Below are 268863 nucleotides of genomic sequence, written 5' to 3'. Positions count from 1 at the left end.
GATTTACCCTCTGTAAGTTGCCCACTGAACGCGATACTGTGGGCCTGTGTTTTGTCTGGTTTGTCCCATCTTGGAAAAGCACGAAGCCATGTGACAATCCCTCCCCTACGCTTGCTAGTGCGTGTACAAAAGGGTTTTTATAGGTGGGCACACTGCACATAGCTGACAGACCTGCGCCGGCTGCCGATTGCACGTGGACATGTACCAAGTTGTGAGGGACATGAGGTTGCTTGTGCATAGTGAAGCCACTGTCCTTTCACTTTGGTTCCCATCACCAGTGCATTACGTTACACTTATATTGAAACACAACTGCTATTTTGCTGCCAGTTTGGAGAAATTCTTCTGGAGCATTTCACAAGCCCTTCTGGTCTTCACTACTCAGAAAACTTTACTGTCATCCACAAACTTGTCTACCTCCCTTCTTATCCCTGTTTCCAGGTCATTTATGAAGATGTTGAAAAGCACCAGTCCCAGGACAGATCCTTGAGGCACTCCACTTTCCATCTCTCTCTACCTTTTTTGTCAATTGCCCATTGACACCCACTCTCTGCTTCCTGGTCCTCAACCAGTTCCCAATCCATGAGAGGACCTGTCCTCTTATTCCCTGACTGTGGCGTTTTCTCAACAGCCTTTAGTGAGGGACGGTGTCAAACACCTTCTGGCATTTAGTGAATCTGAGGAGACCCAGTGGAGGCCAGGCAGCCTAAGTAAAAAAGTGTTTTGTTTTGTTTTTAGCTGTTGGGGCTCTGTAACATGCTACATGCTATGGGCTGGCAAGGGATAGCATTGGTCTGCCTGTCTGCTATGAAACCAAGTATTTTTTTTAACTTACAATTTTTTTTAAGCCTATGAATTTTCAGTTTTAAAAAAAAAAAAAAAACTGATTGTGGGCTGTTTATTCTCTGTCTCGTGATATAGATATAGATGATATAAATAGTAAGCATCACAAGAGGATCAATTCTCATTGATATTTGCAATAAAACTTTTTAAAAATTCAATCTAAATAATAACTTGATCTTGCATTTGTTGTCCTGGGAGCTAAACATGATAATATTTAAATGCCTTCTCCCCCCCTGTATGTTGACCACCTCCTTATGTTGACCAATTTCCTCCAGTCCCTTGGGTGGTCAACTTAAAGAGGTTCTACTGTATTTGTCCTCATGCACAAACCATGCTGAACCATTTTCCTGGGAGCTGAAGAAGGTCTTCATTGTCTGACATGCTGAACGCTCTTGGCTTTTCTTCCTAAACTTGGGAAGGCTCTTGGTTTGCTGACAGATCCCAGTTTCCACCTGCAAAGACCTGAATGGCATAAGGGCTTTCTCCTCTGACATATACCTGCTCATCTTTTCAACAATCTTTGCTGAAGGCCTTCCTCTGCCTGCCCTGAAGCTAGGTGGGTGGCAAACAGAGAGGGGGAAGCTTCTCAGCGATGGCACCCAAGTTCTTTTACTTAGTATTAAAATGAATATACTGCCCTTCATCACATTCTACCAGGGTCACTTGTCATAATGAGAAAATCATTAAAAGACTCCAACCAGTAATAAAGCAGCAGAAAAAAACACATTTAAAGCCCAACAAGAACACTGAAAGCTCTAAGCCCATGGAACTCCCTCCCTCATGAATGCCCATCTTGTGCCTTTACTACCATTGTTAGGAGCCAGGTGAAGTCTAGCTTGTTTGCTTGAACTTTTAATGGCATTCAGTTGCTCTTTGCAATATGTGTTTCTCCATCTCTTGATTGGAACAGATTTTTATTGTTGGCTTCTTATTCGTTTATTTTTATCGGCTGTTTGAGATGCTTCTATTGAATATTGGCTTGAGTCTGTTGCTGTTTTTAGCTGCCTTGAGGCTTTGGCAAGAAGGCAGGATACAGCAAAAATGACTCCCGGATTCTTGGGCAGGTTTCTGTGGGACCAGACGGTAGTACCAGCTTAAGACACGGAGGGCTTTGTGTACAAGAGAATTGCTGCTTTGGCTGGTGCCCAGAAGTGGCTAGGAAACCAGTGACTTTCTCTGAGGGATAGAGTCTAGAGATATTCCCAGTGGCTGGTCCCAGACAACGATCGCTGCCTGACACTACAGGGGAAGCAGTGCAAGGAACAGTGATGAAAAAAGCCACACCTGTTGAATGAATTTCAGCTGTCACACAGCTGTTAACAGCACAGAGTCTTGGTCCTGCCTCAAAAAGGGGAAGGGTGCAGTTCAAATGGGAGCGGGGTGGTTTGCCAGTCATGACTTCTTCCCCAGCAGAAGCTCTTAAGAGGCGCTTTGTCCCCTGCAATCCAGGAAGAAAGCTCCACCTGTGTGCCATGCAGGAAAAGCACAACCTGGTAGATTTTGGCTGGTGATGCAGCTCAAAAAGGCACAGTTGGGAGCACTGCTGGGGAAAACAAACCCCAGTCCTCCAGAGAGCATGTTTGCTTGTAAAGTGGCTCCTGGAGCTGAATGTGTACAATGCATCAAAATTTAATGTGCGATACACCCACGCAGGACAAAAGCCAGTGTATATTTACTGGATTAAAGGGAAAACAAGCCGTTAAGCAAGAGTAGCTCCATTTCATGTCCATCTGTGAAGCTGCCTGGTGGACTGTCTGCCTCTGTAATGGAAGACTCCATCTGGCATTGTTGAGACAGCAACATGTGTGACATATATCTCCAACCTGGACCAGCTGTGAAACATAACAAGGTTGTTCTGCGCAATGTGCAGGAGGTTATGGTGAATCCTGAAAGGGGAGGTGGCGCTAGTAGTACCTCTCACATCACAGTTTTATTTCAAATTTGAAACAGTCTTGTTCATCGATGATGTATTTGTACACCAACTGAGCTGCAATATACAAAATTAAATTCTTTAATTTTCTTCTCCGAAATTCTCTTTCTCCTGCTTCCTTTCCTTCCTTGGCCAGCTCTACTGTTTGCGAGCAAAACAAGGCATGCTGTAAACCTGGCCTCAGCTGGAAGCCCATGATTGGCATCCTTCATTACCCTTCTTGTAAGAAACATTACTTAATGGTGTCTTCTCAGATGGAAAATGTGAGGACAGTTCAACGAGCAGAAAGGAGAAGATGAATTTATCACTGCAGTTCCCTTACCTGTAAAACGAAGCCGTAAAACGAGGCATCATTAAAGCCGCAATTGCTTTTTCAAAGGACGTTTCATGCAGAGGAGGTGGAAAGGGACAACAGGCTGCAGATCGAGGGACAGGAAATGGACATTCTGGGGCCTCTTCTGAAAGCTGAAGAGCCTTCTGTAGACATTGTGCCCACTGTGCACAACTGACATGGGGGGGGGGAGAGCATGCTGTTTAGCTGTATTTCCTGGGCCACTGTATTTTTGCTGCTTGTCTGCAGAAGGCAGCACGAAGTGTGGGGTGAAGTCCTGCTGTGAGGAGATGCCATGTGGAGATGACCTTGCAGGTTGTCCACCCTGATGACCAGTAAAGTCAGAAAACAGAACATTTGGTTCAGTTCTCCCTCTCTAGACAAGGGACCTGAATTTGATAGGCTGGTTGGGTCCTGTGTCAGAGCATTTGCACCAAGAACCTCAGGAATTGAGCTGAGACTAAATCTGATGAGTTTTCCAACTCTGTGTGCTCAAGCTTCAGAATGTCCTGTGCCACCAACATGCACCTCACCACAGGTGAGTAGTTGCACTTTGAATTACTTTGTTTTTTGGTGCCTTGACAAAATGGTTGATGGAACTGGAGCACCAATAAGCCCCAAGAACAGTTGGTGCAATGGGAGATGCCTGACTGTTCCTCTTTGCACCTGTTAATTGCCATCTTCTGCGATTGCTTTCTCCTGCTCCATCACTACCAGGGCTGGCACTAGAAAGGGGTAGTGCTGGGCAATCTCAGGGTCCTGAAGCCCATTTGTGGGCACAGAGACAGAGTGAGCAAAAAGAGGGGCAACAGGAAAGTAGCAGCTCCAGCACAACGGAAGCAAGAGGAGCAGGGGAGACACATGTCTTGGGGTGCACACCTTCCCACCTTGCTGATAAAAAAGTCCCGATGATGAGGTCATGCCTGATCGCTACATCTGCTGCATGGCTTGCACTCCATTATCACTTTTCCTAGGTAACCGGGAGGGCATCAGAACATGCTAGAGTTGGAAAAGACCCCAAAGCCAAGAGGTTGTCAGGAACAGCCAGCTCCCAGAGCCCAAGTCTGGAGGTGCCTCTTTGGGAGGGAAGTCCTGCTCCCCACAGACCCCAGTCTGTGCCAGACTCAGGAGTAGTTGGCTCTCTCTAATGGGGCTCTGAGAGAGCTCCGAGAGGATCCTGCACACTTGGGTCCCATCATCCAAGGACCTGGGGAGGAGAAGCATGTCTAGAAGGACCTGTGATTCAAATCCATCTAAGAACCCAATCCTATGCCTGTCTACTCAAAAGTAAGTCCCATTCTAGTCAATAGTGCTTACTCCCAGGAAAGTGTGGATAGGATTGTAGCCTTAGGCAGCTTCACCTGTGCTTCTGGAAAGCAACACCGACCCCTGCAGTGGCAGGTTCGCAGGTTAGCCGCTGGCTCTGATGCTGCACTTGTGCTTCTCCTTCCGCAAAACCAAAGGCTTTGAAAATCCTCTTTCTTGCGTCCCCGAAAAAACCTCCCTGCCAAACACAGGCTTACAGTAAAACTCACAGTTATGGAGGGAGTTCTTGTTTTATTTTGCTCTGTATCGACGTTATATCTGGGCAACCAATGGAATTACAGAGCTTCTAGCTCTCAATTTGAGCACATTCTCCGCACAGTTGGCTTTCCCATTTCATTTGTTTCTGCCATTGATTTTTGCAAAGTACATGTTCTCTTTTTAGTTCAGAGAGGTTGTGAACACAAAAAAGCACTCACCGTCAGTGTTGATGCCAGCTTGGTGGGAGCCCTGGAGCAAAAGCCCTGTTGGGGCATCCTTTTAGGGGTGTGTGTCTGCAAGACCTCCCCCCACTTGTCCAGCAGTCAGGCATAAGAACATAAGAACAGCCCCACTGGATCAGGCCATAGGCCCATCTAGTCCAGCTTCCTGTATCTCACAGCGGCCCACCAAATGCCCCAGGGAGCACACCTGATAACAAGAGACCTGCAAGGCCTCCTGGGAATTGTAGTTAAGAACATAAGAACAGCCCCACTGGATCAGGCCATAGGCCCATCTAGTCCAGCTTCCTGTATCTCACAGTGGCCCACCAAATGCCCCAGGGAGCACACCAGATAACAAGAGACCTGCAAGGCTTCCTGGGAATTGTAGTTAAGAACATAAGAACAGCCCCACTGGATCAGGCCATAGGCCCATCTAGTCCAGCTTCCTGTATCTCACAGCGGCCCACCAAATGCCCCAGGGAGCACACCAGATAACAAGAGACCTGCAAGGCTTCCTGGGAATTGTAGTTAAGAACATAAGAACAGCCCCACTGGATCAGGCCAAAGGCCCATCTAGTCCAGCTTCCTGTATCTCACAGTGGCCCACCAAATGCCCCAGGGAGCACACCAGATCACAAGAGACCTGCATCCTGGTGCCCTCCCTTGTATCTGGCATAGCCCATTTCTCAAATCAGGAGGTTGCACATACACATCATGGCTTGTAACCCGTAATGGATTTTTCCTCCAGAAACTTGTCCAATCCCCTTTTAAAGGCATCCAGGCCAGATGCCATCACCACATCCTGTGGCAAGGAGTTCCACAGACCAACCACACACCGAGTGAAGAAATATTTTCTTTTGTCTGTTAAATCATCTCTGTCAGGTAAGAGATGGAAGCAGATACTTCTTTGGCACAGCTGCTGCTTCCCCCATCACCCAGCGGGTGTCATACGGCTTACCTGGTGATGGGGTGGCAGGGCATGTGCTCATGCCCCATCACTGATCAGTGAGGTGGGCCCTCATTATTTGTCTGCCCAGGCCTGTTGTGTGATGCTAGCCCCACTCATCAAATCTTCCGCAGCCCTGACAAATGGAGCCTGTTTTGACCCATCCCTCTTGGGTGCTTCTGATGGTGGCCTCAATGTGGAGGGGACACCCTGCGAGTTCCAGAGCACCCAAATCCTCTTGAAGATCTGAGGAGGAGGAGGAAGCAGGGGATAGATTGTCTAGTGCTGACATGTTGCCTGTGGCCTGACAGGTTTTTCTTTGAATTGCTTTGGTTGCTTGACAAATATATATATATATTTATGAGGCCTGGTGCTGGGCACATGCCAGGAGCACATGACCCAGACCAGTCTTTGGTGGTATGTTGCTTGGGCTGAGGCCAAAGAACATCAGGTCCCACAGGTCTTAGGGGAAGGCCAAACTTTGCTTCCCAGTTGCCAGCTGGCTGGTTGGCTGGCTGGCTGGCTTAGGAGAAGCCTAGCCTTGCCTTGCCTTGCCTTCTGGGAAGCTCCATGTTCAGCTGCACATTGCTTGGGCTGCTCATTTATATACAAGCAAACAAGCCTCATTCATTCATTCATTCATTCATTCATTCATTCCTTCCTTCCTTCCTTCCTTCCAGTATTTGTATACAGCCCCAAGGTGGTTTATATAGGCAGGCTGAACATAAACCCCTACCCTTCTGAGCCATTGAAGGTGGGGGGGAGGAAAACACAGGTGGAATGCTCCAAAGGAGAGGGGGAGGGGCCGCTTGCACATTGAGGTGAAGCACCCTGCAAAACTTAGAGCTTTGCACCTCTCTAGCTATGCCACTGCCCTGCTGCACACTACTCTAGGCACAAAGCAAGAGAAGGTTCCCATCTCCAGCGATGGACTATCGAGGGTCATTGAGAAGAGAGGTCCATGAACAGTGTGGAAGGGCAATGCATTTTTTTTTTTACTTGTTGGATTCCTGGGCTTTTTATTTTACTTGCTGGGTATGGTGAGGCTGTGCCTCCCCTGAGTGACCAAGTTCATCATGGGAAGGGCGCATTGCATGAACCAGCTGGAACTTAACCTGTGGCAGAAGAAAAGGTAAGGGTTGTTACTTTCATGTGCTTTCACAAGGTTACTTATACAGGAGAGTGAAGGATGCCTTGGGAGAGGAGTTGAAAATAATGACATTCCAGTCTCAGACACAGAAGGGTACCTGTGGGTGGACAACAGCGATCATCAAAGGGAAAGAGAAGCCCACTTGTTGACTCGGCAAAAACAACAGGCGCTTATGAAGCGAAGACACACGTATTGGACTTCATGATCGATGAACAGCATTCTCATGGAGCACTTCAGTCAAACACATGGAGGCCCAAAGAGCTACAAGCTACAAGTGTTAGAGTTAGAACAGACAAAAGAAAATATTTCTTTACTCAGCGTGTGGTTGGTCTGTGGAACTCCTTGCCACAGGATGTGGTGATGGCGACCGGCCTGGACGCCTTTAAAAGGGGATTGGACAAGTTTCTGGAGGAAAAATCCATTACGGGGTACAAGCCATGATGTTTATGTGCAACCTCCTGATTTTAGGAATGGGTTATGTCAGAATGCCAGACGCAAGGGAGGGCACCAGGATGAGGTCTCTTGTTATCTGGTGTGCTCCCTGGGGCATTTGGTGGGCCGCTGTGAGATACAGGAAGCTGGACTAGATGGGCCTGTGGCCTGATCCAGTGGGGCTGTTCTTATGTTCTTAACTACAATTCCCAGAAGGCCTTGCAGGTCTCTTGTGATCTGGTGTGCTCCCTGGGGCACTTGGTGGGGGCCGCTGTTTGATACAGGAAGCTGGACTAGATGGGCCTATGGCCTGATCCAGCGGGGCTGTTCTTATGTTCTTAACTACAATTCCCAGGAAGCCTTGCAGGTCTCTTGTTATCTGGTGTGCTCCCTGGGGCATTTGGTGGGCTGCTGTGAGATACAGGAAGCTGGACTAGATGGGCCTGTGGCCTGATCCAGTGGGGCTGTTCTTATGTTCTTAACTACAATTCCCAGAAGGCCTTGCAGGTCTCTTGTTATCTGGTGTGCTCCCTGGGCATTTGGTGGGCCGCTGTGAGATACAGGAAGCTGGACTAGATGGGCCTGTGGCCTGATCCAGTGGGGCTGTTCTTATGTTCTTAACTACAATTCCCAGAAGGCCTTGCAGGTCTCTTGTGATCTGGTGTGCTCCCTGGGGCACTTGGTGGGGGCCGCTGTTTGATACAGGAAGCTGGACTAGATGGGCCTATGGCCTGATCCAGCGGGGCTGTTCTTATGTTCTTAACTACAATTCCCAGGAGGCCTTGCAGGTCTCTTGTTATCTGGTGTGCTCCCTGGGGCATTTGGTGGGCCGCTGTGAGATACAGGAAGCTGGACTAGATGGGCCTGTGGCCTGATCCAGTGGGGCTGTCCTTATGTTCTTATGCTCTTAAGTGTTCCCATGTTCTCATTTGGTTCTGCTCTCTGATCCCAACTGCCTGCCAGAAACCACTTGTCATTCCATGATTGCCAGAAACCACAAGAGCCTGATGCAGAGAATCTCTCCCTGTTGATCTTGGATGACTGCTGATCCTGCCCCAGCCCCCCCTCCTGCGTGCATGAGCTACTGCTCTTGTTCTCTGGGTAACCAAGAGGCCCAGAAGCAGACTTTTCCTCCTGGAAATTCAAGAAGAGATTCCTGGTGATAAAGTTCACCCTTGAAGAACCCTGCACTGCACTCCTAGGGGTGGTTTCTGGCTCAGCCAAGTTGGGATCTCAGCCACTTCTCCTGATGTGGTTTTTCTGGCTGTAGTTTATGAACTGAGTCTGATTTTCTATATTGCAAAGCTTGAGCAGCCCCGTGCATTTCTAGTGGTGTCACAAATGGGTTGCAGAGGGTGCAGCCCACACCAGGTGTCACTCTTGGGGAGGGGTGTCACCAAACCAAAACTACCCCTCCCCAGTCCATCCCCAATTTACCTAGCAAAGAGGGTGAAGCAGGAAGTGGGGTGCCAGGCATGAACCCCTTGGCACTGTGCTTCAAATGGCTCCCTGCATTCCCCTACAGGAATGTGCACACAAGGGAAAGGACAAAGGATGGGAGACTGTCACGGATGCCCTCAGGAGCAAGGGGCTACTCAAGAGCAAAGGGCTCCTTGGAAGTAGGGGAAAAATAAGTATGGCCTGGATCCAGCCCCCAGGAAAGTGGTCACTGCTGGTATAGGGCCTGAAGGCTCTCAAGGTCTGAGGAGCATTTCATGTTCTGAGCATTTCAAGGTCTGAGGAGCATTCCTAGATGGGCCTATGGCCTGATCCAGTGGGGCTGTTCTTATGTTCTTATAGCTGGAAGGGGTGGAGGCCTTGAAGCTGGCTTCATAAGGAGCCCAGCAGCCAGAGGGAGAGGAGGCTGTTCCTGGGCTTGGGCTCCTGGAGAGTAGGCCTCTCCTCAGAGGCTTGAGGCATTGGCTAGGGGAGGGCAGGAGCCTCCATCCTGACTTTGGAGAGGAGGTACACCCTTGCAGCAGGGAGGCTGGACCCACCTGGGGAAACCTAGGGGTTGCCTCAGAAGCCCACCGCACAGCTGACAAAGAAAGAACAACTGGGCACTGGTGCCTCTAGACAACTCTCCACCAGCAACAGACTCTTACTGCAGACCCTGAACTGCCAACAACACCCGGAGTGGCAGCGCCGGAGCTCATGTTGATATAGAGACTCTTGGGTGCATGGACTTTAAATGGAGGAGTCTAGCAGGAGCCAGGGCTTATGGACCCTTAGGGTAAAGGGTAATCTGGACTCAGGGGGGAGGGACTAACCCTTCCCATCAGACCCTGTGGCATCAGGAGGGCCTGATGAATGTCAAGCACCTGATGAGAATAAACTATCGATCAAAACAGCCAACGCTCATTGTGGTCTATACCAAGATGGGGTAAGTCGACTGCTGCTCGGCCCCATTTAGATCACCTGTAGAGCCCTGGGGGAGGGAGGTTGGATCCCACCATGGACGGACAGAGGCTCATGCTAGTGGTGAAGGGACCAGAAGGCAAACCTCTCCCAGCAGGCAAGGAGGGAGCATGAGCAGGTCGGCACAGGGGTCAAGGGGAAGATGAAACTGCTGGACTAGATGGATGGTCCAGATGGGAGCATGGCCTGGTCTTCACAGGTGAGCACTGCATGAAGGGGCTTGATGCATCCCCTCATTAAGTGGTTAAGTGGTGAGCGTCCCTCAGTTTGCCAGGCCTGGAACTCTTCCCTGGCTTCTCTTGTATAATTAGCCAGTTAACATTCAGAGTGTCTTAATAAATCCAAACCCACAAACGTCTGGCAGGTAATCAGTCGGGTAGCAAAATCCATCTTTTGCTGCTGTTTTTATAGCTGCAGCTGTTCTCCAAGCTTTTGCGGCACCACCGTTGAGACAGATTGTGTATTTCTATCAGATTAGGCTTGGCACCCATCCTGTGGGAGGCAAGAGGCTGAGGCTGAAACAGAGGCTCGAGGAGGATGAAGGGGAAATAAGAGCTGCTCCTGAAGCAGAGCCCTAGTTTGGGGGGTGGTTGTCAACCTGGGCGTGGGCCGACTGTGTCAGCCTGCAGGCAGAGGTGCACATGATGGAATGTCCTCCAACACTTCCTGCACCTGCAAAACCAGCCTGTGAGGGAGTACACGCAAAGTGCTTTCCTCCTGACATGCTACTATTCTGTGGGGGGTGCACAGACACGCACTATATGAGCCACTAATGGGTACATGGGGGGGACCTCCTCGAGGAGCCCAGAGGATCTCAAAAGGTGGAAGGGACCCAGTGTTCCAGATCTATTTGAAGGACTCCTGGCCAATTGCTAAAATGTACTGAAAAGGTACATTTTTTTGAAAGCTATTTGAGTTGGGAGAATTTGCCAGAAGGTCCTACCCTTGCCTAATTCATACCATCAGAAGCCCCAATTCATGTATGATGAGAAGGTTACAGGTGCCAAGGTAGTGGGGGAACAGGAGTACCCCAGCCAGCCCCACACCCATATGCTCTGTATGGCCATGCCCTCTGCGCCTGCCTGCCTGCTCAGAAGCAAGCATGGAATCTGGGGCCTTGGCTGCTCAGGGTTGCTGAGCTTGGGGGGCATTCCCCCCCCCGCCCGGGCTCACCATGCGCTTTTGCAGACACATGCTGAACCTGGGCACAACAGCAGGTGTGGCTGTGGAGCATGTTGGAGTGTGACTAGCTGGCAGGGTCCTGTTTGCTTAGAGACAACCCTTTCCCAGATTGCCAACTGATTCCAAGGGGGTCAGTGAATGTGCTTACATGAGGGTGGCAAAGGTCTTGGGACTTCAAATTTAGCACTTGTATGGGCCTGTAACAAAGCAGAGGTGAAGCTGAAACGTGTTTGGTGCAAATGGGCACATTTCCCCCACAAAGTTGCAAAGGGTGAACTGGGCCTGGAGGCCAAGCTGGCTGACCCTCCAAATCTGGACCCAGTGCCTAAAATCCATCAAAGGAGAGCATGTGCAGCCTGGCTCATGGGGGTTATGACCAGTGGCATAGCTAGGGGTGGTTCAAAACGCTAAGTATTGATGGTGCCGAAACACACTGTGTAAGCGGCCCTTCCCTCAGCCTTCTGAGCCATTTGGGTGGCAAGGGCGATGAGGAGATGCCTCTGCATTGCTTTCACCACCCGGTACGGCACCAGTGGCGAAAGGCTGCTTATAGGGCATGTTGTGATTGGACTGTACTTAGTGCTTTGACCCCCTCTAGCTATGCCGCTTGTTATGACCATGATACAAGGCAGATGAAATCACTTGTTGGTCAGGGAAACATGAGCGTAGAATCCCTGCCAGAAAAGACTGAGCAAGGCGGACAGCTGGACTGACTCCATGTAAGCCGACTTGTGTTCAGTGTGACATTGCAAAGGCCAGGAGCGGCATCAGTGGACAGCGAGGGCAGGTTCTGGTGGAGGATCCATGTCTCCCCTGGCAGGCCAATGCCTGGGCTTCAGTGCCAGTGGGAGGGCTGCTGCCTAGTGCGCCATCAGGCATTGGTGGATCAGTGCTCGTGGCGGCACCAGGAAGCACAACCGGATCCTGCAAAGGACTCATCATTTGTAGTGCCTCAAGTTTCACCACACTCAATTAGCAGCTTGATTGTGCTTCCCTGGAACACTTTGTCCATGCAGGGAACTGATGGTGTCAACCTCCCATGATATGCACTTAGGGTACAATGTTCTGTGTCTTTCTGTCTCAATGTCAGCAGAGCATGGAGAAAGCAGCAGGAAGGTGAGCTCTGGAGTTATTATGCAGCTGTGAGGCTTTGGATTGGACTTGTGATCTTCCCTTGATACTTACAAAAGGGGCTGGAACTTTTGGGTCTGTGTCAAAGTACAGGAGTGTCATGGGGAAATAGCGACTTTGTTGCTAAAAGGGCAACTGTTGAGCTCAAACCTGCCTGGAATCCTTGCCTGCTGGGTTGTGTGTGTGTGTGTATGGGGGTCTCATTAGTGTATTTTGCACTCATTGCTCCCAGTACCGAGCCGTGTACTAAACACCTGTATTCTGTAGCTTGTTTCACATACAAAAATAGCAACTTGCCTATGGGAACATGGAGGGGGTGTGAGTCACAGTTTATTTTATTTATTCATTTATTTAATTGTGTGGGTGGGGGGTTAAGTGAATATGGAGGGGTGTACATAGGTAATATAGACGCAGGTTTGTCCTGGTGGTAGGTCAGAGTGACCTGATATCATAACTGCAGAAGAGGACAAGACACTCCAAAATGTAGGGTAGCCAAGAAAAATGTAGGACATGACAAAATAAAAAGGTTAAAACACTTATATATTGATTTCATGTGGTTAATTTAAACACTATTACTTATTATTAAATTTAAAACTATGTGATGCCTGCTCATAGGGAAAAGGAGGACATTTAAGTTATTTTCCAGGACACCATGCTAAAAAAAAGAGAACATGTCCTGGAAAAAGAGGATGTCTGGTCACCCTGTGGTAGCTGGATGATAGGAGTTCTCCCCAATCTGGAAGTAAACCTCCATGATTCAGGTGGGGTCTTCTCTGTCTCCAGGGCACTCCCAGACTTTATTTCTCTGCTGTCATATCCTGACAGGGTTTTCAGGGGTTGAAAGCCAGGTAACAGCTGACTGGCAATGGCACTTTTCCTGGCAGCCACCATGTTTTTTAATCCAGAAGTCTGCTCACTGTGATGCTGCGTCCAGAAGCACAATCACAGATGAGGCAAACTTCTGGCAGAGAGGGCTTGCCACTGCCACAAAACAGTGGGTGAAAGATGGCCAGCTGGGGGCAGTAGTGTAGCTACAGGGGTGGGGCGCTGTAAGTGTTGCAGGCGCTGCAGCACGCCATGTCAGCGGCCCCTCCCACTCACCTTTGCCAACAGCAATGCTAATGGCCCCAATGGCAAGTGGGAGGGGATGCGTAGATGGGGCGTTGCAATACTCACTGTGCCCCACCCTGCGTTGCACCCAGAGAGTTGTCTTTTTAGTTTGATAATCTGAAGGATGTCCAGAGGGGATCCCCTGCCCCTCATGGATGCACCCAGTGGCATTGCTAGAGGGGGTGCAGAGCACTAAGTCTTGCAAGGAGTCTCACCACGCTGTGCAAGTGGCCCCTGCCCTGCCCTTTGGAGCCATTCTGGGCATTGGCCTCTGCTTTGCTCTCACGGGCTGGAATGGCTCCAAGGGGAGGGGAGGAGTTGCTTGCATGCCTCAGTGAGGCTCCCTGCAAAACCTAGTGCTCTTGCTACGCCACTGCTTTGCAGCATGAAGGGAATGAAAAGCTCAAGATTCCTTTTCTAAATGCGTCTTGACATTGTGCAACCAACAGAGGGCAGCACAGCGCCTCTTTCAGCCATACTTTACCTCCCTGTGAGGAGAGTTTGAGCATCCTTGTGGAGAGGCTGCCCTGCTCATTCCTGTTGGCAGCTGTTCCTCCGGTGGCATGAGATTTATTGCGTGGTCAAGTTCTGAAAGAGGGACAAGAAGTCTCACGGTTCTCCCAACGTGTTGTTATTGCAGAGAGAGCTGCTTTGTGTTCCCTCCTTTGGCCAAAAAAAGAGAAAAAAAATACTTGGTGGGAAGGCGCAATACAGGAGAATCTGACGCATGAGGGTGGGAATCTGACCTCAACCTCTCTCCTTTTCTCACGTATTCCTTTTCTTTAAATAGCCCAACCAGTCAGGGATCATGTTGTGAACAGGGTGATAGCCAGGAACTGTGCAACTCAGGTCGCAATCCTAACCCCTTATGTCAGTGCTTTCCAGCACTGGCATAGCAGTGCCAATGGGACATGTGCTGCATCCTGCAGTTGGGTGTCACTTACAGAGGCCTCCTGAAAGGAAGGGAATGTTTGTTCCCTTACCTCGGAGCTGCATTGCCCTTATGCCAGTGCTGGAAAGCACTGACACAAGGGGTTAGGATTGTGCCCTAAATATAAGAACATAAGAAGAGCCCCACTGGATCAAGTCAAAGGCCCATCTAGTCCAGCTTCCTGTATCTCACAGTGGCTCACCAAATATTTTAGGGAGCACACAAGACATCCAGACACAGCCTGCGTCCTGGTGCCCTCTCCCCAAATATGATGTGCCTGACATTGCTGAGGGCAAACAAAGCTACATGAGTGAAGGTGTTGCTTCTTGGGCTGGGTGCATGAAGGATTGAGGCCTGCAGTACTTTATCATTCTTTATTAGGAGGGTTCTATTCTGCTTTTATGCTCAGACCGCGCCCCCCTGGGACTTAGAATAAAAATATAATTAACAACAGCACCGGCTGCAAAGTAACTCTAAGGGGTTGAACACAAGCTGTTCAATACATAGCAGATACTGTACTATTTTCTCTTTGCCTGGGGGGGGGGGGAGGGTCTAAGAGTAGGGGACTCATTCTGCCCTTATTCAGCACTTGACACAGCAAATGTCCAAGGTGGTTTACAGAGTTTCATAAAAAAGATAATAAAACTTACAATACACAAAGCAATAAATTACAATTGCCTAAAACAATAAGTAAAGCAACTAACATGAGTATCAAGGTATAATCAACATTATCATTCATCATTATCATCATCATTATTCATCATTCATCATTATCATCTCCCTGCATTACAATCTCTGCGCATGAACTGGAGGTTGTCCATGACTTTGTGTACCTTGGCTCAACGATCTCCAACACTCTTTCTCTCGATACCGAGCTAAACAAACGCATTGGTAAAGCAGCTACCATGTTTTCCAGACTCACAAAGAGAGTCTGGTCCAACAAGAAGCTGACGGAACATACCAAGATCCAGGTCTACAGAGCTTGCATCCTGAGTACACTTCTGTACTGCAGCAAGTCATGGACTCTTCGCTCACAACAGGAGAGGAAACTGAATGCTTTCCACATGCGCTGCCTCCAACGCATCCTCGGCATCACCTGGCAGGACAAAGTTCCAAACAACACAGTCCTGGAACGTGCTGGAATCCCTAGCATGTATGCACTGCTGAAACAGAGACGCCTGCGTTGGCTCGGTCATGTTGTGAGAATGGATGATGGCCGGATCCCAAAGGATCTCCTCTGTGGTGAACTCGTGCAAGGAAAGTGCCCTACAGGTAGACCACAGCTGTGATACAAGGACATCTGCAAGAGGGATCTGAAGGCCTTAGGAATGGACCTCAACAAGTGGGAAACCCTGGCCTCTGAGCGGCCTGCTTGGAGGCAGGCTGTGCAGTATGGCCTTTCCCAATTTGAAGAGTCTGAGGCAAAGAGGCAAAGAAGGAAGGCCCACAGCCAGGGAGACAGACCAGGGACAGATTGCACTTGCTCCCAGTGTGGAAGGGATTGTCACTCCCAAATTGGCCTTTTCAGCCACACTAGACGCTGTGCCAGAATCACCTTTCAGTGCGCGATACCATAGTCTTTCGAGACTGAAGGTTGCCAATACAATATATACATCATCATTATATACGGTGAGTTAGTCTGTGGAACTCCTTGCCACAGGAAGTGGTGAGGGCATCTCGCCTAGATGCTTTTTAGAAGGGATTGGACAAATTTCTGGAGGAAAAGTCCATCATTGGTTACAAGTCATGTTGGGCATGTGCAAGCTCCTGATTTTAGAAGTAGGCTACCTCAGAATGCTGGATGCGGAGGAGGAGGAGCCAACAGTGGCGAACAGACATGTCCCCAGGAGCTCCTGGGAGGCAGTTTGTTTTCCCCCAAATACTGCAGGTCTGAAGAGGACCTGAAGATCTTTGTTAGGAGAGACAAGATCTTCATCGGTACAGATATCTGGGAAACTGAAAGCCTGACCGGGGGGGGGGGCTTTCTTCTCAGAGAAATCTAACTGTTTGTGACAGTATTGGGGGAGGTGCAGTGATCTGCAATCAAGCTGCTGGCTCCGTGCTGAGATGCCATATGGAGCAAGGAAAAAAAGCACGAAGTGTAAAGTTTAAGCTGGAAATTTAAGATAAGCAAGTGTTAATATTGTCCCCAGCTCTGATTGACTGATTTGGCTAAAAGCCCTGGTTATAATGGAGGCGTTAACGAGAGATTTTTAAGGAGGTTGAAAGTACTCTTTTTCTCTGTCATGGAATAAATTGATGGTGGATTATAATTACAACTATAACTTGGGTGTGAACTAAAATCCAGAATTATTCTTGGACATAATTGGATATAAATACAATTCTCATTAGATTTGAAAGAGCTTTGTTTTCTCTGCACCAGAGACAGTGAGACTGTTTTCTTGCATTTTGTTTCTCTCTCCGTTAATCACACTGGACTGTTATCTGCAAGAGGTATGTAAGGAATGCGGATGGCAGAGTAGTAATGACGTGGTGGAAGTAAGGAGAATAATATGTTGTGGACATCTAGTGGACTAGAGAGAAATTGCAAAATGGATTCTGTTCCAGAAATGTGGATACAGAAAATTTTCATTAATACGGAGAGATTGCTTGTTATGGAGCGACAACAGCTGAGTTGGTCCTCGCAGATTCAAGCCAGTCTGGAGACTCTTTCCCAACAGATAGATGTGTGTAAGGAACAATTGGAAGATGTGAAGAAACAAGCAGAAGATAAACAAGGGAGTGAAAAAGCGGACAAGGAGGAAAATCAACAGGATGATCAACAGGACGGAGAGGAGGCACTGGTGGAGATCAAGAAAGATAAGATGGACAGAGTAACAAGAGTGCACAAATCACTAAATTTGTTGGAACAAGAAGTAGAAAATATATCTCTAACTTCCAGTTAACTAACTGGAAGAATGAACACACCCTATATAAGAAAATGTGGATCTATCAGATTCTGTTATAGAGATAAATTATTAAAGATATTACAGGAGAAAAAATGGAAAGTAAGAAAAAGAACCCTGAGGGGTAACCCGAGGGTTAAAGAAAATTGGAGGATCTATTCAGCTAATAACAATGGCCCAAATTTATTTGAAGAAAAAAAAAAGAATATGTATGAAATTGATAAATATGAATTAGAATGTATTAAAAAAAATATAGCTGGAAATGTAAACATGTGGAAGAATTGTTCCCTGGGGGCTGCGGGATAAGAATAGGCCCTCAGTTTGGCTGTACTTGTTGTAAGAGGCGATTAAACAGCCACCGGGTAGATGGGACTCGTCAGCCTGGGAAGGCAGCTCATCTGAGAGAAGGAAAACTCTGATCCCAAACCTCCACTGCCGTGTGGCTACATCCAGTTATGGAAAAGGCTTCAGGAGTCAACCTCGAGGCAAAATCCGGAGCCGGAGTCCCTGAGGCAGTTCATGGCTGAACACAGTCACGTTCTGGCAACTCCTGCGACGCTGCTGGAACCAACCGTATTGGCCTCTGCCTTTCCATTGGACCATTTCAGCGACGTGGAGAGGGGGAATTTGCTGCATGGGAAACAGCCTATCCTCCATATCTACTTTACCCAGGCTTCGAGCACTGGAGAGGACACTCTGTTCCAGAACCACCATTCAGAGCGCGATACCATAGTCTTCTGAGACTGAAGGATGCTAACAACAAGGAAGAATTGTTTTATATGTGGTTATTATGTCAAAGAAAAAAAAGTGTAATTAGAGTGAAGAATTAGATTGGAGTTGAAATAGCTGAGGTGGTAATTTTGGTAATTAGATTATTTTGTTTTAATATTAATGAGCAATTGAAGTTAGTTTATGCTTGGCAGAAAGTGAATATTTAGAAAATATTGTATAGGGCATTAGGGAAAATTTATTGTATATTATATAAATAAATGGATAAATCAATAAGAGGTAGAAATAGATGAGTAAGTAGATTAGGAGATATAGTATGATTAATTAGTAATGATGGTATTTAGCACTCCTAAATGTATGTTATATGTTTGTATGTTTGTGTGTGTTAATTAAAAGAAGAAGAAGAAGAAAAAACAAAGACTGCCAGATGCAGGGGAGGGCACCAGGATGCAGGTTGTATCTTCTTGTCACAGGAAGCTGGACTAGATGGGCCTTTGGCCTGATCCAATGGGACACCTCTTATGTTTTTAAGTTGTGTTCTTATGAGTTTGTGGCAGAGGTGAGATTGGATCCAGAGACTTCATGAGCCAGACTCTGCACTACTCTCTCTCTCACCTGGAACGGCTCTCAGCTGCTGTTTTCTGTTTGATCTGCAAGTGGAAACTAGAACTTTTCAAACAGGTAACTTTGTGCCCAGACTCAGCTACCCTCATGTGTTCTCAGCTCCTGTCCAGCTCAGCTGCTGTCCCTTTGTGTTCTGTTGCAGCATAAAAGCCAATGAAGTAAAGGGGACCAGCAAAGCCTGTGATTTTCTAGTCAGGCTTCTGCAGTGTCAATGTTCAGGTGTTTTCAAACCATTTTGGAAAAAGGAGATTCTGAAGCAGAGTTTTTTAGGGGGGGAGGGGGAGGGAGATGAGCAAGCAGAAGTTGTAAGGAGCACTGAGATGCATGCAAGGAGAATAGGAGGGCCTTATGGGATCTGACCGCTTTCTCCATAGATGGAGAAGCAGACAGGTGTTTATGTGTTTTGAGTAGACCAGGGGTGCCCAAACCACTTGCGGCCCTCGCAGCCTCTCAATGTGGCCTCTCAATGCGGCCCTCAGGGAGCCCCCAGTCTCCAATGAGCCTCTGGCCCTCCGGAGATTTGTTGAAGCCCGTACTGGCCCAATGCAACTTTTCTCAGCGTGAGGGCGACTGTTTGACCTCTCGTGTGAGCTGTGGGATGAGGGCTCCCTCCAATGCTTGATGTTTCACATCTGTGATGCAGTAGCGGCAGCAAAGGAAAGGCCAGCCTTGCTTTGTGCAAGGCCTTTTATAGGCCTTGAGCTATTGCAAGACCTTCATTCATTCATATAAGTTTGTCTTTAATATATTCATTTATGAAAACTTATGTAAATTTATTCAAATTTTCAATGTAAATTAATTCTTTTTTTTCCCTGGCCCCCGACAGTGTCAGAGAGCTGATGTGGCCCTCCTGCCTAAAACTTTGGACACCCCTGGAGTAGACAGATGATCAGAGGACTACCAGGCTACCATTCCTAATGTGCTCGGGGCAGTCCTTGTTTTCTGGTAACTGTCCCTATCTTTTTTCTTTTTCTCCCTGCCTCTTGGGAACATTTAGTCAAAATGTCATGAGCCTGAGTTCTGCAGTTTCTAACCCCCCCCCCCCAGAGTATCTAAAACTAAGTTTCAGAAGGGTGAGTGGGCAGATGCTCCTGGTCTTTAATGCACATGCACGCAAATGCTTACCACAGACCAGCAATTTTCAAACTTTTTCATCTCGCGGCACACTGACAAGGTGGAAAAATTGTCAAGGCACACCATCCGTTTTTTGACCATTGACAAGGAACACCATGCAGCTGGTAGGGGGCTCAAATCCTCCAATTGCCCTACTAATAAATGACCCTCCCCAAAGTCCACTGGCACATGTGCAGACCATCCATGGCACACCAGTGTGCCACGGCACAGAGGTTGAAATTTGCTGCCATAGACCATAAAGTCAGTTGAAAACAGTCTTCTAGATCAGTGGTTCTCACACATTTAGCTCTGGGACCCACTTTTAAAGACGAGAGTCTGTCAGGACCCACCAGAAGTGATGTCATGACCAGAAGTGACATAAACAAGTAAGAAAATTTTTTAACAATCCTAGGCTTTAATCCTACTCACACTTACCCAGGAGTAAGTCCCATTTACGGTCATTGTTAAAAGAATATACATAGTGGTTTGTTAAAAGGACAGGTCTGTAACATTTCCCCAAATGCAGTCGCATGCCATGGTAGCATCAAGTCTAATATAAGAAAAATAAAATATTGAAATGAGTGGGGACCCACCTGAAATTGGCTCAGGACCCACTTAGTGGGTCCTGACCCACAGTTTGAGAAACACTGTAATAATTAGAGACCAAATACTAGAGGAAGCCCAAAAGACCCCCTGGTTTGCCTCTCACTAGACTTGGGGAAGTTGAACTGTCCCCCCAGATGGTTGCAGTGCTTTTAGAACAACCCGAAAGCTGACATGTGGGACACGCACAGCTCGAGAGAGCGTGATTGTCTGGAAATGGTCCACTACAAAATATTCAAGTTCAAACTTTGGGACGTGGAGCTCGGCTCATCGCACAGGCCTGCTGTTCAGCCCAAAGCAAGCCACACAGGAAGGAATGTGGAGCTGTGGGCATTCTGTTGCCCCTTCACACCCCTGAAGCAGCCCAGGGGAGAGTTCCAGTAGGAGCCAATAGTGTGTGTACCTATGCATCCAGCACGCCAGTTTCACTTACCAGTCAATTATAAAGGGAGGAATTCATGGAGGACAGACCTATCAACAGCTATTAGCTGGGGCTCTGAAATGGAACTTTCCCGCACCTGGCCCTCTGAGCGAGGGAGCAAGCCATTGCAGGTTTGGGCTCAGCTCCAGAATCTTTCTTAACTCTTCAGTTCTAATTCAGACCCTAGCTTTAAACTGGAGCAGACACTTGGAACTGGATTAGACCCCTTCCGTGCCAAAAAGTATCAGCTTTGTTTGCTTGCCCTATAATTATCTGGAATGGATGCAATCATAGCTGGAGAAAAATATTTATTATTTTTAAACAGTTTGAAAAAGGGTAATTTTTTTTCTCTCCCGTAATTATTGTGTTCAGTTTATAGAGCTGCGCTGCAAGCACAAGCGTCTGGTTCCATTCAAAAATATATACAACAGGATGGAAAACAGGAAAACAAAATGTGAATCCAACGTTGTAAGCTGAACAACTGCTTATGGAAGTGTTTATTTTGAACCGGGGACAACGTTTTGTGTTTAGAGGTTTGCTTTCAGTTCTGGTTCAATATCAGGCTTGGGTTCAAATTTGCTTTGGTCCTGGCCTCTGTGGGCCAGTTGCTGGGAAGACACATAGGAGGTGTTCATGGCTGCAGCCTCACCAGTGAGCCGGGTCCATCATCTCATCCCAGTGGCGTAGCTGGAGGGGGGGTGGAGCACTCAGACTGGCAGCGAGGCGGGCAAGCGGCCCCTCCCTTCAGAGCCATTCCCGGTGGGGGGAGCAAAACGGAGCCATACGGCTCCGTTTTGCTCCCCCCGCCGGGAATGGCTCCGAAGGGAGGGGCCGCTTGCCCGCCTCGCTGAGGCCCCCCTCCAGCTACGCCACAGTCTCATCCATTGATTTTTAATTGGTGTGCCATGGCACATTGCAGTGCCATGGAATGTCCGCAGGTGTGCTGCAGAAATTTGGAGCACAGTGGTTGAAAATGGCGGAAAAACCCTTCCAGGTTCTGCAGCTCTCTTTCTAGATTAACTGCCTGTAGTGACAAATTGTCTGTCTCTCTTTTCCCGCTGGCTCAGTTGCCCTAGAAAAAGTACTGGAAGAGTCTCCTAGAAGCCAGAAGTGACATCACAAGAGACGAAGACCACAGAGTGCCATGAGCAGAAAAATCTTGAAAATAGTTGGTCTAGAAGTTTGTCCTGAACGGAAGCCAGCAGAAGGGGGGATCAGCAGGGTGGGGAAGGTAAGAAAAGGAGGGAAGGGTCTGGACCGGTTTCTTAAGAAATCTCTCAGGCTCCGTTAAACCGGTAACAGACGTCTTTTCTTTGTAAGGGCAGCAAGAGACAAAAGCCGTTCCCACCTTCATGTCCTGCTTGTTTGCTTCCAGGGGCATCTGGCTGGTGGCCTGCTGGTGGAAGCAATAGAAGGTGAAGGGGTCACAGTCAGGTCTGGCAAGTCACTGGATCTGGCTAATCATGAAGCTGACCCAATGGCATTGGGCCAGTCACTCCAAGCCAGCGATTTTTAACCGTATTCATTTCACAGCACACTGCAAAGGCACTGAAATGGCTGAGGCGCACCATCGGTTTTTGGACAATTGGAAAGCTGCACCACACTGCTGGTGGGGGGCTCACGTCCCCCAGTGGCCCTACTAATAAATGACGCTCCCCCAAACTTCCACAGCACACCTGCAGACCAGTGTGCTGCGGCACACTGTTTGAGAATGCCTGGTCTAATGTACTCACAGAGTGGAGAAAGACACCTGATGGCTGCCCTGAGCATCTTGGGCAGAGGGTGGGATATAAATGCAGCAATATTAGCAGACATAAATTGAATGCAAGAGAAACTGAGGGGAAAATAATGAGGAGAATCGAGGCTGCAAAATAATAATTGCGGGTGGAAGTTTTCAAAATCTTCATTAGCTCCACTTTAAAAGGAAACTTCTTAAAAGTCGCAGTCAGGGACACATTAATCCTTGTGGATTAAAAGGCATGAAATTGGGGAAATGACCACCACTGGAGATGTAACACTATTCAATTTGGTTTGGTTCACATTCTGGAAAAGCATTTTCAATTTAGCCAAGGACGTGACTAGCATATATTTCTTAGGAACCAAATGGATGTATCCCAACCAAGGGCTGGAACAGAACTTTCAAGCTGGTGCTGACCTACATTCCCCCTAACTCCGAATGCATTTGTTTAAAATTATGGAACATGGCACGGGCCTAAGAACTCACACAGGACATGTTGGTAGGAATCACTTGTGGAAGGTTGGCCATCTGTGCAATGTCTTGGAATGGTACCTACCCAAGTGTCATGGTTCTGGAGTGGGGCTTAGGCTGGGAAGATCCAGGATGATGGTTCTGCCAGTGACAGAGTCAGGAGCTGCCTAATGCCACCTTAGGTCAGCAACCCCTGCACTACCCCCAAGGAAAAAAACCCTTGCCATGCTCCTTGTGCAAATGTGTTGCCCCTGTAAATGAAACTGGAAGTCTTGCACTTCTGGCTTTCACAGAAGCACACAAGGAGCATGATAAGGAAGACAGTGAGCGAGCGTGAGGGACATGGTTGTGGCATTGGTGGCAGACAGGGTGAGTCTGGATCTGCTGCCCCATCAGATCTCACAATCTGCTGCTGATGCAACCCACATGAGGTGGTCTCATAGATGGGCTGGCCATGGCCAATGGCTCTTAGCTGTAAATGTGTAGAGCCTCCACATTCAGAGACAGCACTCACGGGATATCAGATACTGGGGACAGTGGACAGGGGAAGACCAATCACCATCATGCCTGGTATGTGACCTTTTAGAGGCATCTGGCTGGTCGCAGTGGGCAACTGGATGCTGGGCTAGAGGTGGCCCAGCAGAACTCTTCTTCAAGCAAGTGTGAAGCTGCCTTGTTCCAAGTCTGCCCTTTGGCTAACCCAGTTTGGCATGGTCTACACTGAGAGGTGGTGGATATCAAAGGTTTCAGGCAGGGGCCTTTCCCAACCCTACTAACAGTTCCTGGAATTGGACCTGAGACTATCTGCACACCAGTGAGCTATGGCTGCCCTGTGGGCTTCTGGGTAGATGGCGCCGCCATGTACCCAGGGGTGACATCACAGGCCTGCAGCCCTGCCAGGCTCACCGCACAGTCCAGGTTTACCCTTGGCTGCTCCAGATTCCCAGGTGGAGGGAGCAGGCTGTGGACTGTGGACTCTAGCCAGCTTGGGGCGAAGCAGAGAAGCCCAGTCCAATTCCCGTATCTTTGGCAAGACCTTGCAGTGGAGAGGGAGGAGGGAGACGGAGCACTTCCTCTGCCCTGCATTCCCACTGTAGCATCTCCTGGGACCAGGCTTGTCCCTAATAATTCCTATTAATAATAATTAATAGGAAAGGTGGCTCAGAAAGGCATTTGCCTATCAGAGATGGCTTCCCTCACTGCTGGAAAGGCCTTCACTGCTGGGCGGGAAAAAGGCTTTCCTTGTGGCCATCAAGCAATTATGCGCCCTCTGTGGCTTTCCACTGTGTGTCAATTGGGTGATGAACGAGGCCCCCAGGCATTCGCTCAGATGGCCAGTTGTTTTGATTGTAACAGTCTTCGATTCATTAGAGCCAACATATATTTATTTTTGTTTTGCTTCCCCCTTGGCTCCCCCTCCCTGCTCAGCTGGCCTCCCTCCACTCCGTCAACTTAATTGTGAACAGTGACAGAGGCTCTGTTGACGCAACCAGGATGGTGCTGCTGGCCCCAGATCTCGTCCTGCCCCTTCCAGCCACCAGCCACTGTCTTGGCTGCTTGCCAGTGGACAGAACAGCTGGCTCGGCAGAGCACTGGACACCTCCCCTTGCAAATTCCAGTGTTCCCCTCCTGGGTGCCTTTGGGCAAGTGAACATCCTTTCCTTGTTGTTTAAATTCATGTTCAGGAGATAACAAGCAAAAATGTACACCCGCTGCATCATAAATGTACACGGAAGTTTTTAGCACTGGACACACCTTCCATTCCACAAACTGCAGTGTACACCTTATGGCTGATCTGAACCTGATGCCTGCCCCATGTTCAGCACAAGTGCAGGAGGGAGCATGAGATGTAGTCTGCATTTTCAGAGGGGCCAGTCTTTGTGTTCCCATTTAAAATGACCCTGTTTGTAGTCATTCATATGAAAACACGTATGTGCATGTAGACACCTGTATAGGTGTACAACACAACATGTGAATCTGTCTGCACAATGAACACTGTGTTGAACGAGACCAAGGTGGTGTATTGGAATTGCAGAAGATCTGGGGAGGAGGTAGGATGTGGTGTCAGCAGTGGCTCCTTTAAGGGTGAAGGCCTGGGCATTCAGCAGGGAGTGTGCTGCACAGCTGCAGCCACTTGAAGGCAATGGGGCCCTCAGGCATCGAAGCACCTGATGAAGGGAGAGTTTGGTGTGGGTAGCAGAAGGAGCAAAGCTTGAAGAAGGACAGACTGGACTGAGGAACTGCTGGCTAATGGGCTGCTGGAACTGCTGATGGACTGATGTGTGAATGGAAGCTGCTGGAGCAGAAACAACTGGAGACACTAAGACTGGTGTTTGGCTGCTGTGCCCAAGACCTGCTGAGGACCAAGGGGCTGCTGTAGTGGTGGGAGGCTGCTGGCAGGAAGGTTGCTACTTAAATTGCCTGCCTGACCCACTCTTCTTGGTGTTTCTGCACCATGTGCATGCACATAATTTCACATGTGGGGACAGGCGGGGACTTTATGTAGCCTCCTGCCATGGCCCACAGCAGCCCTGTTTGGCTGAGAAAAAGACCCAAAGTGGCACCAAGAGCTTCATGGCTCCCAAGTGGGAAGCTGCACCTTGGTCCCTGCTGACCTGTTCTGGTGCCCTAGCTGGTCCTCCACACTACCTTCAGGGTGCATTCACTTGCAGGTGCTCAGTGGCATAGCTAGAGGGGGTGCAAAGCACTATGTTTTGCAGGGAGCCTCACTACGGGGTGCAAGCAGCCCCTTCCCCTCCCCTTCGGAGCCATTCCAGGCACTAGAGCAAAATGGAGGTATAGTGCTCTGTTTTGCTCTATCGCCCAAAATGACTCCAAAGGGGAGGGGCCACTTGCACACCACAGTGAGGTTCCCTGCAAAACTTATTGCTTTGCACCCCCTCTAGCTATGCCACAGCATGCGCTTACCATTTGATCCCTGCAAGCCATGTGCACCCTGAGATGCGTCCCTGCTCCTTTGGAATTTAAAAGAACTTTCATGCACATATTTTTATGTTCTCCCCTCCCTGATTCTGTGTTTTTGATCCCTCCCTGCTTGTTTATTTCATCCACACAGGACACAGTGATGAGCGACAACAATCTTGTTTTATAAATTACTTCATCAAGGCTGAAGGAGGGGGGAGGCAGGGGGAACCCACCAAAGTTTGCTGAGGAGGAAGCGGTTTATTTCCTTGGCTGTCACATGCATTATTTTTCTTTGCCGTGTCTGATCCATCAGGCTCTGTCGCTGATGGACAAATACAGTTAATTCGTTTCTCTTTCCATTCTGCATAAGGATAGTTTTCTTTGGGGGTGATTAATCGACCTGGCCTTATGGAACATTTGTCTCAAGTTTGTTCGCGGAGCCCATCAGTGGTTTGAGAAATGGCACGATGGCAAACAAAAACAGGGTGTCGCTGGAAGACTATGCACCTTGGCAGTTGGGGGGGGGGGAACTCGGTGGTAGAATACAAGCTTTGTATGCAGAAGGCCCTGGAGCCAATCCTTAGCATCTGGTTGGCAACCTTCAGTCTCGAAAGACTATGGTATAAGCCTACAGCACCTGGTATTCCCAGGCAGTCTCCCATCCAAGTACTAACCAGGCCTGACCCTGCTTAGCTTCCGAGATCATGGTAGAAGCCTACAGCACCCGGTATTCCCAGGCGGTCTCCCATCCAAGTACTGACCAGGTCTGACCCTGCTTAGCTTCCGAGATCATGGTAGAAGCCTACAGCACCCGGTATTCCCAGGCGGTCTCCCATCCAAGTACTGACCAGGTCTGACCCTGCTTAGCTTCCGAGATCATGGTAGAAGCCTACAGCACCCGGTATTCCCAGGCGGTCTCCCATCCATGTACTGACCAGGTCTGACCCTGCTTAGCTTCCGAGATCATGGTAGAAGCCTACAGCACCCGGTATTCCCAGGCGGTCTCCCATCCAAGTACTAACCAGGCCTGACCCTGCTTAGCTTCTGAGAGATCAGATGAGATCCGGCATGTGCAGGGTAACAGTTGCTGCAGCTAGGACAACAGCAGCAGCAGGGCTGGGAAGGACCTCTCCTTGCCTGAGACCTGAGAGAGTCTTTGCCAGTTAGAGGAGGCAGCCCTGGGAGAGATGAACCCACCGCCCACTCGGTATAAGACAATTTCCATGCTCATGTTGATGTGGAGAGACTTGCATCCTGATTATACGGGGGTGGGGTTGGTGGTATTGATTGGCATGGGCACAAGGCAGGTGCATCTGGTCCCATTCTGTGGGGTCATCTTCCCCAGGGGGGCTTCTCACAAGCAAGGATGCCCTCTACTTGCAAAGAAAGCTTTTCAGGTGAAGGGGAAGAGACTCTCATCATGATGCGTGATCAACTTATAGAACTCAGTGCTAGGGGTTGGGGTTACCCGGAATGCTACCTGACGCCATCTTGGGTTTGCTGCCTCTGCATTACAAAACAACAGCAGCAGAACTCATACTGTGCTCCTCATGTGCTGATGTCCCACACTTCTGGGCTTCATGGCAACGTGGCAAAAAATGTGGTCCAGAGGGGGAATAAGCAATCGAGATGGAAGCAGGTCATTGTGGCTTATGTTGGCGGCAGCAGCAGCCTGAAGAGGGATGGGCACCATGAACCTGCCCTCTCTTTGGGCTCCGCTTTGTCTGCCACTGATGCGACCCACGTCAGGGGGCTGCCTGGAAGCACTGGCAGTGTTCAGTACTGCAAAACACAGTGATGACCAAGAGCTCTTTGATTCGCTTGTGATGGCTACGCAGAGCCTCCCTGTTTAGAAGCCGTGCTCCACTGAATACCAGGAACTAGAGGGCAAAGAGCAGTGGGGTGTGTGTGTGTGTGTGCTCTGCTTGTTGCTGGCCAGCGTCTGGCACTAAACGCTGCCCTAGATGGACCTCTGCCTCATCCGGCAGGGCACTCCTCATGCCCTGATTGAGAACTGTCAGTGCTGGAGGTCAGCAAGCCTGGGCAAGTGCCGGTCAAGTCAAGACCCTCGGCACAACTCCCTTTGTTGAGAGCTCCCAGGAAGCTCAGAGGAGCAAAGGCGCCTGCTGCTCCTCCATGCTCCAGGCACACAGCAAGCAGTGGGGCTGGCATTCCTGCAGTGGTCCCCTGGCCAGTTCACATATTATTTGCCTGTGCCCTGCATTTTATCAATTAGAGGTGTGCGCTGATGTGCCTCTCAGTGCTGATTGCCGCATAGGGCTGTCACCCTCGTGCCCTGCAGTGGCCACTGATACAAACAGGCAGCTAGACATGGCTGGTCCCTTGGTCTGATCCAGCGCAGTCCTACATAACTTTACTCAGAAATACGGCCACTGAGTTCAGCGGGGCTTATTCCCAGGCGAGTGTACACAGGGTTGCAGTTGTAGGTTCTTAAAGGGATGTTTGCAGCCATTTTGTGAGAGATTGTGTTCTGACTTAGCATAGCAGTCAAAGGAAATTGATGTGGCCAGTCCATCTACTGCTGCTGCTGCGGTAGAGTCTAAAGCGGGGCCTTTCAAGGATGGCCACCCTGGGCCACCATCAACAGTGACCTAATGGGAAATTCACCTGCTGCACCAGGTGCCATCACTCTCTGACTCTAGGGCTGCTGCTGCGGTAGAGTCTAAAGAAGAGCCCTAATGAGATTGAAAAGCGGGGGGGGGGGGGATATGGGTGTTGTTAGGAAATACCTTCATGGAAGAAATGAAGGCCACAAAGGAGGAGCTATGTTTGGATTAGCTGGGGGGGGGGATGAGCGAGAGCCAGTGGTCCTTGGTCTAGAGAAACCCTGGGCTGAGAAATGGCCTTTTGGAAGGAACAAGGGCTGCTTCTAGTCTTCCGTGGATAGAGATATTTGGGAAGGGGGAATTGCTTACGCCAAGTCATCAGGGAATGTGTCAGAAGAGCCAATAAACTGACGTAACATTGAGAAAAGACTTTTAAGTGTGCAAGGCGGACTCGTCTGACATTATGTAGCTTGTTTGGTTTTCTTTTTTTCTTTTTGGCCAGAACTGAAGCAACTTGTGTGTGGGGACACTGGCCGTTGAGGACATTTGTCCTTGCGGACAGCGCCATCAATCAGTGGGAAGGCAAGCTGGAGTCGTCAGTAGGCGGTTTACGGTTACCCTCTTCACCACGGCTTCCAGGGTGCATCAGGAGGTGGGGAGGATTGATGGTTGAGTTAGGAATTAGTCATATTTTCTTTCTATTGTCACTTCAGTGCTGTGGGTAGACTGGAGTGTGCTGCATTCATTGCTGGTTATGTTGCCCTAGGTCAGCGGCACCCAAAGTTGCGACCACAGTCCTATGAAAATGCTGTACTCACCCGGACCACAGCTTTTGTTCTGCCTCCGTGTGGCTGCTTTTCTTGGTGTTGTCTGCCTGGTGTCCCAGAAGGCTGCGTGACAGGATGTCTGGGCAGATGTGATCGTCCAGAGTATCCTGGTGCCCAGGTCTATCAAGAAGAGCAGCCATGTGGAGGTGGAGTGAAACAGTTTGCTCACCACATAAGAACATAAGAACATAAGAACAGCCCCACTGGATCAGGCCATAGGCCCATCTAGTCCAGCTTCCTGTATCTCACAGCGGCCCACCAAATGCCCCAGGGAGCACACCAGATAACAAGAGACCTCATCGTGGTGCCCTCCCCTGCATCTGGCATTCTGACATAACCCATTTCTAAAATCAGGAGGTTGCGCATACAAATCATGGCTTGTACCCCATAATGGATTTTTCCTCCAGAAACTTGTCCAATCCCCTTTTAAAGGCATCTAGGCTAGACGCCATCACCACATCCTGTGGCAAGGAGTTCCACAGACCGACCACGTGGAAGGATTCTGCCGTACCTCGGATCCGGCCCCCAGGCTGGGTTTGACCAGTCCTGCCCGAGATTAGCGATTTTCAACATTTCTTTTCTGATGGCACACTGATCTCTATGTCAGTACTTCCCAAACTTTCTAGCAACGGGACCCACTTTCAAAAGGACAATCTATTGTGACCCACATAGCTTTACTAGACAAAAAGTGATCTAGAAAGAAATATTTTATTTATTAATAATAATAATTTGGGTTCTGTGCTCCTGAGGCTGCTAAAGACCTTACGTATATGTGTGTAGATACTTGCTAGACCAGCCATTTTCAACCACTGTGCCAAGCCATACTGGTGTGCTGTGAGTGGTCCTCAGGTGTGCCACAGGAATTTGGGAGAAGGTCATTTATTAATAGGGCCAATGGGAGATGTGAGCCCCCACTGGCAGCATGGTGTGCCTTGTCAATTGGCAAAAACCTGGTGGTCTGCCTTGACCACTTTAGTGCCTTGTCAGTGTGCCGTGAGATGAAAAAGTTTGAAAATCACTGTGCTAGCCTCTCCCCAGAAATGGTTCAAGGACTGTTCCCCCAAACCTTTACAGTCATTCCAGGGTACCCAGAAGACTGAACTGGAGAGCAAGATGTACAGTTAGGAATTTCCAGGCCAGACAAAAGGCTGAAACTGGGTTCACATTTCATCGATGGTATGCCAATTACTTGAGAAAATCAGAAAATGTGACATTTTAATTGGGGGGGGGGGTATGAAGATTATCTCATACCATAGGTTAGTATTCCAGGCACAAGAGAAATCTCTCCATCTGGATTGCCTGCTGTTGAAATTTTCTTCTACAAAACTGGGCAAGGGTGCTTCCAAAGTTGTTTTTTTTAAAAAATATTTCAGAAAATTTTCACAACCTACCAAAAATTGGGTTGTGACCCTACTGGTGAGTCCCGACCCACAGCTGGGAAACACTGCTCTTTGGGTTTTGCTTCTTTTGATGTCATTTTTGGTTTCTGGGAAACTCTCCTGGGTTCTGCGACTCTGTTTCTAGGGCAGCACTCTGTAGTAACAAATTGTTCTTCTTCCTCTGCTGGATCTGCTAGAAGAGGAAGAGGGAAAGACAATTTGTTGCCCTAGAGGCCCTAGAAACAGAGATCCAGAACCCGCAAGTGTTCCAGGATTTTCAACTACTGAGCTCCAAACTTCTGTAGTGCTTGTGCGGACCTTTTACACCAATGTGCATATTGGTTGAAAATCACTGCCCTGGGGAAACAGTGATGGACACAAGCTGACCTGTTGATTTTCTGCCAGTCATGTAGCAGTTAAAGGCATGGAGCCTTTTTAAAATGCAACTTTTTAAATGTATAGTTTGACTCTCAGTATGCTTGTGTTTCTTGTCAGCACAAAGCGTGCCAGGTTGTCCTTCAAAGATCTAGCAGTGAGACAACAGAACAACCTGCAATCAAAACTGTGAAGCACTTAATGATGAGAGATGACAGTCTAGGAATTGCTGAATGAGAAAGGAAATTGAGAGGCCAAGGAAATAGACAATGGAAGGAAACTGACAAAGACAAAGATCAGGGGTCTCAATGCATGGATGAGATGGTGGTGTAGGGAGGAGGGGTTTAGATTCGTTAGGCACTGGGGAACATTTTGGGACAAGCGGGGCCTGTACAAGAGGGCCGGGCTCCACTTGAACCAGAATGGAACCAGACTGCTGGCGCATAACATTAAAAAGGTGGCAGAGCAGCTTTTAAACTGATCCCTGGGGGAAGGCCGACAGGAGCCGAGGGGCATCCGGTTCGGGACTCCTCATCCCTATGGGATGAGGATGGGGAGGTTAGAGAACAACAAGACAAAGGCAGAGTAGGAGAAGAAATTGGGAAAGGTAGTGTGATGGGATATGATAGACGGTTTGGCACAATGAGAGGGTGCGGGGACAAAGGAGCGAATAAGCAGCGCATCCTGGGGCATTCTGTATACAAATGCTTTTATGCGAATGCCCGAAGTCTACGAGCAAAGGTGGGAGAACTGGAATGTCTGGTGACAAGGGAAAGCATTGACATAGTGGGCATAACGGAAACCTGGTGGAATGCGGAGAATCAGTGGGATACCGCAATCCTGGGCTATAAACTCTACAGGAGGGACAGGCAGGGGCGTGTTGGAGGTGGGGTGGCCGTTTATGTTAAGGAAGGGATAGAATCCAGCAAAGTAGAGATTGAAGGTGGGTCCGACTCCACCGTAGAATCTCTGTGGGTTAAATTACCAGGCTTGTGCAGCGATGTAATACTGGGGGTGTGCTATCGTCCTCCAGACCAGAAATCGGATGGGGACCTTGAAATGAGGAAACAGATCAGGGAGGTGACAAGGAGGGACAGGGTTGTAATCATGTGGGACTTCAATTATCCTCATATTGACTGGGTCAATTTGTGTTCTGGTCACGATAAGGAAACCAGATTTCTTGACGTGCTAAATGACTGTTGCTTAGATCAGCTAGTCACGGAGCCCACCAGAGGACAGGTGACTCTGGATTTAATATTGTGCGGTATGCAGGACCTGGTTAGAGATGTAAACGTTACTGAGCCATTGGGGAACAGTGATCATGCTGCGATCCGTTTTGATGTGCACGTTGGGGGAAGAATACCAGGCAAATCTCTAACAAAAACCCTTGACTTCCGACGGGCGGACTTCCCTCAAATGAGGAGGCTGGTTAGAAGGAGGTTGAAAGGGAGGGTAAAAAGAGTCCAATCTCTCCAGAGTGCATGGAGGCTGCTTAAAACAACAGTAATAGAGGCCCAGCAGAGGTGTATACCGCAAAGAAAGAAGGGTTCCACTAAATCCAGGAGGGTGCCCGCATGGCTAACCAGCCAAGTTAGAAAGGCTGTGAAGGGCAAGGAAGCTTCCTTCCATAAATGGAAGTCTTGCCCTAATGAGGAGAATAAAAAGGAACATAAACTGTGGCAAAAGAAATGTAAGAAGGTGATACTGGAGGCCAAACGAGACTATGAGGAACGCATGGCCAGCAACATTAAGGGGAATAATAAAAGCTTCTTCAAATATGTTAGAAGCAGGAAACCCGCCAGAGAAGCGGTTGGCCCTCTGGATGGTGAGGGAGGGAAAGGGGAGATAAAAGGAGACTTAGAGATGGCAGAGAAATTAAATGAGTTCTTTGCATCTGTCTTCACGGCAGAAGACCTCGGGCAGATACCGCTGCCCGAATGGCCCCTCCTGACCGAGGAGTTAAGTCAGATAGAGGTTAAAAGAGAAGATGTTTCAGACCTCATTGATAAATTAAAGATCAATAAGTCACCGGGCCCTGATGGCATCCACCCAAGAGTTATTAAGGAATTGAAGAATGAAGTTGCAGACCTCTTGACTAAGGTATGCAACTTGTCCCTCAAAATGGCCATGGTGCCAGAAGATTGGAGGATAGCAAATGTCACGCCTATTTTTAAAAAGGGAAAGAGGGGGGACCCGGGAAACTATAGGCCGGTCAGCCTAACATCCATACTGGGTAAGATGGTGGAATGCCTCATCAAAGATAGGATCTCAAAACACATAGATGAACAGGCCTTGCTGAGGGAGAGTCAGCATGGCTTCTGTAAGGGTAAGTCTTGCCTCACGAACCTTATAGAATTCTTTGAAAAGGTCAACAGGCATGTGGATGCGGGAGAACCCGTGGACATTATATATCTGGACTTTCAGAAGGCGTTTGACACGGTCCCTCACCAAAGGCTACTGAAAAAACTCCACAGTCAGGGAATTAGAGGACAGGTCCTCTCGTGGATTGAGAACTGGTTGGAGGCCAGGAAGCAGAGAGTGGGTGTCAATGGGCAATTTTCACAATGGAGAGAGGTGAAAAGCGGTGTGCCCCAAGAATCTGTCCTGGGACTGGTGCTTTTCAACCTCTTCATAAATGACCTGGAGACAGGGTTGAGCAGTGAAGTGGCTAAGTTTCCAGACACCAAACGTTTCCGAGTGGTGAAGACCAGAAGTGATTGTGAGGAGCTCCAGAAGGATCTCTCCAGACTGGCAGAATGGGCAGCAAAATGGCAGATGCATTTCAATGTCAGTAAGTGTAAAGTCATGCACATTGGGGCAAAAAATCAAAACTTTAGATATAGGCTGATGGGTTCTGAGCTGTCTGTGACAGATCAGGAGAGAGATCTTGGGGTGGTGGTGGACAGGTCGATGAAAGTGTCGACCCAATGTGCGGTGGCAGTGAAGAAGGCCAATTCTATGCTTGGGATCATTAGGAAGGGTATTGAGAACAAAACGGCTAGTATTATAATGCCATTGTACAAATCTATGGTAAGGCCACACCTGGAGTATTGTGTCCAGTTCTGGTCGCCGCATCTCAAAAAAGACATAGTGGAAATGGAAAAGTTGCAAAAGAGAGCAACTAAGATGATTACGGGGCTGGGGCACCTTCCTTATGAGGAAAGGCTAAGGCGTTTGGGCCTCTTCAGCCTAGAAAAGAGACGCCTGAGGGGGGACATGATTGAGACATACAAAATTATGCAGGGGATGGACAGAGTGGATAGGGAGATGCTCTTTACACTCTCACATAATACCAGAACCAGGGGATATCCACTAAAATTGAGTGTTGGGCGGGTTAGGACAGACAAAAGAAAATATTTCTTTACTCAGCGTGTGGTCAGTCTGTGGAACTCCTTGCCACAGGATGTGGTGATGGCGTCTACCCTAGACGCCTTTAAAAGGGGATTGGACGAGTTTCTGGAGGAAAGATCCATTAAGGGGTACAAGCCACGATGTGTATGCGCAACCTCCTGATTTTAGAAATGGGTTATGTCAGAATGCCAGATGCAAGGGAGGGCACCAGGATGAGGTCTCTTGTTATCTGGTGTGCTCCCTGGGGCATTTGGTGGGCTGCTGTGAGATACAGGAAGCTGGACTAGATGGGCCTATGGCCTGATCCAGTGGGGCTGTTCTTATGTTCTTATGAAACGGAGGCTTGCATAAAAATGATTTCTGGACCGCTTTGTGAAGTACAGAGAGCTGCGCTGTATTTTTCCTTACATGCAAGGTAAGGAAAGAGCCAGTGGTCAAAGTCACCCGTTGGATTGCAGGAACTCCCAGGGCCACAAGTCGGTGACTTTCTGCGCCTGGTGTGAGTACTGTGGATTTGCTGTTCTGTGGATTTGTTGGTTTAGGATGGGGTCCTAATTAGACTCCTATCAGGCTGCTTTGGGGGTCTCAGATTCAGCATCCCCGACTTCTCTTTCCTGACTGCCAAACTTGACAGACTGTTGATGAGTTACGATCAAATATGAATCAAAAATAGTCAGAAGCTGAAAAACAGGATGTGGTACTTCCCCCCCCCCCTTAAATGCATGTTGCTCTTGAGAACTAACTTTTGTGTTTCCAGCACTGTCACACTGCAGCTGGCTCTGTTTAAATCTAAGAATAAAACAATCAAGGTTGGGAATATATTTATGACACAGACAATATTTGACTTTCTCTAGAAGCACAACTTTCCTGTATTTCGGCGTGCTTTTTCATGAGTAGGAGCCTGTTACCTACTGTCTTAACAATTTGCTGGGCCATTTATTTCTCTTGGCCCATCTGGGTTTGGACATACTTCATTCATTGCGTGCCTACTGGCCACTAATTTGTTATTGATCGCAACTGGTCCTCTGGATCTCCTGCATGACCAGATGACCTTGTGGGTTTGCTTTCTTGTCTCTCAGAGGTCGTTTTATGGCTTTTCATGTGGAGTTTTTTCTATTAACGTCAACAAGCAGGCACACTCTTTGTCACGGGTTGAGCCCCAGTCCTGACAAGTAATTTACTGGCTGCATAGTGGCAGGCCTGAAGCATTGGCCAGAGCAAGCCAGCACAGCCCCCTGGGAACTTGGAGCTGATGCAACATCAGGTGATGTGCATCATGTGACATAATGTGAGTGTGTGAGCGTGTGACTGCACCTGCATAGTCAGCATGACTGTGCAGTATTTCCTGCACTGTGATTGGTCACTAGAAGTATAAGTTCCAGCAGGGACAAGCAAAGTTGTGGGAGATGCAGAGTAGTGTTGAGCCGGAGGCCACGTCCATTGGAATTGAGAATTGTGTACTGTATGTACTATCTGGACATTGTAAATATTTTGTATATAGTAAAGGAGTGTGGTGGAGAACTTCTGCCTTTGAGTCCTTCTTTCTCGCCGGGAGCAGAGAGCGCTTCGACCTTGGGAGATAGGCACACAATAACAACTGGGCAGCTATCTGCGTGCCACGCTGTCGGCGGAGCTCCAGCAGCAGCAGATATCGGAGCGGAGTCCCAGCGGCCTGAGCACAGCAGCTCGCAACACTCTTCCATTCTGTTCTAATGGCATATTTTGTGAGATGCCCCAGGAAGTCCCGTTTGAGAATCTCAACAAAAATGCTCTGTTACTTTTCTCAGACTGCAGCCATTTTCAACCACTGTGCCGTGGCACACTGGTGTGCTGCGGGAGTTTGAGGGAGGGTCACTTATTAATAGGGCCTTTGGAGATGTGAGCCCCCCACCAACAGCATGGTGTGCCTTGTCGTTTGACAAAAAACTGATGGTGTGCCTTGACAGTTTTAGAATCTTGTCAATGTGCTGTGAGATGGAAAAGGTTAAAAATTGCTGGCTTAGAGGATTGCATCATTAGTCACTTGCTTCTGACCAGTTGGCACCCATAGAAATATAATTAGAATTATATTCTAATATAATATGAATATATTAGAGATGGAACTTATGTGAATGAATGAAGGTCTCATGATAGCTCAAAGCCTATAAAAGACCTTGCGCAAAGCAAGGCCAACTTTTCCTTTGCTGCCGCTGCTACTTCGCAGACATGAAACAACACGCAGCAAAGGTTATCCTCAGCCCGCAGCTCGCGCAAAATGTCAAACACTTGGCCCTCGCACTGAGAGTAGTCACTTTGGGCCAGCGCAGGTTCCAGCAAGACTCTGGAGGGCCACAGGCTCATTGGAGACTCAGAGCTCCCTGTGGGCCAGATTGGGGGTCCCCTTGGGGTTTGGACACTCCTGGACTAATCAATTGCAAAGAGGAGCAAACAGTCATGAGAAAAACAGATAGATCTGTTTGGCCACAGATCTGGTTTGGCCAGATCGAGCAGCGCATAGAGGTCTTTCCTATCTCCTTAAACATGCTGCTTTTCAATGGAGTTTCATCACATATTCAGCTGCAAATTAAGGGCAGAAGAATCAAAAGATATACGTGCCTGTGTTAGCCCACTTTCCTTGTCTTATTTACTTGAATAGTGACCACTCCCAGCCTTCACTTGGGCTTCTCTGCTACTCAGCCCTGGCCTTGAAATTTTCCTCACTGTGACCAATTCCTGTCTGTGAGCCTGGACCCCAGGGCAATGCTACCTGTGGTCCCGAATTAGCCTTGAATGTTATCTGGGGAAAAGTGGGGGTTAGTGGTGATAGTGCATTCTCCCAGGTACTAAATATACTGCATGCCGTCCCAGAGATCTCTGCAAAAGAAGCACAACCTCAAAGGAAGATGATCGGATTGCCAGATGGATAAGAGTAGCAGGGACATCTGTCTCTTAAAAATGACACATGGAAAATGCGTGACATTTGAACTTGGAATCTTGTTTTAAGATTTGTCTCTCAATTTTGTTAAACCGAATGTTCTTCAAAAATACAGGCGGTTTCTTTGTTGCTCCCATTTCCCGGCATTTCTATGGGGCCCTGTCTTCTCTTGGAGTGCCTTCCTTGGTGCAATGCCCTGAGGTTTTGCTCCGGATTCAAGAGCTTCCCACATTTAGTGGATGTATGTTAATTTGTCCCATGGCCTCAGGTACAACCCTGGCTCTGACTGACGTGTCTCTGACATGCAGGACATTTATATGGCCCACTTCCTGCATGAATTTCCTTGGGGTTTAATTAGAAAGCATTGGCTGGGCATGGCTGTTCCACCTCTGTGCTGGTCTGCACATCTCCCCTTGCCATCCAGTTCCTCTCCTAAACTGCAAAGGACCCTCTGGATGACTGGACCATTTCACACTGGCAGACAGATCCTTTCCCAATATCTCTTCAGCTGCAATCTGAGCAATGAATGCAGCTTTTATTCCTGACTATGCATGAATAGGAATAAACCATTGGAAAAAAAATTTATCTGTGGATTACACCATGTACCAAGGTCTCTTTACTGTCCCCTGAGCTGTAGTCTAGTCCTGTCAATTTAAGCTACATTTTGCCTTGTGCGATCCTTTGGTGTGTTAACATTATAACTTGCTTTTCAACTACAAGTTAAAATTCCCAAGAGGCACATGATAAACAATTAAAACATCAAATCTACTCGAGATAAAGCAAAACGTAACATTTTGTTTTTAGACTAGCAACAACAAATGGGAAAAGTAACAAAATCCCAGGTAAAGTAGCAAGTCGTACAACAGATAAAATAAAAAATGGTGCCGATTAAACAACCTGGGCAAATAAAGAACTCTTCCCCTGCTTAAAGTTAACCAAGTTTGTCTGTTGACAGCCAGACCTCCCAAAGGAGGATATTCCGTAGATGGGAACTGCAACTGCAGAAAAGGTCACCCAGAGCATCGGCAGGTTCAGATGGGAGCAGGAGGACCTTCAGAAGTTGGTTTTCTCCTTTATTTTCTAGGCCATCTGTAAAAATATACCAATGCAGTTTCCAACATTCATAATGCAGCCAACAAAAAATCAACACCCATTAAGAGGGCCAAAATTAGGTAAATACAACATAGTGACACATCTCATAAGGCACCAGCATAAGGATACAACTTCAGTTAGAATAAGCCTTTTGGAATTTAAGAAATGACATTGTGCATTTCTACATTACTTTAGTGCCCAGTTCTACGCAGCGCATGTCAATTCACCGCTGGTGTGCACTGTCGCAAATGTGCCATAAGGCACATTTGCAGGCCCTAGTGTCAGTGGAGTGCTAGTACTAGCCCAGCAGTGGGCTAGCACTGGTAGAGCACAGGAGCTCTACCGCTCAGCAGTCGGGCAGTGGAGAGGAAGGTGGGGTGTTGGGGGAGACAGGCAGGAGGCATTCCAGGGCAGAGGGAGGCGGATGGAGGGTGGGGAGAAGGTGTGTGTGTGTGTGGGGGGGGGAGTGGGGCAGGACTGCACCAGATCCTGAACCTCTGTGTTGGGCCAGAATCCTGCTTCCTTCAGGGACCAATCTGACAGCAGGGCACAAAATCCCTGCATACAAAGGCAGGCAAAATAAGTCAGGTGAAAACTGACCTAGAACTCTCATTTCAAGTGCACGTGGTTGTGTGTGTGCAGGATGTTGTTCCGCCTGGAGGAGCATTTGGTCATTTGGCCCCCACCTGCAGTCTGAACTGCTACAGCCTGGACACAAGATGGCAAGAACAAGGCCTTACTTTTGCAAATATGTGTTTGCAAGCCTGTATGTACTGACAATTGTGAGAATGGACTTTGGAGTACTTGCAAGGGATGACCAGTGGGAGGGAAGAACCCAGGTTTCTTTCCTGAAGCTTCTACCCCAAATGCCTCCCCTTGAGTCAGCCCAGTTTTACTTTTGAAGGTCAGATGATGGGGGAAAATCACTTCAAGAGCCAGGGGATATTTACACAGGAGGGCAAGAACAGGGTTGCTCCCTGAATTAATATCCTGGACCCGAGGAAAACCTTGTAACATCTACTCCTGCCCTTACACATTGGAGTATAAGCTCTCTCTCCTTGCTGCATTAAATGCCAACGATTTAGGTATTTTACAAGACAAATCTAGCACTGTGTCCAGAAGACAACTGAGAAAGGATGCCAAATAGACAATAAAATAAAGGTTTCAGAAAGCCTGAGAATTTGCTTACCGTTTCAGTAAATAACCAAACATTTGTGACTTATCTCCTTGCCTTCCTAAATTCTAATGATTCTTTAGAATATTGCTATGCTCATCCCCTCTCCAGTTTTCACTCATAAGAGGTTGAAACATGCTAAACAAAAGGATGTGGGAGGGGGGAAGCAAAGCTGAGACTGTTATCACCAACCTTGCAGTTTTTGGCTGTTAGAAGCATTTCATAAAATTGGTAACTGAAACAATCCACTCTGGCATAAAGCAGGCATAGAGGGAAAAGGGGCTGGAGGTTATAATCAAAAGAGATCAGACAATTGGTTGGATGTGCTCTGCTGAAGTCTGTTGAAATGGCAGCTATAAAAGGATGCTGTGAAGTTTTGATGGAGGCAAGAGATAGAGGGAGGCATTCAAAATAAAAGGACTCAAATGAAGTTGGCCAGAAGCCCATAAAGAATTGAGGATGGATCTGATACATGGTCTGCGTTGCCACAGGCAGATCCTGTCTACAGAACAGAATAAAGAGGAAAGGGTAACACTGTGACAGTTTGATTGGTCAATATCCCTTGGCAGGTCTGCATAGTATTGTGCAATAGGTTGCCCCTCAAGGACTGCATGAATTCGCCCTAACAGCTTTCAGTAGTCAGCTGTGAATGTGGCCTTCATCAAACACTGAGAAGTACAAACTCTTCCTTCAAACGGGAGGGTTACCAAAAGGTTGGGGGTCACTAGCAATGCAATCAGCTTTGCACAAATATGGGAGGGCTTTCCAGTGTGAGGCTGAGGGTGGAAAAGACATTCCGCCAGGAAGCTAATGTGCAGCAATAAATCCCTGGTGTCATTCAGTCAGAGGCATTCAGGTGCTTTTAGGAGGACAGCTGTCAAAATCAAACAGGTCTTCATCCATCTTAATTTGGACAGGTCCTGCTCATGTGAGGATTTGTGACCTTCCAAGTGTTGTGCATCCCATGGCTTAGGATAGATCATTTAACTTAGACAGTTGGCCCCATGTTGAAGCCTGTAGAGAATAAGCGTGGAAGAACTTCTGGACTCCCAGCAGCGGAGATTTAGCTGTAGGTGCAAGTATTAATTTTTGGGAAAGATGGCAATGGAGTTGCTCAAGCAACTTCTGACTTTTAGTCGCAGGGATGGGAGTAGGATCCAATGCAGAGTTCAACATTCTGCTCTAGGGCTGGCGTCAGAGATAGGCCTGTTTGAACAAATGTAGGGGTCCAGAAGGTCCCTTGGAGCCCACCCAGATGATCATAATCCAGAATGTTCACTTGCAGAACAACAACCCATATATCCTTTGGGAAACCAGCCCAGGAAAGCCAAACCATTAAAGGTTTTACACAGAGAGAACATCACTCTTCCTTTAGGGTAGGGCTTTCCAAAGTTTACGGCCAGAGGGCCACATCAAATATCTGGCAAGTACACAGACATTGATGGTATCATAGGACAGAGGTTGTCCTCTGTACTATGGGTGTTACGTCTGGTGCATCTTATGAGATCCTGTCACAGACAAGGAGACTGCTCTTCTACATGCTTTTGCTTGCTAGATTAACATAAGCTAAATATTAGAAGTTTAATGAAATTCTTTGTAACAAAGAAGGATCAGTTAAACCCTGGAATGTTGCAATTTTGTACAAGACCACATGGCGTGTATAGATTAAAGGAGAATGTGAGTTCAAGTGTGAGGAAGAATAGAAATATATAGGGAATCTGAGAATGGTAGACAATGTTATCAGAGTAAACGCATTTCCAGTCTCCCTTGGCTTCTCTAATCTTGAGTCGTACTTTCTGCATGGCTAAGAGTCATTCAGTGTGGGGAGAAATGGAATAGGAAGGTTTCTGGAGATGATTGAACAAAGCGATTGTGTTACCTGGGAAGAAAAAAAGGAGGAAATTGAATGATGAACAGTCCCAATGGTTCCAGCATTAAGAAATGATGTGATTGCGAGGATAAGACAAACACTGTTGGATTCAGCTCTCAGATCTTGAGGATATCCTCTTAGGTAAGAAGAGTACAAAAGATTTCCTTCCTGGAATTTATCCAACATTATTGAATCATGAGCTCCATAAAGGGGAGAAGTTTAAGACTGAGTGGGGAATAATTATCTACTCCAGATCAAGATCCTGCCCCCCTGGAAGAGCAGCAAGTGCAACAGGCACAAACCCGAAGGAGAAGAATTTTTTACATATTATATTGCTGGAACCTTATGCCAAAAAGGATTCATGGGACAGAAATGTAAACAATCTGTCCTGTTGGAAACATGACCTACAGTACAAGCCTATCTGCAGCAGTTCAGATGAAAGCTGACTTACCTCAATGGAACTTACTTCCATGTATATGTGCACAGGATTGCAGCCTTAAAGGATGCCCAATTATACTGAATGTGATGGTTGTATCCAAGGATTCAGGAGTCCTGGAGAATGAGAGGCCTTATATTAAAAGAACAACAGGGTATGAAATAATGAATGATCCCCAGCAAATGCTGTTAGAAAAATTTCTAAATTATAGACAAATGTAAATACAATGTGTCTTGATCTAAAGAGATGAGCACTATATATTGATATACTATCAAGATCACAACATTATATTTAGAAATTTTTAATTTTTTTAAAATGGTAGGAAACGTGAACTTGTGTCAAAGTGATTTTTAAAAACTTTTTAAAAGCTTTTTTGCATTTAATTTTCCTAACCGGGTTGTACCATTTCTTTTTCACACGGTTACTGATTGTCAAGACCCAGCCACAGTGACTCTTGTACCCAGAGCCTTGGGGAATTGAACCAGAATTCAGTCTGAGCACAGGCTCTAGCCAAGAAGACCAGCATTCTGCTTTGACTGAGGAAGAGTTCTGTGTAACCTGGAAGCTTGTGTAGTCTGATAAAAAGAATTGTCAGGCACATAAGTCAACTCTGTGGCTAGATGTAACTATATACTATATATACATAACTATATACCACTGGTGTAGCTAGAGGGTGCGCAAGTTACAAAGTTTTGCAGGAAGCCTCACTATGGTGTGTAAGCAGCCACTCCCCCTTCCCTTTGAAGCTGTTCCAGGCCACATATACACATACGTATACGTAACTATAACTGTAAGTATGTACAGTACTATCCCTGACCAGATTTGTTTGTGGGCCACAGTAACAAGGAGTATCTGTAACCCTGGTGACCATGTAGGTCAGGTCATATATCGACAATACTTGGACTAATGTACACTTGGCACTTTTTGCATCAAACAGCCTTTATTTTAGCACAGTTAGAGGCCATCCCATTGGACCACAGGATATGCACAGAGCCTGCTTCGCTGTATTCCAGCGTGGTGGACAATCACGCAGATGCTTTGCAGAGACCCGCTCAAGACGTTTGTTCTTGGCAGGTGAGGCCCGAACGCCTTGGCAAGGATGCTGCATTCTGTTCCCCTACCTTTCCAGGTGAATGTTCCAAGGTAGAGATGAATCCAGCAGGAAGCACGGTGGTTTGAAGCCCAAAAGTAGGCCAGTCAGCTGAAGGCAAACAAGGTCCTTGTATAGCAAGTGAGATTCACTCTTGGCAGGAATTCCTGCAAACACTTGATAGTCTCTCACCCCTGGACACCCAGTAAACATTTCCCTGAAACGTGCAAAAGGCAGTGGTAGGGAGGCAGATTCTTCCAAGACTCATTAGAACTGTGACTTAATTGCTTGTTCAGCTGCGCTGTTGTTTGATGAAAATCTCTGCTGTGGATCCTGTGGCCCTGTCTCCACCCTTTGGCCAATGGGGAACACCTCAGTCCAGTGGCATAGCTAGAGGGGGTGCAGAGCACTAAGTCTTGCAGGGACCCTCACCGCAGTGTGCAAGAGCCCCCTTTCCCTCCCCTTCAGAGCCATTCCAGGCAGAGGGAGTAAGATGAATATGTATGCCAGGCTCCAAAGGGCAGGAGGAGGGGCCCCTTGCATGCTGCAGCGAGGCTCCCTGCAAAACGTAGTGCTGTGCACCTCCTCCAGCTGCACCACTGTGTGCAATGCCTACATGTGCACTTGAGACCAGATGCATCAATTCCTGCCTCTGAGATTTAACTTCTCAGGAAGGGAGCCATGCCTTGAAGAATGATCATGCTAGGAACACAGTTTGGGCAAGAGATTCCCCGTCTCCCATGCACAGACAGGGAGGGTGAGTTCTCAGGAAGAGGAAGCAGTGACTGAACTGCCCCAAGTAAATGGGAGCACATGGGGTGTGTATCTTTAAAATGTTCTGTCTTCCTTCTCCAGACTACAAGTGGATCCAAACATCAAAGCCTCCACATAGGACACCATTGGAAAGTTTCCATGTGACAGCAGCTGAACGCTGGAGGCCAAATCCTTAAACAGCTGAATCAGCTCAGCCTCCTGCAAATACAGTTCCCTCCACCTGCAGTGCTACAGTCAAAATCCTGCATGTAGTAAAGTAGCACATCCGGGCTTAGCGCAGTATAGCTCTTAAGGGTGAGTGTATTACATATAGTGATGTTTTTTTTAATGTTTCAAGAGGAGAATCCCCCTGGGGGCTGGGGATAAGAATAGGCCCTCAGTTTGGCAGTACTTGTCGTAAGAGGCGACTAAACAGCCACCGGGTAGATGGGACTTGTTAGCCTGGGAAGGCAGCTCATCTAAGAGAAGGAAAACTCTGACCCCAAACCTCCACTGCCTTGTGGCTACATCCAATTATGGAAAAGGCTTCAGGAGTCAACCTCGAGGCAAAATCCGGAGCCGGAGTCCCTGAGGCAGTTCATGGTTGAACACAGTCACGTTCTGGCAACTCCTGAGACGCCGCTGGAACCAACCGTATTGACTTCTGCCTTTCCATCGGACCATTTCAGTGACATGGAGAGGGGGGATTTGCTGCATGGGTAACAGTCTATCCTCCATAGCTGTGACTGGTGAGGGAGGTGGCATTTTGCAGTCATGACCCCAAGTACCACAAGGGCCAGGATTGCCACTGACCTTAAATCCTGTTCCCTTCCTCTGCTTTATAAGACTTCAGTGTACCCTGGGTTGTATTGCACTGATGTCATAATTCATTGCACCCACATCTGGCAAAACAGACTATTGAAGCAAATAGCATGTTGGATGGTGTGTAGGCTTGGGTGGTGCATAGTGGAGTTGCTCTGTAGTTTGAAGCTGGATTCCTTCTACTTGAAGGCCAAATGATGGGAGGGCATCCCACTCGTTTTTTTTTGGGGGGGGGGGTTGGAAGGTTGACAGACAGAGAAGTATCTGAGGACTAATACTTTACTCAGAGTATTACAGAACCAGTCATTCTGAAGTTCTCCTTTTCTGTTACAGTGCAGGAAGGATGGTGTCCTTCTGAAGAAAGGAGCCTCTGTGGTTTTAGTCACCTGAGTACATCACGAGAGTGCAAGATCGTGGACAGGGCTTATCTCCCCCACCCTTTCACTGGAGCAACTGCACTGGTAGGCTCCTTAAGAGCCTCTCTTTTAGTGGGGGGGGGGGGGAAGACTCCCTGGCATTTGCCCATTTGGAGCTGGAAGAGCAATGATTGCCTCCTTTGACCTTCACCACCCCAATCCCAACCTCACTTTCCTTCTTGTATATTAGTTGTGGGGGCAAATCAATGGAGGGAGGGCTTTCCTGCTACCTTTGTTCCCTGCTTGTGGACTTCTTGGAAGCCGCTAGTCGAACATTCCTGGGCCAGGTGGATTTTTGCTCTGAACCAGCAGGTCTCCTCAGGCAAGCCTGCCCAAGATGCTGCCTGAAAGTCTGGCCTGGATTTGGGGGAGAGTGGTGACCTGCACCTCACATCTGCCTGTGGCTGACTGAGCGGCTTTGTTGGCTGTCTAATCCTATTTGCTGAGAGTGAGTGGGAAGGGTACTGAAGCAGGGGCAGCCCACTTCTTCTCTGAGCCACATTGGAGGAGGACCAACCAACTGCTGCGGCCTCCTCACCATTGGGTTGCTGAGGAAAGCAGACAGAGAAGCAAGGAGAGATGCCGCAAGGGTGATCTGGAGCTTGAACCTGGGCTACTGGCAAGGAGGGAGCCCCCCAGCAGGCTGTGAAATCACTCCACTGCCTTGTGTGGGATGGCTGCTTCCTCCCACTGCATGAACCCTCCAGACTGACACTGCGGGTGCTCAAACGGAGACCACCTGGGCATCCTAGTCGTTGGAGTAGTTGGAAAGTTGGTTAGGGGTCTGTCTGGCCTCAGATTGTCCCTAAAATAGTTTAAAAATAGTCAAAGGGAACTGCATAACACTCACTTGAAGGAGGAAAAGACAGAGGCACTCAGCTTGGCTTCACCTTGGTGACCACTCCTGAGACACAGAAGATGGACTGTCAAAGATCAGGATTATCTCTCCATAGCTGTTGAGAGTAGCTTGTTTGCACAGCAGAGATCCTGGGGCAAGGGTGCAAAAGTACAGCAATTTCCTGTTGCAAAGGTGGGGAAAGAGGCCCAGTGGGGCTTAAAGCAAGCCCAGGTGGGCCTGGCGACAGCTTGTTCCAAGGAGGGAGATGCCAGTTTGCTTCTCTGAGGGAAGGAGGTGTTAAAGGGGGCTCAACGCATGCTGCAGCAGAGTTCTCTAAAAAGGGCAGTGGATGCTGGAGCTGGGGCTATCAGTTGTGATCAGGGAAGGGAAGTGAGAGAGAGGCTGAGAAGGCAGTCCAGAGCGCTGGTTGGCATAATGGTTCCTGAGCTGCAGGAGTGGAGAGGGTGATCCTGAAGAGCTTCATGCCCACCAGCTTCTGGGCACCGCCATTTCTGCCCACAGTGCCCCAGACATTGCCCCACATCATCAGGGGACTTTACAGCAGCGGAGGTGGATGGATGGATGGATTACAGTCAAGGCTGTAAAAGGGAGACAGCACTTGAAAATCAAAGATGAAAGGGAAATTCTTCAGAAAGACAACGTCTGAAATACAAATTGGTGAGGCCTCAAAGAACCTACAAGAAGACCAGATACAAGAGCTTAAAGGGCAGTGTAAAATTTTAAAATCCAAGATGAAAGCAGAAGGTCAGGAAAGCATCGATAATGGCATCAATAAAACCCGCCCTGGCGGAAAAACTCTGAGAATATTTATGTCATCTGAAACGAACAAAGACGTTTGGTGTTAATGTGCTTACCCTGAGAATGACTGAAGACCTCCTGGCCCAACGCTTTCCCGAAGGCTTGAAAGCCCATTTGGAGTGAATTGCGGGACATGTCACTGTCAGGGAGGGAACAAGGAGGTCAAGCCAAAGGCCAGACCCGGAATGTCGAGTCAAGGGTTGAATCAGTAAACAGTAAACAAGCCAGGAATGTTTTGGCCTGAACAGGAAGATGGTAGAGTCCTGTCTGGAGGTCAGGCTCACTGGGTGGCACCACTTGGGTGAAAAAGTGCTCTAACTTGTCCCCCTGCTGGCTCATCACTCAGGGCAGCGGTGCACAGAGTTTCTGTTTCTTTGTTTCAGCTTGGGTGTGTGGATTTATTTTCTAAATGGAAGGGGGCCTATTTGGTCAATTTTCCTTCCATTTGAAGAAAAAAAATGCCAAAGGTAACAAACGGCATCTCATCCTTTTAGCAGCCTCCTAACAACCACCATGATTTCCCCCCACTGCACCCCTGATATTTTTCTGACAGCCATCATTCTGTCCTCCCCCCAATGCTTTAATACCACTCCGTGGGGCATAGTAGAAAAATAGACACTGGCTACTAGGAGGCAACTGGGCCCACAGCCTCCACCGCAGATGACAGTGAAAATAGTTGTTCTTCAATCTGATATTTTTCCACTGTGTAAAAGCCTTTTATAGCTCTTACCCCGTCAATTTCTTCTTGCCAAGGCTGAAGCCACCTTTCATTTCTCTCAGCCACAGTGGGAGGTGATGAAGCTCACGATTAAGATAAGGAGAGCTCTCTAAAATTACGATACCGGCAGGGTCAGAGACCATGTGAATAGTCCTGCTCATGAAACAGGGCAATAGTTTCAATATATCCGTAAGTGATTTAAACTGTAATTTATCCATGCCAGATGGGAGCCGGGACCATCCGTCCTGAAAATTGATTTGGAAACTTACATATACAATTGCGCTTCACAGCTCTTAAGATCTTCTCTGAAGCCTTCAAGTGAAATAGGTTTTTGCATCTCTGTTTTGCCATCTCATTCTTCTGTCATAAGAGGCCCTCTTGCAGATTTAAAATGCAATTGCTTTTCATACCAGAGGTTGTGCTAGTATCTGGGGAGGAGCTGGTGGAAGTGAGCAGGGGTTGGCTACCACAGAACATCAGAAGAGCCCCTCTGGGTCATGACAAAGGGGGCCCAGCTAGCCCAGTATCCTGTTTCCCTTGGTGACCCACCAGATGCACCATTGGGGAAAAAAAAAACCAGCAGGAGACAAAGGCAGACCCTCTCCTACCATTGCCTCCTTGCAACTGGAGTCCAGGGGAAGACCACTCCTCGACCCAGAGCAAGCACAACAGCTTTCAGGACAAACAGCCATTGACAGCAACCTCAAAACCAAAGCGAACACCTCGACAACCAAAGCCACTGTTGGGGTTGGTGGTGTTGTGGGGAGAAAGGCTCAGGCAAACCAGACTTTCTCCCTCTAAACTGTCTTGAAGATGCAGGCTGTGAGAGACTTGAGCCCGTGGCCACTTCCCAGTTTGAAACTCCTGGCACCTTACAGGTGTGCAGAAAATGTCTAAGGAGGAAGGAAGTGGAGGCTAATGATTAGTTTCAGATGCCTCCGATGACTGGCTTCAGGCCCAGTGAGGTGGCAAATCCTCAGGATACCATCAGGAGTGCATTGAGACCTCAAGGTCTCACTGGGGAGGTGGCACAACCTGAGCGGACCTGGGTCCAAACTGAAAGGAGTTCTTTTTGAATGGGGGAGGGGGAGTTAGGCAGGGTCAGGCTCATCACAAGCAGAACAGCACCTGGGCCCTGCTGCCTCAGACCTGTGAATGGAAAAGTTCGCCACTTGTCACCTCTTGAGGGGAGGCGCTCCCCAAATCAGAGATTTTCATCAAGATTTAAGACACTGTGATCAGTGGTGTAGCTAGAGGGGGGTGCAAAGCACTAAGTTTTGCAGGCACCTAAACGCACCATGCAAGCAGCCCATCCCCTCCTTTGGAGCCATTCCAGGCGGTGGGTGCAAAATAGAGGCATTTGCTTGAAATGAGGCAAGCGAGAGGCAGACGGGCTCGTACTCCAGCCGTGAATCATCATCCCCATGAAGATGAATTGCGCCAGTGAGGATGGTGTTCGGGACTCAAACTGTCAGCCAGCTGTGCAACAGACTTAGTGCAGGTAGGGCCACTTAATGAAAAGTCCTGCCCTTCTAGCGGCCTCAGTGTTTTGTGCAGTCTGCAGGGCAGAAAACAGCTGGTCAGGACCAAAGTCAGAACTGGGATCCTCTCCTTCTGTGAGACACCACATCCTCTTCAGCGGCATCCACTTCCACATCTCAATAAAATTCTGAGGAGATCTTAAAAAACAAGACCCAGAAAAACCTTGTTTTTCTTTGAAAAGTTGTATAATCCCCTGGCTGTTTTTTTTCCAGACTGGTTGTTTTTTGTTCCCATTGCAAGACTGATTTCAAACCACAACAATTTACTAACTACTCATTTCATGGGTGTTAAATGAGCAGCAGCCTTTCTCCTCTTTCAAACACAGCTGCAGCCAAAAACCACCCACGTGGGTTTTATTAGGCCTCACTAGCTTCTCGTAAGGCATGCAGAATATTGATCACCAGAGCCTATCTAAATATTGTTCTGCATCACCGAGGGGAATCGGATTATTTTATCTAGGACTGTAAACCCAAAAGGAAGAAGCTTTCACAATTTTTGTTCATGCATCAAAGAGAACTCCCTTTCATCGTCTTTCAAGAGTTGCTCTGAGGGAAACTATTTGTACATACAGAGTAGAGAAAGGTGGAAAACAAACAAACAAAATATCCATCCATAAGAACATAGGAACAGCCCCACTGGATCAGGCCATAGGCCCATCTAGTTCAGCTTCCTGTATCTCACAGCGGCCCACCAAATGCCCCAGGCAGCACACCTGATAACAAGAGACCTCATCCTGGTGCCCTCCCTTGCGTCTGACAGAGCCCAATTCTAAAATCAGGAGGTTGCGCATACGCATCATGGTTTGTAACCCGTAATGGATTTTTTCTCCAGAAACTTGTCCAATCCCCTTTTAAAGGCATCCAGGCCAGATGCCGTCATCACATCCTGCGGCAAGGAGTTCCACAGACCAACCACACGCTGAGTAAAGAAATATTTTCTTTTGTCTGTTCTAACTCTCCCAACACTCAATTTGAGTGGATATCCCCTGGTTCTGGTGTTATGTGAGAGTGTAAAGAGCATCTCTCTATCCACTTTATCCTTCCCATGCATAATTTTGCATGTCTCAATCATGTCCCCCCTCAGGCGCCTCTTTTCTAGGATGAAGAGGACCAGACACCATAGCCTTTCCTCATAAGGAAGGTGCCCCAGCCCAGTAATCATCTTAGTTGCTATCTTTTGCACCTGTTCCATTTCCACTATATCCTTTTTGAGATGCGGCGACCAGAACTGGACACAATACTCCAAGTGTAGCCTTACCATAGATTTGTACAACGGCATTATAATATTAGCCATTTCGTTCTCAATACCTTTTCTAATGATCCCAAGCATAGAATTGGCCTTCTTCACTGCCACCGCATATTGGGTCGACACTTTCATTGACCTGTCCGCCCCCCCCAGATCTCTCTTCTGATCTGTCACACACAGCTCAGAACCCATTAGCCTATATGTGAAGTTTTGATTTTTTGCCCCAATGTGCGTGACTTTACACTTACTTACATTGAAGTGCATCTGCCATTTTGCTGCCCATTCTGCCAGTTTGGAGAGATCCTTGTGTAGCTCCTCACAATCACTTCTGGTCTTCACCACTCAGAAAGTTTGGTGTCGTCTGCAAACTTAGCTACTTCACTGCTCACCCCTGTCTCCAGGTCATTTATGAAGAGGTTGAAAAGCAGCAGTCCCAGGACAGATCCTTGGGGCACACCACTTTTCACCTCTCTTCATTGTGAAAATTGCCCATTGACACCCACTTTGTTTCCTGGTCTTCAACCAGTTCTCAATCCATGAGAGGACCTGTCCTCTAATTCCCTGACTGTGGAGTTTTTTTAGTAGCCTTTGGTGAGGGACTGTGTTGAACACCTTCTGAAAGTCCAGATACCTTCTGAAAGTCCAGATACGGGTCTACGGGTCTACGGGTTCTCCCGCATCCACATGCCTGTTGACCTTTTCAAAGAATTCTGTAAGGTTTGTGAGGTAAGACTTACCCTTACAGAAGCCAGGCTGATTCTCCCTCAGCAAGGCTTGTTCGTCTGCATCTATCCATCCATTTATTTATTTATTCATTTATTTATTTAAAGAATATGTACCCTGCCTTTCTACCACACTCAAGGGCACTCAACATGGCTTACAAAATAAAACACCGATTATATATAAAACAATACAAAAACATTAAAACAAAACAATAGAACGCATCAGACTCCAGTGGATCACAATTAAAATTACATTTAGGTCCAAATCCTAACCAACTTTCCAACACTGACACAGCTGTGCCAATGGGGCATGTGCTGCATCCTGCAGTTGGGGGGGGGGCAGCCACGGAGGCCTCCTCAAGGTAAGGCAATGTTTGTTCCCTTACCTTGGAGCTGCATTGCCTTACCTCAGTGCTGGAAAGTTGGTTACGACTGTGCCCTTAATAAAAGAGCACCAGCCCCCACTGTCAGCAGTAAAATGCTTCCCTAAATAAGAAGGTTTTAAGACTGCACTAAAAGGACTCCAAGGAGGGGAGCTATTCTAAATTCCAAGGGGAGGAAAATCCACAAATGAGGCGCCACCAATGAGAAGGCCCTTTAACTTGCCACCCTCCCCCTCATTTCTGTCAATGGTAGTACAGTTAGAAGAACCTTCCTCTGATGACCTGAGAGGACGGGTAGGGATATATCCACTTTTGTTTTATAACATGCAATTCCCAGACACTTAACCCTTCAGGCACTGAGCAGGTCCGACCTTGCTAGGGAAGCATTTGGATGAATTGAGAATTTTGCACTAAAGCCCTTTTCCTTGTGTATAAGCAAATTCTAGTTTCCCTTCACTGAAAAGCCTTCCTCCAATGGCTTGCAAAACACCAGCACCGCAGCAGCAAAGAAGGAAGGCAAATGAGAGGAGGAATGCTGTTGACCTCCTTCCAACTTTCTTCAATTGTCCTATCAGGGAAAGTAATAAAAATAAAACTTGAGTAAGAAGGGAGCAGAGTGAGGAATGCAGGGGAATACTCTTCCAAAGTGACTAAGCAGCCTCTTCACTCTGCTGTATCAAGGGCTGCCAACTTTTCAAGCAACCCCTGCAGCTGTGCTCAACATCAACTTGATTGGCAGCTGTTATTAAACAGTCATGTTATCTACATGCTGTGAAAAACTTCACTTACTGATTCTTGCAGCTGGAGCTACTGTTGACAGCAGAAGAACAGGGGTAAGGTGTTTTTACTGATCAGCTGGCAACTCAATTTGTATATATTGGATATCGGCATCACCTGGCAGGACAAAGTTCCAAACAACACAGTCCTGGAACGTGCTGGAATCCCTAGCATGTATGCACTACTGAAACAGAGACACCTGCGTTGGCTCAGTCATGTCATGAGGATGGCCGGATCCCAAAGGATCTCCTCTATGGAGAACTCGTGCAAGGAAAGCGCCCTACAGGTAGACCACAGCTGCGATACAAGGACATCTGCAAGAGGGATCTGAAGGCCTTAGGAGTGGACCTCAACAAGTGGGAAACCCTGGCCTCTGAGCGGCCCGCTTGGAGGCAGGCTGTGCAGCATGGCCTTTCCCAGTTTGAAGAGACACTTGGCCAACAGTCTGAGGCTAAGAGGCAAAGAAGGAAGGCCCACAGCCAGGGAGACAGACCAGGGACAGACTGCACTTGCTCCCAGTGTGGAAGGGATTGTCACTCCCGAATCGGCCTTTTCAGCCACACTAGACGCTGTTCCAGAACTACCTTTCAGAGCGCAATACCAGAGTCTTTCGAGACTGAAGGTTGCCAACTACTACTACATCTGCACTGATACATCTCTCTTGCTTGATTGTTTGCACCTTCATGCTTGCCTCCCTCTTCCTTCCCTATCTACTCACAGGATCCCAGCAACACTTTCGTTTCCCCAAATCCCACATGTCAAGTCAAACACTCTTTTAGTTCAGCCTTATTTACAACAGGCTGGCACTGAAGGTGGCTTCCCTTCAGTTGCATAGCTAAAGGGGATGCAAAGAACTAAACATTGCAGGCTGAATACACCTTGCAAGTGGCCCCTCCTCTCCCCTCCCCTCCCCTCCCCTTTGGAGCCATTCTGGGCAGTGGGAGCAAAATGGAGGTGAAGTGGCTCCAAAGAAGACGGGCCACTTGGACAGCATGTTCAAGTACCTGCAAAACGTAGTGCTTTGCACCCCCTCTAGCTATGCCACTGCTTCCCTTGAAGGGAGATGCAACAGTTCTGGATTGGGTTCCTGAGTGCTGCTGGTTTATGGTGTTTGCTTTCAAGTTCTGCTGTTTCTCATGCTATTTTATTTGGCTGCAATGTTTTAAAGAACTGTTATTGTCTGCCTTGAGAACATAAGAACATAAGAACAGCCCCACTGGATCAGGCCATAGGCCCATCTAGTCCAGCTTCCTGTATCTCACAGCGGCCCACCAAATGCCCCAGGGAGCACACCAGATAGCAAGAGACCTGCAAGGCTTCCTGGGAATTGTAGTTAAGAACATAAGAACAGCCCCACTGGATCGGGCCATAGGCCCATCTAGTCCAGCTTCCTGTATCTCACAGCGGCCCACCAAATGCCCCAGGGAGCACCCCAGATAACAAGAGACCTCATCCTGGTGCCCTCCCCTGCATCTGGCATTCTGACAAAGCCCATTTCTAAAATCAGGAGGTTGCGCATACACATCATGGCTTGTACCCCGTAATGGATTTTTCCTCCAGAAACTTGTCCAATCCCCTTTTAAAGGTGTCTAAGCTAGACGCCAGCACCACATCCTGTGGCAAGGAGTTCCACAGACCGACTACACGCTGAGTAAAGAAATATTTTCTTTTGTCTGTCCTAACCCGCCCAACACTCAATTTTAGTGGATGTCCCCTGGTTCTGGTATTATGTGAGAGTGTAAAGAGCATCTCCCTATCCACTCTGTCCATCCCCTGCATAATTTTGTATGTCTCAGTCATGTCCCCCCTCAGGCGTCTCTTTTCTAGGCTGAAGAGGCCCAAACGCCGTAGCCTTTCCTCGTAAGAAAGGTGCCCCAGCCCCGTAATCATCTTAGTCGCTCTCTTTTGCACCTTTTCCATTTCCACTATGTCTTTTTTGAGATGCGGCGACCAGAACTGAACACAATACTCCAGGTGTGGCCTTACCATAGATTTGTACAACGGCATTATAATACTAGCCGTTTTGTTCTCAATACCCTTCCTAATGATCCCAAGCATAGAATTGGCCTTCTTCACTACCGCCGCACATTGGGTCGACACTTTCATCGACCTGTCCACCACCACCCCAAGATCTCTCTCCTGATCTGTCACAGACAGCTCAGAACCCATCAGCCTATATCTAAAGTTTTGATTTTTTGCCCCAATGTGCATGACTTTGCACTTACTGACATTGAAGCACATCTGCCATTTTGCTGCCCATTCTGCCAGTCTGGAGATATCTTTCTGGAGCTTTTGTTAGGGTTTTGTTAGGGACAGAAACATGGGAGACTTTAGCATCTACACGTATGTCTCCTTAAACTATGTTCCTGTCAAGAACCACCAAGTAGCAAGTTGTTCAACCCAGTCCCAACTAAATCCCCACATGGAGATGCAGCATTGCTGGTTCAGGCTATGCTGTACCTCGCAGGGAATTTTCAGCTGCTGAGGTCTCCTTGGGATAGGGCCAGCCTTGGTATATGAACAATTAAAACAAGTTAAAATAAATGACTTGCATAAAAGGATCCAAAGGGCACTACAACTTATTCCAATGCAGCTGCTGAGGTTGTTTTCCACTGTGCAGCCAGCAGTCCATGCCAGTGTCAGCACTGACTGCAGGGCCAGTACTGGAGTCCAGCAGAGCTTCCCCAGGGGCCTTTTAATTAGGAGGAAGGTCTCGTTAAAGCCTCCCCAAAAGCCTGCATTGATGCTTTCCTGGCTGCGCTCACAGTTAGGAGTCTGTCTGGTTGATTCCACCTCCCTCCTGGTTCTTCCCTTGAAGTTGTCAAAATGGAGAGCGTGGGCCATTTGGAGGGAGAAAAGCTGGAGGCAACCAGAAGAAGTTTGACTGGTGGTTGGTGGGAGGGGGCTGAACAGGCCCCCCCCCCCCCGGAAGCTCCATTCCAACATGCCTGAAGAATCTTGGAGAATGCGAAGCGGTGTTCAGGAGGAGATACAACAGAGGTTTGCAAAGCTAAGAAGGATATATAGAAAGTTGATTGAGATGGATTTTCTTTCCTTCATAATACTGAAACTAAACCTTTGCATTGCAGGGATGGTGCTCAACTCCCTGATAACTGAGGTTGCCCCTTTTGAACTCTGTCAAATCCTTTGGGAGATGGGGCAGCCAGGACTGTAGTACACAGTGGCTCAAACACAGCAGCACCACAGATGTATGCTAAGACATTATGATATTAAGGGCGCAATCCAAAACAGGGCAGTGGGGTTGCAAAAGTGCCATAAGCAGGAAGGCTGGCTCAAACCCCACTGGGCCAGTGCAAAGGTAAGGCCTTGCTTAGCGATGGAGACCCCCAAGGATGTCATCTTCTGAATCTGAAGATGCGTTCATGAAACAAGATTAATATCGTTGGCAAATCAAGACAGGAAGGAAACCAGACCTGGCCTTTGTCACAGGAGCCGCCATTCCAAGTGAGCTCATCCTCCGGAATCAGCGCGCTCCTTAATTTTGTTTCAGTGCTGATAAAAGGTGTGTGGCCACTGTCTGAACCTGTATTGATTTTCTGTTGTCTGCAGGCACAATTGATTCCATTTCCTCTTTAATCATGTCCACGATAACGCCAACTACCTTCAGCCTTTGTCCAGGGAAGGTTATCATGGCATGAGAGACAGGAACATCCACGATTTGGCTCTTTGTTGGGAAGGCTGAGGACACGGCCTTGCCCTTTTGCCTGCCCTCACCTGTGCAGTCCATTCCTTCTTTTGCTACCTCTTCCCTGGTCAATTCATTTAACAGCTGCTTATTCTCCAGACCTCTGATATCTGCTTTAAATAAAGCAATTGAAGAAGTGTGTGATCCCACTCACTGCAGTGTCTCCCTCCTTTTTGGAGCCATTCCAGTCAGGGAGCAAAATGGAGGCAAATGCCTGGTTCCAAAGGGGAGGGGCCCTTGCATGCTGTGGGGAGGCTCCCTGCAAAACTTAGTGCTTTGCCCCCCCTAGCTACACCACTGCCTTGAGGCATTGTAACTTCTACTTTTGCTGCTGCCTGTAAAGCTTCACATTTGAGTCACTACTGTGATTTTTACACCGTCCGTCATTCACCTTCTTTTAAAAATGCATTTTGCTCCCCCCCCCCCCTCGTGGGTGGTTTTTCTTTTGGAAAGGCAGTTAATCATTGCTGCCAATAAATAAATCTTAAATCAACAAAGGACCCCCTCCAAAACAAATGAGGACCAGCTTGCAGCCGGCCAAACGTCCACTGCTGCTCCGTGGTACAAACCCTGCAAAGGCAGCCTCCACGCAGTGCGGGAGGCAGAGGTGTTTGCTTTCCAGCAGCCACAGATTGAGCTGTGTCAGGCTGTCCTCACATCTCGCTCGAAGCTCACAGGCCTTTTCCAGTTTCCGCCTGAGTGACAAGCAGGTCTTCCTTTGATCCTGGTGGGCTTTGGAAGACAATCTGCATTTGAAGCTCTGCTTCCCAAGCCAAAGGTTTCTCTTTTTTCGGACTTCTGGCCTCTGCCGTGCTTGGCTCCTTTTCCAAATTCATCTGCCCTGCCCTTCCTTCTTCACAAACATTTATTTTCCTCACATCTACACATGCATCAAAGGCCTGGGGTGACATCACAGCAACCACAAGAGGGAAATTTCTGAGATGGGCTCCTCTCGGTTCCCAATCAAACTTTTTTCAATGTTATTCAAAATGGGATGGATCCTGCTGCTGGAGTTTTGTTGAGTAAGATCCTCTGCTTTTTTTTTTTTTTTTTGCTCTTCTTGTTTATTTCAGCCGGCTCTTCTTCCAAGAAGATCAGAGCAAACACATCTATAACTCCTTGTTGGTCTCCTATCCAGTAACACCTGCTCTGGGCAACACCTGCTGAGCTTTGCAGAAAGACTCTATTGGACTGTCAGTCTTTGAAAGAAAAATGCTGGTGTATATAGCTGGGGCCTGGGGGTGGATCCTTTGCTCAGGGGCAGAATAATGCAGATTGGTTTGGGATGCAGCGCCAAGGGCTGGATTACATTATATCTGGCAGGTCTGGATTAGGATTGCAATGGTTTATGGAGCAATTGAATCCATGAATCAAACATTGTAAAATCCATTTAAGAGGTTGATCAACTTAATCAGGCAGGATGTTTTGAGTCCAGCATCCTGTTTCCCACAACCAGATGCTTTTAAGAAGCCAATAACAAGAAAATTATAAAAAGTCTGATGGCAAATGGCCTTCTTGCCCCAGCCTCACAGAAGAACGATGAGGTCTGATGTGGGAAAGCAAAGCAAAGCACCAGGACCTCAGAGAGCTCTGGGGAAGCCCCTTCGCTGAGTCTTTTATGACCCTGGGGTCCAACCAGCCCTCCCTAGGTTCTACCCCATTGCTACAGAATGAGAATCCTTTAAAGGGCAGCCCCTAGCCTGGATCTGAGCACCATGACTCCCCCCCATCTGACATGATTTCTGTGTTGCCTTGTGGACACTGAAGGATGAGAGATTTCTGGCAAGGTCGGATCTGACTCCTCAGGTTGACTCAGGAGGGGAATCGCCTCTGTGCCTGAGAGCGGTTTTTTCAGGCTTCTTGCTGCTGGTTTCATCCTCACTGTTGGGGCTTGAGAGGCTTGCACTTCAGCTGCTGGTCTTGGTGATGAGGATCTGTTTGGCGCCTTCCAGTTTAAGGGCCCAATCCTATCCAATTTTCCAATGCCGGTGCACTGCATCCTGTGGTGGGGACACATTCACAGAGGCCTCCTTAAGGTATGGGGACATTTGTTCCCTTACTGTGGGGCTGCATTGTGGCTGCACCAGTGCTTGAAAATTGGATTGGATTGGGCCCTTAGTCCCTTGAGGCTGGAGCCAGGACACCATAGAAGCAGCATTCCCCCCTTTTCTGCCTCACCAGAGGGAATGACTCATCTGGGAACAGGGAATGCCTCTTTAAAGAGGATGTTATGGATCTGCCTTAACCTCTGGTCCACCTCTGTCAGACCTCTGGTCCAGCTGACTCAGTTTTGTATATGCAAAACTGCAGCAGCTCTCTAGGGTTTCACTGATCAGTTCCAGCCCTTCCTGGAGATTCAAGTGGTCTCCCACTGTACTCCAGTGCCTTCCCAATCCATCCTGAAGCCCCATGTTCTCTGTGAAGAATTTGGCATTACCCCTGAGTTCCCTTACACTCCTGCAGCAGTGCCTAATTATGTGTAATGGAGACAATCCATATCCACCCCCCTTGCTTCTTCCAATCTGCCTTTCCCCTCACTTCCTCTCTTGTCTCCCTGAATACTTGATTGTAGGCAGGAGCTTGTCCTCCTATTTTTTGTCATACCAAAGGCACTGTGTAAACAAATGATCATCATTCTGAACATCACACCACCTTCTCCTAAGAGAAACCCTTGTGGTTGGCTGTGCCCACTGAGACAATCTCCCCCTGCCCGCTTGGCTACCTGTCACGCCATGAGCTGGGTATCTCCCTCGAAAGACCCCTGACAAGCAAGTAGTGAGCAGACAGCATGAAGGTTTCTGGAATGGATGCTCCATGAAGGGACAACCCAAGTGTTCCTTACAGAATGCAGGTCCCAGCCCCTCCTCAGCTGAGCAGGTACAACTGATCAACCTGGTCCAAAATGAACAGAGGGGAGCAATCAGCCTTGCCACAGCAGAGCATGGACAGAGTAATTGTCTACTCATGCCTGGATTTACATCCATTTAATTCATTGACTTAGGACCAAATCATATCCAACTTTCCAGTGCCGGTGCAGCCTTAATGCAGCCTTGAGGTAAGGGAGCAAACATTCCCTTACCTTGAGCAGGCCTCCATGACTTGCCTCCCTACTGCAGGATGCAGCACATACCCCACTGGTATGGCCGCCTCGGTGCTGGAAAGTCAGCTAGGATTGGGCCCAAAGGCCCTGGTTAGGCTATATTCTCCTTGCATTCACTGCATGTATGCGTGTGCTGGCACATGCATGGCACTGAAGTGTGATGCGCATTCTCTGAAGGGGGAAGAAGAACAGAATGTGGGGATCTCTCAGCAGCCAGCACTGACCCTGAGGAAGTGGAAAAATACAGACTAGTCTGATGGCATTTCATCTATTTGTTTAGTCATTGAAAGCGAGAAACACGACTCAGCTGTCTGTGTGCATGACCTTCAGAGATGCCTGGAGATTACTGAACATAAACTGACCCTCAAATGAAAAGACTTTGGGTGTTGCAAAGGGGGCACCATTGTTAATTTAATGTGCCTGCACAAGAAGCTGTGGCTTCTTTTGGATTATCTCTGGGGGGAAGAGAGGCAATTGGAGTTGGGGTGGGGTGGGGGAGCAATTGAACAATACTGTCAATTATATGTTTCTGTCCATGCTAAAAAGCAACATCAGGGTAGTGATTTTAAATTGGAGAACCAGTGTGGGAAGAAAAGGGTTGCTGTCCCTGCTCTGTGTCCCAGCCCTGATCCAAATTGCCCTGCACATGACCAGTGGCAGTCCTGGCACCTTTCATGCCAGGGGCTGCCCCCCCATTTGTCGCCCCCCTGGCCCAGAAGTAATTCCAGCACATCATCACCACAATTCCATGTCCGGAGGAGAGAGGTGGCCCAGGCTCTGATGGAACCTTTCTTGCTGTTTAGCAGCAACGCCAAAGGCTCCATTGGAAATAGAAGTGGTGCATGCCTCCTCCAAAATTGGAGGAGAGGGGAGGAGAAGTGGCCCTCAGACATGGACAGGAACTGCTCCAACAGTGGCTTCAGGAGCACAGCCACTCTTGGTGCAGTTCTCCGCCAATATGAAGGCCACCCTCCTCTCCTCTCCTGGAAAGAAAAGGGAGGAGAAGGGGTTAAGAACATAAGAACATAAGAACAGCCCCACTGGATCAGGCCATAGGCCCATCTAGTCCAGCTTCCTGTATCTCACAGCAGCCCACCAAATGCCCCAGGGAGCACACCAGATAACAAGAGACCTCATCCTGGTGCCCTCCCTTGCATCTGGCATTCTGACATAACCCATTTCTAAAATCAGGAGGTTGCGCATAGACCTCATGGCTTGTACCCCATAATGGATTTTTCCTCCAGAAACTTGTCCAATCCGAGGGTTGGCCCTCAGATTGGTGTGGAACTGCGCCAACAGTGGCTGTGCTCCTGCAGCCACTGTCAACACAGTTCCTGACCATAGCAAAAAAAATGGTAGTAGTGGGAAATGGGTTGTGGCACTGCTCCCCAAGCCTGGCACCTGGAACATTTGCCCCCACTGCGCCCCAGGTACACCACTGCACCTGAATGCTTTTTGAAAGAAAAGGGTGTTGCCCACATCAAGTCTAGTTTGACTGCAACATGCTTATAGCAGTGACCAGGTTTCAGCCAAGAACTTCCTGATTTGTTGCCAAACCCCTACCATTTCCCCGCCTTACTTTGCTATTGGCTGATGTCATCCTTGGAGGTTCATAGATCCTGTTAGTATCCAATGGATATGAGTTTAGGATCTGTGGAGGGACTGCACATTCAGTCTCTGGTAGCAGGGCTGGGACCTGCCTGAAGACTTGGAGAGCCATAGCCAGAGTAAGTACTGGGCTCATCCGCGAGTCTGTCCCCTAGTTAGTTGCATCTCTTCTTCCACCCATGCACACCACATGGTGTCCACGCAAGAGTGGATCACAAAGTTCTGTTTCCATTTATCAAGTAGCTCTTTCATAGCCACCACATTTCTCAGAGTATACCGAGCCTCATTGCTGTCACTGTAACTTTTGCTCTTACTGGGGAAACTTCCTTCAAATGTTAAACCAATATTAGCAGATTGGCATCAGGCAAGGGGCTCACTCCTGCCACAAATTCTAGCCTCTCATTAGCAGCTTGGCTGATGCCAGTAAGAAAGCCAGAAATCAGAGCTCCCATGTAAACAGTTGAGAAGTTATTTTTGAAAGCCTTTACAAAATGGCAGCCTTAATTAACGTTGGAGCTGGGGGAGAGCGTCCATATTTCAGGCACCTGGATCCAGGTGTCATCAAAGATCTGGCTTCTCAGAGCTCTGCGGTAACAAATACCACCAGGGCTGGTCCATCCATGAGGCCAACTGAAACGGTTGCCTCAGGCAGCAGATTGGGGGGGGGGAGAGCCGTTGTACAAATCTATGGTAAGGCCACACCTGGAGTATTGTGTCCAGTTCTGGTCACCACATCTCAAAAAGGATATAGTGGAAATGGAAAAGGTGCAACTAAGATGATTACTGGGCTGGGGCACCTTCCTTATGAGGAAAGGCTACGGCGTTTGGGCCTCTTCAGCCTAGAAAAGAGGCGCCTGAGGGGGGACATGATTGAGACATACAAAATTATGCAGGGGGTGGACAGAGTGGATAGGGAGATGCTCTTTACACTCTCACATAACACCAGAACCAGGGGACATCCACTCAAATTGAGTGTTGGGCGGGTTAGGACAGACAAAAGAAAATATTTCTTTACTCAGCGTGTGGTTGGTCTGTGGAACACCTTGCCACAGGATGTGGTGCTGGCGTCTACCCTAGACGCCTTTAAAAGGGGATTGGACAAGTTTCTGGAGGAAAAATCCATTACGGGTTACAAGCCATGATGTGTATGCGCAACCTCCTGATTTTAGAAATGGGCTATGACAGGATGTCAGATGCAAGGGAAGGCACCAGGATGAGGTCTCTTGTTATCTGGTGTGCTCCCTGAGGCATTTGGTGGGCAGCTGTGACATACAGGAAGCTGGACTAGATGGGCCTATGGCCTGATCCAGTGGGGCTGTTCTTATGTTCTTAACTACAATTCCCAAGAGGCCTTGCAGGTGTTCTTGTTATCTGGTGTGCTCCCTGGGGCATTTGGTGGGCCGCTGTGAGATACAGGAAGCTGGACTTAGATGGGCCTATGGCCTGATCCAGTGGGGCTGTTCTTATGGGAGGAGTGCTTGTCTGTCTGCCTACTTGGCTCCATTGCACCTCTTTCTCCTTCCATCCAGTGGAAAAGGAGGAGTGGGAAAGAGGAAGAGGGGAACTGGAAGGCTGGGTTAGAATATCGGAGAGTGGGAGGAGCAGAGGCTGACACATGCCCTTGGCATGCCACCTCAGGCATCAGGAAGGGTCTTGGGCCAGCCCCAAATACCAGATGCTGAGGGAGCGAGTGGAAGGCAGGGAAGTGGTTGGAAGGCCAACAGCACAGAGAGAGAGAACCAGCCTGGGGATGTCCTAAGTGACTATGGGCGCAATCCAAACTGCACCCTATGATGGCCCAAGTCCCTTGGGCCAGCCTGGGAGGGTTGCAAACGTGCTGTAGAGCACGTTTGCACCTCCTTGGGAGGAAGCCAGGCCGGTGCTCCAAGAAGCGCCGGCCTGTGGAGGCTGACGGAAACCTCTGCACCAGCTTCCCCCCAGCTTGGATGAGCTGATGCAAGGACGAAAGATAGGTGTGGGAGTGGCGGGGAGGAGGAGGGAGGGAGGCGTTCCTGGGCAGGGGAGGGACTGGGATCCAGCAGTTATGCCGGATCCCAGCCCCTGTCCCCAGGGAGAATGGAGCAGCTTCAAGCCGCTCCACTCGGACTTGTGCCACCTCAGGAGGTGGCACAAGTCTGAGGAGACCCATTGTGGCAAGCAGCCCTTACCCAGGGGTAAGGGGAAAAGTTTCCCCTTGCCTCTGGCTAAGCTGCTGCTGGCCACAGTCCTGTGCTGGATACAGCGCAAGCCTCCTGGCTCGCCTGTTCCAGTGCAAGTTAGGATTGTGCCCTATGTGCTTCAACTGAGGGTATGCCCACACCTGGAGTTGTTTAGCAAGCAGTGGCAGGAGGTGGGCTTCATGGGATCAGTTGATTTCCAGGACCAGGAGGATTCTGGGCTGTGGAGTCAGTATTCAGTTCCAAAGCCTGACTGCAAAGACAAAAAAAGGCTTCTCCTGCATAAATCCTCCCACTCCTCAGAGCCCAAATCTCAAGCCTCAAAATTGGGGTCACAGTTCTGATAATTTTGCGGGTGGGGTATGACTTTCTTCCTGAGAAACAAAATAGGAACAAAATGGCCAGCTGGCATTGTCCCCAGTGACCCGGGCTTGTGGACAAGGCTCAGTTTCGATTATATGGTGCAGGCCGAGATCTTTGCTGATGGAGCAAATCTCGGCCACCACACAGGCAATTCATGCACTCTTCCCCTTGATAGCATTTGACAGATTGTCGGGGGCTTGTGTCAACAGCAGCTCTGCAGGCTGTGAGCATCCTCCAGGAACAATTTGCTTTTCTTTGTTCCAAAGCAACATCCTCGGGATGATCAAAGTTGAAAAACAAGAGCTCAAAGCTTAATTACAGCAACTGTTACCCTGCACATGCCCGATCTCATCTGATCTCAGAAACTAAGCAGGGTCAGGCCTGGTTAGTATGTGGATGGGAGACTGCCTGGGAACACCGGGTGCTGTAGGCGTATACCATAGTCTTTTGAGACTGAAGGTTGCCAACCAACCAAAGGTTAATTGCTCTTTCTAGCTCAAGCAAGTATTGAAGAATATATAAGCGCATATTACAACAACAGTTACAAAGCAACTGAACTTTCCTTCACAGAATGAGACAAGCTGAATAAAGTATCATGGAAAAGACAAATATACCGCACCGCTACTTGACTATGGTACAGTATGAGCAACTTGGTTTGAAGCACTAAATAAAGAGGTCAGTGCAACCAAGAGCAAGACCACCTTGGCAGAGAGAAGCCCAAGCCTCCCAGGAAGGGTGGAGATGGAATTTCACAGGGAATGGAGCAGGGAAGTTGTGGGGGGAATTCCATCTCAGCTCCCTCTTTGTTTTGCACATGGGAGCACTGACAACAAAGCAGTGGTGGAAGAGCCTCCTCCATGTAGACTTGATTGATGGCTTCCCTCTGCCTGCTTCATCTATATGCTCTGCAATGGGCCCCCTCTCTGCTCCTTGCAAAGCTGCAGAGGGCTTGGAACCATCTCTACCTGATGCAGTTTTGACCAATAACCAGAAGTGGTTATAACCTGTAGAATGACTACCACTCCATCAACCCACACTAACAACCTTTAGAAAGGTAGTGATTTCCCAGGGGCAGGGGCCTGACTCTGCTGAGTGCATCAGGACACCTGAAGCACCTGCTCTTCACGCTGAAGTCCTACCTTCAAGAGAGAGAAACAGAAAATGAATAGCTTTTGTCTTTGCCCTGCCCTGAGCGGATGTGGGAGAGCCAAGCAAAGAGAAGAGCAACAGAATACAGAATGATCACAGATGGAGCCCCAGGAAGGAGGCTTGGAGAAGAGGAAATGGGCAATTCCAAAGGATGCAGCTTAATCAGATCTGCCTGTAAAGGAAGGCAAGCGGACAGTCATTGTCACTGATTCAATCAGAAGTGAGTGAGGAACTTGCTGCCTGCTCTGAACAAGTTGTCTGTGCAGATCAGATGCAGGTCTTGAGTTGGCTTATGATTTGGGCCTCATGCTGGCTCAGTGGCACTGAAGCCCAAGGGCTCTGTTTGGGCAAGCCGTCAGTACAAAATGAGAAAATAATTGGAATACGGCACAGGTCATACTTTATTTATTTATTTATTTATGGGGGGGCACAGGTCACCTGAGGATCCCTTGACCCACCTCCTTGGGAAAGGCTCATCCTTTTAACAGTAGAACACCAACTTGGCCTGCAGGAGGCACCAAAGACAGTGCCTCTTGTCAGAAATGCCACTAGGTTTGCAGGAGGGCTCTGCCTGTGATCTTGGAGAGTCAGAGTCAATGGTGCATATTGCTGGGCTTGGAAACGTGCCCCTCTGGACCTGGTAGTGTTTGCCTCAAAAATGAGGTGCGTGTTACAGCTGCCACATTCTTCTAGGACTTGGATTGCCATGTGAGCTGGAGCAGAGTCTCTCTTCTGTCCCTCGCACACAGCTAGCTCCCTTCTGCCACCCACCAATCTTTTAGTCCCCTGTCCTCACACACCTCCTTTACCTATCCCTGGTTGGTCTTCTGGCAGCCGTGACAAGTGGGGGAAAGGGAGGGAGGTCTCCCTTCTCTCTGGCCCCTGGTGTTCTGCCAAACAGCATACTAGGCTGCAGGTAGCCTCTGAGAAATGTAGTTTTACCAAGGGAAGGTTTGCCATTCCTCACTCAAACAACTCTTTCTGTGGAGCCTTGGGGTGCATGTCCTGTCTGCTTCCAAGTAAGAGGGTCAGGGAAACCTTGGCGGGAGAGAGCAGAGAATACCAGCCTAGATGGATCAATGATCTGACTCGGTATAATACAACTTGAGAGGTTCTTAATCTTGACTCCATCTCCATCTCATGTAGAAGGTAAGTTGCAGTCAGCAAATGATGGCCCATTAGGGAGTATCAGCTCCAAGATGGAGTGCATTGAAAAGCAGATGAATGGTGCCTTTTGTTCACACAGTCAGTTTGATGAATGGAGGATGGGGATAATTTATCAGCGAGGAGCATGTGCCAAGGAGCCCAAAGCGATGTTTCCAACCAGCATCCATGACTTCTCTGGGTATTCTGCTGAAATCAATCAGAGTGCTTCTTCCTGTTCCCCCACCACCCCAATTTTCAAACTTGCAATTATTTATAGGGGTCATAAAACATGGACAATAAAAATAAATTGCCAGATGAATGCCTTTGGGCAAAGAGAAATCATCTGAAAGATGAGGCAGCCTGCGGGAGCATTAAGTTACTGGTTGGAAAGAAACTTGCCAAGAGTGAGAAAGTGTTTGCTGATCTGTCCTTCTAAAGATGCTCTCAGAAGCCAGTAAAGTGGCCACATTGGAATGAGGAGCAGCCAAGAAGCAGGATCTCAGCTGCCCTGGGGTGATTTTTTTCCAGTCTCTACTCCACATGGACCTGGTGTCTGACTGTGTAAGTGAGAAAGGCTGCAGAAAGCATCTGGATCCTGATCTGGGCCATCCTCCAAAACACCTGGTACGCACTCGCCTGGTGGGCCATCAGTTGTGTCTCCAAGAGGACACTCTTCTCAGGCAGTGGCTTAGCTAGAGGAGGTGCAAAGCACTAAGTTTTGCAGGGAGCTTCACCACAGCAGCCCCTCTCCCTTCCCTTCCGAGCCATTCCAGGCAGGGCAAGCAAAACGGAGGCATACATTTTGCTCTCCCTGCCTGGAATGGCTTTGAAGTGGGGGATGGGCAGCTTGCAGTGTGGCTCCCTGCAAAACTTAGTGCTTTGCACCCCCTCTAGCCACACCACTGTTCCCAGGCAGAATGGTTCTCTGGAAAAGAAGGACCGGATCCTGCTTACACAAACCTTGGTGAATATTCAGAATGAAGCCATTCCAGCTTTGCCATGGAAAGCTGGCAAATGGCAAGATTCAGACTACACAGCTGAATCTTGAGTCTGAATGCTCACCCCAACATTGGACAGGATGGCAGCTTGTTAGACGAGCTGTCATCTTGATTCTTTGAGCCTTGGAAGCCTTATAAAAATGGACGTGCAGTTCATGAGAACAAACCTTATGAGAACAAACATTATGGGGTACAAGCCATGATGAGTATGCGCAACCTCCTGATTTTAGGAATGGGTTAAGTCAGAATGCCAGATGTAGGGGAGGGCACCAGGATGAGGTCTCTTGTTATCTGGTGTGCTCCCTGGGGCATTTGGTGGGCTGCTGTGAGATACAGGAAGCTGGACTAGATGGGCCTATGGCCTGATCCAGTGGGGCTGTTCTTATGTTCTTAAGCCTCTGGCTTGTCCTCCAACCAGTCAAGGGTCCAACCTTGAATTTCTATCCTGGCTTGCAGATTCTGATGGTGAACTCTAGCGATAGGATTAGAACCCAGGTCCTCTGCATCTCACTGAACGGGAAGTTTGTGGAGCTGGATTTGCCTAAGGGTGAGTAGGAGCCTTGTCTTTTCTAAGGTGGAAGATGCCGCTTGGTTATGCCAGTCATCACACCTCTGGAGAGGTGGATGATCTGAACCTGTGGATGGGAGGATCTCCTTGCTGCAGGTGGACCTCCCTAGGCAGACCTGATGCTGAGAGATAGCAGAGGAGGCTCAAGGCATTCTAGCATGGGTGATGGGAGAGATTTCATGCAGACGGGCTGTCACCTAGCGCAGCAGTAACAAAATAATTAGCCTGTGTGTGGGTTTGAACAACAGTGGCAGGCTTGGGAAGGCGCTCCTTGATCCACATTGCCAAGCTGACAGGAGGATGTGTGATCCCAGAACAGGTCCCCTGCTAATTGTCAGGCATGAACGAGACAGCAGGCTCAGTGGCAACACAGCCTAGCAGAGGGGCAAGCAAGGGGATGCATTTAATGAGGCGTAAATCCGGATGTCACCGACAAAGGAGCAGCTGGCTCGTCGCCCACACATGGTTGCTGAACATGGGTTCCAAAGAGCAGATGTCCACCCCCTCTTTCTTCATTGGGCTCCTGAATAAGAACACACTCTGGTTTTTTCTGTGAATGGTTGCTGCTTCCCAGACTCCAGGTCCCAGCAGCTTTCCCAGCTTTTGACAGAAGCCGCCCTTTGTGAGAAGCAGAGAGTGACCTGGGTGGATATAGCGGCCCATGAAGCCTCCTGCTTGGTCTCAGGTGTTTTGGGGACATGTCAATCTTTCCAGAAAGTCACAGACACCTAGATAATTGGTTTCCAGTTTTTTCCATTGATTGACTCAGCCAAACGACACCTGATCCAGTGCCTTGACAGTGCCTTGAAGAACGGGTGCTGCATATCATGCCATTGTGTGCAGAAAAGGCAGGGGTGGTCCTCTCTCCCGCCCTCTCTCTCTTCTCCCCTCCCAAGATTTTGCACAACCTGGTTGGGAATGGGAGGCCCTGGGCAGAGCGTATGGGTTGCAATAAGGCCACTAGCATGCAGTGCCGCAATGTCCTTGCAGCCAGGACTGGACTCTACGGGCTGCTGCCTGGGCAGAGGTCAGAACTGCTGAGGCAGAATGGAAAGAACAACTCAGGAAAAGCCCTCAGGGGGCCTCATAAAATGACAGGCCATTCAGCAGGTGGGAAGCCCCCCATTTTGCAACTGCCTGTGACAGATCCCCCTCCCCCCAGATTTAGCACTAGCATGGGACTGACACAGACTGGGGGACCCGCTGAGCCTCTGAAGTGCTCAGAAGCACTATGAAGTGTTCCTTACGCCGAGGAGAATGGAGTCTACAAAGACTGCTTGAAGGTAGGGAGGAGGAAGCAGGGCACACTCTTGCTTGTCTACCAAGGGGGGAGGCTGCAGTTCCTTGGTGGAGCTTTCCACAGGCTTTCTCTGTGGCAGGTACCAGGATCAGTCCCTGTGAAGGGTGGCCATACATGTGGCCCCTCCACATGCCCTGGGAAGGGCTTCTCACCTGCTGCCTGAAGGCCGCACTCCCCTCTGTCCTTCAGCTTGACAGGGCAGTTCCTGTTCCAGCCGTCTTCTTGTCACCACCCTGCTTCTTTCCCAACCAGACAGCTCCAGATGGCCGGAAGACGGGAAACCTGCTCTTAGTGCTGGTGAGAATGGAACGGAGCAGGAGCAGAGGAGCCTAGTACAGACCACGAGGCAGCTGTGGCATGCTGCACCCAGGTCTCGCAGTCAGGGACGTGCACCTCAAAGCCCAACTCCTGAGTTGACCGAAGCTTTGCCCCCACTTGCCATTCTTCCAGGGCTTGTTGAAAGTGACAAATGCCATGTGTGGGGAGAGATCCTCCCTGTGCTGAGGGGTGCTTGGCTTCCCAGTTTGCACCGATAACACTCCTCTGTGCTTATTCTTCTATCTCATCCTTGTCTGTTTTTGGACATCTAAAACAGGGACCTGTTGTCAAGAGACTTGCAGATTGATGGGGCTGTCGTGGGCATCATAATTCCTTCCTGGAGGAAGTCTGTGCTATCAGTGGTCATTGGGATGCCTACTCAGACCTCCATGTTCAGGGACAGTATGCCTCTGAGTATCACTCGCAGGAGGGCAACGGTGGCAGAGGGCTTTTTGCCCACCTGTCCTGCTTCTGGGCTTCTTAGAGGCTTGTGGTTGGCCACTCTGAGAACCCGGCCACTGACCTGGGTAGAAGGTTGCTCTGATCCAAGAAGGTTTTTCTTGTGGTCTTATAAAGCTGACCGTTAATCCAACTCACTTTCCTTTCAAACTCTGCCATTCTTCTCCAGACCTGAGCTTCAGGAATTTTGCCAGCATCAGCCAATGCTGCAGTGGTGAAGGTCCATTCACACATCCAAGAGGTGTTGCAGTCTTCAAGTGGTGAACATGTTCATGTGAATCAGGCCATGAAGGTGCACCTTTCAAAAATGTGGGTAACCTTGCCCCTTGACCTGCAGACTGCCCTGACTTTGGTCACCTTGCAGATTCATCGTTTCTCCTTCCTTGGCTGAAATGAGGACAAAGATGGTGGGGGCCCTTTGGGAGGCAGAGCTCTTTGCTTACTGAGGCCTCTGCAGCCGGTCCTATCCATCCTTTCCCCTCCTGACTGCATCACCTGAATTCATCTTCTCTTCCCAAAGCCTCAAGCATATCCTTAGCTGCTACCGTAACCAGATGACGCAGGTGAGCAGAAAGAGACCATTGAGAAAGAAGTGCTGTTGCCAGGCTGAATTTATTTAGCTGTGGTGGGCAAACTGCAAGCTCCCCCCCAACCCCGATGGCTTGCCATGCCTACCAAAAGCTCACTTGACTTGGCAGAGAGGCAACTTATGTGCCACCGCAAGCTGATTGGCTTGAAAGCTGTTGTGGGGATGGAAGGTTTGCCATTTGGGAGCACATTGATAGCCCAGCTTGCTCAAAGACGGCCAGCCAGTTGCCATGGTGGGGGGAATGTTCATGAAAGGAGGCTATGAGGGCAATATCTGTTCCTGTGGCTAGTCCAAGGGCCATTCTCTGTATTTTTACACACTGAAGGGGCAATGCGGTACAGTGGATTGTGTGGCAGGGGAGGGAATCCTCAGTTGAAAGAGCTGCACTGGGATGTTGGAACTGTTGATTAGGACTCTTCAGCTGTTGTCTCTCATGGGGCCAAGCCCTGGGCAGGTTGATGTGTGGAGCAGAATGAGATAAGAATGAGGTGGTTGTGAGTCTGTAGAATGGACAGTGCCATTTTGGCAGGTGCAGGATGCTGGCTTGGCATTGCCCCCACAGAGCAACATCCCTGCACACAGCAAACTAGCACAAAGGGTGTGGACTAGGCTAGCACCGGTGTCCTTGACGTGCTTGTTTCACCTTCCTGACTCTCTTGTCACAGTCTGGCTCGTATCCCCCCTTTCCACAGGCTGTAAAGACAGGTTGGTCCCTGAGCTGGTATGAAAGTTTGGAGCTTCTCCTTCTGGGCTGGCATCCTGCACAAGGCACTGTTTTTGTCCAAGGGCTGTGCTGGCCTAGAGAAAGGCAGGGAAGCTGGCTAGAAGGAAGCAGCAGGTATCAGAGAAGCCAGCACCAAGATGCAGCTGTGCTTATGCCTCTTGGTCCAAAGATATCCAGTCAGATCACCCACATGAAGAATGAGCACCCGTCATGCTTCATTCCTCATAAGTTTTGATCTGTGGAGTCAGGGAAAATGAGTATTTGCTGCCTTTCGAGTTGTTCCTGAGCCTTCTTGGAAGAGACAGATCAGGTTTCTGCAAAAGTGGCCCAACACATCTGGAATGTGTTTAGCGTGGTACCTGACCCAATAGAGGTCCTCCCATTCCATTCAGTAGCTGATAGGTTAATCCCTTCTGACCTCTTAAGTACAAGTAACTTGCTCTGGATTATGACTAGAGAGCTGCAGGGCTCATGTGCTGGGAAAAGAAGTACAAAGTCTCCTTTAAAGTACCTGCTTTCACTAAAGAATTATGGGATGTGTAGTTTGGCAAGGGTACAGAGATGCTTCCGCTATAGTTGCATAGCTCCCCTCATAGAATTACCATTCCCAAAGTTCCTGGAGGAAAAGAACAAAGTCTGGCAGTTTAAGGCAGTGATTCTAAACTGGTGTGCCGTGAAAGGTCCACAGGTGTGCCGCGGGAGTTTGGAGCACAGCAGTTGAAATTAACTGAAAAACTCTTCCAGGTTCTGCATCTCTGTTTCTAGGGCAACTTTCTGTAGTAACAAATTGTCTCTCTTGGAGGAAGAGGGAGAGACGTTTCGTTACTACAGACAGTTGTCTTAGAAACAGTGTCACAGAAGCTGGAAGAGTCTCCCAGAAGCTAGAAGTGGTATCACAAGAGGTGCATTCCACAGAGAAGACCATAGAGGTCAGTGCGCCATGATAAGAAAACTGTTGAAAAGGTTGAAAGTCTTTTTAATGGCAATGGATGATCAACTTCATTTGAAACCTTCTGCATGCAAAGCACATGCTGTGCCACTGAGCTGTGGCTCTTGCCTTCATCTGTGATGGGGCCAGGAGCCTGATCTGGCTGCTTCAGGCTGAGGTGCAGAACCTGCCGGTCAAGTCTCCTTGGCTTTCTGCAAGATTCTTCCCATGAGGCACAGTGCTCTTGGCACGGACCAACCCATCACGTTCCGCCCCATCAGTAACTAGGATTCAGCAGTCGTTGAGTGGTCCTCACTGCTGAATCCCATAAAGAAATGCATCATAGCACATACCTGCTGTTTCAGTCAATAACCCACCAGTTATTAGCATCCAGGTCTATCCGACAAATAATTTTTATGTCAGCCAATATTTAAAATCCTGACTGCCAGCGCTTTGGCGAAACATAAACTCAACCACCCTGCCAAAGGGGGATGTGGCTTTGGGTAATAGATTTCTGCTTGTTTGACTGCCTGCCGATTTTTTCCATGGGCAGATGGAGTTCCTTAGAAGGCTACTGTTTCTTGTCCATCTTTAGGGCACCTGGGTAAACACTGTGGATACAGACATGGAAAACTCCCCATAGAGAGTTCTTTTCGGTCCACACAAAAGGTTTTCAGACCTCTTCAGTCACCAGGGCAGGTGGCAAACTGCTCCTGATGATGCAAAATCTGTTTGGGGGTGACCAGTTCAGTCCCAACATGTCTTAGAGCCCGCCCTGCATGGTCAGTAACATGGGATGGGGGTTGTGCAGGATCTCCTTCTGGTCTCCTTCTGATCCATGATCCTGTGTGGAAACAGGACGCTGGCTGATCTATTTTCACTCCACAGGTGGAACACTTTGCACAGAGCCCTTCCATATTTTCACTCAGATGCAACTGGGTGGATAGGAACTTTATTTTTGTGGGTGAAATTTATGAACCACTATGTTTTCCGGGCATGTTCAGATTAAAGGTTTCCATCATGGAAACCTATTTGTACAAATGGAAGTCCTTGACAATTTAATTGCTTTCTTCTTTTAGGAGAGCCTAGAGGAATAACACTGGGGGAAAGGCACAGCTCAGGGCAGCCTGCAGGCTCTAAAGGGGTTGCATTTGCACATTGGCATATTTTGTACTGTGCAGCACAGAAATTCCTCAGTTACAACAGCACCAATAGAACTGGGATGTGGTTCCAGCCCAGCACATATACTCCAGTTTTCCTTAAGGCAGTGGTGTAGCTATGGTTGGCAACCTTTGGTCTCGAAAGACTATGGTATAAGCCTACAGCACCCGGTATTCCCAGGTGGTCTCCCATCCAAGTACTAACCAGGCCTGACCCTGCTGAGCTTCCGAGATCATGGTATAAGCCCACAGCACCTGGTATTCCCAGGCAGTCTCCCATCCAAGTACTAACCAGGCCTGACCCTGCTGAGCTTCCGAAATCAGACGAGATTGGGCATGTGCAGGGTAATAGTGGCTGCCAGCAGCGGTGCAAAGCACTAAGTTTTGCAGGGAGCCTCACTGTGGCATGCAAGGGGCCCCTCCCCCCCTTCAGAGCCATTCCAGATGGCATATGCCTCTGTTTTGCTCCAAAACTGTGAGCCGCCTTGAGTGTCCTTCATTGGGCAGAATGGCGGGGTATAAATCTCTAAAATAAATAAATAAATAAATTAAAAGGGAGAGGAGGGGCCCAATGCATGCCGCATTGAGGCTCCCTGTAAAACTTAGTGCTTTGCATCCTCTCTAGCTACGCCACTGCCTTAAGGAATGACCAGGATCATTGGTGAAAGCAGGGGCAGAACCCTAGCTCAAGCCTCTACCACCTAGATCTCTCAGTAGGAATGAACGCACCTTGACACAAATATGGCACATATATGCTGATACACAGATTGTTCTTTGACATGCTGAATTTGGAGCTGCTAAGTGTCACACACTGTTGGATTGCCAACTGACCAGAAATGTATCCTGGTCTGCTCCTGTGCGCTTAGCATCAGCTTCAGTAGCCAAAAGCAACAGGAAAAGGTTTTCACGGCATGGAGATAAGTACAAGCAATTAATAATTTTTGCAGATCAAGGAACAGGGACTGCTTTAAAAGCTGACGACCCGACCCCCGTGTCAGCCAGTTCTGGCGTTCTTTAGCCAGAAGAGGAGCCAGCCCGTTTGCTTTTGAATCATTTTGCCAGGTTCTGGCTGTGGTTCCGAGGATTCTGTCTTGAGTCCCTCGACCCAAGATGCCTGTTGCACACTGCTCCCCCCCTGTCTGTCACTGCTTGTCCACCTGTTGCAGCTGAATGAATTCAATGTAGGCAGTTCTAGGACAAGTGCAACCTTCCACTGTGAGATGAACCACGGCAAGCTGCCTTTGACTGAGTTAGGCCCGGGATCCCTATAGGGCAGCGTCATCAGCTCTGACTGGCAGTAGCTCCCCAGGGTTTATCTCTGCCCTGCCTGGAGATGCTGCCAGAAGTGAAGCTGGGATCTTCTGCACCCACCTGCTTCATCACTGACCCGCAGCCCTTCCTGGAAGCCTTATTATCCCCTAACAGCTTAAGCCACTCCAGCAGTGGCTTTCCTAAGGCTCCCTGGTGAGTTCCTGGCAGAGGTGAGATTTAACCCGGGGAAGGCTGGATGGCCCTTTGCCACTCAACATGCCATCAAATGGACTTAAAGAGTTTTTTATAAAGAAGCTTGCCCAGGCCTGGACTTACCCACCTCAGGGAGCAACCCTGCCTGGTGAGCCCAGGTCCAGGAGCATGCTGGCTGGGAGGGGCTGGGAAGGCCCCAGCGGGGCTATTGGCATGTTGGGCCAAGCTGCGAGATCTTCAAGAGCCTTCACATCCTGTGGCCAGTACCTTCAGGAGCCTTCCCATCCCCTGGAAGAGGAGGCATGGGACCCAGGCCAGAGGCAGGCAGGGTAGAACTAGGAAGCAGGAGGGGGGGGGGGTAGAGACCAGCCAAGGCCAGGAGAATCTAAGGACAGGGTCAGGGCTAAGGAGGGGCTGCCTGAGGGCTGGAGGCTGGCTGAAAGGCTCTAGAGCTCTGGGAAGTTGGAGAAGCCTTGAGGCTGAGTAGGGGGCTGTCAACCCCCCTCCCTGCCTTTGCTCTGCGGTCCAGGGGAGGAAGAGGGAGACAAGCCAGGTAGGTGTGGCCTGGGAAGTCCTATACTGGCAGGGACCCCAGTGGCACACAGGAGCCTGAGACCCCTCCTTCACAGAGCCCTGGGCAAAATTGTTCTACTCAGTTTACTAGTACACACAGAGCACGTGTGGGACAACCTGGCAGGGTCACATGTGGTGGGTAGAGAATGGTCTTGGAAGGAGTGGAGGTGGTGCTCCTTGGGCTCAGGTGAGCAGCGTAGCCCTGATCCGAGGACTTGAGATTGCTCTGCTCTTGAGATGCTGGAGGTTGTGAATGTGCAGGTTCAGAAGAACCCCTAGCTTCTTGGATACAGAACGGTAATGACCATTGTAACGATCAAGTAAAGCTAGAGTTCAATAGTTGGAAGAGTGACCGAAAAAGTGATCCCTCTCAATTTCATGGTTGCTTTTTCAGGTAGCAAAATGGGGGGGGGGGGGGAGGGCTGCTATGATTTTGGAGTGTGACAAAAATGTGATGAAACTGAGTAGCCACAGAGGTGCTGTTCTGGGTGGTTAGGGGGCTGTGTCTTAAGTCCTCTGGGAATGATGCTGCGTGACATACCATCATTCCTGGGGGGACTTATGGGAATGCAAAATGCCTCTCCCCAGCCCCTGAGGAGCACAACTAATGCAAAACATGCAATGGCACAAAAAGACAGACTAGAGGGGTGACTTTGGGACACCTTTCACTGCCCACTCCCCAAAGTTCAAGCCACATGTTCTCCACAGCAGATGTTCTGATCGGCCATCTTTGTGACTAGAAGCACTGAGTGCAGCCTTCTTTCCTTCAGTTCTTCTGTCAGACTCTTAATCCCAAGTGATAGCCATTCCCTTTCACAAAATCAGCCCACAACATGCTGAATTCTTCCTTTTATTCATTACGGATGGATGTCTTCAGTTTGTAAACAATTCTTGTGCATTTTGCTTAATCAGTCCCAGACATATATTATATTCATTGCAAATCATCTGTTGTGAAAAACATGGATAATAAAGTCATTCCTTTTATTGTTTTTTTTTTATTTTTTGCTTTCCTTTTATAATGAAACATTTATTGAATAATTCCTTTTGTGGAGGGCCGCTTCTGACAATCTTAACTTAGGGGAGTGCACCCATCCCTCACTCGTGTGACCAGAACAGGACCTCGAGAAGGACGCACCTGAAGGAAGGATGGTCAATTTCTGTATTGGGGCTGGGCTGTGGAGATGTTACAAGGTTATTCTGCAGACAGAAATCTACAGGGCAGGAATATAATTTCTATGCATCTGCATGCACCACCATGTTCACAAGTGCCCAAGCTCTGTGCTAAGTCAGGACCAGAACTGCCCCTAAACTGTCCCATAAAAATTCATTGCACATGTTGGTGTTCCTCCTCATTTTAAAGGAAGTCTTCCAAAGAATTTTATTTTCCTTCTGCATAAAACTGTGAGCAATGTTTTTTAACAAGAGACCCCATTTTCACCACAGTTGTGAGTTGAGGGTGCATTTTTATTAATGGGAGAAAATATCAAAATGTCAGAAGTGGCCCTTGGAGGTAGCACATGATCAAAGTAGGCTTTTAATGGAACACACATCAGTCAAAGCAAAGAACCATTGAGAAAGCAATGCAAGCTTTCAGATGCCTCAGACCCTGTCTCTGAAGGGGCTCCCTGCCAAACAGCCTGATCTGAGGTTGCATATGGGACAGCTGTGATTCTGCTTGTCCCCTGCAGGGGCACTTCTACTCCAACACCAGTTGGCAGCAAGGGGGGTGCCAGCAGCTAACCCAGATTTCAGTAACCTCAGTACACTTGGCTTCAGTATTGCGGGGCCAGCTTGGCTGCCTCAGAGCCCGGCTGCTGCTTCCACATGTGGGATTAACCAAATGCAAAAGAAGGGGGAACCCGACGCCAATGAGGATAGGTAGGATTATCTGGTCTTTGTGCAGGGGCAGCTGAGCCACATGAACCATAGAATTTAGACTTCACTCCTGTCCCCCACCACCAGCGCTGATGCAATCTTGCCCAAAAGGGGCACACTCCATCCAAATTGTGGTGCTGGGCAATCTGAGGGCAACCTCCATGTAAGTCCTGGGGTCTCCTCCAACATACACCTCCACTTTGGTGGCATATGTCCAAGGACAGGAAAAGGGCAGCGAGGTTTAAAATGGAGGGGAAAAGGGTCTGGTGTGTGCCGTTGCCACTGGATTCACCCCTTGCCGCTTCCTCCCTGCCCCCAGTTCCTCCCCCAGCTCAGTTATGCCCCCAGTTCTCCCCACCCACAGTCTGCCCTGCTGCTGACTTACCAGCAGCAGAGGCTCCAGGCTAGCAGCTGCTGGGAGGCTGGCTCCACGTGCCATTTCCAGCAGCAGCCCAGTTGTGCACTCAAATGTGCCTCGTTTTTGCGATGCCAGAGGTCGGGCTGTGCTGCAGGAAAGCTAGTTCTGGCCACATAGCCTGATCCTAGGATCCTGTCAGTCCATCAACCCTTGCTTTGCCTTAAATTTGGAATTGCAAGTGCTTCCAAGGAAGTCACAGGATGTGGATCAGAGGCAGAATTCAGCTTTTTTTGTTTTTTAAAAAGATAGGTTATTAACCTTTAAGATGATGCTGATATGCCTGAAAGTGTCTGTGTGTGTGTGTGGGGGGGGGAATGCATGTTAAATATCTCAGAAGCCAATGGGGTGGCTGAATAAGCTTTCCAGGGATGGGGTTGGGGGCGAGGGGAAGGCTCAACGCCTTGCATAGCTCCTTGCTCCTTCTCTTGACTAGCAGAACTGGAATAGACAATGCAAAATATAAAACACTGGAATAAATTATCCAAAAGAAGATCAACTGTGCAAATTTGTGCCATGTAATTTGTACAAGTAGCAATATTCCATTTTTTCCCCCTGGTGCAGAATTTTAGATTTGGGGAAGTCCCAAGTCTCCTGCCTGCTTAGCCAGGCCAATGGTTCATTTGGCCCAAGAGGGGATCAAGCAGACACTCAAAGCACACCTTGGGGTCCTGGAAATGGTGTCTCATTCAAGGGAACAGTGCAATGCCTCTGAGGTCACTCTACTTTCCGGGGTTCAGTATTCCAAACTGCCCTTTGTAGGGTCATCTCACTCAACTGATCTGAGCATATTTGCAGGATATATGAAAACCAGCTTATTCATGTTTGTATTTAGGCCCTTACCTCTGAACTTGTCAGAAGGCCTTTCAGTGGCTCACAATATAGAACTTCCTCTAAGGAATTTTGGGAACAAAACATTTTGGGAGAGTGCTGAGAATTTCTCTCCCATTTTGCAGTGGTGGTGATGAAAGAAGGATGGGGAAAATTCCCTTTTTCTCTGTTGCCTTCCAGCCCTGCCTGTGAGCCTCCTGGGTTGGCCACTGGGTTAGAAACACAAGACTGGACTAGATGGGCCTTGGTTCTGCTGTAGCTTTTCTTATGCCCCTTTGCAGTTGTTTGCAGAAAATAAATTATCCAGATTTTATGTGCAAGAGCCTTGCTCCCCCCTCTTTTTAGAAGAAAAAATTGTGAAGAAAATTAGAGGAATCACACATGGATTACAATTCAGCGGAAGGCTGCTCTACACATTGGAGGATAGGACAAGCTGACTCTGCCACACAGAACCCATCTGCACTACAGACAGTAACATAGCCCGGAGGTAGCGGTACGGTAAGTACTGTGGAGGCACAATGCAGGTGTAAAAGGCCACTCCCACTCCCTCCTGGAGCCACTGGCATGGAATGGCCCTGATGGTGAGTGGGAGGGGCTGCTTACATGGGGGGCACCTGCAGTACTTACCATGCTGCACCCCTCTGGCTACGCTACCGACAACAGCCTGAAACGGTGCCCAGGAAATTGGTGCCAGGGAAAGTGTCCAGGGATCTCCCAGAGACAACGCCCAGCCTCTTAGCCAAATGACAGTTCCTGGGATTTTTGGGGATGAGCCGTGACATTAAAGTGGTATAAAGTCAAAATAGGATTGCAACGTAGGTATTCCTACAAATGTGGGCTGCAAGCCTAACCATGCGTACTTGGAAGTGAATCTCATTGAAATCAATGAGACTTACTCCTGGGTAAACATGGTTAGAACTGGGCTGAAGGTACTAATCCAGCACAATTCCTGCCTCCCAGTCTGAAGAGAAGCTTAAGAAATGAACAGTTATGAACAGTTATGGCAGTTATGCAGCCAAGTCATCACAAGTGGCTCATGGTCGCTTTGCGTAAACCAAGGCTGAGGTCTTCCCTTTCCTAGCATTTACTACAAGGTAGCTTTATTGAAATGGCTTATAAAGGAGTGACATGTTGACAAAGCTGTTCATTACCTTGGTCCACTGCCCCCTGGTCCCGCTCTACACTATGACCCCTCTTCCCCTTCCGGCCCAGACAAAAGTCCAGGCAGTATCTACTAGGTGCTCTGGTCCTGCAGTAGTGCAAATAACCATATCTCTTTATAGCCTAATAGAACACACCACAACCAAACCTTCTCCAAGTACTTCTGCTCATTCTTAGGGGGCATCTACAGGACAGGCTCCCAATAGTATAACAATCATTCCTTCTTCCCAAGAAGTCCTGGAACTCTAGTTCTGTCAAGGAACAAGGGCTCTATAACTCTGAATTATCACCATGTCCCACCAAACTACAATTCCGAAGATTCTTTGGTGATGGCGGGGAAGCCATGGCAGTTAAACTGGTATGAAACCAATATACTTTTGCAGTGCAGACATGCCCCAGAAGCTGGAAAGAATGATATTTACAGGACTTTGGGGTCCACCTGCTAGCTTGATTTCCTGCAATTGAAGTAGTTCCTTTCTCATAACGCTTTGGCTCCACTCAGAGAAAGGACCCTTTCATTCCAATTTGGTAGCTGTGAAAGTGAATTACCACAAAAACATGATGCTAGATGGAAGGTTTTCCAATTCCTGTAGGAACATGCAACTAGATCTTAATCAAAGAGGGAACCCTCTCCACGGAAGTCTGCACTAGTTAGCTGTCACCGGCAAGCAGGTTTCACTGGTCCGAGCTTATCCTGTGTGGATTTACCACACAACAAAGTAAAACTCTTTGCAAGAAAATGGGAACACACAAAAGCCTGGGAATGCCTTGGGACAGCTTATACCACCAGAGGGCAATGGTACTCCACCCTTCACCCCCTTTGCACCAAAACACGACGCATCCCTTCCCTCCCATTTCTGCTGTGCTGTGGATACGCTCAAGAGCACCACCAGCAAGTCCTTGTAAACTCTGAGTATTGCCTTCATTTTTAAACAGGTGTGATGAGCTCTGCTGGGTCGAGACAGCCCTTGTCTTCTTTGACACCTAGGGATTGCGGACCACGGAGCAAAGTATTTGCGATCAGGCAGCCGGCCCACATTTCACATGGCACTTGACTTCTTGTTCAAAAGAACAGAAAAAACTGTCTGAGGACCCTTGGCATTCAGTAATTGGCTGAGCATCCTTGTGAACACACAGTGCTTTCTCAGAACCTCTTACGTGGACACCTAAACATTCCCATTTCCTTCTACATCACAGTCTCTTTTTCTTCTTCGACAAGGACCGTTGGCCTGTCTCCGTTATAGAGTCCTGACCCGTTGAGGTACTCCTCGTCTTTGTTATACTGTTCTGGCCCAGATGAAGGCATGGAATTCTCAGAAATGGATCCATTTTTGACATACCCCGGCAAATTCCGGTGTCCATTGAGGGTACATGGAATGAGCTTGGTGTTGAGGTGTAGGGCAATTCCCCCTCTGGTAGTGACATTCGTGACACTGGTGTGGGACACCATGGGCCCGTAACTGTAGGTGGTGCTTCCACTGCGGGCCTTTCGTTTAAAGTCCAGGGCCAATGTCCATCTGCTCCATGATTTCTTTATTTCTGCTTGAACCTGGTGATATTGGAAAAGAGAAGGCTTATTATGGGATGGTAGCAATGGACGGTTTGAGAATGGTGCCATTTTGAATAATGCCACAAGCTGAGCAAAGCATTATAGACTGTCCTACGTAGGATAGCCACTGAAAAGTGGGAATATGTATAAAACATGGCCACATCCATTCACGGCTTGCTTTGGGTGAACATGGGATGCCTGCTGCCTCACTTTCATACTTTGCTTTCTTCCCTGCTTATTTCCTCCCCCCCCCCCCAAAAAAAAAAAAAAAGAAAGAAATCTGAAGAGATTTAGTTCAGGGACATTTAGCTTGATTCTAAAACACTTACCTCCCCATTGCAAAAACAATAGATAATGGCAACAAAAAATCCCTAGGAGCAAGGAGATAAAAGACATATTATTATCATTATATTAAGAATATTTATATACTGCTTTTTCACAAAAAAAAGTAGGTCACAAAAGAGTTTACATAATAAAATAAATCAAGAAATGGTTCTTTGTCCCAATGGCATAGAGAGACAGGGTGCAAAGCACTAAGTTTTGCAGGGAGCCTCACCACAGCATGCAAGTGGCCCCGCAGTGGGAGCAAAATGGAGGTGTCTGCTCCCTGCAAAACTTGAGGCTCCCTGCAAAACTTAGTGCTTTGCATGCCCACTAGCTATGCCACTGCTTTGTCCCCAAAGGACTCACAATCTAATAAAAGATGCAGCAGAGATACTATGCAAAGCCACTGGAAAAGAGACCACGATGGGGTCAAAAGGTGCATTTGTTCCCCCCCCCCACACACACACACACTAACAGCGCAATCCTATCTTGTGCTGGAACAGGCAGGCCAGGGGGTTTGTGCTGTATTCAGCGCAAGATAGGGTGCCAAAGTGGCTCAGTCAGAGGTTAGGGGAAATTCTTTCCTTTTCCCCTGAATAAGCCATTGCAGCCCCCATGGGTCTCCTCAGACTTGTGCCACCTCCTGAGGTGGCAAAAGTTTGAGGAGAGTGGAGCGGTTAGCATCTGCACCGCATTACTAGGGAACAGGGGTTGGGATCCGGCATAACAGCAGGATCCCAGCCCCGCCTCCTGCCCCCCCACCTGCCCCCCCCAGGACAACCGTCTGCCCACCCTTCTTCCACCCTGGAATGCCTCCCTCCCGCCTCCTCCCTGCCCACTTCAGAGCCTTGCGTCAGCCAGTCAGCTTGTTGTCTGGTGTGCTCCCTGGGGCATTTGGTGGGCCACTGTGAGATGCAGAAAGCTGGACTAGATGGGCCTATGGCCTGATCCAGTGGGGCTGTTCTTATGTTTTTAAGATTGGCCAACACAAGACACGCTCCACAAGCCTCCACGGAGGTTGGAAGCAGCCTCCAGAGCACCTCTGTGTGCTGGAGCGACTTGCTCCCGAAGAGGTGCAAACGTGCTTTACAGCATGTTTGTGACCTTCTTAGGCTGGTGCAAGGGACTTTCCAGCCTAACACAGTTAGGATTGTGCCCTAAATATATTATCCAGGATGGACACAGGCTCTTGGACAACATGACCATCAAGAGAAATATTGGACTCCTAGTAGGAATGGTTTGCCCCATTATTCCAGTGACCAGATGCAAAGGAGTAAGGGCCTCCTATACCATTAACAATTGTTTTGGAAGTGAACTTTGGCTTGTGCTCACCAGAAGGATTTGAAGAGGTTACTACAGCTCAGATGAACAATGGAATATAAGTATTTGGGAGAAGAAATTGCCATCAGAAGAATACAATGGGTGGAAAGAAGAAAGGTATGGAGAAAGAGGTGGTTCTGTTGACAGCAACTGTTACCCTGCACATGCCTGATCTCGTCTGATCTTGGAAGCTAAGCAGGGTCAGACCTGGTTAGTACTTGGATGGGAGACCGCCTGGGAATACTGGGTGCTGTAGGCTTATACCAGTCTTTCGAGACTGAAGGTTGCCAACCATTGTTGGTAAAAGAATGAAAGGGGAAGAAGTGGAGCTCTGGAGAGTGTGGAGGAAAGCTACTTGAGCTCTGAGACTATGAACTATATTCAGCGCCATTGACAGGCGAGCAGCCCTCCGTTCAGTATGGGTCATCAAATATATCTTTTTCTAGATGTCTCTTGGACAAAAAGTATCTCATTTTTTTCCAAGTTTTCTATGTTAACTCATAATGCTAGCTGGTTGCACTCTATAAGATTGGTTTAAAATTCCATGTAGTTTGGGTCCAAGTGCCTGGTTGATCATCTCAGCAAAGCAGAGTGGATCCAGCCCACTCACCCTTTCAAAGTAGGCCTTTAAAAACTCCAGGATTTGATTGGCAAGTTCAGTGATGTTCACAAGTCTTGAGGGGGCGGGGGGAGAAGCTCTGCATGTCCTGAGCCTGTCTGACCATATATTTCAAAACTAAGGCTGCAATCCTATACATACTTACCTGGGAATAAGTCCCATTGAACACAGTGGAAATTCCTTTTGAGCAGACATGCATAGGATTGTGCTGAAGATCAGGTGGGGGGAATGAATGCAGGGGCAACATGAACACAGCGATACTTTGCACATCTCTAGATCTGAAATGGGAAAGGGGTCTCCAAGCAGAACCTCTGAGGACCCGCCCATACCTGGAAAGAGTTGAAGAGCATTTCATAGTGCATTTGAATTTGCCAGAGAATCCCTGTCACTTCTGTGTATGGCATCGCCATGAAAACAATATAGTGGACTCCAAAGAGAGGCATGAGGACCAGGGTAGATTTCAGCAGCTTCCTACAGAAGACAGCAGACAAAAAGAAGAACGTGAGAAGGGCAATGCAGCTCCTTCGGTTTCAGCATTCAGATTCCCACAGTGGCCCACCAGTGGCTCCTCCAGGAAAGTGACAAGACCCGATAACTGTGTCCTGGTCAATGCATCCCAGTATTGGACATGCAAAATTTCTGGTTCCAGGCCCCTGGGCATCACTCCCAGCATCTTAAGCAGAAACATCCAGGAGCCCGGCCTGAAGCAGAGACCTTATGGTCAGCACTTTCCAAGCAGTGTGAGGAGGCATCCCAAGTCAGACCCCAAGTCTCTTGGGAGGAGAAATCCTAACCCTCATAAGGGCCCTGCTAGTGTGGTGGGAGCAGTCAGGCTGCCCAGTTTGTTTATTCATTGGTCTTCACATTGCAGGCAGCAAACACGGAGTGCCCAACCGGTTGCCCATTTGGGTCATGGCAAGGTGGCTGCATCACAAGCCCTCAGATCGGGCCCTGGGGCTTCCAACAGCCTCAGCTTCTGCTTGGAAAGGGTGGATCCAGCAGCTCCATGAAGCAGCCCCAAGTCCCAGCTGCCTCCTGGAAGCCCCTTTCCTTTCCAGCACTCTGCCCTCCTGCTTGGGGGAACGGGGTTGGGGCTGCTGGACAGCTCCTCTGATGGTGCTCAGGTGCCTTTGACTCTCCAACCACCCTGCTGGCTTGGCTGGACTCACCTTTGCCTAGCCTGGGGGACTAGGGATAGCGCATGGGGGCACACAGAGAGGCCTTTTCAGCACCTCCTGCCATGGGACACTCTCCCAAAGTCCAAGTCCAACCCTGAGCACCTTTGGGATGTCAGGCCTGCTGATTGACTTTAGGAATCAGGTTGGAAGTGGAGGAGGGAACATCTGTTATTTGGATGACATTTCCCCCCGTTTGGTTCTTCTGGCAGGTGGAAGGTGCAGTGCTTTTGAACCTGAACTGTTGGGGTAGATGTATGTGGAATATCACATATGCTCCAGCTGTTCATACTTTCTAGAACTCTTCCTTGGTAGATCACAGGCTCATTTTTCCCTCTGGAGAATGCTATGCATTCACCTGAGCTCCTAGAATTGTCATTCTTCAATTGGGGGGGGTAGGGAACATCTGGTCCCTAATTTACACACATGAACATTAATGGGCTACATGCTGCACAGTGTTCCATTTCATGCTGGTGAGACTGATTGTGAACTGCTGAGAGCAGATTGCAGAGCAGTTTAGTTTTTCCATGCCATTTCTTTCACTTTTATCCTGTCCCACCCGCCAAAGACCTCTAGGTGGTGAATCTAAGTGGGGATTTGATGGTCCTGCTCCCAGTCTAAGCACTACACCACCCTGGCTCATGGTAATCTAAAGAAATCAATTTTCCTGACTTCTAAATCAGACCAGAAAATGCTTCTGCAGGGTGAATGAATAGAGCAGACCGTGTCATGTGTACAGCCATGTGTAATGGGGTCTTGGGCAGTATTCCGTGGTGATGGGGGGGGGGGAATGAGACTGCTTTCAGCTGTGAAATGTGGAAGGGTAAGTGATACAAATGAATTAGAATAAATGACTCCTGGAAGCGAAGCAGGCTCAGTGAGGAAGGCCACACATCCAAATGGGAGACCACCTTGGAGTCCCAGCTTTGCCACCTTCAAGGGTGCAGCGTGTGACAACTCAGCCCCACAGACGGAGGGAAAGTCTCTCAGAAACGTGAAGGGCACAAGCAGAGGAGAACATCTGGTCCCACTCAAGAGTGGTGTTCCTTAAGGGAGCACTTCCTGACTGGAAATGATGCTGATGGGAAAGAGGGAGAGGGAGGGGAGGGGATGCCCTGCCAACGGTTGCCATGGCAGTGCATGGAGGCAATTACTGAGGGGGCACCCGCAGCCTGTAGGCCGAGCGCCTCTCCTTCCCCTGGCAAATGACAGTTGCTGGGGTCAGGGATTGGAAAAACACCATAAAAATAGCGGAGTGCATCCAAACCACAATTAATAACAAGCCTCAAATAGCGTGAAATAAATCAATAGGTGAACGTCAGGCCTTGATGAGGTTGGAAAACAACCCTTGGCATTTTTCAAGGCCCGGCGCTGCCTCTGCCCTCCCTCCTCCTGCTTTAAATTAAATATTTTCCTTCCAAATTCTCAATTTTTTTCCCCTCCTTCTAAACAAACTAGGTCATTCTGACAAATGTGAATGTTTACATGCCAGTATTACTCAGTGTTAGATGTGGCCGCACCGAGTGTTTGCAGAATTTGGAAAATGCCACGTTCCTCACACTTCGGAGACCAGTGCTATCTAGCCCCAGCCAGAGACTGGGGAGAGCGAGAAGGTTGACGGCCGGTGGAGGGCCGGACCTGGGAAGTGGGCCGGACCAGGATCCGGCACGTAGGTTGGATCCCAGTCCTGCTCCCGCCTCTTTAGGTGGCACAGATCTGAGTAGCCCCATAGGGGCAGCTGCTGTGGGACATGGGTAATGGGCATGTATTTCCCTTACTCTGAGTTGCTCTGCAACCTGGCCCAGCCCTGCTCTGGATGCAGCGCAGGCCAACTAGTCTGCCTGCTCCAGGGCATGCTAGGATTGGGCTGCCCCCCAGGGAAATCCTGCTGGTATCTCTGGGACTGCTTTCAGCCATCACCTGGACACTGGTGCTGATTCTTGGAGGCCGAGGCCGGCCATGGAGAGTCGCCAGCCTCTTTTTGTGTGTCAACGGCCCTTTTCTCATACCAAGAATAATGGACCGGAACTCTTATCCTGTATGTCTTGCCGACCCAGGCCCCATTCTTGCCCGCCGTGCACAAAGGAGGGGCCCAAAAGACTCACCTGTACTGTTGCTTTGTATCACATCTCCCTGCATTTGTCTCCCGAAGTTTGGTTGCGAGGACTCTGATGATTTTGATAAAAAGAATAAAATTTGCCTGGAAGAGAAAGAGAGAAGAAAAGAGTCAACAGGGAGGGCAAGGAGGGGGAGGGAGAGAGAGATCTTGAAACTTGCACCAGAGTTATCTAGGTATTGCTAGAGGCAGTGGTGCGTGGGGTGGTGACATCACGACATTAGGTGACGGCAATGGTGATGGTGGTGGTTTTGCGCTCTTGTTGCCACCCCATTCCTCCTCCTTTGGAGGCCCACAACTGACCTGAGGTGCAGGAGAGAGAAGCCAGCTGCCACTCCCCACTATCCCTTGTCATCCCACAGGAGGACATGGTGGCTGAGCCAGGGCCACAGGGCACTCTACTATAGGGACACTGGACACTTCTCCAGGGGCCTGTATGACGGCCAAGGACTATAGGGCCAAGCTCTCTTTTCCCAGCAGTCTGCTGCAACCAGGTACATCTCCAGTTGACAAACAGGGGAGTATTCTATGGCACTGCCCACATTTTAAGAGGCCTACTGAGGACCTTTTGCTTGCACTCCCATAAAACCTGGATCAGGTACTGATAAGGAGGTATAAGGGTCGAATCAAAATCCTGGGGGAGTGGGCTTTGAACACAGAAGATCCCATTTTTTAAAAATCCCCTGCGGCATCTCCAGATAGAGCTATAAAACCACTTGAGATGGTTGAGAACTGCTGCCAGCCTGTGTCGACAATGCTCTGCTCGACTGGGAAAGTGTCTGGCTCAGTACAAGGAAGCTTTCCAAGTTAACCTTGGGGCGTAATGGGGTGGGAGGCCAGGACATATGTCTTGTCAACAACAGGGCATTCTGGCCCATGTGACTTCCTTAGCGGGCAGCCAGGTTTTTGCACACGAGAAGAACGAAGCTGCCAGGACCACCCAGTGATCCTTGGAAATGGGGCGAGGGGTGGGGAACGACAACCGAGAAAGCTGGCGGGATTTGAATGCTGAGCTGCCAGGCAGCACAGGCTGTAAAAAATTTATAGTCCAATTACTGGAAGACAATGCACTGGAGAAAGACTGGCTGCTCTGCAGAGATCATTCCTGTGGGGGCAGGCTGGGATGCCTGTCCCGGAGCAGTCTGCAGATGCACCAATTCAGGGCACTGGCAGAGTCTGCCCATGGGATGTCTGGTCTCTGCAGCTGCTTTAGTCTTGCATGCTCAGCTGCTTCTCTGACGGACCCATCAGCTTTCTAAACGGGAGAGCCTTTTCTTTCTTGTGCTGCAATTCAGGGAACTGAAGTGCTCCCGAACCCTGCACAATGTTGGTAGCCTTGAACTTTGGCTAGCTTCGTTCCAAACTTTTACTTGCATGTTGGGGTAGTGTGATGTGTGTGGGTGTGGGTGACTTCTCTTCCACTGAAGAAGGGAAACATTGTCGAAAGACTTAAGAAGATATGTTGCAGATTTGGAAAGAGCAGATAAGAACATCAGAAGGACTTAACAGGATGAGACCCAAGGTTCCTTTTGTCCAGCATCCTGTGAGCAGCAACTGTTACCCTGCACATGCCTGATCTTGTCTGATCTCAGAAGCTAAGCAGGGTCAGGCCTGGTTAGTACTTGGATGGGAGACTGCTTGGGAATACCAGGTGCTGTAGGCTTATACCAGAGTCTTTCGAGACTGAAGGTTGCCAACCATTTGTTTCCCACAGTGGTTGGCCTTTGGAAAGTCCACAAGCAGGGGCTCAAAGCAATAGCTCCCTCCAACTGCTGTCCCCCAGCAGCTGGTAATTCAGTGGCATCCTAAGCCCCTTCTAAAATCAACTAACCTAGTGGTCATCACCACGTCTTGTGGCAGCCAAGTCCACACATGGATTCTGCCTTCTGCTCTGCGTCAGCTCTAAATGTCAGTCAATTCATTGGATGCCCCTCCCCCCCAGTTCAAGCATCACGAAAGAGCAGGGAGGGAGAGGCAGCTGCCTCCGCTCTCACCAAAGAACTTGCAGCCTGACATTTGGGCAGAAGATCTGGGAGCAGGACAAAAGGCTCCTTCCCAAACTGCCACCCCCCCGACCTTGTTTTGGTGACCACTGTTTTTATTTCAGTCCCCTCACTGTTGTTCAATATGTCCCCCCACTGAAATGCTCTGTAAGACTGCAGAGTCACAGTGAGGGGATTTCTGGGTAAAAGATGGCAGCTGCCCTCAGGACGGGCACCATTGATGCCTCTAAGGCAGCTTTTGTCCCCCTGTCCCTGAAGTGACTCCTTTGTGAAAGGAGGGGGAGGGAGGCTGTTTAGGTTCAGTCTTATCAATCTCCTCTTTAACCACTGCAGAGTCGAAGCTTTTCTACTCACCATGACAGAGGCCAGGATGGGCACCTGAACAAACCACTTGTAATAGCTGGCGCTTAGCTCCCAACACCTGCAGAAAGAGGCACACCGATCAGGTCAGATGAACATTGCCACACCTTATAGCAGCCAAGTCCATACACGGCATAAGCTTGCATGGCGCTTGTGCATGACTCCTTCGGATCATTGTTTTCGGTTGTGCAACACTAAGAAGTTTCTTCAGTGGCATCTTCTCTGCCTGATCCTTTGGGGTCTTTCCAAAAGGCCAGTTCTGTCTAGCAGTAAGAAAGAAATGCTTTCCACCCCCCCATTGTGCCTCCCCTTGATAAGCGGCAAACGGACCAATGCTGATGGTGCCCCTCTAGGATGCCAGTTGCCAGGAGGAGCTCTATCATGGCAAAATATACACTGGTGAGAAAAAAAAAGTTTTGGCTCCTGCTTTGACTCTCCCCTGAAAAATTCAAGGCAAAACTTCTTGAGTGAGAGCTCTTGGCTCAGCCCCAGACCCAGTGATGCCTCTGATGACTGCATTCTCTGCTTGTTCCCTTGTTCTGCTTCCAGGGGGTCAGGCATACTGACTGCTCACACCCAGCTCCCACAAACCAGGTGGGGACAGCATTAATCCCAGGTTGATAAGTGATGACAGTGAATTTTGGAAACGGGAAGAGGCTTGTCAGACAAACTTCCCCATTCAGGAATCCGTGATCCAAGACTATTGGCTGAAACCCCTCCTGAAGTTTGGGCCTGGCTTGCAATAGATTCCCTGCTGTCAGTCAGGCCCTCCTGCCAGTTCCCTGCTCCTCCTTCCCAAGTAAACTTCTACTTGTGAAGTAGAACTGTCGGGATCGCTAGAGACAGGAGAGGTTTGTAGGCCTTGTCCTTAAGGGCTGGACTCTTGTCAATGTGCTTATGTTGACATTTTCTGCTGGGGTGCACAGCCATTAGTTATTTGATTTTTCTCTGTAAAACACTTTGTGAACTTTTTGTTGAAAAGCGATGTATAAATACTGTTAATAACTTTTCAGTTTACTAAAATCTCATAGTTACCACAGTTTACTACATCACCATCTGTTAACTTGCCCACTTTTTAGAAATATTCTGGCCAGGTTCTTTAATGGTTTGAGAAAAATACAAATACCAAAACCAAAACAATGTGTTTTTTTTAAAAAAATGAAAGATGGCAAAAACCAACTCAGACTTACATTGTATTTGCTAATGTTGCCCTTAAGGTGGCCCAGATCATGACAAATACAGCCGGAAGTCCTGCAAGAAACAGAAGACGTGATTGTCAAGCATGAGTTTTAGCATTATCTGTTGCAATCAGATTAGGGGAGCTGGGAGGAATTGCAGTGGACAGAGCGACTTTGATCTCCCTTCATCTCAGTCCCAGCCTGTTCCCTCTTCTTCTTCCCCTGAATGTTTACAGCTACTGTTCAAGTGTTAGCCTACTTTTCATGTTGTTTCTTAAGTCGGAGAGCTCTGCCTGGGAAGCTGCAACATGGAATGTGGGCAAATCTCGCCAGACTCAACCAGTTCAGAACCTTAAGCAACTTCAACTAGTGTTGATAGAAGTCAGTGGATCTGTGAGTGGTTCTTGAGCAGTGGCGCAGCTAGAGGGGGTGCAAAGCACAAAGTTTTGCAGGGAGGTTCATCGCAGCATTTAGTGGCCCCTCCCCCTCCCCTTTGGAGCCATTCCACTTTCCCTCTCCATTTTGTTCCCCCCTGCCCAGAACGGCTCTGAAGGGGAGGGACCACTTGCATGCTGTGGTGAGGCTCCCTGCAAAGCTTAGTGCTTTGCACCCTCTCTAGCTACACAACTGTTCCCGAGTGCTTGTGATAGTGTTTAAATAACCCATCAACTCTGATTGTGCATAAGCTGACCATGGAGGCAGCATGGGATGAGAGTCCTGAAGTTGTAGGAAAGACCCACAGGCCCGGCCTCCACTCACACGGTTGGGTCATTTAAACAATGGCCCAGTCATGCAGAACTACACGTGGAAAAGCAGTTGACACATGGCCAGAGCACTGTCCAGTTGGTGAATATATAGGTAGCACAGCTGCTGGGACCAGTGTTTACAACATGTCGCTATGAATGATAAATGTCTAAGACAGGGCCGGCCTTAGGAACCGCTGGGCCCAATTGGAAACATTTTTGACGGGGCCCCAGGTTTACAGCCAAGGTCTTCAGAGCCAAGATTCAAGGCAGAATCTTAGAGATATAAATAAATAAAATTTATTATAGGCTTTATATCTCTATAGTGGAATTAAAAGCAATCAAAGCGTGAACTTAAAAAGTGCATGTGAGTTAAGCCATTTCTGCCCAAGGTTGCATAAAAGCAAAAAGAACAAAGGTGTACACCTGTGGCCTGGGGAGAAATGGGTTAATGGACCAAATGGATCCAAGCACATTTTCATATCAAATGGCATACACGTCAGCCTACAAGTAAACAAACAAAATGTGCAGATGACCTTTGAAGAGTAAATAGAGTTATAAAACCACTTGTTTTAGTGACTGTGAAATTATTTAGTAAAAAATATTACTTCTATTTTTTTACTTTAGTATGGGGGCATGAGGCTTAATGGGGAGCAACTGGTCCAGTTGACTTAACGCCGGCCCTAGTCTAAGAAAGTGAGGGCCTCTGTCTACTCAGAATGTTCTCAGGCGTGCCCGAGTGTCAACCTGAGACGGCTCAGCTCCATCACGAGCAGGTAGAGGCCATCACATTGTGGTTTTATTGAACTGATTCCTTAAGGGCCTATCTATTCCCTGTATTAAGGTCTTTATTGAATCGGGCTGGGAGCTCTAGTCTGAGCAGCTGTCCAGCAATGTCTTTAGTTTGCAGCTGTCCTTGAGTTTCTCTTTCATCTCTGTTTAAAGGACCCACAATGACTCTGGAAAGAGTCAAGTCAGAAGAAAGCAGTTTAAAAAGCGAAAAAGCACATCCAAACTTTAAATTGCTACTTTGGATGTCCATATTGTTCGAGATGTTCTGCAGCTCAAATAGTCTGTGATTTTTTTTAAAAAAGTATTACAACACCAAAACTTTTAAGCACTGAATTCCTTCAACTCATTCTTCACTGCCACTGTTCCTCCCTTTGTCATCTCTCCTCCCCTGTTGTCAGCACTTAGGATTGCATGTTCCTTGGATCCAGAGCCAAAGTTTCAGGTACAGTATATGCCTTGTGTGTTTGGTTGATGATAATCATTTAAAACATTGCTTAGTTATATGCACACACCCCACCAGCTTCCCATAAAACAGGACATGCTCCAATTGGTGGAAACGGTGACATTGACTTCTATAGTATCCACATTGTATGCGCTGTGCATCTCCAATCCATACACACAGTGTGTACAATGCAGGTCCTATAAAGTCAGATAATCTCAGTTTCTGCTGCCAAAGGGGCTGCCATGTTGCAACATTAGGATTCCCTTGTGGCTGGCTTCTCCTCCTCGGATATTATTATTATTATTATTTTATTAATTTATATCCCACCTTTTTGCCCCATGGGCACACAAGGCGGCTTACAACAATAAAAATACAAAAATAGCAATTAAAAACAATAATTAAAACAGGTGCATGTAATTAAAAAAATCTAAAACAAGCCCCGTGGATTCTAATATAAAAGAGAAAAAAGAGAAAGAAAGCCAGCTAGCCTGTCAGCAATTAAAAGCTTTTTGAAATAAAAAGGTCTTCAGTCCACGCTGAAATATTAACAAAGAGGGAGCAGTTCTCAGTTCTAAGGGAAGGGTATTCCAGAGTTTGGGGGCCACCACTGAGAAGGCCCTCTTCCTGGCCGCCACCCCCTCACCTCTCTTGGTGGCGGCACCATCAAAAGGGCCCCCCCAGATGATCTAAGAGCACGGGCAGGATTATAAGGGGCGGTCCCTCAAATACCCCGGGCCCAAGCCGTAAAGGGCTTTAAAAGTCAAAACCAGCACCTTGAATTGGGCCTGGAACAGAACCGGCAGCCAGTGTAGTCGCCAAAGCAACCGCTTGGTAGAGTCAAACTGACATGCCCCAGCAACCACTTGAGCAGCCGCATTCTGTACTAGTTGTAATTTCCGGACCGTCTTCAAGGGCAGCCCCACGTAGAGCGCATTGCAATAATCTAATCTAGATGTCACTAGGGCATGGGTTACTGTGGCCAGGTCCGCGCAGCTCAGGTACGGTTGCAGCTGGCGAATCAGCCGGAGCTGAGCAAAGGCTCCCCTTTGCACAGCAAGCTCTCATTCCTGGGTTTTTGCCCACCCTCCTCACATGCCTTGTTAAAGGAAGTGGGAACAGGTTGCTTGTAGGCTGGCTGGCCGACAGCTAATATTCAGAGCTCCTTGCCTGTGCCTTCTTCCATGCTCAACTCCCTGAATTGGATTGTTTTGTCTCTCCCTCTCTTTGCCCTGGCCTGCCCCTTCAGTTAGCTCTGATGCCTCCATGTTCAGAGACAGGATGCCACTGAATACCAGTTGCTGGGCAGTAATGGTAGTCCACTTCCTTAAAGCACTGCAGGTTTCTGGCTGAGCACTCTTGGAAAGGCTCAGCTGGGTGATGGACTTTGGTTTATCCCAGACCAGCTCTTCCAATCCAGCTCTCCAGCATTCTCTAAGGCAGAGTGCTGCAGACTTTGGTTTAATTAAGCTAGATGACAAAATGCATCAGGTAGAAGGTACCACTTTGTAGTCCAGGAAAAGGCCAGGCTTCCTACAATTATACCAGGCTTACCCAATCCAGAGGTGTCAAATGGCCAACAAATCACAGGGCTGATTTTGCACACCCGGGATCAATCTGTTGCCTGAACAGGCCCCTGAGGTCTGAGCACAGATGGTCCACAGAGGCTCACTAGGCCAAGTCCTGGCATCAGGCAGTGAAGTTCCTGGCTCAACTCCCAAAGTCTCTGACACCCGTTTTTAATGGTGAGAATAAAACGAAATTAATTAACTTTGAATTCATTGTGTTCTCTTCAGCTTGAGAATGGCCAAACCCTCCACTGATGGAATTTGGGAGAATCATCGCAATGATCCCGAGGGAAATGCATTCATTTGTGCCTCTCCAAGACTTGCTCAGATGAGATCTTTGAGAAGAAAGCAGAAGAGAAGCCAATTCCTCAGCTCCCTTCAGTAACTGTGGCAGGCAGAGAATGAAGAGCAAAAAGCTTTCTAATGGTCCTCCTTGAGGCTAGGCCAACCTTGGCTTTCCCTGGCATTTGGCCCACAGGGAGATGGCAGTGGGAAGATCATGTCTCCCCTCCTGTCCGTAATATTCCTTTAATGCAAAGGGCCAAAGTTCCTGGTTAGCAGCTAGTTTAGATGCACTAGCTGGGGGGGGGGGGATATCCCAAGTGATTTGCCAGTTTTTATGGATTTTTATTTACTCAGGCTTGCCAGAATGTCATACATTAGTTAAAAGCAGCAACAATAAAATCAAGAAAGACAACAAAGTAGCAGAGTGGCCAAAAATCTCCATGTGAAAAGAAAGAAAGACTCAAAGTTCTCAAGGACATGGGCAAATAAGGGGAAAGGTCTTCATTTGGTACCCCCATGTCCAGGAGAGCATATTCTGGAGACAGGACAGTTCTTTTCCTGATCACCATCCATCTCAATTCTGGAGATAGGGAGAGACCTAGAGAAGGGCAGCTGGGGGTGATCAGTTCTTGATTCTTTGATGCTGGAGTCATGCAGAGATGTTGGTGCTGGTTTGTACACCAGTTCTCAAGCTAGACAAGCAGGTGCGATCCTCAATACATAGAAAAAAAGACACCCTGCAGTGGGTAAGCTGTATAGCTTCAGTAAGATTTATCTGTCCATTTTATTAGAATGTGCATCATATTTCAGTTTTGCTTGGTCATAGAAATAGTACATCCTTTGGATTTCTTTTTGTTTTGGAAACTATTTCACAAATATTTGTCCCCACAAACTGTGTATGTATGCGTGTGTTTCTGAAGATTAGTTCGGAATAGTCCTCTTGTCAGCTTCTCAGAGACATCTGAACCATTCTTTGAGGTGTCTGGGCTAGATGGACCTCTGGTTGATTCAGGGAGAGGTGTCTTCTGTGTTGCACAAGTTCTTAAATGACTCTTCTCTTAAGTGCTTCACATTTGAACTGAATGTTGAGTCCATTTCTTTTGCTCATCTTTGGTATATATAACATCTCCCTCTCTATTCTTGACAAGCCAGTTCTATTTCCAGAGCTTTCTTTCCTGTTCTGATGCGCCTGTGCGCGAAAACAGACTCTCGCTAATGACCTGCCCACTGCCTCCACATCCTGTTTGGAAACACCCCCAGCATCCTCTGAAAATTGCAGGTTTCCATCGCTTGAGGTGACCCTGCCCTAGCAGGCCTTCGAGGCACAGGAGGTCAGAGGAAGGAAGGGGGAATGGAAAGGGACAAGAAGAACAGACAGTTCATCGAACTCCCCAAACCGCCCTGCCCTCCACCTCTTCCTGTCACAGTTTCCAAGTTGGACAGACACAGGCCCACCTCATCAACGCCAGAAGCTGGAAGTTCCAGGAGCACAGCTTTTGCCAATGAAATTTGCACATGTGAAGAGAGTACTGAGTTTGTGTGATTTCTTTTTTAATATTGATTTTCATATATAAAAGATAAGACGGGTGGAGCACACCATGTTGTTGGCAACCTTCAGTCTCGAAAGACTATGGTATTGCGCTCTGAAAGGTGGTTCTGGAACAGCGTCGAGTGTGGCTGAAAAGGCCGATTCGGGAGTGACCATCCCTTCCACACTGGGAGCAAGTGCAGTCTGTCCCTGGTCTGTCTCCCTGGCTATGGGCCTTCCTTCTTTGCCTCTTAGCCTCAGACTGTTGGCCAAGTGTCTCTTCAGACTGGGAAAGGCCATGCTGCACAGCCTGCCTCCAAGCGGGCTGCTCAGAGGCCAGGGTTTCCCACCTGTTGAGGTCCACTCCTAAGGCCTTCAGATCCCTCTTGCAGATGTCCTTGTATCGCAGCTGTGGTCTACCTGTAGGGCGCTTTCCTTGCACGAGTTCACCATAGAGGAGATCCTTTGGGATCCGGCCATCATCCATTCTCATGACATGACCGAGCCAACGCAGGCGTCTCTGTTTCAGCAGTGCATACATGCTAGGGATTCCAGCACGTTCCAGGACTGTGTTGTTAGGAACTTTGTCCTGCCAGGTGATGCAGAGAATGCGTTGGAAGCAGTGCATGTGGAAAGTGTTCAGTTTCCTCTCCTGTTGTGAGCGAAGAGTCCATGACTCGCTGCAGTACAGAAGTGTACTCAGGACGCAAGCTCTGTAGACCTGGATCTTGGTATGTTCTGTCAGCTTCTTGTTGGACCAGACTCTTTGTGAGTCTGGAAAACATGGTAGCTGCTTTACTGATGCACTTGTTTAGCTCGGTATTGAGAGAAAGAGTGTCGGAGATCGTTGAGCCAAGGTACACAAAGTTATGGACAACCTCCAGTCCATGCTCGGAGCACACCAGCATCCAGCAAAACAGAGCTACAAAACCTCAAAATGCTGCTTCCTTCACAGATGCTCAACTTCCCTGTCCAAGGAATGGGTGTGTCTGAGAGCAGTCACCCACTAAAGCAGCCATTTTCAACCACTGTGCCGTGGCACACTGGTGTGCCGCGAGTGGTCCACAGGTGTGCCAGTGGAATTCAGGGGAAGGTCATTTATTAGTAGGGCCAATGGCGATGTGAGCCCTCCACTGGCAGCATGGTGTGCCTTGTAAAAAACCTGATGGTGTGCCTTGACAATTTTAGTGGCCTTGTCAGTGTGCCACGAGATGAAAAAGATTGAAAATCACTGCACTAAAGAAACATGTTCTGGTCACTGGTGCTCTTTGAGAGCCATCTTTAAGCTATGGTCCAAACAGAAGATGGGAAATGCCTGTCTGTTTGCTCGATGTGCGACAGGACAATCTTTCCATGACATGAATGTTCTGATGCTGTTGGAGAACAGCTTCCTTATTGTCCTTTTCTGCCTGGCCTCAGCAGCACAGAGCAACTTGGACAGAGGCTGGGCTCCCTGTGATGAGTGACAGGTGAATTCCCACAGCAAAACTTGCACTGAGTTCATTTTTTTTTTTCTGATCCCTCAGAAAATTCTTGGGAAAATGTGGAAAAAACTAAATCTGGGTGAGCTCACCCCAGTTCTCCTGCCAGCTTCCCCCCCCCCCCGCCATGCTAACTTATCCTAAGGTAGGAACTGCTAGTGGGGAGAGTTGCTGGAGACAGGAGAGGCCTTCTAGAATGCACAATGCCCAGTTGCATCCAAGCCAGTGAACAAAAAATCCACAAGACCTCTCCAGCAAGTCCTCCCTGCTGCCCCTTCTCTGCCCCCCCCACACAATTGTTAGTTAGCTTTGGTGGAGAGACAGGCCAGGGTGAGTCGGCTAGTGGTAGAGAACCCTTTGCAATCTGTGTCCAGACTCTGGAGAAGGTCTGGTCTTGGCCTGCAATAGGTTATGGATTTACAAATGGGGGGGGGGAGAGATCTCCCCTACCCTCCATTCCCAAAATTTGCTGCCATCACTAATCAGGATCACAATGTTGCTAGCCATCTGTTGCCTCCATTGCGGACCCCTGCTTGGTGGGCTCAGGGAGAGGAATTACTGCTGGGGAGAGTTGGGGAGTGCCTGGACTTACCCCCTCTGATAAGAAGTCGCGAAGTCATAGAAAGGGGTCTGCACCAACGGTTTATTCGCGTTAAGTTCTTTACACTCACCTGGCCTCTGTTATGTCACAGGAGCCAGTGCCTGGTCCATTTACAGAGATTCCCGTCCAGTCTACTTCACAGGCACTGAGGTGGAAACCTTACACACTGACTGGGGCAGGTCGTCCCAGTTGAGTAGGACACTCCATTCTCCGGGAGTATCTCCCAAGCCAGAGACAGGCCTCCGCAAGAGTGTGAAGCTGGCAAACCTTCCCCCAGCTCCTTCTGAACCCAGCAGCCAGCCCTGAGGGCTCCACCCCTTCTGCCCATGTGTTCAGCCTGGGTCCTACTCCCAGAGACCTCCTGCCTGGGGGCTGTATCCACCAGTACTCTCTTTGCTCCCCTGCTCCCGAGGAGACCTGTTTAGCTGGGGCCAGGCCTGAGTGACACCATGCCAAGAGTACAAGCCATGGCAGAGGCAGAGATGTGGTGTGGGAAACAATGACACAACCAGAAGGTTGTGACCAGAGCTTCCATGGATTTTGAAACAGTATTCTCCAGTCATTCCCTGGAATAGTCTGTGACCATTGATGGGCTGTAGGGAGTCTGTAAACTGGGTCAAAAACGATTTTTCTTCAATTTCCTTCCTGATACTTTGAAAACTGTATTCGAAAAAAACCTTTTCTTATGTTAAATTATGTTATTATGGAATTTCACCACAAAGAAGTGTAGGGTGGCATGAGATGCTACTACTCACAGTCAGGTCATTCTGTGTTGGCAACCTTCAGTCTCGAAAGACTCTGGTATCGCACTCTGAAAGGTGGTTCTGGAACAGTGTCGAGTGTGGCTGAAAAGGCCAATTTGGGAGTGACAATCCGTTCCACACTGGGAGCAAGTGCAGTCTGTCCCTGGTCTGTCTCCCTGGCTATGGGCCTTCCTTCTTTGCCTCTTAGCCTCAGACTGTTGGCCAAGTATCTCTTCAAACTGGGAAAGGCCATGCTGCACAGCCTGCCTCCAAGCGGGCCACTCAGAGGCCAGGGTTTCCCACTTCTTGAGGTCCACTCCTAAGGCCTTCAGATCCCTCTTGCAGATGTCCTTGTATTGCAGCTGTGGTCTACCTGTAGGGCGCTTTCCTTGCACGAGTTCTCCATAGAGGAGATCCTTTGGGATCCGGCCATCATCCATTCTCACGACATGACCGAGCCAACACAGGCGTCTCTGTTTCAGCAGTACAAACATGACAGTGCACAATCTTATGACATCTCCCCATTCAAGGGATTCAAGAAAATCTGCCCTTCCATCCTAATTATGGACATCTGTCTTCTTGTGTGGCCAATGGAAGTATGAAGCCAATGAAACTGGAAGGAGCACCTTACCCCTCCCATCCTGAAAATACATTGGAAAGGGTGGGTCTTTTGTGCAAAGAAGGCACAAAATTGCAAGAAGCCTCAACTGCAAGAGGCTAGAACTTGACCAAAACCTGGATTTGCCCCAACACAGAAGCCGTGTCTTGAAGCACCCTACAAGGCTGCTTATCGCATTGCCAAGCAAAAGAAGCCACACATGATTGGAGAGAGACCCTGGTGAAGCCACGTGCCCTGGGAATGGTTGAGCTGGTCTGCGGCTTGGAGCAAAAGAGGAACACTGAAGCAATGCCTCCATCAAATGACATCACCACTCGGAATCGCTGATGTGTCTTCCAACATCTTGAAGCAGGTCATGGAGGATTGGCAGCTTTGGCCTTTCCCTTCAGCATACAGCTGGATGGAACCACTGATCTCCCTCACTACAGCCAGTTCCTGGTTTTCATCTTTTATGTGGATGCCATCGAAGAAGAATCCCTGTTTCCTGAGCTCCTTTTGGAAGCTATCAAGGCCACCAACATCTCAAAGTGGCGAAAAGGTTCTTTGCCAAGCAGAACTTTGACTGGAAGAAAATCTTGGTGCTCTGTGCACAGATGGAGCACCTGTGATGTTTTGCTGCTCCACATGTCATTGTGAAGCTCCACATGTCATTGGGACTCATTGCTTTCTACATCAGCATGCATTGGTATCAAAATCTGCCAACAATCTTGAAAGAAGCTTTGTCTACTGCTGTGAAAGTCATCACTTTCAGAGTGGGGCCTTGAATCACACCTTCTCAAGTGGTTTTGTCTGGGAATGGAAGCAGAATATTCCCTGTTACACAGAAGTCTGCTAGCTTTCGAGGGGACTTGAAGCGCTTGACTGAACTTCAGACAGAAGTTTCACTTCTTTTGAGATACAAAAGAAAAGCCCACTCAGAACAACTGAACAGAACGGAGTTCATTAGTGGCTTGGCTTACTTGGTGGACATTTTTGGTCACATGAATGAGATAAATCTTCTGATCAAGGCTCTGCGGTCACCATTGTGAATGCTGCTAAAAAAAACCTATGAGCTCTTTTGGCCAAGCTGCCACACTGGAAGAAGGAACTGGAAGTAGATTTCTTTGTAAACTTTCCAATGCTGGAGGAAGTGTTTCTGTGGGCTGGAGTTGATTGTGACAAAGCCTTGTCAATTTTTCTGCAGGCAGAAATCTATATTAACCTGGAAATGCTTTAAAAAACTTTTTTGAAGGTAGCTTCAGACAACCTTAAAACTGAAAAGTGGATTCATATCCCTTTCCTTGCTGACACAGACAGCCTTAGTGATGCAAATTTTACCAAAGATGACCTCATTGACTTGAGGACAAAGGAAATGACATAACATGAATTCCACTCAGTGGAGAATTCTGATGTTCCTTGAGACAAGCCAAACCTTGTCTGGCAAAGTAAGCCACGGGAGCTCTGATTCTGTTTGCTATTACACAGGGGTTTCCTCACTCGTTGCCATCAAAATGAAAAGCCAAAATTGACTGGATGTCAAAGATGACATGTGTCTTGCCACGTCAAAGACCACTCCATAATTCCAACTTCTTTTTCAAGCAAGGCACCTTCATCTTTCATAGCGAGAATCTATAGCTTGGTGGCAGAGTACAGGCTTTGCATGCAGAAGGTCCCAGTTTCAGTGCTCCACATCTCCAACCACAGTCCCAGGTAGCAGGGCTGGTAAAGACCTCCCTTCACCCAAGACGACCCAGGAGAACCATTGCCTGCAAAAGCAGTCACCAGCACTGTAAGGCAACTCCTTATGTAGCAAGCAAGATGTGTTCCTACATGATAGCTGCTTGACAACAGGATTTCACCAATGTGACATTCATTAATGCATTCATGCATCCATTCAACCAAGCAAGAGACTTCTCTGAGTTTGAAACAATCTGAATGTCAAATTGCATTTTTGGATTTTCCTCTTAAGTTTTGAAATCAAAACCCTCCTGGCAAATGCTGACATTCAATTTCAGCTGTGCTTCCATTTTCTTACATCTGTAATGTCTCCCAAACACAGCCGCTTCTGTCAGATCAGCAGACTCTTCATGCAGAGACACTGCGTTATGTGGTGAGGATTGAGAGGAGGGAAGACTCACCCCAGCCAAATAGTGTGAATCCCCAAAGATACTTCTTCTCAGAGAAGAAGGCCATGAAGATGAGGCTGTGGAGGTAGAGGCCTTCCACCAGAATCCAGTAGTAGTTGGTGGCCAGGAAGTACAGGAACAAGGTCACAGCCACCTTACAACCCACCTGTGGAGGTCACAAAAGAAGGGAAAGGGGCTTAGAGGTGCAGCACCAAGGGATTTGTCACAGAAAAGGGCAGGACTATGTAACTGACAGCAGCAGTGGGCAGGGTTGAGTGTTTATGGAGGCTGCAGACATTGAGAGGGTCCCAAACCTACAGCCTTCTGGACGTTCCACCTCCTTTTCACAACCCGAGCCCAGCAAATGTAGAGAAAGAGAATGGCTCTGGGATTTGGCTCCATTGAGTCTGCAGAGATTGCAAAGCACACAGCAATCATATATTGATAAGGCCTGTACCTGAAAACAACAAAATTATTGCTATAACCACTAGGGCTAGAAACAGAGGGCCCGATCCTATCCAACTTTCCAGTGCCGATGCAGCCGTGCCAAAAAGCTGTACGCTGCAACCTGGGGGGGGGGCAGTCATGAAGTCTTCTTCAACATTTGTTCCTATACCTCAGGGCTGCATTGAGACTACCTTGGCACTTGAAAGTTGGTTAGGATTGGGCCCTTCATTGTAAGAAAAGAACAAAAGCGAATCAGAAGGATGTAAAATGGGCAACTTTTCCCAGTATAGTCTGCAATCATTCAATCCAGTCTCGAGTGACAATGCCAATTTTTTTACAGGTTTTTTGAATGTTATTTTTGGAATATTGGCACTGATTTAAGACATACGTCAAGATCTGTATTAATAGCACACGACAGAGATTCCTGTCAGTTCTCTCAGGTCCATTCCCAGGCAAAGCATTTTGCCACACGGGTCCTTGGGGAGGGAAGCTGACAAGAAATTAACATTTAAGTAACATTTACTAACATGACATTGATCTTGGATCCCTGCTGATTAACAATATGATGATAGGACCCAGCTGAACTGGGGATTTAGAGTGGGGTGCAGTGCCATCTAGAGGTCAAAGTGGAATAGCAGGTGACTATAAAATAAGCCGGAGATCTTCATTTGTGCACAGTGATCTAGTCTAGAGTTGCTGCCCTTTTAAAAACAGACAACGGAATGGCCCAGTGCCTTTGACACAGAAGAACAAGCAAAAAGAGTGTCTTTACCACTGTATTTAATAATACAGTGATAGAAAAGGTGCTTGTGTTGATTGCTGCTTATTCAGCAGCTGTTAGGACAGAAGAATTCCTCTGCTGAATTAGGCCAAAGGCCCACCTGGATCGGCCTTCCTCTCTTTCCAGTAGTACCCAGCCAGATGACCCTGGAACTCAGAGCAGGGCCTGAGAAGCGTAGCCTGCCTCTCACCTTTGCTGTCAACCCCCAAGAGGGGTGCCACAGGAGGGAAGATGGCAAACTGTCCCAAGCTCAAGCTCCCAATTCTAGCTACAGCAATGGATAGTAGGGTTGCCTCCCCTCCAAAAAAAACTAGGGCCTCCCTTAACTTCCCTATTAGTATGCATAGATAATAAGGGGAAATTTGGTGGTTTTTCTGGGGGTGGGTGAATTTGGGGGCCATTAAGCCCACACATGCAGTAGCATGGGCAGGAGGTCTGGTCTAAAGGGTAGAGCCTCTGTTAGCCCAAAGACAACATCAGAAGGTTGCCAGTTCGAGGACGCCGGCAGCTCCCTGAACGGCTGAGAATGGCGAGACCCTGAAGCAGCTGACAAGCCGAGCTGAGTGATTCCACCTGCTCTTGGTGCGAGCAAGAAGCGCCTTGGCTGCCCTCCATGTGAGAGATGGAGCTGCTTGTCAGCCTGCGTGGGAGAACCGGAGGCCAGAAGTGAGACCAAACCAGGAAGATCCATTCTGAAATGTTGTTGGTTCTTGAAAGAGAGAACCTCCATGATTGTAAAAATCCCCTTGAGGGATTTAGAAACGCCTGCCTATGTAAACCGCCTTGAATAAAGTCAGAGGAGTAATCTGATGACCAGAAAGGCAGTATATAAATACAGAGCTGTTGTTCTTGTTGTTATTAGCATGTGTCAGCAGCAGCAGGACTCTCCTTGAAAAGCAACCAACATTTCACATTCCCCCTTTGATGCAGCTGAAGGGGTTTCTGGGGGGAAAATGCTGCAGGCCCCTATGAGGGGTGCTCTTGCTGCCACTCCCACCCCCGTGAAACACAGATAGCTGCAAAGAACTGCTCCAGGGGGTAAGAAGCTTCCTCCCAGTTCCTTTCCCAAATGTTGACGTGTGATCATTGGAGACAGCTAAGCCCAGTCCCAAAAGAACAGGGAACAGTTCTTGGAAGTTGCCTGTCCAAGCCTGCTGTTTACTTGATCTCTTTGGGCCGTCAGATCTCATCCAGTTTCTTCCACTGGAGGACTGCAAACATCGGTGGTGCTTTGAAAAATCCTGGGCATTTTTGTACACACTCATACAAAGTGTTCTGCACTTCTAAAATAATCTCAGCAAAACCCAGAGCAGCTGAGGCAGAGGTGCCTTCCTACATGAGAATTCCTTTATTATTATTTTTAAGTATGGTTTTGAAATTCAAAGCTATAACCTGCTACTGAAGGATGAATCAAAGAGACCCAGTGATGGGCGCTGGAGTCTGCAGAGACAGCAAACAACACGCTCAAGTTCTTTAATGTCTTCTTTTGCGGGGTGCCTTTTTACATTTTCAAAGCATTCATCAAAGCAGCTAAAGGGATCGTGTGTGATGAGAGAGCAGGAAAAATATCATGCAGTGTGATTTCTTTCATGAGAGAGATAAAGCACTCCAGAGCTCTGCTGCATTTTCATCAAGATATTGGAGTATTGCATCCAGTTCTGGTTTCCACATCTCAAAAAGGACATAGTGGAACTGGAAAAGGCACAGAAGAGAGCGACCAAAATGATCACTGGGCTGGGATACCGCTCTTATAAGGAAAGGCTGGGGTTCTTCAGTCTTGAAAAAAGGTGCCTGAGGGGGCACAAGATTGAGACATATGAAATTATGCGTGGGATGGATAGCGTCAATAGAAGAAAATTCTTTTCCCTTTCACACAACACCAGGTGACAGCCACTAAAATTGACTGGTGGGACAGTTAGAACAGGCAAAAGGCAATACTTCTTTACCCAGTGTAATTACTCAGTGGAACTCCTTGCCACAGGATGAGGTGATGGCACCTGAAGGCCTAGATGCCTTTAAAAGGGAACTGGACAGATTTCACAGCCATGAAATATGGCTGCACAGATTGATAGCACAGGTTACAAGCCATGATGGATAAGTGCAACCTCCTGATTTTAGAAGTAGGTTACCTCAGAATGCCAGATGCAGGGAAGCGCCAACAAAACACAGCTGTCTTGTGTGCTCCCTGAGGCATCTGTGAGATACAGGAAGCTGGACTAGATGGGCCTTTGACCTGATCCAGCAGGAATCTTCTTCTTAAGGTCTTACATGTTTTTATACTCAGGATCAAAAAGAAGACGAAAGATTCATGCCAGGATTAGACGGCTGCATTTTGGACAGTGGGTTTGGAGAAGACATCACACAGGGGATACTCACAAATGGCGACTTGTCTGCCAGGGGCGTCTCACTAATGGACGACTTTAAGTCATCTTCCGATATCCGTTCCATCTCATCCAGCGCTGAGCCAGAGTACAGGACTGCATCCTTCACAAAGATGTTGATGGCTCGGAGCATGAAGGAGACAAACAGGTGCATGTGGATGTAATTCCGTGTACAGTGCAGTCGCCTGTCGGGGGAAGAGAGGAATCAGAGGTGCCCAGGGGGAAAAGAGGCCCTCCCAGTCAGGGTGGATTTCAGTTTGCAGCAGATTTCTTTGCACACCCCTTCAGCCAACGATGTCCATCACTGAGAATGGTGGGGCTACTCTGAACGAGGGAAACAGCAATGCAGGCATTTGCAAGAATTTGGCTTGAGATGCCCCCTCCCATCAGTTCATTTCTGCTCTGTTGCACACCACCAGGCAGGCTGTATTGCGTACAGTCCATTTTACATGCATATGAAATGGGGCGGAACACCGGGCCAGGCATGTGGTGTTAAGGCACCTGACTCCGTGTCCAATCCTACGCATGTGTACTCAGAAGTCCCAATATAGTCAGTGGGGCTTGTTCTCAGGAAAGACTGGATAGGATTGTAGCCTCAGCCACTCCACCGAAACTCAGCAGTTTCACATCTGCTCTGTGCCTAAATGGGTGGTTGCGGTGGCGTAGCCGGAGGGCGGCGGAGCACCCAGCCTGGCAGGGAGCCTCAGCATGGTGGGCACGCAGACCCTCCCTTTGGAGCCATTCCCGGCGCAGGGGGGGGGGAACGGAGCCATACGGCTCCGTTTTGCCTCCCTCCTGCCGGGAATGGCTCCGAAGGAAGGGGCTGCTTGCCCGCCGCGCTGAGGCTCCCCTCCGCACCCCTTCCGGCTACACCACAGGGTGGTTGTCTGGGATTCCTATGCACACTGTCTTCACTTCACCATGGCAGAAAGGTAGGCTATCAATAAATACATAATACACATATGTGAGGCCCCTTCAAAAAGTTGATTGGTTATTATTTCAGCTTAATGTGAGAGCATAGCCTCTCTCCCCTTTCAGCTTCTGACCAGGTCTCATCTTCTCTCTCATCTTCCTTCCCTATCAGAATCCTCCCACTGACCTTTGCCTCTCCCCCTCACTCGTCTTCATCGTTCCCTCTTTTTTTCATTTCTTTTAAAATTAATATATATTTTTTTCCAGTTATATAAAAGCGTGCCACTCAGTGTACATTAAGCCACTCCACTACGGGCTGATCAAATGCAGATCAAACCCTTCATCCTGTGATGATAACATTATAGAAAAAGTCCAGTGCAGTTAACTGCTATTCTGAAGGGATGCTTTGGAAGACCTGGAAAGACGCGCCTCCAGTCCCCACCGAAACACAACCAATTTTGTTGACATCAACTAAAACTGAGTGTTGGGAGAGCTAGAACAGGCAAAAGAAAATATTTCTTTACTCAGCGTGTGGTCGGTCTGTGGAACTCCTTGCCACAGGATGTGGTGATGGCGTCTAGCCTGGACGCCTTTAAAAGGGGATTGGACAAGTTTCTGGAGAAAAAATCCATTACGGGGTACAAGCCATGATGTGTGTGCGCAACCTCCTGATTTTAGAAATGGGCTATGCCAGATGCAAGGGAGGGCACCAGGATGAAGCCTCTTGTTATCTGGTGTGCTCCCAGGGGCATTTGGTGGGCCGCTGTGAGATACAGGAAGCTGGACTAGATGGGCCTATGGCCTGATCCAGCAGGGCTGTTCTTACGTTCTTATGTTTTGTGTCTCTTTTGTATCCCTTGCTTTGCTGTCTTCGCACCCTCATTTCATCGATCTCTGCTTTTTCCATTACTCCTGGTCCAGGCTTGTTTGACTTCCCCACCCCTCTCCAGGCCAACCAACAAAAACCAGAGACTCTCACTAGCAATATACCTCAATGCATGACAACATAGATATAATGTACCACACATGTACACATGCGCTACAAGGTAATCCAAATTAAGCATTCTGGGCAAGAGTGGGGGCGCAAATGTGAAATGGCCTACCTGAAATATCCTAGGATAAGGACAGCGATGGTTAAGGACCCAAGTGAGATTGAGTAGCCAACGGTATAAATCACATACAGGCGATAGAAGATTTCCTGTAGCAAATATGAAAACAAAAAGGAGGGTTATGGGAAATGCTGGGAAACCAGAATTGTTTTTATTTCTCTGCAATCCAAATGCGTAGGAGAAAGCATGAATGGGCAGGTAATAATGGGGAAATATGGTGGAATGTTGGAAAATAATTCTGGGAAATTATTTTATTCATATTCATTTGTGAGCTTAAACTAGTTGCAAAACTTGAAGAGAGCTCTTGACGACTGTTCTAGGCATCAATTCAGATGATAAAATACGATTAACGCAGCCATTAAAACGTCAGCTAAAAATGAGACATGAAGCACATTTGTGAATTTTCTGCTCTGGTGAAACTTCAGAAGACTTTGAGGGAGTCAAAAACACTCTGAGAAGATGAATGTCTTAGGGCAGTTGAGTGGTGCTTGAGATGGTGTCCAGCAGCACTCACAGGACCCCCAGGCCCCTGCCACTGAGACCAGCGATGCAACGCAACAAGCAACTGAGGCAGCTCAGCAGGCAGAGCTCCAGTGTGCACATTTTGTGCTCTTGAAATAGCCCTCCTGTTTGCCCTGAGCCTTTGGCCGGTGTTTGTTGTGTTGTATCTGGTCTCCCAATCCAGAAGTAACTGAGGATGGCATCGTCACCAGTTACTTCCAGAAGGACTTTCAATGAAGTAGTACAGCAGGGGACAGCAGAAACACTGTCTTAGGGGGATTTTGCACCTCCCTACAAAAACCAAAATACAGGTTGAGCCTACTTATCTGTGGATTTTCCATCCCTGAATCTGGCTCAATGCGAGTACCCTGGAACCGTGTTGAGCCGGACTTAGCTCCACCTGAGCCCCCTGAAGGCTCCAGTCACCCCCAGACAGCTTTCTGAAGCCCACAGGGGGTACTTGCACCCGCCCTTGAGGCCCCTTCAGAGGGTATAAGGGGTTGAAAACTGAGGATTTGCTTACCCATGGTTTTTGGTATCTGCTAAGGGTCTGAGAATGGACCCTTGTGGATACCAAGGCCCCACCTGTATTTGTACAAATATGGGAAAGTGAAACTTCAGACCAGAACTACTAGGCCCCCATAATAGGTCACCCCCAGTTCAGAATGGATGATGGTCGGATCCCAAAGGATCTCCTCTATGGAGAACTCGTGCAAGGAAAGCGCCCTACAGGTAGACCACAGCTGCGATACAAGGACATCTGCAAGAGGGATCTGAAGGCCTTAGGGATGGACCTCAACAAGTGGGAAACCCTGGCCTCTGAGCGGCCCGCTTGGAGGCAGGCTGTGCAGCATGGCCTTTCCCAGTTTGAAGAGACACTTTGCCAACAGTCTGAGGCTAAGAGGCAAAGAAGGAAGGCCCATAGCCAGGGAGACAGACCAGGGACAGACTGCACTTGCTCCCGGTGTGGAAGGGATTGTCACTCCCGGATTGGCCTTTTCAGCCACACTAGATGCTGTGCCAGAACCACCTTTCAGAGCGCGATACCATAGTCTTTCGAGACTGAAGGTTGCCAATACAATAGTTCAGATCACAGAATTCCCAAGCCCCAACAGTCAGCCTCATCCCTCCTTCTGGTTTAGGGTATGTCTAGAACACATGACCTTGGATCCGTCTGCCTGTGTTTTTGGTATTGTTTGAATGTGAAATCAGCAGTATGAAGTATAAATATAAGTCTGAAGCACAGAAAAAAAAGAAAAAATAGTATTTTAAAAGGCCAGGCAAGTTTATTTCACCTCGCTTTGTTTCAAGATCATCACCTTAGGGCAAGGGTGCCCAAACCCCGACCTGGGGCCCACTTGCGGCCCTTGGGGGCTCCCAACCCGGCCCTCAGGGAGCTCCCAGTCTCCAATGAGCCTCTGGCCCTCTGCAAACTCTCTGCAAACTTGCTGGAGCCCGTGCTTGCCCGATGTAATTGCTCTCAGCACGAGGATGACTGTTCAACCTCTTACCTGAGCTGTGGGACAAGGGCTCCCTCCACTACTTGCTGTTTCATGTCTGTGATGCAGCAGAGGCAGCAAAGGAAAGGATAGCCTTGCTTTGTACAAGGCCTTTTATAGACCTTGAGCTACTGCAAGATCTTCATTCATTCATATAAGTTCCATCTCTAATAAATTCATTTATGTAAATTGATGCAAATTTTAAACGTAGATTAATTCATTTTTTCCCCGGCCCTCCTACACAGTGTGAGAGAGATGATGTGGCTCTCCTGCTAAAATGTTTGGACACCCCTGCCTTAGGGAGATAATGAAAGCCAGTCCTAGGGTGTCTATGCATTATAAGAAGAAGGAAAAGCAAATGAGAACCTTGCTGAGGTAGAAGAAAAGCAATGCAGTAGCATTACTCAAAGTAAGCAAATCATCCCATTCGGATAAATGTTTTCATTTAGTTTCCATCTTCCTCATGCTAAGCTAAAATTTTCAGTTAAAAATCTGTTTTTAAAAATAGAGTAACATGTTATGTAGGAAAATTTAGGAAGGGGGTGCCCACTCAGACATCTTGCCCCAGCCCCAATGCCAGCTCTCAGTGGCTCTGTGCGCATTGGACATCTATATATATTATGACGACCTTTTAAAAAATTGCTTACACAGCAAATTTTGGTGTAATTTTTTTAACAAGGGGCCTCCAAGCTTTAGCTTCCCCAAGTCTAAATCCTGCTGTAGGCCAATGAGAATGCCCTCCTGACTGAACAGTTGCAGGGCCTACCAGAGGGAGGAGGGCAGCAGGGGAACAGCAAACCTGCACCCCATTAATGCTGGGGTCTGGAGGCTTACTGGCTAATGGATCCAGACAGGAGGTGAGGACATCCATACCTCCAGGCAACAATGCACTCAAAATTCTGACACTCTATCATCTGTATGTCCAGAGCAGCTTCCCCCCTACTTTCCAGGCCCCCCCCCCGCCCAATTCCCTCTGCCTTGGAAGTTTCAGTAACGTGGGCCACAAAACTTCTGAAGGGCATCTCTGGGTTTGAAGCTGGGCTGGAGAGAAATGCTCCTCTGGAATGCAAACCTCAGCCCCATTACATCAGTATCCCCAAGACTTGGGAATGTTTTCCTGGCGCTCTTCACCCCTGGCGTGGTGTGCTTGCCAACCTTAATCTATTCAGAAACTAAATAAACAGAAAGGCAGCAGCCGTGCTTGAGGCTGCCAGTGGTCACCCAAAAGGATGCAGAGAGCCTGCGCCTTTTCCACCCAGAGGCTGAAGCAAGTGTCCCGCAGGGAAGTCAGGTACCTCAGCTGTGCCAGAGCCTGCTGACTTCTGCTCTGTGAAAGAACCGGGTTGTCCGGACATTGCAACATTTGATGTCTGCATAGCTCAGACATTTATTCCAGAGGGACTCTGTGGGATGGTGTGTGCTTTCCACGCAGAAGGTCCCAGGATCAATCCCCAGCATCTTTGCTTAAAAGGATCTCAGCTAGCAGGGGGTACCTTTTGGTTAATTCCATGGTTTTGCTGAAAGTGGGGGCAAATTGGGCAGGGACGGGGACAGGACTGGAGCAGACTTTGGCAGCATTGGTGGCTGCCAAATCCCATACTCCCATTTCAGGACTGACATGCCCCCTTTCCTGCCCCCTGGGCAGGAGGTCTGGTCTAGCAGGTTGAGCCTCCATTTGCCTGAAGATAACATCCACAGGTCGCCAGTTCGAGGCCACTGGCACCGTGCGACCTTGAAGCAGCTGACAAGCTGAGCCGAGCTATTCCATCTGCTCTGAGCGTGGGAGGATGGAGGCCAGAATGTTGAGACCAGATCAGAAAGAAACATCTGAATGTTGTGGTTTCTTGAAAGATAGAGCCTTCTTTCCAATTGTAAAAATCCCTACGGGGATTTAATTAGCCTGCCTATGTAAACCGCCTTGAATAAAGTCCGAGGAGAAATCTGAGGACCAAGAAAGGCGGTATAGAAATACCTGTAGTATTATTATTATTATTATTATTATTATTTTAAAAAATGGTTGGCAACCTTCAGTCTTGAAAGACTATGGTATAAGCCTACAGCACCCGGTATTCCAAGGCGGTCTCCCGTCCAAGTACTAACCAGGCCTGAACCTGCTTAGCTTCCGAGATCAGATGAGATCAGGTATGTGCAGGGTAACAGTTGCTGCTAGTATTATTATTATTATTATTATTATTTCCCATAACAGATCTAGCAAAGAAGGTGGTGTAGATCTGAGGAGGCCCTGTCTGGCTGGGGATCAGGCAGCAGTCGGAGAGGTAAGTAAACGTTTGTTTACTCCCCTTTCCTGGTCAACCTGATTCCTGCAGCGTTCTGCCGTTGCTCCAGCCTGCATGCTAGCACAGGACAGAATTGGGACCTAAGTCTCTCCCAGTTTCCTACAAACGCTCCACCTGTCCAAGACCTTGAACCTCACTTCACATTTAGCATCAGGTGAAATTTCTTAGCAGTGCTTGTGTTTGCATGAAGAATCATGTCTGGTCTGGAGCATTTCAGGTTATGAAATGAAGTGTTGCAGAACCAGGCCTCAGACTATAAGCTGCAGAGCAGCCTGGCCTCCTCTGAAGGAGACATTGCCTTCAACGTGGATGTGAATCCAGCTCACCGTTTCCCTGGTGTTGTTGGTGATGAACTTGGCGCACTCGCTGTAGTTGGCCCACGTGCGGTTGGTGCTGCGTGCCAAGACCCAGCTCCCATTCATATCACACTGCCGATAGGCATGGCCTGAGAAGGAGAAGGAAGAGTTGAGGCATGGTGAGGCCACAGCAGGCTGTGATCTCTCGTGCTTAGTGACAAAGGATGTTTCCAAGCTGGGCCCATTTCAGTGAGACTTGGGTACAAGGTGACATTAGAACTGCACCAAGTAATTACCTCTACCCCGGATATTTCCGAATAGCATGAGAAGCAACCCAGAAGGACAGAAGGGCATTAAGTGCAATCTCAGCATCTCCACTCATTGTACTCAATGGTGTTCCACCTCCTCCTCCTGTCCTGTTCCACCCCCTGTGCCAGTGTACTTGCTCCAGTGGGTTTCTGTTGCTCTGCTGGCACACATGGGAAGACTCCAGCCTTCCTGCTGATGTGCCGGCACTGCCAAAAAGCACTTTATAGCGCTTTTGCGGCAGCCAGCACCGGTTGAACATGTGTTCAGTCAGTATTTCAATAGGATTGGGCCGTTAATGTAGGTCCTCTTTCCCCACTTCCTCCATATTTCTCCCCACCAAAACTTACCCATGCCCTAACGCGGGCCTTACCTTGGTGATTGAAGTCGAAGATGTACTCTGGGCAGGGCATGGCCACCACCTTACCTGGGGCTCCTTCAGGCCAACAAATAATGTTGTCCCACTCGGACACACAGAATCCTTCTGCAAGGAAACAGCAGAAAAGAAGGGCGGTGATGGGCGTGGATCACACAAGAGACGTTTTGCCGGTTGTATAAAAAACTTTTTATGGGCCTTGAAATTCCTTGGGATACTTTGGATGAAGAGGAGCTTCTGAAGGCACCTACAAATCTCACAGTAGGTGAAGCGTGGTGGCAACTAAGGGACGAGAAGAACACTTCCTTGGGAGATGCTGCCAGCCATGCCACTCGACTTTACACAGCTCTGGTGAAATTCCATTGCAGCTTGCGGGGTGACGCCACTGGCACCAGCCAAGGTTCAGTCCAACATTTGCGTCTTTGTTTCCAGCAAGGGATTTGGGGAGTTTGGTTAGAGGCTTCCTATGCTAATAGGATTCTTCATTCAAAGAAAACTTCCTCTGCTGGGGAAAAAAAGACCTTGTTTATCTTTATTTCCCACCTGCCACCCCCAGTTGCCTGGAAATGAGGCAGGAGGATGCCCTGGGAAGCCTGGGGAAGGGGGAAGCAGCTTTGGGGTGGGGTGTGCAGAAATGCTACCAACAGCCCTCAGGAAATGCTGAGCTGCCGTTCCTGATCTCCACAGGGCACAGCTGGCTTGGCAGCCTCCATGCCCTCATCTTAATTGGGAGGCTCAAGAGTCAGTGGAGGTTGGGAGATGAGGATTCCACCACTACGATGCTTTTCTCAGGCTGATCCGAAGAACAAGAGAATCTTTTCTCCTGCTGCACAGGCCAGTAGCGTAGCGAGAGGGGGTGCAAAGCACTAAGTTTTGCACGGCGCCTCGTCTCGGCTTGCAAAGCACTATGGGTCGCATGGAGCCTCATTGCAGACATGCAAACAGACCCCTCCCCTTCCACTAGCAGCCCAAAATGGCTCCAAAGGCCAGGGGGCCACTTGCATTCCTGCGGTGAGGCTCTGGCAACATGTAGTGCTTTGCAAGCTGAGGTGAGGCGCTGTGCAAAACTTAGGTGCTTTGCACCCCCTTCTAGCTATGCTACTTGCACAGGTCACCCATGCTTGTGTGGAGCAGATTTACTACAATGATCTCTCTCTATCTGCTGGGATGAATCCAGAGTTACTTACTAGAGGCAGAGGGCAGTGCAGAGAGCCCTATTTCAGCCAGGCGGGGTTGCAATGACACAGAGGCCACAGATGCTCCTGTGCAGGGATAAGAACATAAGAACAGCCCCACTGGATCAGGCCATAGGCCCATCTAGTCCAGCTTCCTGTATCTCACAGCGGCCCACCAAATGCCCCAGGGAGCACACCAGATAACAAGAGACCTGCAAGGCCTCCTGGGAATTGTAGTTAAGAACATAAGAACAGCCCCACTGGATCAGGCCATAGGCCCATCTAGGCCAGCTTCCTGTATCTCACAGCAGCCCACCAAATGCCCCGGGGAGCACACCAGATAACAAGAGACCTGCAAGGCTTCCTGGGAATTGTAGTTAATAACATAAGAACAGCCCCACTGGAGCAGGCCATAGGCCCATCTAGTCCAGCTTCCTGTATCTCACAGCGGCCCACCAAGTGCCCCAGGGAGCACACCAGATAACAAGAGACCTGCAAGGCTTCCTGGGAATTGTAGTTAATAACATAAGAACAGCCCCACTGGATCAGGCCATAGGCCCATCTAGTCCATCTTCCTGTATCTCACAGCAGCCCACCAAATGCCCCAGGGAGCACACCAGATAACAAGAGACCTGCAAGGCCTCCTGGGAATTGTAGTTAAGAACATAAGAACAGCCCCACTGGCTCAGGCCAAAGGCCCATCTAGTCCAGCTTCCTGTATCTCACAGCGGCCCAGCAAATGCCCCAGGGAGCACACCAGATAACAAGAGACCTCATCCTGGTGCCCTCCCTTGCATCTGGCTTTCTGACATACTCCAGTGTATCGAAGGCATTAAGAAATTCTGGGAGCTGCACATTCAAGACACAGAAGAGGGAAGGAAGAAGAGGGGTCCCCAAAGGTCTATCTTGGGTGTTAAAGAACTCTAGATTCAGAGGCAGTCTTCAGATCTCTGAATTCCAGCTACGGGGAGTAACAGAAGCAAGGGCATGGCTTACTTACACGGCTGGCTGGCTGGCTGCTTTTGAGAATGGGATGGTGGATTAGAGACGGACCTTTGGTCTATTCCAGGAGGGCTCTGCCACTGTTCTTATCGTCTCAGTCTTAAACGCCTGAACCAGCAGGGGCACGGGCTGGGCAGTCAAAGTTCCATGGGGGACTTGGGCTGCTCTGTTCTCCCTGTTTCCCTCCTGCCTGCCCAGGTTTGGTATTCTGCACAAGTTCTGTGTACCTGCGCTGAGCACATTGAAACCATCTGCACAGCCATTTTGGCAGGGAAAGAAAATGCAAACAAAGTCCCAAGGTGTTTATCTAGGAGCGCAGAATATAAATCATCCCCAGGTTACTCTGGCACGGTGAGCGAGGCTGCAAAGACCACAACTGGGATACGGTGTGCAGTTGCGGTCACTCCATTACGGGAAGGACAACCAGAGGTTTGGAAAGGAACCACCCAGCATACTTTAGAAAACAGATGACCCAGGCTTTTGGACATCTATAAGGTGTGTGTGTGTGAGACATGTTTGCCGGTTTTACTGGAATACGTTTGGTGTCCTGTGCCATTTCGAGGATGGTAGGGCGGGAACTTCCAAGTGTGCCTTCGTTTTGGCTTTAAGCAAATCTGGGTAGCCACTCGTGGGAAGAGACGGAACAGATTGCAGGAAAGTTCCGACTGCATCGCAGCAGCCCAGAGAGCGCAAAGCAAAGATGTGTCAGGTCCAAAAACAGCAGTAGCTGCTGCGATGAAGCCTGAGCTCCAGATGCCAGAACAAGGGCCACCGACTGCTCTGGGAGGCGAGTGAGAATCGAGGAATGTGTAGGCTGTCAGTTTTGCAAATATGAAGTACTACTCCAAATTTAGAACTGGGCAAGCCAATCCTGCCCCCACCAGCCCATCACATACAGCACTGCCAATGGAGCTCACGCTGCATGCTATCGTGGGGGGATGGACAGGACACTAGCCAGCCCCAAAGAGGGAAGGAAAAATATTTTTTTTACTTACCTACCCACCAGGCCACCAATGGGCTTCCTTGGACCTATGGCAGCCCTTTAGCTGGTGTAGATCTGAGGAGGCTCAGGCCAGGCCAGGCCAGGAAAAGGGGTACAGAATGTTGGCATGTGCCACTGCTGCCAAGATCCACCCCCTCCTGCCCTTGAACCCTCCCCCTGCCTAGCTTGCTCCCTGTCCTGTTCTGCCCATGAGCCTCCTCAAACTGTCCCCAAATGCCCTCTGCTCTGGCAGGGCTTCTGGGAGCCACTGTGGCTCTTTTTAGAATGAGAAACGATCAGGACCCACCAGAAGTGATGTCGTGACCGGAAGTGACATAATCAAGCAGGAAAATTTTTGACAATCCTAGGCTACAATCGTACCCACACTTACCCAGGAGTAAGTCCCATTTACTATCATTGTTAAAAGAATAGACATCATAGCTTGTTAAAAGCTTGTTAAAAGTACAGATCTGTCACATTTCCCCAAATGCAGTCACATACTAGGATAGCATCAAGTCTAATATATTAAAAATAAAATATTGAAATGAATGGGGACGCACCTAGTGTGTCCCGACCCACAGTTTGAGAAGCATTGGATTACAGTATAAATTGATGGAACACCAACAGATGAGAAGGATCATTTGTACATCATGCTCCTCAATGTTGATTAATCTGCATGAGCTGTGCATCAATCAAGGAGCATGGAGCAGAGGTAGGAAGGTGACCTGGGCCCTGGGCAATGAACTGAAGGTGCCTGGTGCAAGAACCTTGCTGAATGTCTGAATCTGGTAAGTGCCTGAATGTCAGGGCACCTGGGAACTCCATGTGATTCATGATGGGAAACAGAAGGGCTAGAAATGTCTAGTTATTTGATGGATTTGTAAGTCTCTCTTCAGCTTGAAGCTCTTGGGGTGTCAGCACAGTCAATCATCCAGCAAGACAATCACAAAAATCAATAAGAGTATTATGAAAATGCAGCAGCAGCTACTCCCTGTTGGTGTAATTCAGTGAAACTGTACAGTGGTGTCTAGACTGGTCACTTAACATGCTGGAAGCCATTCGGAGCCATTCTGGGTGGCGGGTGAATGCAGGAAGGCGAATACCTCTGTTTTTCTCCCCCCCTTGAATGGCTCTGAAGGGGCCACTTGCATGCTGTGGTGAGGGTCCCTGCAAAATTTAGTGCTTTGCACCCCCTCTAGCTACACCACTGCTGCAGCTGATGAGTTACATTGTGAACCTAGTGATATTTAAGGTGTCATCAGATGGACACATCAAACATCACCCTTTGGGGGTGTTTGCACAGCTTTCTGTGAGCTACAATTCATGTTCATAACTTGGACGAAAATACACTGGAAATAAAATCAGAGAAACACTTTCTAGCTTGGTGCAATTTTCTTAGCTGTTCAATGAAGAGTTCTCGCTTATCAAACCCACTTTTGCTGTTCGCATTACGCAGTTTCATAAGCCCATGTGCAGTATCTCATTTTACACTCCAAGCTGGGGAAAAGCTTTTTTTTGGGGGGCGGGGGGGTTCTCATTTTGCAATCAGCTAAGCTTTACAAGCCAGACTAATTTGTATTCTGAAACAGGGTATTACAGATTTTGGTGACATCACAAGTGTTCACAGATTTTAAGGGGGTATGGTCTGTCTGGTATAGCAATGTCACCAGATTTCAGATTTCCTGCCTCATTAAAGTACAAGGTGAGCCTTATCTCCCCAAAAGATCTTCTCTGGTTTGGATTTTAATCCGAGCTGGAGAAGAACTTAAGTTCTCCTTTCAGGCTACTTCCGTCTGCCAGACCCAGAGGCGCAAGAAAGACCTCTCTCCTTCACAGGGTCAGAGCAAGTGGAAAGGTGGGGGCATGGAAGAGGCGAGGTCCCTAGGGAGGAATGGGGGAGCAATCAGACACTGCTTCTGATGTCATTCTTGGGGTGCAGTCTGGTCTGTCTGTATTGGAACTGAGCTACTTGTTGGGGGAGTGGGGGGGGGGAGTTTGGGTTTCTGAGTGTGTCTGGAGGAGTTTACCCCATTGCTAATCTGGGATATCTTTAAACCAAAGAACAAACACTCCCCTTTATTTGTAAGTGAGGGAAGAAGAGGGCAGCCTTTTGCAGAGAAAATGCAAGCGTGTGCGGTGTGGGGTTTTTAGACAGCAATTCTTGCTGTGGGGAGCGTTAGGAGTAAACACACATGTTCCTATTTTCACCTGCGAAGGGCTGGAGGTTCTGCTTGGCCTTAGCAAATGGGAGATTTATTTATGAGGGGAAAAAAACCAGAGCAAGCTGAAGGCAAACTAACGAAGCCTGGAAGAGCCAGGCTGGCAGGAGGTTGCTGCTAATAGCAGGCTTTTGTGAAATCCTCTCTCTCTCCCTTCTCCGCAAAATGTCCCCTCTTCTTTTCCAAACCATGGTCAACACAAGCTCCTAATTCATAAAAGGGGGGTAAAAAAAGAAGGCCTTGATTCCTCCCCGCTGGCAAGTTCTCTTCATCCCTTTCCAGGGCTGGCTTGGGGGTGGCATGGGCTCTGCCACTGTTGTTGAGACGCAATGTTTGCGCAGGTCTCCAAGAAAATGTTTGGGGGTTTCCTGTTCCTTCTGGACGCCTTTCATCTGCAAGCTAAATTTAAAAGCAAGCAAGCAAACCACAGCCTTGTGGGGACAGATTTTCTTTCTTTTCTAAACCTCTTTTTTGGGGGGGGGGGCCTCCCTCAAAACCAGAGCCAATGGCTCAATTGGGGAAACACATATAGAGAGCTGACAGCTGAGGAGGAATGCATGGAAAATGATTTTATGCTGAGGCTTAAAGTCTTAAGGATCGTTCCATCTTCCATGCCAGCTCTCAGACCTCCCTTTGCTTAAGTTATTGCATCATTATTTCTCTTTTGGTGCCTCATTCATGGTTCATTTGGATTGGGCAGATGTTCCCCCAGCTGTGCATGTCCAATATGACCCTGGTTCTCCCTTCTTCCAGAACAATGCCCACTGACACAGTTCATATGAATTTGGCAGGTCCTTTCTTCCAGGGGCTCAGGGTGGCATATGTGATTCTTCCCCATCCTCCAATTTTAATTTCATAACAATCATGTCAGGCAGGTTAGAGGGGTGACGGACTCAGGTTCACCCAGTGAATTCCAGGACTGAGCAGGGATTTGAACCCCAGACTTGCTGATCCCAGCCTGACATGTTAGTGCTATATCACACCACTGACAGAGTGCCAGGTCAAGAGTGTCAAGCACCTCTCCCTGCACCTGTCCATTTGGATCATTCAAAGCTGAAGCAGACAATCAGGAGAGTTCAGCTTACAGTTGGAAGTGGGCTGCAGGATTACAGACTTCATGTGAAACATTGCATGTTTGAAATGGCCTATCATATCAAAAGCACATGGACAACTAGCACTTGAAGGAGAAGCTAAATCCCTGGCATGCTTGTTTTCTGTGTTCGGGGATTTTTTTTTTTTTTTTAAAGAAGGCATTACAAAGCATGCAGGCAAAGCAACAAGCTGTATTTGTTGACTAGAAATACAACTAAGAAAGAGCTGTGTGCTGATTCTCCTGATCTTACTGCACACCTCTTAAATTAAATTTTGGAGTGTGCTTAAGGACACTTGTGCTACTTTTTAAAGCAGCAAAAAATTATAATGGCCTGTTGCTTCGGTGCCATTTTTATCTTCCTGGCATCTCAGCCAATCAGGGATCACAGTGTGAATATGATGATGCTCAACACCACATACCTAGTAAATTTGTCTTCAGTGTGACAGTAGCACAGAGCCAGTTCAGAACAAGGGCAATGTGCCTTGCTCTCATTTGGGACATGCAAACACTGCCACCCCCATTTGTAGCCCCAGTATTTGTAGTGCTGAAAGGAGGGCACTTTTGCAGGTTGCGGTGGCAATCAGGAAAACTGTTCCCTGTTCAGTTGTTTTCTACTTGAGGAGCATGCCTGGGTGAAATGAGGCAAGGAACGCCCCCCCCCCCGACCCAGCTGTCTAGCATATGCTTGAAAGTATCAGCCTTTAAGTGCCTAATCACCCAAAGGAGGTGAGTGGGCAACACAGAGCCTTCCTAATGGAGTCAGAACTGCTGATGTACAGACGGACGCCAGGGTGAGAAAACAAGGCGAGTCCATTGAACGTGCCATTAACCAAAAGAAATGGAGGGAAGAGAAGAGGATGAAGACTCGCGTGTCTAGAGAGAGTGGAACTACATGCAGTATTGTCAAAATTCCATTCTTTTCCTACTTCCCATTTCCCCTATTTCCCCTGGTTCCGTTTTACTGAGGGGGGGGGGGAGCTGCATTAAGATATAACTATGAGGCCCTGCCCTGCGCCAAGGTCATCTAGCTGACCCCTGTCTGCTCTGACGGCTTGTGGCAGCTCAGCAAGAACCTGTGCAGTGATCCTTTTCTGGGCCTGTGGCTTGAGATACTGCCGCTTGAGGTGCTGCCAGAAATGTAAACCGGGACCTACACAGGAAGCATGTGGCCTGCTACCCATTTATGGGGCCCCCAGTGGTGTAGCTAGAGGGTGTGCAAAGCACTGGAAGCCTCACTGCAGTGTGCAGGCAGCCCCTCCCCCTCCCCTTCGGAGCTCGGCGCACGTTTCTGTTTTGCTCCCCCAAACTCGAACGGCCCTGAAGGCCCACTTGGACCTCCCTGCTCAACCGATGGCCCAATTCTATGGCCGGTTTACAATTGCAGAGCTTGCATTCTATGTAAGGTGGCAGAGAGGGTGGTTTGTGGGCAGTTCAGGGCAGGTTTGGGGCAGGGGGAGGTCAGGGGGTGGAGACTGGGCTGGAGCGGGTAGAGCTCTGCAGCGAAAGTGCATGCAGGATCCTACCCCAATTTTCCGACCTGCCCTGCCCACTTCCTCGCCTCAGACTTGTCCCTGCAAATAGGTGATCAAGTTGAAAAGTTTTTTACACTGCTTGATTGCTTCACTCCACCATAGCATGCAACACATGGAGTGGAGTAGGAGAGAGGAGAGGGTTGGGCTGTCAATTCCTGTTGGGTACCCTGAGCTCTTAGCACAAGGCAGAGTACAAAACTAAACAGCAAACAAATGACAAAAGCGAAGTGTACACTGATAGCACTGTAAAAACCCTGACTCTCAAACCACTCCATTTGTGACTCTCTGGGTTCCGTGCAAAAATAGTCCTAGTCCCGCTTCTTCCCTTTCCCCGGGCTGCAGTTATTGATGGTTTTCATTGCGTTTTATCGCTTTTACTGCCTCTGCTGTTATGAGGGTTTTATCTGCTGCTTGTGTCTCATTGTTTATATTCCATTTTAATATGCAATTTTTAAAAATTCATTGTGCGTGCCACCTTGGGCATCCCATGTATTTGGAAGAAAATGCAGGATGAAAATGCTTTTAAAAAACCAAATAAATAAAAAGTGCTGCCCTGGGATTTGGACCTTCCCTGATGTAAACAACTCCTTGGTGTTCAGGCACTAGCAGTACTGGAACAAGGGGGCACAATGCATTTCTGGGGGATGGATGGTCTGACCTTTGTTCCACGCATTACATTTTTCTGAAAGAGAAATAATGGTATATCCCTAATGCCCCCATCCTAAATGATCTTCTCTGAAGCAAGTCTTCTTGGCTTTGCTGGAGTTAACTTTTCAAGGAAACCTGCTCAGGACTGCAACCTTATTTTAATGTTCTCTCTACAAAGCAGCAAGGAGTCTTGCCAAGGGGGGGCAGCAAGCAAGTGACAAGAGCATTGCTGATCTACTAGAGCTCTTGCCAACACCCAGCCCTTGCACAGAAGGTGTGGTCTGGAGGTGGACTGTTGCCTTGCCTGAAAAAGCTAAACAGGATCAGCTTGGGTCTTGCCTTGGAGGCAAGCTTGGGTCTTGCCTCTGTAAGGGTAAGTCTTGCCTCACAAACCTTATAGAATTCTTTGAAAAGGTCAACAGGCATGTGGATGCAGGAGAACCCGTGGACATTATATAGCTGGACTTTCAGAAGGCGTTCGACATGGTCCCTCACCGAAGGCTACTGAAAAAAACTCCACAGTCAGGGAATTAGAGGACAGGTCCTCTCATGGATTGAGAAATGGTTGAAGACCAGAAAACAGAGAGTGAGTGTCAATGGGCAATTTTCACAATGGAGAGAGGTGAAAAGCGGTGTGCCCCAAGGATCTGTCCTGGGACTGGTGCTTTTCAACCTCTTCATAAATGACCTGGAAACAGGGGTGAGCAGTGAGGTGGCAAAGTTTGCAGATGACACCAAACTTTTCCAAGTGGTGAAGACCAGAAGTGATTGTGAGGAGCTCCAGAAGGATCTCTCCAAACTGGCAGAATGGGCAGCAAAATGGCAGATGCGTTTCAATGTAAGTAAGTGTAAAGTCATGCACATTGGGGCAAAAAATCAAAACTTCACATATAGGCTGATGGGTTCTGAGCTGTCTGTGACAGATCAGGAGAGGGATCTTGGGGTGGTGGTGGACAAGTTGATGAAAGTGCCGACCCAATGTGCGGCAGGAGTAAAGAAGGCCAATTCTATGCTTGAGATCATTAGGAAAGGTATTGAGAACCAAACGGCTAATATTATAATGCCGTTGTACAAATCGATCGTAGGCCACACCTGGAGTATTGCGTCCAGTTCTGGTCACCACTTCTCAAAAAGGACAGAGTGGAAATGGAAAAGATGCAAAATAGAGCGACTAAGATGATTACTGGGCTGGGGCACTTCCATATGAGGAAAGGCTACGGCATTTGGGCCTTTTCAGCCTAGAAAAGAGACGCTTGAAGGGGGACATGATTGAGACATACAAAATTATGCAGGGGATGGACATAGTGGATAGAGAGATGCTCTTTACACTCTCATATAACACCAGAACCAGGGGACATCCACTCAAATTGAGTGTTGGGAGAGTTAGGACAAAAGAAAATATTTCTTTCCTCAGCGTGTGGTTGGTCTGTGGAACTCCTTGCCACAGGATGTGGTTACGACATCTGGCCTGGATGCCTTTAAAAGGGGATTGGACAAGCTTCTGGAGGAAAAATCCATTATGGGTTACAAGCCCTAATGTGTATGTGCCACCTCCTGATTTTAGAAATGGGCTCTGTCAGATGCAAGGGAGGGCACCAGGATGCAGGTCTCTTGTTATTTGGTGTGCTCCCTGGGGCATTTGGTGGGGCTGCTGTGAGATACAGGAAGCTGGACTAGATGGTCCTAGGGCCTGATTCAGTGGGGCTGTTCTCATGTTCTTATGGATGGGAGAGTGGAATCTGCTGGCTAGAGATGAAGGAATGTGAACTGCCAAGAAATGGATAACATCCTGTGATCCAGTCCAAGTTGTGTTTTGCAGCTGTGGAAGCTTGGAAAGTGCAAGAGATGTGCAGCCAGGACAACAATTGCACCATGAAGGGAAACATCTGGAGAAATGGAGGGTTCTATGAATAACACTTGTAAAAAATCTACTTGGAAAAAATGGGGTTTTTATATGGGGTTAAAAATGGGGTATATAGGTCAGCCTGCCTATATAAACCGCCTTGAGTCTGTGAGATTCAAGTCTACTAGTCTACAAGAAAGACGGAATATAAATACTGTAATAAATAAATATTTATTGGACTAAATTTAGTTGGAAGTGAAATAAATTTCAGTGTGAATGTGCAGATAGCTCTCCCCTTCCTGTGAATGATGTATTGTCTAGCACAGTGTTTCTCAAACTGTGGGTCGGTACCCACTAGGTGGGTTGCGAGCCAATTTCAGGTGGGTCACCATTCATTTAAGTATTTTATTTTTAATATATTAGACTAGATACTCCCATAATATGTGACTGAATTTAGGAAATGTAACAGATCAGTACTTTTAACAGACTACTATGTATATGCTTTTAACAATGATAGTAAATGGGACTGATTCCTGGGTAAGTGTGGGTAGGATTGCAGCCTAGGATTATTAAAAAATTTCCTGCTTGATGATGTCACTTCCAGTCACGACATCACTTCCAGTGGGTCCTGACAAGATTCTCATTCTAAAAAGTGGGTCCCAGTGCTAAAAGTTAGCGAACCATTGCTCTAGCAAGTATTCCAAACTCTCTTTGTCTAGTTAAAGTGAGAATTTTTTTCTGGGTTGCAGGAGGACATTTATAGGCACGCCCCTCGCTGCTGCTCCCCCTCCAAAATCAAATTAAAGACAGTGAATGATGTCCTTATGGACTCACTTTCCAGTGTCTCCATGGCCCTGATTGTATTAGGAACCAGATGGGAGCCCAGATATAAAAGCCCATGATGGAGAACAGCCCCAAAGCCACTTCTTAACACTCTTGCGAAGTGTCCGTCGAGTCTTCTAATTAACCATGACTTCATCCCAGCATCTTGCTAATTGACACTAACAGGATGCAGATTCCAGGCCCCGGGAACGCAACATCTCTCCCAAGGCTGAGAGTGCCGCCAGTAACACATCCGCTTTTCGGAGTAACTGCACTCACTCTTGCCATGAGAAATGCTCTCCCAGCGTTGCTTTTGTTCTAGTTAATTTTCACCTTCATTATGGCAGTGAAGGGTAACAGTTTTCCAAGAGCCAGATTGAGCTTGCTAGACGGAAAAATACATCGTAGCTCAGCTGCCCTGTGCTCTGAGCTCTTCAAGTCGGTGCTGCCAGATAGCTCAGATCTAAGGTCTTGCAGGCCTGTCTTGAGAGGTATTCCTTTTGAATACCTGGGCAGCGGGGAGCAAAATAGAGGCACGGCGTATGCCTCCATTTTGCTGCCACCAACTGGAATGGAAGGGGGGAGGGGTACTTGCACGCTGCGGTGAGGTTACCTGCAAAACGTAGTGGTTTGCAGGCCCTCTAGCTACACCACTGCTCAGTGATGTGCATCATGCCGTGCAGACCGCCAGAATGGGGGCAGGCGGCTATCAGAGGCACTCAACACTTTTATTAGCAATGTAAGTTGTACAGGCCGCTGAGGGCCAAAGAACTTTCGCTTTGTTAATTAATATCAGCTATGCAAGGGGAGAACGAGCCACTTCTGGATGTTGGCATCTCAACTTGGGGGCACTGTTTTTTCACTCTAGCTCTGCTCATAGGTCAAAAGTGCAGGAGGAGGAAAAGCCCCCTGCCCGTGGTGAGACTCAATGAGGTGTTAATTGGGCAAGGGGCAGACCTAATGAAGAACCACTGAGGATGTGGTTTGGTTGGGTGAGATTTGCCAAGGCAAACCAGCAGAAGCGCTGGGTTTGAAAAATGTTGGTTAGTACGAGGGCTGTGCGTTTAGCAAGGAGATCCAGGCCCCTTTGTGGCCAACTCTGAAGTTCCAGTCAGGCGCAGAGGATGATGGTAGCTGGGTGGCGCTGAGCACTCTCCATGGCTTCAATAAAGAACAGCTGTGAAATCGACAAGGGACAGGGTGTTTGCTGCACGCACACACAGACACCCTCTGCAAACTCTCTCTCTTGCCTTTTGTGTGTGTGCATCTGGCAACAATTAAAAGAAACTTGAAATAGGAGAGAGAGAGAGAGAGAGAGAGTGTGTGTGTAAATGGGCATCCTCCCTGTAACATGGGTGGGGTGGCAGCTTTGGTTAATGCTGCCACACATGCCCCTGTCTTTTTTCCAGATTAATTACTCTGAAATAGAACCCTCTTGGGGTTGCCAAGTGCCTCAGCCCTGCTCTTTCCTGATTGTCGCCTCTTGATCTGCAGACATCAGTAGGTCCAGCCTTGCCAGCCCGGACAATCAGGATGGTCGCCTGTTAACATCGGTCTGCAGATCAAGGTAAAAGGGACACTGCTCCTATCTGGTCTGTCAAAAGTCTGGAGAGGGTAGTTCATCACTTATTACGTTATGTCCTTATTTCCTTTGCTTGACCATCCAAGGGGTCAATTTCCTGCCAATATCATGCAGGCTTTTATGAAGAACAGGTCTGATTGGGGACACATTCTTCTAGTCTTCACACAGGCCACGTACAACTGAGAGCAGCGAAAAGAAAAATGACAGCCGAGGAAGTTTAATAAGCCCAGCGCTTATTGAATATGTAATAATGTTAAAGGTAACCTGGAGTTGTGCAGATTCTGTTGCGAGCCTTGCAAAGTCTGTTCAGGATTTGTTTTTGCTTAGTTTGTATCATAAGAACATAAGAACATAAGAACAGCCCCACTGGATCAGGCCATAGGCCCATCTAGTCCAGCTTCCTGTATCTCACAGCAGCCCACCAAATGCCCCAGGGAGCACACCAGATAACAAGAGACCTCATCCTGGTGCCCTCCCCTGCATCTGGCATTCTGACATAGCCCATTTCTAAAATCAGGAGGTGGCACATACACATCATGGCTTGTACCCCGTAATGGATTTTTCCTCCAGAAACTTGTCCAATCCCCTTTTAAAGGCGCCCAGGCTAGATGCCATCACCACATCCTGTGGCAAGGAGTTGCACAGACCAACCACACGCTGAGTAAAGAAATATTTTCTTTTGTCTGTCCTAACCCGCCCAACACTCAATTTGAGTGGATGTCCCCTGGTTCTGGTGTTATGTGAGAGTGTAAAGAGCATCTCCCTATCCACTCTGTCCATCCCCTGCATAATTTTGTATGTCTCATTCATGTCCCCCCTCAGGCGTCTCTTTTCTAGGCTGAAGAGGCCCAAACGCCATAGCCTTTCCTCATAAGGAAGGTGCCCCAGCCCCGTAATCATCTTAGTTGCCCTCTTTTGCACCTTTTCCATTTCCACTATGTCTTTTTTGAGATGCGGCGACCAGAACTGGACACAATCCTGAAGGTCAGCAGACTTATGCCTTCTTTTTTGGAAGGGAGGTTTTGAAATACTGGGCCAGCACTGGGTTGGCCCAAGCTCAGAACCTTCAGCACTGATGGCAGTGGCCAGTGTGCCAGTGGGGCAGGGCCCAGTTCAACCTGGCCTCAGACCGATCCTCCGGCGTTTCTTTGGAAGGTACCTGTGTTTTTCCTGATTCCGCTTGCAACGCTGAAAATGGCCACCTGACTTGCAGAAATGGGGAAGCTGAAGCATTGCTTAAGTGGACCTCAGAAGGTGGGGAAAACCTCACGCTTACTGCTGCTGACATGATGGGCTGCTGATACAGGTGCAGGAGCAAGGCCAGTGACAAGTTGGCAGCCCTCGTTTGAAGTGACTGAGGTGAACAGGGGCACAGTTGGATCAGCTGCTCAAAATTAGGTTTGCCTTCTTTTGTACTAGACCAAAGTTTAAGCAGCATTATCAGGTCTGAGCTTTGGAGCAGCAGGGAAAAGAAATAGAATGAGACCCTTGGGGGAGTGTCAAGTATGTGCCAAGATGGTACAGAACAGGGTGATGGCTGGACATCTCTGCAACCAACTGGACACACATTTTGAATTTGTCTGATGATCCTGTCACATTGTAAAGATGTGCTGGAAAATTATCAGCCTGACAATTGAGGGTAGCATGGAATTGGAATTGCCCTGTGACCCCGAAAGAATGTAACCAGGAGATCTTAATGCTGTTGTAAAAAAAGAAAATTGGTCCTTGGTGAATGATGTGCAAGGTTTTGGTCCCTCAGCCCTGGGAAAAACAGACAGGATGATTGGATAAAGAAGGCCTGGAAAGTTATAATAACTGATCAGCCAAAGAAGCAAGGAGTAGGACCATAGGTGACGCTGCCTTAATCCCAAGTCAGACTATTGTGGGTCTCTCTGGCTTAGTATCACCTACACTGACTTGCAGCAGCTCTTGGGGTCTGAGACCTTCCTAGTCACACCTAAAGGTGCTGCCGGGGACTGAACCTGGGATCTTCTACATTCGGAGTAGGTGCCCTGTCAGTGAGCTACAAGTCAATCCTTGCATTATGGAAACCGAATATTCTGTTCTTTGTCCTTTCTCTCTCTCTCTCGCTCCTTCTTAGGTGACTGCTTCCCTCCTGGTTTCACTTGATGCATGGAGCATAAACCTATCATATTTCGTTTTCATCACCATCACCACCACCACCACCACCACCAACATCACCTTCATCATCATAATCCTCCAAGCCATTTTGGGGCCAGGATTCACTGGGCTGCGTCTTCTTGTGAAGTCTGGGGTGGACACAGGCTAGCGGGGGGCTCACTCACCTTGCACTCTGGGTCCTTTTGCTTTCAAATGCTGTTCACACATGGACTTTTCTTTTAGCAGCAGGAGGATCTGCTCCTCCTTCGTCAAAACATCATCCGCATCCACCTACCAGGAGGAAGAGCAGGGAAATCAAAGTCACTGGAATGTTCATTACTGCAAGCCTTAAAAATAAGGAAGGGGTTGTGGAGGATGCAACAAACATATCTGATGTTCTGCTGCATTTATTATTTATTTCGAAAAAATGCACACCCCACCTTCCCACAGTAACATATTAATCATCTTGGAAGAGCACATAAAATACACTCTGCACATGTTCAAAGGCAATATCTCTTCATTATTTACTTAAAGCGTTCCAAAGCAAAGGATGATCCCACTAGGTTCAGTGGGACTTACTCCCAAGTAAATGCACACAGGACTGCAGCAGCACAAGTTAGCATAATAGGAGGCAGGAGGGTCTGGTCTAGAGGGTAGAGCCTTCATTTGCCTGAAGATTAACATCCACAAGGTCGCCAGTTCGAGGCCACCGGCACTGTGCGACCTTGAAGCAGCTGGCAAGCTGCAGCTGAGCTGTTCCATCTGCTCGGAGCGTGGGAGGATGGAGGCCAGAATGTGAAACCAGATCGGAGTGTAACACCTTGAATGTGGTGGTTCTTGAAAGAGAGAACCTTCTTTCAATTTGTAAAAATCCCTGCGTGGATTTAATAAGCCTGCCTGTGTAAACCGCCTTGAATGGTCTTGAATAAAAACCAAGAAAGGCGGTATATAAATACTGTATAATATTATTATATATTATTAATAGGGGGATAAAAAGTGCCCTTCCGACCTCCCCCCCCCCCCCCCCGCAGCCTTCCAGACAGTCTGGTTTGGAGTAATAAAAGCACTTGGTCATCCTAATTGCCAGGAGGAACTGGACAGCTTAGCACCATTTACTGATGTCTACAATGTGACACAATGTGGGGGGGGGGAGAGAGAGAGAGAGAGAGAGAGAGAGAGAGAGAGAGAGAGACTGAACAAGCCTGGAAGCTGCAAAAAAGGCCTTCAAGCTCTTGTGCAGCAAATGATGCTCTGAATGGCAGAGGTGTGCAGACTCTCTCAGGTTCTGCTTGAGTGAGGACACCACCTAGTGATGGCCAGGGAGACTGCAGGGGTTCCTTTGAAAATTCTGAGTCTGGATTGCCGGGAACCAAGTCGGTTCGGAGCTGTGGTGACAAACCAAAGGGCTCTGGTGCTCTGAGATTGTGGCTCCCCTTGTGCTCTGCTGCACTCCTACAGGACCACACCCCTGCAGACACATTTTCCCACAAGGAAAAACTTCCGAAATTCTGTCCTTTGCACATTAATTAAGGGTGCCACATCCTCTTAGAAGCATAGGAAAATGAATTTTTCTCATGTTCATCCTGCTCTTCTCCCCTCCCCCACTTCTGAGTTGTAAGTTGTAAGGGAGGCAGACCCTGAGTTTCACAAACCCTCTTGCCTCTTGCAGAAAGGGTCTCCCTATTTCTGTGATCTTCTGGGGAACGGGGGAACAGGAGTAAAAATGCTCATAAGACGTGCCTCAAAGATGATGCATGCAACTGGAGCCCTGCGGTCTTCTCCAGCTCAGATGAATAAATGCATTCCCATCTATCCTCACAATCCCCAGACAGCCCCCAAACTCCCTCTCTCCTGCCTTTAAAACAATATTTATCTGGCCAGGCACTCTGATCACAGGAAAAGAAAGGAGACCTTTCTGTTGATTCTATTTCTGATGAGCCGGGACAAAAATCTGTCATGATCCTCTAGAAACGTAGTTTTCCAAAGGGCTACTGCAAGACCAGCTTTCTGGAGGGCCACTGGTGAGAACCAGGAACGCTTTACCTGACCAAGGAAGGGTTCCTTTATGTTTTCCCCTCAAACAGTGACTTTTTCACTGAAAATCAAACCTCTTGAAAATACAGCAAAAGGTGGAGATACCTTTTGCATACCCACTTCTAACTGCAGGGTTTACTGACTGAAACCCTCCTCTTCCACAAGGGCTACATGCAAGTGACACTTTCCGTTGATCACACTTGTATCCCACTTGGCCTTCAAGGAACTCAGCATGGTATTCGCAGGTTCATTCCCTTCCCATGACAACCCTGTGAGGTACGTGAGACTGAGAAGCAGCAACTTCAATGCCATCCAGAGAGCTCCATGACTGAGCAGCAATTTAGACCCAGGTCCACCTGGTTCCATGGACCCCAACACTCTACCCATTAGGCCATGCTATCTCCCAGTGTCCCCTGTGCAGCAGAATGGGATGTGACTGTAAGGAAGAGGTATGCATATCCTCATACAGACACAATCTGTTGGCAGGCTGCCCACGTCTGCAGCCCTTGGAGCTATCTGAAGAATCCCATTAGGCAATACCCCCCTGCAGTTCTGTCGGTGTTGGCACTGGAGCCCTTCTAATAGCTGCCCCGATAAATATAACACAAGACAACAGCTGGGCCCGGTAGCTTCTGAATGTGCATCTCTTCCTCGCCGCCTTGAAAATACCAGCACAGTTAAAAATATGGGAGGGCCTCTTCCCTTGACATTGTCCCGTCTCCAGCCAGGAATTCCACCTTCCATGTGGCTTCTCCACTCCATCAACATCCCTGCTAAATCCCAGAACAAACATTGACACTCAGATGGCGACACAACAGGGCCAGAATCTCTTCCTCTGCGCCCTGAAGAAAGTGATGCCACATCCTTGACTCATGATGGAGACAGCAATTCAATTGTTACATAAGAACACTCGTAAGAACAGCCCCACTGGATCAGGCTGTAGGCCCATCTAGTCCAGCTTCCTGTATCTCACAGCGGCCCACCAAATGCCCCAGGGAGCACACCTGATAACAAGAAGACCTGCAAGGCTTCCTGGGAATTGTAGTTAAGAACATAAGAACAGTCCCACTGGATCAGGACAGAGGCCCATCTAGTCCAGCTTCCTGTATCTCACAGCGGCCCACCAAATGCCCCAGGGAGCATACCAGATAACAAGAGACCTGCAAGGCTTCCTGGGAATTGTAGTTAAGAACATAAGAACAGCCCCACTGGATCAGGCCACAGGCCCATCTAGTCCAGCTTCCTGTATCTCACAGCAGCCCACCAAATGCCCAGGGAGCACACCAGATAACAAGAGACCTGCAAGGCCTCCTGGGAATTGTAGTTAAGAACATAAGAACAGCCCCACTGGCTCAGGCCATAGGCCCATCTAGTCCAGCTTCCTGTACATAAGAACATAAGAACAGCCCCACTGGATCAGGCCATAGGCCCATCTAGTCCAGCTTCCTGTATCTCACAGCGGCCCACCAAATGCCCCAGGGAGCACACCAGATAACAAGAGACCTGCAAGGCTTCCTGGGAATTGTAGTTAAGAACATAAGAACAGCTCCACTGGATCAGGCCACAGGCCCATCTAGTCCAGCTTCCTGTATCTCACAGCGGCCCACCAAATGCCCCAGGGAGCATACCAGATAACAAGAGACCTGCAAGTCTTCCTGGGAATTGTAGTTAAGAACATAAGAACAGCCCCACTGGATCAGGCCAGAGGCCCATCTAGTCCAGCTTCCTGTATCTCACAGCGGCCCACCAAATGCCCCAGGGAGCACACCAGATAACAAGGGACCTCATCCTGGTGCCCTCCCTTGCATCTGGCATTCTGACATAGCCCATTTCTAAAATCAGGAGGTTGCACATTCACATCATGGCTTGTACCCCGTAATGGATTTTTCCTCCAGAAACTTGCCTTTTAAAGGCGTCCAGGCCAGATTCCGTCACCACATCCTGTGACAAGGAGTTCCACAGACCAACCACAAGCTGTGTAAATAAATATTTTCTCCTGTCTGTTCTAACTCTCCCAATTTTAGTGGATGTCCCCTGGTTCTGCAATTCTTGTTTGCTACATTGATTTCCCCTATCTGGTGCCTAGAAAGAGCTTAGGGTAGTAGGCCGTTACCCTTTGCAGTAAGTTTGGTGAAGTGGGAGTGATAGCACCAATGCACAGGCGCACACTGACAAAATAGCCTTGTTGTGCTATGTACAATTGCATCTAGATGCATGTATCTAGAGGAGTGGAGGAAGGTGTGGTGCCGGGGGGGCCTATGCTTACCAGAGGACCCATGAGCCAGGGCTGGCCCCTTGGGACCAGCAGCAGAGAAGATGCATTGAGGGCCATGACGGGATGAGTGGGGATGCCCTGGGAGCTCCAGTCAAGAGCTTTGCTCCAGGGCTCTCAGGACCCTGGTAACAGTCATACATAGAACCAAGGAAACCATCAAAGAACAGAACGGAAGAAAACCTCTCATCCCCAAATGGAGAGGAAGATTCATTTGAGGAGTCTGGGCAGTGCCATTGCCAGAGTGGTGTCCTGGTGCAAGGCCTTCACAGGCTCCAGGTGGCAGAGCACCACATCCACAAAAGAGCAGGTGGAAGGTGTGGCATATAAACAGAAGCGGTGCTGGTAACTTCTGGCCTCCTCCACCCTCTGCCCAAGAAGGAGGTCACCGTGTGGTTACACCTGCTCGCGGGTCTCCCATTGCTACGAAGCAAATGAATTGGACACCTGGACCATTTTGGAACAGGCTAAACAGAGGCTATTGTTCAGTGCAGCTTTTTCGGTGCATAGACCAAGAATTTCTACAGGAACATTATCTCTACCCTCTTAGAACTAAGATGGTTTCAGGTAGCAGAAGCAATAAATCATCCTGGGGTATTTGGAGCCCCGTTTTGTGTGGGGCTCAATCTGAGCCTTTGTTTCCAAGTACCTACAAATCCTGCCGGAGGAGTCCCACAAGTCTGGAATTCCTGATTTGAAGCTTCAAACTTCCAGGGCAAATCTGCCTGTCAGTTCATATTTTCATGTATTTGGGATGGAAGCTCACACAGTCCCTGCTATCACGTCTTCACTTCAAGTGATTGTATTCTTACTGTTATTACAGTGATTGTACTGTTATCCAGTGGCGTAGCTAGAGGGGGTGCAAAGCACTACGTTTTGCAGGTGCCTGAATGTGTCGCGTAAGTGGCCCCTCTCCTTCAGAGCCATTCTGGGTGAATCTTTCAGAGGCGGAACAGCTCCATTTTGCTCCCACTGCCCAGAATGACTCCAAAGGGGGGGGGCTTGCACGGTGTGTTCAGGCGCCTGCAAAACTTGGGGCTTTGCACCCCCTCTAGCTATGCCACTGCAAAAGAATATGCAGTGCTCATCTGCAGAAGCACAAAAGCATGACCAGATAATGCTTGTTAAAGTAGCACAGCTTTGAGGATTCCTTGGAAGCAGATTTCAGAATGGCCACCCAAATTTATTGCACCAGATACAACCATAATAAAGGGGACGACGGCATACTGTGGTTTCCCAGTGTAATGCACACACAGCCACGATGCACATCTATGTAAATTTCACATGGAAGCCTGTGATGCAGGATCATCAGGCACACACACACCCAACTCAGGGCCCCTGCCCTAGCAGGGCCATACTACCCTGAATGCGCCCGATCTCGTCTGATCTTGGAAGCTAAGCAGGGTCAGGCCTGGTTAGTACTTGGATGGGAGACCGCCTGGGAATACCGGGTGCTGTAGGCTTTGGGGCATTTGGTGGGCCGCTGTGAGATACAGGAAGCTGGACTAGATGGGCCTATGGCCTGATCCAGTGGGGCTGTTCTTATGTTCTTATGTTAGCACAGAAACCTGGAAGGCCAAGCTGGAATGCCTCCCTTACAAGGAAAGGCGACAGTGTTTGGGGCTCTTCGGTCTAGAGCAGTGGTTCCATGGCTCCCTTGACCCACTGGCTGTTGGCTATGGCTTCCCATTATGATGCACTTAAGAGATAGACACTCTATATGTGCTCAGAGGCACCCTTTCATATGGGTATGTGTGTATTCCCAAAACAAAGTGGATTTTCCATGCTTGTGCTCAAGCCAAAAGCACAGTTCAAGGTGTGGTTAGTGTGCTGCCCTCCCTCGGCCTGTGGTGCTGACCTGGTGGAGGCTGCTTGATGCCCTGTGACTGCACTGCACAGCAGAAAGGGGGGAAGGGACTGTACTATCGATCCTAGCAGCCAGCAAGCAGGGAGAGTGTGTGCTGCACCCTGCAGTTGGGTGGCACTCATGGAGGCCTCCTCAAAGCGAGGCAATGTTTGTTCCCTTATCTTGGAGCTGCATTGCCCTTATGTCAGTGCTGGAAAGTGGGTTAGGATTACGCCCTGAGTCAAGTTCCCTTTCCCCTTGAGGCTGCCCTAACCTGATTTCGACCAATTGAACCATCTTATCCTGCCATGCCCACCTTGACTTGCAGCAGCAATCCCAGCCTTAGGTAGAGGTTTTCTATGGGTGTGCTATCCTTAAAGTGAACCAAGACAGAACCTGTGACCTTTCATATCTACAAAGCTTATGCTCTATTTCTGAGCTGTTCCCTATGTGGCTTGTCTAAGCTGCCTTGTGATCAAGTGGCAGGGGTAAGATCTGAATTGGGGACTTTCCAACAGTTCAACAGAGGCTGAACTGTTTTCCAGTTTAGCCTCTTCCTTGCTGCAATAGACAAGTTCTGGGGAGAAGCGGCAACTCCTCTCTGGTTATGATCCGCTAATCTATGAGAGGCGGCTAATAGTTCAGCTTCTGGGTGTATGTGTTTGTGTGTGTGTGTGTGGGGGGGGGGTGTCTACAGCAAGCAGTTTATTGTTCACTCCAAATACTGAGGCTCTGAAGAAGCAAGAGTTCAGGGAATTTATTTTTTCCTGCGCATAGCTAGCCATCCAAACATGATAGCGGACTCCCACCCTCCTCTGCCTTCTTTTTCCCCAGTGTTTTTAGATGTTTGGCTTCAAATTCTGTCCTCTTTGTGCCAATTCGTTCTTGAAGGGGAACAAAAATCTAGCAAATGATTCTCTGTTACTTAACCAAATGCAGAAACAGACTTCTGGACCAGGGAGGAGCCTGTGAAATCTGGGGCATGGACTTCCTCTTCCAACCCCAGCCCACTGAGTGGAGGACGTGGGATAATTCTGAGGATGGTTTTGGGGTCTTTCTGTTTTGCTGGCCAGTCTCCCAGCCACTGCAAAAACCCCAAAGTCTCTGAGGAGAGGTCATATTCACTCTTGTTTATGGGACTGATTTTCAGGGAAAAGACTCTTTTTTGTTGGGCCTCCTTGGCCAGGTGTCAAAATATGGTAAAAAGCAAACAGGGTCCAGATTTTTTCTTGTAAGAAAAGCAACTGCAATTGCTCAAAGTGTTGGGAAAGAACTGGCAGGGGACTTTGTGAGAGAGGTTCTTCCCGATTTTGAGGAGTCCACGGATGGCTACAGAGGAAGATGTATGTGTGGATTGGAGGGCAGGTCCAGCCATTAAATAAGTTAGTTAAATGGTCGCAAACATTAAGATCCCAAATAACCTCAGTTACAGTCATACCCCTGCCAGCTCAGGACTGGAATCCTGATTTTGGTGGGTCACTAAAGGGTGATGGACATATCAGATAACTAATTGCCTCAAGCCCTGAGGTTATTGACAAATCAGATACGGTAGCAGCTAAAAGTCTGAGGCAAAGAGGCAAAGAAGGAAGGCCCATAGCCAGGGAGACAGACCAGGGACAGACTGCACTTGCTCCCGGTGTGGAAGGGATTGTCACTCCCGGACTGGCCTTTTCAGCCACACTAGACGCTGTGCCAGAACCACCTTTCTGAGCGTGATACCATAGTCTTTCGAGACTGAAGGTTGCCAATATAATAATATATATAGCAGCTAATTATCCTGCAAAGAGCTCAGCTCCTGCAGTTTGCAAGCAGGTGGAAATATACCGGGGGGGGGGGTACTGTGTAAATATAGAGAGGGAGATGGAATAGGTCTCTTTCTGGTTTTATTACTTATACATACATAAATATTATTTCTTTCTAGAACTACTTTTTTAAAGTCTGGTAAATCTGGGTGGGTCCCGACAGAGTATCATTTTAAAAAGTGGGTCCTGGTGCTAAAAAGTTTGGGAACCACTGCCATAAAGGTCAGAGTGAAAAACCTTGAGAAGAAAAACCTTGAAAATCATTGCTCTAGAGCAGGGGTGCCCAAACCCTGGCCTGGGGGCCACTTATGGCCTTCAGGGATCCCCAATCTCCATTTCCCCCCATTTCCCCCCATTTCCAAAGAGCCTCTGGCCCTCCAGAGACTTGCTGGAGCCCACGCTGGTCCGACACTACTACTCTCAGTGCGATGGCCAACTGGTTGACCTCTTGCATGAACTGCGGGCTAAGGGCTCCCTCCGCCTCTTACTGTTTCATGTCTGAGAAGCTGACCTTGCTTTGCACAAGGTCTTTTATAGGCCTTGAGTTATCATGAGATCTTCATTCATTCACATAAGTTCTGCCTCTAAAATATTCATTTATGTAAATTTATTCAAATTTGCTAAAATGTTTGGACACCCCTGCTCTAGAGGAAGGAGGATGATAGGCTAGGATCTAGGAGAAAAGCTCTTTTTGGCTTGGCCTGGTGAACACTCCTGCAATCCTTTCCACCCCCAAGCTGTCCCCACCAGGCTTCTGTTTGAGGCAGCAGCAGGCCATACAACCAGCTTCTTCTCCTATTGAGCCAGAAACTGTCCTCTTTGCCACCAGTCACCACACTCTGCCCCAATCAGTAGGTGATGCCGCTTCACAGTGTGGTGGGGAGAACGGAAAATGTAAATGCACCCCAGATGAAAAAGGAATCTTGAAGCAGCTGACAAGCTGAAGCCGAGCTATTCCATCTGCTCTGAGCGTGGGAGGATGGAGGCCAGAATGTGAAGCCAGATCGGAATGAAACACCTGAATGTAGTGGTTCTTGAAAGAAAGAACCTTCTTTCAAAATTGTAAAAATCCCTATTTAATAAGGGATTTAAATAAAGCCTGCCTATGTAAACCGCCTTGAATAAAGTCTTGAATAAAGACCAAGAAAGGCGGTATATAAATACCTGTTGTTGTTGTTGTTGTTGTTGTTGTTATTATTATTTTTAAAAGACAGAAAAGAGAGGCCTATTAATGGCTATTAGTCATGACATTTAGATGTAACCTCTGGATTGTGATTCAGGTATCCCTGTGGATTAGGTGCTGGGGAACAAGATGGGGAAGCTTCTCACCACCAAGCTTGTGGCTCTCTACTGCTGGACATAGAGGGCTGGTCCTGGTTTCATCCAGCAAGGAAGTTCCAGAATAACCTAATTTTCCATTTAATATGAAAACTGCGAGGCAGACTGAAGCGACCTGAAACTGTTGCATCGTGGTTAGAATGACCAATTTACAGAGAGGATTCTAGGTGGGGTAGGGAGACTAAGGACCAAGTCATACCTTCCAAGAACACCTTTCTCTGATCCTCCCCCTCTGGAACCTTCCCTTACTCCTGGCTTGGCATAAGTGCCAAGTTACCCTCCAGTTCCTGGCAGCTGGTGTGCTGCTACCGCCCACTGTTTGCTACTGTTGCCCCAGCCAGTCCAGCTGGCACCTGGAGATTTATTTATTTTAACATCTTTCCAGCCTTAACCTTACAGGAAATCAGTTTCAAACCACATTCTTTATGATGAAAATAATGTCTATTCATGTATTTTTTTTTTTCAACCACAAAAGGTGAGAGAGTTCCAGATTTGTTCCCTAGATGCATTTGCGTTGCTGGAAAAGCATCTCAGCAGGTCAGCATTAGGCCCTTCAGAAATAATAACAAAATTGCTCCACGGATTTGGACTTGTTTGCTTCCCTTCTGTAGGATATGGTTGCAAAGGCAATTAGCATGAACTAATGAATGAGCAATACCCATCTGGCATTGTTTGTACTTCTCTTAGAAAGCTAAAGACTGGATCTTAATTAGAACTGAAATGAATGTAGTGCATTAGACAACCAGTAACAAAATAAATAATTTTCAAAGGCTGAAATAGGTAGAAATATTTTCAAAAACAAGCTTTGTGAATACTTAGCTTTCCTATCCAGTCTGGGGACTTTGTCTCCTCAAGCTATTGCTACCCTTGTAATTATTTCCCTTCATGGATCAGGTACAGATGGTGATTCTGATTCTATTGATCAAAGATCATGCAGTGGGTGGGATGATGTCATGGCGCTTTGTAGCCAATAGGCTCCAACCCCCACTAGGGGTAAATTAAGAGCAAAAAAACCATCTCCAGGATCACTCTCAGTGGTGAATTTACACTATCAGGGATCACACACTGATGCCACAATGCTGTATAACTTGTTGGATTTGAATACAGGATGACACTGCTAAGAAAAAGTAAAGTCAATAAAGAAGAAGCAGGAGCAATTAAGTAAATGGGAGAATCATAAGAACATAAGAACAGCCCCACTGGATCAGGCCATAGGCCCATCTAGTCCAGCTTCCTGCATCTCACAGCGGCCCACCAAATGCCCCAGGGAGCATACCAGATAACAAGAGACCTGCAAGGCCTCCTGGGAATTGTAGTTAAGAACATAAGAACAGCCCCACTGGATCAGGCCGTAGGCCCATCTGGTCCAGCTTCCTGTATCTCACAGCGGCCCACCAAATGCCCCAGGGAGCACACCAGATAATAAGAGACCTGCAAGGCATTCTGGGAATTGTAGTTAAGAACATAAGAACAGCCCCACTGAATCAGGCCATAGGCCCATCTAGCCCCGCTTCCTGTATCTCACAGCGGCCCACCAAATGCCCCAGGGAGCACACCAGATAACAAGAGACCTCATCCTAGTGCCCTCCCTTGCGTCTGACAGAGCCCATTTCTAAAATCAGGAGGCTGCACATACATATCATGGCTTGTACCCCGTAATGGATTTTTCCTCCAGAAGCTTGTCCAATCCCCTTTTAAAGGCATCCAGGCCAGATGCCGTCACCACATCCTGCGGCAAGGAGTTCCACAGACCAACCACATGCTGAGTAAAGAAATGTTTTCTTTTGTCTGTCCTAACTCTCCCAACACTCAATTTGAGTGGATGTCCCCTGGTTCTGGTGTTATGTGAGAGTGTAAAGAGCATCTCCATATCCACTCTGTCCATCCCCTGCATGATTTTGTATGTCTCAATCATGTCCCCCCTCAGGCGCCTCTTTTCTAGGCTGATTAATAATAATAATAGTTTTGCTCAGTACTAAATATACTACTTGCATTTAGGTACTGGGTCTCTTTAGAACATAAGAACATAAGAAAAGCCCCACTGGATCAGGCCATAGGCCCATCTAGTCCAGCTTCCTGTATCAAACAGCGGCCCACCAAATGCCCCAGGGAGCACACCAGATAACAAGAGACCTCATCCTGGTGCTCTCCCCTACATCTGGCATTCTGACTTAACCCATTCCTAAAATCAGGAGGTTGCGCATACACATCATGGCTTGTACCCCATAATGGATTTTTCCTCCAGAAACTCGTCCAATCCCCTTTTAAAGGCGTCTAGGCTAGACGCCAGCACCACATCCTGTGGCAAGGAGTTCCACAGACCTCCTTTGATTGATTAGGATGCTCTTCCAGTTTACCTTAACTCAAAATCTACTCCGGCGATTTTCAATGTTTTCCTTCTCATGGCACATAAATCTCTATGGTCTTCAGTATGGCCTCTGCGTCTTGCGATGTCACTTCCAGCTTCCAGGAGACTTCCTGGTTCTGCAGCTTTGTTTTTAGGGCAACTGTCTGTAGCAATGAATTTCTGTCCCTCTTCCTCCGCTGGAGCCAGTGGAGGAAGAGAGACAATTTGTTACTACAGACAGTTGCCCTAAAAACAGAGCACAGAACCTGGAAAAATTTTTCAGCAATTTTCAGCCAAACCTAACCTTCCATGGCACACCTGCAGCCCTTCTGCAGCACACCAATGTTGGAAATCCAACATCCAACGTTGGCTCCAAAACACCAGTTGGAAATCACTGACCTACCCATATTTCTTGCTCCGGCCTTACTTTCCTTGCCTGGCTTTATCTGTTCAAATGACACTGTAGCCAGTGGCACAGCTAGGACGTCTGGCACGCAGGGTATGACATGGGACGTTGATCTCCCCTGGAAGTGCCTAACCTGGAATTGCAGTGATGTGATGACCTCACTGCCAATTACTTCTGAGTTTACGGCACACTCAGAGCAGTTGTGAGCTTTTTTTTTTTTTTTTGGCTTTTTTTCACTGGAAGAAAAGGTAAAAAAAAAATTAGTTGACTGCTCAGAGCAGCTTGCAACTGCTCCAAGTGCCCACTCTTACTGCCACAGTACCTTCTCCAGCACCCCTCTTGCCCCTTGGGATCCAGGTTGGCATCCCCTGAAGGCACGGTAGCTGGGGCAATGTACCCCCTGGCCCCCTTAGCTACAGCACTGACTGCAGCCAGCTTAGCTGGACAAGAATATCCTTCCTATTTCTTGCAAACATGGCAGACACAATCCTTCCCTGCTCAAGGGCCCAGTACATGCCCAATCCACATCGGTCTCAATGTTCAGTTTCTCCTCTTTATTGCTTGGTCTGCACATAACTTGCTCCCGTAACTGGACTGAGAAGAGAGGGACGGGGGTTTGAGAAGCATGCACAGATTTGCATTCCCTGCCTGCTGTGGTGCTTGCACACATGCTCAGATACACGGACCAAAGTAGTGCAGGTTGACATGGGGCTCTTGTGAGGGAAGGGCTCTTGTGGGATCTCCTATGGAGATCACTCCATGATCAGGCACTAGACCCCCACAGGGGGATTGTTATTGCTGCTATCTAGCATGGTATCCACTGTAGCCTGTTTGCTGGTCCATTTGCGAATTGCAGGCATTCTTTTCAGTGGTCCAGAACAAGTAGAAGTCAAGCAATTGCATCAAGATACGTGATTTGGCAGCCAGGGAGCTTGCTGCAATTTGGACCACATTATTCTGTCACGCTTTTATGCTAAACCCTTTAAATGATAGCAACACAGAGTTTTACAATGGCCTAACACCATATATCAATGGCGCATTAGCATTTATGGCCTCCTCGCTGATGCAGCCACAGTGGGGAAGCCGTATCAGGAGCACCTGCCCACCTTGCCTCAGAATGGAGGCAAAGCTTCCTGCATTTGGGGAATTTCAAGGGGCATCACAGCAGTATCCATGCTGGGGAAATATGCAAAAAGCTACTTTCATAGTTTTGGGGTAATGGTCTCTATTGGTTCAAAAGGCTCCAGGGATAGAAAAATAGGTCAAGTTGCCTGGGCATCAGCACACACTTGGTTATTCACTCTCCTATTACTTATATATTTATTCAGAAATTCATAGCCTGCCTTTCTTTGGAAAAGTCTCAAGGTGAGCTAACAACACAAAATTTGAAACAATGCAAAATATGGGAAACATTGATGGGGGAGGTCTTAGAGACCTATGAATGGGGGGGATGACCCAATCATCAGGCCACTAGTGCTCTTCCTAGTGGTTTCTATTTCCAACCAGAATCTCCATAGATGTTGTACATGTAGCATCATGTAGCAGCATGTACATGTTATGCGTGTACACGTAGTACAAGAGTCACTGGGTTACAATCAGTAAGAACATAACAGCATAAGAACAGCCCTTCTGGATCAGGCCAAGGGCCCAGAAGTCTCTCTCCCTGTCCTACATCATTATGTAGCATTGATCTATGGAGGTTCTGGAGGGAAAAAATGTTTGCTTCCAAGAGGAGTGCTGGGTGTTTGATAAACCTTGTTTGCCCCTTCCTCTGAAATCCCCACTGCGTCATGCTGTGCTCTGGATTGCACCAACAGATCTGCTGATGTGGGGGAAGCACAAATTGCTCTGCCTTTGGCCAGAATGGTGGATTCGATGACCAGTCCTTCTGGTCATCCTAACAGAACAGTGCTTCTGTTAGGAACATAAGAACATAAGAACGGCCCCACTGGATCAGGCCATAGGCCCATCTAGTCCAGCTTCCTGTATCTCACAGCAGCCCACCAAATGCCCCAGGGAGCACACCAGATAACAAGAGACCTCATCCTGGTGCCCTCCCTTGCATCCGACATAGCCCATTTCTAAAATCAGGAGGCTGCGCATACACATCATGGCTTGTACCCCGTAATGGATTTGTCCTCCAGAAACGTGTCCAATCCCCTTTTAAAGGCATCCAGGCCAGGTGCCGTCACCGCATCCTGTGGCAAGGAGTTCCACAGACCAACCACACGCTGAGTAAAGAAATATTTTCTCTTGTCTGTTCTAACTCTCCCAACACTCAATTTTAGTGGATGTCCCCTGGTTCATCCACTAAAATCCCTCCCTGCACAGATGCACCATTTTTTACTGTTTGTGTAGCACCACCCGTGCACTGTGCGAAAAGTCGAGAAAAAAAGAGGGGACAGAACCCCTGCCTCGAGTGGCTCACCATCTTAATCGTGACGCAAGAGGGATAAAGGGGAACTGGAGCAGCAGGGGAGGGGAGTGCAAAGGAGAGGAGCATGCCATGATTACAGCCACATGAACTTACGTTCACTTGCAGAGGGTCCTGGGGACTATGCCAAAGGCTTAGCAAAAAAGGTGGCTCTTAAGGGGGGACTTGACGCCTCTGTGGGCCAGGGCGTGGTGACGTGCCAGCAGCATCCTTAATTGGTTCGAATCCCTTCCCTGCTGCCAGAGCTTCACAGCAGCTTTGCTTGTTAATCTGTCAAAAGGCAATGCTAAACGAGGCCAGTCGTTCCTGGGGCAGGGCGGGGCTCCTGCGCATTGGCTCTGGCACGTGCCTCGGTTCCTCTCCCCAGCACCGGCTGCACAATTGTCCACCTTGGAGTGGCAGCACGTGAGGCCTGGGAGCCTTAGAAACAGCACTGTGTATCATTCCACTGGCTTCCATGGCGTGTTTTCCATCTCCTTCCCTTTGTTCAAGCAGATGTTTGGTGACTTTATTGGTCTCATAAACCCTGCCTCTGCCCCTGGAGTCTCTTTTCACAGCTATCAGTGTTCTGAGGAGACAGATCCTACTGGTGTCCTTTACATGGCCCGTCAGAGAGGCCGTGAGTGGGGGTGGAGCTTGTAAAAGGCGCCGTGCACAAGTCCACTAGCCGTGTTGGGCATGAACCTTGAAGCACAACATGGAACCATTAAGGGACATTAGAGAACAGGCCAGCTTTTGCAAGAGGCATGGCTTGACATCTTGGGTGCTTCTCTAATCCAAGCAGTGCTTCTCAAAACGTGTCATCATTGCTTGGAAGCATCTAAATCTTCTCCAACAAAGAAATTTGGATGAAGTACCTGGGAGAAAGACCCAGTTGTCAATGAAGTAGTTGACCTACACCTGGGCTGTACCACTCTAGGTTGCAGATGGGGGGCTCACACGGGGCCCTGGGAGAGCTGGGCTAAGCTGGGCTGCAAGATCATTACCACAAGGAAAACACGGAAAATAATTGTACATCATACTTAAGGAAGCTTAGACCATTTGTTTCCCCATTTCTATATGGGGTGTCCAGATGTTTAAAGATCTGATAGCATCAATCAGAAGTGGCATTAGGATAAAATGAAATCAGCAACATCACCCAACTGTCACAGGAGGTATCATAAGGATTCTTCTTCTAAGGAAGAGGAATCAATAACAGTAATTTGTTTGTAATCTTCAGGTTGTACAAAGTACAGACAGAAATCTGAATGACAGGAGAGGTGATTGACTGTAAAGGTAATGATGCCCTTCTATGCAGTGCATGGTTTGACTGAGCTACGTTATCATTGCATCCTTGTTACTTGATAGTTTGAGAGCTGCACGTCTCTGCATAACGTTTACAAATGGCTGGCTGTGATACGACATGTCACATTCTGCATTCTTCTTGATACTGTGACAAATGTACAGGTCATCCAACAAATAAAGAAATGAGGGAGTGAAGTCAAAATTAGCAGCAACTATCTGTGGGACGGGGGTGGATGGAATGGACTCTACAACAATTGAAAATTGGGAACCCGGACAGATGTCCAGATAGAGTGTCTGGTTAATCCAGCTGTGGTTATTAAGGCTGGAGAAAGGAAACCCAGAAAGGAGTAACATCTGGAAAGATTTAAGCCAGATGAAGAGAATGCAAGCATCTGGTCCTCACTGACTTTTAACCACAAAGGTGTGATTGAGTTTCACCCAGTGAACCAATCTCCATCTCTGAAAAAGAACTGTCTTCTCCATTGCCTTTTCCTGGCAGTGCCGGGCTTCATGGACTGATGTTGTTCAAGGAAAACCCCTCTCTGCTGTCACTAAGCCTTTCTACCCAAACATCTGGAGGTGCTCTCCTTTCAGACAGATGATTGTCTTGCCGTTGGCAAGGAGATGTAAACACTTCAGCCATTCAACAAAAAACAAGGCCTATTTGCTCTGTTCTTCTCTTCCAGTCCTCTTTCCCCTAGCAAATGCCAAGAATCCAGTGAGAAAATTAAGGAAAAGAGGTGGGATAAAACTAGTCATTTGATGATCACTGCAGGGAAAGGTTTGGCAATGGCAGCCATGAGTTACACTTGAGTATTTCCATAGGGAGTGATACAGGGTTGAAGGACGTAATACTCATGGTTGGAAGAATGTGTCTAAAAGTTTTAGCCAACTATTGGGGCTTTCAGGAACGCAGGCTAAGAAGTCTTCCAGCTCCTCCTTCCTTTTAATGCCCTTGAAATTCTGTTCATTTTGTTACTGGAAATGAGTCTCCAAAATAGGGATTTCAATGGATAAGATGCAAGAAGGTGTGAGTTGGATCCCTAAGTAGATGCCTAACTGATAGAAGAGTAGACTGTGTACAGACAGACCAGGGATACATAGGGCAGGGGCAAACATTCTCCAATTCACATAAACAGCACAGAAGAACCCTCCCCTTTGCAACAAGCCCTATTTACATACATTGCCCTCCCTCACTCCCAGTTGCCTTTGCTTGCCCTTGGTGACATTATCACACTGCCACACGTGCTTGGATGCATCCACGATGGCTTGGATGGGCCATGATGGAATTTCGTTTACGATACAACTGACTGAGATCAACCATTCAACCAAGCCAGGAGAAGACTGAAGAAGCCACTGCCAAGTGAGACAATGGCACTGAGCAACATCGGAAAACAGTAAACATTTGTATTAAAAGGCTGTTCAGGACTGTTTTCTACCCTTCCAAAACACTCTTTTGACCTAAAGATTGAAACTGGAGAATATTCGGTGCAGGCCTAATGAAAATTCCCCAGTTTTCTTTGCAGATATTCCCACTTACCTGTATCACACGTTCCACAAACAAGCAGCAGTACCCACTGGATTACAGCTATGGCATAAACTCCAACTGAAATTATTGTTCAGGGACAGTTCTGATTTTATAGTGTCTGGCCCTAGTGAATCACTCTCCCTGGTATTGCCACCCTCTTTTCTAAATGCTCACATTTAGATGATTCTAAATGCTTAATTATTTGGTCCAGCACCTCCCTAAGTACTGTCATCAAACTGACTGGTTGGTAGTTGCTCAGATCTTCTATCCCTTTCTTGAGGATAGGGACCACATTTGCTTGCCTCCTGTCTCCCAGCACTTCCCTGGTTCTCCAGGAGATCTCAAAGATTATAGGCAGAGGCTCTAAGATAACATCCAACTGTGCTTTGAACATCTAGAAAACTCTAGTAGTATTAGTAGTAGTAGTAGTAGTAGTAGTAGTAGCAGCAGCAGCAGCAGCAGCAGCAGCAGCAGCAGCAGGGGCAGTATTCTGGTGTGAGAGAAGGAATGAGGTTTGTTCCTTCCACCAAAGTAGCCCTTGGGAACACTCTATTTCCCAAGAGCCACTAGCCAGAGACTTCCTTCCTTCTCATCTCAACTGAAGCGCTGCTGCTGCCACTAGCAGACTTGATAGGTAGCCTACAGGGAAGTGGGGAGGATGTTGGTGTCATCCCCTTCAGTTTCAAATCCATGCAAGGCTGATGACAGTAGAGCAATCAAATTATTATTATTATTAACAGTATTTATATACCGCTCTTCAACAAGAAGTTCACAAAGCGGTTTACAGAGAAAAATCAAATAACTAAATGGCTCCCTGTCCCAATAGGGCTTACAATCTAAAAAGATGCAAAAATAACACCAGCAGGTAGCCACTAGAAAAGACACATATAGCAGACACATGTGGTTCACAGCCTTGGGCAGTGCTGTGAAAGAACACTGCTGTGCCATTTGACCTTGTTTTTCAGGATTGACCAGACTGATGCCCTCTAAAGGCAATGTGGGGTATTGCAAATACGGACCTTTGTTGATGGAAACCAACACAATTACCCCTTTGAACTCTTCCAAGGTGTCATACAAGCATCATTTTAGGACTAAGTCCTGCTCAGCCAGAAATGGAACTGGGCTAGCGCTGAACAGCTGTTAGATAACAATGGCTTTTGGTCATCCCCCAAAGCTGGAATCGAACCAGTGACCTAGAGGTGAACATTCCCGCACACTCCTGGCCGCCCCGGCTTTCCACACTGCAGTCATTTACAGCCACGTTTGACTCCTGCAGGGCCTGCTCAGTTGTCTGCAGCCAGTCGGCTTTTCCTCTTTGGCATGCGAGACGGCAGTCACCTGCCTATTATAGCAACGGGGTCAGAGAGCCACGATCAGCAGCGTCGAAGAATATGGGGACCTTTTGGAATGTGCTCATCAGACAAACATCTCACCAAAGAGACACTGAAAGCACACATGCTGCTTTTGCTGGGCTGGCCTCCTGGTTTCAGGTGGACATCAGTCTCCCAGGCTGCAGACTTGGGGGAAAAAGGACGTTGGATGCCTTGAAAGAATGACTTCCATTGCAGTGTGTTACAACCAACAGATCCTTACTCCATTACCTTTGTCTTTCCTGTCCCTTGGGGAGGAGCCCCTGCTAGAATACCTGCTTTGCCTGCAGCTTCAAACTCTGGCAGCTCCAGTTGTGAGAGGATTGCAGAAAGCAAGGCCTGCTCCATCGGCTGCTATTAAGGTCCCACTGGGCGCAGCACACACTCCATCAGTGCAGATGCATTGTTGTGAGGCTAAGGGCAGTCCTCAAGGTCTGCAAGCAGCGACTCTGATGTTCGTTCAAATTGGTGCTTGCACCAGAATTTCAAAAAAGTAAAATTTAGATCGCATTTCAGGGATTCCGCTGCCAACGCAAAACAGCCTGGCAGTTGACCAAAGCCAAAGTCCGGATCTTCATGCTGGAAGCACTGTGAGTTTCTAGAAGGCACCCCAAAGGGCACCTCTCACTCAAGGATTAATAGAAAATCTCCTGGCCCTGCACAGCCCACATCTCTCGGTCACCAAGGCGTGTCGCTTCTCTCCGTATGAGAACCAGGTTCAGATTTCCACTGATACACCACTTTCCCACAGCAGGCAGGAAACCTCTAATGAGTGCAGCACTGAAAAGATGTAATTTGCTTGGCCCACTGCAGGCAGAGGAACCGCTCTGCCAGAGGTTAGCAAGACCACATCGCCGCCCCTTGTGAAGGCATGCACTGGGCCAAATGAAGTAGAACCCCCTCATTGTCATCTCCTCTCCTGCCCTTGCGCAGACTTGCCTCTTGCCCTTTGCTTTCCCACCACAACGTGGGGAAGACGTGCCTCTCCCCTTCTCATCCACTCCAACTCTGGCTCGCTCTAAGCACAAGCACAGCAGCCTGCTCCTCTGCTCGCATTTTGGACCAGAGCACTGCTGTCAATTTCACATTTTCTCTCTTGCTTTAGTTACCAATAATGAATAGTCCATTCCTTTGCAGCTATTGCACCCAAAGCAGCTATTCTAAAACAGTTTGTGCTGCATGCTGTGGACACCACAGTCCCAGAGGTCTCCAAAACATGTCACATGTATTAACTTGAAGGAATCCTGTTGGGTAAGCGAAGTAGTATTATCCCCACATTGCAGAGACAGAGAGGAAGTGGCTTGCCTGAAGCCATCTGTTGCAAATTCATGGTAGAAGTGTGATTTAAACCAGGGAAGTCCTGATTCACAATTCAGTCTCTGCACCACACCAGCAGGCCAAGAGTGTAAGAAAAGCCCTGCTGGATCCAACCAGTCTACCATCAAGTCCACCATCTTGTTTCCGGCCATAGCCAGGCACATGCCTGGCTTGTAACCCATAATGGATTTTTCATCCAGAAACTTGTCCAGTCCCCTTTTAAAGGCATCCAGGCCAGATGCCGTCACCACATCCTGCGGCCACAGACTGAGTTCCACAGACCGACCACACGCTGAGTAAAGCAATATTTTCTTTTGTCTGTCCTAACTCTCCCAACACTCAATTTGAGTGGATGTCCCCTGGTTCTGGTGTTACGTGAGAGTGTAAAGAGCATCTCTCTACCCACTTTATCCTCCCCATGCATAATTTTGTATGTCTCAATCATGTCCCCCCTCAGGTGCCTCTTTTCTAGGCTGAAGAGGCCCAAATGCCGTAGCCTTTCCTCATAAGGAAGGTGCCCCAGCCCAGCACTCTCTTAGTCGCTCTCTTTTGCACCTTTTCCATCTCCACTATGTCCTTTTTGAGATGTGGCAACCAGAACTGGACGCAATACTCCAGGTGTGCCCTTACCATTGATTTGTACAACAGCATTATAATATTAGCTGTTTTGTTCTCAATACCTTTCCTAATGATCCCAAGCATAGAATTGGCCTTCTTTACTGCCGCTGCACATTGAGTCGACACTTTCATCGACCTGTCCACCACCACCCCAAGATCTCTCTCCTGATCTGTCACAGACAGCTCAGAACCCATCAGCCTATATGTGAAGTTTTGATTTTTGCCCCAATGTGCATGACTTTACACTTACTGACATTGAAGCGCATCTGCCATTTTGTTGCCCATTCTGCCAGTCTGGAGAGATCCTTCTGGAGCTCCTCACAATCACTTCTGGTCTTCACCACTTGGAAAAGTTTGGTGTTGTCCGCAAACTTTCCCACCTCACTGCTCAACCCTGTCTCCAGGTCATTTATGAAGAGGCTGAAAAGCACCGGTCCCAGGACAGATCCTTGGGGCACACCGCTTTTCACTTCTCTCCACTGTGAAAACTGCCCATTGACACCCACTCTCTGTTTCCTGCTCTTCAACCAGGTCTGAGAGGCAGCAGAACTCCGTAGAGCAGTCAGCACCAGCCGTAAAAGGTGCCTTGGCAGCATGCTGAGTAGCAGTGGCACAAACAGTTGACAACCCCACTTGTACATTTCTCTTTCAGACGCTGCTGTCTCACAGAGGCCATCCACCCAAATTCTGCAAAGCATCCTGATGTGAGACTTATAAGGGAAATAAATGTTCCGGGAAACAGGCCAGCAACCTGCTTTTTGCGGGAGGAAAGTTTTATTTGTGACTGTCAGCTGTGATGGCAGATTGAATCTTCCAGTTGAGAGGCAGCGTCCTCTCTCGGGGCCAATGCTGGAGAAACGCCATAGGAGAAAGATCCTGCCTTGGTGCTCTGCTCAGGGGTTCCTGGGAGCCTCTGGCTGGCCAATGTGGGGAAAAGGATGCCAGGCGTGACTGGTCTGCTTGGGCCCGATGATGTAGCAGGGCTGGGTGTGCTGCCACCTGGGGGAGTGAGATTGGGATGTTCTTGGGACAGGACATAAGAACATAAGAACATAAGAACAGCCCCACTGGATCAGGCCATAGGACCATCTAGTCCAGCTTCCTGTATCTCACAGCGGCCCACCAAATGCCCCAGGGAGCACACCAGATAACAAGAGACCTCATCCTGGTGCTCTCCCCTACATCTGGCATTCTGACTTAACCCATTCCTAAAATCAGGAGGTTGCGCATACACATCATGGCTTGTACCCCATAATGGATTTTTCCTCCAGAAACTCGTCCAATCCCCTTTTAAAGGCGTCTAGGCTAGACGCCAGCACCACATCCTGTGGCAAGGAGTTCCACAGACCGACCACGCGCTGAGTAAAGAAATATTTTCTTATGTCTGTCCTAACCCGCCCAACACTCAATTTTAGTGGATGTCCCCTGGTTCTGGTATTATGTGAGAGTGTAAAGAGCATCTCCCTATCCACTCTGTCCATTCCCTGCATAATTTTGTATGTCTCAATCATGTCCCCCCTCAAGCGTCTCTTTTCTAGGCTGAAGAGGCCCAAACGCCGTAGCCTTTCCTCATAAGGAAGGTGCCCCAGCCCCGTAATCATCTTAGTCGCTCTCTTTTGCACCTTTTCCATTTCCACTATGTCTTTTTTGAGATGCGGCGACCAGAACTGGACACAATACTCCAGGTGTGGCCTTACCATCGATTTGTACAACGGCATTATAATACTAACCGTTTTGTTCTCAATACCCTTCCTAATGATCCCAAGCATAGAATTGGCCTTCTTCACTGCCGCCGCACATTGGGTCGACACTTTCATCGACCTGTCCACCACCACCCCAAGATCTCTCTCCTGATCTGTCACAGACAGCTCAGAACCCATCAGCCTATATCTAAAGTTTTGATTTTTTGCCTCAATGTGCATGACTTTACACTTACTGACATTGAAGCGCATCTGCCATTTTGCTGCCCATTCTGCCAGTCTGGAGAGATCCTTCTGGAGCTCCTCACAATCACTTCTGGTCTTTACCACTCGGAAAAGTTTGGTGTCATCTGCAAACTTAGCCACTTCACTGCTCAACCCTGTCTCCAGGTCATTTATGAAGAGGTTGAAAAGCACCGGTCCCAGGACAGATCCTTGGGGCACACCGCTTTTCACCTCTCTCCATTGTGAAAATTGCCCATTGACACCCACTCTCTGCTTCCTGGCCTCCAACCAGTTCTCAATCCACGAGAGGACCTGTCCTCTAATTCCCTGACTGTGGAGTTTTTTCAGTAGCCTTTGGTGAGGGACCGTGTCAAACGCCTTCTGAAAGTCCAGATATATAATGTCCACGGGTTCTCCCGCATCCACATGCCTGTTGACCTTTTCAAAGAATTCTATAAGGTTCGTGAGGCAAGACTTACCCTTACAGAAGCCATGCTGACTCTCCCTCAGCAAGGCCTGTTCGTCTATGTGTTTTGAGATCCTATCTTTGATGAGGCATTCCACCATCTTACCTGGTATGGATGTTAGGCTGACCGGCCTATAGTTTCCCGGGTCCCCCCTCTTTCCCTTTTTAAAAATAGGCGTGACATTTGCTATCCTCCAATCTTCTGGCACCGTGGCCGTTTTGAGGGACAAGTTGCATACCTTAGTCAAGAGATCTGCAACTTCATTCTTCAATTCCTTAATAACCCTTGGGTGGATGCCATCAGGGCCCGAGAGATGCCATCAGGGCCTCTCATCAGAGGAGAGAGAGGGGTGCCTGCCATGAAAAACAAGGCAAATAGATATCTTGATCTCCCTGTAAATCCTCCCGCTGTGCTCTCCAAGACTGTTCCTGGAGGCTTTTGGAGGCTTTTTTTTTTTCACAAAATCACCATCAGGAGTTCTTGAGCTGGTTATTAATCAAAGGAGGACATTGCTTTTCTGAATGGAAGCATCGCAAATGCAGACTGTCACCGCCAATCCTAATGGCTTTTCTCTCCTTCCCGGCCTCGGTGAATAAATACCACCATTCACACTTTTCTAAGCGGCCTTCTCCCAGGGAAGACCAGGCACTCCATTTCCCACTCCCCTTAGATTTGGAATAATCTGGCATTATACTTGCTGCCAGCAGAAATCCCTGGAATGGGGGCAAGTACAGATCAGTCAAGGAATGACTCCTGGGAGACCCGACAGCCGTGAAAAGCTTCTTGAGGCTGTGGTGCAATGGCTGGCTTGATGGGTGGGTTGGGGAGGGAGGGGGGAGCTGGCCTGAAACTGCAGGCTGCAGATATGGGAAGTTGCCCTTAGGGGATTGCAGGTGGCTAAAATCAGTGGGATCATCAGGTTTTCCTGCCCACTAGGGCTCTGGCTAACGTGGTGGGGAGTAAGGAAGCAGAAGCAGCCAGCACAAGGCCAGTTGACTCCGCAAAGGGTACCAGGTGCCCAAGGACCTAGTCACAGGAGAAGGAAGAAGGTTGCCAGTTCGAGGACACCGGCAGCTCCCTGAACAGCTGAGCATGGCGAGACCTTGAGGCAGCTGACAAGCCCGGCTGAGTGATTCCACCTGCTCTTGGTGTGAGCAAGAAGCGTCTTGGCTGCCCTCCATGTGAGAGATGGAACTGCTTGTCAGCCTGCGTGGGAGAACTGGAGGCCAGAAGTGAGACCAAACCAGGAAGATCCATTCTGAAATGTTGTTGGTTCTTGAAAGAGAGAACCTCTATGATTGTAAAAATCCCCTTGAGGGATCTAGAAATGCCTGCTTATGTAAACCGCCTTGAATAAAGTCAGAGGAGTAATCCGATGACCAGAAAGGCGGTATATAAATACAGTTGTTGTTGTTGTTGTTGTTGTTGGCTGAGGAGCACAGTGTCCCTGCACAACCATCTGTAAAGTCAGGAACTTTGTATTTTTTTTTTTAAAAAAAACCACCCACATGCTCAAAAACAGGAAACCAGTTTTTCTTTTACACTGACAAGGATGACAGCTGAAGCTACAGAGGCAAATTATCTTTGGTAACCAGCGAGGTCACCAACGGAGCAGAAACACAGGCGGGACGCGTTGGGCATCGGCTCCAGGTCTCAAAAGGGAAGAGAAATAGAGGGATGGGGGAGGACCTCCAAACCCTCAACCTCCTGCAACTGAGCGCAGGGCCATGAATTCACCCCACCGCTGGCCCGTCCATGCGGGTTGCATCAGTGGCAGATTGCGAGGGGCCCAAAGGGGAGGCAGACTCAAGTCACAGTGATGTGCCTTCCGCTCTCGCTTGAGCAAGAAGCAGATCCTTCCCCTGCTGCTGCAAAATCTGGACCTGCAGGACTCCAGTTTCCTTTTCAGGGACAGTGTGAATGTTTCCGGGTTTCACAACAGTGCACAAGGAGCAAGGTAAGGGTTTGGGTTTGAGTTTTTTTGCAGCTTAGAGGCAGCAAACCTGAGATGGCATCAGGCAGCATTCCAGGCTGCATCCCTGACTCATCTCCCCCGTATCTACGTGTGGCCAGAAAGAACCACAAAGCAGAGAGGACTGCCCTAGACATCTGAAACTGACTTTTCCTGAAGCAGGCCATGGGTCCGTCTAGCCCAATGGGGTGTGCCCTGGCTTGCAGTCATTCTCTGGGGTCTTGGCCAAGATGGATCCCCATTCAACCACCCAAGGTCCCTGGATGGGTCAGGGCTTGCCCAGGATATGAACCCAGAACCTCTTGCCTTTAAGCAAGAATCATAGCCCTAGACAAACCAATAGTCTGACTCCGAATAAAACAGATTCATATATTCCTACAGTAGATCAACCATCAAATACTGTATTGTCCAAGATCATTGCAAATCAGCTAATCAATGTTATTGGACATTGTTCAGGTAGCCAATATTCAAACAGTAAGGGACTATCCAGCAAAAAATGTCCAGAGAGATTTCCTGGAAGTCCTTCATCTCATCTTGAGCCCCCAAAGTCCATAACTTAAGCTACATAGATGTTCTTGTTGTCACATTCCACTTCCCCAGCTTTCCTGGACTCTGTTCGGGGGGGGGGGGGATCGAGGAAGCAAACTGATATCACTGCCCCATCTGGCTTCACTCAGCTTTGGCACGGGTCCAAGGGCATATACCTTTTCCAGTTCAAACACTTTGGCAACGTGATGCTTGCTGTCATCCACTTCCCTCCTCGCATGCATTTTTGGAAAACGATCCCAGAGGGCTGTGTGTGGCACATCTCACGGGTATGAGGCATCTCAAGAAGAATGTGGCTTGCATGCAAACATGAACTCTCTTAGCCATTTGCACATGTTCCGCAAGAGACGGGGAACATCCAGCTTCTCCTCTCCCTGGCTCTGGGGACTGCCCGTGTTTCCTTCCTCATTCACAAGCATACGTTTGTGCATGTTTCGGGTGCATTCTCTTTTCAAACATGTGGCTTTCCTGGGTTGAAACGCACGAATAGAATGTTTTCGGCTGCTCAGAACGCAGCACAACGGAGTTCAGTATCAGCCCTTTGAAACCTCATACTGGGACACTCCGTGAGAGATCACGGCATGGTAGAGCACAGAACTGGCATTCTGAAAATGGACACTGCGTGTTCTCATTTGCTCCACAACCCATTACATTTTAGAATGGGGAGAACCCCCCCATTTGTATTGCAGTCCACTCATTCCACCAAGGAGTGCACGTGTCTGTGTCAGAGATTTCCCCTGATGGCCCTCAATTATGTACCCCTTGTCCTAGCCTGTGGCATAGCTAGAGGGGTGCAAAGCACTAAGTTTTACAGGCGCCTGAACGTGCTGTGCAAGTGGCCCATCCTCCCCCCCTTCAGAGCCATTCCAGGTGGGGAGAGCAAAATGGAGGTGGAACACCTGTCTCCAAAGGGGAGGGACCCCTTGCATGGAGCCTACAAAACTTAGTGCTTGGCTCCCCCTCTAGCTATGCCACTGGTCCTAGCATTAGAAACACACTTATAGAGCTGGAAACTCATTAAAAAATGAAAGCCGACGGTTTTCATGCTGACGTCTGTGTGCAGGACAAACGCCTGTGCTTTTCTTGCACACGCATGGGTTTGCAGAACGTAACCTGTCCCCCTTCCTCTCTACACCACATACATGTTCGCCCCGCCCCCGTCTGGGCCGCCCGCTTCAGTTTGGACATACTTTTCTCCCAGTGAGAAAAACAGAACAAGACCGGGGAACGGGCAGGAAGGCGGGGCCGAGGCTGCGGCTTGTCTTTAACCCGGCACTTTTCCTAATTGGAACCAAATGGCAGCTCTCCCTTTTCCAGCGTCCCGGTTTTGCAGCATCTTGCAATTAGCTGCACAACGTCCTCCCCTTGCAGCACCATCTCTCACGGGCTAATTATAGAGGGAGCCACACATAGAGAACCTCAAGCATTCTTGTGCGCTGTTGAAAGAGAAGCCGAGAGAGAAATGGGTAGCTGGGGACCAGATTGTATTTCCACTCCCCCACCCCTCCCTGGTCATTATTCTCCTGAAACAATAATTAGAGGCCTGGGTCTATTTTCCAGAGATGCGTTAATGTGGGGAGGGAGAGAGAGAGAGACAGCACCCAAAATAAACGGGTCGAAGGGGGGAAATGAGAGACTCCTGGTCTCTCAGAACAATAACTGGTCTTTCAAAATTGTCCTCCTCGTTCTGGTATAGAAGACTGAAGGAAAGAAGACTTTTGTGTGGCCTGACAAAAGCCCTGCTTGCATGGAGCAGGTAAGCAACCCACCCTTGGGGAAAGAATGAGGTCTCAGCCCCTGGCCCTGTTCATGTTTCTAGGAAGAGACCTTATCCTGAGTCCAACTAGAGGTCCATCTAGTTCCGCACTGTTGTCACAGCCTGGGGGCTGGCTGCTCTCCAGGATCTCAGGCAGGAATTTATCTCTATCTGACGTGGAGATGTCACAACAGATTGAACCTGGGACAGCCTGCATGCCAAGCAGGGGCTCTGCTACTGAGCTGTGACCCTTCCCTACACACCACTGCAGAGTTTACACATGTACGAATGATGTACATGGTTGAGCTTGTTTGTGCATGTGGGACCAGGGGGCTCATTCCCAATTCCATGGAGCTCACATTCAGTGTTCACAGATATACACTATGTCAGTTGTTTACAGGGGGCGGCGCCAGAGAACAGGACCACAAGTGTTGCCTTCCCCTGTCTCAAGTCCTTCTGCAATCTGTTCCAGCAATCTGTTTCTGGCAGTGGCCAATTGCTGGATAAGCAGGGCATGAAGGCAACAGGCACCCTCTAGGGAAGGGGTGTCTAACTTGTTTCATATAGTGGGCTGAACAGCATTCATGATGCCTGCTGAGGGCCAGAAGTGATGTCATGAAGCAAGAAGTGATGTCGTGAAGCAGGTCATTACCATAAATAAGCACTTTTTCTCACTTAAGAACTCATTAGCTGCAAATGACAGAAGACAAAATACACAAATCTTGATAATATTTTCAAGATATGAGACAGCCCAAGTATCATATGGGCTGCCCTTCCAGCAGTGACACCTCAGCACAGCTCAACAACTGAAAGTATATGGTGGTGCTGGAAGAGCTTGAGTGCTGCATAAAGAACTCCCAGGGGTACATCCAGCCCACAGTCGACATGCTACTCTATGGTGTTTGTCCCCAACATTCAGTGTGCTCTTCTTGCATACTGAAGTTTGCATGCATTTTTCAATTTTACCCCTTCCAGGTGAGTTTGGTCAAGCTCACCCATTATGCCAGTCATGCCAGTCAACTATGAGTCATGCAGGGTGACGGCAGAGGAGGGCTGCTGCCTTCATGCCCTGCTTCCTGGAAGCACCCAGTTGGCTACAGTGGGAAACAGGATGCTGGAAAGTTGGATAGGACTGGGCCCTTGCTCTGATCTGGCAGGGCTCTTCCTATGGTTGTCATCATGTAACAAGAGATCATAAGAACATAAGAACAGCCCCACTGGATCAGGCCATAGGCCCATCTAGTCCAGCTTCCTGTATCTCACAGCGGCCCACCAAATGCCCCAGGGAGCACACTAGATAACAAGAGACCTCATCCTGGTGCCCTCCCTTGCATCTGGCATTCTGACATAACCCATTTCTAAAATCAGGAGGTCGCGCATACATCACAACACAACATCCTGGGATGCATGTCTGATACATATCATTAATGTCTGAAGCTGAAAGGTACAGAAAGGTCATCTGAACTCAGTAGCATAGCTAGAGGGGGTGCAAAGCACTAAGTTTTGCAGGGAGCCTCACAGCACCATGCAAACATCCCCTTCCCCTTCGGAACCATTCTGGGCTGCTAGAGCAAAATGATTCCATATCTCCATGACTCAGTAGCAGGCACTGAATTTGCATGCAAAGGCTCCAGGTTTAACCCCTGGTAGGACTGGGAAAGACTTGAAACCCTGAAGAGGCAGCATAGTTTCAACTGTTCGCTAGTTGGACCAATGGCCTGACTAACACTGAGCAGCTTCAAGCAAGACGAGATGTGCTCCAGCAGCTCCGAACACTGGCTCTTTCGAAGGACTGCAAGGGGGTCCATTCTTTCCCCTTGGCAACTGCTGACATTGTTAACTGCCATGCAAAGTAAGGAGACAACCTTTCTTCTTGTGCTGCTAATAGCTAAAGAGGTTTCCTTAATGAGAATTGATGGCTAGAAGATCTGTGCTTAACGGAGCTGCACTGATGGCTTCCGATGGCCAGGAGCTACTCTACTTAATTTAACTGCTTGGCTTGAGGTGGAGGAGATGCTTTTCAGCAGCATCTGAAGAGTAAGAGAGAAGTCTATGTTTTAGCAGCTGGTTGTCAAGAAGCAGCTTTGGGGAGTGAGACTGCCTGCCATTTGAGCTGGGGGCATGAATGTTGCTCTACAGCCTAGGACTGCTTGCAACTGCTTGTTCCCCCATGCTCAGCTTGCACATTTGTAAATAAATGCATTTCAAAAATGCTCAAGTACCCCTGACCTTATGATAGCCCTTTTCCTGTAAAGAGCCGCTTCCCCTAAACCACTTCTGCTTAAGAAAACAGAGAGCATGAAATAATACATTTTGACCACTGTATGGAGGCTGCTGGAATTGAAGTACGTGCCGCCACGAGGTCATGTGCAGCAGCTCATCACTCACAGACACACAGAGGTTGACCAGTTTTCTCCATCTCACCTTAACACCCCCCAGGAATGACTGTGGTGCGCTGGCACTGGCCAGGTGGTGAGATGAAAGCAAGCTTCATGCGGGAGCAGCTTCATGTCAATCAGTCACCGACTCAGCTGCCAGCTAGGGCCGTTCCACTTGGTTTTTGCACCAAAGAGTGGTGATTTTCAAAGCAAAACTTCACCTTCACATCTGTGGATTCTCATGAAAAATGCAGCAGTCAGATTCCAGACAATTCACTCCAAAGATTCAAGAAATGACGGGTGGAAAGAAGGCAATAACAAAGACACCGAATGATAGAGAAGGGTCTGAATTCTCTAGTCTACTCTCGCATGAACGTGCTCAAATGTGACATTCCTAACCTGCCCACCTATCACTGAGTCTCCTGCTTTCCAAAGGTAGGCAGATGGGGTGACCAGAGAGAGGACCTTCTCAGGCGTGGCTCCCCATATCTGGAGCCCCTCTCCCAAGGGGAATGGTTGGGCGCGGACTTTCAAATCTTTATAATGCCAGGCAATGACCTCTAATTTTGCCCAGGCCTTCCTGTAAATCAACCTCTTGGCTTTAGCCTGAGATTGTTTGGGTTGGCTTTTTTGTGTGTTTTATTGCTCTGTTGCATTTGTTTATTTATGATGGTAATTGCATTTTTGTACAGCTGATTCATTCTGCGCCTGCTGGGGCAGGGGACCCACATTGCATAAAGGTTTGGAGGGTGTGGGTCTAACTTCTGATGAATGATGGCAACAGTTGTCTTTTCTGCCCCCTCTCTCTGGGTGGTGATGCTGGAAGCACAAGACAACTTTCCAGCAGGCTGCTCCATCCAGCTGCCATTTTCCAAGAAAGTCCCCTGGAATAATTCTGTGTGAGAGCACTGTGTCACTTCTGGGCATTCTTGGTACCCAATGGGGCCTGATGGAACCAGCTGCTGAGAAGAGGTCCCCAGGGTGCTGCTGTAGCCATTTAGATAACTATTGGAAGGCCTGCGTGAAGGGTCACAGCTTAGTGGCAGGAGACCTGCTCTAGAGGGAAAAGGTCTCTGGCAGCATCTCTGGGGCAAGGATCGCAGGTGCCAAGCCTGGGAATGCTGCCAGTCAGCGGAGAACAGGCTGGACCAGTGGCCTGACACGCGAGGGAGCCAGTTTCTCCAACCACGTGGGAGGTTCTTCTATGAGCCTGTGGCTTTTGAAATGTAGATAACAGGCAACTAAGAATGGACATGACAGACGTTTATAGTGTTATAAATGGTGTGGAGAGAGTGCGAGGTCACCCAGGGAAACTGGCTGGCACTGGGTCAGCAACACACAGTCGAAAGGAAGTCCTTCACACAACAGCAGGCGGCTGCTCCGCCGACCTCCTGGCAACCACTTCTGGCTGGCTTTTATTTTGGTAGCAAATCTCTCCACATTGCTATTGCGCACCAAATTGCAACATTTTTGGTACTTTGGAGTCTGGATGATGTAATGTGCAGATGTTTTTGCGGTGTAGAGAAGATAAAAATAAAAACAAAAATAATGTGCTTTCAATGTAGCAGGCGAGTGCATAGTTTGAGGCAAACGTTCCAGCATCCCTTGGGGACAAGGCATCTGGCCAAGCACACACACACACACACACACACACAGGCTTGCTGCATCCAGACCCATCTCTGTCCCCTCATTCACTCATTCCTGCCTGATGAACTACAAGCTCTCTGAGCAAAATGTTAATATTTTTCATGTGTCAAACGGTGGGAGTCGTGCATTAGTCCTGGTCCCCACATGGATCACCGGTAAACAAAGAGATTAAGTGACTTCATCACGGTCACGCTAAAAGTCAATGGCAGAGCCAGGAACTGAACACAGAGGTGGCAATCCTTGAATTGGCTCCTTGATCATTTAACTAACCTTCCTTTTGTTGCTCATGTGGCCAGCAGCAGAGATTCAAATTGGGGTGTTGACAGAGGGCTTTTGGGTTTGCTGATTCTAGAGAACAATCAGAACAGAAAAGGACTGCAAATGCAAATATATACATAGGTTGGCCCTCTGTAGGAAAAACAGATTTCACTGAGTAGACCTCCACAGGCTTACCCCCTGGGTCAGGGAATCTCTGTGATTCCCCCTCCCCAAAGGATGCTCGCAAGCCAAATTCAACGATTTTAAAAAATAATCCATGACTGATCAAAATAGCCCCTTACAGTACTGAAATAACAAAATCCAACACCCTAACTTAAGATGACGAAGAAAGTAGTGGGATGGAAAGCCACACACACTACGGCTGGGTTGTGTTCCTTATTAGGATGCTCATTTCCAGAAGTGCAAATCACAAAGAGAACTGCAGGCAGCTCTTTCCGGGCGGCAAAGAAAGGAGACAATGTACTGCAGGGTGTGCAATGAAACTTGTCGCACAGAATGGAGAAGGAGGCACCGCATCGCCAGGTACCACATCAAATGGCAAAGGAGCCAACAATTTCAAGGGGGAGTGACACCCACTATGCTTATTGTCCATTCACTAACAATCAAAATGCCACCAAAAAATCACCTGCCTTTGCAAAAGCTACATATTTACTTCTGGGGATAGAAATTGGCAACAGTAGGATGCTTTATGACAAGACAAAATATTTATGGGAATAAATGTGGAATGTTTCATGCATCTCCGCACTGTTGCCCTTGGAGTGCACTTCCCTGTGCATGAGCTGAAGAAGGAAGGTTAGGCAACGGCCAGATGCCCCTCTCCCACTGTGGAGCAGCTCCTGCCCTTCCCCATCCCACAACCGACGCACCCGACGTGCAGCATCGGTAGTGTCTGTTCTCTGCTTCTCAATGGACAGCCTTTTCCAGCCTGACGGCTGCCACAAACAGCTCAAACGGTCAGAGAGCGCCTGTTTCTTCTGGCACAGCTGCAGCCAGGTTTGCGAAGAAGGCCTGAAGTCGGCTGAACCACATAAACTTTCCTTTCGGCGTCGGATTTCAGAGGTAGACAACAGGGGATGTCCCAGCTGCTGGGTGGCTCCAGAACACTCCCCCACCTCTCAGCCCTTTCCAGAGTTTTGGTGAATGAAAGAGAGGGCAGGACAAATGCAGCCAGCACCAAAAATACCACTGAAAGTGTGCGTCTCTCTCTCTCTCTCTTTCTCCACAACCCTATGACTATTTTCGTGAGGCCCCGGCTGGAGCGACTTTTGCTTCCACACCCTAAAAGAGTCATGGAAAGCCGTGAGTCTTACTGGCGGAAGCAAAAGTGAAGTGGAGAAACTGACGATAGGTGCTTGACACTCCATGCCCAAAGAAACAGGCAGGCAGCCGCAGGGCTGGTTGATACTGTGGGAATTTATGGGAGGGGGAGGGGCACCAATACTGTCACAACTGGAGGCTGACCTTGAAGACTTGCAAAGTACCCATTAGTGGCATAGCTAGAGGAGGTGCAAAGCACAAAGTTTTGCAAGTGTCTGAATGCGCCCTGCAAAGGGCCCTTCCCTTCCCACTCTTTCAGAGTCATTCTGGATGGTGGGAGCAAAACAGAGGCATTCGCCTCCCTGCATTCACCTCCATTTTGCTCCCACCACCCAGAATGGCTCCAAAGGGGAGGGGGCACTTGCATGGCATGTTCAGGCGCCTGCAAAACTTAGTGTTATCTGGTGTGCTCCTTGTTATCAGGTGTGCTCCCTGGGGCATTTGGTGGGCCGCTGTGAGATACAGGAAGCTGGACTAGATGGGCCTATGGCCTGATCCAGTGGGGCTGTTCTTATGTTCTTAACTACAATTCCCAGGAGGCCTTGCAGGTCTCTTGTTATCTGGTGTGCTTCCTGGGCATTTGGTGGGCCGCTGTGAGATACAGGAAGCTGGACTAGATGGGCCTGTGGCCTGATCCAGTGGGGCTGTTCTTATGTCCTTAACTACAATTCCCAGGAGGCCTTGCAGGTCTCTTGTTATCTGGTGTGCTCCCTGGGGCATTTGGTGGGCCGCTGTGAGATACAGGAAGCTGGACCAGATGGGCCTGTGGCCTGATCCAGTGGGGCCGTTCTTATGTTCTTAACTACAATTCCCAGGAGGCCTTGCAGGTCCCTTGTTATCTGGTGTGCTCCCTGGGGCATTTGGTGGGCTGCTGTGAGATACAGGAAGCTGGACCAGATGGGCCTGTGGCCTGATCCAGTGGGGCCGTTCTTATGTTCTTAACTACAATTCCCAGGAGGCCTTGCAGGTCTCTTGTTATCTGGTGTGCTTCCTGGGCATTTGGTGGGCCGCTGTGAGATACAGGAAGCTGGACTAGATGGGCCTGTGGCCTGATCCAGTGGGGCCGTTCTTATGTTCTTAACTACAATTCCCAGGAGGCCTTGCAGGTCTCTTGTTATCTGGTGTGCTTCCTGGGCATTTGGTGGGCCGCTGTGAGATACAGGAAGCTGGACTAGATGGGCCTGTGGCCTGATCCAGTGGGGCCTGTGGCCTGATCCAGTGGGGCCTTGCAGGTCTCTTGTTGTCTTGTGCGCTCCCTGGGGCATTTGGTGGGCTGCTGTGAGATACAGGAAGCTGGACTAGATGGGCCTATGGCCTGATCCAGTGGGGCTGTTCTTATGTTCTTAACTACAATTCCCAGGAGGCCTTGCACGTCTTCTTGTTATCTGGTGTGCTCCCTGGGGCATTTGGTGGGCCGCTGTGAGATACAGGAAGCTGGACTAGATTGGCCTATGGCCTGATCCAGTGGGACTGTTCTTATGTTCTTAGTGCCTTGCACCCTCTCTAGCTATGCCACTGGTGCCCATCATGATCAGGAGAGCTGGAGACAGAGCCTGGGTGCTGTCGGTTGCCTGGGGGCTTCAGCAGGTCTAATGCCTTTGAGGATAGAGACTGGTGCTTGAGTGGGGGCAGAAGGTAGCGGAACTAATGCTGGAATAGCTTTTCCCGTGCTGCCTCTGCCACTCTCACAGAGGAGCTGCTTGTTCCAGTGGCTGCCACTTGGCAGCTGCCACTTTTCCTGAGAATACACTTCTCCCAGACTTACCCCACAATCTCAGGGACTCCAGCAGTCCCATCACAACTCTGGCAAGAAAGTAGCTATCGGCACCAAGCAACCAATACATGGCTATACATCCAATCCTTCCACTGTCCCCCAAGCCATTAAATCACAGGGTAGCTCCTTGCAGGATGACGGCCTCCCCGCTCTGGGGTGATGCTGACCCTCTAACCACAGGGCTGGGCCAGGTAAAGCCAGTGAATGAGCAGGAGGGAGACAACCCAGGAAGGGCAGGGCCCAGGGCTTCATCAGGCACTTAAGGCCGTTGATGGAATGTCTCTGGAAAGGCTACCTGAGGGCTTCCTAGTAGCCCCTGAGGCTGGGGCAAGCTCAGGGGAAGAGAAAGAATGAAGCACTCCCTTTCCACTGCTGATCTCTGAAGCCTGGTTGGGGATCAGGAACGGTGTCAGCAACACCCCCTTTGTTCCTGCCCCTATTTCCATGGGGCCAAGAAGGCCTCACCAGCAGAGTGCACCCCTCTAGCGGCAACCCTGCCTGGGGCAGAGGATGGAAAAGCTTATTAACCCTCCGCAAATTCTGCCATGTCCTAAAATGTAATTCTAGTGGCTGTTTTCTTTCCCAGAATTCCCCCACACTAGAAATACATTTTAGGGCACAGCATAATTTGCAGGGGGGACGTGCAATTCCGAGTAAAGAAGCTTTTGCAGCTCAGGAGCGGTAATTTCATTTATACCTACGGTGCGCAGGTGTTTTTCCAAGTTTTTTGGTACGGCACCTAAAGCACCCACCACTGTTGGTACAATTTTCAACTTCTTATTATTAATATTTATAAACCAATCACAGCAAACACATAATTCTACACAATCACTGAGGTTTCTGAGGAGGCTTTGCTGCTACCTGAAGAAGGACAGTGCATACAGGGAGCAAGGCCTTCTTGGTGGCGGCACCCAGACTCCAGCCCTCCCCCAGGAGGCTTATCATCAAGTTCCTTACCCTTTAGGAAGATCAGGTGTTTAGAGTACCAGCAGAGCTTGCACATGGACAGCTGCATGCAAGCTTCCCCTTCCCATCTCCTGCCAAACAAGTGACCTTGAGAGGGAGAGTCAGGCTGTCAGGCTTGGGGTTAATTCTCCTTCCCCCATGTGTTTGCTATGCACACTGAAGGGATCAAGGAAACAGGTCTAGTGTATAATAGGCTGTCACAATCCATCCCTGAAGCTGGTTGTTGGGGTGCAAAAGAAATCTGGGAAAATTAGAAACCAGTGCAATTTGGAGGGAGACCTGGGAAATTCAAATTTCTGGGACTGGTTGGTGCCAACTTTTTTCTTTTCCAACTCTTTTTGGGAGATTCCTTTGGAAGCAGTGATTGCTGAGGTGGAGAGATCTCCTTGGCAGTGGTGCCTGCTCCCCCCCCCCCCCGCCATCAGAACTCCCCAGTGTGATGCAACATCTGAACCAGAGCTGTCATAAGGGTCTTCTTATGAAAAGTGGCAATTCCCACCCTGGCACACCATCATTCTCGGAGACATTCTTTGGGGAAAAGTCATGGTGGGTGGCAGGAGGGCAACCACAGCTGCTGCTGCCACCAGTGCCAGAAAGGGGAAAAGACAGGACAGCTGCACCAAGAAGGGACAGGCTGCCTGGGACCCTTTCAAAGAACTGCTCAGGCCCCTGCAAAATCATCCCAGCACCCCCTGCCAATGAACAAGAAGGCACCAAAAACGGAGAAGCTACTCAGATGGTGTGTGTGTGTGGTGGTGGTGGTGAGGGTGGCGGCTTGGGGGACGATCCTTGCACTTTTGCAAGAAGAACAGCCTGTCGGGTTCAGAAGCAAGGTCCTGTTTCCATCTGCGAAAGGGCAGAGGACCAGCCTCTCTTTCTTCAGCTGCTCTCATGACCTTTACTGCACTGGTGGTGGGCAACCACACACTTTGTTGCCAGATATTTTGCAAAGCAAGCAACACACACCTTGGGGTGTACAGGCAGGGGAGGAGGGCAGAAAGTCCCCAGGGCCCTACATGCCCCAACTCCAACGCCGTCCACCACACGGGAGCGACCCAACACAACAAGGCGTCTTGCTTCTGTCCACAAGATGCGTAACCCCTTCACCTGGCCCCCTGGAAACAGGGCAGAACGGAACTTTAATCAGCGGGGCTGGATTTTATGACCTGAGTGATATTCTACTCTGCTGGCATGCCCCAAAACCACAGGTATCTGACCCGAGTCTCCAGGCCCATAACTGTGATTAATGTCTTCATTCACAGGCCGAGTTCTATAAACACACCCGGTGCAGCCAGGGAAGCTGGAGCACAAGCATCTGATGTGGCCAGTGGAGTGTGTGTCCCCTATTCCCTCTCTGTTCGGTATGATGCTTCCCCAGGCCCCCACCCCTGAGCCATTCCAAAAATGTGAGCTGCAGTGGTTCGGAGACGGGAGGGAGATGGTGCCAACGGAGACTCAGAATGGGGGGGTGGTGGTGGAGGAGAAGCTTCGGAATCCACTCACAAGGCGATCACTGTGTGAACAGCGCATGAAACCCGCAGTGTAATTCAGAGGCCGGGTGATGACGTCTCCACTCAGAGCTAGTCAGCTTCGGTGCTGACGCTTCTCAGAGGAGGATGCAAGGAGTAAACAGTGGGGAGGGGGAGGGAGAAAATGCATGTGCATAGATCTACACTCCCTTGGACCAGCAGGGAACGAAATAGGGGGACTGATCATCATACCTACCTCCTTGAGGATCCCTCCTTCACACAGCCTCAGATGCTTTTACAACAGAGCAGGAGAAAAGTTACTGCAGCCCGAATGAGCAAAAGTTTCTAGGACCAAGCTTTTGACTTGGGAAGTGCTTGTGGGCTGCTTTCAGGGGTGCAACAGAACCAAGTGTTCATGGGCAGCTGCTTCATGCGCCAGGGCAATGGCTGCAGTTCTGCTCCCACTTTTGGGGGTCACCCTCTCCTCCTTAGAGAGGACTGCAGTGGCTGTCAGATGGATGGCACCGTCACTCCCTGGGCAAGCTAGGGAAGCGTGGTGGCCCCACTGACCATTGTTCGGGTGGGTGGCGAGTTTCATCCCCTAATTTCACCGTCTGTCTGGAAAATCCCCCTGAGGCCCCTCCCCCACTTTCACCACCAACAAGAAGACCGGCAAAATATTGGGGGGGGGGAGTGTCAGACTTGCCCTAAGCCCCACCCTCAGTTCAGGGCCCCACTTCCTTCTCCTATGAATTCACTGGCATAGCTAGAGGGGGTGCAAAGCACCAACCTTTGCAGGGAGCCTCACTGCGGCATTGCCTCTGTTTTGCTCTCATGGCTGGAATGGCTATGAAGGGGTGGGCCACTTGCATGCCATGGTGAGGCTCCCTGCAAAACTTAATGCTTTGCACCCCCTCTAGCTACGCCACTGGGATTCGTCACTTGAGAAGCTGCTTAGCAATGGCATAGCTACAGGGGGAGGCACAGAACATTTCTCAAATAACAATAAATAATAAAGTACCGCAGGCACCACAACCTGCAGCATAAGCAGCCCCTTCCACTCGCCGTCAGAGCCATTCCAGGCAGCAAAGAAAACATGCCGCGGCTCAGTGTCAAAAGAACATAAGAACATAAGAACAGCCCCACTGGATCAGGCCATAGGCCCATCTAGTCCAGCTTCCTGTATCTCACAGCGGCCCACCAAATGCCCCAGGGAGCACCCCAGATAACAAGAGACCTCATCCTGGTGCCCTCCAGGATGAGGGCACCAGGATCCTTTGCATCTGGCATTCTGCATCTGGCATCTTGCATCTGGCATTCTGACATAATCCATTTCTAAAATCAGGAGGTTGCGCATACACATCATGGCTTGTACCCCATAATGGATTTTTCCTCCAGAAACATGTCCAATCCCCTTTTAAAGGCGTCTCGGCTAGATGCCAGCACCACATCCTGTGGCAAGGAGTTCCACAGACCGACCACACGCTGAATAAAGAAATATTTTCTTTTGTCTGTCCTAACCCGCCCAACACTCAATTTTAGTGGATGTCCCCTGGTTCTGGTATTATGTGAGAGTGTAAAGAACATCTCCCTATCCACTCTGTCCATCCCCTGCATAATTTTGTATGTCTCAATCATGTCCCCCCTCAGGCGTCTCTTTTCTAGGCTGAAGAGGCCCAAACGCCGTAGCCTTTCCTCATAAGGAAGGTGCCCCAGCCCCGTAATCATCTTAGTCGCTCTCTTTTGCACATTTTCCATTTCCACTATGTCTTTTCTGAGATGCGGCGACCAGAACTGGACACAATACTCCAGGTGTGGCCTTACCATCAATTTATACAACGGCATTATAATACTAGCCATTTTGTTCTCAATACCCTTCCTAATGATCCCAAGCATAGAATTGGCCTTCTTCACTGCCGCCGCACATTGAGTCGACACTTTCATCGACTTGTCCACCACCACCCCAAGATCTCTCTCCTGATCTGTCACTGACAGCTCAGAACCCGTCAGCCTATATCTAAAGTTTTGATTTTTTGCCTCAATGTGCATGACTTTACACTTACTGACATTGAAGCGCATCTGCCATTTTGCTGCCCATTCTGCCAGTCTGGAGAGATCCTTCTGGAGCTCCTCACAATCACTTCTGGTCTTTACCACTCGGAAAAGTTTGGTGTCGTCTGCAAACTTTGCCACCTCACTGCTCAACCCTGTCTCAATTTATGAAGAGGTTGAAAAGCACCGGTCCCAGGACAGATCCTTGGGGCACACCGCTTTTCACCTCTCTCCATTGTGAAAATTGCCCATTGACACCCACTCTCTGCTTCCTGGCCTCCAACCAGTTCTCAATCCAGGAGAGGACCTGTCCTCTAATTCCCTGACTGTGGAGTTTTTTCAGTAGCCTTTGGTGAGGGACCGTGTCGAACGCCTTCTGAAATGCCAGTGTCTCTGGCATGGTTGCCTGGGCAAGACCCAGACCCATAAGCTTCTGGCCAGTTCTCCTTTGCCTCTCTTGGGGACTGATGTGGGCTGCTTTAGGCACCATACTGGTCATCTTTTGATCCTTCTTGCAGCAGTTCTACCCCTGCTTGCAGGCCAGTTTTTCCCACTTTCCCGGGGCAGGCAACATGTGTTGGGATGATGAACAGTCACTGGTCCGGTTGGTCCTCAACCGCTTCTTGCCAAGTCGTCCTTATTTCCAGCTGGGCTGCTGAAGGACCTGTGATGTTCCTGTACCTAAGCAACTGTCTATATGTTAAGCAAAGCTCCTGGTTTCTATGATGCAGCCCCACTTTCTGTCAGTCCTTCCTGCAAAATCACTGTTCCTGGCTTGCCTCTGGAGGTGTCAATTAAAGGAAGCTAGTGTGGGTTGCCAAACTTGCAATCCTACTGATTACAGCTCTTCCCCCCCCCTCCCAATTCTTAGAAGGCAGCTCTCTGAATGGGGGCTGCTAGTTGCCTCTTAGCACGCTTGCCTATGAATGCCTGACCACAAATTCTGGTGTGCGTTCAACAGCTGCCAAGAGTCAGTGTGATCTGTCGATAACATCTCGTAGGACAATGATGTGTTCTTCTGGTCAATCTTTAATGAAGAGAACAAAACACCCTCTGCTTTTACAACAGAGCAGGAGAAAAGTTAATGGGTAGAGGAGACAAGAGGCGCCTTTAGCAGCACCGAATGGCAGGCAGGGCTGAAGTGGACTCGAGTGCGTCTTTATTTTCCACCTGTGAACTGCGGGAAGGATTTGTGATGGTGTCTCTGCCCCAGACAAAAGGCCAAGGATTTGCTTATATTCTGGGAACCTATGAAAGTACCACATAAACACAGAAGTGACTGCTGCAGAATCCAGTAGTCCAAGGATATTAATCTTTCAGTTTTTGAAGTTTCTAATCTAGATCATATGACCATATTAGAGATAAGATCCAAAACATGAGGTCCAAAATGCAGGCCATTAGAAGAGGTGTGGACTTATCCTACATGAAGTTGAATTATCGGTAGCAAAATGCTAACTAGCTAAAGGGTACCTCTAAGTCTTGAAGCAGTCCTAGCAGTGGCGTAGCCAGACGGGGTGCAAAGCACTAAGTTTTGCAGGCGTCTGAATACGCTGTGCCAGCGGCCCCTCCCCTTCAGAGCCATTCTGGGCAGTGGGATCTAAACAGAGGCGTTCTGCTTTTATTTTGCACCCACTGCCCAGAATAGCTCCAGAGGGGAGGAAGAGATGCCGCTTGCATGGTACGTTCAGGTGCCTGCAAAACTTAGTGCTTTGCACCCCCTCTAGCTATACCACTGAGTCTTAGCTCTATGGTAGTTGCTGGCACAGAACCATGTGGAAACAGGACCATGTGGAACTCCTGGTTCAACCAGAACAGCTTCTCACAGGAGCTCCCCTTCCTGTTTCAGTCACTACATCCTCTCAAGAACAGCAGTGTTTTCTCTGGGCTGTCAGACCGGAATCCCTGAGCGTCTTCTGAGTTCACTCACTGGCCATGAAAAAACCACAGATCCAAAGGCCTTGGATTGGTGCCACCAAAGTGAGCAATTTAAATGCTGTTGCCTCATAGGCTCTTCTTTCTAGAAATGCTGAGAATATCCATGTTCTCACTACATGTGTCTGTCCTGCTGAAGAGGGTGATAAATGCAGCAGCAGCAGCAAATAATTCAAGAGTGGTCCTCTTAATTCAAGAGGTTTACTCCTCTTCCTCCTCTTGGGACTATAACACAAAGCATAAATGATAATTGCTATCAACAGCTATGCCACAAGAGGGCAGAGTTTTTCAGTGAAATACACAAGGGGCTGGAGGCTGAATTTCCTTGCAGCCCCTTGCACTTCTATACCACGTGCACAGTTTTGATAGGCACTGACATCAGTCCATCTCAGCTCTGCTTTCTTTTCACTAACATGCAACTTCACCAGAGCCTCCCATGCAATCCCATTGGCAATCTAACACTTCAAGGGCTGAACTTGCTAGATCAGAGCTAGGCACCTACCATTGCATTTCACATTCTTGCAAATTATTGGCTCATACTTTTGCAGTACAGCTCATCTCTTGCTCTACATAGCTAGTGTGGGTCTCATAGGTGACCAGAAGGCCTTGACCATTTTAGTGCCTTCTCAGCGTGCTGTGAGATGTAAAAGGTTGAAAATCAATGACCCCCCCCCCAAAAAAAAAAAACTTGAGTCTGTTCACGTTCCACACAAAGGAGACTTGTTTCTGAACTTAGTTTTGGGCAATTACAGTTGCTAAACCAGCACACTTTGGCCAGCACACTCTCAGGGTTAGTTGTTCCATCGCAGGGGTTAGAATCTTAGTTGCTTCAAAAATAAAATTTAAATTTGGGGTTTTTTTGTTTTTTTTTTAAATTAAGTTGATAAGCCAGACAGGAGAGTCTTTAGGTAGTGTAAGTTGCCCAACCCTGTAGCAGAATACCTGAAGTGATCACAGTTAGAGATATGTGATACCCTCCCCCCATCCCAGAAATATATTGTTTATTTAATGGCATTGGTTTAAATTTCCCTTGAACAGTGGTGTCGCTAATGATCATGTAGCCTGGTGATGAGCTCAAAATGATGCCCCCAAAGTGATGTCACAACCGTGAGTGACATCACACCCAGGCTTTTAAAAAAGTGAAAATTAGGGGGAACCAGCCTCCTTCCCCTAGCAGCTTGACACTTGTTCTGCCACCTCTCCCCAGCCAGTGGCATAGCCAAGGCATCTATGTTACTTGGGGTCAAAGAAGATTTTGTAGCTCTCCCCTTCGCAACAAAAACAAATTTAATTAAGTTAATAAATAAAAAGTGTGTCACTTATTGGTCAGAGCAGTGGTTCTCACACTTTTAACACCGGGGCCCACTTTTTAAAATGAGAATTTGTCAGGACCCACTGGAAGTGATGTCATGACCGGAAGTGACATCATTAAGCAGGAGAATTTTTAACAATCCTAGGCTGTAATTCTACCCAATCCTACCTAGGAGCAAGTCTCATTTACTATCATATACAAAATAGCCTGTTAAAAGAACAGATCTGTAACATTTCCCCAAATGCAGTCACAAACCATGATAGCATCAAGCCTCATATATTAAAAATTAAAAATTGAAATGAATGGGGACTCATCTGAAATTGGTTCACGACCCACCTAGTGGGCCCCGACCCACAGTTTGAGAAACACTGTGCTGGGGTGAAGAGGGATGGTTATTTTCCAGCTGCTAAAAATGAAAATTTTGACCACTCAGCTTGTTACCCCCCTAAAGCATGTTGCCTGGTGCAATTGCTACCTCCTTCTACCTCTTAACTATGCCACTGCCCTTGAAAGTCCTTGAGCCATTTCTCCTGAATAAGTCATTTAAAATTCAGCTTGGCAGCTTAGTGGATTTATAGATTTATGTAAAGATATATACCCCACTTAAAATTAACTGTACCAGGCTCTTGGAGCTGCCTAGCCCAAAGATCACTTACAAAAGAAAAAAACCAAATTTTAAAGTTAAAAATTCATCGAATGCTTAAAAAACACCATAAGAGCCAACCACCCAAAGAAGCAGCAGTAAATTAAAACCATCTTTATCACCCTTTCCAGAATTCCAAAGGTCTTCCTAAACTGGAAGATCTTTGCAAACCTCTGGAATGTCAAAAAAGGGGTAAACCAAGCCCGCCTCCTAGGAGAGGGAATCAGAGACGAGGAGTGTTTCAGAACTTAAGGCAAAGGTGGGAACAGATGGGATGAAGGGCGACCCCCTACAAGAAGTTGAGCCAGTCATAAGAACATAAGAACAGCCCCACTGGATCAGGCCACAGGCCCATCTAGTCCAGCTTCCTGTATCTCACAGCAGCCCACCAAATGCCCCAGGGAGCACACCAGATAACAAGAGACCTGCAAGGCTTCCTGGGAATTGTAGTTAAGAACATAAGAACAGCCCCACTGGATCAGGCCACAGGCCCATCTGGTCCAGCTTCCTGTATCTCACAGCTGCCCACCAAATGCCCCAGGGAGCACACCAGATAACAAGAGACCTGCAAGGCTTCCTGGGAATTGTAGTTAAGAACATAAGAACAGCCCCACTGGATCAGGCCACAGGCCCATCTAGTCCAGCTTCCTGTATCTCACAGCGGCCCACCAAATGCCCCGGGGAGCACACCAGACAACAAGAGACCTGCAAGGCTTCCTGGGAATTGTAGTTAAGAACATAAGAACAGCCCCACTGGATCAGGCCATAGGCCCATCTGGTCCAGCTTCCTGTATCTCACAACGGCCCACCAAATGCCCCAGGGAGCACACCAGATAACAAGAGACCTGCAAGGCTTCCTGGGAATTGTAGTTAAGAACATAAGAACAGCCCCACTGGATCAGGCCAGAGGCCCATCTAGTCCAGCTTCCTGTATCTCACAGCGGCCCACCAAATGCCCCAGGGAGCATACCAGATAACAAGAGACCTGCAAGGCTTCCTGGGAATTGTAGTTAAGAACATAAGAACAGCCCCACTGGATCAGGCCATAGGCCCATCTGGTCCAGCTTCCTGTATCTCACAACGGCCCACCAAATGCCCCAGGGAGCACACCAGATAACAAGAGACCTGCAAGGCTTCCTGGGAATTGTAGTTAAGAACATAAGAACAGCCCCACTGGATCAGGCCAGAGGCCCATCTAGTCCAGCTTCCTGTATCTCACAGCGGCCCACCAAATGCCCCAGGGAGCACACCAGATAACAAGAGACCTCATCCTGGTGCCCTCCCCTGCATCTGGCCTTCTGACATAGCCCATTTCTAAAATCAGGAGGTTGCACATACACATCATGGCTTGTACCCCATAATGGATTTTTCCTCCAGAAACTTGTCCAATCCCCTTTTAAAGGCGTCCAGGCTAGACGCCATCACCACAGTCCTACTGAAACCAACTCTGCTTCTTCAGCCCTCCCAATTTTCTCTGAATTTTGCTTTCAGCAGAATCGGGTAGTAGCTGATGCAAGGATGCTTGGGTGCAGGAATCCTGTTGCTCAGTATGAATGCAAGAAATGAGGGAGGAGAATCCAACCAAAAGTTTTTCATGAGATCTTTCCAGGCATCTCCCTGTCCCAGGAGTCTGTGGGACAGAATAATCGGGACACCAACACTGTGCAAATCCCGCACTGTAGCGCAGTGAGGGCTCTTTCCTTTTCCCTCTCCTCCACTCCGAGCTTGTCTGTGAGACGCAAGGTTGGCAGCAAGCCAGTGAAGTGTTAGTTGATTGCTTGACCTGAGATTTGCTTGCTTGACTGTTCTTCGCATCTTTTATCTCCCCGACCTCTGGAAAGTGCCGATTCAGCCCATGAGCAAATAATGTATACTTGCCCTGGCTGACCTCCCCCCCCTCCACCCCCAACAACTTGGATCTTGACTCTGTGCAAAGAGCTGGAGATAAGCACATTAATAGATGACCAGCAGTCCACAATCTGGCTGCTTATTTATCAGTCAATAATAAACTGGGCACTCCATCTTCTGGGAGCTCAGTAAGGAGAGAGCACCAACTTCATAAGCAGATTCAACCCCCCACATCGCAAGGGTTTGTGGATGTTCCCTCAGTGTGCTTTAGGCTTTTTGCACCCTCTCGCCCATCCTTGGGCCATCAGAGACTAACTGGCTGCATTTTGGAACTGGGTAGAGCATTTCTTGCTCTCTTTCTTATTGGTCCTAGTGGGAGGTTATTCTGGGTGCCCCACACAAAAGCTTCCCTTCACCAGGCTCCTCATGTCTGGTGCATGTGGTACAGGCCCTGGAGTGGGAGTAGGGACTCTGGTGCGCACCCTGAGAGAAGCAGGGTCAGACAGGGGCCAGTACTTGTTGCTGCCTGGTCCAGGGAGGCTGCCTTGTAACTCCTTGGGACTTGGTTTGCAAAGTTCCTGCCTTGGGGCAGATGGTGCAGTTCAGCTTTTGAAACTCCACCCAGTTGGCACTGAGAAGCAGCTTGGGTTGTCAGCTGATGGCCTGCATCTTGAAGTCAGGGTGGGAACATTGGTGAGGGGCAGAGGCGCTCCTTGCTGGCTCCTTTTGGTTAGATGCCCGCACTGAAGGGGGGGCTGAGTTGGAAGCTGAGTTGTTTCAGATTCATGATTGACTTTACTTAATAATTCGGCCCAACTTACATTCCAGGCAACTTGCGAATTTATTGGGCAGGAGCAAAGGAGCAATTTCCATTTCTTTCACAGACATTGCTGTAATTCACAACACTTGTGCGTCAGCCTTTCATCCTGCACCCACTGTGCAAACAGGAACAGGAGGTTGTTGTAGGAAGCTTAAATGCCACGGAGCATCACAGCCATGCGCCAGACAGCTGGATGGCAGGGGAGGGGCTGGGAGGGATGGTGAGGCACCAACTGACGAGGGGCTGAGCTGCTGGCGTACACTCATAAAAGGAGCACAGGTGAGAAAGGGCAGGGTGGTAAAGAGAGAGAGGAGAACGAGGGGGGAGAGAGAGAGAGAGAGAGCAGAACCAATGCAAGTGGTGCACAGGGGGGAAACGGAGAAGGGGCAGCCAGAGAGACCAGCAAGTGCAAGTGCCAGGCTATCCATGAGGCTCATAGCCTGGCCGGAGACTCAAGAATACAAGCCCCTGGAGATACGGAGGGCACCCAGGACAGGAAAAGTCCAATAAGCAAAGGAGAAGACAGGCAGTATCCCCAAGAGATGAGGACTACACCTACCAAGGGCATTCCTCAGGCCCCAGAACAGATTGAGGGATGGGGTTGGACACTGCAATCCCCTCCCAGCCACGGGGCAGATCACAGCATTGATTCCTACGCCTCCATGGGGTGGACCCCACATTCGGGATCCCATCCTGCTCCTGCAGCAGCAGGTGAGCTAGACTTCCTTGCACCGGCCTTTCTCCAGGCTGGGATACAGAGCCTCCACTTAGATAAGAGAACTTAGAGACGGACCATAAAGGAGTCAGGACCAAAGATGAAGAAACCTACTATGACCAGGGAGCTCCACACTGTTTTTGAGTTGTATTAACTTGTCCCTTGGAAACCCTCCTAAAGGGCAGTGGAAGCATCAACCCCATGTCCTGCCCGTTTAATATTCTCTCCCACCCGGCCCCTCCGTATGTAGGGTGATGAGAAAGAGACCCCTGATTACAGTGTGACATCACGGGAGCTCAATGAATGGCTATGAAAGACTTATGGTTTCCCCCCTTTTGCATACTAACCATCCAGAGAAAGTTAAATGAGCTCATGTCCTATAGACACCAGGCATACTGGAGCCTGTGTGGCATTGATTGTGATGGCTCCTATTATAGTGATTGCCAAAGGAGTGACTGGAAGGAAGACTTGTAACTAGGGAGGAGCTCAAGGCCCACTGGAGACACTGTTTTGCCCAAAATGGGGAGGAGGGGAGCATGACTCTTAGATGTTTTGGAGGTCTGCCCTATCCCAGCCTTGCCTGACCACACAAGCAATGGGTGTGGATGAGGCTGTGGAATGAGTGTCCCAAAGAGGTGATGCATGCCATTCTTTTGAATGCTTGTTTAAAAGGATCAGGGAAGGGAGAACAGACCTATTAGTTAAGACAACAAAAAAGAGGAAAGCTCCATTTTCAGAGGCCACAAGTTCCTATCACATGCAGGGTCGACATTAGGGACTGACCCTCTCCAGAGTTCCCTCCTTGTAAACTTTCCCAAAGCCTCTAGCTGGCCACCACCAGAGATGGACAATCCTTTGGTCTGGTTCAGCAAGGCAATTCCTGGAGGTTGTTACATTCTTAACAAGTATATAGAAAGGACCAAAGGACATGTCACTGCCCGCCATAAAGTGGCCGGGTGCCATCAGCGTCACTGAGCTACATCCAGTTTAGACTGGCCCACAAACTTGGATGGATCCCTGGCAACGTCCCCTGGCTGCGAGGATAGGGGCGCTTGTTTGACTCTGCTGTGGTTTGTGCAGGGAGGTTACCGTCAAAGCCCTTGGGCGGAAAACGATCTTAGGAATGGGAAAAAAACACACATACACACGTACACACAAACAAACTTAATTGTGGTGAGTGGTGAAAGACCATTGAAAGAGACAAAATAATGACTGGAAATGAGGCAGATAGTGTAGCAAGGAATCATATGATGGGATAATTAGTGCTTAGTCACGCACCCTATCATGTGACCCAGGGCCACAGGAACAGATCAGAGCACGGCACAGTGGAGATGCTTCTGCAGCCACCCTGCCGGCCCTCGCACTGTGCAGGAGGAGGGCTCTGTCTGCTGCTTGTGACCCACAGGGATTTTAGAAACGGTGTCTTCTTATCTCCATCAGTATCAGTCAGGGACATGTGGTGGGTGGGGAGGCAGATGAGGCAGAGCCTTCCCACTGGAGTCCTTTGAAAAGTACTGACACTGTGTGAAGTGCTTTTCCAAGGACTCTGGTGGGGAGGCTCTGCTTTACCTGCCTCCCCACCCACTGCACATCCCTGGTATCAGTTTAGACCAATTAGATGCATAGCAATTTCATGTACGTTTCACAGATTTGCACCCATGTAGGTCTCCCTAGGCCAAGTCAAAACGTCGCCCTACTGCAGGTCTTCTGGGATATGTCTTCGGGGATGCCCTTTGCCCATTTTTTCATGGTCATGTGCTGCAAAGAATAGATGTCCCTGCTGACACACATTCAGGCACCCCAAAGCCCCCTCTCCTTGCACTTGGCATTCAGGCCGCAGCACTCTTTTGTAAGCCCCTTCGCAACCCTGACCAACTGAACAACAGCACTTTTTTCCAGACAAGAACCACAATGTGAAAACTGCAGCCAGCCAGATGAATCTATGTACGTTGATGGCAAACAAAGCTGGTACTGAGTAAGGACAATACCTGTTCAGGAAGCACTCCTCTCTTTTGGAAACGGATTCTGCACGACCATCAAATACACTATGATTAGGAAGAGGGCAGGCAGTGAAGCTACAGCTACCTAAATTGTCAAGGCACACCATCCGTTTTTTGACAATTCACACCATGCTTTTGGTGGGGGGCTCACATCCCCCAGTGGCCCTACTGATAAATGACCCTCCCCCAAACTCACATGGCACACTTGCAGACCATTTATGGCACACCAGTGTGTCATGGCACAATGGTTGAAAATGGCTTCCGTACCAATATTTGGAGGGCTGATTTTTGGACCCAAACTAGAGGGTTTTTTTCAGGGTAGAACTTCCTCCTGATCATAATTTATATTGTGCACATTTCTCCCTCTTTAAATGTTTGTGAAGCCATTTTTATCTCTGGTTGCTCCTTCACCTTCCTTCCTGATTTGGTGATTCCATGTAGACAGAGAATCTTGTAGCGACCAGGGCGCTGTCACAACGCCACTTGTTATGAGACACTTCAGTCAACAATATCACACAGATCAACACAACCACCAGACTGAGCTACACAAGGATCTCAGTGAAGGCCATTTCAAGGGATCAGCTAACATTTTCTGCAAGGAATGCTGGAAAATGGCCCCAAAGGTGGCATTTTTGGTACTGCTGAAAATGTCTGCCCCAAACTGTGAGTTATTTGGGGTTTTCTGATCTAGCTGAAACCGCAGCCAGCTGTCCACCAGCCAGTGGAAGCGTGAAGAATGACAGACATGAAATGGCAACCAAATCTCCTAAAGTAAACAATTTTGGTTGATAAACAGCCATCTTTTCCTGCAAACACTGAATCACCAGCGTTGGCTCTCTAATGGCTCACCCTCTGGTTTTTCGGATTGACAGTTTATTGCGTTAAGTGGCCCCTTAAGTCAAATGCGAAACAGATAATGCCTCTTTATTGATCCTGCCTTTTGAGGCCAGCTGGAAATAACAAACTGTTCATTTTTAACCTCAGTGGGCAACAGCCAATTAGGACCCAGCCAACTGTTGATATCCAGAAGGCAATGAGCCTTTATTAAGACTCTCCAATGGGAAAAAAAAAATGAAACACCACTCCCTTAATAAGGTAAACAAATCCATATGCACCCAGTGTGAGTCTGAAGCCCACAGACGACATCATACAATTTCAAAATTTGGGAATTACTGCAATACCTCCCAAATCCCAACATGTTTTGCCTTCTCTCTCACTGTAGGCTTGGGGCTTTTGTGCAGTTCCGCTCCCAAGTTAACATTCCCAGTCCTAAAAGCAGTTCTCAGGTTGTGCAAAACGGGGAGGTCATACCACAGTACCCCACACTTCCCCCACCATTCCCTTGACATTATTGGCCACCGGTAGTTGGATGCAGGAAAACAGGATGTCATGACATCATGCTAAACACTGTGGTGGGTGAGTGGGCCGGTGGCGTAGCTAGAGGGGGTGCAAAGCACTAAGTTTTGCAGGGAGCCCCACCGCAGCAAGCAAGGAGCCCCTCCCCGTCCCCTTTGGAGCCATTCCAGGTAGTGAGAGCAAAACGAAGGCATATGTCTGGAATGGCTCCAAAGGGGAGGGGCCCCTTGCATGTTGTGGTGAGGCCCCCTGAAAATCTTAGTGCTTTGCACCCCCTCTAGCTATGCCACTGCACACAGCTACTATATTGGGTGGTCACCATGTGTTCCGTGTAACTTCCAGTCTGGCTCTTTGTATTTTGCATGTTGTAGGATATTTTATCTTTTAGAAAAAAGCGTTATAAAAATGCTTAAACTTATAATATGTGTATTAACGGAGGGGGGTTGTGGCAGCGTGGCCTGCCTAAGGCCACCTAGTAAGTTTACAAGAGTCATAATCTGAACTGGGGCCTTCCCACTGCCAGCAGGCTACACTACCTCTTACAACTCGAAGGCAAAGAACAAGCCATGCTAAACATGACTCCCCCAGAATAAATTCCTCCACCAGAACAGAATCTTTCCTTTACTCTGAGGAGCAGAATGTCTTGGATCGATATGGAGCAGGAACAATGGGGGAGGGGGGGTGAGAGAGCAAGCTTTGAAACCTTGACTTCTGACCTTCTCTCTGTATTTGCAGGAAAGAAAAAAGGAATCTCCAGTCATGGTCCAGTCCTTCTTCAAAAGAGGAAGGCAAAGAAAATGAGGGGTGGGGGGATAACCTCCTTCAGCTAGATGGCTCTCATAAAATGCTAACACTATTTTTAAACCCAGAGGAATGCTTGTGTTTGGCTAGAGCAGCGGGGAAGAATCTGTGCAGCCCCTGGAGGTATGCCTCAAATTGTGAGTAGGTTGCGATAAGACCCTCCTTCAGCAGGTACCGGACTTTTATCGAAGAGGGCCATATAAGCCCCACTGTCCAAAATCTGAAGTCTGGATTTGATTGAGGAAATTTACATGTAGTCGTTTGTTTCTGCAGGGAGAAAAAATAGTGGTCATGGAAAGCCCCCCTACTGCGCAAGAAGATGAGCTTGGCTAATTCCCTGCCCTTCGTCCCCGACTCCAACTCCACTTTTCAAGCTGAGCCTGTGCTAAGAACTAAAAACTTGTTTCTCTTTTTAAAGCTGGGATGGAGAAGTGAAAGAGCAAAGCCAGGAAGGGAAGCACAAAGCTGTGAAACAATAAATAGAACAGAAGGGGGAAATGCAACGACCCCGAATTAAGATGAACTTCAAGAGCCGGGGGTATTAGCTGGTGCCAGGTCTTGCCCAAGCACAGACCGCTTGACTGATGAAGTGAAAGATGTGTGCAGCCCCAGTGACAGGCCAGGGTAATCACAGTATATGGGTTGAGATAAACTTGATAAGCTGTGATAAGATCGAACCATTATCTTCACAGTCAGTTTGGGAGGTGACTGAGGTCAGCCTACATTGACTCTTTGCCTAATGTGCTATCAAGATTCCATCTCTGGCTTTACTAATCATGCTAATATGGTGGTCTCTTGCCCTCATAGCACTGCAGGTGAGAATAAGAATAAGAATACAGGTATTTATATACCGCCTTTCTTGGTCTTCAGATTTCTCCTCAGACTTTATTCAAGGCGGTTTACATAGGCAGGCTATTTAAATCCCAGTAGGGATTTTTACAATTGAAAGAAGGTTCTATCTTTCAAGAACCACAACATTTTGGATGTTTCTTTCTGATCTGGTTTCACATTCTGGCCTCCATCCTCCCACGCTCAGAGCAGATGGAATAGCTCAGCTTCAGCTTGTCAGCTGCTTCAAGGTCGCACGGTGCTGGTGGCCTCGAACTGGCGACCTGCGGATGTTATCTTCAGGCATTCCTGCAGGTGAGGAATGACTTCTCTCAGTGCTCTTCCATTGGAGAAACACCAAGAAATGTCCTTGCACTTAGAGAAGTAGCACGTTCGGGAGAAGGGCAGGCTGAGTCCCTTCTAGGTTCAGGGATTTTTCTCTACTATGGAATTTTTAATTTTTTTTAAAATATTTTTAAATACCCTTCCAGAGAGTGGGGCCCAGGCAACCAATAACACTTAAACCATAAAACAAGAATCAGGTTAACCAAAATGAAAGCAGTGCCAGCACAGAGGAGAACAAAACCAGCAGAACCACCCCAAAAGACAAACAAAAGGTGCTCCCAAAGCCAACAATAACAAACGGTTGCTTTAAAGCATGCAATTTCAGGCAGTGGAAGCAAAACGGAGGTGAACGCCCGGCTCCGAAGGGGAGGCGCTCCTTGTTCACCGCGGTGAACCTCCCTGCAAAACTTAGTGCTTTGCACCCCTCCTAGCTATGCCGCTGTCAGCACATGTCCCTTGCAGCGTGAAGCAGCACAATTCAAAAAGAAGAACCCACACAATTCTGTGGCACTTGTACACTCTTTATGAAAGGAGGCCTACACACATGATAAGATTCATGCAGGGACCCTGGGAAATTGACTGCGTACAGAGACTTTTCCTCTCTGCCTATATGGTGTCAATGCCATCCTATTTTGGCACAACACATAAGAACATAAGAAGAGCCCCACTGGATCAGGCCAAGGGCTCATCTAGTCCAGCTTCCTGTATCTCACAGTGGCCCACCAAATGCCCCAGGGAGCACACAAGACCACAGACACAACCTGCGTCCTGGTGCCCTCCCCTGCATCTGGCAATCAGAGGCAGCCTACCTCTACCTTGCACATACCTACCATGACTTGTAACCCGTAACAAACTTTTCCTCCAGAAATTTGTCCAATCCCCTCTTAAAGGCATCCAGGCAAGATGCCATCACTACTTCCTGTGGCAAGGAGTTCCACCAACTAATTCAATGCTGGCAACCTTCAGTCTCGAGAGACTATGATATCGCGCTCTGAAAGGTGGTTCTGGAACATCGTCTAGTGTGGCTGAAAAGGCCGATTCGGGAGTGACAATCCCTTCCACACCGGGAGCAAGTGCAGTCTGTCCCTGGTCTGTCTCCCTGGCTATGGGCCTTCCTTCTTTGCCTCTTTGCCTCAGACTGTTGGCCAAGTGTCTCTTCAAACTGGGAAAGGCCATGCTGCACAGCCTGCGTCCAAGCGGGCCGCTCAGAGGCCAGGGTTTCCCACTTGTTGAGGTCCATTCCTAAGGCCTTCAGATCCCTCTTGCAGATGTCCTTGTATCGCAGCTGTGGTCTACCTGTAGGGCGCTTTCCTTGCACGAGTTCTCCATAGAGGAGATCCTTTGGGATCCGGCCATCATCCATTCTCACGACATGACCGAGCCAACGCAGGCGCCTCTGTTTCAGCAGTGCATACATGCTAGGGATTCCAGCATGTTCCAGGACTGTGTTGTTAGGAACTTTGTCCTGCCAGGTGATGCCGAGAATGCGTTGGAGGCAGCATTACTAATTACACGCTGGGTAAAGAAATATTTTCTTCTGTCTGCCCTAATTCTCCCAACACTCAATTTGAGTGGATGTCCCCTGGTTCTGGTGTTATGTGAGTGTAAAGAGCATCTCCCTATCCACTCTGCCCATCCCCTGCATGATTTTGTATGTCTCAATCATGTCCCCCCTCAGGCGCCTCTTTTCTAGACTGAAGAGGCCCAAAACGCTGTAGCCTTTCCTCATAGGGAAGGTGCCCCAGCCCAGTAATCATTTTGGTTGCTCTCTTTTGCACCTGGCCTCTGCCTTTCCATTGGACCATTTCAGCGACGTGGAGAGGGGGGATTTGCTACATGGGTAACAGCCTATCCTCCATACCTACTTTACCCAGGCTTCGCGCACTGGAGAGGACACTCTCTTCCAGAACCACCATTCAGAGCGCGATACCATAGTCTTCTGAGACTGAAGGATGCCAACATGCATATCCTTTCTGAGATGTGGTGACCAGAACTGGACACAATACTCCAGGTGTGGCCTTACCATTGATTTGTACAACGGCATTACAATATTAGCTGTCTTATTCTCAATGCCTTTCCTAATGATCCCAAGCATGGAATTAGCCCTCTTCACTGCTGCCGCACATGGGGTCGACACTTTCATTGAATGGTCTACCAGCACACATTGCAGTATCTCCTAGAGCTGAGCCAAGATGTTTTTTGGGGGGGATTTTTGAGAACATTTTCACCAAGGCCAAAATACCACTTTTGGGAGACTGCTTCAAAAGAACCAACGATGTCTGTCTATTCAGGAAGTATGGCTTCTTCTTGTGGTAGGACCACTTCTGTGACCAGTCCAGGACATGTTGCTCTTATTCTAATAGCCCAAATCTAACTGTACTGCCCGCGCTGTGGCACCAAAATAGCCACCACCATATGCTGCGCATGCAAAGAAGCAGCTGGAGGTCTCCTCAAGGTAAAGGAATATTTGTTCCCTTACCCCGTATTGAGCCCCAGCAGCCTCTATGGGTCTATTCAGAGCTGCACCAGGTAATCATTGGTGCAGAACCAAGTAGCCCCATGTAGTGCTTTCAAATCAGGGACAGGTGAAAGCCTTTGAGAATTCTCAGACATACATTTGGGGGGAAAGGTTGACCCCCCCATGTAGTTTTCCACTCTTTGCTATTTTGCACTAGAAAGGCTGATGCTGGAGCCCCCCAGCCAGCGTTCACTGCTAGCTGTGTCATTCTGCCCTGCAAGCAAAATATACCCCCTAGAGCTTTTCCATATACCCCCTAGAGCTTTTCCAATGTCCAATTCTCCAATGTTTGTCAGCATCAGTCTAAGCATCTCTGTTAAGGCAGAAACACAAAGATAAAAAAAGATTTATCTTCCATAAACATAAGGCTTTTGGATAAGCTGTCCCCAAAAAGAAAAAAAAAGCCTTGTTTTCCTATGTGTACAGAGTTAGCAATGTAATGAGCGTGAGCATATCTTTGAGATTTGTGGATACTTTCTCCTTGCTGAGATCACCTCCTGTAGATAGCAGAGCTGGTTTTGGGCAGTCCCTTGCAGGACGTGCTGAAATGGGTGAAGAATGGCATTCTTCAGGGTCCAGCGTCTTACCTGCCTCTCCACAAGCAAAGTCTCTAAATGGGGACTAGACGTGCCTCATCTCTCGTATACCTGGATGTCAATGTGCCCAGCCTGCCAGTTCACACACTGCAGCTAGGGAGACATGGGTCAAAATACATCATAAGACTGTCAGTGGCATAGCTGGAGGGGGTGCAAAATTCTACATTTTGCAGGCACCTGAATGTGCCATGCAAGCACCCCCTTCCCTTTGGAGCCCGGAACACCTCTGTTTTGCTTCCAGGACTTTGAATGGCTCCAAAGGGGAGGGAGACAGGCTGCTTGCATGGCACATTCAGAAGCTTGCAAAACTTAGTGCTTTGCACCCCCTCAAGCTATGCCACTGAGGACAGTTACGCTTTTTTAGTGACTCTTCACCTAGGGAAGAATTGCTTTTGTTCATTTTTTAATCAGTGGAGGAACAAGCCTTTGGCAGAAGGAATTAACACTGCACCCAACTGGGCATAAAGAAACATCAACTACATCATGCAAGAGCGGAAGGGCATAAAGGATGCAGAGGCTCATATAAGACTTCTGCAGAGTCAGGATGTTGGTCCATCTGACTGAGAATCGCCCACTTGGACTCCAGGCTCATAACTCACTGCATGACCTTTTCACCTGAGATACCAGGAATTGAACTTTGGTCTTCCGCATGCCAAGCAAGTTAAACTACCAGTGAACTACAGAAATATCAGCCCATTCCTTGTGCAAGGCTTATGGAGTGAGCACACTCCTTCTCTTCCTCTCATGTTGGGGGGGATGGGATTGGTGGGGGGAGGGCAGATGCAAGGGGGAAGCAGAGCTTCCCTACCTTTCCCCTACCCTGCCCAGGGCATTTCATCAGCAATTGCCTGGGCCAGTGGTTCTCACACATTTAGCACTGGGACCCACTTTTTAGAATGAGAATCTGTCAGGACCCACTGGAAGTGATGTCATGACTAGAAGTGACATCATCAAGCAGGAAAATTTATAGGAATCCTAGGCTGCAATCCTACCCACACCAAGTCCCATTTACTATCATTGTTAATATACATAGGAGCTTTTTAAAAGTACACATCAGTAACATATCAGCAACTGTTACCCTGCACATGCCCGATCTCGTCTGATCTCGGAAGCTAAGCAGGATCAGGCCTGGTTAGTACTTGGATGGGAGACAGCCTGATGGTTCCCAACCAACCAACCCCAAATGCAGTCACATACCATGGTAGCATCAAGTCTAATATATTAAAAATATTCAAAATATTGAAATGAATGGGAACCTACCTGAAATTGGCTTGTGACCCACCTAGTGGGTCCCGACCCACAGTTTGAGAAACACTTGCCTGGGCTTTATGCAATTGTAGGATACTGTGGTCATACGCCTGCAGCCAGCCCTTTCTTCTCCACTGTGTGCATCACAAATATCGTTGATGATATTGAAATCTTTAGTGCCACCCCATGCAAATAATAAAGGTAACATGATGCGATCATAATGGAAGTTTTAAAAACCCTGATCTCAAATGCACTAACAAAAGGGAGAAGGATTTCTTTCCTGTACAAGCCATCCTTAATCAGTATCGCTTACCGGATTATTCATGTCTTTGGTTAAATACTCAAAGCAGGCTTAAGAAAGAGTCAGCAGCACTGAGAAGACAAAGTATTAATTGCTTCTGAAGTAATCCTCTTTTTGGGAAAGGATTTCACTGACACTGATATTCTGCTGGGATGTAGATGCCAATTTCCTTAGGCATGACAGCACATTCACTTACTTCCAGGTAAACATGCATCATATTGTGTGATGTCTACGTTAAATGTAAAGAAACACAGTTTGAAATTGCTTTTAGCCTGCAGGGAGAACTTCCCAAGTATAAGAGCAACTCAGCAATATGAGAGGCTAGGTGGGGAGGGATTTTATCTGGGAGTGAAAAAGCATGTTTTCCAGACTCACAAAGAGAGTCTGGTCCAACAAGAAGCTGACAGAACATACCAAGATCCAGGTCTACAGAACTTGCGTCCTGAGTACACTTCTGTACTGCAGCAAGTCATGGACTCTTCACTCACAACAGGAGAGGAAACTGAACGCTTTCCACATGCGCTGCCTCCGACGTATCCTGGGCATCACCTGGCAGGACAAAGTTCCAAACAACACAGTCCTGGAATGAGCTGGAATCCCTAGCATGTATGCACTGCTGAAACAGAGACGCCTGCGTTGGCTCAGTCATGTTGTGAGAATGGATGATGGGCGGATCCCAAAGGATCTCCTCTATGGAGAACTCGTGCAAGGAAAGCACCCTACAGGTAGACCACAGCTGCGATACAAGGACATCTGCAAGAGGGATCTGAAGGCCTTAGGAGTGGACCTCAACAAGTGGGAAACCCTGGCCTCTGAGCAGCCCGCTTGGAGGCAGGCTGTGCAGCATGGCCTTTCCCAGTTTGAAGAGACACTTGGCCAACAGTCTGAGGCAAAGAGGCAAAGAAGGAAGGCCCACAGCCAGGGAGACAGACCAGGGACAGACTGCACTTGCTCCCGGTGTGGAAGGGATTGTCACTCTCAAATCGGCCTTTTCAGCCACACTAGATGCTGTTCCAGAACCACCATTCAGAGCGCGATACCAGAGTCTTTTGAGACTGAAGGTTGCCAACAGAGCAAGTTTTCCAAGATGCTTCCAAAACAGGTATTGCAGATCCATAAATGGCATCGGGAGAGGGAAGCCAGATGGAGTGAACTTTCACAGAATGGGGGAAGGTGAAATATTCTGATCTTTGAGAAACAACCAGCACTCTGTGCAACAGAAGCCAGTTAGCACATTGACGGGTCACAACTGCAACGCACAAATGAGCAGCACTTTGAATAGGGAATGATCCTCACTGACACTAGGAGGAGAACCGACTTTCTAAAGTTAAAAACAGCCCTGCTGGATCAGGCCAAAGGCCCATCAGCTTCCTGTATCTCACAGTGGCCTACCAGATGCCTTTGGGAGCCCACAGGGCACCTGGTGCCCTCCCCTGCATCTGGCATTCTGGGGTAACCCACTTCTAAAATCAGGAGGTTGCACATACACATCATGGCTTGTAACCCATAATGGGCTTTTCCTCCAGAAGTTTGTCCAATTCCCTTTCAAAGGCATCCAGGCCAGACGCCATCACCACATCCTGTGGCAAGGAGTTCCACAGGCCAACCACATGCTGAATAAAGAAATATTTTCTCCTGTCTGTCCTAACTCTCCCAACACTCAATTTTAAAAGTTAAAAACAACATTCCTTGAAAGGCTTATTGGTTCTCTTTGAATTGTCCCAAACACTTTGCGGCACGGCTTCTCAGGAAGGACGAAAGGTCTGTAAAAAACCAGCGGAAGTTTCACACACCTCTCTGTGGAGTCTGCTTCACTGAGAACAAAGCGGAACATTCATCTCTTGCACATCATGAGATCATAAGCATCAGCTTGTTAGATCAGCCCAGAGGTCGATGATGCCCAAGTGCTTCGTTTTTAACAGCAGACAGACAGATCACTCTGCAAGCTCAAAGGCTGGGCAGGAATCATCTGACTGCTCCATTGCTTGTCTCCAGCACCTGAAACTGAGAGGTTTTCTCCTCACCTATCATGGCCAAGAGCCATTATTAAAGCCTTCTTCTGCTCACTGGTTTACAGCCCAATCTTGACTCAGTTCCCACACAGTGATGCAGCAGGGCTGACATGGGCTACTCTGCATCCTGCAGGGGATTTTCAGCTGCTGGAGGTTGCCCTGGAGCAAGCCTCAGCAGTCACAATGGGTCAATTTGGACCTGCGCCAGTGATATCGCTGGCGCCACACTGATCCGTGCAGGCAAATCAGGCCTGGAAGGGCATCAGGATTTGTGTGTGCTGCCACCATTGAACCCACCACCTCCTGGGCTGAACTTCCCAGCCCCTGCCCCATCTTCTCCCTGTTCCACTCTCCCCCTGCCCCATTCTGTGCCCTGTGCCAGGTTTATCTGCTCTGGTGGGCTTCCATCACTTGGCCGTTGCACACAGGAAGACTCCAGCCTTCCCACTGACACACTGGCTCCCTGCATTGCTGAATATTGTGTTACAACACTTTTGTGGCATCCTGTGCTGATGGAACATGCATTCCGCTGCTGCAGGTCTCGGATAGGATTGCGCCATTAACTGTTTTTTAAAAGCCTCCTAAGCTAGTGGTTGTAACCACATCTTGTGCAAATTCAGATGATAGATGACAGCAAACTGTCTAAAGGTTTTAGCACTGCTCTCTCCCTCACCTGCCACGGAGCCTTGAGGATAGGGAACCACGTTAACTCTGCTGTGTAGATCAGGGCCTTATGCAGTATAGAAATCACACCTTAATCCAGCTAAAACATATTCTGGTCCAGACTCAATACTGTGATGCCAAAACTCTGAGTTCAAAGAAGAGATCCACAAGTTCAAAGTAGAGATCCACAAGAACCCTATCACCCCAAGCCAACCAGACGGCTCCTTCCCAACTCAGAGCTTCAAGAACATAGTAGCACATTCTCTTTGTCTTGCTAGTTTTTAATCTTCTACACCAGAGGTGTCAGACGTAAGGCCATGGGCTGAATGTACCCCCTGGAAGTAATTTATCCAGCCCCCGTTATAATTGGGCTCTCCCAGCTTGATAATTGGGCTTTCTTGTATCTTGAGAATATGAGCAAGATTTGTACATTTTCCGTGTCATTTGCGGCTAATGAGTTTCTATGTGAGAACAAAGTGCTCAATTCTGGCCATCATCTGCTCAATGATGTCACTTTCTGTTTAATGATGTCACTTCCGGCCCTCAACAAGCACCACGAATGCAAACTTCAGCCCTCTGTAGAAATAACAACCCTGTTCTACACCATCTGACCAAATGTGCTGTGTAACTTGCAACCTTGAGTGGCCTTTCAGCAGAGGAGGTCAATTCATCAAAATGCACACCTTCCAACTTCTCCCAGCAGGCCCGATAAGGCCCCATGTCCTGGATCACTTTTCAAGCCCCACCCTCTGCAGTATCTCCACTAGCATATCATTGAAGTCTGCTCACCTTTCTTAGCCACTGTGTTCATTTCCTCTGGATGGAGGAAATGAACGCCTCTGGATGGATCTGAAAGCCAAGAGGGCCCACAACTCTTTTGGTTAAAGATATTGTAGAAAGTGTCCTACAATGTGTTCAATAGATACCAGAGCAGTGGACGACAACAACAGACTGTGTACTGTGTGGTAACTTGAGTACTGTGCATGCAACTATAGTACTAGAGACTAGGTGTACTGTCTGACTTCAATATGCTCTACATGGGCTTCCTTTAAAGGTAGTTGAGGTTCTTCAAAATGTGACTGCCAAAATGCTGCTGGGGACAAGACGCTTGGAGCAGGTCAGACCTCAAGTACCAATTACAGTGGCTTCCTAAGTTGCTCCCCAGGCTCAAGCTAGCTAGTTTTGTGCTTTGAAACCTTGCATGATTTGGGACCAGGTCACTGGAAGACCTGCCTTGCCTTGTACAAGCTCGCCTAAGCACTGAGACCAGCTCTGGGGCCCTGCTCTGCAGCCCACCATTGGCTGTTTTCCCACAGGGACAGTGTCTGCTTGGTGGTGGCCCCTCAGCTAGGAAGTTCTCATCCAAAACAAAATTGCACATGCTCCTTCTAACTCTATCTTCAGGTAGGTGGTTGAGGATGCAATCCTAATCAACTTTCTGCACTGGCATAGCTTTGCCAGTGGGGCATATACTGCATCCTGCAGTTTGGGGGGCAGTCACAGAGGCATCCTCAAGGTAAGGCAATGTTTGTTCCCTTACCTTGGAGTTGCATTGCCCTGACCTTGGTGCTGGAAAGGTTAGAATTGCACCCCTGAAAAGCTTTTTTTTTTTTTTTTTTTGCTTCAGAATGCTCTTCATTCTGTTGTCAAAATGGTCTTATCTCCTGTTGTACAGTATTTTGAGTGCTGTTATTTTTAATTTGTAGATTTTTTTTTGCCTGTATTATTATACTTATATGTTCATAGCTTTTATATCATTAACTTAGGTGTGGATACAAAGGAATGAACTAAACTCCAACAAAGAAATGATTAATTTGATGAGAAATGTAACTTCCCTTGGAAGGACCCTGTACTCTGAAGATTGGCAAGACCCCAGTAAAAATGTAAACAAGGCATCTTCAGATTAACAGCCCAATCCTATCCACACTTTCCTGGGAGTAAGCCCCATTGATACTAATGGGACTTACTTCTGATTAGACATGCATAGGATTGGGCTCTAAGACAGCAGTTACCCAAGGGCCAGAATTCAGTGACTGTCCCTGGTAAATTGGAATAGTTGTAGTAGCACATGCAAATTCCTTCTCTGTAATTCTTCATTGAAATGTGAAAATTGTCTAATCAGTTGATCTCCCTTAGTTTGTATCTACTTTATGGGAGATTTTCTACCTCTTTAATTTGAACTGTAGGCCAACTCAGGTCTGATGATGAATGGTCACACAGTTTAAACACATAACAGCTTCTACTACCTCTCGTATAATTAGAAATCAGGAAAGAGAAATGGGTGCCAACGGGGAATAATTGCATCAGCATTTAGACTCAGTTAATGTCAAGAAGCTTCCACGGGAGCAGAACTCGGTGTCATTAACGAAAGGAAAATTAGAGTAAGTACAGTCTGTCTTTATGAAAACTCACAAGCACTATATGAAAACCCAATTCTTCTTTGTCTGGTGAGGAAATGGTGGCAGTGGTGGGGAGTTCTATTGCCCTTCAATAAAAGCATGCTATTCTGTGGTTCCATTAAGTTCTGAAACAGTGTTACTCACAAATATAAGAGAGAGCTGGTCAAATATTGAACACTGCGAATGGGGAATGTGCTATTAACAGCAGAGACTTTACTTTCACCCAGATGGAAATCAGAGAAAAGATTCCCTCTGTAACAAAATCAGACAACAAATAATGTCAGAGATACTGATGTCAGAGATATCGCAATCCCAGGCTATAAACTCTACAGGAGGGACAGGGAGGGGCGGGTTGGAGGTGGGTGGCCGTTTATGTTAAGGAAGGGATAGAATCCAGCAAAGTAGAGATTGAAGGTGGGTCCGACTCCACCGTAGAATCTCTGTGGGTTAAATTACCAGGCCTGAGGAGCGATGTAATACTGGGGGCGTGCTATCGTCCTCCAGACCAGAAACTGGAAGGGGACCTTGAAATGAGGAAACAGATCAGGGAGGTGACAAGGAGGGACAGGGTTGTAATCATGGGGGACTTCAATTATTCTCATATTGACTGGGTCAATTTGTGTTCTGGTCACAAAAAGGAGACCAGATTCATTGACATGCTAAATGACTGTGCCTTAGAGCAGCTAGTCATTGAGCCCACCAGAGGACAGGTTACTCTGGATTTAATATTGTGCGTTACTCAGGACCTGGTTAGAGATGTCAATGTTACTGAGCCATTGGGGAACAGTGATCATGCTGTGATCCATTTCGACATGCACGTCGGGGGAAGAATACCGGGCAAATCTCTCACAAAACCCTTGACTTCTAATGAGCGGACTTCCCTCAAATGAGGAGGCTGGTTAGAAGGGAAAGTAAAAAGAGGTTGAAAGGAAAAGTAAAAAGAGTCCAGTCTCTACAGAGAGCATGGAGGTTGCTCAAATCAACAGTAATAGAGGCCCAGCAGAAGTGTATACCGCAAAGAAAGAAGGGTTCCACTAAATCCAGGAGAGTGCCCGCACGGCTAACCAGCCAGGTTAGAGAGGCTGTGAAGGGCAAGGAAGCTTCCTTCCGTAAATGGAAGTCTTGCCCTAATGAGAAGAATAAAAAGGAACATAAACTGTGGCAAAAGAAATGTAAGACTGTGATACGGGAGGCCAAGAGAGACTATGGCCAGCAGCATTAAGGGGAATAATAAAAATTGCTTCAAATATATTAGAAGCAGGAAACCCGCCAGAGAAGCGGTTGGCCCTCTGGATGGTGAGGGAGGGAAAGGGGAGATAAAAGGAGACTTAGAGATGGCAGAGAAATTGAATGAGTTCTTTGCATCTGTCTTCACGGCAGAAGACCTCAGACGACACCAAACCTTTCCAAGTGGTGAAGACCAGAAGTGATTGTGAGGAGCTCCAGAAGGATCTCTCCAGACTGGCAGAATGGGCAGCAAAATGGCAGATGCGCTTCAATGTCAGTAAGTGTAAGGTCATGCACATTGGGGCAAAAAATTAAAACTTCACATATAGGCTAATGGGATCTGAGCTGTCTGTGACAGATCAGGAGAGAGATCTTGGGGGGGTGGGGGTGGACAAGTGGATGAAAGTGTCGACCCGGCAGTAAAGAAGGCCAATTCTATGCTTGGGATCATTAGAAAAGGTATTGAGAACAAAACAGTTAATATTATAATGCCGTTTTACAAATCAATGGTAAGGCCACACCTGGAGTATTGTGTCCAGTTCTGGTCACCACATCTCAGAAAAGACATAGTGGAAATGGAAAAGGTGCAAAAGAGAGCAACTAAGACGATTACTGGGCTGGGGCACCTTCCTTATGAGGAAAGGCTTCGGCGTTTGTGCCTCTTCAGCCTAGAAAAGAGACTCCTGAGGGGGGACATGATTGAAACATACAAAATTATGCATGGGAAGGATAAAGTGGATAGAGAGCTGCTCTTTACACTCTCACATAACACCTGAACCAGGGGACATCCACTCAAATTGAGTGTTGGGAGAGTTGGGACAGACAAAAGAAAATATTTCTTTACACAGCGTGTGGTTGGTCTGTGGAACTCCTTGCCACAGGATGTGGTTACAGCATCTGGCCTGGATGCCTTTAAAAGGGGATTGGACAAAATTCTGGAGGAAAAATCCATTACGGGTTACAAGCCATGATGTGTTTGTGCAACCTCCTGACTTTAGAAATGGGCTATGTCAGATGCAAGGGAGGGCACCAGGATGCAGGTCTCTTGTTATCTGGGGTGCTCCCTGGGCATTTGGTGGGGCCGCTGTGAGTACAGGAAGCTGGACTAGATGGGCCTATGGCCTGATCCAGTGGGGCTGTTCTTATGTTCTTTGCACAAGAGATTCTTGGACAACCAGCAAGAAAAGAGAAATCTGATGGTAACCAGGCAGGGATGTGTGGTGGGTGGGGAGGCAGGTGAGGCAGAGCCTCCCCACCAGAGTCCTTCAAAAAGTGCCATTGCTGTGTGAGGTGTGCTAGCACGCACAACCCTGTGTGCGTGGATTGTGTGTGCTTGCACATCTTACACGTGGTGGCACTTTTTGAAGGACACTGGTGGGGAGGCTCTGTTTCACTTCCCTTCCACCCACCATGCGTCCCTGTAACCAGGAATCTTGTGTACGATTCTTGCCTTGGAAAAAAATACATTATTGCTGAGAAAATATTTGTTGAAGATGTCAGCATTGTGGCATATTCTGCTACTTCTTTAGTTATTATTTAAGTAGCCTTTATATTTGAGACAGAGAACCCATAATAGGGTCGCTGTGATAATGTTCTCTTCTGTTTTAATATTTGTTTCACAGCCCAATCCTACCTGTTCCGATTGGTATTCTAGCGCCTCTTCTGCTGTTGTAAAAGTTGTAAAACAATTGTTCCCTTACCAAGAGGAGACCTACGCAACTGCACCCCTCCAAGATGCAGCGGTAGCCATTTTGGTATCAGCAGGAAAGGGATAGGATTGGGCTCTTAATCACATTTATTGAAAAAATAAATCAGTGAGAAGATATGGACCAAGGCTAATAATTTCTTTTAAAAATCAAAGGAGTTAAAATTGCATTGCTAACGCCATCAGGGTTGTGGGGTGCTGGTAGGCTTAAGAGAATTAATCTAACATGTTGTGCATCTGATCTGCAGTGTACATGCAAACCTGCTTCTTGAGTCCATGCGTGGACCCCACCACACAGCTGGTTGGAACCAGCAGACCTGTGTTGTCTGTAAGTCTAACTTCTTTCAATGAGTGTGTGGGACTTGGGGAGGGGAGAATTGAAGGGTATATCCCTGTTTGTTTCATGCACCTTTAATATGGAGCAGTTGTAGCTCCCATTTCAATCCCCCTCAGAGTTGTTAATCTTTGACATCAAGGAAAACAAGTGGAGGTTTTCCAGATGCACAAGCGATGGTAAATACCCAAGCCAGAAAGCACAACCCTTGACTGACCAAAAGTCACAGGCATCACAGCTTCCACCACATCCCTGACTGGGATTTCCTCTGGCTGGAGAAAGACAAGGTTTGGTGCTGAAGGTGTTGTCATGCAGCTACAGCTTGCATCTTGTTCCTTTCCCATCCCACCATCATCTCTTCGATTTGCAGCTTTGATCATGCTTCATAAAGCGACTTGATCACTAATCGGAGATGATGATGGTGAGTCAAAGAAACGAGCCTGTACGGGTACTGTGGGAAAAGAAAGCCTCAATGGTGTCACTTTCAGTTCTCTTCAAACCCTTTCATCTGCCTTCCGTTCCAGCAGCATGAAATCCACCCCAGTGCAGTCCTTCAGAGGACAAAGCTTGGAGGAGGGGCTGCTGGCTGTCCCCCCACCCCGTTCAGGCTCCAGGTTTGCTTGCCATCAGGTCCACTTTCCAGGCGCACTGCCCACAGGGAGAGAGAAAGCTGAGCAGAGGTGACTGCTTCTCAGTCACTCAGAGAGGGCAGTGACAGCCAACAGGAGGAGAAATGGGGCCAACAGGTGTAGGGAATTGGTAGTGTGAGGTGTGTCTGGGCATGGACCTTGGCAGGTACCCAAGGGCACCAGCTGGTGCCTGTTTCCCCACAGGTAGAGTTTTTCCTAAAACACCCTACCAAAGGCATGCCTGCGAACAATACACTTCCTACCTGCTGTTTTTGTGTGAAGACCTACCCAATGAAAATGTCAAAAGTTAGACCCAAATTACATGTTACTTCGATGCCAGATCTGAATGCTGGAAGCCATTATTTCTCTGCAAGCCAAGGTTGGGGGTGGATGGCTCATTGTGGCAGGGCGGGGAGGGGAGGGGTCCCTAGCGGAAAACCAGGGCTCGAACCCTACCTGGCTGAAAAGTGGGCGGGAGGGAAGTAACAGCAGAATTGAAGCTCTCCCTTGACACCACTTGCAGGGGAGATGTGGGCACTGGTCGTTTCCCTATACAAAATTGACTATGCAATGTGTACTCCCAGGCAGACATTTATATTGGCTTCCCCCCCCCCCCCGCCCTCCTGCTGCAGACTATTTAGTTGAAAGGGACACCCTCAATATTCTATACGGATGACCCTGGACAGAGGACAACACTTGAAAAATCCTATTCAGTAAAACCAGACTGGAGATTGTAAGAAATTCATTCCAGAGCCCCAATCCATAGAACATTCAGCTGCTTTTACATTCCAGAAGAATCAGTACAACAAATCAGCAGTGACTAGCTTAACAGATCTGATTCACTTCAATTGCTTCCAGTTCAATCCTATGGAACTAAGGGCCCAATCCTATCCAATTTTCCAGTGCTGGTGCAACTGCGCTAGTGGGGTGTGCGCTGCATCCTGTGAGGGAGGGGCAGTCAGTGGAGCCTTCTCAGGGTACCTTACCTTGAGCTGGAAAGTTGGCTAGGACTGGGCCCTGAGTTTCATTGACTTGAGTGACTCTCAGGTAAGCCTGTATATAGGGTTGTGCCCTAAGGTAATTTGGACCAGGACCCAGATTTGGGAAGCATCTGGGCACAAACCAAATTAGCAGAGCTCCTGAGAATGAATGGACAGGGGTGAGGCCTTCAAGGAACTCTGCTGACCTGCTTTATGAATGTCTCTTAAAAGTAGGAAACTGGGGCAACCTCAAGGGATAAAGGTCACATGGTCACTTAGCACAGAAATAGTGGTGCTCAGAACAAAAAGAGATGCAGTGTGTTTGAAAAATATCCACAAAGTGGACAAAAGGAAGAGAGGTGATCAGTGGCATAGCTAGAGGGAGAGCAAAAAACTAGGTTTTGCAGGCGCCTGAATGCACATGCCTCTGTTTTGCTCCCACCACCCAGAATGACTCCGAAGGGGAGGGGCTACTTGCACTGGACACTCAGGTGCCTGCAAAACTTAGTGCTTTGCACCCCCTCTAGCTATGCCACTGGAGGTAATCCCTTAAAATCAGGGGCTTCTGTGGCAACCCTAAGAGGTATCTTTTATCATCGGAATAAGTCAGTGGAGGTATTTGGAATGGAAAGTCCACAAATGTGCTGCGGTTTTGAGCCAGTTTGCTCATTCAGGGGACAAAAACGTCTGTGTAGACATGCTCCTGCAACTAGCCCTCAAGCACTGGGAGCCCTCATGATCGGGAGCTAAGCAAGAAACAGGCAGGCCCACCAAACTACGTGTGAGGCAGGGCTGCTCCAGGCGGCTGGCCTTGAATGCTCTCAGTCTCAGTCATTTCCGTGAAACTGGATGGACTTCCGCAGCTTGAGGGGAGCACTGTGAGCACTTTGGAGTGTCTGTCTATTAACACCACAATCCTGTGAGCGTCTTCTCAAAAGTCACAGCGTGCTCCCAAGAAAGTGCATGTGGGATTGCCGCCTGAATCTGTCAGATTGAGGCACATGGGTGCAAAGGTATCATTGGTTTTGCCTTACTAAGCCCCTAGAACTTAAGCAGACCCTACTCCCAGTTAACTTCTGGTCTCCCTGTGAGGAAGTCCCTGCAGCATGTGAGCACTCTCTGCAACTTCTGGAGCTGAGAGCCTTTAACATCTCACCTGAAACATGTGAGCTGCCCTACTGAAGGAGACTCAGGCCACATCTTGCCAGCACCCTGCTTCCCTCTGTAGCCACTCAGAAGCTTCCCAGAAACTGGCCAACAGAGACTGAAGGCAGTGGTCCTCCCCAGTGGCGTAGCTAGAGGGGGGGCAAAGCACTAAGTTTTGCAGGAAGCCTCACTGTGGTGTACAAGCAGCCTGTCCTCTCCCCTTCAGAGCCAGATGAATGCCTCCATTTTGCTCCCTCTGCCTGGAATGGCTCTGAAGGGCAGGGGAGGTGCCGCTTCCACGCTGCAGTGTGGCTCCCTGCAAAACTTAGTGCTTTGCAGCCCCTCTAACTAGGCCACTAGTCCTCCCTTCTGTGGCTTGTTGCCTGCCAGCCTGGAGGCTCTCTCTCGGCTCTTACCAAAACAGCCTCCTCTTTCTGGGGTACTCTAGTGGGAACAGCAACCCCAAGAACAGAATAAGGAAAACTGGACTTGGACAAGGAACGTCCCTGCGGCTATCACTTCAATACCAAGCACACAGAATGCCAACAGCTGGTGTGCCACGGCGGAGAAACGATCAAGGCACACATTCGATGTGAGGCTAAAGAGATTGTATTAATGCACTGATGAGGGTTTTGGTCACAGGGTACAGTCCCACTGCTTGTCTCCGTGACTTGGTCCTGCTTCGGGGCCAAGCCCATCACAAACACAACCCAGGCAGGTCCTGACAAAGCAGTAGACAATCTGAGGGTGGCACTCCTGCACCTTTTGCAAGAACACATGAACTTTTGGGGTTTGCCTCCTGAATTAGACAATGGGTTGGGGCCAGAAAGTCTTTGCCTGCAAACATTCCTTGCTGTTCTTCCCTGTGCCTGACACATCCTTGCTCTCCTCACTTACTGAACCACTTCCGTCCTTCCACAAAACTTGCTTGTTTTGCAACGGTACAGTCTACAGCTGCAAAACAGTGCACAGACCATCCCATCTTTTCTCCTTTTTCTCCATCTCCTTTTTCTCCCATCTCCTTTTTCTCATCCCATCTCCTTTTTCATCATCTCCTTTTTCATCATCCCATCTCCTTTTTCTCCACCACAGTCACTCTTTTTGAGCTATTTTTTCATGATCTACAAAATCGCTTGTCTGTCTGTGCACAACTCCAAATTGTGAATGTTCAGGTAAAACATCAGTAGGAATTTCAAGGACGCAGTCAGGTTTACATGATTGGAAAGGTGAAATTTCTCAGATGCATTCACAGTACATCTCTAGCCTTTCAATCTGCAGACACCTGTTCAGGCAAAATACCAGCTGAATTTTTGTGGGTTTTTTTTTTTTGATGAGAATCTTAAAGAATTGCAATAAAGATTAGTTAAATGTCTGGGAGGTTTATCACACTCCCACAAGTAGAGATGCTTGGTTAGTAAATTATCTGAATCTGTCTTTAGAGGATAATTTGGCAACTTAAGAATCTATCCAAGGAAAGTTTGTACAACTCAGAATACTGAAGCTCTTCATAGACAGGGACTGGGCAAATAAGAAGTCTCTCTCTCTCTCCCGCATAGATACATTTCTCCACTTCTTGGACAGACGTTAATATTTGCTCACAATCACAACGGTATGTGTGCATCTATCTCCAAGTGTGAAATGTGTCTGGGATCGTCAGCATATGAATTATCTTCACGGAAACTCAGACATTCACATGTGCAAGAAATGCTGATTGTAGCTGTTAACAATAGTGGCAGTAACTCCTGTGAAGAGCAGGCATACAAGCGAGTTGTAACAACGGTTATATGTGGAAGGGACTGATAAGGTAACAATTTCCAGTCAAACTACCAAATGCTACCATTTACACTGGACGTAATGCTAAGACACTAAGGGAGAAGGGATCAAGTCCCCATTTCAGTTTCTCACTGGTGATGGAAATTCTGCCAGTAGTAAAGTTACTACTGTATGCCCAGTTGAGTTCCAGCTTCTTGGATGTACTCTTCTGGAAGTGTACACATATGAAAATGGATTTCAAGACAAAGACCTGATTGCTTATACAACTAGGGATAAGCTGCAATTAAGGGTTTAAATACCCTTTGAGGGTATTTGAGGCATAACTTTCTCCAAGCCCTGGAATGACAGTCTGCGGAATCTCTCTCCTTTCTTGGGTATTTTGTAGGAAAGGGTGGATGGGACTCTCAGGGATGCTCAGGTTCAAGCTGGAGCAGACAGTCAATTTTTAAGAGAACTGAAAGTGGCACTCTCTTTTTATGGATTGGGTTTCTACCTTCCTTCCCAGCACCGTCCCTCAAGAAGCTTCCAAAGCATAAAATACCATATAAAATAGACCGGCAATGCTGTTGAAAGCATCTTAATGTAAATTCAGATTAAGATGGCATCAACAAAAATAATGGATATGGAATTTCCCAACTGCAGCCAGTTTGCCATGAAATTACAGCTTTCTGCGCAAGGTTGGTACTCACTATGGCTCCAGCCCCTTGTGCACTTACCTATTTGTAAGATAAGTTAAAGACAACAAAATGTACTGCTGAGTAAACATGATTAGGATTGCACTGTAATTCCACGGAAGAGAATTCTGAAATGCCCATGTGAGATTTCCTATGCTGGATGTTCTAAAGTAAGAGCACAACCATTGAATACCGTAGAAACTTCATTGCTTTGTGTGCACACATTTTATTGCACCCATCATCTCTGGTCAAATGGTTTTTTGAACTAATGCAGCCCCCTGGAAAAACCTGCTTCTTAGAGATGCCATGGTTATGAGTGTGCAAACTGTAATCACCTCCAGTACATTGCAAAGGACCCCCAACACTGTCTGTCTTCAGCGCCAGGTGTACAGCGACCTGCTTGGAGGCATAGGATTGGAAGAAGCAACTTGTTAACTGTCAGGTCCATCTCTACGATCATAAGCACCAGAGAAGCTCCCCTCTTTTACATAAGAGGATGCCCAAAAAAGAGAACACATGTGCGATGTGTTGCTTGCTCAGTATAAGCTGGACTTCAGCCCAAAGAAGCCAGGCTTGAAATCTTAAGTTAACACTCCTGGCATTCCCAAAGCAGCTTTAGAAAGCAGGTAGAGACAGAGGACCTTTTCACTAGGAGCTGTACTTGATGGTCAGTTAAATTCTGCTGGTTGCTTTGGCAAGCTGGTAAGTGGGGCTAAGCTCCAGGTTCACCACTTGCCAAGTGTGATAGGTGACCACAGTGTGCAAGGGTCCCCTTGGTACGCTGGTCATCGATAAGAGCAGAACGGTTGTCATTCCTTTGCCTCACCAGATTCCAGATCAGGCAGGGATAGACAGCAAGACGGCTCCCGCTTGGCAAGACAGTCTGGATGATGGGCAAAGGGTTTCATGCCTGCCACTTAGTAACTTTGTAATATCTGAGGCTACCTTTTGCCAAGTCAGACCTTGGTCAACTGAACCCCAAATGGCCTGCTCTGGCCAGCAGCAACAATCTCAAACAATCTCAGACCTCAGACAATCTGAGGTCCTTCCACCTGAACCCAAGACCTTCTGCATACAACACACCTGTCCTCTGCCTTCAGCAGAAAGCTCCATCCAGGGCAATGGGACTAATTCTAGACGCCTGATGCCTTAGTGTCAATCCCTTCCAACTGCCGAGGGAAAATAAATGACAGGGTTGTTGCAGGCCTTGCAGGGCTGTGAAAAGGTGGGTTCAATGAAGATTGTAAAGACCCTTTTCATATTACACATGCTACAATAAATGAAAAATACCAAGCACATGAAGGAGAAACCTACTAGCACAAAGCCCTCCAAGACACATTTGGCGTCTCCTCTCTAACTTGTCACAACCCACACTCTGCTCTGGATGTCAGATAAATCCTTCACAGCAAAACAGGGTATCAGTGGAAGGGACACCAGACCAATTCCAGAATCGTTTTCAATATGTCATTGCGTTTAGTGAGTTTTAATGAAAGCTCATTGGCATTAAGGTCGGAAGGACAACTGAAAGCCCAGGCTTCGTTCTGGACCCAGCCATTGCTAGTGTCACTTTAGTGTCCCTGCCCCAGGCATAAAAGTCACTGCTATGATTGATCCAGTAATAGGAAATATAAACTATCTACAGCAATGTTTCTTATAGACGGATGCGCAACTACTGTATACCTGTGCAAACCTATGAGTGACACTGAAGTCTTCATCAGCCAGAACGCAAAACATGCAGAATTTCCAGTATTAAAGTGATACTGAAACCCAAATTGGATGAAATGTTGATTTCCAAACTCTGAAATTTCTGATGTACTGAATACTGAAAATACAGAAATCAAAACACTGAAATTTGATTTTCAGAAATCAAAAGTGTTCTCCAATGTCAAATGTAAAGCCAGATAGCCTATTTACAAAGGGTGAGGATTTGGTTGTGGGGATTTTGTTTTAAGAAAACGTGCAAATGTTTTCTGGACGAAAAGAGCGGTTCTGGGGTTTCACAGTGGCAAGCACGGAAGCCGGGCACACTTGTAAATATCAACCAAGAAAAATATGTATACAGCCGGAGGATTTTGAACAAGTCAGTGCAAAATTTTGCCACTGCTCAGTGAAGAAAGCCGTAGTAGTAGGAAACAATTGCAAGGGGTGGGGGAGAGAACCCAACAGAAACCAGTGCCACTTACCAGTGCGTAGACCGAACTTAGGACAGAGCAGCAAAGGAGCAGTCCTAGGCTGTGATAGACCAGGTAGGATCCCATAGCCAAGCGGAGTTCTTTGCAACATCCAAGGTCTTGCAGCAAGCTGGGAAGGAACTTCCAGGGCACCAGTTGTTGGTGCCTGTTGTGCGGCTGACTTCTTGCTGCTTGCACAGTTGTTGGAGGAGGTGTGTGTGTGGGGGGGTCTTTTTTTTCAGCCAGAAAGGCAGATGACAAGCAAGCCCAAGCCTTTGCCCCGCTTTCTCATGGCTAAACAGTTTCAGAATTGCAACCAAGGAGGGGGGGGGGGCAGGCGAGGTCTATGTGAAAGGATCCCGACCACCCCAAAGGAGACAGAGTTTCAATTCCTGGTGGCTGTCGGTCTGGTGTGTGCACATCTGTCCCAGGGCCCAGAAATCACATCCATATGTCAAAACTGCGATTCTGCTTCCTTTTTTTTTATGAGGCAGCGGGAAGTTGAAATAATGTCTTTGTCAAACACAAACACACTCCCAGAGGGGGAGGCGGAGGAGAGGGGGAGAGGGGAGGAGGAGAGGAGAGCTCGAAACCACCAAATTTATTTTTAGCTCCAGTAATTTTACCGTTTGGGTTTCAGGGAAGTTTCAATGAGAAAAAAGGGCACGCGCAGAACCCCCCCCCCTTTTCTTCCAGAAAGCAGCGCAGGGACCAGCCAGAACTTTGCAGTCTTTCTTTCCTGCCCTTTTCTCGCCCCCCCCCCCTTCAGAACCTGAATTCCTTCTCGGCGGGGCGGTCCTTGCCAGAAGGGGTGCCCCCCGCACCAGCAGAGTCCCGGGGGGCTTCTGGGGTTCTCAGAAGGAGGTCTCCATCAGGGCGATCCCTCTGCTCTCCAGCCTGAGCAGTTTCAAAAGGCGATCCGACCGGAGCCGGGGGGGGCCCCGAGCGACCGCGAAGCGCGGCAGATCCCCTTGCACTTACTGGAACCGCGGGCCCCCGGCAGGCGCGCCTCGGTCTCTCCTCGCCTCCCCGGGCATCGCGGAGGAGGGAGCCGCCGGTGAGCGTGGAAGAGAGAGGTTTCTGGCCGAGCCTCCCCCTGGAAAGGGACACGCTGACAGCCTGTTTACTTCCCCGCCAGCCCGCGAGGGGAGGAGAGGCGTCGCTGCCAGCAGCGCTGGGGCTGGAGGCGGCCGGCCGATCGCAGCCTCCCCGGGCGCCCCTCCTCGCCGCCTGGCTCCGCGGCAACCGCCCCTCGCCCTGCCCGTTTACTCGCAGGGAAAGGCCCGCAGAGCCGGGCAGCCGCTCCCCGGACCCGCTCGCCATCCCCGGGACTTCAGTGTGTTTACTCGGAAGTAGTTCCATAGAAGGTGCTCCTGAAGGGGCGTGCAGAGCGAGGTACTAAAGGGGGTGGCGGGGCACGCGGCTCGGGTTTGTGCCTGCTTACTCGGGAGCAAGTCAGGTCTGAGCCTGGCTTGCCTCCCTGTGTAGGACTACTCGGGGACCGGCCCCGGCGACTCTGGTGGGACTTGGCCTTCCAGGAGCCAGTGCCCCCCTTAGCAAGTCGCCGGGAGGGGATGCCACGGGCGATCTCCCCCCTCCCAGGGGTCGCTTCTGCGCAGACTGCTCAGAAGCCCATCATCACCGGTCAAGATGCGCGGTGGCGTAGCCGGGGGGGGCAAAGCACTAAGTTTTGTAGGGACAGTGGCGTAGCTAGAGGGGGGCGAAGCGCCAAGTCGTGCAGGGAGCCTGCCCGCAGCGTGCAAGCGGCTCCGCCCCTTCGGGGCCATACCGGGCGGGGGGAGCGAAACGGCCCCGAAGGGGAGGGGCTTAGCGCTATGCAGCTTCCCGCACAACTTAGCGCATCGCTCCCCCTCTAGCCACGCCACTGTCCCTACCAAACTGAGTGCTGTGCCCCCCTTCGGCTACGCCACTGCCTGCCCCCCCTTCTCCTTCAGTCCCCTCTGCTGTGAATGGGGGCCTTCAACACACTTTATGAAAAGGGTCTCTCTCCGGGGTGGGGGCGGGGAAGTGGAAGGGAGAGGCTTCCTCCTCCTGCGGCTCTCGCGGAACCAGCAGCAGCAGCCCAGCGGGGCCAGTATAAAAAGCCGCGTGGCGATCGTGCCATTGGCCGGCCGGGCCTGACACGTGACGCTCGGGCAGTCAACCGCAGGCCTGCAGCTGCCACACCCCCTTCCCACAGCCCCCCTTCCCCAGCCAGGTGGGAGGGCCCGGAGGAAGGGCCGTCGCCAGCAAGCCAGCCAGCCAGCACGTGTGCACAAGCAAGCGCTGGGTGCTCTGATGCACCGTCAACCCAAACTGGCTCTGGCACGGGTGGGAGCTGCAGCTGGAACCGAGGGCGCAAGCCCATGCGTGCCTACTCATGAGTTAAGTCCTATTGACTTACTCCAAGGAAAGTGCACAGAGGATTGCAGCCCGAGATCGCCTCCTCCCCCTCCCTGGGCATGCTGTGGGGGGCTGTGCAGATCCTCATCCCCCCCCTGCAAAGGAAGAGGAGGGGGTGACCCCCCCTTGCTTTGAAACCGACCTCCGGGTATTTTTATCTGCAGTCCTGCCTGGCGTGGGAGAGGGAGGGCGGCGGCCGCCCGGAGACCACAAACGTGTCTATTTCAGGCCGGGGCAACCTAAATAAATATGTACTTAAGGAGCTGGTGCGCCTGGAGATAGCAGACCTCAGAGGAGATCTCCAGGCCTTCCAAGCCACTCGCTCTGGAGAAGCCCTGCTATGTAGGTGCCTTAGGCAGAGGCCCCCCCGCCCCCCCATGTACCCTAATTTCTTAACCATTGCTGTAGCCGGGATTTGAGTAGGGACAGGCGGTGGGTGGGGAGGCAGGTGAGGCAGAGCCTCCCCACTGGAGTCCACTGCTGTGGGAGGCACCCAAGCACCCACAACCCAAGTGCACAGCACTGCGTAGAGTGCTTCTCGCTATTCCCAAAAGCTGTGGCATGGCTGGCCTCTTTGACACCCAGGGCTTCGACTTGTGACATCACCCCTGGAAGTGCCTGACCTGGAAGTAATGGTGGTGATGTGATGACTACAGTGAGCTCGGAATGGTTGATTTCACCAGCTTCTCATGCCTGTGGGGGGAGTGTAGGAGAAGGTCCTGTGCTCTGAGTGGCCAATGACACTTTTCAAGGAAAAAAGGAGAAAAAAGTCAATGGCCACTCAGGGGTGCACAGCCACTCCAAGTGCCAGCAAAGGTAGCCATGGATTGACACCCCTCAAGGTGGGGGCCCTATGCCCCCCCTGGCCCTGCCTTAGCTACGCTACTGCCCAAAAGGTACTTGATGGCAGGAGACTTTTGTGGGTGTGGCACAGCAAATAAATCTTTCATGCATGGTTTACTCAGCAAAGGACACAAACTACTGTATGAGAGAATACAGGACACAGGCTACAATCCTATCCACACTTACCTGGAAGTAAGTCACATTAACTCTAATGGAACTTACTTCTGAGTAGACACACATAGGATTGGTCTCACATACATTAGCAGTCTGGATTTGGTTCAGATCTTAAATAGTTTAAACCAGACAGAGCAGCAACATGTGTGTGTGTGTGTGTGTGTGTGTGTGTGTGAGAGAGAGAGAGAGAGAGAGAGAGAGAGAGTGTGTGTTTGTGTGTGTGGTGATTCAAATGCAATTCTTTATGAATGCTTCCCCCCCTTGCAAAACTTGTTTTCATTCACGAGGTTCATACAGATATAACTAACAGAGCCTAGCATGGCGGGACAGGGTGCTCATGAATCAGATCATGGCTGCTCTGATCCAGCCTTTAGATTCTCACCCTGGCCCACCAGATACTTGCACTATTTGGGTGCCAATTTCAAGTTCATTCACAACCCTGACAAACATCCAGTACTAGGAATGAAGTGTAAAAGATTTGAATTTAAACTTCTGCCAGAAAATTCAGTGTTCCCCCCCCCCCAAAAAAAAGAATCACCCCTCAATTTAGTTCAGCTCTGTGCTAAAGGCTGACTTGCAAGTACAGTTGTGGTCACACCAATATCCGAATCCCCCAGCTATATATAGCAGTGAGGGATGGGGGGGGAGCATGGAATCTGGCACAGATTGACTCTTAAAAATGAAATCGAAAAAAAGAAACAAGAATTGGCCCACTATGCTGCGAGAGCAATAACTCCTTTATGGTAAATAACGTTTTTCGTCTGCAGACGAGCCATGGACTCTTGCTGGGGCCTTGGCTTCATCTTTCCCGTGTTTGCTCATGTATTTTTAGACAGCGAACTGCAAGGAACCCTACCCAGCAGAAGGCCTTCAGGAGGGAGTGGTTGGATGGGGTTTGGGGCAGGGGCAGAAGCGACACTCAGTGGGTCTGTGCTTGTTGGAGAACTTTTCTGGTGGTCTGTTTGGTTATTAAAGACAGATATTTCCAGATTGCGGGTGCTGCATGTCAACCAAAAGCTCCCTCCCTCCCCCTCGACATCTCCATTTCCACCTCTGATTCTAACACTGACGTTGAGAAACTTCCAAGGCTTCTGGCGGATTTAATTTGATTACACACTTCAGGCATTGTTGGAGATGTCGCAGGTTGGCTGCCAGATCAACTACACCTGTTAGAGATCAGAGGCATGCTGAATGCGTTTTATATCCTGCGTCTCTGTCCAGGCGTCCTTTCTCTTGGGCCGTACTGTAGCTCCTTGCTGTGGTACAGTTTAATGTGCAGGAGCTTGTCCTACCACCAGCAGTAGCCATGCTCTGTTAAGATGAGGATGGCACGAACAACAACTTTTTGTCTCTTTATGGCAGTGCTTAGAGTCTGTCAGTACTCACCAGAAGTGATGTCATGACCAGAAGTGACATCATCAAGCAGGAAATTTTTTAGCAATCCTATGCTTCAACCCTACCCACACATACCCAGGAGTAAGTTCCACTTACTATCATTGTTGACAGACTATACATAGTAGTTTGTTAAAAGTACAGGTCTGTAACATTTTACAGTGAACACTGTACTGTAAAACAGGTCTGTAAAACATTTAACATTTTACAAATGCAGTCACATACCATGGTAGCATCAAGTCTAATATATTAAAAATAAAATATTGAAACGAATGGGGACCCACCTGAAATTGGCTCGCGACCCACATAGTCCTGACCCACAGTTTGAGAAACACTGCTCTAGACAATACATATTGTCTCTAGATAATAGCCTAGAGATTTACAGCCCAATCCTAACTAATTCCCCTACTGGATGCAGTCATGCTTCATCCAGTGGGGGGAGGGGCAATTCAGAGTTCTCCTTGAGGTAAGGGAACATTTGGGGTATGGAATTTGGGGTGGGCCTCTGCTACCACAGTGGGTCTCCTCAGATCTGTGCCCCCTATTTTGTAGAGACCCAAGGAGAGTAGGGAAGAGGGAACAGGGGGAGAAATAGGATTAAGATCCTGGTGCATGTCAGATATACAAGGAAGGTTGTGTTTCAGATCTATCATTGCATTTATATCCACACATGGCTCATGCATTCATGCACTCTCTCTCTCTCTCTCTCTCTCTCTCTCTCTCAGCTGCAGATTGGTATTGGCAACCTTCAGTCTCGAAAGACTATGGTATCGCGCTCTGAAAGGTGGTTCTGGCACAGCGTCTAGTGTGGCTGAAAAGGCCAATCCGGGAGTGACAATCCCTTCCACACCGGGAGCAAGTGCAGTCTGTCCCTGGTCTGTCTCCCTGGCTATGGGCCTTCCTTCTTTGCCTCTTTGCCTCAGACTGCTGGCAAAGTGTCTCTTCAAACTGGGAAAGGCCATGCTGCACAGCCTGCCTCCAAGTGGGCCGCTCAGAGGCCAGGGTTTCCCACCTGTTGAGGTCCACTCCTAAGGCCTTCAGATCCCTCTTGCAGATGTCCTTGTATCACAGCTGTGTTCTACCTGTAGGGCGCTTTCCTTGCACGAGTTCTCCATAGAGGAGATCCTTTGGGATCCGACCATCATCCATTCTCACAACATGACCGAGCCAACACAGGCGTCTCTGTTTCAGCAGTGCATACATGCTAGGGATTCCAGCATGTTCCAGGACTGTGTTGTTAGGAACTTTGTCCTGCCAGGTGATGCCGAGAATGCGTTGGAGGCAGCGCATGTGGAAAGTGTTCAGTTTCCTCTCCTGTTGTGAGTGGAGAGTCCATGACTCGCTGCAGTACAGAAGTGTACTCAGGACGCAAGCTCTGTAGAGCTGGATCGTGGTATGTTCTGTCAGCTTCTTGTTGGACTAGACTCTCTTTGTGAGTCTGGAAAACGTGGTAGCTGCTTTACCGATGCATTTGTTTAGCTCAGTATCGAGAGAAAGAGTGTCGGAGATCGTTGAGCCAAGGTACACAAAGTCATGGACAACCTCCAGTTCATGTGCAGAGATTGTAATGCAGGGAGGTGAGTCCACATCCTGAACCATGACCTGTGTTTTCTTTAGGCTGATCGTCAGTCCAAAATCTTGGCAGGCCTTGCTAAAACGATCCATGAGCTGCTGGAGATCTTTGGCAGAGTGGGTAGTGACAGCTGCATCGTCGGCAAAGAGGAAGTCACGAAGACATTTCAGCTGGACTTTGGACTTTGCTCTCAGTCTGGAGAGGTTAGGACGTTAGGACAATGACACCTGGCTTCTCTGATGACCTGCAAGAAATAGATGACGCACGCAAAACAGCTGTCATCGACATGGAGCTGAGCAGACTGCAGATGGACATCATCGCCCTTCAAGAGACGAGGCTTCCAGATTCCGGATCTGTCAAGGAGAGAAATTTCTCATTTTTCTGGCAGGGAAAACCACCAAACAAAACCAGGGAACATGGTGTTGGCTTTGCAGTCAGAAATTCCCTGCTGAAGTCCATCATCCCACCTACTGTGGGAAGTGAAAGAATTTTGTTCCTGCAGCTTCAGTCATCAGCAGGACCTGTCACTCTCATCAGTGCTTATGCACCGACTTTGTCGTCTCCAGCAGAAGCCAAAGACAAATTCTGTGATGACCTGGCCACCACTATCAAGAAGATCCCCATTGTTCATCCTTGGTGATTTCAATGCTAGAGTTGGTGCTGATAACAGTTCGTGGCCCACTTGCTTAGGTCAGTTCGGCATTGGGAAGATGAACGAGAATGGCCAACGCCTGCTAGAGTTTTGCTGTCATCATGGTCTCTGTGTCAGCAATACGTTCTTCAACATGAAGGCCCAACATTGAGTCTCCTGGAGACACCCAAGATCAAAGCACTGGCACCAGCTCGTCCTGATTCTCACCAGATGCTCCAGCCTTCCCAGCATCAAGATCACACGCAGCTATCAGAGTGCTGCCTGTGACACCAACCACTCGCTGGTGTGCAGCAGAGTGAAACTGCAAACAAAGCAACTGTATCACACGAAAAGGGAAGGAAGACCTCGCATTGATACGAGCAAGACCCGGGATCAGAGAAAAGTGGAGGAATTTGCACGAGCGCTTGAGGAATCTTTTCCAGGCCCGGTCGATGCAAACGCATCCAACAGATGGGCTGCAGATTACAGTGCAGTCTTACGCATGTCTACTCGGAACTAAGAACTACTCAGAACTCCATTGAGCTCAATAGGACTTACTCCTCTGCAAACATGTACAGCAGGGGTCTCTGAACCCCAGCCTGGGGGCCAGATGTGGCCCACAGCAAGCTTCTGTCTGGCCCATGGCCAGCCTCTGGCCCCTGAGAGCCTATGGCACAGTTGACCAAACATGACCGGAGCTGTACTTGTGGGGTGGGGGGTCTATTTAAGTTTATGCTTTATTTCTGTAGTGTGTGTTGGTGCTTGGAGAAATCCTGGAAATTTGAGCCCATACATTCATTTTTTTCATTCATCTCAGTTCCATCTTTAATGTATGTATTTATTTAAATTTTGTATTTAAAATTTAGTTTTTTTCCAACCCTCGACACTGTACCGGATATTTGATGTGGTCCTTTGGTTGAAAAGTTTATAGACCTCTGATGTATGGGATTGGAGCCTCAGAAGCACCAAGACACCTGCTGGATCAAAAACCCAGCAAGCAAGCTCAGAGGGAATTTGATCTAAATAAGACATTTATTGCATCCCTATAACTGCCAAGAGCAAAGAGTCCATGACTCGCTGCAGTACAGAAGTGTACTCTTTGCTCACAACAGGAGAGGAAACTGAACGAATTCCACATGTGCTGCCTCCGACGCATCCTCGGCATCACCTGGCAGGACAAAGTTCCAGACAAAACAGTCCTGGAACGAGCTGGAATCCCTAGCATGTATGCACTGCTGAAACAGAGGCGCCTGCGTTGGCTCGGTCATGTCGTGAGAATGGATGATGGCCGGATCTCCTCTATGGAGAACTCGTGCAAGGAAAGCGCCCTACAGGTAGACCACAGCTGTGATACAAGGACTTCTGCAAGAGGGATCTGAAGGCCTTAGGAGTGGACCTCAACACGTGGGAAACCCTGGCCTCTGAGCGGTCCGCTTGGAGGCAGGCTGTGCAGCATGGCCTTTCTCAGTTTGAAGAGACACTTGGCCAACAGACTGAGGCAAAGAGGCAAAGAAGGAAGGCCCACAGCCAGGGAGACAGACCAGGGACAGACTGCACTTGCTCCTAGTGTGGAAGGGATGGTCACTCCCGAATCGGCCTTTTCAGCCACACTAGACGCTGTTCCAGAAACACCATTCAGAGCGCGATACCATAGTTTTCCAAGACTGAAGGTTGCCAACTTATAACTGCCAGTGACTAGGCCAGGGATGCCTGGTGGCTTCAGCTTCCCTTACCTCAGTTTACAAAAGTGCCGTTATCAATCTGAGCTGTGGCTCCAAGGAATTCAGAGCATTGCGCACAAGGGTTTGTCCACCTTATTTTATGCATCTAACAGCAACGAATCAAAAATAGCTTGAAATGATAGTAAATCAAACAATAATTAAAAAAGGAGGGACTTGCTATAGGGTTGTGAAACTGCCTAGTATGAAGAAGAAACCTGTCTCTCTTGCTCATGATGGGAGAACAGTCACCCTTGCAAGGGGCAGTAATGTGAACTTTCTATCCTGCCCTTCCTCTATGGGCTGCAGAGTGGTGTAAAAGGTTTCCCCCACTACAGTAGCCTAGCTAGAGAGGGTGCAAAGCCCACAGTTTTGCATGGTGCCTCACCACGGTGTGCAAGTGGCCCCTCCCCCTGCCCTTCAGAGCCTTTCCAGGTGATGCCTCCATTTTGGTCTAGCGGCCCGGAATGGCTCCAAACCGGAAGACCACTTGCGTGCCATGGAGAGGTGCCATTCAAAACTGAACTCTTTGACCCCCTCTAGCTACATCACTGCCCCTCTATTTTATCTTTATAACAGACCTGTGAGGTAGGCAAGGCTGAGAGAGAATGAGTTGCCCAAGGTTACCCAATGAGCTCTATGTCTGAGTGGCGGTTTTTTGTTTTTGTTTTTTTTAAATCTGAGGTCGTTGCACCCTTACTCATGAAACCATACTGGCTCTCAGATCCAGGGCAGGCAAGAGGAATGGCTACTTCACACACTATACAGTGTTCTTGTGGAAGTGAGTATGCAGGATGTTCCAATGGTTCCTCTGTTTTGTTGGCTTTAAAAGGGGCTGGGACAATCTCATAGAGGAGAGGAAACAACTGATCAGCCTGGTAGTTTGCCCCTGAATATCAGCAGCTGGCAAGCATCAGAGAGGGGGTGTGAGGGCTGCACCCTCCATGCTCAGCTTCCCAGAGGCACCTGATTGGCCTTTGAGGGACACAGGATGCTGGACTCGAGGGAACTTTGGTCTCATCTAGTGCTTATGGTTGCTGAATGAACAGAGCAACTGACTGACCCGTGTTGATAATCCTCCTATCATTATTGCAGGTGATAAATGATACCTGGAATAACATGGTATCTGGTATTTTGGTATCTGGCAAAATACACTGTTCTTGTTGCAGTTTAATCTTGAGTATATAATTAGATCAGGCTCACCTTGCTCAGAATCCTGAACCCTCCCCCCCATCAGATATGGTGCCACTGCTTGTCATGCTGGCTCAGCAGAGGGGCTGACCCTGCCCTCCACTGGGGGTGGTGGTGGTGGTGGTAGTGGTGGTGCCAACTTTCCCCGTGCTTGAGAGGAAGTAATACTCCACACACCTTGAGTCAAAGTCCGTCAAGCAAAGTTGTGGTTAGACAATTACTGGCCTAGCCAATGTTGCTACTCAGTGGCATAGCTGGGGGGGAAGCACTAAGGATGCAATCCTAACCAATCTTCTAGCACTGACATAGCTGTGTCAATGTGGCATGCACTGCATTCTGCACTGGGGAGGCAGTCAAGGAGGCCTCCCCAATGTAAGGGCATGTTTGTCGCCTTACCTTGGGGCTGCATTGCGGCTAGATCAGTGCTAGAAAGTTGGTTAGGATTGTGCCCTAAGTTTTGCAGGTGCCTGAACGTACCATGCCAGCAGCCCCTCCTCCTCTCCTTCGGAACCTTTCTGGGCATATGCCTCCGTTTTGCTCCCACTGCCAGAATGGCTCAGAAGGGGAGGGGGAGTGGCTGCTTGCGCGGCATGTTCAGGCGCCTGCAAAACTGAGTGCTTTGCACCCCCTCTAGCTACACTACTGCTGCTGCTATCACTGGTTGTGGTAATTAACTTTTTGAGACTGAATGCAAGACAACCTTCTCTCCTCTCAACATGAAAGGGGGAAGAAAGAACTCTCTTTGAGGAGAATAAAGATAAGATGACAATTCCAGGGTCGGAAGAAGCGAAAGATACACCCAGCTGGCAAACAGAGAAACAGAGAGAGGTTTGCATGGCTCAGGAAGCAGGCTCCAGTCTCGAATCCTTACTCAATACTGGCTTATCTTGTGTAATTAGAGGACCTCTCCACGAAAAGATCACACGTTTAAACGGTTCCTGGAACGTACCACCTCTGACTGCAGGTGGGAAGTGGCAAAATTGGAAGCTCACCTGCATTGGCTCGGTCATGTTGTGAGAATGGATGATGGTCGGATCCCAAAGGATCTCCTCTATGGAGAACTCGTGCAAGGAAAGCACCCTACAGGCAGACCACAGCTGCGATACAAGGACATCTGCAAGAGGGATCTGAAGGCCTTAGGAGTGGACCTCAACAAGTGGGAAACCCTGGCCTCTGAGCGGCCCGCTTGGAGGCAGGCTGTGCAGCATGGCCTTTCCCAGTTTGAAGAGACACTTGGCCAACAGTCTGAGGCAAGGAAGGAAGGCCCATAGCTAGGGAGACAGACCAGGGACAGACTGCACTTGCTCCCAGTGTGGAAGGGATTGTCACTCCCGAATTGGCCTTTTCAACCACAGTAGACGCTGTTCCAGAACCACCTTTCAGAGCGCGATACCAGAGTCTTTCGAGACTGAAGGTTGCCAACTTACCTACCTGCAGAGTTTCCTGCACGTAGAAACCCCCCCCCCACCAAACCCTGTTTTCCCCATTTTATTCAGCTCTCTTTTCCACGCACTACACCAGCGATTCTCAAACTGTGGGTTGGGACCCTCTTGGTGGGTCCTGACTTGATTTCTGAGGGGTTGTGGGGCTGGTGCTACCTGGGAGCCACAAGGCATTCGGGGGGGGGGGGTAAAGTGGCCACTGCAATCACTGAAGTGGGTCGCAACAGTAAAAAAATTGAGAACTACCTCACTACACATGTGTGTGTTTGTATCTCTGGTTTTTTTTTAATTTTATTGTATTGATTGTATTGCATTTTACTGTTTGTGAGCTGCCGAGGACACTGGGCACTGCACAGGCACAGCCTGACCTAGTTAAATTTCTGCCCAACTTTGCATGTATGCAACAAGGACCAAATACATACACCCGTGGGCTGGGCAAAAATGGGTTAACCCTGAGGCCACCCCACTCTGCTGACTCTCTGGTCTCAGTGATGGTGCCCTGGGGAGAGCCCTGACAGTAGACCCAGAGAGGTCTACCTGCCACGTGGCACTTGCTCTCTTGTCTTTTCCAAGCCTCGCAAAACATTTTATTGTATTTTCTTAAGCCTTCATAAATGTCAAATTTGGTTTATTTTTTTGCTGTGTTATTCTGTTGGTTTTATGTTGCTGCTTGTTGTCACTTGCCACCCTTGTGCATGTGTGTGTGGCTAAGAAAAATTTTACCCTTTCTGCATCCAAAGGGAGACAGCAAAGTTGCCTTACAACAAACAAGAATAAAACAGTAATCCAATTAGCCATTACAAATGTCAAAAGCAGCAAGAATGATTGGCATCATTGGGCCTCTGTAGTGAGGTTCATGAGTAAGGATAAGCTTGGCAGCCACCCAGCAAAATGGCACCCTGTTCTCACCAAGAAGATGGACTTTGCTTGTCACCTGCATATCCTCATCAAATGCTTGGCTGTAATTATTGCTCTTTCCTTAGCAGTCTCCTCAAGGCAGGGGCTGTAGCTCACCTGCCTTAACTGCCAAAGGTCCCAGTCAGTCCCTAGCAGCTTTGAAAGATACCCCCTCTTTGAAATCTTGGCAGCATGACAGTCTTTGGCAGTCTTTGAAGACAGCAACAACCTTGATGGATCTGTGCAGGAGAAGGCAACTTCAGACATGCCACTCACTAGCCACCCTTGTGTGTGTGTGTGTGTGTGTGTGTGTGTGTGTGTGTGGCGGTGGCTGTGCTGGTGGGGGAGGGGGGCAAAGAAATATTTTATCCTTTCTGCACCCAAAGGGAGTCACCAAAAGTGCCTTACAACAGTCAAGAATAAAATAGTAATCCAACAGATCAGGAGAGAGATCTTGGGGTGCTTGTGGACAGCTCTGGACAATCTGGGATTGGCCCTGACTACCTGGTCAGTGAGCTCTGATGGCCTGCCAGTGCTTGCTGAGGGCCACACAGAGCTGCTGTGTTAGACAGCTCACTCCAGTGATGCCCAGGGAGGAGGTCATCCCCTAGGCCCTGGAATCAAAGAGATGCTGTCAGTGACACAGCTGACTGTGATCCTGGGGACAGAGGCTGGCAGCAGGCATCAATCTTTTAAAAGAACAAGAGAAAGTGAGGAGGAAGTTGGGAGAGCAAGGAGGAAAGCCAGAAGGACAGAGGAGTGAGCCAGGAGGAGAACTGGGAGAAGAGCCAGCCAGAGGAAGTGGGTATGAACAAGAGGGAGAGCAGAGTGGACGAAGAAGGGAGCTGAGGGAGATGGGAGTGTGAAAGGGGGACCCCAGGGAAGGACCCCAGGGAAGCAGCAAGTCTTCCCTGGGAGTGGGGAGGTTGGGCCCAACCAACCAGTCAAATATAGGGGAGGCCATGGACTCATAGGGTCCATAGGGGGTGGCAGGACCTTGCTAGGACCAACCCCGAGCCAAGGCTGAACGGAGAAATCAGCTGGGCCCTGCGAGAGCCCCTTTTGCTTGGAAGACCTGGGGTGCGAGGCACCTACATCCAGAGGATTCCTCTTTGCCTCTGGAGTGACACAGCTGCAGGACAAAGACAGAACTGGATGCCGTTGTGAGGCCACCTCATTCCTCTTTCAAGAGTTCTGTTTACCACTCCATAAATCTCTCACAGCGACATCTGGACTCTGGTTGTTTATGGCCTGACACTTCCTCCCACAATGTCCTCCCCTGCTTCCCTTGACGCAGACCCTTGGGATGGAGTGGGGGCAGGCGTGTCCCCAACAGGGACCAATCAGCTAGCTCTGTGGAAGTCAGCTTCACATGGCCCCCCCCCTTTGCCAAATTGTTGCCTAACTCCCATGTGCATGTGAAAATTGCTGCAGATGGTCAGATCAGATGGTAAGCCCTTTGGGGGCAGGAACTTGGCTCTCCACATCTATCTCTGTGTCAAGAGTCACAGTGTCTTTTGTGCTGCTCCTTCATTTCCTTCAAGCAGGAGAGTTGTGGGTCTGTGTCAATAACTTCTGCAGCATTTCAATCACACTCCTCTGTACTGTAGACTGTTACACTCTGTAATCCCAGCAAGTAAAAGAGATCAATGATTAGACCTGCAACGGTGGTTTAGAAGGGTAAATATTAATTGCGTACGGTCCCTGTCCGAGAACTGCTGAGTCACCTGCTGGGCTTTTTTTTTTCCCCCTCCCTACGGAAGGGCTTTCACGCTACCTGGGTTGGAACTAACAGGCCCAGGGGCAGCTTCTGAGCCCATTTCCACTTGTTCAGAGCTGATTTCAAATGAAAAGAAAAATTGGAGAGCTGCCTTATCTCCCTCTCCAGGAAAGACCCCTGCTGAGTCAGGTGCCGAACCATGAGGGACCTGGTTACGGTCACTGAAGAAAGTAATTTGAGCTCTGGCCTCAGAGCCCATCTCTGCAGAGCGTTACCTTTATCTTTGCTGGCTTCTTTCCATTGGGCCGGCACAGGTGGGACTGATGGGAATTTGGCGGCGCTGCCATGCCAGCCTAGGATGTTATCAGTTGGCCACGAACAAGATTATTTTTTGAAGGTGTTCGCATTCAGTTGCGATAAGGGCTTGCAAAGGTGAGACTTAGACCTCCTGGCTGGAAAGGAAGCAGAATGAAGAGATTAGCCAAGTGTGTTTTGTAGTTCATCAGGCCAGCAGCCAAGCAGCCCAGTGTCTGTAGCTGGGCTGTATCACTTCAGATTGCAGCCGGTGTGCCTTCGGGCCAAGCCACATGTGATGCTGAGCCATTGTTATGGCTGACTGTTGGGATTTAATGGAGCCAAAACCAGCCAGATATCACAACCCTGTGGTTCTGGACCATAGCGGGGGTTTTGTTTTTTTTAAAACCCTACTCCACCATACTCATGATCTGGCACACACACATGCCATGCACACAGTTTGAAGGGAAAAGAGCTTCCTTTGGTACCAATGAAAGTTTATTTTCTCAGGTAAATAGCCACCTGCCCCCCACCCCCTTGCCATGGTCCTAATCTAGGGGGAGCTGATCCAGCTGCTGTTTTGTCTGTTAAATAACGGGGTACAGTGCAGTCCTTGGGGGAGATACACTTGATGGCCTCCTCTCTGGTGGTATCCAGCCTATGGAAATTCCTACTTTCAAGTTTAGAACCGTTCTGTTCTTGCTGGAAGACTCAACCCTATCCTTGAGATACACGGGTGGATCTCCATCTATGCCAGCAACACCACTGCTCCACTGGCGTAGAAGTCCACCTGCTGATGGATGCACCGCAGACACTGCTGCAGTACTGGAAAACTGCTGCATGGATGTAGTTTAGACATCACTTGGGTGCCAACACAACTCTGCTGGTGGAGATGCGGGAGATGGGTTTGCAGCTAGTGGGCCATTGTGGGAAACAGGAGGCTGGGCTAGAGGGGCCTTTGACCCAATCTAGGAGGGCTCTTCTTGTGCTCTCATCCTGGAGATGAGTGGTGGAGGGGTGTGCATCCAGAAGTCAACCCCTATTCCAGTGACATTGGTTCATGGCTGGCAGCTTAAGCAGTAGATAGCACAGTAGGGGACGTTTTTAGAGGGTGAAAAGGAAAAAGGGGACTTCTGTGAGGCCCAAACATAGATGGGCCCTTGGCCTGGTCCAGCAAGTCTCTTCCTATGTTCTTATGCTGACAAGACCTGAATGGGAGCACTCCTGTTGGAGGCTGTGGATGTGCTGCAACGCTTGGTTGCAAGCCTCCAGTTGTGGTTCTCTAAAAACGAGCCATTTTCAGTGCCCACAACAGTTTCAGATGCACCTTCCCTTCCCTCACTGACTGTTGCCACTGCCAAATTGGAGCCTGCAATTACTGTGAGCAACATATGATTAGGGAGCTATTTCCTTGTCACTTGGCCATGTGTGCCCTGAAAAAAAGTCATAATATATTACAACGCGGGCATATACCTTGGTTAACGATCCCACTCAACACTAATTGGGGACCGTGGAGTTCAACACAACCCCACATGGCCAAGAGCCCGCACGAAGGAACTGCTTTTCTCTTTCTGCTTCGAGGAATCTCATCTCATAGCAAAATGCCCGACACCATTGTGGGTGGGTGATGTGGGGTTGGGGAGATGGCATGGAAGGCAGAGTGCAGAGTTAGTGGGGGCAGGGTGTCACTGTGTAGAGACACATTGACCCTTCGAAGCCTTGTTGGTGGATGCTGGGTTACCCAGTGGCTGAAGTGGAGCCAGTAGCATAACTGCAACGGCGAAGAACCAAGGAAGGCCTGGCTAGTCCTCTCCCACTAATGTATACCAGCACCTGATATTCCCTGGTACATTGCCCCTGAGCATGAAGGCTCCATACAGTTGGCATCGATTTGAAGCAATATCTTTTGTTTGCCTTGAATCCCCTATCAGCCAGTGTTATGGAATGACCCCTTCCTGCATTATGAAACCCTTCCCTCTACCAATGTCCCCAAGTGCAGTGTCTGACTTCCTGTTCTGGGAGGGAACAGCAGTCATTCATTTGCATGAGAGCAAATTTGGATTCACTAACAAGCCCCCTGAGAAACTCATGGCCTACCTCTGCAGGTCAAAGGGCCTGCTCAAATTGCCCTGCCTGAGGAACACTGAAATCTCAGAGCTGGGACTGCAGGGGGCTGGGACCTGGTAGATAATGGTCAGTGTCCAGGCCGTCGTCATTCCCAAGGGCTGCCTGAGAAACTGTATATAGCTCATATATTAAGGCTGGAATCCTAAACACGCTGGGCTGGAGGTTCCATTGAACCCAATGGCACTTCAGTCTGAGAAAGGCTGGCAACCTTGGCTAAAAGTCTAATATAACACGTATATTTACCTGGGATATTTTGCTCATTCCATTTTTCAAGTTTTATGCATTTATGCATTTTAAAATGATTGTAACCCAACGAATGTAACCCACTCCAAGAGTTTGAGATGAAATGAACTTGATGACATACTGTAAGGTTCAAAGCAGAAAGAAAGGCGAGAGAAGCTGACACTCTCATGAAGACATTTAAGGCTGATTTTTTTGTGGTAGAGTTTTAGTGGGCTGTTGCTATGGCTGGGGGGGAGTGTCAAGACAGACTCCTGCACTTCCAAATTTACCGCTACACAGCAGTGCTGCAAACAGAGGCAAACCTTAATGTGCTTTACAGCCCAATTCGGTCCCCAGCACTCCACAGCCACCCTGCCAGAGTGGACACTGCACGCTACGGTGGGGAAAGGGTGTGTGTGTGATCAGACGGCCAGTGCGGGGCAAGTAAAAAACTCCCAGTAGGCCTCCTGGTTGCCTGTGGGTCTCCTTGGACCCACACCAGCTGTCTTGGTGGTGTAAGTCTGAGCAGAGAGAGGGGGCAGATTTGAAAATCAGGCATGGAAAATAGAATCAAGTGTGTGCCTTTGCAAGTGGCATAGCTAAGTCTTGCAGCATGCAAAGGGCCCCTCCCCCTCAGAGCCAGATGTGCTCCCCCCCACCTGGAATGGCTTCAAAGGGGAGGGGCCCCTTGCATGCTGCGGGGAGGCTCCCTGCAAGACTTAGTGCTTTGCACCCCCTCTAGCTACGCCACTGGCCTTTGCCACGGGAATCAACTCATCCTGCCTTCTCCCTGCCTCCTGGCGTAAGCCTCCTCTGAACCAACCGCTCCCCACCATGGCCTGCCCTGCCACCTCACCTCCTCTGCTGTGGCTCCAGTGCCCCGTTGGTGTTTGTGAAGAGTCATCCACTGCTGTCTCCCTCACACTCAGCGGTGGTGGGCCATGAGTTCCGCTTCAGAAATAGATGACAGATCCGGGCCATTACAGTCAGAATTCCTGACCAGGCAGAACCTTCCCAGAAGCCTTCTCTCCTTGTAAATTAAAACAATTTGGGGTTGCTTGTCAGGCAACTGGAATGTTGGCACCAGACATGCCTTTCTTGCCGTGCAACAGATGTGGGTTGTCAGGGATCCCCTGCCTTATCTCCCTGCCCATCGGTTGCCAGTGATTTTCTCATCCAGAAAATGTGTGGCGTCCTCTCCTGTCTTGTCCCAAGAGGCTTTGACAAAGAAAACATCCTCAACCATTAGCTCTGCTTTGGATACGGGATTTCATTTTTGTACATGCAGTCATTTAGCCAGTTCCTGGCAGATCTCTGAGCAGACAGCAGCGACAGAATAATTGAGGGCAGGGAATCAAGGCTTGGCTATACCACCCGTGGCCTATCAGGACAAATAAGGCCCACTGGCCCTGGACTGTGACCAGGTATTTGACAGATGTGCTGTTCTTGCAACCTCAGGACTCCTCCCAATGGCATAGCTAAGGGGGTGCAGGGGTAGCAATTGCACGGGGCAATAAGCTTTAGGAGGGCAACAAGTTGAGCTTGACACCAGTGGCCAAAACTGTGAAAACCTTGGTGTGTACGAATAATACTATCGTATTATATAGCATTGGAAAGGCAATTTAATTTTCAATCTTTCAATTTGTCCATGGATATTGACATTCTGACTCAGTTGCTATCACTTCTGAAGTGGAATTGATCCATGAGGGATCCTCAAGTTCTGAATTTTATGCAGGTCTCTGCAGTCATTCAAATCTTTTCCTCATTCGGCATTGCTGAGACACATGAATCTGTTGAATGAATCACCATAATCAGTGGAGCAGAGAAATCTCTTTGCTTTGAAGAAAGTGATTGGGCAAAATGCACTGGGCTTTTTCTTAGAAATGGATGGGCAGGGGGAGGAATGGGGGTGGGAAGGCTGTGGGAGGGGGTGAATTCAGTGGCAATGGTGCACACCAGATCTTGTCACCTCCTTTGCAAGCCTCCCTGCCCCCTTTCTGGAGATCCATTGTGGAGCGGGAGACTTAGGGAAGGGTAAGGGTAAACGATTCCCCTTTCTCCTCTGAGGCCTCTTGATCCACCACCCAATTCTCCCTCCCCCCAGTTGGATACAGCACTCCTGTTTTCGGTGTGCCTGCATCGGTGGGAGGGTAGGTGATAGGATAGGGCCCTTAGTTTGGTTGACACTCTCTTTTATCCAGAAGACCCTTCTACCAGGAGATGTGATACAGTCCCAAACAGACTACCTTGTCTGGTCCTTCTGGGTGTATCTCTTGCATTTTAACGATGCTTTGGGAGAAATCACTTCTCCAGCTCAGTTCAGTCTGTTAGCTGGCAGTATTTGTGACCCGGCCCACAGGGCCATTGTGGATGGTGATAAAGGGTGTAAATGCAGGTCGGATGTCCAAAGGGCTTTATAAATGAGCACATATAAGGTGATAGGGGGAACCTTTGGCCTCTGATTGCGAGTGATCACAGGCTGAGATTTATGGCTGTGGAGAGAAACTGAAATATCTGCCCTTGAGTTCAAAAGAAATCTTGAGGATTAGCAATACAAGGCCAGGGAACAAACCAAGTTGGGGAGGCGGGGAAGGGGCTGATGCTTGAGATATTGCTGACAGCCGTCTCCTTAGCAAACTTAATTTGGTTCATGTGGCAGAATCAGGGCTGACTCCAGAGTGTGGGGAGCTTGAACACTTGCAGGAATGCCGTGGTGGACAAGGGCCATCGTCCCTGAAGCCCTTTCCCCTGTGGCCTAGAGGGGCTGCAAAGCACTAAGTTTTGCAGGGAGCCTCATCCTGAGCGGCCACTCCCCTTCAGAGCCACTCCAGGTGGTAGGCACAAAAGTGTGCACTTGGCTCTGAAGGGGAGGGGCCCCTTGCATGCTGTGGTGAGGCTCCCTGCAAAAACTTAGTGCTTTGCACCTGCTCTAGCTAAGCCACTGGCTAAGGGCCCCCAACATTTCCCTTGCAGCCCAATCATATTTGTTCCCCCCCTCCACCAACGCAACAACACCAAAATGACTACCACTGCATCTTGCAGGGGGTCAGACGCAGAGGTCTCCTCATGGTAGGAGAACATTTGTTCCCTTAACCAAAGATAAGTCTCCACAGTGTGGAAGGATTTACCTGGACCTGCACCAACCAATCTGCCTCCCACCATCCTGTGGCCTCCGTGCTCTACCCTCTCCTGCCCCCGTTCAGAGTTGGTCCCCATCACTGAATTTTGAAAAATTTCATATTTTCTCTTACAAACAGAAGACTTTAAGGCTGCAATTCTATGCACTCTTACCTGGGAGTAAGTTCCAAGGCACTTCGTTGAACTTACTTCTGGAGTAGACGCGCATGAGATAACATTGTTGCCTGTAAGGGTTATATAATAATAATAATAATAATAATAATGTTACATGCTGGATTTAATACTTCTATATCATGCTTTCTGAAAATCCCCTAAATACAACCTTCCCATAATTGGAATGGGGGAGGGGAATGGAATTTGTAGAAGATACTTTCAGATTTCAGTTTAAGAGGACTCGTCTCTGAGCTCAACTCCTCAGCCAAATCCGTTGGAGGAAATGTGAAATTTATAGTTTCACCACATGGGGGCAAACTATGGAGAATCATAGGTTTCCATACTCTGGAAAGGGGGCATAGATTGGAACATGGTTTGCATGCATCAGGGGTCCAGGGTCAATCCTGACCTCTCCAAGAATTCCAAGTAGCAGGCAGTGGCATAGCTAGAGGGGGTGCAGAGCACTAAGTTTTGTAGGGAGCTTCACTGTGGCACACAAGTGACCCCTCCCCCTCCCTTACGGAGCCATTCCGGGTGGGGGGAGCAAAATGGAGGCATTCACCCCTGTTTTTCCCCCTACCTGGAATGACTCCAAAGGGGAGGGACCGCTTGCGTGGTGCGGTGAGGCTCCCTACAAAACTCAGTGCTTTGTACCTCCTCAAGTTATGCTACTGGTGAGAATGGAACAGCAGTTTGTGCAGGCAAAACCTTGCACAGATTGACATACCTGTGTGAATAAACTAAAGTGTAAGTGCTAGCCTTAAGGCTTCTCCCAGTGCCAGAAACATAAGAAGGTCCTTGATAGATCAGGCTAAAAGCCCGCTAGTCCAGAACTCTCTTCTCACAGTGGGCAACCAGGTTTCTCTAGGAAGCCCTTAACCCCAACCTGCAACTTGGAATTTGCTTTTTACTTTTTGAGCACATCTCTCTCTCTCTCTCTCTCTCTCTCTCTCTCTCTCTCTCTCTCTCTCTCTCTCTCTCTCTCTCCCCGTTTTCCTCCTTCTTACTCTCTCCCCCATATTTCTCCTTTTACAAAGAATCTCCCCCATGCCCCTGGGGCAACTTCCTTTCTGTCTGGGGAAAACCACTTATGGTTCCAACCACTTATACTGGTTGACGTCAGAAATCTTAATGCCCGAGATCTTCTGGTACTTGACTTGCTCAAGAGAGTGTAAGTAAAGTGGTTTGGTTCTCCTAGGAGAGCATCTCAATTCCAGGATCACTAGAACTCCAGCTGCTTAATAGCAGAGGGTAGGGTAAAGGAAGATAGGGCAAAAGAACTTGGCAATGTTCTAATTTTATCCCATCTTCCCTGGTTTTTCCTTTTTACACCACTGTGCAAAGGGGACCTTTGTATTTGTGAACTCTGTAGCCCCATGATTATAGCTTTCTGTCCTGGGAAAACAAACTGGTTTTATTTAAGCTGTGATTGAGATGTGAAGAACAAAATCTGCTTTCAGGAAGGCAAGAGCTGGAATAAACAGATTCCTAATTGCAGCAAAGGAGGGAAAAATGCACCCCGTCTAATTTTGGCGTGTGCGGGTGTGGGCAAACAGTAGTCAGGCCAACAGGGTTGTAAATTCTGTGCCTGCTGCATGTGTGCTAGCAGGGTGATCTCAGAGAGTATTTGCCATGGTAGCTAAATAGAGCTTGCGCATTCTAGGACAGCAGACTTTTGATTGGCAGGTGCTGGGGGATCAACAAGGCGGGGCAGGCCACCCCCTTTCACAGGCAAACTTCCTAGAAGCGCCTGGCCGACCACTGTGGGAAAGAGAATGCTGGGCCAGGAAGTTCCTTGAGCTGTTCAAGCAAGGCAGCTCCTATTCTCCACCAAAGCTAATGGAACTGCCAGGTTCAGATGCAGGGTACCTGTGAGTTGTGGCCATTGCCTTGGCACCCTGAATTGTCTGCTTGGCAACTACTGGGACCAAAGGCTGGACTAGACGTGTCTTGATGCGGGGAATCAGGCCATGGGATAGAGCAGCCATTGTCAACGTTTTTCTTCTCCCAGTACCCTGGCCTCTATGGTCTTCTCTATGGTCCTCTCTATGGCCTCTTGTGATGTCATTTCTGACTTCCAGAAGATTTTTCCAGGTCCTGTGGCTCTGTTTCTAGGGTAGCTGTTTATAATAATAAATTGCCTGACTCCCTTCCTTCCTTAGAGAGTCGCCTTAGCAACAGAGCACCAGAACAGAAAGCGGTCTCAGTGATTTTCAACCACTGTGCTCCAAACTCCTGTGGCACACTTGTGGACCTTTTGTGACACACCAATGTGCTGCGGCACACTGTTCAAAAATTGCTGAGATAGAGGCTTGATCGTCTTTGGGTGATCTGTTCCACTGCTGTGACTCTATACATCCCTGAGAGGTCTCTTCCCTTAGCCACACCGTCTTGCCTCTGAAACTGTTCCAAAGCCAGCAAGCTGTTAATGTTGAGCAAATCCGGGCATTGGTTACAGCTCAGATTTGTGCCCCCAAGACAATTCTTCCTCATTTTAAGCAATAATTAATCAGGCAGAACTGGGGGGGGGGGGAAGGACGGAAACACTTTTCTTCCATCTCACCCTGACCACATGCCCGAGAGAAAATCGTTTCATTGCGCTCATGAGATTTCACTTCAAAGGCAGATTCCAAAGTCCTGACGTGAAATATCAAGGTTGTGTCTTGATAGCTCACAAGGTACCTGGCCCTTCCTCGCCCGGAATACACCCCCTTTGTTTTGTTTCTAGAGCTGACTTGTGTATGACAGTGAAGTGGGTTCAATTATCCTTCTGAATTCCCCTTCTGAATGGGACATCCAGCTGGGAAGACTCAAGATAACCTCTGGCACATACATTTCAAGGCAGTGAAATGGAGACGTCTCTATCTGAAAGCTCTCATGAGAAGCAGACATAGGAAAGCAGGAGGGAGCACATGCTGGAAATGGAAAACCACCACATCCTCGTAACATCATCATGGCTCGTAGGATCCTAATGGAGTAGTTAGGCAGTGTAATTTACAGCATAATCCTATGTATGTCTACTCAGAAGTAGTCTCCATTATGTTAAGTTGGGCTTACTCCCAGGAAAGTGTGTTAAGTATTGCTGCTCCTTTCCCCACTCCCTGTATTGGGAAAGGAAGAGGGGCAGAGGAGAAGAGGGAATGCAGAAGGGACACTTTTCTCCTCTGCACTTCCTGTTCCGTTCTGTCCTCTTCTTTGTTTTCCAGTAGGGTGGGTGGGTAGAGCACAGCTGGCACAGTGGCATAGCTAGGGACAAAGGTGTGCGAGGGACCCCCCTCCCCTTCGGAGCCATTCCAGGCAGTGGGAACAAAATGGAGGCATATGCTTGGTTTCGAGGGTGAGGGAGAGGGGCTCCTTGCGTGCTGGGGTAAGGCTCCCTGTAAAACTTAGTGCTTTGCACCCCTTCTAGCTATGCCACTGGGGGCAGTATTTGGCAGGCTCTGAGAAGTCTTGGACTGGCCCTGACCACAGGTTCAGAGCTGTAACTGGAACTTCCAGAATGGCCAGCAGAGCTGTGCAAAGACTGAGTCAAAGGTAACTGACATGGGGCAGCCCATCCATGAGACTAGGGGCACAATCCTAACCCCTTATGTCAGTGCTTTCCAGCACTGACATCAGGGCGATGCAGCTCTGAGGTAAGGGAACAAACATTCCCTCACTTCGAGAGGTCTCTGTGAGTGACACCCAGCTGCAGGATGCAGCACACGTCCCATTGGCACCACTATGCCGGTGCTGGAAAACACTGACATAAGGGGTTAGGATTGTGTCCCTAGGTGTTGTGGGTTGCAGCAGATTGTGGGGGTGTGTGAAAGGGTGGTAGATTTGCAGTCCCCTCCATCCTGAGTCTGCTGCCACCACTGCCTCTCCCCCAGCCTGCCACAGATGAGATCTGCACTGATTCACTTCCCACCTGCTAAAAGCAAGTGGAAAGTGGATCATCTGTCTCCTTACCTTGCACCTGGCACGGCTTCTTCAGACATGGAAGTGTGGAACTTCTGGCTTGATTTGCAGGGAATGCATGAAGGAAGGAGCTCCTTCATTTGCACAGTTCCTGTAAACTAGAAATCCTCCACGAAAACCCCACCAGCAGCAGGTTTGATGAAATCCCCCCAGCAGCAAGGTAAGGGGCTTTTTTGCGTGTGCAAAGGTGGCAGCGGCAGACCTGTGGCAGCATTATGTGACACTTCTGATTGCGCCTACCCTGGCACCAATGAATACGCCTCTTTATGGATGAGGAACAAAGAGGCTGAGGCAGAAGGGATGAGCCAGTCATGGCAGCACATGACATAGATGTAGCCTAAAGACCAGCATACTGGACTCTCTCCACCAGCACCGCTTTTCTGTCTCTGCAAGGAACGTGTCTGGGGAAGAAAGGTTACAGTGGCAGCTCCTTAGAGAAAGCGGCTGGATGGGGCCTCTGTAGGGCACCCTCCTGGACAGAGCATTGGACTGAAAATCTGCATCCCAGGAAGCTGAGACAGATGAAACTCAGCCACTGAGCACAAATTGTTATCTTGAGGGTAGCAGATTAGCAGCCCTCAGATGCAAGCCCTGATAAGGTCTGGCTTGCACAGAAGCAAACTCAAGATCAAGGAGAGCAAAAGACCAAGCAAGAATTTAGCAACGCTGCAAGCGGCTCAGCCAAATTACTTGGCTTGAAGTCAATTTAGATCCACTAAAATCAATCAGACTAAAGTGCATAGAGTGAGTCCTGCTGGATCAGACCAAATCCCCATCTGGTCCAGCATTCTGCTTGCCACTGTGGCTGACTCGGTGCCTCAAGGAAGCCCACCACCAGGGCAGGAAGACAACCATCCCCCCACCACACTATTTATCCCTCACATCCAGTATGAGACATAAGAAGATCTCCCCAGCAACGGGTAACCAGAGGCATCTGAATCTGTCTGTGAACATGAAAGCCTATTTAGGCCCTGGGATTTTGCCTCCCCTGCAAGTGCCCTAATCCCTGGGGAGTGGGAGTCAAGGCAGCCGTGACCGAGCATTCTATGCTTGGGATCATTAGGAAGGGTATTGAGAACAAAACGGCTAGTATTATAATGCCGTTGTACAAATCGATGGTAAGGCCACACCTGGAGTATTGTGTCCAGTTCTGGTCGCCGCATCTCAAAAAAGACATAGTGGAAATGGAAAAGGTGCAAAAGAGAGTGACTAAGATGATTACTGGGCTGGGGCACCTTCCTTATGAGGAAAGGCTACGGCGTTTGGGCCTCTTCAGCCTAGAAAAGAGACGCTTGAGGGGGGACATGATTGAGACATACAAAATTATGCAGGGGATGGACAGAGTGGATAGGGAGATGCTCTTTACACTCTCACATAATACCAGAACCAGGGACATCCACTAAAATTGAGTGTTGGGCGGGTTAGGACAGACAAAAGAAAATATTTCTTTACTCAGCGTGTGGTCAGTCTGTGGAACTCCTTGCCACAGGATGTGGTGCTGGCGTCTAGCCTAGACGCCTTTAAAAGAGGATTGGAAAAGTTTCTGGAGGAAAAATTCATTACGGGTTACAAGCCATGATGCGTATGCGCAACCTCCTGATTTTAGAAATGGGCTATGTCAGAATGCCAGATGCAAGGGAGGGCACCAGGATGAGGTCTCTTGTTATCTGGTGTGCTCCCTGGGGCATTTGGTGGGCCGCTGTGAGATACAGGAAGCTGGACTAGATGGGCCTATGGCCTGATCCAGTGGGGCTGTTCTTATGTTCTTATGCTCCACCCCTGTTCCAACCGACCACTCTGACTCAGGATAGGCTTGGGTCGCCATGTTTCATGAGCACTTTGAACACTCATATGTGGGCGTGTTGCTTCACAGTCTGGCAGTTAACTGTCTCAGATAAGACTGCCTTCTTGATCTCTCTGCAGATGGCTGTGAGAGCTCAGCCCAGGTTCGACTGAGTGGACCATTCACTCCTCCCTCCTTCAAGTACGTGGGCTTCTGGGTGTTTCACAGGTAAGGTAGGCCCGGGTCAGCCCTTGGGTGAGGGCAGAAAACATACTGGTTGAGGTATGCCATCTGATGATTGGCCATGCCAACTTCCACAGGGAACTTTTCCGCTGCACTGTTCTGTTCTTTAACCACGGAAGCAGTTGCCACGGAATAAGTGCCTGAGGCTTTGCACATGGGTTTTTGCACCTTTAGTCTGAATCTTACCATGACTAACAGCCACTGATACTGGTCTTCCATGAATTTGTCTAGCTTCCTCTTGAAGCACGTCTAGCTCCTTTTCCATTGGAAACAAGACTCAACGATGAGATTATCCTCATTGTTCACAGCAAGTTTGACCTGGAAGCCTTCATAGGGTAGGCAGGAACTGTCAGTTGACCTGGGCCTATGATTGGCTAGAGCTGGGCAGTGCGCATAGCGATGGCATAGGTAGAGGGTCAGAAGCTCAGAAGCTAAGCAGGGTCAGGCCTGGTTAGTACTTGGATGGGAGACTGCCTGGGAATACTGGGTGCTGTAGGCTTATACCAGAGTCTTTCAATACTGAAGGTTGCCAGCCAGGTAGAGGGGCTGAAAAGAACTAGGTTTGGCAGCAATTCTGGGTGACAGGTCACTTGCATTCCATGGTGAGGCTCCCTGCAACACTTAGTGCTTTGCACACTCTCTGGATACGCCACCGATGCATAGGCTGAAAGTCTACCTGGTTAATCCTCACTTTCATGCAGAGGTCAGTAACCTACGGCCTCTGGGCCTGAACCGGTCTGCCAGCCAGCCAGCCATCCCAAGCTTTGCACCACGAGGGCCACTTTTGTGTGCCTGGCAACCACGATGTTTGGAGGTGCCGTCATCATGTCACCACCAACCACCCAGACCCTTTAAACAAAAAGGTTACTGACCCCAGCTTTAATGCTTGTTTTGAGCTTGAGTCCTGATGGCTTAAAACTAGATACTTTGTCTTAACTAGAGGACCTGCTTCCACCGATGGCATAATCCTGAAATTAACAGCTCATGATCTCATCTCCATTTGTGTTTCAGAAGAAATAAGCAAGATACCTGAGATAGGCATGATAGTGTTAGGGTGCAGGATCCGCACCCCCACAAAAGAATTCTGCCTGTCGGGTTGTCTGCTCCAAAGGGTGGTAGCTTATGCCTTTGACTACAATGTACAGAAAATGCTACCGTTGCATTATCTAATTCCAGAAGGTCAGCGCCAGATGCTACCGGGCTGTAAAGATATGCATATCTGAGAAATGTATATTATGCAAACATTGATTAGGTAAAAGCCGGGTGAACAGGAAGACAGACGCGTTGGGGAAAAGTTTCATCTATTTGTAAGAGGACTCTGGCTTGTTTTGCAACCCTAGTCTGGGACTTTTAATATGTTGGGTGGCTTCCGGAGACTCTCAGTTTTAGTTTAAAAGCAACAAAAAAACCCCACACATTTTTGGCCCTGATGGCGATGAAAGCGCAAGCCTGTGGACGGGGCCTTTTGAAATCTCAGAAGGCAAAGCCAGTCAATAAAATTTCTTTTGTGGCTGGGGAGGGGAGGCTTCACTTCTCTCCTTGGAAAGGCAAGTGCGGGACATCAGCTGATCCTGGATCAGCACTAAGACAGTGCTGTAATTTTCCACGGAACCTGGGAATGGATGCTTTTTCACTGTGGGGCCACCTGCTCGCTGGGCAGGCAAGGTGGGAGAATCATGCAGCTGCGTGTTGCCTTCAGGCTATCTCCAGTCCCAGCTTCTGCCTCCAGACCAGGCCTGCTCCACATACAAGCTGATCCCAGTGGGAAAAGCTGAAGTTCTTTGTACGGCTGAACTGAAAGTTCACACAGAATGTTTCACTGAGAGTTGGGGGTGAGGGCCGTGACTGTCGGAATATACAGCAATACGGTATTGTTGCACTGCACCAGCAGGGGGCAGTAAGGCTAGCTAGGGAGTGGGGGCGCTGGGGGGGAGGAATTCTCTTTTTTCTATTCTCTGGTAATTCCAGAGTGTCCTTTTTAGAGGCTTATTCCCTTCTGTTCAGTGGCATCGTTCGGGGGGGCGTGTGGGGGGTGCAGGCCACTCTGGGTGATGTGCACAGCAGGGTGACACCACTACTGGCCAAAAATTTTTAAATCTTGGTATTTCTGAATAATGCCATCATGTTATATCTCATTCGAAGCGTGATTTCATGCAGAATGAAATGAAACCAAGGGCATTGAAATAGTTCTATTCTATCAAAAATTATAGCCAAAAAACCAGCAGGGGCGGGTCGCCATGCCCATTGCCTGGGGTGTGGCCGTGCCCACTGCATGGGAGGAGGTCCATCGCAGGTGTGACATGCTGGCCTCCCGAATTGGGTGACGCAGACCCTAGTGCTGCAACTGCTTCTGCTCTTTCCTTCTCTCCTCTTGAAGAGAAGACACGTAGTCAGAATGATTAGCTGGAGGCTTCACTTGGTCCATCCTTTCTTTTGAAGCTGAATTACTGTATAGGCATCCACCCGTATCCATGAGGGATCCACTCGAGGGCCCCTTCGCAGATGTGGAAACCGCTATTACAGGGGAACCCTATCTCTGCTCCCCTGCAACCCCTGCACCCATTAATGTTATTTAGATGCTTACTGGGGCAATCTGTTTCTTCCTTTTATAGGATGCTATAAGCATACAAGCCTGAATGCTTAAAGAGACTAGATCAAACGTTAACAGGAAGCAGGCTTCCGATTAAGGTTTGGTCTAGTCTCTGCAAGCATACAGGCTGCCTGCAGCCTGTCTGCACATTGCACTCTAAGTTCTGTAAAAGAAACACTTTGCCCCAGTAAGCATCTAAAAAACATTAATGGGTGTGGGGTGTGTGTGTGTGTGTGTGTGTGTGGGGGGGGCCCTTAAGAACATAAGAACAGCCCACTGGATCAGGCCCTAGGCCCATCTAGTCCAGCTTCCTGTATCTCACAGCGGCCCACCAAATGCCCCAGGGAGCACACCAGACAACAAGAGACCTCATCCTGGTGCCCTCCCTTGCATCTGGCATTCTGACATAACCCATTTCTAAAATCGGGAGGTTGCACATTCACATCATGGCTTGTAACCCATAATGGATTTTTCCTCCAGAAACAACTAAGGGCACAATCCTAACCCTAACAGTGCCTTCCAGCACTGACATAAGGGCAATGCAGCTCTGAGGTAAGGGAACAAACATTCCCTTCCTTTCAGGAGGCCTCCGTGAGTGACACCCAACTGCAGGATGCAGCACATGTTCCATTGGTACAGCTATGCCAATGCTGGAAAGCACTGACATAAGGGGTTAGGATTGCACCCTGAATCTGTTATCTGTGGATACCAGATCCATGGATACGGGGGGGGGGGGCGCACCTGCATTTCCTTAAATAAAGTGACCTTTGTCTTTTGAATACAAGCCTCATGCAAAGCTTCCTATCTGGGCTTTCCTGTGCAATGTGCCTTCTGGTGTGTCATCTATGCCAGCCACAAGATTCCTTGCAGTTACCTCCTGCTCCCCTTGTTTTGTTGCTGCTGCCAATTTCGTAGTGTTGCACCTCCTGGTGTCTGCCATTTTTTTCTTACTCTGAGGTCTGGTGTAGTTCTGCAGTGACTTGCTTTCACCCTGAAAATCCTTGATATGACCCCCTCAGCTTCGTCCTCTGCAAAGGGGGTGATGAAGGCCTGGGATTGCCGCTCAGCCTGGGAAGGGGACAGCGGATTGGCTGGGAAATGGGCTTTGGCCATTAGGATTTTGTAAGCTTTCTCCAAAACATCCTGAAACCTATCCTCATAGTTTTCCCCTGCCCTGAACGTTCTCCAAGAAAACCAGAAAATAAATGAATAAATAAAATAAAAGTCATCCAGTAAATGGAAAAACAAGTGGATTTTGAGTCAAGCCATGGAAGTTCCACACATCACGTGTCGTAACAAGGGTGCTGGATTCATTGCACAAATGAACAGGCTCCCAGCTCTGGTCCAAAACGTATCTGGTCCCCACAGCCAGCCTCATTGTTCAGATTAGGAGGTCTGGTCTAGAGGGTAGAGCCTCCATTTGCCTGAAGATTAACATCCACAAGGTCGCCAGTTCGAGGCCACCGGCACTGTGCGACCTTGAAGCAGCTGACAAGCTGCAGCTGAGCTGTTCCATCTGCTCGGAGCGTGGGAGGATGGAGGCCAGAATGTTAAACCAGATCGGAGTGTAACAGCTTGAATGTGGTGGTTCTTGAAAGAGAGAACCTTCTTTCAATTTGTAAAAATCCCTGCGTGGATTTAATAAGCCTGCCTGTGTAAACCGCCTTGAATAAAGTCTTGAATAAAGACCAAGAAAGGCGGTATATAAATACCGTATATTATTATTATTATTATTATTATTATGCAGAATTATTGGGAACCCTGAAGATCCTGTTTGGTAAAAATAATTGCACAGGACTCAACAAGAGTTGCATGAAGAGGAGCAACATTTCCACACATTCTTTAACTGCAGAGCTGCTCCCCCTCTTTTTCCCACTGCTTGGAGCCCAGTTGGCTCCACTCAAAAGATCCTTGACACCACTTTCTATTTGCAGAATGAAGAGATGGAGTTGAAGACATTGTCTGCTTTTGGCCCTGCAGAGAAGATACGTAATACCATTACAGAATTGGACGGTTGTGCATGACATCAAGTTGAAGTCAGGCTGTATCTTGCTGGAGCTGTAAACACATGTAGCGAAATGAAGACATGCTCCTCTTCCTGACATACACTGGGGGGAAAGGTGGTGAGAAAGAGGCAAAACTTTGGGCAAAACCGACTTCTGGCAGTTTCTGTGTTATGTCCTGCAAGAGATGGGTTTTTATCAAGGATATGGAGCTGTATGTCCCCAGGGACTTGCCTGACTTCTTCATTAATTGCTTCCCTCATTAGCAAAAAAATAATTCTGCAATAAATGTTGGCTTTTTCATCCGCAATTCTCTTCCTTCCTGAGCTGACTGTTGTCAATGTTTCTTTTCTGCTGTGGCTTACGGCCATCGCCAAAGCTAAATTAAGCCTGTTCATACAAAAAGCAAGTGCTGCTTCCCAGAACACATCATTAAACAGCAGAATTGGCTGCTGCAAGATGAGGCAATGGCTTCTGGCTTTGGCAGCTCTGAAGGTGGGTTAGGCACACTTATGAATGGCTACTGATTGTAGGCTACCTGCTCCCCGATAAGTCTCCGAAGATCTACACCAGCTTTTTGGCTGGTTTAAGTGTGAAGAGCCTCTGGGGCAGGTCTGGGCTGGGAAGTGGGGGATAAGATCCAGGGTGCAAGCCTGCCGTTGAGATCCACATCATCCTGCTCCTGAAACGCCCCTGGTTCAGCCCAATTCCTGGCCTGATCTGCCCCTATCTACCCCTGTCACCAAATTACCAGCAATGACAGAGGCTCTGTGGGCTGCTGTTGACCGTATACAGCAGTGGCGTAGCCAGAGGGGATGCAAAGCACTATGATTACGGGGCTGGGGCACCTTCCTTATGAGGAAAGGCTACGGCGTTTGGGCCTCTTCAGCCTAGAAAAGAGACGCCTGAGGGGGGACATGATTGAGACATACACAATTATGCAGGGGATGGACAGAGTGGATAGGGAGATGCTCTCTACACTCTCACATAACACCAGAACCAGGGGACATCCACTAAAATTGAGTGTTGGGTGGGTTAGGACAGACAAAAGAAAATATTTCTTTACTCAGCGTGTGGTTGGTCTGTGGAACTCCTTGCCACAGGAAGTGGTGATGGCGTCTAGCCTGGACGCCTTTAAAAGGGGATTGGACAAGTTTCTGGAGGAAAAATCCATTATGGGGTACAAGCCATGATGTGTATGCGCAACCTCCTGATTTTAGAAATGGGTTATGTCAGAATGCCAGATGCAAGGGAGGGCACCAGGATGAGGTCTCTTGTTATCTGGTGTGCTCCCTGGGGCATTTGGTGGGCCGCTGTGAGATCCAGGAAGCTGGACTAGATGGGCCTGTGGCCTGATCCAGTGGGGCTGTTCTTATGTTCTTAAACTACAATTCCCAGGAAGCCTTGCAAGTCTTCTTGTTATCTGGTGTGCTCCCTGGGGCATTTGGTGGGCCGCTGTGAGATATAGGAAGCTGGACTAGATGGGCCTGTGGCCTGATCCAGTGGGGCTGTTCTTATGTTCTTAACTACAATTCCCAGGAAGCCTTGCAGGTCTCTTGTTATCTGGTGTGCTCCCTGGGGCATTTGGTGGGCTGCTGTGAGATACAGGAAGCTGGACTAGATGGGCCTATGGCCTGATCCAGTGGGGCTGTTCTTATGTTCTTATGTTCTTATAAGTTTTGCAGGGAGCTCACTGCAGCGCGCAAGTGGCCCCTCCCCTTCAGAGCCATTCCTGGTGGTGTGAGCAAAATGGAGGTGTTCACCTTCATTTTGTTCCCGCCACCTAGAATGGCTCCAGAGGAGATGGAGAGGGGCCGCTTGCATGCACTTCCTGCTACACTTAGTGCTCTGCATCTCCTCTAGCTACGCCACTGGTATGCAGCTTTGTGGGGTGCCTGCTGTAGCCCACGCTACAATCAGAGATTGCAAGATCCACTATCGTGTCTTAGAAATAAGAGTGGGCTGTTAGTCTCAGGAAGTGTGCATAGGACAGCAGCCTCCAGTCAGCGAATCAGGTAAGAATTGCGCCATATGTAAAAATACTGGTTCATTTCACAGAGATGTGGCATCATCCGACATCCTCCCTCTCCCACACCTTTCCCTCTTGCTTAGCCCCGTGAGCAAGCGTGACCTGGCAAGTGTCTGGGAGTACAATCAAATTGTAAATCTCCGCCTTCATTTTATTACTTTCTTTACTGACTTCTGCTTCTGGCTTTGTGGTGGGGGGTGGTGGTGGCAGTATACAAGAGTTGGACCAATCTGACCTTCAGAAGTGTGGGAGAAGGATGCGGAGCCATCACAACACAGCAAAGTGTGAGTCAATATCTACTCAAATGTCTATTCAGTATCTATGTGTGGTTGCCGGAGTGACAGTGCATTCTCCCACATTGCCACAATATCTGGAGAGGTGGTCCATGTCAGTCTGTGAGCAAGGGGGGAAGGGGTGAATGAGTCCCAGGGCAGTATATTTTGCATGCAGAAAGTCCCAGGTTCAGCACTGTGGCACCTCTGGTTAAAACGGTCCCAAGTGTCGGGCTCTCTCTACCTGGAGCCCAGGAAGCCACTGCCAGCCAGAGAAGGTGCTACTACCTCATTACATAAATGCTCACTTGTCACAATGTGGGGACAAAAATAAAGAAAGATGGGCACAATTCCCTGCCTTTTAGCTGAGGTCACAACCAGCTGCCCAGATAAGGGCAAAACTCTTCCCTCCTCACAGATCCTTGAATGATCATGCAAGCAACCCCCCCCCCCCAGCCATGTTGGGATCACTCATGAACAGGGTGGTGCCATGATGACATGTCACCAATCTGATCTGGCTGCACGACAGCATCACTGAAGGCAAACCAGGCCAGTTCAGAGTGAAGGCCGTGCAACATGGAACAGAAGTGCTAAACCCTAAGTGCTAAAGGAGTGTTTCATTCCTCTGTATGTAGGTGCCCCAGGAGTGTTATCACGCTCATCAGGGCCACCAAGAGGCAGTTTATTAAGGGGCACAAAGTTTCTTTTGGGCCCCTTCCCAAAGGGGGGGAGGGGCAAAACATGACGGGGGAAGGTGGCAACTGGGGCAAGTGGAATGGGGCAGGGAGCAGGCAAAACAGGGTGGGGGAGGGTGGAGACAGCTGGAAAAGTCTCTGGAGCTCAAGTCTGCTTGCCTGGTAGACCTGGTCTCCTGGGCAGCCCAGCCTCCATCTTTTGTTTCCACAAGGCCAACTGAGATCCCAGGAAATTTTGGAATATCAAAACATACTTTTGCAGCAGTTTTAATCCCACAGCAGGCAGCAAGTCTAGGTGAGATAGGAAACCGTAAGATCCTATCCAAGATAGCCCACAGCACAAAAACAATCGCAATTACAAGAATAAAATTGATCAGTTAAGAAATTAAACAACCAATGCAATAAGCAAGGCAAAAGCAGCAGTAATAAAATAAAAACCCTTGACTTCCGACGGGCGGACTTCCCTCAAATGAGGAGGCTGGTTAGAAGGAGGTTGAAAGGGAGGGTAAAAAGAGTCCAGTCTCTCCAGAGTGCATGGAGGCTGCTTAAAACAACAGTAATAGAGGCCCAGCAGAGGTGTATACCGCAAAGAAAGAAGGGTTCCACTAAATCCAGGAGAGTGCCCGCACGGCTAACCAGCCAAGTTAGAGAGGCTGTGAAGGGCAAGGAAGCTTCCTTCCGTAAATGGAAGTCTTGCCCTAATGAAGAGAATAAAAAGGAACATAAACTGTGGCAAAAGAAATGTAAGAAGGTGATGGGGAGGCCAAGCGAGACTATGAGGAACGCATGGCCAGCAACATTAAGGGGAATAATAAAAGCTTCTTCAAATATGTTAGAAGCAGGAAACCCGCCAGAGAAGCGGTTGGCCCTCTGGATGGTGAGGGAGGGAAAGGGGAGATAAAAGGAGACTTAGAGATGGCAGAGAAATTAAATGAGTTCTTTGCATCTGTCTTCACGGCAGAAGACCTCGGGCAGATACCGCTGCCTGAACAGCCCCTCCTGACCGAGGAGTTAAGTCAGATAGAGGTTAAAAGAGAAGATGTTTCAGACCTCATTGATAAATTAAAGATCAATAAGTCACCGGGCCATGATGGCATCCACCCAAGGGTTATTAAGGAATTGAAGAATGAAGTTGCAGATCTCTTGACTAAGGTATGCAACTTGTCCCTCAAAATGGCCATGGTGCCAGAAGATTGGAGGATAGCAAATGTCACGCCTATTTTTAAAAAGGGAAAGAGGGGGGACCCGGGAAACTATAGGCCGGTCAGCCTAACATCCATACCGGGTAAGATGGTGGAATGCCTCATCAAAGATAGGATCTCAAAACACATAGACAAACAGGCCTTGCTGAGGGAGAGTCAGCATGGCTTCTGTAAGGGTAAGTCTTGCCTCACAAACCTTATAGAATTCTTTGAAAAGGTCAACAGGCATGTGGATGCGGGAGAACCCGTGGACATTATATATCTGGACTTTCAGAAGGCGTTTGACACCGTCCCTCACCAAAGGCTACTGAAAAAACTCCACAGTCAGGGAATTAGAGGACAGGTCCTCTCGTGGATTGAGAACTGGTTGGAGGCCAGGAAGCAGAGAGTGGGTGTCAATGGGCAATTTTCACAATGGAGAGAGGTGAAAAGCGGTGTGCCCCAAGGATCTGTCCTGGGACCGGTGCTTTTCAACCTCTTCATAAATGACCTGGAGACAGGGTTGAGCAGTGAAGTGGCTAAGTTTGCAGACGACACCAAACTTTTCCGAGTGGTAAAGACCAGAAGTGATTGTGAGGAGCTCCAGAAGGATCTCTCCAGACTGGCAGAATGGGCAGCAAAATGGCAGATGCGCTTCAATGTCAGTAAGTGTAAAGTCATGCACATTGGGGCAAAAAATCAAAACTTTAGATATAGGCTGATGGGTTCTGAGCTCTCTGTGGCAGATCAGGAGAGAGATCTTGGGGTGGTGGTGGACAGGTCGATGAAAGTGTCGACCCAATGTACGGTGGCAGTGAAGAAGGCCAATTCTATGCTTGGGATCATTAGGAAGGGTATTGAGAACAAAACGGCTAGTATTATAATGCCGTTGTACAAATCTATGGTAAGGCCACACCTGGAGTATTGTGTCCAGTTCTGGTCGCCGCATCTCAAAAAAGACATAGTGGAAATGGAAAAGGTGCAAAAGAGAGTGACTAAGATGATTACGGGGCTGGGGCACCTTCCTTATGAGGAAAGGCTACGGAGTTTGGGCCTCTTCAGCCTAGAAAAGAGACGCTTGAGGGGGGACATGATTGAGACATACAAAATTATGCAGGGGATGGACAGAATGGATAGGGAGATGCTCTTTACACTCTCACATAATACCAGAACCAGGGGACATCCACTAAAATTGAGTGTTGGGCAGGTTAGGACAGACAAAAGAAAATATTTCTTTACTCAGCGCGTGGTCGGTCTGTGGAACTCCTTGCCACAGGATGTGGTGCTGGCGTCTAGCCTAGACGCCTTTAAAAGGGGATTGGACGAGTTTCTGGAGGAAAAATCCATTATGGGGTACAAGCCATGATGTGTATGCGCAACCTCCTGATTTTAGGAATGGGTTAAGTCAGAATGCCAGATGTAGGGAGAGCACCAGGATGAGGTCTCTTGTTATCTGGTGTGCTCCCTGGGGCATTTGGTGGGCCGCTGTGAGATACAGGAAGCTGGACTAGATGGGCCTATGGCCTGATCCAGTGGGGCTGTTCTTATGTTCTTATCAAACGGAGCCAAAAGAAAACACATTAACTCAAAGCTTGGAGGATCCAGTAGCACCTGGGACTGGTGCTTTTCAACCTCTTCATAAATGACCTGGAGACAGGGGTGAGCAGTGAGGTGGCAAAGTTTGCAGACGACACCAAACTTTTCCGAGTGGTGAAGACCAGAAGTGATTGTGAGGAGCTCCAGAAGACTTCCTTCCATAAATGGAAGTCTTGCCCTAATGAGGAGAATAAAAAGGAACGTAAACTGTGGCAAAAGAAATGTAAGAAGGTGATACGGGAGGCCAAGCGAGACTATGAGGAACTATTGGCCAGTAACATTAAGGGGAATAATAAAAGCTTCTTCAAATATATTAGAAGCAGGAAACCCGCCAGAGAAGCAGTTGGCCCTCTGGATGGTGAGGGAGGGAAAGGGGAGATAAAAGGAGACTTAGAGATGGCAGAGAAATTAAATGAGTTCTTCGCATCTGTCTTCACGGCAGAAGACCTCGGGCAGATACCGCTGCCCGAATGGCCCCTCCTGACCGAGGAATTAAGTCAGATAGAGGTTAAAAGAGAAGATGTTTCAGACCTCATTGATAAATTAAAGATCAATAAGTCACCGGGCCCTGATGGCATCCACCCAAGAGTTATTAAGGAATTGAAGAATGAAGTTGCTGATCTCTTGACTAAGATATGCAACTTGTCCCTCAAAATGGCCACGGTGCCGGAAGATTGGAGGATAGCAAATGTCACACCTATCTTTAAAAAGGGAAAGAGGGGGGACCCGGGAAACTCTAGGCCGGTCAGCCTAACATCCATACCGGGTAAGATGGTGGAATGCCTCATCAAAGATAGGATCTCAAAACACATAGACAAACAGGCCTTGCTGAGGGAGAATCAGCATGGCTTCTGTAAGCATAAGTCTTGCCTCGCAAACATTATAGAATTCTTTGAAAAGGCCAACAGGCATGTGGATGTGGGAGAACCTGTAGACATTATATATCTGGACTTTCAGAAGGCGTTTGACACGGTCCCTCACCAAAGGCTACTGAAAAAAACTCCACAGTCAGGGAATTAGAGGACAGGTCCTCTCATGGATTGAGAACTGGTTGGAGGCCAGGAAACAGAGAGTGGGTGTCAATGGGCAATTTTCACAATGAAGAGAAGTGAAAAGCAGTGTGCCCCAAGGATCTGTCCTGGGACCGGTGCTTTTCAACCTCTTCATAAATGACCTGGAGACAGGGGTGAGCAGTGAGGTGGCAAAGTTTGCAGACGACACCAAACTTTTCCGAGTGGTGAAGACCAGAAGTGATTGTGAGGAGCTCCAGAAGGATCTCTCCAGACTGGCAGAATGGGCAGCAAAATGGCAGATGCGCTTCAATGTCAGTAAGTGTAAGGTCATGCACAATGGGACAAAAAATCAAAACTTCACGTATAGGCTGATGGGTTCTTAGCTGTCTGTGACAGATCAGGAGAGAGATCTTGGTGTGGTGGTGGACAGGTCGATGAAAATGTCGACTCAATGTGCGGTGGCAGTAAAGAAGGCCAATTCTATGCTTGGGATCATTAGAAAAGGTATTGAGAACCAAACGGCTAATATTATAATTTTAGTAGTTGTTGGCAACCTTCAGTCTCGAAAGACTATGGTATCGCGCTCTGAAAGGTGGTTCTGGAACAGCGTCTAGTGTGGCTGAAAAGGCCGATTCGGGAGTGACAATCCCTTCCACACCGGGAGCAAGTGCAGTCTGTCCCTGGTCTGTCTCCCTGGCTATAGGCCTTCCTTCTTTGCCTCTTAGCCTCAGACTGTTGGCCAAGTGTCTCTTCAAACTGGGAAAGGCCATGTTGCACAGCCTGCCTCCAAGCGGGCCACTCAGAGGCCAGGGTTTCCCACTTGTTGAGGTCCACTCCTAAGGCCTTCAGATCCCTCTTGCAGATGTCCTTGTATCGCAGCTGTGTTCTACCTGTAGGGTGCTTTCCTTGCACGAGTTCTCCATAGAGGAGATCCTTTGGGATCCGGCCATCATCCATTCTCATGACATGACCGAGCCAACACAGGCGTCTCTGTTTCAGTAGTGCATACATGCTAGGGGTTCCAGCACGTTCCAGGACTGTGTTGTTTGGAACTTTGTCCTGCCAGGTGATGCCGAGAATCCATCGGAGGCAGCGCATGTGGAAAGCATTCAGTTTCCTCTCCTGTTGTGAGTGAAGAGTCCATGACTTGCTGCAGTACAGAAGTGTACTCAGGACGCAAGCTCTGTAGACCTGGATCTTGGTATGTTCCGTCAGCTTCTTGTTGGACCAGACTCTCTTTGTGAGTCTGGAAAACGTGGTAGCTGCTTTACCGATGCGTTTGTTTAGCTCGGTATTGAGAGAAAGAGTGTCGGAGATCGTTGAGCCAAGGTACACAAAGTCATGGACAACCTCCAGTTCATGTGCAGAGATTGTAATGCAGGGAGGTGAGTCCACATCCTGAACCATGACCTGTGTTTTCTTCAGGCTGATTGTCAGTCCAAAATCTTGGCAGGCCTTGCTAAACGATCCATGAGCATAATATTATAATGCCGTTGTACAAATTGATGGTAAGGCCACACCTGGAGTATTGCGTCCAGTTCTGGTTGCCGCATCTCAAAAAAAACATAGTGGAAATGGAAAATGTGCAAAAGAGAGCGACTAAGATGATTACTGGGCTGGGGCACCTTCCTTATGAGGAAAGGCTACAGCGTTTGGGCCTCTTGAGCCTAGAAAAGAGGCACCTGAGGGGGGACATGATTGAGACATACAAAATTATGCAGGGGATGGACAGAGTGGATAGAGAGATGCTCTTTACACTCTCACATAACACCAGAACCAGGGGACATCCACTAAAATTGAGTGTTGGGAGAGTTAGGACAGACAAAAGAAAATATTTCTTTACTCAGCATGTGGTTGGTCTTTGGAACTCCTTGCCACAGGATGTGTTGATGGCGTCTGGCCTGGACGCCTTTAAAAGGGGATTGGACAAGTTTCTGGAAGAAAAATCCATTACGGGTTACAAGCCATGATGTGTATGCGCAACCTCCTGATTTTAGAAATGGGTTGTGTCAGAAGGCCAGATGCAGGGGAGGGCACCAGGATGAGGTCTCTTGTTATCAGGTGTGCTCCCTGGGGCATTTGGTGGGCCGCTGTGAGATACAGCAAGCTGGACTAGATGGGCCTATGGCCTGATCCAGTGGGGCTGTTCTAATGTTCTTAACTACAATTCCCAGGAAGCCTTGCAGGTCTTCTTGTTATCAGGTGTGCTCCCTGGGGCATTTGGTGGGCCTCTGTGAGATACAAGAAGCTGGACTAGATGGGCCTATGGCCTGATCCAGTGGGGCTCTTCTTATGTTCTTATAGCTAGAAGGGTTTTGCAGGCGCCTGAATGCACCATGTAAGGAGCCCCTCCCCCTCCCTTCAGAGCCATTTCGGGCAGTGCAGACCAAATTCTTTGGTCAGATTCAGGTAGCCTCGGATGCTGCTCCCACTGCTCTGAATGCCTCTGAAGGGAAGGGGGAGGGGCTGCTTGCACCACTCCCAGCTTCAAGGAGATTGGAATGGGCTCCTCGACTAGGAAAGTGTTGGCCACCCTCCCCATTCAGTCAGCCCCTCCCCCCTTGGGCTACTCTCACAAGGCACTATGGACAAGGTCAAGAGCACATATCGACAACCGAATGCTTGCAAGAAGTCCCCAAATTGCGTCTGAATCACAGAGGATGAGTTTCCATTATTAAAACTTAAACTGCCAGAGTTCACCTACATCGGCTTATAGTGTTTTGGGCTGGAGTGGGGGTAGCGAAATCAACCCTCCTTACCCACGACTCTTTTGCCCTTCCATGTGCCTTCCTGTCCACAGCATCAGCTATGGCACCCTCCTGGTGTTTGCCAGTTGGGGACCTCCTTTTTCCCTCCACATTCTCACACTTGGGCTCACTAGAAATGAGCCAAGACCCAGAAGCCTTCTGAAGTCTCAGGCAGCAGGTTTGTCGTCCCCCGCCCCCCCGTACCAGCCTGACCGCCTGTGTAACATCTAACTGGAGCTGCCAGGGAGCAAAACTGTCCATTCTGTGTGCAAAGTTGGTTGTGCCCTACACAAGAAGAGCCCTGCTGGATCAGGCCATAGGCCCATCTAGTCCAGCTTCCTGGATCTCACAGCGGCCCACCAAATGCCCCAGGGAGCACACCAGATAACAAGAAGACCTGCAAGGCCTCCTGGGAATTGTAGTTTAAGAACATAAGAACAGCCTCACTGGATCAGGCCATAGGCCCATCTAGTCCAGCTTCCTGGATCTCACAGCGGCCCACCAAATGCCCCAGGGAGCACACCAGATAACAAGAAGACCTGCAAGGCCTCCTGGGAATTGTAGTTTAAGAGCATAAGAACAGCCCCACTGGATCAGGCCATAGGCCCATCTAGTCCAGCTTCCTGGATCTCACAGCGGCCCACCAAATGCCCCAGGGAGCACACCAGATAACAAGAAGACCTGCAAGGCCTCCTGGGAATTGTAGTTTAAGAACATAAGAACAGCCTCACTGGATCAGGCCATAGGCCCATCTAGTCCAGCTTCCTGTATCTCACAGTGGCCCACCAAATGCCCCAGGGAACAAACACGACAACAGGCACAACCTGCGTCCGGGTGCCCTCCCCTGCATCTGGCAATCAGCTCTGCCACTGAGCTGTGGCTTTCTCTCCAGCAAGTATTTTTTTGGGAAAGGACTCAAACATTGGATTCTCTTCCACACACCCCCCCCCCCCCACAATCACAATCTAAAGTGATGTAGTGCAAGGAGTCCTGCATCCCATCCTTCTCAACTGCCCCTAGAGGTGTCAATCAGTAAGGCAGACTCCCCTTCCTGCAGCAATAATGTCAAGGGGGGGCGAGCCTTTTGGCTGTTCCGCTTCATCCCTGCTGCTTAGCAGCCACAAGTCTCACACCCGGAGTCTCTCTCTCTCTCTCTCTCTCTCTCTCTCTCTCTTTCTGTCTCCCCCTCGCAAGTCAACGTTGAAAATAAATAATATAATTAGCTTCCGGAGCTTGATTTCTTGTCCATATTCCTGGCTAATTTCCTGGTGCCATAAATAAGAGCCAATCGCCAGTAACTTCTTCAGCGGAGGTGACTTTCGGTTCCGTTGATATTGTTTTAAACGGATTGCTGAGTTTTGGATTTATTATTCCAAATGTTTGGCCAATGTAAATGTTTTTTTTTCCTTAAAGGGAGCCGAGATTTGTAATATGTCTTGGAATAATATTCTAGTTGGACCACATCAATGAGATGGCCGTAAATTACGCACTGCTCTGTAAAAATCGAGTTGTGGCGGCTCTTACATTGTGATGTGAGTCAGCCAGCAGCAGTTATCAAGTAGCAAACATCAAGGCCCATCATGGTCAGATTCCACCGATGGCATGCAAACCAGCTGTGTTCTTCTCATGCTCAGTGATGAATGGGGAGGAGACGGAATGCTCTTTTTTCCCATGCGTGTGTGTTCCAGGCCGGCCTCTTCAGTTATGCTACACTGAGGAGCAACTGATGCTGTTCACGCAATGGTTATTCTCTCTCTTTAAAAAAAAAATGAAATGATAATTAACTTTGGCACTCATCTGTGGCTTCTGGTTTCCCAGTGTACAGATTCTCTGCGGAATTAACGGCATGAGAATATGAAGAAAATTTTGGTGGAAAGCCCATGTGTTGCACTCCCCACTCAGCCATGAACCTCACCTTGGCTCAATCACTCTTTTTCAGCCTGAGTTGCCCTATAAGGTAGCTGGGAAATGAGGAGAGTGGAGAATCATGTACACATCCCTGAGGGCAGGAGGTCTGGTCTAGAGGGTAGAGCCTCCGTCTGCCTGAAGATAACATCCACAAGGTCACCAGTTCAAGGCCACCAGCACCGTGCGACCTTGGAGCAGCTGACAAGCTGAAGCCGAGCAATTCCATCTGCTCTGAGCGTGGGAGGATGGAGGCCAGAATGTGAAGCCAGATCGGAATGAAACACCTTGAATGTAGTCGTTCTTGAAAGAAAGAACCTTCTTTGAAATTGTAAAAATCCCTTTTTAATAAGGGATTTAATAAAGCCTGCCTATGTAAACCGCCTTGAATAAAGTCTTGAATAAAGACCAAGAAAGGCGGTATATAAATACCTGTTGTTGTTGTTGTTGTTGTTGTTGTTCTTCTTCTTCTTCTTCTTCTTGGAGAAGGCGTCAGCGAGCGACGTATACTCGGCGTCCTGAATTTTTAGCGCTGCACTGCATTTTTGGCAGGGTTGATTTTCAGTGTAAAAAGTTGCTCTCAGGTGGAGAGAGAGGTAGAGTTCCTGATGAAAGATGCAGTTTTGCAATGGTGTGTATAACTGGGTCATCCCTTGCTCCACAGAGCAATGAAAATACAAGACTGTTTTACAAATAGTGAAAACACAAACTTTATTGAAAGAGTAAAATATCAAAGCAGTGGAGGGGAAAGATGCAAAAGGATAATAACATGGCATTGATAAAGTAAAAAAAGAAAAAGGGGGTAGAGGGGCTGCCCCAGTCTTATTGGGAGGGCTGCACCCTCCCAGTATGGCATTACCTGGATGGGCTTAGGATACAGCAGTTACTATGCCAGCATTGGTGTGCCAACATCAGTGCAGTGTTCAAATAGGATTGGTCCATAAGTGACCATTCTTTTACCACTGCTTGGGTCACAGACAGCCCAGTTCTATGGGCACCAGTACCTCCAGGTACAGTGGCACCAGAATGATATCTTGCCTACATTGGCAGGCAAGATGGGGGTCTGGTGATGGAGTTTTCGCACTGCTGCTTGGAAGAGGCATCTGGATGCAAACAAATGTCATAAAAGAGAGCTTGACTTCAAAACAAATAGTGCAGAGTGAACTAGACTTGAAAGCAAGATTCATCTGAGACAAGGGTGGTGATGAGTAGGAATCGCACAATGCTGTCATTGGAAAAAGGGCTATTCCCACAACCGCATGTGAGGTCATCCCTCATTGCCAATTCGACCATGAGGTTGTGACCAGGGGGCTTCATGGGTGCCTGGAAGACAACATCATCTTGGATCAGGGTTACAGAGTTTATCGTAAGATGCACTGGGGTGGAATGGGTTTTTGGTTTGAAGAAATGCTGTGGTCTGGCTGGGGCGATCAAAGGAAGTTGAGAAGATCTTGGCCCAGCTCTCTGGGATTAGTTGGTAATACAAAATGCCATGAACCATTCTCTGCTCTACTCAGAGCCCCTTATTTACGTTTCCACTTAAGCTGGGCAGTTTTTCGCAAGACCCCAAGAATTCCAAACACAGACAGCTCATTAAGTTATAGAAAAGAAACCCATGTTCAAGGGAAACATCTGATGAGTTAGCAGAAGCTATGGGTCTCCTGAAGCAAGAATGGAAATGGGGGGGGGGGGGAGAGAGAGAGAGAGAGAGAGAGAGAGAGAGAATGTCAGTAGCTGAGCTATTCCCCAGATCTGTCCATCTTTAATATTGTTGGAATACTGAACATAGCAGCAGAAATCATTTCTGGCAGGATCTAAGCAATGTTGATGACCAAGAAAGACATCTCTGTTGGTAAGAAAGGATGGGTCAGAGAAAGGGCTGAGGGCTGAGGGTAAAACTACTTTACCTAGTTTTTTTGTGGGGGGGAAAAGTTCACATAATGAACTGGATGACTGGATGACCGAGAAAACAGAAGCAGAGCAACAGAAGAATGTCTTGCTCAGAGTTCTCCATGTGCCTCAATGAGACACCCCATGTGATGGGGTGATGGGGTGATGGGGTGTCTCAGGACCCATGCTGTAGGATCTGGTTGCCTTTGGGTCAGAGAGGGCCCTGGAGAGAAGAGGCCCTGTTGCGGCAAGGCCAAGGGGACAGACCCAGTCTGATTCCCGCAGAGGCCACACCCAGTTCCTCCAAGACATCCTTCTCCCCATCAGTGGCATGCAGTGGAGGACTGCCTGTCAACCAAGAAGTCTGTTTGCTGACAGGCCTCTCCTGCTCATTCAGCTTGCAATTTCATTTGACAGCCATCTAAATGAGCAATTGGTGCCTCTGGTGACCACCCACTTGTGTGGAAAAGGACTGGGTTTGGTCTTAAGTTTGTTGCCAGTTTTTTGCATGACCCCAAGTTCAAGCATTAGGGCACCAGGATGAGGTCTCTTGTTATCTGGTGTGCTCCCTGGGGCATTTGGTGGGCTGCTGTGAGATACAGGAAGCTGGACTAGATGGGCCTTTGGCCTGATCCAGTGGGGCTGTTCTTATGTTCTTAAGCATTATGAGAGAGAAAATCACTCTCAGCAAGCCATGCTTAATTTTACAGGCCTCCCTTATGTCCCGGTCAGGTTCTTTGATAAAATAAAATAAAATTACTACACCATGCCACCTGGGACCTTGCTCTGGTTGCCCCTCCCCCCATCACCCACCCGTGCTGGACAAGTTGCTCTCCCACCATAGTGTTGCCCCCCAAATAGCATCTTTGTTTTTGCCACAAGAGCTAACAGCAACCACTTTTACATATGGTTATATTTAAAAGCAAAGGGCTAAACTCACTCTAGGGATGAGAGGATTTTGCCCATTCCATTCTTTCATTGTTCCTCTGGCTGGCTCTGAGCTGTGTGCCTGAATCCAAGCTTAACTAGGAAAATTCACATGTTGGATGCGGTTGGTACCAAAATGTCCAAAAATACCAAATTTCAGGTTTCTTCCCAGGAAGAAATCAAGTGAGAATTTTGGGAAAGGCAATTAGTTTCTTCAAGACACATGATTTTAGGATGGCAAGCGGGGCTCGGTACATTCACATTGCTAATGTATCATTCCCATCTCTACAGTATCTTTCTTGAGGTCTGACAAGGTCTGTCTCCTTTAGTTTTTACCACCTTGAATAGCTTGCAACTTGTAGTAGTATACTTTATTGTCATTGTACAAAGCACAACAAAATTTCAATGCACTCCAAGACATGGACATAAAATGTTTATATGGACATAAAAATTTATAATATTTATATATATATATACATTATATATATAATATTATATATAAATATATATAAATATATATTATATATAAATATATTTATATATATATAATGTGTATATATATAAATATTATAAATTATATAATATATATATAATATATATATATAATTATTATATATATAATATATATATAAATATCTCAAAAATATTTAAAGATGCTGTGTTATCATATTCCTAATAATTTTTAAGTTCATTGTTCAATACTTACCCAACTGCAACTTATTTGCGTACAAGTTTTTTTTTTAAAAGTCCCAAGACAGATCCTTGAGGAACCCCACTTATAACTCTCCTCCACTGTTAAAATGCCCCATTTATTCCTACCCTCTGCTCCTTATTCTTTAACAATTACCAATCCATAAAAAGACCTGTTTTCTTATTCCATGACTGCTAAATTTACTCAAGAGCATTTGTTGAGGAACTCTGTCAAAAACGTTTTGGAATTTCAAATATATAGGATCACCTGGATCACCTTTATCCCCATGTCTGTTGACATGCAAAGAAATGAGGCAAGACTTTGCAGAACTCCTAATGATTCTCCTTCTGCAAGGCTTGTCCTTCAAGGATGCAAGAAGGGTCAAGACAAAGAGCAACATTGCTGTGAGATCAGGAGTGTCTCAAGCATTTTGTTAAACCAAGCTGGTAAACACCCATGTGCCTAGTCACAGACGGAAAGTATAAAGAGATTGCCATCAAGCTGTCATAGAGGGAAGCTGCAAAACCTCCGTTCAAATAGTACTGGAACCTCAAAGTGAACTTTAATGCAAGAGGCCCACCCCCTCAGAAACATTCCAGGCATCACCTGGAATATTTCTGAGGGGCAGGTCCCCTTGCCCACTGTGCTGAGGTTCCCTGCAAAACTTAGTGCTTTGCCCCCCCCCCCTCTAGCTATGTCACTACCTGGGACTTTGGAGGAAATCACAGATTAGATTGTGTGTTTCCAGCATTTTTGACATAATTATAGAGTGGTAGCGGGCAGAGCACAATGTGGCCTCCCTTTGTGCTTCTGACTGCATTTTTCACTGACTTTTTTTCAATTATAATTTTCTGGGCTACGTTCTATTTTGGAAACTTTTCCTTGCGAGTAATTTTATCCTTGTGGTTTCAGTACATCAGGGACTTTTCTTGCGGGGGGGGGGTGAGAGAGAAGAGAGAGTTGCAATGTGGAACTCCTGCAAGGGTCTGTGTCTGCCCTCAGCCCTTTGGCCATACCCTGGGACACAGAGGCATAGCTAGAGGGGGTGCAAAGCACTAAGTTTTGCAGGGGGTGGAACTAAACTTCTACTTTAGACCGCAGGCAGGGGAGGTCTGTGGCTTCAGACTCCTCCATGGAAATAAATTCCCTGTAGCCAGAAAACTCAAAGTCTTTTCCATCCAAAAAATGATGTCCTGAGCATAAAAATACTAACAGGGCCAAGAGACACACTGCAGAGCCTTTGCGTGGAAAAGAATGATGTGTACTGCCACATCCACTCTTTGTAATGGTACATTTCAGACACAAGATGACCACCTCATCTGTAGTTTGTGAAGTCCTTGATGGAGGGGGGAGCTTTCCAGATCTTCCCCTATAAATGGATTGTCCCTTATTCCAGGACTTGAAGCACTGACCTTTGCCATTCATTCAAAACAAACGTGGTATTTGGGGGCAATGCTATGGTGGGAGAGCAACTTGTCCAGCACGGGGTGGGTGACCTGTCTTCCATTGCCAGAGACCTGTTGGAGATGTACAATGCATCTCTGCAGAGGCATACTGCAACCTGCTCAGGCCAGTGGCATAGCAAGCAGGGGGGGATGGTCTGCCCTCGATAGCAGGCTGGAAGGGGGTGCCAGGTGAGGCCCAGTCAAGAGGGTGGGAGCAGGAGAAAACAGCAGCACTGCTGCCTCCTCGTGTTTGGGAGGCTTCACAATCTGCCTCCTGCCCCCTTCCACCTCCTTTGGAGGCTCAGCAAGAACCCCCAAAGGCAAAGGAATGGGGAGCAGTGGTGAAGCTGCCTCTGCCACCTGGAGAACCTGGAAATGACGTCATGATAACTCTGCCGCTGCTTCCAGCAGCGCCTCTGGCTCAAGCTCCCCACCATGTACAGGCTCCTCCTTCACACACGTTCTGCCTGTGCAGATGACCCTGTTTCCAACATGACCACAAAAGCGGCAACAAACAAGGACTTGTGGGTCCTTGGGGACGGTCCTTTGGCTTGTCGTTCCCTCAGGCCTCCTCTGCCTTCCATCCCTTTGTTTGGCCTCAACATGAATGAAAAAACACAAACAGAGCCAGCTGGTTCTGATCTCCAGGCCTGGCACAGCTGCGTCCCCTTTATCTCCCCATCAGCATCCAGGCCCCTCGCTGCTAACAGCGAGGAATGTTTACATGGAGCGTCTGTGGGAATGCCGGACTCCGTTTGCTGGCACTTTGTTCCCAGTAAGGGGCAAGCAAAGAAGAGCAGAGCAGGCGTATCTGAAAGGCAGCCGTCCCAGCAGGAAGCAAACAGGCAGGCTAGAGAGTTGCAACCCTGGTCAGCTCAGCCCGGCACGGAGAGAGGGAAGAATGAGGGGATTTGGGTTTACAGCAGCACAGGAATGTGTGGTGTGGGGAGAGCAAGTGAGGTAGGGCCATCCCACCCGTGTCCTTTGAAAAATGCTGCAGCCAGATGAGTGCGTGGGTTGTGAGTGCTTGTGCACCTCACATAGCAGCAGTGGTTTTTGAAGGACTCCCATGGGTGGACCTGCCCCCACACTGCATGTTCCTAGTGGTTCCCAACCTGTGGTCTGGGGACCACAGGTGGTCCATGAGACCCTGAGAAGTGGTCCCCGAGGTCTCAGGAAAAAAAAGGTGATCACCATTGATCACTTCCAGTGTCTCGCCAAGTGAGAGCTCCCTCACTGATCACTGAAGTGTCAGCTGTGGCTGTAGGTAGTCCGTTCTCTGCCCTCTCTGGTGGTCCAACACTTGCTGAAGTGTCAGCTGTGTGAGGGTCCATTCTCCACCCTTCCTGGTAGTCTGTGGAGGAGCACTCACTTGGCAAGATGCTTCCCCATGGACCAGGAATGGACCCCCCCCCCCCACAGCTGGCATTTCCAGCGTCTTGCCAAGTGCTCCCCGATGGGCTACCAAGTTGAACTGTATTTTTTTGTGTGGTGAGGATGGAAGGGGTTGCATGTGGTCCATTACAATTTCAGTGTTTGCCTCAGTGGCCCGCGGACTCCTAAAGATTGGGAACCACTGCCCTACAGCAACATGGGTAGCACTGAGGATGACATTGGGTTCTTCAGTGAACATTCAAAGTTAACCATGAGACTTCTGGGGCTGGATGGTTTCAATATTCCAGTTCGTAGGGAATCCATTGACTAGCTTCAAAAGTCTGTTTTGCCAACAACCCCTTCAGCAGTGGCATAGCTAGAAGAGGTGCAAAGCACTAAGATTTGGAAGGAGCCTCACCGCGGCATGCAAGCGGCCCCTCCCCCTCCCCTTCTGACCATTCCGGGTGGGGGGGGGGAGAGCAAATTGGAGGCATTTGCTTCCCTGCATTTGCCTCCATTTTGCTTCCATGGCTGGAATGGCTCTGAAGTGGAGGGGCCACTTGCATGCTGTGGAGAGGCTCCCTGCAAAACTTAGTACTTTGCACCCCCTCTAGCTACACCACTGCCGTTCAGAACTCCACTTAAGTCCAAGCAATAGGCAACTGGCAAAGCAGAAAAGCCATTGTGCCCTGTTGACTTCGCTATGCTAACTGTGCTTAACTCAAAGGACTTTGATAGAAATACTGTGTGATGTGGATTACCCTGGAGATTGAGAGAAGTAGATGGCTGGTGCTCAGAAGTTACCAGGGCATTCCTCTTCTAACTTGCCCCTTCTTGAGCGGCTCTTTTTGCAATGAGAGTAAGCTGCAAAGTGGCTACGTGAATCACCACCCAATCCAGCACAAATTCCCACGCAGCAGTCTGGCAGGTCCAGGCTGCACTGAATCCTGTGCAGAAATGTTGACGTCTGGAGGTTGATGCATTCATCGCCTTGCCTGGGGGAAAACCCCAGTCTGCAGAATGGGTCTACTTGGACCTATGCAAGCCAAATGACTGGGGCAGGTTCATATGCACCTGTGTTGATGTATCAGGCCTGGGAGGGAGGTAGGATGAGGTGTGTGCCGCTGACACTGATCCTGTCCCTCTACCGAGCTCAATCCATGCATCCCCACCCTGGTGTTGCCCTCACCTGCCCCGTGACACCCTCTCCCCATCCCCCACTCCCACACTGCTCGGCAATATTACCATGTCGACATGCACTGGGTCTTCTCCTTCAGAGGCAAATGCAGGGAGGTGAATGGCTCCAAATGGCTCTGAAGGGGAGGGGGATGAACTTCTTGTATGGTATGGTGAGGCACCCTGCAAAACTTAGTGCTTTGCACCCCCTCTAGCTATTCCACAGATAGTTCACCTCCTGAGTTGTTACACAGACCCTCAAGGTGTTTTTGTCCTGGAGATGCTCAGATAGCAGAGCAGAAGCAGGGCAGGTCCTTCATTGTTGTGGTCTCTAATTCCTTTCCAGGTGACACAGCAGTGATAAGGGAAGGAAACCGCTGCCAAGAGAAGACTTGACGGGATTCCAGTTGATGTTGGCTTCGCCTCTCTGCTTTCCTCCCTTGTTCTGTTTTGTTTGTTTGCTTTGTCCTCGGCAGGGTTGATGCTCTGCAAGATTAGCACAGCCATATGTTTTATTTTTTTATCATTGTGTCTTTTGACCATCAGATCGCATCAGGCCTGGTCAATGGACAGTTTTATCTGTGGCAGTCGGTCTGCACAAATAGAGGCTCTGCTGTTCATTTCCGAAAACTGATAATACATTTGTGGCACTGGGTTTGCCATGTACTCATCTGGTAACCTGAACCTCCGACTGGCATTTGTGTAGCAACTTCACTGGCAAAGTGGGGGACGATGACGTTCTTTTCATTCTCCTCCCCAACAAATGTCTCAGGTCACTCCACACGACTGCCATTTTTTCACCTGAGCAGGTGAGTGTCTTTGGATATTTCTGGCTGTGAGGGGAGCAAGAAATACAAGTGGCTGATATTCCCTCTGCAGAGAAGCACTCAGAGTTTGTTGAGCTTGAGCCTTATATGAGCTGGTAATACCCATCTCAAAAGAGATGTGCACGAGGCACATTCTTTGGTTTGGATTTTAATCTGAGCCAAAGAATTCATTGGATCCAACTGCTCCTCCCATCCCTTTCCTTCCCACTGGCAAGACCACTGGTGGCTGCAGTGCCATGGTGACTCTGGGGGACAAGAGAGGGAAGAAGGTTACAGAAAGGTGACTCAAAGCAAGGCCAAGGGAGAATCAGTCTGCAGCAGGCTCAAGGTTGCCTGCTTCCATCTCCCTGAGCAGTGTAGGAAAGCCCAGGAAGGCAGGAAGAGCCAGGACTGGGCAGGAGACTGAAGATGGCCAGGGTGCCAAAGCTCTGGGACCATGAATGAGCAGCCAGGGGCTGAAGGTTCCATAGTAGGCCCAATAGACCCACCCTGGATTCTTTCAGCTTTCTGATACAGGGGACTGACAAATCAGCATTGCATCATGAGACTTGAGCATCAGGAGACTTGAGACTTGAGGACAGACCTGGGTCTGTCCTCACCACTGATCTGGAGTGCTGGGAGTGCTGAGGTAGATTTGGAGTTGGGGTGGAGAAGCCAACAGGGCTCCATATTTTTGGAGCCTCCTTGGGTGGGGTGCATTCGGGAGAGGTGGCCTTTCTCTGTTGTTCAGGGAATATTGTGTTGTCCAGGTCTCTTTTGGCACTGCGAGGTGTCACAGGATCCTGTTTTTCCTTCTTCTCAGAGGAGATGTAATCGAGTCCAGGTTCTGACAAAGGCACAGCCAATTAGCTCTTAGCAGGAACTGGTAGCCAGCTTCTGCTTTTTTTGTGGAGGTTTCTGGGAGGTTGGAACCCAAGAAAACAGGGAAGTTCAAGCAAGCATTGAGCAACTGCCATTCCAAGGTAGGTAGGGGCTGAAGAGTGGTCCCTTATTGTTCCATTCCATTTGTAGAGTTTTCAGGGCAGCTTCTCAAGCAAAACAAGACAAGGTTAGTACTTCTCAGATCAATACAAAACCAACCAAGCCTGACACCAATAAAATAGAATGTAGTAGCAACACCAGGATTCTGGGGGCCTCTGGAGCAGGGTCTATGGTGACTCTGCCTGTGTCTAGCCAGCACACTGGATCAGGGAGTCAGTGGACTTGGTGGGCCATCTGGCGAGTTTGATCTCTCATGACCCACCTCATTTCCAGGACGTAGGGGGTGCCCTGAGTAAGATCAAGGTTCCCAGTGACCCATGTCGTCATCTTCCACTCAACCAATCCTCACACCCAATTTGACCCCTTGGACTCAGTCAGTCAATGCCCCTCTCTCTCTCTCTTTCACACACACAGACATACACGGAGTCTGACATCATGGTTGTCAGATGACAAATTGTAGCATGGGGTGGGGTGGGGTGGAGTCTGATTGCTCACCACCTTCCTCGAAAACGCTCTGTGAACGGATGTTGCAAAACTTTCCTTTGTTTTCTGGGTGGCATTTCCCATAATCTGAGGAATGGCAGGCCAGATGTCTTCATCGATCCGCTCTGTGTTTCTGTGCATGTTAACAAGGCATATTATGGCTACGTAAATGGCACCATTTGCATAGTCTTTGCAAGAGGACAGCTTTGTTTTCTACTGTCAGGGACATTTATCTGGGGCTTTTGCATACCTGAAGTGAAGGGGCTTTATAAGGTATCCTACAAGACTGAATTCCAGGGCTGTCGCTGGAGATGCTGAGTGGGTCATGTTGTGGATGTGGCTACTCAAGTGTCATCAGGGCTTGTGCTGCTGCTTTGCAGAGTGACATAAACTGATCTGACCCTGATGTGAGGGGCTTAGAGGGGAGGCCGGAGAAAGGAGGAAGCGGAGCTGTGCTGTGGGAAAGGGCCAAAGCTCAGTAGTAAACGGATTGTGATAAGCAAGTGAAGTTCTTCATGCTTTGCTTCAGCTGAGGATGAGAGTTGAGGGATGAGAATCTGCCAAAGGTAGGAGAGCAGCACCCAGCTGGGAAGTCTTCCCAAATCAGTTTGGGAAGGGGGTTCCAGGCATGAGAGAAGGGGCAGCAGAGCCGTGTAAGGAAATGGGAGACTTTGGGGCCAGTGAGGGTGCTAGAAGCAAATACTACTGGCAGGTTTCTAATGAGAAATCAGGGCAGGGAGAGAAGCTGGAGCAGGGCTATGGCTCAGCTGAGGTCCTGACCACAAATTGGTTCCTTGGGGCCAAATGGGACCTTTTCACAAATGCATAACTTTGCTTTTTGAGTTTTGCATCTACACTGTGTGCCAAAAGAGGCCCAAAGCAACGCAAAGCCCTGCTGCTGGAAGGAAGGCCTGAGCTCTTTGTCCGCTGTGGTTTCCACCAGGATCACACACACACCCCTCCCTGCTCTCTAGTTTGAATTTTTAAAAACTTGCTACTGAAAGCCAGTGAGAGGGTTTTTTCTCAAATAAAAATACCACTGGGGGTGCAGATTAGAGACTGTGGTGCGGCAAAGCCCCCTTCCTCTGGCTGTGGTTTTGCACCATTGGGGGGGGGGGGGCGGGTTCTATGTATAGGAAACATGCAGGAAAACCAAAGAGCCCACACAACACATTTTCATTCACATCTGATTTGGCCCTTTGAAGCAGGGGGCCTGGAAATCAGTGGGTCTTATGTCCAAGTACAGGAACGAGAAGGAAGAGGGCAGACGGCAGCTGGGTTTGTGCACAGCCTAGAGCAGGGACTTGCAACATTTCTCTTCTATGTTCTCTTCTCTTCTCACTGACCTCTATGGTCTTCTCTATAGAGGTCTCTTCGCCTCTTGTGATGTCACTTCCTGCTTCCGGGAGACTCAGGTTCTGCATCTCTGTTTCTAGGGTGACTGTCTGTAGTGACAAACTGTCCTTTTACCCCCACCGGACAAAGCATTAATACAGACAATTGCCCTGGAAACAGAGATGCAGAACCTGGAGGAGTTGTTCAGTGATTTTCAACCACTGTGCTCCAAACTCCCGCGTCACTGCTGCAGGCCTTTTGTGGTACACTGGTTGAAAATTGCTGGTCTGGAGAGCGAGAGCCAAGCGATGGAGGCTTCCTTCCTGCTTGAACCTGCACTGTTCCCGGTCACCTGAGTTAAGATTAACCAGACCAAATGAGCCGTGGTTAATGGAAAATGTAATGGGCATGGCGCTGTGTGACTTGGCATGAAAACCAATAGCCGGGATACAGTCCCCCCTTCAAGCTAATACTTGACTACTTTGGGGGAAGAGTTAAAGCATTCCGGAAGGCGTTTGGTGTGTTCTCTTCCTGAATAAAGTCCAGTATCCATAGTTCAGGCTAATGAGTGAGGAGGCCACGGCAAGAACCCATGAGCTCAGCAGGAGCGATCAAGCATCACAAGACCCAGGAATGTCCTTCCCCTGCTTCCTATTCACAGCCCAGAAGCAACGGTGTTTGGCAAGGTCTTGTGGAGACAAGGTCATCTGAAGCAAACAACTGAAGAGAAAAACAAAAGGGAACAAGGACATGACCAAAAGGGGGTCCATGAAAAGGGGGTCCAAAACCTCCTCACAGAGGAGGAGAGATCTACCAATGGTTGCATGTTCAGCTCAGCAGGCCACTGAGTGAGGGCTGGCCTCAGATCTCAGGGCATTCCAGCAATGAGCATTAGGCCACTCTCCCGCCATGGATTCAGCTTTCCATATCTTATTTTTTTGATGCACTTGTAGCTTCTTTCAAGACTTGAATGCACAATCTTCATGCACGGTTCATCCCTATCAATTGTATTTGCATACATGGACCTGCAAGTCTGAATGTGGTCATGCCATATAGAACATAATGAAAACAACAACAACAACAACAACAACAACATAAAATTGTAACTTGACTGGTGCCCCCAAGCCTGGTGCCCTTTTTGGGGAGCAACTGGGAGGAAGTGCTATTTTTCTGGTTGTGGGCTCTCTGGAACCATCTGGTGGCCACTTTGGGAAGCAGGATGATGGGCTCAGTGGACCGTTGGATCCAGCAGTCCTCTTCTTAGGGGAGGACTGTATCTGATTTAGGCATGGCAGTTTGTTGGTCTTTCTCCTTCCAAACAAGGGAAGCAGAACCAAAGTAGGGACAATGGCAGCAGCACCCCAGCAGTCCAGTTTGAAGTTCCTTTGCATCTTCAACTTCCTGCTGCCTCCTATGACTGATGTATATCTATCTGCCTCATCTTAGGCTTGTTGACTTCTTGTGACTTCTGGAACTGGCTCTAAAGGAGCTGTTCCCAAGAAGGCTCCCAGTCCTAAGAGTCTGCCAACCATCAAGAAGAGATAATATTGTGGGAGATACAAGAATTTCGGAGCTGGACTCAGACCTGGAAGATTCAGGTTCAAACCCCTGCTCAGCCATAAAGCGTCCTGGGTGACGTTGGGCTAGTCACTATCTCTCAGCCCAACCTACCTCACAGGGTTGTTGTGAGAACAAAAGACATCCTGTTCACCACCCTGAGCTCCTTGGAGGAAGGGTGGTAAAAATGTGAAAAATAAATAAGTATAACTGAGGTCTAGCAGCTTTCCAACACATGTTTATAAAAGGTGGGTAAAGAGATGTCAGATCTGAAACTGATCTAAGGATAAGTAGATTTGGTAATATTGATCACTGGATCTTTTTTCTCCATGCAGAAAAATTCAGCTGAATAGAACTCTTCAATGAAGACGCTTTCTGTGTAACTTAAAAGCTTGCATACTCTCTCACCAGTCCTACTGATTTTGCAGGAAACTGGCACCAGACTGAAAAAGCTAGAAAGGTCATGAGGGCATCTGTGCGATGGGAACTTAGGGCTTGATATCTTCACTCTAGCCTCTTTATATTTCTCTGGCAGGGAGTATAAATGAAATTCATTTCCGTTTGATGAGACCATCACATTGACGGAGTGCTGGAAATGTCAAAGGAAGATTGATGGGCTCTGTTGGTGTGAAGTGGGAAGGAATCTTAGAAAAAAGAAGCCACATTTTCACTTCTGATGGAGGAAAAGCTTAGCCATCAGGGTCATCTTCAAAGTAGCATGTGATGTATATCTGTAATAAAGTTATTTTTAACTAAACAATTCCTCTCGGGATCCACAACAGGCGCAGGATGTGGGGATAATTGTTCTCCTTCATTTTAGAATGGCACCATTAATTTTGTGAGCCTTCACAGGAGGCTGAAAATAAAATAAAGTAAAAATATAATTTGGCTGGTGTCATGCTGATGAACATGGCAGTCTTTGTGGTCTAATCACCCTGTTCCTGGCATTGTCTGAAATGGTCCTCGGTGCTGAGAAGAAAACTTGCTAGAAACTGCCTTACACTGTGTTAGACCATTGGTTTACCCTAGAGATGGGTGAGCTTATGTTGGACTGAGTCAAAAATAAGTCATGCTTCCCTTCTAAATCAGAAGCATACCTTGGCTTGTTTTCTTGAACAATCTGATATTCAAGAACCACACGCCTCTAGTAGCCCTTTGGAAAAATGCATTTCCCAAGGAGAAATTGGTTTTTTTTTTTTCCTTGCATCAGGAAGGGGAGGGAGAAGATATCCCTCCTTTTCCAATGGCTGAACTTGCCACTGTTTCTTCAGACAGGTACCTTTGGGTGAAAGACAGGTGAGGAGGGGATGTGCTAGGGCTTTCTCAGGCAGTGGTATGGGTACCACCAGTGGTCTGTGGGGTGGCATCTGGTGGTACACACAGGATCCCAAGACCTCCGCTGCCTGGCAGTGAGACCAAGCACACAATGCAACAAGCAGTGATAGGAGACTTGGCTAGGTGGGCAGAGCTTCAGTGAGCACTTTTCATGTGATCAGAAAAGCTCTCCCATCTGTCCTGAGCCTCTTATGGGTGTTTGTCATGTTGCATGTGGCCTCCCAATCCAGAAGTAATCGGTGGTTCCAATAGGTGGACGATGCAAAGTGGTATAGCAGGAGACAAATATTGAGAAACTGTTGAGTACACAGAAGCACCCCTGCTCCAGCGACCCAAGGTCAGGCAGTTACTCCCAGAAAATAACGAGGCACAGACACGGCAGTAAGCTTCCTTCTTGTGGTTCTGGCCACCTGCAACCAAACTGGACTTCTGCTGAGCTTGTCCAGAACAAGGTGCTCCCACAGATGGATGCACTTCCCATTTCAGACTCTGGCGGGACAAAAAACAGCAGGGGGGGAGGCAAGAATGAGTGTATGGGAAAAACTAAGCGCCCCCTCCTGCAAATGGATTCTCCTTGGCAGTTCCCCTTCAGGTACCTGCATTCATGCTAGGAGAAAACAGCAGGTATGGAGCCTCATAAGGTAGAGTTCCACACTCTGTTATAGACCCTGAGCACTCATGGAAGCACAACACACACACACACACACACACACACACACACACACACACACACACAGAGAGAGAGAGAGAGAGAGAGAGAGAGAGAGAGAGAGAGAGAGAGAGAGAGAGACCCCAACCCCTGGAGAACAGTCACATTTCTATGACTTTCCTCCTCGGAGCCAATGGAGGCATTCTCAGGGAGGGGATCAAAGCGATCAAAATGTCCCCCTTCTTGTCCCAGCATTGGCCAGTCCTCAAGGATGGCTGTCTCATGGGTCTTTGGACAAGCAGTGAGCCAAGTCTTCTGACATGCAGACTTGCTGCTGGAATCTATGGGCCTGGAAGGCAAACAGAGGTCTTGGTTTTTCCACACACAGGAGCCCTGCTTCTGTCGCTGCCTCCTGCTTCACAGCAGTCTCCGTTCCAGCAGCAGCTGCCATTTTCCTCCTAAACAGCCCAGGACCAGCACTGCCTCCTGATGCAGTGTCACGCTGAGGGCTTCTGGGAAACCTGAGCCTCCTTCTGCCTGCCAATGGCCAGACGTCTCCCTAGACGATACAGTGCCATGACATAGCGCAGGTCCCACAGCTCTTTGGGAAAGAAAATGGTGGCTACCAGCCAGCAGCTGGTGGAACACTTTGTCTCCCAAACCACACCTCCCCAGGAAACCACTGAGAAGCCTCCCCCAGATGTGGCTGCACAGCTGAGCAGGCCTCTTGGCGGAGCCCCATGGCAGACCATTCCTTGGCCAGAAATACAGGAATGGAGAAACTGGCCTGCCCTGCTGTACACGTTGGCTGCTTCATTCTTCCTCTGGGATTTTTCCACCTGGGAAACAGACTGGATGTATGCATGTGAGGCAGCCCTTAAACCGCCAATCCACTAGTGGGCAAATGAATGCAAATGTTCCCAGCAGTTGTTAGCCTTGTGCACTGCTGTGATTGTTCTCAATTGCTGGGCGACCGTTTTTGGCCTTCAGGTAAACCCTTCATTCAAACCATTTTCAACACATGTGGACTATTACTGATTGTTACCAAGGAGATGGCCAACCTCTCCTACATAATAGGCTTTTAAAAAAGGCTTAGAAAGCGTGTGTTGAGTGGAACTCTGCTAGGTCCATTGTGCCTTCCCATCTCATGACTGCTTGAAGTGCTTGGCCCTGTGTGCTTGATAAATGGAGAGATTGATCTCCACTTTTTCCAAGGAGGCTTGATGCCCTCAACTGCTGTGATGGTCTTTGCACCATTTCTGACATACTCTGGTTTTCGTGCTTGCATTGGTAGGCTGTCAACACCTTACTCAGTTAACATGGGCAACACACGCACATGCTTAGGGCCATTATGTCTGCGGGGGTGGGGGGTGGGGAACAGGTCTGCGTTCTCAAGGAGCTTACAATTTCAAATGCATAGTGGAGAAACAAGAGAGGGAGGGGTCAACAACAGTACAGCACAAAGAGCATGAGCAAATGTCTTTGCATTTACCAAAAGTTTAGTGACAGTGGAGAGGGTGGAGGGGATAAGCACCGCAGTAATCAAAGTGACATGTTACCAAGGTGTGGAGCACTGTAGTTAGATCCAAATGACTCAGGTATAGCTGCAACTGGTTGCTATACACGCAGATACATGAAGTTGGGCAAAAGAGTCATCCTTTCATTCAGCCCAGTCAGTAGAGTAGAAATACAACATCACGTGATCCCTGATTGGCTGGAATGACTATTCTCAAGAAGACCGTCCTGCTTTTAAAACTCTGAGAAGCACTTGGTCAAACTGAGATGAAGAGATTGGATATTTTTCTTAAAAATTAGATTCACACAAGGTGGCAGTGCAGATTGATAGCGGAGATTTCCACCCAATGGCCAGAGGTTAAAAATAACCCTATCCCAAGAGGCTAGCTATGGATTGTGCTTCTGTTTCTGAGAGAGGTAGCAGTAGAGACTCACCTTTATTATATTCAAAGTATATGCAGATATCAATCTTATTTCAAATATACCCATATTGGTTTGTAGTGCCTTCCCCAAATTGTGCATTACTTATGTGTCAAACAGCCCAAACCTAACCAATTTTCCAGCACTGGTGCAGTCATAACACATCCCTACCTTGATGAGACTGCCCTGACTGCCCCTCCCTCCCCACTGCAAAATACACAGTGTGCCCTGTTGGCATGGTTGGAATCCTAACTAACTGGAAAATTGATTAGGATTGGGTTTAAAGACTTCCAGTCGCCATGTCGGTGGCTTCTCTGGCAACATCAGCAGCAAAATGTAGAGTCAAGCAGAGAACAAGAGCCAGGACAAAAGCTGAAATAAATATTTGCCAACATTCAGAATTCAGCACTCACATCACCATTTCAATTTCAAATGCTGCCTATTTTAAGCACTTCTGCCCCAGCTTTAAATTGAACAAATCTGCACGGGCAGCATGGAAAAAGAGATTTAAAAATGACTGTAAATACTCATAATAAAATACACTCAGTAAAAAAACATTAATAAGAAAACAAGATAGCACAGCAATTAAAACAAAAGAAGACAGGTTTAAAGGTACAGGCATCCTGAACACTACAAATGCTGTTCATTCAATGTCTACAAATACCATTCATTAAATTAAACTGTATTGAACTGATGCTGAAAATGAAGGACAAGCCAAAATGCTACCCCCAGTTTCATGGTGTGGTAGGAGGAGGAGAAAGGCAGTGGACTGGGGGAGAGAGGGAAGACTGGGGAAGGAGCAGAAGACCTGAGAGCAAGTGCACAGAGGAACACCCATGGTTGAGCTGCTGGTCTCTGCAAGGGTTGGGCTGCAAGGGGCGTTATCAGGGCCTCTGAGAGGAATTTTGGCAGGGGGTACAAAGTTTATTTTGGGCCCCTTCCCAAAGGGGGAGGGGTCAACAAGGAGGAGGGCAGAGACGGGGGTTGATGAGTATAATAAATATAAATAAATGAAAGATGATAACAAAGCACATTTGATTTGAACATATTTGTTTACGCCATAATGCAGATGAAAAAGAACAATACAGATAAGGAGACAGAATTCACCTTGAAACATCATTTTATATTAATATGCAGAAATGATCATCAGAAGACATAACTATTATTAAGAAACTTACAATGCAATCCTATTCATGTCTACTCGTAAGTAAGCCTCATTGTGTTCAATAAGGTTTACTCCCAGGAACGCATGTATACAATTGTAGCTTTAGTATTTACTTTGCAAAAAGAGCTTTCCTGGCCTTTTTCTGTGAAAAGTTTTGAATCACAACATGGAAATTAATTGTTCTGGCAACGCTTGATTCGATACTTAGCTTGGCCAAATCCACAAGACGTCCCTGAGACATTGTAGATCTTAAATAATTCTTAATTAGCTTTAGTTTGCTAAATGACCGCTTTGCAGAAGCTACTGTTGCTGGAATTGTTAACAGTATTCTTAAACTAATACAAACATTTGGCAACAGGTCACCTAGTCTGTACTCTGTTCACAAGTTCAACAGATCTAATGGTTTTAATTGTACAGTTCCAAAATTTGCTTTATGCACTGATGGTAAATGTTCCATTTCTTTTCCAAAGTCATCACTATTAAGGTCAGCAGGATATTATTCTGACAAAGATAAAACTTTTCTCTCCACATCACATGCAGACATGGAGAGATACTGCCACAAGAAATCAAATTTTTCTGCCAACTGCTTAACAGCACTGAAGCGGATGGTTAATCCTGCTATAACATGGTCCACCAAAACATAAAACACACACTTTCTGAAATAGGCCTCTTCTGGATTATCATCTGTGCCATCCATTTCCTCCAAGTCAGCATCTTGTACTGTCATCATGCGGCCTTGCCCTCTTGCGCCCAGCTCCATCACCTCTGTGGGAGAGTGTTATTTCTGTATTTAGATTTGATGCAACCAATTTGGCTTCATTCCATACGCATTTCCAGTTGTTTCGAAGTTCTCCACATGTAGTACATGTTCCTGAACGATGGGGTCCCACCTGGAGAGCAGTTCAATGAGTCCTAAAAAGTTTCCATTGTCTGGATCACCAATTTGTTGGGATGAACCAGTAAATGGTAGACCACGTTCTCCCAAGACGAATACAACATCTATTATACGCTTTAAGAGGTTATACCATTTTGCAGCTTCAGTTTTGATTGATGCTTGTAAGATTATGTCAGCTCCTGTCCCAGGCAGCAGGCGTCTTTCCAGTTCTCGCCAAGTCAGGTAACATTCTCTGTGGCTATTGCCTTTTTCATGTTTTGGGATCCTGTAGGAAAGTGTCCGCCACATTCCATTCAGACCCCAACCTTCAGCAGATACCAGTGCAGACTTTGGTGCAGCAGAAGTGTTAGTCTTGACTGTCTTGTGCCAAAATAATCTACATGGGAAGCAATATAAAGCCTGTTTCTGTTGACTCCAAACAAGCCAGTCTCTGGAATGTACTTCTCCATTAGTGCTTTGATATTTCAGGATGCTTTATGGGAAAACTGTATTGCAGGTATCTTTTGGGAATGTTTTTGGCATAGGGATGTGACCATTCATAACATACTTTTCTATTTCCTTTTGAGGGCAGTGGATATGTGTTTTTTTGGTTTTTTTTTAAAAGGAGCTTATATTGCCACATTTCACTGTCTTTGTCACTCTGGGTGCCTTTTCCTTGCATAAACAAATGAACGTGGAAGTGTGCAGTGACCCAGGAAAATTAGTCTAGTACCATTCGTAATGAAAGCCAACTTGTAGTACCCCCTCAGCTGCTACTGCAAGAGCTAGAGGGACATTAGTGGCAATGGCATAGCTTGAGGGGGTGCAAATTACCCCTTTTACCCCCCTCTCCTAGGCCCTTGCTGCTTTTACAAGCTGGGTTCCTTCACACAGGTGTACTGTGTGTCTTCCTTGCTGAGAAGCAGCTCTGATGAATGACCAAAGTTGAAACAAACAGAGAGCATCCAAGATGAGTAATGAATCCAGTCTGTGTCTGTCAGGATATTTTGACCCAAAGTACCAGAAATTTGCTGTCTGAATGTGGCACCTAAATGTTCTGGGATCAACTATCTGAAGGCCAGGTAAAGCCAAGTAAGCTGCATGAAGCTTCTCTGGGAGCTTTCACACATGCCAAGTCCCTTCTCTCTAGTTGACTCCACGTGGGAAGCAAACACCCACTTGCTCCATTAAAGAAGACTGTTATCCCCCCAGAAGGAAAGGAGACACAATTGCTGAATTTCGTAGGGCAAGTTAATGAATGTCTCACCCTGGAATGCGTATGGCAATGGGTTAAGTTACGGCGGTTTCTGGCAGAACAACTTGTTAACAGCTGTGTCAATTCAGGACACGCAGGCCCGGCTGCAGGCCCATTCATAAAAGAAAGGAGGTTCAAGGGGGCTGCAGGCCAAAAGAGCCTGTCCTGTCCATTTTCCACAAAAATTGCAATTAGCAACTGTTTTTGTGTGGGTGCCACAGTGAAGGAACTTGCATTCCTCCGAATGAACTTTCTAATGTGGCAAAAATTAAAATTGCTGGATAAATGGAAGTGATCATCACCCCGAACTGGCTCCAGGTCGGATACATTTGAGAGAGGCCCAGATGGAAAAATCAACGTAGGGGCTGAACCAGTGGCGTAGCTAGAGGGGGTGCAAAGCACTAAGTTTTGCAGAGAGCCACACGGGGGCGTGCAAATGGCCCCTTCCCCATCCCTTCTGGGTATACCAATGGGCTGAACTATTTTATTTTTCCACCCCATTTTGAAATTGGTGGTACAGTTTGGGATTTTTCAGGGAGCAGCAAAAGTGAAACAGGAGCTGTGCCCACTTGACAGTCAGCAGGTCTCTCTGGAGCTGGCGGTCATCTGCTTTTTACCCACAGCTCCCTTTGGAAAAATGCTATGCAATGATGTCTTGTGATTCAGGAATTGGGGGGGGGGGTTCTGCCCACCCAGTTGGCATAGGGAGTGCTGCCATTCAGGGCCTGCCTTAGGAGCTGCAGGGCCCAATGTGAAACGTTTTTGTGGGGGGTGGGCCACCACCCATGGGCCCCCCCTACTCACAAGAACAAGCTGCAGAGATGAGCCCACGGGCAATGGCATCCCCTGCAGAGTGCGGCACCTGGCAATAGGCGGCAGTGATGTGATGATGTCACCGCCAACTGCTTCAAGGGGGGGGGGAGTGATTTTGAGCCAATCGGACCCAGAGGTGGGCAGGAATGCTGACACTCTGCTTGCTGCATTCTCTTTGCAGTGCCTTGGCGTGGAAGATGCCATGCTAAAGTGTCAGCTACGGAGCGAAGTACCAGCTGCGTGGGGCGCCAACAAGTGCAGGGTCCAGTTCAGCCATATTGGTCTGCTCGCCTTAAGGCTGGCCCTGGCACAGGACACATGTGCGTTGCAAGCTTTGGAAACACTTCCAATTTGGCCCATTTGTTAAAACACACACACACACACACACACACACACACACACACATACCAGCCATCACCCTAGAACTGGAGGACTGCCCATCTCCTCCTCAAAACCACCTGTCTGTGGTTTCAACCACCTGGCTGTATCCCTCCCCACCAATCATTCTCACACCTCCAAATTCAAACTGAAAGTCCTCCAAAGAGAACATTCATCTCGGCACCAGGTGCGTCCCTCTCCAAAGCGCAGCCTGGAAAGCAGCTTCTATGGCGACCCTGTCCACGGGCTGCTTTCTTTGCCTCCATTGTTCTTTGCAAGATGTCCTGGTGGCTTCTTTTCATGTTGGAGGCATTTATTAGGGTCTGGAGTCGTGACAAGCCACACTGAACAAGCAGAGCACCAGGAACCGATGGGTCTGTTTGGAGAAGGCTGGGGGTTATTTTTGAACTCCACCCTGCTGTGCTTGATTGCTGGCTTGAAGACCAGATGTGGAGATGTCCAAATGGCAGCCTCCATTTTTAACTCGCCCTCCTGTGGCCCCAAGTGTTGGGTCTGCCTGCTGTTTGCACAGGTGGGCTTGTGGGAAACAGGGATGGGCTATCCCCCCCTTCAGCTGGGCCATCCGCACTGGTCCTACACTTGTTTACACTGTGCCTGTGGACTGACTTTGTAGCTCTTCCTGATGGGTTCTTGCCAAACATAATCGCTAACCAGTTAGGTTGCTCTGACTAGAGGGTCCAGTGCATACGTGACGGAGGTGGCACAGCAGGGAAAAAGAGAACTTTGGTCCTGTGTTCAAAAAGAAAGGGACTGAATGCTTCTGTGGGGCAGAATTTCAGCTTTGGGCTTATGGCCTAAGGGCCAAACTGGACAAGAGACCAGAAGATGCAGGGTCACTTCCTTGATGTCTTTTTAAGAAAGTGAAATGCAGCCATGGAAAGTGGGCTAGAGGAGCTGCAAGTCCATTCCGGAGAGTGTGTGAGTTTTGAGTGGAGCAGTTGGGTGCTTAACCTCTTCTTTTCAGGGTGTTTTTCCAGCTGAAATTGCTCCAAGCACATGGAGGCACATGAAAATGGCATTAGGTATGTGTGTGTTTAATTGCACATTCCCTCCTTTATGATAATATTTTCATCCTATTTTATTTTTGTATATTTTAAATTTAAAAAACACTCAATTCCAGCTGTCAAAACAACAAACGGTTGAAACAAACTGAAGGGCAGATTGAAAGTTAACGATTCATACAGGATGGTCAGAAGACATCACTTCTGGTCTGGCTGAGATAAAAATGTCTTCCGGAGAGGGCAAAATTATATGGGGGGACGGGGACAGGACAGAAGGCTATCCTGGGACAGGGAGTTCCACAGTGAAAAGTGCCTGTTTATGCGCCTCAGATCATGTGCAAAATGGCCTCCCCAACTGATCCCAGGGGATGGGAAGGACTGAATACAGGGAGGGTCCTGATCGCACCCGCTGCTCCTGCTGCCACATCAGTCAGCCTCCTGTGGCTGACTTTCAGTGATTGTGACTCTCCTCCTGGTCTCTTATCTAACATGGCACACTGCCAATGGTGGATATGTATCCAAGGCCTGGTTCCTAGCATGTCCAAGGCCAACACTGTCTTTGCATGGCACACACAGCATGGAGAAAATGTCCCTCCTCATTGAAGTGGGGCAGGTTGCACTGATGCTCGATTGTGCAGAGGTCGGTTCACAGGTTCTCTCCCCTTTATTGGGGGGGGGGCGGTGGATGGGGAGAATCATACAAACAAGATGACCAAAGAAATGGGCTTCTTGGCTCAAGCAGAAGTGCTCTGTGTGGACAGGGAGGGGCAAGTCTGCTTCTCCATCACAGGGGGGCAGCACTGCCCCAGGAAGTGTGTAAACCGAGGCTTTTGTTTTTAAAGCTCTGTATCCTACCTTTCTTGCCCAAGAGAGCCCCAGGTGGGTTAAATGACACTTAAAACAAACAAAAACCCTAATAAAACAAAACTGACAATAAAAATCAGTTTCAAAAGTAGGCAAACATGAACCACAGCACAAGGAAAAAAAAAAGGCCAAGGAAGATCAACAGGGGAGCAACTTCACTCGGCTATCACTCTCTAAGTCCAAACACATAACAGAAAAGCCAAATTGCAGCTGTGCATGCCAGAGAAGGAAGAGTGGGAGAACCCATGCCAGCCTCTGAAGGAAGAGAATTCCAGGTCAGTGCCACCACTGAAAAGGCTCTGTGCCGCTTGAATGCTCAGCGGCATACCCAGGACAGGGCCTCAGATGAGAATCAGAGCACATGGAAAGGCACTTATGGAAGAAGGTGGTCCTTAAGATCAGAGGCGTAACTAGAAGACTGGGGCAATGATGTCATGATGTCACATGATGACATAACACGATGTCACACAAAGTCATGATGTAGCGCCTCGGGTTCTCCCTGGTGGAGGAGGCCCTGGAGACTTCACCCCTCCCCCCCCGTTCTTTCTGCTGTGAGAAGAGGAGCCTCCACAGGAGAAAGAACAGGGGGAGCATGAACCTGCCAGCACATCCTGCTCCAGGGGGAATCTAGAAGTGACTGCCTTACACTCCTCCCACAGTGCAGTGCCTTGGGCAGGTGCCCCTCAGGCTCCACCCTAGTTACACCTCTGCTTAAGATACTCGGGTTCTAAACCATTCAGGACTTTAAAAGTAACAGCCACACTTTCACCTGAGCCCGGAAACAAAGAGGTTTCCAAAACAGGCTTTAGTCACCTGCTGGATCAGACCAAGTTCCATTGACTGGAGCATCTGGTTTCTAAGAGCAGCCAGCAAGATGCCTCTGGGAAGTGCAGGAACAGGATGTGAAGGCAATGGAGCCCTCCCTTGATCTTTGTCCCCAGCCTATGAGGCGCATCGGAGCACTGCTTCAGAACATGCAGGTTCCATTTAACTGGCATGGCTGATGGCCGCTCATATGAATTTTTCAAACCCTCCTTCAAAGCCCCCAAAGCTAGTAGCCACCACCACGCCTTGTGACAGAGAATCCCACAAGCTGACAATGCATTATGAATCTTGTGAAGGGGGGTTTCCTCTTGCAGACCTGAATGCAACATCCACCAGCACCCAGAGGTTTGGCCCAAATCATAGCCAGGAAACTGGTACTCTCAGCACAGCCATACCGAATGCTGGTGTGATCATGCTCGACAAAACCCTGAGCAACTGCACGTGCAGCAGGACAGAGACTTCCTTGAAATGTTCAGTGCAAGTTTTAAAACTCTGTCAGTTTACCATGCAAGCCTCTGCCAGCTTTATGCAATAATTATGGAGCTATAATAGGAATCAAATTACATGCTCTACCCCCACCAACTTTGTATTGAATAGAAGTGGCATGGGGGTACAGAAGAAGCCCCAGTGTGCTCAGCGCCACCAGATGAGCTTCCAAACTCCTTGTTGAAGACACAACACTTCTCCTTTTTTCGGGCCTTAACCACAGCACGAGGGAGGGGGGATTTGCCCAGTTTTAGAGAACAGAGAGTTCTAGAAGCTCCTTTACCAAACCAGGCTCATTTTGGGCCTTCCACTATTTCTGGAACATCTTGCAAGCCCGCTGGGCTGGGCTGTGGTCACATAAAACCCAAATATTGGATTCACCTGGTGTCCTGTGAGTCGGCCCACGTGGTTTGTGGGATGGATGGATGGATGGACAAGAGCAGCAAACTGAAGTATCACACACAGCCCTTTTTGAGCACCCTGAAGGTAAAATAGGAAAGGAGGGCACAACCCAGACAGGCTGGCCTGTGTGATGCTGTTGAAATCATCCATCCCAGTTGAAGTCCAGTCATGTGAGCTGCCCATTTGGCTTTCTAAGGATTAGGAAAAAAGATGAAACTTCTACTTTTGTTGAGATAAATAAACCTGAGATCAATCGACTTACAGAATTACTCGGTGGGCACAGTATGGAACTGCTTCAGATGGTAGATGGTACCAGGGAGGGCCACTTGCAGAACAATCATGGTCCAGGCAGCAGTGAGTACTTGGATGGGAGACTGCTTGGGAATACCGGGTGCTGTAGGCTTATACCATAGTCTTTCGAGACTGAAGGTTGCCAACCATTGATGATCCCACTCCTGGGCAGTGGTGTAGCTAGAGGGGGTGCAAAGCACTAAGTTTTGCAGGGAGCCTCCCCGCGGTGTGCAGACAGCCCCTCCCCGTCCTCTTCAGAGCCATTCCAGGCAGGGAGAGCAAAGCAGAGGCGTATGCCTGGCTCTGAAGGGGAGAGGGAGGGGCTGCATGCATGCTGCGGTGATGCTCCTTTCAAACTTAGTGTTTTGCCTCCCCTCTAGCTATGCCACTGCTCCTGGGAATCCTGGCTGCTGGCGCTGTTACGCTCCCCACAAGGCTTGGACATGAGGGCAGGAAGGCCGCAGGATGCCCAGACCACAGCTTGGCTTCATGATGTTGTCACATCACATGTCATGTCATCATGAAGCCACTTGAGAGTGACCCTGTTCTCATTCTGGAGCCTCGTGGGGGTCAAAACTGATGCCCACCACTAACTGGGCGCACAGTTGCCTCCATTCATCCAGTTGTTCTCCCCGCACTTCACTCCTCCCATGCACCCCTGCCCAAATTGCCCAAAAGTAAGGTAAGAGGAGAGCCATGCTGTGGGCCAGAGGTTGGCATCTTTCAAGCAAAGGGTCCAGGCATTCAGTGATACTGTCATCGGGTCATCACTTCTGAGTGGCCAAGCACCTGAAACTGGCTGTGTGGAACTTGGTTTGGGAGGCAAAAGTCTCCAACCCTATTTGTGCTGCAAGGCACAGGAACTCCGTGATTCTGTGATTCCTTTTCAGGGCAGGAGGCTTCACCTCTCAAACCAAGCTCCACGCAGGCTGAATTACGTTGGGTGGCGGGCTGAATCTGGCTAACGGGCCATGGGTTGCTGACCCCTGCTGTAGGTGCTAGACTGTACTTGAAAAAGAAGATACATTTCAAAAGACAGATATCCTCTTTGCTTTGTAGAGGTATTTAGATGGAGTGGTCAGGAGCTCTAGCGAAGTAGTAGTTAGTGGCAGACAAGAATTCTGACCTCATCATATGTTCTGGCCCTAAATAGAAGCTTTGAATGGACACTTCTGGGTCATTTTATAAAAATATAATCAATGCATAATCAGGAGCTATCCATGAAGTAGCACATCCCGTCCACAGCACTGAGAACCAATTGCACCGAGAGCCAATTAGTCCCCCCTCCTTGGTTGTATCACTTGACCCCAGCAGAAACCCATCTTTCATAAGCAGGGCAGGCACTGAAATACCCATGGAGGGCTGGGGGGGGGGGTAGCCTCAGCTGTTTATTTAGCCATCCACAATGATACCGCTTGCAAAACAGGTTATTTTGGAATCCCAGGAAGCCGCTACAGACTCTGCATTCACTGTCCTGGACTTGACCGCATAAAGAGCTACAGAGCAGATAAAGCTGTTCATGAATGCAGATTCCTGTCTTAATTAGATAACAGGAAATTAAAAAAGATGTTGCTCTCCGTCTAAGTGGAGAGGGGGAAACAGCAATAACTTGTCCTCTGGAAGCTGGTCAGGTTTCGATCTGGATTTCCCTCAGAATTCTGGAATCCAGTGAGAAAACATTGCTGAGACAAGCAGATCTCTTGAACCGAGGCAAATTTTTTTTAAAAAAAAAGTCTACCCTGCAGTTAAAGTAAAAACATACAGACATGGTTTGGGAGGGCAGCTCTATCAATGGTTGAGAGTCACAATGCCTCTGCACTACTCCCAGATCCAAAGTGGTCTACCTCCAAATGCCAGTTGCAGGTGAGTGATGGTGGGAGACTAAATGCCTTCTTTCAGGCTGGTGGGCTTCCCAGGCATGGGGGGGGAGGGGGCAAAATCCTTGAGCCTGGTCTTCCGTGGGACCCAGGCCATCACGAAACAAAATATACAGTACAAAACAAATTTATTTCAAAATACATTTTAGTACTTCAGCCTATCCAGGGCTGCATTTCCACTATAGTTTTAATCCACTTCTGGTGCCCTTCTCTTTTCCCAATGCATTCTGACAACTGTGGTTTGTTAAGGGTGGCTCTAACAGCTCTCAGATTCCTTAACAAACTACAGTTCCCCCAGAATGCTTTGGGGGAACAGAAGTGCACTGGAAGTGGATAAAAGCTGTAGTGGAAATGCAGCCCAGATCTTCTTCTCCACAAGCGCCAACGTGTATTAGTACAATTCAAACATGGGAAAGTGAAACTTACACCTTCAGACCAGAACTAGGAGGCCCCAGCAGCAGGTCACCCCAGTTCAGTTCGCAGAATTCCCAGGCCCCAATAGTCAGCTCCATCCCTTCTTCTAGTTTAATGTATAGAACACATGACCTTGGATCAATGTGTATGTTTTGTGTGTTCTGGCATTGCTTGAAGCTGAAATTAGCAGTATGGCATTGTACAAAGCAGTATTAGCAGTACAAAGATAAGTCTGGAGCATAGAAGAGAACAGAAAAAAGTTGAAATAATGATAATAAAAATAAAGACTAGTCAAGTTTATTTCACCAGGTGTTGCATTACTATGCAACAATTACTATTGCTGCACTATGCAACACTATTGTTATACTGAGGGAGATAGGACAGATGCTGAAGGGGAAGCTTTAATACTTTGGTCATCTCATGAGAAAGGAGGACTCTTTAGAAAAGACCCGGATGCTGGAAAAATTGAAGGCAAAAGGACACGGCAAAGGATGAGATGGTTGGATGGTATCACAAAGGTAAAGAACATAAATTTGGACAAACTCCGGAAGTTAGTGGTAGACAGGGGGGCCTGGCGTGCTGTGGTCCATGGGGTCATGAAGAGTAGGCATGACTTAACAACTGAACAACAGCAACGGCAACAGAGGGAGATAGTGACAGTCAGTTCTTGGACTGAAAGAAGATCCCAAGGGCTTCAACCTGGGAACCCTGGCAGCTGGGACACTGGAGACCCATATTATTCTTTAAGCCATGATAGCAGCTCTCCAGAATGACCCATTGACTGCACTTGGGCATGGCCACTTTAGCTGGTCAGAAGGAGGTACTCACTGACTAAGGCCTAAATTCTAACCAACTTTCCAGCTCTGACACAGCTGTGCCAATGGGGCATGTGCTGCATCCTGCAGTTGGGGGGCACTCATGGAGGCCTCCTCAAGAAAAGGGAATGTTTGTCCCCTTACCTCGGAGCTGCGTTGCCCTTACCTCAGTGCTGGAAAGTTGGCTAGGATTGCACCCTAACTTGTGTTGGGTGCCTCAAGGGGTCAACAAAGCATCAGGTGGGTTGATAAAGTCTCAGACTTGGTCCCACCACTGAGCTATATGCCACACCTAAGTGCTATATGTGGGTGGATTTTCTCCAATGTATTTGATAACAATGGCTAACACCCTCTGTCTGGTCTATAATTAAACCCAGAAAACAACATACTCGGTTTCTATTGGATGACTGAAAATTAATCTGGTTTTATTTGGTTTAATTATGAATCACTCAGACAACCATGTATAGGCTGGAAAAAAAGTAGGGTGTTGTAGCCTTGGTTGCTTCTGCGCACCTGGGTGTGTATCAGATGATTGGGCAACATGAGACCTTTGGCTGCCACGATGAAGGGCCACCTGGAATGCAGCCCCCATGTGTGCAAATGATCATGGCCCTCAGAGATTCTACAGACTCTGTATCAAGTGGGTCTGGTAAGTAGTACAACCGGGTTTGCTCTTTAAAGTGTGGTTTTTGCAATGTTCAAGCTCAGTTAAAGAATGGCTGTCCTATTCAGAGGACACAGGAGCAAAATATTAGCGACTACAATTTCACCAAGAGTAAAACATGGTAATGAATTTTTTTTTTTGAGAAGTTTCCTTCCCAAGACAACACTTCTGAGGAATGTTTTGATAAG

General features: G+C 48.5%; 1 protein-coding gene and 6 pseudogenes across 1 annotated transcript; 3 read left to right on the top strand and 4 right to left on the bottom strand.

Annotated features, from left to right (window-relative positions):
• Positions 1-26649: 26649 nt before the first annotated feature.
• Positions 26650-26771, bottom strand: LOC136655086 (5S ribosomal RNA; annotated as a pseudogene).
• A 45551-nt stretch (positions 26772-72322) lies between these two features.
• LOC136654482 (5S ribosomal RNA) lies at positions 72323-72442 on the bottom strand (annotated as a pseudogene).
• Positions 72443-77980: 5538 nt separating this feature from the next.
• On the bottom strand, positions 77981-198131 carry PTH1R (parathyroid hormone 1 receptor). Its single transcript, XM_066627766.1, has 13 exons — positions 198003-198131; positions 126056-126161; positions 110849-110959; positions 110200-110318; positions 105571-105665; positions 103551-103740; positions 99959-100112; positions 89055-89115; positions 87859-87925; positions 85491-85585; positions 82540-82681; positions 80277-80318; positions 77981-79947 (listed from the first exon to the last, which is right to left on the bottom strand). Exons 1-13 carry the CDS (start codon positions 198075-198077, stop codon positions 79585-79587), a joined length of 1620 nt encoding a protein of 539 aa, XP_066483863.1. The 5' UTR covers positions 198078-198131; the 3' UTR covers positions 77981-79584.
• LOC136655060 (5S ribosomal RNA) lies at positions 81731-81850 on the top strand (annotated as a pseudogene).
• LOC136655045 (5S ribosomal RNA) lies at positions 87045-87164 on the top strand (annotated as a pseudogene).
• Positions 109628-109747, bottom strand: LOC136655088 (5S ribosomal RNA; annotated as a pseudogene).
• Positions 131523-131639, top strand: LOC136654730 (5S ribosomal RNA; annotated as a pseudogene).
• Positions 198132-268863: the final 70732 nt, after the last annotated feature.

This window comes from Tiliqua scincoides, chromosome 5 (genome assembly GCF_035046505.1).
Source record: "Tiliqua scincoides isolate rTilSci1 chromosome 5, rTilSci1.hap2, whole genome shotgun sequence".
NCBI classification, from domain to species: domain Eukaryota; kingdom Metazoa; phylum Chordata; class Lepidosauria; order Squamata; family Scincidae; genus Tiliqua; species Tiliqua scincoides.
Note: the sequence above shows the minus strand (reverse complement) of the source record. Positions and strands in the feature narration are given on the sequence as shown.

Excerpts from the sequence above, each read along its gene's own strand:
- PTH1R (XM_066627766.1), bottom strand. The coding sequence starts at position 198,077 with ATGGGATCCTACCTGGTCTATCACAGCCTAGGACTGCTCCTTTGCTGC. Across the intron at positions 126,162-198,002 it reads TAAGTTCGGTCTACGCACTG|GTGGATGCGGATGATGTTTT; the intron begins GTAAGTGGCACT and ends TCCTCCTGGTAG. Across the intron at positions 87,926-89,054 it reads GCAACATTAGCAAATACAAT|GTGTTGGGAGCTAAGCGCCA; the intron begins GTAAGTCTGAGT and ends CTCTTTCTGCAG.